The sequence below is a fragment of the Bombus flavifrons genome, chromosome 4, assembly GCF_040668555.2.
Source record: "Bombus flavifrons isolate JBK064 chromosome 4, iyBomFlav1_principal, whole genome shotgun sequence".
Lineage (NCBI taxonomy): Eukaryota > Metazoa > Arthropoda > Insecta > Hymenoptera > Apidae > Bombus > Bombus flavifrons.
The window spans coordinates 8,185,516-8,473,873 of record NC_138445.1 but is presented as its reverse complement, the minus strand read 5'-3'; the positions used below and the strand labels follow the sequence as shown (position 1 = coordinate 8,473,873).

At 35.3% G+C, this 288,358-nt stretch overlaps 21 protein-coding genes and 2 long non-coding RNA genes across 50 annotated transcripts; 14 read left to right on the top strand and 9 right to left on the bottom strand.

The window, feature by feature from the left end:
* Positions 1–17,599: 17,599 nt before the first annotated feature.
* Positions 17,600–22,830, bottom strand: LOC138178748 (toll-like receptor Tollo). Its single transcript, XM_069110954.1, has one exon. It carries the CDS (start codon positions 22,211–22,213, stop codon positions 18,284–18,286), a length of 3,930 nt encoding a protein of 1,309 aa, XP_068967055.1. The 5' UTR covers positions 22,214–22,830; the 3' UTR covers positions 17,600–18,283.
* A 45,318-nt stretch (positions 22,831–68,148) lies between these two features.
* Hil (peptidase hillarin) lies at positions 68,149–94,212 on the bottom strand. Of its 3 annotated transcripts, none has more exons than XM_069110988.1 (12): positions 90,722–90,740; positions 88,493–88,942; positions 82,331–82,595; positions 76,344–76,460; positions 75,635–75,807; positions 74,161–74,404; positions 73,223–73,449; positions 72,726–72,947; positions 72,480–72,629; positions 71,898–72,087; positions 71,146–71,403; positions 68,149–70,919 (listed from the first exon to the last, which is right to left on the bottom strand). In XM_069110988.1, the coding sequence occupies exons 2-12, from the start codon at positions 88,834–88,836 to the stop codon at positions 70,608–70,610; spliced, it is 2,502 nt and encodes an 833-aa protein (XP_068967089.1). In that variant the 5' UTR covers positions 88,837–88,942; positions 90,722–90,740; the 3' UTR covers positions 68,149–70,607. The 3 variants fall into 3 exon arrangements, with proteins under 3 accessions (XP_068967089.1, XP_068967088.1, XP_068967090.1); XM_069110987.1 differs by lacking the exon at positions 90,722–90,740 and adding an exon at positions 93,506–94,212 and having other exon boundaries at positions 68,150–70,919; XM_069110989.1 differs by lacking the exon at positions 90,722–90,740 and adding an exon at positions 93,506–94,212 and having other exon boundaries at positions 68,150–70,919; positions 82,331–82,562.
* A 4,154-nt stretch (positions 94,213–98,366) lies between these two features.
* Positions 98,367–122,599, top strand: LUBEL (Linear Ubiquitin E3 ligase). 5 transcript variants are annotated; one of them, XM_069111684.1, is made up of 21 exons: positions 98,367–98,519; positions 101,474–101,563; positions 101,640–102,044; positions 103,233–103,439; positions 104,178–104,405; positions 104,853–105,325; positions 105,753–107,044; positions 107,981–108,240; positions 108,335–108,430; positions 108,999–109,142; positions 109,585–109,941; positions 110,221–110,404; positions 110,762–117,654; positions 119,262–119,459; positions 119,793–120,071; positions 120,145–120,234; positions 120,326–120,482; positions 120,989–121,319; positions 121,757–121,882; positions 121,983–122,151; positions 122,435–122,599. In XM_069111684.1, the coding sequence occupies exons 1-21, from the start codon at positions 98,403–98,405 to the stop codon at positions 122,462–122,464; spliced, it is 12,126 nt and encodes a 4,041-aa protein (XP_068967785.1). In that variant the 5' UTR covers positions 98,367–98,402; the 3' UTR covers positions 122,465–122,599. The 5 variants fall into 5 exon arrangements, with proteins under 5 accessions (XP_068967785.1, XP_068967784.1, XP_068967788.1 ...); XM_069111683.1 differs by having other exon boundaries at positions 108,978–109,142; XM_069111687.1 differs by lacking the exon at positions 108,999–109,142.
* On the bottom strand, positions 122,501–124,028 carry LOC138179175 (uncharacterized). Of its 3 annotated transcripts, none has more exons than XM_069111700.1 (3): positions 123,916–124,028; positions 123,505–123,595; positions 122,501–123,409 (listed from the first exon to the last, which is right to left on the bottom strand). In XM_069111700.1, the coding sequence occupies exons 2-3, from the start codon at positions 123,591–123,593 to the stop codon at positions 122,797–122,799; spliced, it is 702 nt and encodes a 233-aa protein (XP_068967801.1). In that variant the 5' UTR covers positions 123,594–123,595; positions 123,916–124,028; the 3' UTR covers positions 122,501–122,796. The 3 variants fall into 3 exon arrangements, with proteins under 3 accessions (XP_068967801.1, XP_068967800.1, XP_068967797.1); XM_069111699.1 differs by lacking the exon at positions 123,916–124,028 and adding an exon at positions 123,691–123,820; XM_069111696.1 differs by lacking the exon at positions 123,916–124,028 and having other exon boundaries at positions 123,505–123,696.
* A 181-nt stretch (positions 124,029–124,209) lies between these two features.
* LOC138179174 (type 1 phosphatidylinositol 4,5-bisphosphate 4-phosphatase) lies at positions 124,210–126,643 on the top strand. Its single transcript, XM_069111695.1, has 6 exons — positions 124,210–124,350; positions 124,437–124,621; positions 124,698–124,907; positions 124,985–125,125; positions 125,235–125,289; positions 125,433–126,643. Exons 1-6 carry the CDS (start codon positions 124,266–124,268, stop codon positions 125,516–125,518), a joined length of 762 nt encoding a protein of 253 aa, XP_068967796.1. The 5' UTR covers positions 124,210–124,265; the 3' UTR covers positions 125,519–126,643.
* A 64-nt stretch (positions 126,644–126,707) lies between these two features.
* On the top strand, positions 126,708–127,734 carry LOC138179176 (chromosome transmission fidelity protein 8 homolog). The gene is made up of 2 exons (XM_069111701.1): positions 126,708–126,805; positions 126,890–127,734. Exons 1-2 carry the CDS (start codon positions 126,732–126,734, stop codon positions 127,218–127,220), a joined length of 405 nt encoding a protein of 134 aa, XP_068967802.1. The 5' UTR covers positions 126,708–126,731; the 3' UTR covers positions 127,221–127,734.
* SmF (small ribonucleoprotein particle protein SmF) lies at positions 127,339–127,714 on the bottom strand. Its single transcript, XM_069111702.1, has one exon. It carries the CDS (start codon positions 127,712–127,714, stop codon positions 127,448–127,450), a length of 267 nt encoding a protein of 88 aa, XP_068967803.1. The 3' UTR covers positions 127,339–127,447.
* A 498-nt stretch (positions 127,735–128,232) lies between the features above and the next one.
* On the top strand, positions 128,233–129,686 carry LOC138179173 (leukocyte receptor cluster member 1 homolog). Its single transcript, XM_069111694.1, has 3 exons — positions 128,233–128,372; positions 128,452–128,551; positions 128,630–129,686. The coding sequence occupies exons 1-3, from the start codon at positions 128,350–128,352 to the stop codon at positions 129,428–129,430; spliced, it is 924 nt and encodes a 307-aa protein (XP_068967795.1). The 5' UTR covers positions 128,233–128,349; the 3' UTR covers positions 129,431–129,686.
* Positions 129,294–133,360, top strand: LOC138179172 (zinc finger protein 454). 4 transcript variants are annotated; one of them, XM_069111692.1, is made up of 8 exons: positions 129,294–129,433; positions 130,515–131,156; positions 131,216–131,323; positions 131,402–131,604; positions 131,701–131,876; positions 131,948–132,400; positions 132,493–132,699; positions 132,773–133,360. In XM_069111692.1, the coding sequence occupies exons 2-8, from the start codon at positions 130,584–130,586 to the stop codon at positions 133,135–133,137; spliced, it is 2,085 nt and encodes a 694-aa protein (XP_068967793.1). In that variant the 5' UTR covers positions 129,294–129,433; positions 130,515–130,583; the 3' UTR covers positions 133,138–133,360. The 4 variants fall into 4 exon arrangements, with proteins under 4 accessions (XP_068967793.1, XP_068967791.1, XP_068967794.1 ...); XM_069111690.1 differs by lacking the exon at positions 129,294–129,433 and adding an exon at positions 129,741–129,876; XM_069111693.1 differs by lacking the exon at positions 129,294–129,433 and adding an exon at positions 129,942–130,189.
* Positions 133,361–133,625: 265 nt separating this feature from the next.
* Positions 133,626–139,007, bottom strand: Tgs1 (Trimethylguanosine synthase 1). The gene is made up of 8 exons (XM_069111689.1): positions 138,761–139,007; positions 138,080–138,215; positions 136,118–137,961; positions 135,800–136,046; positions 135,133–135,730; positions 134,848–134,979; positions 134,492–134,790; positions 133,626–134,380 (listed from the first exon to the last, which is right to left on the bottom strand). Exons 1-8 carry the CDS (start codon positions 138,868–138,870, stop codon positions 134,270–134,272), a joined length of 3,477 nt encoding a protein of 1,158 aa, XP_068967790.1. The 5' UTR covers positions 138,871–139,007; the 3' UTR covers positions 133,626–134,269.
* Positions 139,008–143,112: 4,105 nt separating this feature from the next.
* Positions 143,113–149,425, top strand: LOC138179132 (uncharacterized). 5 transcript variants are annotated; one of them, XM_069111593.1, is made up of 6 exons: positions 143,113–143,294; positions 144,177–144,503; positions 144,924–144,991; positions 145,066–145,112; positions 145,875–146,605; positions 148,936–149,425. In XM_069111593.1, the coding sequence occupies exons 5-6, from the start codon at positions 146,222–146,224 to the stop codon at positions 149,308–149,310; spliced, it is 759 nt and encodes a 252-aa protein (XP_068967694.1). In that variant the 5' UTR covers positions 143,113–143,294; positions 144,177–144,503; positions 144,924–144,991; positions 145,066–145,112; positions 145,875–146,221; the 3' UTR covers positions 149,311–149,425. The 5 variants fall into 5 exon arrangements, with proteins under 5 accessions (XP_068967694.1, XP_068967693.1, XP_068967695.1 ...); XM_069111592.1 differs by having other exon boundaries at positions 144,177–144,311; positions 144,924–145,112; XM_069111594.1 differs by lacking the exon at positions 145,066–145,112.
* Positions 149,426–150,228: 803 nt separating this feature from the next.
* Positions 150,229–160,135, bottom strand: LOC138179136 (uncharacterized). The gene is made up of 3 exons (XR_011172934.1): positions 159,786–160,135; positions 152,566–152,676; positions 150,229–152,345 (listed from the first exon to the last, which is right to left on the bottom strand). It is a non-coding gene; the product is annotated as an uncharacterized LOC138179136 (long non-coding RNA).
* A 63-nt stretch (positions 160,136–160,198) lies between these two features.
* LOC138179127 (uncharacterized) lies at positions 160,199–165,406 on the top strand. 2 transcript variants are annotated; one of them, XM_069111582.1, is made up of 6 exons: positions 160,199–160,357; positions 160,982–161,185; positions 161,746–162,375; positions 163,328–163,367; positions 165,066–165,119; positions 165,207–165,406. In XM_069111582.1, exons 1-6 carry the CDS (start codon positions 160,276–160,278, stop codon positions 165,214–165,216), a joined length of 1,020 nt encoding a protein of 339 aa, XP_068967683.1. In that variant the 5' UTR covers positions 160,199–160,275; the 3' UTR covers positions 165,217–165,406. The 2 variants fall into 2 exon arrangements, with proteins under 2 accessions (XP_068967683.1, XP_068967682.1); XM_069111581.1 differs by having other exon boundaries at positions 163,280–163,367.
* A 2,255-nt stretch (positions 165,407–167,661) lies between these two features.
* On the bottom strand, positions 167,662–188,351 carry LOC138179134 (gem-associated protein 7). 9 transcript variants are annotated; one of them, XM_069111601.1, is made up of 4 exons: positions 188,253–188,351; positions 183,203–183,337; positions 182,629–182,831; positions 179,330–179,462 (listed from the first exon to the last, which is right to left on the bottom strand). In XM_069111601.1, exons 2-3 carry the CDS (start codon positions 183,330–183,332, stop codon positions 182,647–182,649), a joined length of 315 nt encoding a protein of 104 aa, XP_068967702.1. In that variant the 5' UTR covers positions 183,333–183,337; positions 188,253–188,351; the 3' UTR covers positions 179,330–179,462; positions 182,629–182,646. The 9 variants fall into 9 exon arrangements, with proteins under 9 accessions (XP_068967706.1, XP_068967705.1, XP_068967702.1 ...); XM_069111605.1 differs by lacking the exons at positions 179,330–179,462; positions 188,253–188,351 and adding an exon at positions 167,662–168,749 and having other exon boundaries at positions 183,203–183,383; XM_069111604.1 differs by lacking the exons at positions 179,330–179,462; positions 188,253–188,351 and adding an exon at positions 178,613–178,749 and having other exon boundaries at positions 183,203–183,383.
* LOC138179130 (uncharacterized) lies at positions 174,828–178,040 on the top strand. Its single transcript, XM_069111589.1, has 4 exons — positions 174,828–174,987; positions 175,569–175,702; positions 175,976–176,188; positions 177,365–178,040. Exons 1-4 carry the CDS (start codon positions 174,906–174,908, stop codon positions 177,782–177,784), a joined length of 849 nt encoding a protein of 282 aa, XP_068967690.1. The 5' UTR covers positions 174,828–174,905; the 3' UTR covers positions 177,785–178,040.
* LOC138179131 (uncharacterized) lies at positions 178,036–179,431 on the bottom strand. The gene is made up of 2 exons (XM_069111590.1): positions 179,318–179,431; positions 178,036–179,022 (listed from the first exon to the last, which is right to left on the bottom strand). Exons 1-2 carry the CDS (start codon positions 179,335–179,337, stop codon positions 178,293–178,295), a joined length of 750 nt encoding a protein of 249 aa, XP_068967691.1. The 5' UTR covers positions 179,338–179,431; the 3' UTR covers positions 178,036–178,292.
* LOC138179129 (mediator of RNA polymerase II transcription subunit 30) lies at positions 181,392–182,609 on the top strand. Of its 2 annotated transcripts, none has more exons than XM_069111588.1 (4): positions 181,392–181,521; positions 181,618–182,028; positions 182,094–182,350; positions 182,430–182,609. In XM_069111588.1, the coding sequence occupies exons 1-4, from the start codon at positions 181,407–181,409 to the stop codon at positions 182,526–182,528; spliced, it is 882 nt and encodes a 293-aa protein (XP_068967689.1). In that variant the 5' UTR covers positions 181,392–181,406; the 3' UTR covers positions 182,529–182,609. The 2 variants fall into 2 exon arrangements, with proteins under 2 accessions (XP_068967689.1, XP_068967688.1); XM_069111587.1 differs by having other exon boundaries at positions 181,393–181,524.
* Positions 183,810–185,937, top strand: LOC138179126 (uncharacterized). Its single transcript, XM_069111580.1, has 3 exons — positions 183,810–183,864; positions 183,956–184,614; positions 185,329–185,937. The coding sequence occupies exons 1-3, from the start codon at positions 183,816–183,818 to the stop codon at positions 185,857–185,859; spliced, it is 1,239 nt and encodes a 412-aa protein (XP_068967681.1). The 5' UTR covers positions 183,810–183,815; the 3' UTR covers positions 185,860–185,937.
* Positions 186,153–191,528, top strand: LOC138179135 (uncharacterized). The gene is made up of 3 exons (XR_011172933.1): positions 186,153–187,532; positions 190,067–190,270; positions 190,339–191,528. It is a non-coding gene; the product is annotated as an uncharacterized LOC138179135 (long non-coding RNA).
* A 284-nt stretch (positions 191,529–191,812) lies between these two features.
* On the top strand, positions 191,813–218,054 carry LOC138179128 (RNA-binding protein 24). 3 transcript variants are annotated; one of them, XM_069111583.1, is made up of 6 exons: positions 191,813–192,204; positions 196,724–197,129; positions 198,637–198,763; positions 201,796–201,856; positions 214,802–215,172; positions 216,801–218,054. In XM_069111583.1, the coding sequence occupies exons 2-6, from the start codon at positions 196,857–196,859 to the stop codon at positions 216,962–216,964; spliced, it is 996 nt and encodes a 331-aa protein (XP_068967684.1). In that variant the 5' UTR covers positions 191,813–192,204; positions 196,724–196,856; the 3' UTR covers positions 216,965–218,054. The 3 variants fall into 3 exon arrangements, with proteins under 3 accessions (XP_068967684.1, XP_068967687.1, XP_068967686.1); XM_069111586.1 differs by having other exon boundaries at positions 191,815–192,204; positions 214,802–215,019; XM_069111585.1 differs by lacking the exon at positions 191,813–192,204 and adding an exon at positions 192,737–192,805.
* Positions 218,055–222,027: 3,973 nt separating this feature from the next.
* Oatp33Ea (Organic anion transporting polypeptide 33Ea) lies at positions 222,028–237,334 on the top strand. The gene is made up of 8 exons (XM_069110949.1): positions 222,028–222,224; positions 225,762–225,955; positions 230,380–230,805; positions 231,963–232,210; positions 232,758–233,028; positions 233,593–233,788; positions 234,934–235,532; positions 236,812–237,334. The coding sequence occupies exons 2-8, from the start codon at positions 225,775–225,777 to the stop codon at positions 236,982–236,984; spliced, it is 2,094 nt and encodes a 697-aa protein (XP_068967050.1). The 5' UTR covers positions 222,028–222,224; positions 225,762–225,774; the 3' UTR covers positions 236,985–237,334.
* A 7,421-nt stretch (positions 237,335–244,755) lies between these two features.
* Oatp58Dc (Organic anion transporting polypeptide 58Dc) lies at positions 244,756–255,685 on the top strand. The gene is made up of 8 exons (XM_069110945.1): positions 244,756–245,088; positions 245,795–246,409; positions 246,936–247,045; positions 249,439–249,878; positions 251,108–251,783; positions 252,803–253,184; positions 254,095–254,196; positions 254,539–255,685. The coding sequence occupies exons 2-8, from the start codon at positions 246,079–246,081 to the stop codon at positions 254,658–254,660; spliced, it is 2,163 nt and encodes a 720-aa protein (XP_068967046.1). The 5' UTR covers positions 244,756–245,088; positions 245,795–246,078; the 3' UTR covers positions 254,661–255,685.
* A 2,105-nt stretch (positions 255,686–257,790) lies between these two features.
* LOC138178742 (solute carrier organic anion transporter family member 1A5) lies at positions 257,791–271,697 on the bottom strand. The gene is made up of 10 exons (XM_069110946.1): positions 271,549–271,697; positions 262,726–262,986; positions 262,158–262,367; positions 261,621–261,879; positions 261,069–261,210; positions 260,704–260,995; positions 260,405–260,597; positions 260,069–260,324; positions 259,431–259,872; positions 257,791–258,774 (listed from the first exon to the last, which is right to left on the bottom strand). Exons 1-10 carry the CDS (start codon positions 271,571–271,573, stop codon positions 257,870–257,872), a joined length of 2,985 nt encoding a protein of 994 aa, XP_068967047.1. The 5' UTR covers positions 271,574–271,697; the 3' UTR covers positions 257,791–257,869.
* Between the last annotated feature and the right edge of the window lie 16,661 nt (positions 271,698–288,358).

Below are 288,358 nucleotides of genomic sequence, written 5' to 3'. Positions count from 1 at the left end.
AATCAAATAGAGAAGTGTGTTCATCAGATTATTTCATAAATAATTCTACTACGTATGATACAATGGACACTTATAATTGCTATTTTTGCGAAAAAACACGAAATATCTCTAAATTGAACATTTAACAGAAACAAATTGTGGAAGAACGAATTTTGGAAGAAAAACGAATAAAAAATTAATAGTAAAATAGTACAATTTATTATGAAATGACATTACATTTTATGTTTGCATAATACAGGTAAAATTTTTCTAGAATTCGTACCTTCATAAAGACAGACAAAAATGATGCCTGTGTATTTTTTAAACAAGCCCGAGATACAGGAAATGATGGTTTTAACTCCTCCGAACTTCACGTGTGTTGCATCATATATCACTTCCCTAATGAAAGAGTCAGTCGTCAGAAAAAAATCCCAGACGTCGATGTCGAAAAGTGATCGATTTGGGGTGAAACGACCCTTCTTCCATTCCTACCATGTTCCATAAATCCAGGGAAGATTTCTTAGGAAAAATTAGGTCAAATACGAAGAATTTACTTTAATAAATGACGATAAAAAGAGACAAAAATGTCTCAGACTAATATTGCACCGAATACTGTGGAATTTTTTAAACCTTCCACTTGTGCCTGAGGGTGAGTTTATTTCTTCGACAGCACGTCGAATTTCCCAGCGTATCCTGCTATCCGTATTCGATAATTTCCAAGAAAATTTAATTATCGAACGAATATCGTAGCAGACCGAATCGCGCCGGTCAATGAAAAACGGTCGACGGATTTCACGATATTGAAACGATACGTGTCTTACGACGGCACGTTAAGAATTTCCCTCCCCTTCCACACTCTCCTCCATCGTCGTCGTATACTTACATCGGTGCACCCCTACGAAATTCCGGATTGTATGGTAATTTTAAGACGGAATTTTCGCGAAATACCGTCACCGACCTCTTCCCATCCCCCCAACTGCGCCAGAAATTTCGTATTTATAAGGTTTCCAAGGCTTTTCCCTCGACGTCGAGATATAATTGGAGCCCGGCTGCGCACGCAATCCACCGATAATAAATTAGCCAGCCGCGACTTCCATTGAAATCGAAGGAAAACGAAATTTTCTCGAGCCACCCTTAACATCTCGTTCCACCCTCCCCCTCCCCAATCTAATTTTCAACTCTCCTTTACATTCATTGTCGTAAGTAGCAGGACACGTCCTGCCTTTATAGAAAATTTGGCAATTTGTTTAAACTATCGAGGAGAAGACTAACTGAAAATATTTCGCCTCTTATTTCTCTATTCCAAATATACAAATACTTTCTTCTCTCACTGTACGCGCTTTAAATCAGATAATAGTTCGTAGATCGTAAACCTTCACGATGACATATTTACATAATTGTCCAGGGTTCGGGTTAGGTTAATTGTCTTCGGGACTACTTTAAAGAAACGAACTGGGACGTTCACGAAACATTGGAACAGAACGCGACATACTAATGACACGTTTCAACATAATGGTTTGAGTCAATCGATTAAATTGAGTTAATAACAGCACGAATAATCGTAATTAAATCAGATAATAAAATTCTTAAGTACAAAAACAAGCATCGATTATCAATTGGGACCGAGGTGGTTGGGAAGATGGAATTGTTCTGGTAATCGAACAGTTCGGATAACGAAACATGCGTGTACTTAACCACTTGAATGAACCCTACAATTACTTACCGAATACAAGACTATTACTGCTGTAATTTGTACAAATCAGTAACTATAATTAATCGTAAATTGTTCGTAATTTGTAAACAACATACACACTTTTCTGTTACACGAATTAAAAAATAAGCACGTAGAATAAACAGTACTTACATATAGTTAATGTTAAGAAAGTTTACTTTTTATAGTAATAATGTCCCCGGTTCCAAAAATTGGTGGTGATAGCGACGGTTCGAATAATCGAGATTCGACTAATTAACGCTCCGCTGTAATTTTATATTTATTCGTGCAACTAATCTCACACTCTGTAAATATCGTAATACTTATAAACGACAGTATACCTCGTGGTGTCGCGTACGAGAGTGCGACAATTTCAAAGAATGTAACACATTTCCGTTGATATTTCGCGAGAGAAAGGGGGAGGTTAGGGTTGCCTGTAATAACACAACTGTGGGAGCAGCCAGAAAGCCTTCTCCAAGTTAGTTTCGTCGTTTTACTTAGCTTCGTCTCTCTCCTTCTAACTACTTTATTTATCTACATCTATCTCTGTTGCATGAGCTTCCTTTCTGGTAAGGCAAGCCCAGGGGTGCTCTTGCATATTTACCCTTCGCTCTCTCACCCTTACCCTCTCACCCTTGTCAAATGGTCCGTTTTATTCGGAGAGCATCCACCGTGCGCCCTTTACCTCCGTAGCCCGCCCTTTACGCCCCTTTGTCTTCGACAATTGGAGCGATAGTCGCGACGTTCACGAGTGCTCTCCTGGATAGAAAGCGTCTACGGCTAATAAGTGGCCTTTCTGCGAATTAAGCGTCGTCACCGTTTTTCCTCAGCCACTCGACCCTTCCTTGTCTTCTCCTTTTGTTTCGTTTCGCTGCTTTCCCCTTTTTCGTCTTCTTTCTTCCCTCTTGTTTTTCATTTAATCGTTCTTATATCGAGTACGACTCGAACGATGTAACTTCAGTCGCTTTATTGAGCCCGTTTCTGCTTAAACAGATGACGGCAGGTGAAATGAACGCATAGGAGTTTTGTTGGAATTTCCGTTGAATTTTAGAGAAAACGCGGCATGATTAAGGGGCGTGTTGCTTTTGAACTTTGGAAACTTGGAAAGATGAAACTTGTAACATAGGTTACTGATGATGTTAAGAAATTCTTGACGCTAAAACTACTTTAATGTATATTTACTTAAATATCCCGTACCAATGATTCTATCGGAATAAAATTCAACAGATTTGTTTTTACAGGCGCTTGCGTATTTTTAACAATTAGAAAAATGATAATTTGTAATCCTCGCACGAAAAAATATTTACTTGCAAACTTTTTCACTTTCAAAGCTGAGTCTTTCGATATCTCAACCCTTATTCAACGCACCAAATTCAAACCTGATCGGACTCGATCATTGAAGCAAGAAATCGTTTGTAAAATTACGCGATACTGTAAGACACGATTGAGGCGAAAACGAGCCAAACTATTTGCCAAAATATTTCTATCTAAGGAGCGTCTATTGCTAAGGAAATACGGAGAAACAATAAATTACCGTGTCCCAGTCAGGAAACAATTTTGATTCAGGAGAGAGTAAATCTTAGCGACATTCGGCACTCTCACTTAACATGCCGTTGCACGAGCAGCGTCGGCTAATACTAATTAAACGTCGTCACTCATCTTTAATAACGCTGCCTGTATTCGCGATCCCTTGGAGCAAAACGTACCTACGCACACGTACTGTGAATGTTATATAGTAGGTGTATGTACGTAAAATCCAGTGGCATTTGCGCCAACGTACACCCCCGTTCATAAATATCAGAACATTTCCTGGTTTCGTATAAAATGTGATAATTGGGCTAAATTATCAAGGAAGTGATTAAGCGATCGTGATTTCGTATTTGTGCAAGATAACGATGCGAAAATTTGTGAGAACTGTTTGTGAGAATTGCAAGAGGAATGTAATGAGTTTATCATATGCGTTAATATTTCTAATTTTTTGTAATTTAATTTATATTAATTTATAATTTAAGTCCCATCGGGGAATTTTTTTGAACCAGAGGCAAAACTCAGAAAAGTTGACCTAAAATCCGAATGGAAAATCGAAATTAAACTGAGAGAAATTAAATATACTCTTCTGAGGGTGAAAAAACTAATAGCACGTGTATCGGGATTGGTTATAATATAGTACATTATATATCGCAGTTTTCCATGTGAAACCTATATTTTTTTTCTCTCTTGTTCAATAAATACAATTTAAACGTAATTTACTGCAAACTCTTCAATTTTCTGCTTACTTTTCAGGTTTACCTCGCTTTCTGTAAACGTTCTAATGCTTATAAACGATGGTGTACGCGACGATTCTCTCCACTTTCGAACGTATGCCAGCTATTGTCGCAGAATAATATTAACAAATCGTAATCAGCGAAATGTCAACGAACGAAACGGTCATGAAATATTTATTTCATGCTCTCTGGCACGAAATAACAAAATCGCAGTTGTTGCGTATCCGTGAAAGGAAATATTAAAGCGACAACAAAATTCAACATTTTGTTTCAAGCCGCGAATATTTGGGAAAATACAGTGGCGATGGTCCTCTCGTAATACCGAATACTCGTCGCAATCGACTATTAACCACCGAGGTAATCGTTTCGCTACGGAATATTAAAATACGCGTGACAAATCCGTGAGGGGATATTAACAAATTGTGGCGGTCGATTTTATGCCAAAATATTAACGAATGCTTAATTATTTCCGCGCGAAATACGAGCGAATTTCAATCAACTCCTGACGAAATATTCATGCGATCGTTCGTCGACAGGGAAAAAATATTCAACAGATGTTTAATCGTAACCCTCGAATCGTTAAAGTCTTAACGTGCATTCAGCAAAATGGAACGATTTAGGGTGACCGAATTCGTTTATATGAGATTAATCGATAACGATGGTTAAGGGATAGAACGATTGATAGAACTGGCTTGCTAAAATCGCTGGGTTTAAATGTATCGTTAGTTTATATTCAATATCGAATTTTTCCTAACGTGCACCCTCGTTTATGAGAAGCCACATGGGGTGAAGGGATTTTATAAGCTTTCGATTCATTATGTCTCGCAGTGATTATTAATTTTATGAATTTAAGTGGAAAAAATAAAGAATATTAATATCCGAGGAATTATTTAAAATCGTTTATCACGTAGGTGCATCGCAAGTTTAACGTGATTTCATTAAAGAAATTTTGATTGTTCAGGTGAATAACACTGCAGTGTTCATGTTCACATTTTATCATAACGTTTCGTCTCGAAACTATTCTCGTAAATGAAAAAAATGCTTTCGTCAGATTAAGTGAGAGCTACCTCTTTTTACTATTTTTCTTTCCTTTCTCTCCCTTCTATCCTTTTAACGTCGTTCGTCTTATTTTCACAACGTTAAGTATGTAATTCGTTTCTTTGCCGATCGGATCATTTTAAGCGAACCATTGTACATTTTTCGCAAAGCTTTTTGACGACTTTCAGCGAATTTTTATACATTTAAGCCGTGCAAAAACTTGTTATTCACCGAAGATTAATGCGGTCTCAATGGACCTGGAGCGCAACGGGAGCTTGGCGAATAAAGAGCCAGCATTTTATACTGGGCGTTACATTGAATCCATTTTGTAATTGCACGATCCCCCTGAGAATTCAATTGGTGTGTAATATTTGTTTTCCTTTTGTTCTAATTAATCTGACAAAATTGTTTCAGATTAAAGTTGCTCAATTTGTGAATATTTTTATGACTAATTCATTATTTATGCAATTTGCTCTCTAACTACCAGATTTTTCAAATACATATTTTGTCCGTCTAGATAAAGAAATATTGAAATCATTGAAAAAAAACATAGATTTTTTTCTTTATTGTATCTCAATAAAATTCAATAAACGTAACAATTAATCCAACCAATGAATGAATTTTTCACAAAGTTCTTTAAAATTCTAAATTCCTTTTTTTTTATTATTTTAATGTCATAATATTGAAAAATATGTAAAAATATAAAACAATTTTAAGAATTTTAATACTCTTCCAATAATCCATAATAAAAGATTTAAAACAAAAGTTTCGTTTCAATCCGAGGCTTTTCAAAATTCCACGCTCTACCGACGTAGCGATATTTTTGGAAACTCTAATATTCTTTTAATAGTACACGATACAACATGTTTCAATAAAACGTAGCGAAAATATGTCAAATAAATATTTGAAAGCACGCAACGTTCCCAAATATGCCAGAAAGAGGAAGTTTACACAAAAATCCTACCTTTCAAACGAAGCACCTTTCACGACAAGTCCTCTCCTATCACAGCTATACACACACATATATAAACAAGTTTTCCCAGCATTCAGATAAATGACGCCCGGATAATCGGTTAAACGCTGCCCCGATAATCCGGCTTCCAGTGTACACGAGTGGAACACGGATGACACCGTGGTCGGGACAAGCGTTTCACACCTTTCATCCAAAAACACGATAAGATCCACTCTTTCCCTTCTCTCTTTCTCTTTCCGCTATACCGCCTGTTACGATGCATTTTTTTCCGGACTCGTCAGAATTTCGATGTGACGAAGACCCGGCACAGGGAAATTGAGTTGATGGCTGTTATGGCGTAATCATTCCTAATAAGGTAAGCGAGAGGAGGGTCGTAGAATGGCCACTTAATACAGAATAAGTTTGTAATTTCGGGCTGTGACGCGACGATGACTCTGGAGAAACGTTGAGACGTGCAAGAGGCCGCGCTACAATTACGAATTCGACGTTGTCGATCCTCCAGGACGCGCCTGTCAAAATACATTACGCATCCTCGAGGCTAAAATTCTTCGATTGACTGTGGATAAGTCGAGTGTTCGACGATCAGCGATTTCAGAAAGTAATAATTCCAACGGTGATTGTCGATTGAGTGGAAGAGGAATTTTTGTAGTTTTTTGGTTTGCTTTCGAGTTGTTTGGAGAGCGTTTGTGACGACCTTCCGCGCACGAGTTTAAATTACGACTGAAGAATTTCGTGTCATTCAGCGAACGGCACAAATTACAAGCATTCGATGGAGGGGATTGTTTATTTTTTCGTATGGTAAGAGATTAAGCGAGCAGTAAAATATTGCGTAAATGTTGTGGAAATAATGTTATTGAAGGACGTACGTTACATGGTTAATTCGTTAGAAGAGCAATACATGTACCTAAGAAAAACAATTTTTTTCTGGAAATTTATATAACAAGCGTATATAAAATAATTTCTACTAAATCTAATATACAGGGTGGTTGGTAACTGATGGTACAAGCGGAAAGGGGGTGATTCTACGCGAAAAAAAAGTCGAAAATATAGAATAAACATTTTTTTTTTTATTTTTTTTTTTTATTTTTTCCATCGAGACAACGATCTACAGTGAGATCCGTTATAACATACCGCACGCGTACCGAGCGAAAATTCAAAGTCGATTTTCTCGAAAACAAAGCCTCAAATGAAAAATTTTTATTCTATATTTTCGACTTCTTTTTTCGCGTAGAATCACCCCCTTTCCGCTTGTACCACCAGTTACCAACCACCCTGTATACAAATTAGAGACGTAACAGAATTTTCATGATTTAGAACGACTGAATTTAAATTCTACGTATGATTCGTCTTTACTAGATCTTCTGAAATTTTCACAATGTTAGAAAACAAAATTTAATAATATACGTTAATACAAAAAATACAAAATCGCAAATAAAACAAAATAAAAATAAAAACTGATAAAAGTATTCTTACAAGAATACAATGAATCTTCTATACTTTTATAAACTTTCTTCGAAGCTTTCCATTATCCAAAAAACTCTCGACTCTACCAATTAACAAACTCAAAGTTGCAATAAAAATTCTCCAACGATTCAAACAAACTGGCTCCAAAAAATACGAGGTCGTTCAATGAACCTTCAACTCCCTCTCTATAAATATCAAACAAAAGCTTAACGTCATACCCCATCACCTAAGTCAAGAGCCAAAGACTATATACTTGAAGCCTAAGCTTCCCATTGCCAAGCTTAATAGAATCGATCAGATCTGATAAAATTGCTTATCGGCAGGGCGTTGGTAAGAATCGAAGTGAACGAGGAAAGAACGTGTCGCGAATTTATCTCGGAATCATATTTAATCCTGTTGGCGAGACGAGAACGAAAAGGAAAAGAGAGCGCGAGAGAAAGAGGCAGAGGTTGGGAGCTGGCAGGGGCAGGCGCCAAACTCACCACGGGCGGCGCAATTTGTTCCTTTTATCCGGGGGTAGCGTTTCTTGTTTCTGATGTCGGCCAAGCCGGACGAGAGTGGAAACTGCTCACTTAAGATAGGCTATCTGACCAGCCACGTTGGAGGAACGTCCGCCTCCGGGACTACATCGTTCCATCGAGCACGTCATCGTTCTAATTAATTCCAACGCCCCACACTCGATTGATCAAGATATTATGGCCGGTGCAATTAGCGGTCGCTCGTTCGACAGTTGATTGATGCGGCGGCGCCTCCAGCTTGCCTGCATCGTGTGGAAACCACGAAAAAAAGAGCAACGAAGGATAAAAGGGGTAGAGGGAAATAAAATGGAAGGGTAAAGGATGAGAAGAAAATAAAGGAATAGAAGTGGAAGAGGTGGAATGGAAGACACTCGTATATGCGGAGAAACAGCAGGATGGCTAAGCCTGCCGCGAACCCTGTCGAAAATAAATGACCCTCGAAATTGTGGCGTACGGTGTACCGGTGTCTCGATAACGCCGAGACTGTACCTGGGTATCGCATACAACGTGGCTATCGGCTTCTTCGGACGAGCACCGACGATGGTTCCCACCCCTTCAATGGTTGCGTTTATCTTGTGTCGTTCGACGTCCTGCGAACCGAATGGGAGATTCACAGACGAATCGAATGGACTGGGAAAAGGGATGTTGTTCCGTTCATTCTTTTTACGTTGCTGTTTTCTCAGAAATTGGCGAGGATAGGGAATGAGGTAGTTTCGAGGACTGTACTCTGTTCACGATTCACGATGGCCTTGGCAATAAAGGAATTTTTATAAATATCTTTTTTTTATAATCATTTCGTGACTTGCAATTATTTATGTTATCTTCCGACGATAAATATACTGGAAATTTGTCGTCTGTTCCTTAAAAAGTCGAACGCTGATATGTGTGTATATAACGAGTTCAAGAGATCGTCTAAATAATGGAATTGATCTGTTGGATTTCTAACATGCTTAAAATTATGCTTATAGAATGATAGGTTTTGTGATAATAAGAGAACAGAAGATTTACTTTTGTGAAAAATTTGGTGTTTGGCAATGGATGAAAATCTGAAGATATTAAGTTACGTGCATTGTTTGTCAAAAATAAAGATTCGTCATAACGAAGAACTGCCTTTTGTATGTATGTATTATTAGTCAATCTGACAGACAATATCTGTCCGCATTGCCTGAAAAAGAAACCTATTGTTTGCTCGGGAACCTTATTGAAAGAGTTGAATATTTCCATCGATGAAAAATTTCTATAACGATCCAAATAAATTGTAACCGATAGGTTGGTTAATTGACGCGGCATCAGTTTCCAATTTGAACGTCCAATTCTTATTCAACGTTTTTCCAATCGTATATTGTACGCGATCGATGAAGAGAGGAACTCTTCGTTAACAATGGTTGTTCATTAAAGTTACATATAAACGATCAAAATCACTATCGGTGAACTTTGATTAATTTAAAAATCGTCTGGTTAGAATTGTTAGTTCCGATTATACGATATAGATTTTTCATTTCGTTACATTTATTCTGTCGTCTTCGTTAAGTGACTACCAGTTGTGAAATCTGCCGTTGTTCGTAATTAAGTGAAATTCGATCGAAGACTCCGATATTTCGATGTCGAATACAATAGTCTGGATTCTCTTGCAGAATAATTTACCAACTAATAACGTTAGTGTATTGGCAAGTTAAAAGTATCGAATTATAGATTTTCTCTTACAAATTTAGTTTAATTAAATGATCTGTAATTTATAAAATTTATTTTAAAAACTTCATTCGTTTTGCTACTGTAACACGATCCAATTAATACTAAAACCTCGTAACTTGTGGCGCGTAAAGTTTCACTAATAATACTAGTAGAATCGTAAATACAAAAAAATTCTAATCATCAATAGTTAACACATTAAGTAGTTTGATCTTGCAAAGTCGTTACGCCTTTCAGATGCGAGCTTCTAAATATTTCACGTTACAATTGTAGCGTATAACAAATATTAACTCGTCTAGTATGAAGTAGTTTTCATTGATTATTACACGTGTTCTACCGGAGTCCAATTAATTCATAATTATGCCATAGGCATTGTTCATATCTTCCCATGACTCGTGCACGAATGCATTCTTTTCCAGCTATAGGTACGTGCTATAGAGCTAACGATTAAAAGTCTCTCTGACGATCGCTCTAATTTCCATTTCTAATTGGAACCTAGTTAACGCAACATATCTTCCAACACTGGCAATTTGTGTTTCGAAACAGAATGTACGGACTACTTCGTTCTTTTTTCAATTCTAATAAGCGATATTTGCACATCATTATGTTTCATTATGATATTTATACGCCGATTAATTAAATTCAAACCAATTGAGTCTTCCCTTGTTTGATAATAAATAAGTAGATAATAAAGTTCAGGCAAATTACAAGGAGATAAAAATGTAAAAGTAAATTCCTTTCTATTGCAAGTTTTGATAGGAAGATAATACTTTAATTATATACTTTCATACTAACTTTAATTTTATACTTAAAATTTACGATCTCGTAACTCTATAACGAATTATCAAATACTCCTTCTAGCCATTAATTTGCTATTAATTCGTACAATTTGGTCGAATTTATATAGTTACTGTTACCACAAATCCACCAAATTTCATAATAATATTCCTACAGCAAACCAAGAGAGTCGCCAAACGTTTGTCAGGATCGTCATTAATTCAGCCGTCAGTCGTCTGTTCAAGCCAACCACGATCTTGATCTTACAATTGGTGGAACAATGATTCGTCCGAATTTGAAACTGTAGGGCAACGCTTGAATTTGTCAGCGTCGCCGCCGAAAAGCCTTAAATTATCGATCCACTTAACGGGGGCGGGCCTCGCGGACGGCTTACTTTGATTATTAAACGCGTCTATATGACCCACTATTCCGCTCGATATCAGCGTGCTCTTATTATTATTCCATTTGCTGGCCGCGCGGCGCAACCCGCCCGGCAAATGTAATTTGCCCGAGAGCATCCTAAAGTCATAATGTCATTAGCCTGTGCTCGCCACGGCTCTTTTCTAGTATTCGTGGCCCGCGGCCATTCAAATATTTGACTCGTGGCGTAGTGCACGCGCGCCACCCTCGCCGCTTAATTCCGCGCCGCTTTGGGATTTTCTGGCAACGTGCTTGTATATCTCCATGCCTCTTGATAAAACTATTACCTTCATAAGAGAGAAGGGATAGCATCTTTTTTCAGCCTGTGGAAAATGAAGAGAGAGAGAGAGAGAGAAAGAGAGAAAACGACGCTTTAAAAGCCGATCCAAACCCATCCTCTTACGAACCAACTGTAACTTATGCCCTCGAATCTTGCTCGAGGACGTGACCTGACGGTGTAACGCGCGTGAAATTCCCGGATACCCAGCTCAAGCTTCTCTTGGTTCAGGTTGCGGCAGGGGTTGCAACCCTTTGCGGTCAAACAGTCGACTGCGTAGGTCTCTCATCGCGTATATGCGGTGTACAGAATTAAATATGTGCGATATAGCCCGCATAATGTCGAGTCTCGTTGGGACGAGAGAAGAGATCATGCGTGATGTTCCTGATGAAGATTGGAGGAAGAGTATGTTAAAGGGTGGTTTTATAATAAAGGGGAACAAGTTTAAGCGTCTTTCAACTCGATTTTGAGTAGAGCGAGTGATAGATCTCGAATCGTTCAGAATGAAAAGAAAGTTGACAGTTTCGTATTTAATTAGTGTCGGAGGCATCTTGTTTTATTCGCATATCACGTTCCCCTTAAAAATACCAAATAGAAGCTAAAATTCCTAATCTAAAAGTTTCCTCTGAGAAATGTTAATCGCATCCCTAGAAGGATCGCAAATAAATTAAAAGATTCCAAACCTAACAGTTACTTGCTGCAACATTTTAATCACATTGCTCTGAAAAAATTCCATATAGGAACCTAACATTCCTAACTTAAGAGTTCGTCCCAAAAAATTTTAATCGTTCGAAAAGAATTCCAAATAAATCTTAAAATTCCTAAGTCAAAAGTCCACGCCAAGAAATGTTAATCGTATTCCTCGAAAAATATCCCAAATACGAACCCCTAAAATTCTCAACCTAACACCTTTACCCTACGAAATCACGCGTTGCCATATACGAAAGTATGACACAAGACTGCAAAGGGTTAAACACTTTCGTGGCTCGGTATTCGCAGGACTGTAATTTCCAGCAGGTTGAGGGGATGGGCGTTTCCGTTGTTATCACGGCCGCTGTGCTAGCTGTGTTGGAAAGGTCTGTTCGGTAAGTTGGCCGCCGTGATAAAGGTATTCTTGGCGAGGGTGCATGTACGCGCCGTATTTAACATTTTATTCCCAGAAGCGTCTCAGTTTTCCGCGATACGGCTAACGCGATAAATTATTCCGCGTTCCGCTTATCTTAGCCATTTCTCCGTCGCCGCAAGTCTCTGTGTCGTTCGCTTCTTCCGCATCGTCTTTCTATACGGTACTCCTTCTTCTCGTTCTTTTTTCTCTCCTCCTTTTCTTCCAGCCGTCTTGCTCGCTTAATGTCGGCGTTATTTAGCGCACGCGTGGGAAAACGTTGCCCGGCTTGAGTTACAACTGGCGCGAGGAAAAACCAACCAGCCTGGCTTCGGATTAACGTTCAGAGCCATCGTGTCAACTGCTGTGCTCAATCTGATCGACCTTATTTCGGTTTCCTTGAATTCGTTCGAGTAATTAGTACGACTCGCATAATCAGGAAGCAGTATTAATTTTGGATAAATCTCTTGCCGAGTAAATTAATTTAAGGCTCCAGAGGATGTATAATTTATCGTATAAATAATCATTATATTTGGGGGAAGACAATTATGTAAGGTTCGAGCATGCATAAGTTTGAAAATTTATGGGTTATTATGCTACGCCCATGTTGGATCGCGAGGGTTAATAAAGGAGAAATGGGGAAAGTACATATTTCATGCAAAGTGTTAATCAAAGTGTACACAGTCAGTTGCAAAAAAAGCTTTACGATTGTTTTTTCTAGAACAGTCAACCAAATAAATTGATTGAAATTTAATGTAAACTTCAAATATGATACTTTGTGCCAAAAGTTCGTTGCATCCCAATGTGACTAAGGAATTGAAATAGAAAAAACTTCTGGTACTTACGTTGTTTACCATTCCAACTCCTCGTTGTATCTCATTTAATTTCAAAAAAAGGAGCAACAACTTTAATATCTGTATGTCTTCGCAGCTGTTTCGAAGAAACGAGCTCGTAAAGCTCTACGTGACTCACTCTGTATTTGAATATGAGTTGTATGACGATATAGGGAACGTTTCGCTATTATACCTCGAACAGATTTAAGGCAATGATTGGAAATCATTTCGAAGTGTTTATATCGCGATAAAGGTCTGCTTCTGTAATAACTGTTACCTTAGTACGAACAGGCAAATATCCTATTCAGAGGCTGGAAATGAACACGCTAACTAGTTACGAAACTATAACGTGTCGTTCATACGTAACAGATTTATCGTTTGACGATATATGATTCAATTTCTCCGCACTCCATTAGTTATTGAATAGCACAGAAATAACAGCTTAAGGTAAGCGGCTCTTATAATTAATCACGTACAACATGCTGCAAAAATAATGCAGATTTTCGCGATTTATCATTTTCATTATTAATCATCCTCCTCGGTAAAACGTTTCTAGCGTAAAGCGGGTTCTTTTTTTGGAAAGCCGACAGATTTTTTCTACTTATGCTCCCAAGCCTTTTAGAAATATATCATGTGTGTACGTGTATTATACACGAAAAATGTAGAAATTTCATCAGTACTATAATATGCTAGACTGTCATAATTATATTAATAATGTTCAAAATAAATCTGAATAAGTACATAGACCCTGCGAGATATTTGACGCAAAAATATTATTTCGTAAAGTATGCAAAATCCCTTATATAATCAATTATTCGTTGTAATAATTCGATGGAAGTCGATCTCAGTGTCAATCGTTATTCCATAGAACAGTCATTAATAGTTATAGTTAGTTATAGTAGAATAGTTCATTTTTAATAAGTCTCAATATTCAGTACGGTTACTCATGCTATATATTAATTTTTTTTGCACTAAATATCTTATAATTTCTACATACATCCCAAAATTCGTTTTAAATTTTACCAATGCAATCATGATAATTATGTCACTTATACTGCTAATCAAATTTCAATACGTCTTTACATAACACATATGTACGTACATAAAGGTTTTCTATGGCAAGTGTTCAAGTACTTTCCCGAGCCACTGCAGCTAACGTTCTCAAGTGTTCGCGCCTTGGTCGAGGATCTATTTCCTGTATTCGAGCCTGAAGAAACCTCTTGAGAGGATGCTTTCTCGAAAACCAAACACTTACGGCCGTAAATGATCGATAACGCTCCCGAAATATCCACCAGGTGATTCAACTTAGGATACTATCAGAGAGAAATTCAATTTATCGAGTATAATCCAATCTTAATCCAGACGGATTAAATCCAACTGTTCACGTCGAATTCGATATAGATCGTATTAATAGAACCAGCAGGAAACAACTCGAGTAGAAAACTGTGAGTAAAAGTTTCGTAGACAGAAAGATAGTGATTCTTCTTCGCAATATGTAACGAATAATCTATTGGCCTGAATCGCGCACAGATATCACGATAAGAGATATCGCGCATTTTAAACCATCAAGTACCAAACAGTATAAAATCCACATAAACATAAAGTTACTAAATGACACGAGTAAAGTAATTTATATCTGGTTTTGTCAAAGTACATAAAGTATATATTAGAGTAATGGACAGTTACAAATCGGAGACACAGAGACGGTTTTTACCATTTAGAAAAGATATCGCTATAAATGCTTTAATGTTTCCTATTTTCGTAAAACTGTAAGATCCGTATGGAGAGAAAAATAGCGACGGAAAGAGTATTAAACAATGATAAAGAAACAGAAACGAATTATATAATATATATATAATGGTCTTTAATTGGTAAAATGCAACCTCTAAAAGTCGAATTAAACCATTCTACTTCGAATTTTATAGTCACGCGTCCCTATCGTACACGTATATGTATAATAAAGTATAGTAAACCACGATAAAGTGAAAGTTTAACGAATGCTGTGTTGTATATTCGCGCGTCTCATCCACAAAAACCATATACCTCCCCAGGGTGAGGCTTGAAGTGTCTAATAAAAATTCCCTCGAAACCCGACGAATAATAACTGGCCATTATCAGGTTTGGCTACTTGCTGATACAGCCAGGTGAAAGTGTGAACGAGTTTATGCAGCCAGAGGTATACCATTATCGATGGAGCTCGATATACACCCTGAAAATTTATCGTACGACTGTAGCCGCCACGTCATTCAGTCGCGGAATATTAATAAGCGCTTTAGGTACTCGTCCATCTCACGCAGGGAGCAATCACCGACCAATATTAATAAGTTTCTACGTTCGATGTTCAAGTTAAGAAAAAGAGAGGAAGAAAGAAGAAAGAGTGAAACTGAAAAAGATCAGACAAAGGGAAGAGGGGGTGGGATAGAGAAAAGCGATCAGAAGGCGAGCAACTTGGTGAAAAGAGGAGCCACGTTCGACGAGGGGAGAAAGCTATTAGTGTCGGACGAATTAAAACGAGTTCGCGAAGGACGTCAAAGTTCGGGGCTTTCCTCCGATGGAAAACTTTCGAGTTAGCCGCGTTCACTGACCCGAACACGGTTTCTCACGGGCGAAGTGACAAGGGAACAAAAGAATATTCTTCCTTCACTTATATTTTTTTTTTTTTACAAAACAAACGTGTTTATTTCTCATGGTTCTTTGCTGAAATGGAAAGTGGCAATTAATTTAATAATCACGTAACAGATCGTGAATACAATATACATATATATATATAATATATATGCGTGATCCGATGAGCGTATTTACAACAATACAATACAATTAATAAATCCGCAAATTCCTTGAAGAGAGTGGAGAAATTTTCTCCCGTTTAAGAGACCAGTTTAATAGCCCTATATATAGGTACAAGTGCCTGGCCACTTTGATGTGCTCGAGAAGTGTGCGTGAAGTTATTTACAACGTTAGATTATACACAAGTATTTACAGGAGGTATTCACTTACAGACTAATAAGCGTTTGGCGACCGTTGCTTTTTCTCGCAAAAGACAGTCGTGAATCTTAGGAACGAGGTGTGTCTCGCTAGACGTCTCCTGTCTTTTCCTCTTTTTTCCCTTTTATTTTCTCCTTTTTTATTTTCACACTCTCTCATCTCCTCCTCGATCCATGTACCAACTAATTTCTCTTTTTCTTCTCTTTATTCTTTTTCGAACACGCGTTTCTAAGAGACGATTTCTTTCGTTAATGCTCCCACACATTCGTTTAAATTCCTTTCTCTCTAGCTAACGAATTGACGAACGAACGACAGGAATGAGAACTAGGGGTGTGCCGACTCCGTCTCCCGAGAACGGGGGAAAAAATATACAATTAGTACGAAGAAGAGCGCGCCCCGGGATCACGGAGCACACACGCGACACGTACGACACGTATCGTTCTCGTCTTTTCTCTCTTTCATTTCCGATCGGTGTACGGGCCGCTTCGAACGCTTCGATGATCCTGTAGCTACCAACTCGATCGCGTTCCCGAGCGTTCTTTTACGGGAAGAAAGGGAGAAAAATATAAAATACACCGTATTAGAAGAAAAACGCTTGATCGCTGAAGTAAACGTACAGTCCTCGGAAATAAAAATTAATCTGGAACTAAATACGAGCGTATCCATCGCTTTTGAGAAATACGAAGCTACCACGATGGTTTTACGTGTTTTTCACGAGAATGGGGTGAATTATATTTTACATCGTGCGTGGAGAAATTTATACGAGAAATAGAAATCTTTGAGTAGCTTTAATTCTCCCCACTCTCGTGTGCGTTAAATCGTAGAAAGCAAAGGTTATCGAAGAACGTTGAAATAACTAGAAGATTACGATTTTTAAAGAAACGAAAGTATCGTCAAAAAATAAAAAGAACGTCACGAGCTTTTGTCGATTAATAATTTACGAATCTTCTAATCATTCGGAGAAAAGTATATATCTCTCGATAAAAACCATCATAATAGCCTCTGAGAGACACATAATCTCGCAATTTTCTCGTAAAACAAAATCACATACTTCAAAACGAAAACATATTGATCCTTAACAAAAACGTATCATATCGCAATCGTCGAAGGGTCGTAAAACAAACGAAATCACAGAGCTTGGTCGGCTAAATCGCGAACGAATGGAAAATAAATAACAACGTACGTGAGAAAAAAAGGTGAAAACTCGCGATCGATCGAGGTGCACGGTGAAATCGGTGGATGCTAGTCTGACGAAGCGGCACGGCCGGTGAGAGTTATTTTTCAAGCGTGATCGAAACTCTCGACGTCACGAAAGCCCCGATGACGAGAAGAATTTCGAGGCCTGGCCTTTTCTTCGCTCGCTTTCAGAAATCGAAGGATGCACGCGAAGACGAATCCTGAACGAGATGGTCGTGCAACAACGAAGAAGAATTTCTATAATCTACTTCGAATCTCTGGGGTTGCGTTTAATTTAATACTTTTTTTTTTGTCAGTGTGTCTGTTTCATCTTAGGCCCTAAAGGAGTGACGAGAACAATAATTACATTCTATGTCCTCATTGACTGCCATGTTTTTTTTTCTTTTTATCACCTAAAGCTTTTACTCTTTTCGCTTCGTACACATACACATATATCCGAAAAATGTTCGTCGTAAAGAGAAAAAATTCTGTATTTTGAATTCCTTCTCTCTAGAACGAAAAAATAATGACTCGATCACGTGTGCGTTCCCTGTTACAAAGGAACCTGTATCAAATAAACTTGGCTCTCTTGATTTTATCGACATTCGCGTTCGTACTCGTCGAGGTAAACGAAAAGGTTCGAGGCTGCCTCGCGTCCTATGGAAAACACTTTCTCGCGAGGCGATACTCCCGATATCGACGTCCAACCCCGACCCCGAAACCCCTGCATAAACGATCCTCCTCGCTCGTTCCGTAACACGGAACACGGAAACCCGAGGAAGATCCCTAATCAACCGATTCTAGTGGAAGAGCAAACAGAGCGACGCCGGGCGAATCGTCGCGTGTACGCCATCGCGTCGGTCCATCGCGAACGAAACTGTACAAATATCCTACCGCAACATACGTTCCCTCATTCTCTCTCTGTTCCTTTCATTTCCTATTTTTCTTTCTCTCCTTGTTGCACTCTCATTCCCATCCCTAGAGCGAATTTTTTACAATCGCAGGCTCCATCAGAGTCCAGCCTCTGACACGGTGAATCGTGGATCGTCGCGCGACGGACGACGAGGACCGTCTATACTAGACGAAATAAGTACGAGGATTGGCTGGATGCGTCAAGACCTCACCAGGAGGTGCAGTGGGCACCGGTGGTTCCGGTATGGTGCTGTAAAGATGGCTGCCCCTCGAGGACAGGCTCGCCGGCCGCGCGTTTCCGGTGTGCAACGCGCTGTAACCGCCGTGCTGATGTTGATGCTGATGCTGATGTTCCGCGCCGCTGTCCTCGTCCTCCGTCCTGCTGGACGCCGAGCTGACATAGGTGGACTGCGTGGGCGTTGGCGTGGGTGCGTGCACCGGTGCGACCAAAACGCCATTAGGCTTGGTCCATACGTCGCCAGCGGACGGCGCGGCGGTGTAACGCGCCGGTTTGCGATTTCGGTCGTTCACCTTCTTGCTGTCTCGCCTTTTGCCCACGGAATCGGGCATGGCGAACCGTAGTTTCTCCCAGAACCTCTTCTCGCCCCACATGACGACCGTGCAGGTTTGAAGCAGCAGCTGGAATTCCGGATCACGGGCAGGAGCATCCGTGGCCAGAAGAATGACCACGCGTCTTTTCCTCGAGCTGGGTCTGATGTTCTCCAGCGCGGTCCTTAAGGCAGCACGAAATTCCGTATGCTGCCATTCATTTGCCAAGAACACCGGCGAGAAAATGATAACAACGCGTCTGGCTGCCGCCGCAGCCGGTGGTACCGCTTCTTGCGGCCTGGCCGGTGGCAAATCTCGCCAGTGAAGACAAAGAGCCAAGCCAGACTGTTCCAATTCCGCGGCCAAGAATCTGGAGACAAAATCCTCGTCTCTCTCGCTGTAGACTATGTAGCCGTCGTAAAGGCGATCCCTTTCTTCGTCCGGCGGCGTGGTCATTTTTCCAAGGCGAAGACCGTAACGTGCGTGCGCCCAGAGACGCACGTCCTGGCGAAAAGCGAAGGCGAGCGCGACGAACAGGCAAACGGCGATCACAACCACCAAGCCGCCCGCTAAAAGCGGCACAAAGTTGCCAGCTAGCGAAGGGATTTCCTGAATGCCACGGCTGACGGCCTCTGTAGACGGATCGCCGCAACGCTTCATAGCCTGCGCCAGAGTCTCGGCGCCGTCGCGGCAGTACATCTTCTCGGGATCCCCACGATGCTCGGCTAGCCAGCCGCGCAATTTAGCAGCGCTGCCGCATTCGCAGCTCCAAGCGTTACCCTCCAAAGTGACCCGCGTGCTATCCCCGACACTGGGCAATGCTTCCCATGGCCTGAAGTTGACGATTCGATTGCTATCCAATCTTAACACCTCGAGATTCTTCATCTTTTTGAAGGTCGTGTTACCCACGGTCGCGATCGCGTTGTGATCCAGATAGAGCTCGGACATGCGTTCCAGCTGATCGAACTCGAAGCCACGCAGCTCACGTAGCGCATTGTCCTCGAGGTGAAGGACGCGCAACGCACCCACACCGTTGAACGTGAAATTATGAATCGCCGATATGCCGCTGTTGTTCAGGAACAGTACCTCCAATCTGCGTTTTCCGATGAACACGTGGCTACCGAGGTCGCCGAGCTCGTTCCCATCCAGATAGATCTCGGTCGCGTCCATGGGTATCCTTTCAGGAACGTGTTTGTAACCGGCGTTCGAGCAGTCCACCACGTTGCTCGACCAGCTGTGGTCGTGATAGCACGAACAATTGTCCGGGCAGGTCATCTCGCAGTCGCACGCGTCGAAGTCGCAACAATGGCACAGGGCGAAACAATGCGCCACGTATTGACAGAGGAAGTCCTTCGGTTTCAGCGACAGTAGAGGCCTTCGCGGTGTCGCGCGCGCGTGAACCATTTCGCACGTGACCGAATCGAGGTCCATCACTCGAGGATGCTGTCGAAGACGCGCCATTTCGTTGATTCTTGGTAACCATTCCATGGAACAGTTACACAGAATAGGATTATTTCCGATATAAAACTGTGGCAATTCTACGTCCTCAGGTACTGTCTGCAACGCTATGGCGGCTACGTCCAGGCTTCTTATCTCGTTCTCGTACAATACGACTTTCTGCAAGCTCCTCTTCTGCAGAAAAGTTCCAGGGACGATCGCGCGTATTTTGTTGTTGTTCAGGACCAACGTCTCCACGCTATCAGGCACGTTCGCATCAGCGATCTCGACGATTTGGTTGTAACTCGCGTCCAGCAACTTTATACGCAGCGTATTCCTAACCGCGTAATAATTCCCAAGCTCGCTTATCTGATTCGCGTGTATGTCCAACCACTCTATACTGCTCGGCAGATGACTGTAGTCGAACCACAGCAACTTATTGTCCGACACGTTCAGCCAGACCAGGGTCGTGAGGCTGGTAAACGCGCCGCGAATCTCGGTTAGCTGGTTCCCGTCCAATCTAATAGCGCGCAACACCGGGTTGTTCGCGAACGCGCTCTGCTCCACGTGACGGATGTAATTGTTCGCCAGATTTAACACTTGCAGCGCGGGCAACGCGGCGAACGCTTCGCGCGACACGTTCTCCAGTTTGTTGTCTACCAGCCGTAGTCCATACAGTTCGCTCAACCCGTCGAACGAGTCATTGTCGATTCTGGACACGTGGTTTTTGCCAAGGTCAAGAGTCTTCAGCGAGCGGAGCACGCGAACCGCGTACGGGATCTCCGTTAGATAATTTCCTCGAAGTGAAAGATCCTGCAGGCCGGTTAGATTATCGAACACGTGACGATGAAGCGTTCTGAGTTTATTCGTATCCAAAAAGAGCTGATTCAGAGTGGTCAAACCTATCGTATGTGCTGGATCGAATCTCGCTATGCGATTGTGCGAAAGAGTCAACGAGTGTAAATTCGTCAGGGAGCCGAAACATCCATCTACCAGTGTTTCGATATCGTTGTGCTCGAGTTTTAGAATCTGAAGGCTGTATAAACCCTTGAACACGTGTGCGTCGATCCTCGTAAGCGCGTTAAAAGACAGATCCAAAATGACGAGTCGAACGAGTCTGGAAAACGTGTCTCTGTTAACCCAGCGATTCGTCAATTCGTTGCTGTTTAAATCCAGTATCTGTAGTTCGTCCAGATTGTCTAACAAGCCCGGCGCTAATACCGCCAGCGAATTATTGCTAAGTATCAACTCCCTTAATTCCCTCGTTCGTGAGAATAATTCCGGCGGCAATGCTACCAGACGGTTGCTGGACATGTTGAGTGAGTGTAGCGCGGTCAATCCAGCCAGAGCGTGATCACCCACGGCTGTGATCACGTTCTCCTGCAGCTTCAACACCGTTAGGCTGCGCAGATTGCTCAGAGCTCGATCATGCAGGGTGCTGAGATCGTTGTTGCTGAGATCGAGCACCTCGAGACTAGGCGTACACGACTCGACCAAATCGGAGAAGCCCAGGGAAACGATGTCCTGTAACTTGTTGCGCGTCAAGTTCAATGTAGCGAGACTCTGCACCGGGCACAGCAATTCAGACGGCAGTGTCCACAGATTGTTATCAGCCAGATCTAAATGCTGTAGATACGTTAAGCTACGAAGAGAATCCCTGTGTAGCTCTAAAGTCATCGCCGACCAATCTCCGTTGTGCGTTCTCACGGACAACGTGCGTAAGTTGTGCGCGGACGCGAAAACACCGCCTGGCAGATATCGGATCTTGCAATAATCCACGCGAAGCTTCTCCAAACGAGGCAGAGGGGAGAAGAAACCGTGCGGCCCGTCTATCTGGCTCTCGAAGAACAACACGTCACTGCATTCCAAGGCCAAAGAACTGATCGAGTCCACTTGAATGGCCGAGAGATTGCCAATTAGGCTGGGCACGTTGGCGATAGTTCTAACCCTACAGGCCAGAGCTTTTTCCCCATCCTCTCCGTCCTTTTTCCACTCGCAGCCGGTCGGTGCCTCGAGACTGGTGATGCTGCGGCCGTGTATCGTTCTAGCGTTGAAAAACAGCGACCAGACGATCCCCAACATCACCAAACGAAGCCGTGTCGACTCCATAGTCGAGCAATTGTCGCACGCGCGTCGTTACTCGCAACAGCTCGCAAACTGACTCGCCTCCGTCGCGTGAGTCGCGTAAGCCAATCGTCGTAACGTTGCACTCCGGTCGTCACGCACTCATAGTCACTCTGTCACGGCACCACTTCTGTCCGAGCCGATTCGGATACGCGTTACACGCCGTTTTCCCCTTTCCCGATAAACAGCAGTGGAAACTTTCGAGATAATCTTTGACGATATCGTCAATAGCGCGTAGCAGAGATTTCACTGATCGACGAGACAAGGACACTAAAATAAGAGAACGGATAATCCCCAATAACGATGTTGTTCGACCTGCGAATAAAATAAACACCGAACGATCATAACCACTGACTGACACAAACTTTGATATTCCTCGATCACTTGTATATTTTATACGTTGTCACGGTTACTACTTATCTCAAAAGACGACTGCGGTTAAAAGTAAAATCGTTTAAAAGTAAGACCGAACTTCGTGAGAAACTACGTGTGCACAATGGTACGAAGTACAATCGGAGAGTGGAGAACGTGACAACGTTCCACCAAGAACGTCCGACAGCAACTGACTTCGACTCCGAATCCCTATTCCATCGACGGTCACGCACCCTGCATGACTGCCGGCGTGCAGCAACCCCCCACTCCTCTCCCCACCACTGGCCAATTTTGCCTCCACCACCCTCTGTATATATCCCTCCAACGGTCCCCACTGAATTCCCTCCCGTTGAATACGAATATACGCTATAGTAGTAACGCCCGTCTCACTCACTCACTCTCTCCCTCTCTCTCTCTCTCTTTCTTTCTCTCTGCGTAACACACACAGACGTATCCAAAGAGAAAGGAACAAGTATACACAAAGGAGTAAGCGTGCTAGCGTTTTACGCCACGGGCGGCTGCCTCGTTGCGAAGATGCAACAAACCAGCTGACTGACAACGCTACTTACTAGGTAAACACGAAACTGGTTCCTAGGCGTACGAGCGCGCATTTATCAAGCGGCTTCTCTCCCCGTCTTCAAGGGTTCCCTCCCCCACCCACGGGCCTTTCTTGCCTTCACCGGGGTTGTCGGTGCTTAATAAGCGACGAGCAGCGTCGTGTTCCTTTGCATTCGACCGGACAACCCCTGTGATTTGTTGTCTATGGGCTCTACCGCTGATTTGTACACGCGTCCTCTGCTTCCGGTACACAGGGTGGGAGAAGAGGCAAGTCTTTCTGGTTGGAAGTTTGTTTGGAAATTCCGCGGCAGAAGGACGAGAAGTCATGCTTTGAATTTTATTCTTCTCGAGAGGTTGAGGGTTAAACTGTTGGTTTGGGATGAATGACGTTGGGGGATGTTGGGAATTTTATTGAAAATTTTCAGAGAGTTGCCGGACTTTCTGTGTTTAGGTTAAAGACCAAAGAATATTTTGTTAGTTTAATGATTTAGTCAAAATGTTTTTATAGCAGTCTAATTAGAAACAATAGTCGGCATTAATAATGTTACAGCATTAATCAATAATTAAATAACATAAGTATTAGCGAGTACTTTACTTTATTATACTTTACTTTATTTTACTTTACTTTATTATATCTTCATATTGCAAGAACAAAAAATTGCTCCATATTCATAGTTTTGTTAAAGATCGTGAAATATTTTAACCGCTTAAGGATTTAAAATAATGTAATAAATAAATATCGAAGAATAAATACTATGAAATAAAGTATAACAAGATCAGGCTTAGTGTTTTCGTACTAGTTTCATTAAAAACTGGAGTCAGTGATAATAACGACTCGGTGTTAATACTTTGTTACACTTCCACGTTAAACTTCGTAAACGATAACGCTTAAAAATCTGTCGGCAAAGCTGACCAAAAATATTAACACTTATCCCTATATTCTATCCAAAACGATCTAGAATCATTAACACTTGGCTGTAGATATTCCTTCTCGCGATCCAGAAACTTCAACACGTTCCAACACGTAGCTTCCAACTAACTTTCCAACCTAACGAATGTAAACATGTATCAATATTCAACCTAACGTGAATGAATTGAGAACACCGTCAGAAAAAGTTGTCTGGTATCTTCTTCACAGTCGAAACTCTAGCTTCTCGATCCTTAAGACGTTCTTCGATCGTCAAATATCATTGTCCCTTCTGTTTACTAGTGCAAAATAAAAATATTTATATGAAAATTTGATATGGCCTCATTATTATTCTTCGTTATTTTTTAATAAAGTCTTTTCTATTCAGGGGTAGTTTCAAAGATCAAGTATACTTCTAGCGCCATCCATTCTACGATCTTCGAACTATGCCTGACGTTTCAAAACTATGCCTGATGTTCAAGGCAGTGAAAAAAATTGTTTAGCCCAATTATGTACAAATATTTTTGTCCCTATTGAATATTAATATTTATAAAACACTTTACGAAATAACCAATCGTGTCTCACGAGAAAACAAAGCTATTCGATTATCCAAGCAACGTGTAACATCATTAGATCGAATAATCAAAGATCTACTACAAATAATTAGTATTTAATCTCTAAAAAATAAAACAATTTATTTTAATAAAGTTGATCTGTTTGATTCCAGTATGGCTTATTTAGCAATCTTTCATTCCATCTGTCTGTCTTTCTCTCACTCTCTCTCTCTCTCTCTCTCCCTCTCTCTCTATTTTCTCGATTAACATATCGCGATTCTAACTTGGAAGTTCTAGGGATTGGAGCTCTTCCTACGCTTTATCGATATGTACAATATATTCAAGATACATCGTATCAGAAACAACAGACGATTTAATAGTTTCGTTACATTCGTTCGAAGAGATGGTTACTCATCTGTCACGGACACGTATGTATATACGTAAGGCGATGAATCACGCGAAGTATACCGGATGAACATGTGGGATTATAAATTCGGAGCCGCAGAGTGAGTGCACAATGACGAATGGAGGCGTTTACAGTTTCGAACGCTAGGGGTTTCCACACTTCATTACGTATTTACATGTTGTCAAACTGATATCACTTCCTCGTGGTCAAAGATTAACCACTTTGTGTGCCAATTGGAATACTTGATCAATCTCGTCAAACGTTTGGCGGATTAATTGTCATTCGTGTCATTAAAATAGCCTTTGAAATATGTATCAACGGATGATGTAACAAGTGCACAAAAAATTCAATATAATTGTTACGTAATTAAGCTTCGTGTCATTTGTGAAGATTATAATCTTTATTGTTATAATTATTTCATTCTTTATCGGTCTGTTTCCAATTAAAAGAAAGTGCACAATACTGTACTGTGAAAATTAAAACACTGATCTTTTTTTGGAAAGACTACATAGTTTGGTACAGTATCACAGTATTGTATTTCTTCGTTGCGATACCCAATTCTGTATGATAATTAGGGTATAGTATTGCGGAGATTACCATGCTAGTAAATTAAAAATCCTCTACGAAAAATAATATTTGTTCCGAGAGTAAAAAGTCTGGAGGATTAAAGATCTGTGAAAATCGATGCAAGGGTTAATATTCTAAAACTCCAAAAATTCCTTCGCCCCAATTTCACACCATGTTTGCTTCATTTTGCGCTCGAAGCACAGCGTATGATGTCCCTGAAGTCAACTAAATACAATTTGAAACCACGATAACTATTCAACCACGTAAGTGTTTGGCTAATCGCGTAGAATCGAAAACGCATTACAGTATATCGAACTTCCTGAAACTTGAACAGAAGATGTACAGCTTGAGATAGCAGTAACTTAGACACCTAGATCTATCCTCGTAATGCCCGAATTTCAAAACACATCAGTCAGCCGATTCCACCCAAGCAAACTCGATAACAGAATCAATTTCACTCTGCAACTTGTCCAACCGATTGATTCGAGGAAACAGCGTACACGAGAATCGTTTAACAGGTTGATTTTATCAACGTGTTACGGACACACGAATCTACTGCAATACCTTAAAATCCAACCTTGAATTTTGCACACAATAATGGAAGTTGTTATACAAAAAGCTATGGGAAACGTATAATATACTAAGACATATGAAATATCAAAAGTGAAGTACTCGTTATGATATTTAGTAAGCGAAATAAATAACTACGTAGGTTTAATTCTCTTCATAAAAATATAAAATTGCATAAAAATCCGCGATCTAATAATAACAAAATAATAAGAAAATATCATGTATATTCTACACATATGACTCACAAAAGTGTTTCAATGCTTATCACCTATCAAGAAAATTTTCAGGTATTGTATAAAACGTTTTAAAATTTCACGAGCACCGTAATGAGAAATGACTATCATGATTACATTATCGTCTTTTCTGTCTCTGGTCTTCGTCGATCGCTTCAAAATTATTCATAAGCGAATTTGACGAATTACGAAGCAAATTGCTTAGTCTGGCTCAAACATCTTACTTTTTGCAATTTAAATAACTCCATTTCAGCATAGTTATATAGATAAGCCAGCGATGTTTAAAGTTTCAAGTTGGATTTACAGCTATTTCAGACAGCGATGTTATTCACGTATGGCATATATTCTTATTCGAACAGTCACGATTTCTTGCCTTACGAAGTTTCACGATATATTCTTTGTCGAATGAAAGAAAAATCGGTTTCGAAAAGCAGTTTGCCCCTGCCCGTACAACAGCCAGGATATATTAACGCATAAATCGTTACTCGTTATGGCGGCTGGGCATTGGAGATGCCGCACTCCGAAGGCAGGACTTCATCACTAACCGCTAACAAGCCAACTAACGCAAGATACAACGACCTCGGTATACGTCGAACGAAATAAATTCTTTGAACCCTTCGAAAATACGTACTCTGTAAATTCTGAATATGTAGCTAAATGTAAATTAAATTAAATAATAGGCCTAATTATATAAATTAAATTCACGTAATGCTAGGATACAACGATACAGAAATGCATCAAATTAAATAAATTCTTCCAATTCTACGAAGGTCCGTTTTCTAGAGATTCCTTGTGTAATTAAATATAAATTAAGTCCAACAATACGTCTAACTGCATAAATTAAATTCATGCAATACAGGATATAATAATTCAGTAATACATGAAATTATTAAATATGTAAGTTCTTGCAGTCCTTTGTACATTTATTTCGCGTGTAGTACAATTTGTGTTAGTAAATCTAAGTTGAGTCTGGGTTTAATTATATAAATTAAATTTATATTAATTAATTATATAAATGAAATACATTTTTGGAAATCAAAGTCTAAAGGTAACGTTCTACGAACGTCTTGCAAACTAGGACAAGGTTATTCTACAACAAACTTTTCCAACTACACGTACTCTGACATACTTACCTATTTTGTTAAACTAGAAAAATAAATATATCCTAATAACATAATTATTGCACCAAGAATTATCCATAAAACATCTTTAGGTCGAAATTCATAACATCGTTCACCATAACATTTACCAGGCTTTTCTAAGATATCCAGATTGGGTCACATGATATTCGAACTCAAAATGAACATAAAATATTTTTAACACGCCATATGCTTCCTAAAAATAGGATCATACAATATTCCAAAGTGTACTCAACACCTATTACAAGTACACCGCATTCATCTCCATAAGAATAAAGCCCATTTTATGCAAAGAGATCCACCCTAAGAATTCAAAAAACCGTGCCGTGAAGGTTTCATCGATAAAATTCACTCGAGTCACAGCGAAGCTCGACTACGAGAGTCTCGCGTAATAATGCTCGATACATCCTCTTTAATATCCTGCGTCAACCTCAAACATCGATATTTTCCATGGAAAATCTAATCCTTCCTTCTGTACGGTTCGCTTTCCCAGCCGAATCTCATCGAATACGAAACGTTCAGGATGAAATCCGCTTTGGCGAGGGGCGAAGGGAGGTCAGAGTTCTTTTCAATGGGACACCAAACTGGCTGTGTGTCGTTGGCGATACTATCCGTCCACGGAAGTCGTCTATCGGCCATTCCGTGGGTCGCCTAGCTCGTAAGGATTTCCGTCTCGGTTACGGGATCGATCGATCGGACGTACTGCGAGGAGAACGTACGGTCAACGGGCATCGTCTGCACTTTCACTCGCGGGTCAACCAAGGGTTAAGGAGGAAAACTGTATCGTGCCATGATGCGCCGTGCTGCATTAGCATAGAGGCCGATCCTATCCGGTAGAAAGTCACGGGATCGTCACGCTCTTGGTTCTACTGTGTGACAAACGTTCCTGGTAATCCGCTGGTACGTTCGAACATAATTGAAGGGAAGGTGAAATTGAGAGCATGGGTCGAGAGAAATAGGAATTTTTGGAAAATTTTTAATTTACTAGTGTGTCTGTAATAAAGAGATAATATAAGTATTTAATAGTCAGTATTCCTTCAGAATGTATTTAAAATAATAACTTCATAAATTATGATGAACAAATATAGCGATCTAATAATGACTATTCTTTCTCTATATCTAACGATTCTATGTATATTCTGCGAATTAATAAATTTATCGTAGCGTACATCGAATCATTCTTCCTTCAAAACCACCTAAGACCAATTGCCCCAAACAACATTAAATAATTCAAATCGTCCCATACCAGCAACAATACTCAATAATACGTTCATCGATAAAACAAGCACGCTTAGATAACAGCGTACAATACTCCCAAAACAATATCTTATTCCCATTGTCCCAAGAGCAGCCACCCTATCATAGAACACCCACCCCATTCACCTGCTCATACTGGGGTATATTCACTAGTAAACGTGAATTATATAATGTATTATATGTTGTAAATTATTCTGAATGATTTCACTTATACATGTAACCGTCCTTCGACTTTGATCTCTTTCCGAGATACACGGAAAGGTACTTTTGGGGGGCTTGGGTTGGTGTCATATAGCAGGCTTGGTTAGGTAATAAATAAAAAGAAAAATTACAATTTATGTGGAATCGCATGAGAAAAAATTCGATATACAATGTACCAAATATAGGGACTTTTGCTATTTTGGAAACTAAAACCGCGTAGTGGTTATATGTATAAATGAATTTAAAAGGACTGAAGTACGAAGATAAATAAATGAAATCGATGATGTCTTTCTCTGCATAATTACGAAACTTTGGCGTAAGAAAGACATATTTGACGAACATCATTCATAGGCTGGGATCGTACGAGCATCAAAACGACGTCCGTTGCATGACGTCCGTTGCAGAAATATACCGTCGTATATCGGAGCCTATACGTTAGAGACGTGCGTCACTTCAATGTAATAAGACGATATATTTCTACAACGGATGTCGCTGCAACGCCCATGTGACTGCAGCCTTACACGTCGATTCCTGTTCTCGAGGATCGACATCGTGACCAGGAAGATTCCATCGTGAGAAGCCAGATCGACAGTCACGGTTCCAGACATCAAAAGATCGCGGCTGATCAAATTCTCGCGCGCCTTACGATCGCGCGTATGCCGCATACCAATGAGCCGGTCTCGCGACACGTGGCGAATGGCCCTGGCAACGCGTCTGGTGTCCTGCACGGTCCGATCGCGTACCGGGATACCTGAAACGTGTCGGCAGATGCGGAGAGAGAACACAGGGACGATCGGCCCTCTCCGTGGCTCGTAAGAGAACGTTGACGTTTCTCAGTGCATGCACTGTAGCATCGAGTCGCAGGCGGAGCTTTCGTGCTGGAAAGACCGCCTGCAGACCGCCCCTGTGTGCTTCGTTTCATCACCGTCAATGTTGCGTGCACTGGGCTACACGCGAATAAACGCGTGCCTTCTGGATACCGCACGACGACTCGTCCGCCGTCGTCTAATCGCCAGGAATCGGTCCAACGCTAGTCTCCGGAGTTGGCACAGGTGGGAGATTGTAGTCTGTTCGGCGGAATGAGATTGGAAATGTTCGTGCAGCTTGGTGGAAGTAATAGTAACTTCTTTGGGATAATTATGCAGATGGGATGTAGGAATTTTTGTTATTGATTGAGAATATCGTACGTATAAAAATTGGAGCGTGTGTTGTTGCCTAGTAAGAAGGGTGAAAGAAAATCGAGATTAATATGGGCAAGACATTGTTGAAACAAATTAAATAATTTAGCAGTATGTATTTATAGAGTACAGCAAGACTCTAGTAGGGTTTCTCGCAGTGAATCTTCGTTTTTTAGATACGTGTGTTTAAAGTATTACACGCGCAATGGTACGTAGAATAAACCGATAACGACAGACACGATGAACTTGAAAGCGTCGAGATAGATCCGTAAAATAATTTGAAGAATAAATGACGGAACAAATGAAAATAAATGGTTTGGTGCTGGTACACTGATAATAATAAAATGAAATAGTGAAATAGTAATAGACGAAGAAAATAAAGTTCGAAAAGAATGAACACACGTGCCTTGTAACGTGAAATATCAAATACCGTAAAATTTGTTAGAATTCTTCAATAAATATAACGGGTAAATGTTTTAATATGTGATTTCTATGTTATGCGGTATTGTAAGTGGTCAGTATAAAATAAAAGTATACCTCCAAAACTGTAAAAGTATGAAACACGTCGATTTGCCAGCTCTGACATAATACCAAGGACCGTGGATTTTGAAAAAAATTCTAAATTCCTGAACGAATGGAGTGTCGAAAATTCCAAAGGATGTCATCGAAATATTTTCGAATCGTTTGCCTCTAAATTGGCCGGGCATCGTGAGAACTTGTTGGAACAACCTCGTCTGTTCCATCGACGTTTTCGCTAACGAGCCAGTATTTATTCGACACGGATCGTTTCACCAGGTCGAACTTAGGGTTCCACCAGGCCGCTCCTAAAAGTCTACCAGGAACCAAACACGAGAATCGAGAATATTTCTCGGCAGGACAAATATTTAGGCTACCAGATGAACCAGAAAGAGAGGGAGAAGATTCGATCGTTGGGATGTTATTTAGGTGCAGGTTCGACAGAACTTGTACATGGGTAAGGTAGCGTCTAATTCGCGTGGAAAGCCATGAATTTCCCTAGCAGCGAGCCGATCGAATTCCCGGCGTCGTTCATGGATCACGCGAAGCCCGGGATATCCGGGGAGTTTCGGTGTAATTTCGTGAATACTTGGGACGCCCGGAGGTAAATATCTATCGGCTATTCCGAAGCTATTCGACACAGAAGTTCGTCCGGCAACGAGCGAACTCGATCGACTTCGACTTCGTAACGTAACTTGCTAAGGTTTATCGAAGACGTATACCCTAAACGCTCACTGAGCGTTCCCTAAACTCTTCTCTTCGACGTTCAACCAAGAATCTACGTACAGTTGCTTATGAAATCATTCGAGCAGTTGTACAAGCTTTTTGTGAAAATATTCTGAAATTTCATTGCCACAGTAACGGGATTTCGCTATCATGATCGCATTGGTACGATTTAAAACAAGCCTGAAAATGTACATAGAAGCTACGAGATATTTAATACAGGTATATATTTCACGGAGACCATTCCAATATTTAAGCAATCAGTTCTTCGTTGTACCAATAAACCTTGATATTTTTAGTAACGTTATCTTTAAACATTTATGCGTTTAAAACAGATATTCATGTTGCGCACTAATTTCTTACTAAAGTATGTTTGCAGTAAATATCCTGTAACTTCTACGTATATTCTCAGATTGGGTGTAACTTATACCAATATAATTACCACAATCGTGTCTCATTATAGTAGGACTTGAAAATGTTTTATACAACTGACACAATATATATGTATATACAGATTTTCTATGGTAACTGTTCAAATACATTCACGAGCTGAATATAAACCTTTGTTAACATGACTGAAACGTATCGCATCTTCCATAACCTTCTCGAACTTTATACAGCTTTCTGAAGGTTTGTCGAGCGAATAAAACGTGCATATCTGTCTGGTGTATTGAGGAGATCGGCCATTTTACGGTTACGTGGCTTTGGGCGAGGAAATCGAAGGAAACAGGCGTCAGGGAGAGGCGTTTTCTTGACGAGAATTTCGGTGGACCCTTTTCGACAATGAGTCGCCTTAAATCTCTCTCTCTCTCTCTCTCTCTCTCTTTCTATTTCTCTCTTCGCCAATATACATTTGTAGATACACGCGCGTGGATTTACATTGGATCGTTCCCGACGGGGTGTAGCACGAAGGGATCGGTGTCCACGAATCAAAACGGAGCCCGATATTTCCGGGGGCGCACAGCATTGTTGCACCCCGTCGAGATACCATTAATCCGACACTCGGCGAATCCTCGCAATCTGCAATGTCAACGGGAATGTTATACTACTGATTCGTATCTTTGGAGAAGATTCTTTAGAGGAGATTCAGTCAGTGACGAGAACGGTAAGATAAAAGAATATCTAGAGATGGTTTATAGGAGAAGTTATCGTTGAAGATAGCGTTTTGAAACAAACGGGGGTCCAGTCGCGTGAATAATGGATGATAAAGTAAATGGAGAGAAATATGGAGTCTTTATTGTACTGATAACGTATCGATCCTCCTGCTTGGCAGTCGCGTTTGTTGAATTTTTATTATAAAAATTTCCATTTCTGCGGTGCATCCACATATATAGATATACGTCAGCAGCAGCGAATTCGTCAATGCTTTACGTACATCCACTTTCGAATCTCTAACGGCAATTAAAATTAATTGTATCGCGTCGGATAAAACGCGATCTCACTGTTATTTCATAAACACATATTCGTATCAAAGGTTTCCGCATTAAACGCGCAGCTCGCTTAAAATAATTAAACTTGCGTTTCACAGAGTTTATCGCGAGGTTATTTTCGATCAGGTAACAAACACTATCGGAAAACGTACACTGGGAATCGCGATAACTACCGGGCGAGACATCGATGAAATTCATTAGAACGACTCTCCCGGTAATCTACTCACCGACTGGACATTGCGTAATGAACGATAAAACAATTACATCGATAATGCGACGTAATATTTCCTAGTGGTTTATCTGAACCACTCCCAGTACGTAATAAAGTAGATTCATCGTTATACGGGCACGATGCACGTGTTTCCAACAGCTAAACTACGCGATACCATCGCTAATTACTTCATCATCGTGAAATTGTTTCCGATCTTTCGTGGGAAAAAATGCAACGAGGGAGAAAGCGACCACAAATTTTTAAGTAACGTTCACAACTACGTAGAACCATATACGTGACGCTTTCCCTATATTTTTTCGTGCTTGATTAATTCTTTTAATAAGAATCCAAAGTTTATTAATTTTTGAACATACATTTTCTACGTTTGACCTTGCTACGTTCTTTCAATTTTGTTTTATTCAATTCAAACGTGCTTTTATTGTAGACAAAAATTTCTTGTGTTTGACGTTTCTCATTTCAATTTTATTATCCTTTTAACTACAATAATAGTGGGAAGATTTTAAAATATTCTTCAAAAATTCCTGTTAACACATAAATAGCCAAAACAAGGGTTTAACTTCTAAAAAAAAAATTCTGACATTTAATAACTTTCCACAATATTTTTTTCCGTTAAAACAACACTTATGTTCACGCGACGTTTCACCTTAAACCGAAACGAATTGCACGACCCCTGACCTTAAATATGGCAAGCTAATTAATCCTTCTACGCATTCAGAAAGTTTGCACCCGCGTTCGTTTCGATCGAACAAAATAACGCGACCTTTAAACATCGAAAAACACGATCCTCGTCAAAACTTGATTCTCAGAACAAATTATGTAAGTACACCCCTGTTTATAAGTATTTGGACACGTGCGAAATTAGATAAACCCAAAACATTATTAAAAAATTATCGAAACCTTCTAAGAATGATTTTTTTCGAAATCATAGATTACAAAGAATTCGTGGTTAATTACCAAAATTATTCAAGTAGCAAAATTATCTTTATATTTAGTTGTGCAGCTAAACATGTATTTTCTCATCCCCTTCAAAATTGCCATTACAACACTGAAGATATTAAAATATTCTTAGCCTTAATAATTACATGCATCTTCGTCTTCGATAAAATTTCGTCGATTAATCAACTATTTTTAAAAGTCTTATACCTTCGTCCCTAACAGTATATCTTCATTCTTAATTGCGTCATATTAAAATTCTCCTGATTAATCATAAAGTGACATTGGAATTAGCAGATCAACAAAAATGTAGCTATCACGTTTGCTTCCTGTGATCGTCGCTTATGAACAACATCGTAATGGATCTGCATAAAGTGGAACGAAGTGCACGAACCTTTTTCTCCCTCCCGAGTTTTTACATTGATCGATCGACTCGACATAGAGACTCGATAAGGATCGAAGAAGTCCCAGAGATCGTTCGCGTTTTTTCGTTATTCGCATAAATCCAATCCATCACGCGGCGCGAAATGCGACTCGAGGCCTGAAAGTTCTTTTGGATGGCGGTACAGGACAGTTTTAAAGTGTTTCCAAGTGTTTCGATTGAAAGAGCCGCGGGACGTCGATGTACCGCTGCGAGCTACACGACATCCCGCGGTTCTTTAAGGCGAAACTCACTGACAACAGCGCCGGGGAACGTGTCAAAGTAGTTATACAACAAGCCCCGTGCCTTTCGTCCTTATAGGCAACCCTGACAAGAGGCTTAGGCCCACCCTGTCGTCCCCTTTCCAACCCAACTACCTGGGAGAAACGCTATTTTATCCGCGGATGCGTGTCAACCAGATACCCAAACGATTTATGCGACGTATCAACGATTCCTTTAAGCCTCAAGGGTTGTTCGAGACCATATTTAACGCGCCTTTTAACTGTTCACTTGCAGTCTCCAACGCTAGATATGATATGGATACTGTCTTTTTCTGTAAAAGTTAATTTTGTCGATGAAATATTTTATAATAATTTTTATCAATTGGAAATACGTTTAAAAGATTATTAGGTTATAATTAGATAGTGGATGTTTGTGCAATTGGGGAAATTTAAAGGTGCAAACATCCGCAAGATAAACATAATGTCTAGACAGTATCATAAAATATTCAGGACGATAATCTTTGATGCGTTGGAAACAAAAAGGGTTTGACCTCGTTATATTTATTATTAACAAATAATAATTCCCTTACGAACCTCACTGAGAATAGATCTGATCGCGAAATATTCAGTGCAATAACTAATTCCGATAGAATGTCTAGACATTCCTAGGTTCGACATAGAAAAAACAAACTCCATTGCTTTTGTATGAAAATAACGCGACTTAATCCACTTTTCTCACACAATGACGTTCTTTTTATCATTTGGCAATTCCATATTCATGCATAATTTCAAATCAAAAGAGTTATTTTTGACGAGCACTTTTTATTTGTCGTTTTTCATTCTATCAATTTGTCTCTGTTTTCCATTCTATCCATTTCCGCGTACAATTTACAATGAAAAGAATTATCCTCAACAATAACGACCTGCGCTAATAAAAAATAGCACAAAACATTTGAAAACTAAAATATACTACTCATCGGAGAGCTACATTTTATCAACTAATAGTAACAAACAACATCCACTCACTGCGTGCTTCACGAAAGAGAGCCAAAAATCCGGCTTCGTGTATCCATCCGTATAGCAAACAACGTAACAAACCATCATGTTCCTATCCATTAAGGGGTTAAAACGCAACAAGGGCTCCGCTTTCAACTTGATTCCCGGCCAGGCAATCGAACGCCTCCAATCTGACGTGCACACGTGAACTTTGAGGGCACGTGCACGCGAGTGTTCAAGTTTCTCGAAATTGCATATGCCGAAGGTTGCACGCCGAACAGAGAGCAAAAAAGGAAACAAGAAAAAGGGGGAAGAAAGAAGCGATCCACCAGTCACGAGAGTAACACAGTCTACATGTAACGCATAATCATGTATAGGCTGTATCTTAGCTATAAGTATAATTCGTTTCATATAAAATTTGACATAAATGAAAAGCAGTTTTAACATGCAGCGGCTCATCAAAGTATTTAAAAATTTCCACGGGCGGATGAAAGAAAGTTTACAGCGTGGGAAATATAGAAAGACTCCATAATTTTACAAAATTAATTTATATTTAATAGAATAAATGATTATTAATAATATGTTACAAAAATGTTTGGTGCAAGAATTACTAAAATTCATACTGTATCCATTTTATATTTTCTTCTATCTGCTATTACACCATAAAACTTTTTCATAAATATATTTTATAAATATGTTATACAAATATAACATAAACAATAAAAAATAAAAAAATAATGATAATAATATCAATATATATAGCTCTTTGGAAGAGTGCTACTAATTTTCTACTATTTATATTTGACAATAAAAAACGATACTCCAAGCATTAAATGTTGCTTGCCGCGCGAAATAGTTCTTTCTATTTCAAATCATGCCCGGACATGGAATTATCAAAAGATAAAAAAAGAATTATTAGAACGAAGAACGGTGCCCCGAGTACGAAAATTCGATCATCATTGTGATCCCATATAAATCCGCAACGCCGGTGAAAGAGCTTAACGAGTACGATTATGAGATCGATTTAATTCACGATTGAATATTGAATATGATGCATCAGTCAAAATCGACGAGTCCATCGGTTTTACCCGTGGCAGCTAACAATAATGATAATGATGAAGATGACTATGGCAGTTGCGATGATTAACGACCGACGCCTGACGCTCGATTCGCTTCGATTTGTCTTCGTATCGGTCTCGGGTAAACTATCCTTTAATCGCTTCGCCACTTTCGATCGCGATAATGAATTTACCATGGCAATCGGAAAGAGTTTTTCGAAGAGAATCGCCTTTAACTGGATCCTGATAGATGATATTCCATCTTATAAAGACGTCAACCAGGAAAAATCGATCAGCCTGAAAAATATGTATATGGAATTCGATTCTATTGTATTTTTTATAGCAATAATTTTTCGGAATTATAATCTTCATTGTGGAGAATATCCATTTTAGAGCATCGTTACGCTAAAAAATATTTATATCAAACATTAAAACTTTGTTCTTCTTATTCTTTCCAATACAACCTATCAATTACAATTAAAGGGTTCCGCTAAGAGCTATTGGATTTCATTATACTTCTTAAAATACTAGTTCGTCGGAGCAGCGATTCTCTCGTCGTTCTAGTTGATCGATAAATGAAATATTCTAAGCTTCTGAAACTTCACCTCTTCCCTTTTTACTTCCAACTCAGTCACTATTTTTTAATTTTTTCCCCTTTTCCCGTATAACCACGAAATAAATCATTTCTTTCTTAAAGTTTGTCATGGGCAACAGTATTTCAACCGTGAGAGAACGACTATAAAATATTTCAAATCCATGTAATTTTCCATCGAACTACAGCCGATAGCGTCGAAGAACGTTAAAAAATGGTCCTCGTCCTGGCATTGGTTGTAAACCGCGTTTACATTGACCGCGCAAGATGATATCGATCATTTCGAACTAGCAGCCAGTTTCTATTGTGAGTATCAATCAGTCACCGTGCGGACGTTTATTGTAACATTAAGACGCAACGACCGCCGAGGAAAAAAAAAGCAGTGTAATTTATTTTACAAGTGCCGTGTCCTCCATTGCGGCCATTAAATTTGATGGGACAGAGTTCCGGAATGCCGTCCATGCTAGATCCCAGTAGAGAAACCTTTGAAAGAACTATTCGTGTACAGCTATATACCTTTGGTTAAAATATTCCAAACAGAAGAAAGGAACTTGTACCGATTATGCAACCGACAGTTTCACGTGTCACGCTGTACGAACAATTTTTATTTAAGCGAAGGATTCTGCAGCTGAACGTGAGATATTTGCAGTAACAATGACGACGAAATTTGTATGTATATTGACATCGATGTGTGGGTATTTCGCTGTGAATATTTCATGTTCTCCTGGATCTGTTGGATCAAGTATTCATCTATCGGGAATTTTTCGCGGCGTGGCGAAGAAAACGCCGTAAAATCCACTGTTGGAAAAATGTTAGAAATTCCAAGTCTTAGACTTGGCGCGAAGTATCGAAGAAAGTTGCAACTTTAAAGCGATCGCTTGTAATTTGCCAGGTTTATATCTCTAGGTTTCGGTGTAAACGAGCAATGTAATATTGTTGCAATTTTGCAACGTAGACGCTGCACAGTTCGATCTTCTGACAGCGACTTTTATCTGTACATTTTGAAATAACGAGTTCGCACGCTCGTACATATTGTATTATTAAAAATATAATCCTGTGGAATTGCGTAACGTTATCGCTGAGAAATCACTCGTCTGCATCGGCCCCATTAATAATACAATATATACGAAATATGTAAAAGATGAAAGACACAACTCTAAATCGAGCATTAATAAAATTTTGTTACGTCGCGTCCATACCAACCAACGTAAAATTCACTACATTAATTATATTATAATTTATCATGGCCAGAATTTATAACCACAAAATATCCATTGTCATTACAAATATTTCCCGATAACGCGTAAAATCGCTAAATTAAACGTTTGAAGACAGATCTTTCATTTTACATAATATCCTCATTCAACCATTATTCTTCCCAATAAATTCGAAGCTCGTAACATAGCAATGACCGAAAACGCTGCAAAAGTGCACGAAATGAAATTACATTGTAACCATTTTTCGCTGCTCGATAAAATGGCCAAACAACCTCTCTCTCTCTCTCTCTCTCTCTCTCCATTGTGTTACAACGATTAACTAAAGCGCGTATTTCGAGTTATTAAAATATAACCAAACGACGACACGAGAGCCATATTGGAACAACACTTGTCCGTCGCTTTCAATATATTATATATGATAAAATAAACATTTGCAGTTTTTAAAACCGGACGCGTGTCACCGTATATGGGGTGGAAAAACGCGCGATGAACTCTCTGACAAATTTTAGTCACGCGACACTGCATGGGGTGGGTAAATGGCACTAATGCAACGACAAAGAAGGCACAAGAGTGCATATGGCGGTTTCGATGTTTATTCACGGTGGTGATAGCGCACTAGACAAAAAGGATGAAGAAGGAACAAGTGAGGAAGAGGAGCAGGGAGGAGAGACTGACGAAACGATCCACACTGAGTGTGCCGTTAATAATAACCAGTACACGGTACAATGGCCACCATGTGGCAGGTTGTTTCGCGGTAGACTGAATGAGGCTGATTAAATTGAAGGGCCGGGGGAGAAAAGGGACAGCAGACTAGGGCGTGCTTCATCGTGAAGGGTTGTTACTTGTTTAACATTTGTGAACGCTGCTTGAGATCCAGCAGCATAACGCGTTGTGCTTCAACCATTAGGGACAATTATCTGCTGATGCTGCCAGATAAAAGTCTCCTACATAAGCAACCTATGAAACCGTTTTATACTCTTGAGAACGATTGATCTCGTTTGTTACGGTACGATATTTGTAACTTATAAACTTCTACATTTTTTTTCTTCGGAGACACATAATAAATATCTTATCACGCAAAATATAAAGCCCACATCTATTTTCGTAAGCGTAGAAAAGTATGTAGAACGTGTGATAAGAAATTGCGCTGAAAACCGTTTGTTAATGGCTAACAAGAATGAGAGATAAACGGTATAGGTAAGTATGTGGGTCATCGATGAGTCAGACGGCCTGTAACTGAAACGTAGCAAAAAACAATCGGGAAAGTGGTACAACGATGCACGTAATGTTTAATAAATATTGTATTGTCGTATAATAAACGTTTGTTTTGTTAAGTGTCTCAATATAATACCGCAAATTTTACATCATAAATTTAATTTTTAATATTTCTTTTCTATGAAACGTTGCGAAAGTGTTCGTTTTTTGTATCTGATATCAGAAATGCAAAAAATCTTGACGAAAAAGGAATAACCATTTCCTGAATTCTATTTTGAATTCTGCCTATTCTTCTTATCCATTATTTTATGTTATGAATCTTCGTTACTTGACGTGGATCACGAACTTTAAATTGAATGTGTTCTTTAGTAGAATTGATAATACACTTTACATGTCATTTAACTCTGCCCAGTCTTCAACTATCCTAAAACTTTCGAACAAGGATATACGTAATGGAAAATTTGGAAGACTCAGGCGACGATTTGGACGACTATTTTAAAGTAGAGACTAGAAAGTAGCGCAGGAAGGATCCTTAGTTCATTGTTAATTTAAAAAGTACACAGTACGAACAAGCTGGAAGAAATGCCTGAACGCTGACTGGAGTCCAGTTAATGTTTGCTTTGACTCCAGGAATTCTCGTGCATTTCATTAAGCTCGATCGTGTTCACCAATTGAACTCGTTACTAACGTTTCAAGGCAGAAGAAAAATACCGAAGAAAGGATGGCGTTATTCGTGGGACAACAAACGTTTCGTAACGGCACATTCTTCACCGGCTATTTAACCACGCGATTCCCACGTGTGTTCCTATGGAACACTCGAAACCTCATTTCTATACATTCGTTCCAGAACAGAAGGGGATGGAAGTTATGCTAAGCTAGGGTTATTTGAGTCACCAATGTTTCAACATCTAAAAATCCAATCCTGAACTTTGCTTTGCTTTTGCGATAATCAAATTTGTTATATGTTACGATACGCCATTAATATGTAACGTGATAACAAAAGACCGGAGAAATATCGTGATACTTTAGGTTCAGCAAGAGAAGATATACAAAATGAGAAATAAATTAATGCATACACGCTATTGAATTATGCTGATTGAAACTGAGAATATCAACAATGAAGAAACATATTTTCTCTTGATAAGCAGGAATTATATCTTCGTGGGAGACTATTATCGTCGCTATACACGACATATTTAGATGTCTAACCACGAACTAAATAGACTATTCTCAAGTATAGATCGCTTTTTCAAAAATTCATTAAACGATATTTGTAGAATTAAAAAGAAGATGATATACCTAGCGTGACTCAAATATCCTTCTGACTCAAATAATCTTACCTTGCCTCGCACAGGGACAGTGAGGAAATGGGTCTGAAATGGGTTAAAATATTACCAGCGACAATGAGACTCATCGAGCCAAAAGACGCTCCCCCTCCACTATTTGTTTCTTTCCTCTCTTTCTTTTTCTCTCATCTCATTTTTCTGTGAAGTGTAGCTTTGGCACACGATGTGATGGATGCGAGAATATTTCTTTGGTAAACGTCACGTTCTTACGGCATGGTGGCGTATTCCGCGGCACCGTGGTACCCTTTTGTTCGTCAAGGGATACGTATGAAGCGTGACAAAACGCGCGGACTTAAGAAAGTCTCCGCGTTTTGTCACGCGGCAACATTTGGACGACATTCGTGGCAAACGAGTCGTGACGACGACGCCGGGGCCAATTCCCGCCTGAAAAGAATATTCACAATGCCCATTCCGCGGCTCATCCTTTATTTTTAAGGTGTCTTCTCTATGCGCTGTGCCCGTGGATATCCCCCTTCGCTCTACTTACAGCGGCGACAAGCGATAATGAATAACCGCGCGACGAACAAACGCGAGCTAACGGTCGACCAAGACGATCGCGCTTTCGTCACCTGGAACCACGACGCTGCATACAAGACGTTTTGGATTTGTATGGCGACCAGCCATGGATCTGTAATCGTTCGCCTTTGTACGGTGCTTGAAATTGGAGAATGAATATCGTCCAGGGTTTTTGTTGCTATTGTGCTGCGGTGAAATATTTGTCGCGTGGAATTCTTTTTGGGTGGGATCGTGTATTGGGTTGGTTATTGTGTAACAAAGGTGGTTTTCGTAGTGAAAGTTCGGATAAATAAGTAATAAGTGGGATAAGCGTAAAGCTAATAATAATGGTATTGTGATGCGATGAGATATTTGTCGTGTGGAATTCCTTCTTGGTGGAATCATGCAGTAGGTTGTTGTATCATAAATGAAAAGTACAGCTTCGAACCTTCGATCTTGGATAAATATAAATATTCTTCTGTGTTCCAGAAAATTATTTTCGATATGGTAGGAAAGTCCTTCTTTTGGAATATCTGTACAAGTACCAGGAAAATATACCTGTCTGATGGAATCAAGTCGAACACTAATATTTATAATATTATATTTATAATATTCTAATATTTTCAGTGTAAAAGTGACGATTCTTAAAATAATGTCCGAAGATGTAAGAGAAACCTACGAAACAATCTAAAATTCCAAATTCCAGGCTTTCGCTACAAAAGCAAGCGCAACATACATATTTTGATACAGCTACCATATAACCGGCAACGGTAAGCATTGATCAGAAAAATTCCAAAGAATCGGTTCGAATTCGCAAACTTGCACAAGAATGGGGTTAAAAAAGGTGGCGCACGTGCCACGAGCGGCGTGCAGATTGTCTCATAACGTTCGTGCGGAATATCGTCTTCTAGTGTGCAAGCGGACGTTCGCGAAATCCGATGCGAAGCAAAGAGAGGGCGCATGGAATTCCGGAATGCGAACGATGGGTCGTCTACGGCCCTGATCTTGGATGCAGCCAGCTCGTGATCGAGAGGCGTTTAAGGGATGGCAACAGCGGCGGATGGCAAAAACTATGGCAGATGGGGTGGCAATCGGTTCGATCGGCCGTATGTCAGATGTTCATGCAGATGAGACCCTACGAGGCGGCGTATAATACGGCTAATACTCGCAGCAAACAGCGTGAATCGTTTAGGGAAACCGCTTACCGCTGGGACCAGTCCATTATTAGCCTAAAGAGGTTTCACTCGCGAAAGGGGAAAAAGAGCGTAAAGAGTAATATTAATCCATTAAGAATCAAAATCTTGCCATTACACTGCCGGTGTTTATGCACTTGTTGAAAATTGAAAGCTGTAGAACTGCACAGAGTACACGTAATATACAGAAATACATAGAACGTTCAAAATATAATCATTCTATTTTTTCAGTTGCATTCGCGAAAATTTGATTTTGCATTAATATTTACGATCTAGTTGTCATAGTATTGCAGACACTTCAATTTCTTTAAATTGTAGGATTCAGGTGAAAAAAAATAGCGATAAGAAAGAAAGTAATATGAAAAGAATTCTTGATATTCCCTTCCATAGACACAATGTCGATGAATAAAATTCGATAGCAATAAATTAACTGAAAAAAATTGCAAATGAAATATTGCGTTAATGCAACTTTGATGCTTAATGGGTTAATAAGTATAAATGTAAGGTACGCACGATACTTTGGGAACGTGATGGCTTTCAAAGCCAATTAGTCGCCTCCTGGCTCATTAATAGTCCGCGAGGAACGTCCGCGTCGCGTGCGGTGTATTAATTGTAATTAAAGCTCTTCTCCCAAAATGAATCGCGATGAACGCCTGATGGTCACTTTAACGACGTACTTATTGCACCCGTGCGTCGAATGTTTGATGATGCACGATTTTGTTTCAGGAACGGGTTCGTCTTTGACTTCGCTCGTGAGGCTTCAAGTGGCGAAGAAAAAAATGGAACTTGTACTTTTAAAAGCTTCGAGAAGTTATTGGTACAGGAATTTATCTGACGTTTTTGTAAATTGCGCGTTGAAAAGACTTGAGAATTAAGATTTAATTTCATCGAAGAACGACCTGAATCTTCCTTTAATTTTCACTCTTAATTATATAACTTTTGTTTAATTCAACATTGGATTAGCGCGTTTAATTTGTATTATTTTTTCAATCAGTTCCGTGATTTAACATTGAGTGTATGAAAAATAGATCCTACGATCTTACGAAGTTTGAAGAAATTGAAATATCCACAGCTATAATATAAGCAATCTTTTTAAATGGTGATAATTTTCTTTATGCCTCTGTCTTCTTCACCGTTATGTTCAAATGTTATTTTAATACAGTACTTTGCAGTATAGTACTTTATGAAAACAATATATTTATATCTTTTCTTGAAAAAACACTATATTTATCTTTTGTACTTTGACAAAATCAATACACGTATTTTACGTATTACATCACTTTCAACCCTTTTAATAGATTAAGAAAAATAAAGATAAATTCGGTAAACATCTACTCTACCAACTTTCTTCATAGAAGCACCAATAACGAAGGAAAGATGGTCGTTTATGGTAATTGATATTTGTTGTAACGTACGTTGTGTACGCAAGAAACGTCAACAGTAGCCAGTGTACGCTCGGTTTCGCGTCTACCTTTCGCAAAACTGTTCCAACCGCGTCGCGGTTATGGCCGGCAGTTTGCGGTCTGCCGGGGGACGTTCGTAAACGATGAACGATAAGGCGATTTCTATGGAGTCCCTTTTTACCGTCGTTCCCGTCTTTTTGAATTCCTAGGAGACGATGGAACGGCCGTCAGAGAAAAAACGAACGCGATAACGTCTTATTGCCCGCGGCTGCGACTTTTCCCATTTGCCGACAACGAAAATTAATTATTGCACATTCTTCTTTGAATATCATCGTCGTTTATCTTCCCTCTCGCAGTTTCTATGCACAGTTTCCTGTAAATGTGCGGTAGTCGTTTACTCCTAAATTGTTTAGTTGAGTGTAATACAAGAAGTCTGTAGTTAATGCGCTTCTATATTTTTGTAGAGCTTCATGGAAAAAAGGCGGACACGAGAAAACGACGAATCAAATCTTTCTTCTTTTTATTAGAAAGTATGTTTGAATTTATGATTAAATAATCTTAGTTTGTTGTTTTGTATATACATTTTTTATTTACGACAATGTTATCTTGAGGATATGCTATAATAATATACTATATAATAAAATAAGTTGTAACAAACTATAATAATATGTTGCAACAGTCGTATTTATAATCCTTTATGAGTTATAAATATTAAGTTCAACGAAGCTCGGTAATATAACTCGGTTAAAAGTAATTTAGCAGAATAGATTCGTTCTTCAGAAAGTTCGACAATTTTTATTTCCCCTTTTTCAAATTAACTCTCACGTTATATTACTCTCGACATTTATTAATCCATTCGAGGCTTTTGTTCCTAACTATAAATTTGCTACGTCTTTTCATCCTATCTTCCTGTATAATAACGTCAATTATAACCCTCGTAACATCGACAGTACCTCTTCGTAAGGAGATGACAGTCATTCTATCGCTGTCAGTCATTCTGTCGCTGTCAGTACGCGTAGTCAGTATATTGAAAATTATTGGAACGTTGCACAAATGTAACAAACCATTAACGTGAGTGTACACGTAACGTGCTCTTGCTCCATCAAGTGTATTAGAAACAATGGGGACCGTATGAACGACTGAATATGATGCGCGTATCTGAGCTACTGGGTCACGGTGTAAGCTTGATCGATTATTTAAAACAAAGAACAACAGCAAATCCATCGCAGTTGCACGTGTAACATATCGAAATTTAATAAATTTCAATCGACGAAGAATGGTAGTGGCAATTTTTCCACGAAATTCGAACCCCGACTCTGTTGGTTTCATTTCGATTGGTTGTCTCTGTCTTTTTTTTCGTTTGAAATCTTCTTTTATTTCATTATAGTGGTCCGATATTGAAACAGACCCGGCAAGACACGAGCCATTGCGAAACGTCCGAAATAAAATTAGCTCAACAGCTTTTTCCCCGAATCGCGATCGACAGCACGCTAAACCGAATTTCGCGAACGTGCTTTGACGCGAGCGCGTGTATCGAGTTTCCTGTGTGAAAAGAGAAGCGAAATACCAGGTAGAAGCGAGTATTTAAAAGCGGGGAAAACGGAAGTGCTTCGCGCGCCATTTATCTTCTTCGCACGATTCACCATGGTCCAACGTGGTTTCTCTTCGTTACTTCGACAATCACCCTTCTTTCGAAAGCGCAAATCCGTAGCTCAAAGATCTCGGCGTCTTCGACTTCTCTGTAGATCCACTGGATTTTGGCATCTCGTGTCGATCGTTTTTCGGGACAAAAGGTCTCGCACATCCACGAAAGAGAACGAATATACTACGTTTCAATGTTCAATAGTATCCGGACGTTCTTCTGACAAGTATTTCTAACAAGATTTATTTTACATTAAAATCACCAGAACGTAATTCATATTTATATGTAATTCGCTTAAATTTATCTTGAATTTAACAATTTTATAGGTTTAGAACGATGCATTTTTGGTGACGATTTTGTAAATTCTTCATTTTCATATCGACCAACTCCGCAAATTAAAAAGTACAGAACGACGATGTTAAAAACATTGTTTTTCAAATCCACTTTAGAATCCACCATTATCTACGTCATTCTCTCGTATCATCAATTCACGAACATATCAGGTTATTTGTATTCTTTAATCCAACACAATGAGATTCGGGGATTAATAAAAAATAATCAATTCAGCTTCTACGAGGCTCGATTCATCAAACTCGAGCACTTTCGTTATATACAGATCAATCAAAATATCCAGAGATACTTACGAGCGATAGCGTTGCAGCGCGTGGCTATGTGAATCCATGAAATAGGAAGAAGAGGAAGATTCTCTAACTTACGCACACGGTCACGCGTTTCTACGTAGACCGTCGTAAATAGGGTGGGGAAGAAGTCTTTCAGAAAATCGTGGGGTGGCTTTGGAAAAAGTCAGCTCGGGGCATGAGGCCGTGCACAAAGGCTCACACGATCCGATCGACGCCAATATTTTGACAATGCACCGGCCATCGACACTAGGGGTGGAGAGAAGGACGCGTCTAACCGTGGAATTCCCTCGTGGGGTGGCGATGGCGATGGCGCCCCTATAGAAAGCAGCGGCGTGTCGCTACTTGAATGAAACCGCTTGGCGAAGGGTAGGAGACTAAGGCGACAACGACACCACGGTGTCGTTGTTGCACGGTGGTTGTGGTTGTGGTTGTGAGGTGTGGTGTTTTTATTGTACGAAATCCACAAAGTATCGAGCTCAATACCGGCAAATGTCTGCCTGGCCAACTGCACCTTAGCCAGCTACCTCTGCAACTCTCTGTCTACCTATCTTCCCACCACAATGCCCTGTTGCCGTTGTTTATGTAATCCTATTATTCCATACTGCGCCTTTTAAGAAACTTCAGCGATGCTCATCCTGCTGAAATCAAGGAACAGAAGTTTTTCGGAGATTTACAGCGTTTTAGAACAAACATGGGTACACGATTTTTCACTTTTGAATTTTTAGTTGAGCACGGTATTGTTGAGTAGAGTGAATAGCTTGTTCTCTCTTTTCGAATAAAACGACTTTCGTTTGAATCCTAGGTGGCGAAAAATCATTGATCATTCTTTTAGAATAATAAATATCATGTATATCTTTAACAAGAGATAAAACTATAAGAACACCTGTTTCAACATTAATATCGTTACTTCGAGCGTTAATAATGTTGCGAAGTGAATAGTTTTTCTTTTTTTCGTAGTTCAGTAAGAAAAATCACGGATGAAAAAATGTTACTCGATGTTATCTTATATATTTTCTTATATTATATTATGTATATTATATATCTTTTGTTTTTTAATTATATCTTGATGTTTTCTGCTCTTGCAGTTATTTTTCGTTTGTTAAATATACTGTTATTGGAATTCCAATGTTGAAATTGCTTGTATATTCTAGTTAGAGCCAGTAGGAAAACTAGACGGTAATTCTGTGCTTTGGTCTCTTAATATTAATATAACTTTAATTAGGTGAAAACCTTTAGAGAAAGCTAAACTCGAACTAAAGTTTAAAGGGAAAATGCAATTAATTAATCAGGCGAGCTTCTTCGAGTTTTGCAGCTTTACCTGATAATTTAAACACCTGGTTTACTTAGTTCTCAGCCAAGTAAGACATAATTTGTTTTAATCCTACGAATATTACATTATTAGCACCTAAACGAACAGTGTTAATATTTTAAAAGGTCGCACTATTACTTCCATAAGTTTTATATACGAGACTACATTTATCGATGTAAACAGAAGGTAACTGTAAATACAGAAAACGTCAAGACTCATCCATGTAACGTTATATTTAACAAACAACAGATATCTATAAATACGGAAAACACGAACATCCACGCAACACTTATCTATCAATAATTTTTCCATTCAAGCATATAATTACATCTCGAAGAACGTCCCTGATGGCGTTAACAACAATCCATGCTTGTCTCGGTATTAAATTATAGATTTCTGTCACGGTCGAGCGATCAGGAAAGCTTGAGAAACTCTGGCCACACGGGGTCAGGTATGTTAGGGAAATATATAAATAGGGTTCCCACAAAAACGCACAAGTCCACCGGTTGACTGGCAACAGGGTGAGCATCGGTTCGTTCTTGCCTCATTGTTGCCGATTCCTTCTCCTTTATGCGCCCGTATCTCTCACTATCTCTCCTCCAAAGACTTCGAATATCACGAGGAAAGAAAAGGACAGAAAATGACTCCTGAGAATGGAAAGACGTCGAATTTAGTTCTCATTGTGAGCAACTGAACACCCCCACTGCGATGGAAATTCTCTCGAAGTAAATAACAAATAAAAAAGAGAATAGAAGAAGGAGAAAAAGGGGGAGAAAAAGCAACACGGAAAGCAAGGATCGAGATAAAGGGGAGAAAAAAAGAGTTGTATCCCTTCCGTTCGTTGAAACGACGTATCTCGAAAGGGAGCATCGTGGCTGAGACGAATCGTTCGCCTCGACATCCCCGATGTTCTACAGATGAAACGGTTATGTCTACTATTAGACGACCACGTGTACCGGCATCACCTACTGTGACACCAAGAACACAGTGATGATGAGTGCTCTGGAGGAGCCACGTACGAAAGTCAACCCTTAATCGCCGGCAGATTGCAGGATAACGAAAGAAGGAGCTTCTTTAGTGATAGAGAAAAACTAAGGAATTGTAGGTAGTCCTTTTGTGAACAGCTTTGAAGTGGGATTAGACTCGTGGAAGATAATCTTCTCTCGAGCGGATGTTCTTAGAATGAAGAGGATGGGTTGGGTTAAAAATGATCTCTTCAATGATGGGAGTATACTTTAATATTGGAATTATCAATTTTTAGTTTTCTAGCTGGTAGAGAAAGAATGAAGAATTGAAGATAGTCCTTTTGCGAGTGGCTTTGCGGTCAGAGTAGACGAGTAGAAGATAATATTCTCTTGATTGAATGAAATTTCTTGAGTGAAAAAGATACATTTCGGTGATGGCAGTATATTTTATTATTAGAATTGTCAATTTTTAACTTGTATTTAATTGTGCTAGATATAAAGTAATTAAAGCTGCTAGCTCGTAAAGTGACCAGATTAAAATGATAAAAGATAAAATATAAAATGATAAAAGATAAAATGATCAATTCCCTGTCGATATTTTCTCAAAGATCGTTTCGAAGAACATTCACATTCGAATAAATACTCTCGCTTTAACTTTCACAGTATATTTTACAGAGGATATGCAGTTGCCGTGTAACATTACGACGTTTTTCCAGAGTAGTCGGCGCCTCGCGACATCGTGATACTTTCATGAAAGAGAATTTCGGAAGAACGCGGGGAAAAAGGGAATACCGAAACGCGTTCGACATCATGCAGCTGTATCTCGGCCCGTTTGTCTGTGAATTTAAGTAAGTGTCTATCGTTCAATATTTCAACCTTTCAAGACCACCGTGGAACGTTTCTAAGGTAGTATTGAGTGTCAGTGTCATCCTAGAAGCTGACATAGCTAGCTACCTGCAATGTTGGCTCGAACCTCGACAAGAAAGGGCATTGTTTACACTTGGAAGCTTTAAAATTCATAGATACGATAAAATATTAAAAGAATCCATTATAACCACCGTCTTTCTTTTACTGAAAAGAAAATTTATTTTCTTGGGCTTGGAAGAATGGAAATTTTAATTCCTTTCCTTTGAAGTAATTTCAAACGTTTACATTATATTGTTTGAACAAGAATATATAAAATATTTCTTACAAATGCATCGTTGAGTTTCTCCATTAATTATTATCTGTAGCATCGCAGTAAGCTAATTGCCTATTCTTAATGACGTCGAGGAAAAGCATCTGCATTAGTCACTGGGTTTCTGAGAATAAACAATCGACTTGTTATCTTGAAATACGGATTACGTAACAAGGATGCTAATAGAATAGTTAAAACACAAAATATTCCCCCTACCTCCAACTAGAAACATTGCATTGAAGTACAATTACACAAGATTTCGAAGAAGAATCACGCAAAATTCAAGTTCGATCATTTCAAATCATCCCATTCCTAATTTCCAATCCTGTTCCAATTTTACAAGTAATTTTTCTACGTTAATGTCAAGTTTTCCTTTTGGACGAAGCAACACGGACGTTTCCGCACCGGAAATATTGTCCCTTGAGGCCGTTTAAGATCGTTTCGCGATCCCACGAGGCCACAAAGCGAGTCTCGTCCCTTGAACAGTTTTACAGCATCGATCCCGACCGGCGGAAATATTTATTCGCCGTTAGAAAATCTTGGGGACAGTTCGTAGCGAGGCCTGTTGGTACACAACGATGAAGTTTGTTGTGACGTACAATATTCCCTTTTCCTTTCTTCTCTTCACGCATCTGTGGGCCCACCCAAGGGATCCGGAGCGCCTATAGAGCACCTATACACCATAGACGCAAAGTCGTTCCTGTGATATAGGTTCTATGGTTACCGAAAAAGCTTGTTACTTAAACCGGTAGCAAAGTGCTAAGAAAAAACTACCTAGCTGTTCCAGTGAACTTCGTGTTGCGGTATACTATGGCGTTGAGTAATCTGTTTAATAAAGAGATTTAAATTTCTTGATCTTGTAGATAGTGAGGATTTTGAAATTGATAAATTTGGTATTAAGTTTCCTTACTTTAACCTATCAATTTTCATTGAGATCTACAGATTAGTATAATACAACTATGTATACAACAGTTATAATACAACCTATTACATAAACAATTTGCTTATGTAATAGGTTTGTAACGCACTTTCTATCTAACGACTAGTTTAATGAAAGCAACGTTTGAAGAATATAATAAGTAATATTTTGAGATTTTTATGGAAGAGCAATTTTAAAATTTAATATGTCTTTAATTTTTAATTCCACGTCGAAACTATCTTTCCATTTAATATTGGCAATTTAATATTACAAAACGCATTATCTAGCATGACTCGAATGTCCTTCTGACCTTCGACTAACTCTACCTTAATTCACGATGATATGATAAAGACCTTAATATAGCATCAGTAATTTGAATAAGAGGAGGAAACATTTTCCACCGAGGAAAAGATTCACCGTGAAATTTATCTCAGTTAGCCACCATAATGTACAATTCTAGGAATAACCGTGCAGAGATTTCTCGACGCGTTTCGCTTCATCAAGCAAGAATCAGGACCGGAAATAAATACGAGAAGCTCTTACTCTACAATCACCCGCTTAGCTTAATTGCAATATTCGTTACTCATGCGTACATAGCCATTATGACACGTTCTCACTTTTTAATGCCCGATTACCGAATACAGTATCAGCCGGATAAATCATACGATAAACCGTGGCTTCGCGTTAATACGAATACACCGTATCGAAAGTACTGTATTCATGTTTAATGTTCGCGTTGTTTTCCAAACAATATTTGGATTACACGCAATAATAACAAAAGGAAATCCACGTGTATTATTTCACGAATGTTGTTAATATATCTTTTATATTTATATTTTTTATTTATTTTGAATATAGTACAAAGAGATATGTTTAGGAAAGTTTGTCAAAGAAATAAATTATTTACTTTCACAATTTTATTAATCGTAAGAAGATAAGATAGATAAGCGTAAATTGTAGTTCTCTATATTTTTCCATATTACATATACTTCGTTACATTTGAATATTTCCTAAATGCATAAAAATCTGCAGTCTAATAGCGACACGCGCAATCCTTTAAAATTGATTTTTGCGGGTATTTCAAGATGCGTCAGTCTTTTAGCAAGCTCACGATACAAAAACGATATGTGTTTTTATTTCTCCCGTCACAAATCCACGAATCAACGGGATATCCAAAGTTGCACGTGCAAGAAATCATCGCGAAGACCGAGCCAGTTCAACGAAAGCCACCCACGGCTTTATTGAAGTGGAGGAAGCGAAAAAGAGGTCCGATACGAATCGTATCAGGCATGGAGAAGACGGAAACAGTTAATTATCCGACAGGTACGCGTCAAAGTTGAAAACCTGTCGGCCACACGTCCTCTCCAAATCAATCGTGCGAAAAGCATCACGGAAACGAATGAACAGTTAAGCAAAAAAAAAAAAAAAAAAAGAGAGAAGAGGAGGACACGGCTCGATAAAAACCGGTTTCCGGAGCAAATCAAACTATTCAGCGTGTTTCCATGGCGGAGGGCCATGGCGAAATGACTGGCCAACGGGTTGGTTGATCACCAGAAACCGACGCACCATCGTCGAACGATGGCGTTTTATCTCCGTGCCGATCTGACGCGTTTCCAAACCTGTTTACGACATTGGTGTTTCTTTCTTTTTCTTCTTTTTTGGTACCCACCTTCCGGCGACCATAAATATTCCGTTTTCTCAGACGAAAGGTTATCGCGGGCTTGTTAGATTTTAAAAGTCTAATTTATTCACGGAATCAGCACGATCGGTGTCGCACAAAATGGTCACGATCAGCGATGAATACGATGACGCGTAGGGTTCTGGAACGATTGTCTGATCGGGAAAAAAAGAAACGGAATTTTGATCGTTTCCGATCATTGAATTTTTGGTGTCATTATATTTACAACAGTTGTGTAATACGATGAATATGTTGTTAAAAAAACGTTGAAATCCATTGAACGTGATTTAAAGATTGTAGCGTAATGTTTTGTTTCCATGGGAAAAGACAAACATGGACAAAGCTCGTTTTAATCATGAAACTTCCAATCTCTTCCGTTACGGATTCTCGTGAAACGACGTCTGCATTAGAAAATTGTACAAATAAAACTGAAAGTGTCTTTAATGCTACTCTGATGTTATCGGCATTTAAATTATCATCAAGCAAATCTTTAACACCATCGTCAATTTTCGTTGTTTTCACACGATCCTGTTATCTTGATAATTTTATCTCTATAGATGAATTTAGTTCTTTCATAATAAGATCATGTCATATCCTTATTGGCAGTAACGAAAAAAGATGGTATTCGTAACGAGTAATCGATATTTTTATTATCACGAATGATTTATTTTTGGAAATTCTTGGAACTTCGTCGGCATCATTTGGTATTTGTAAAATAAACATGAATGGTTTTACGAAACGAGAGTATGCACGTTAATTAGGTAAAATATAAAATATGGAATATAATGTTTTATTGGTTCGTTTTACCGAATTAGAATCATAAAATATCCAGATGAAGAGTTCGGCCCGATTCCCATCGAGCTAATGACATCGTGTAACCAAAGGGATTATAGAAATTCCAATAGCTCTTCCGTTACTTTATAATCAGATTATCGCGTCCTTATCCCTGTCATCGTGGCTCAAAACCGTACGAACGAACGATCTCATATACTTGGTATCCAATTTACGCTGAAACTTCGTAAGCCGACGAGATGAAAACGAGCAGGAAAAAGAAGCTATCAACGTCGTGGTTCAATAAAAGAATTTCTCGTAATATTTTACTCGATACAATCCCATCCTGCTCACCTCGTTTTCCATTTTCAACAAATTATCGGATTCTTGCATAATAAACATTGTTGGTTACTTTCGAATTTTCAAACATTTCATTTATTCTTTAATTGAAACAAATTACCCATTTATAAACCTGTTATTTATTCTTTAATATCATTTATCCTGTAACTAAATTGGTATCTTCTTCGTTCATAAAGAAATGCGTTATAAATATTGCATATTTGCATACTATGCTTTAAAATAAAACATAGGTTCTTCAGTTTAAATCGCTTTAAGGATATCATTAAACCATAAGAGAGGACAGTAGGCTGAATGCTTCTGAAAAACAATTATCGAATGTTCGATGATTTCAAATTGACTAGAACGTTTCCATCCTCTTTGGGAAGCGTCTTATTCCGCGCGAACCTAACATTTATAAATCAAAATAAAATCGAATAATTCCCTCTCGGTTCACAATCCAACCAACCGCATTGCCTCACGCATTTACATTTAATATTCGCGAAATTCGAATGAAGTTCGCCAAGGTATGCGTAGACGAAGAAGAAAAGCTATTCAGATCTTTAGAAGTCGACCATCCGCACTCGTAAAAACGTTCAGACGCAAAGAATTCGGGATAAATTTCTCGAACATGTAGCCAAATAATCGGGTAAACACTTAGTGGTACGGCTTGGATTTGATATTTATGCGCATAACCCGTGCATTTTTGTGGTAATTTATTCGGTGCACGTTAAGCAAGTAACACACGAACTCATTTTCTCTCTCTCGCGGTCTCATGCTCTCTCTTTCTCTTTCGATAAACAAAAATCGTTGAATAAACGTTGAAATCTGAAACAAACGGCTCCCTCGGCGCAGAGAATTTACCTCTCCATCCCTTTTCGTTCCCCTGAACGATCCAGCGCGTCGCGGTTTTGCCCCGGAACCATGCAAAAATAATGCGCAAAGATTCGAGGCTCGTTTTCACGATATAATTAAATACGACGAGTCAACGTTCTTCTCTTTCAACACTGTTTCCATTATAATTTTCGCCGCGTATTTGTCCTACTTTGTTTAACGTGATGACGTTCAACTACGAGGAAACGCTTATTCTTATTGAGTCATTTTCTCCGATGTGCCGGTTTCTTATCACATATCCTGTGTAATTAATCGTTTTCGAAAATGAAGATTCGCCTAGGCTGACGTTCCTCTTGTTATTATTTCAAAAAGGATATTTACGCGAAATTGCATTTTTATAAACAACGCTGAAGAGATAGAAATTTCATTTGTGTATTAAAAATTGACACGAGTACTCCACTTTATCGCCACACATTTTATGTATCTGTACATTATAAATTTTGTATAAATATATGAAAATTCCCAGCTTATTTATAATATATGCTCATACGAAAAATTAGACAAACCTGAAGAGTCCTTGAAAAATAATCACAACCATTAAGAATTTTTATAAAACCGTGCGTTTTAAAAAATTGATATATTTAATGTCGTAATAATAATCTCATCGGTTTGATTATAATCCCATAATCTACAACAGGATTGATTTCCTTTCGTACCGGTAACAGTCGCGAGTTTCGATTATTCTTCTAAATTAATTAATATTCATGAAAACATATTATTAATTATTCATATTACTGTTCTTGTGCGAATGTTTATGAACGATAGTATATATATTATAATTCAGATTTTGTTTGGCATAAAAGTTACGGAATGCGTAGATTTCGCGTGAATCGAAAGCTGTTTGTATTCGGTCTATTCGATTTCGGATCACGTACTTTTAGTACAAGACTTTGTCGGAGGCCCCGCTATTGAATGATTCATCTGTAGTAAGATTCAACGAATCTTCGCTTATCCTTTCGCGAATCTTAGTTTATCCTTTGCTCAAAAGAAATAGGATTTGTTCAAAACAAGCCACGGAGCCTTGTTCAAATTCCACGGAGGCCACTTTATGATATAATTTTTTGCATCTCGAGTAACAAAATCCTGAGCACCTCGTTTGTAAGATATTCCAACGCTGGTCTCCGCTTCCTTTTTTTCTATCTTCTCTCCTAATTAAGGAAGATAAATCGCGCGAGACATGAAACAGGGGCAACAAAAATAGTGTATAGACTGTACAGAGTCTGCCCGGCAGAGAACCAGAAATGGAAATGTACTTTTTCAATGAGGATACTTCTAACTGCAATTCTCCACAAGTTATTTAAGAAATATGTCCGACCTGATGTTTGTTCAGTTTGGTATAAAATACGGAAACCAAGAAACCATTATCTTTACATTTTATTTATTTCAATCGATATTTGTGTTTGATTCGTCTACTTGTAACAATAAGCGACTATTTTATTTTCGTCCTCATCACACGAGCATTCTTAAGTTGCCTTCGACCATTTATTTTATTTCTGCATAAAGCAAACAATTTTTTACCAAACAGTTTCGAAAAAATACTTTCTGTTTTTCAAGAAGAAAATGAAAATCGATTACATCAATTACGAGACACATGTATATTTAATACATAAAGTGCGATATTTTAATATATAAGCTCGAATTCATAATAAAAAATGAAATCATATTAAAAGAAACTATAGACGAAAAACTATACAATTATTAGTCATAATGAAAACCACTAACGCTTGATTTTTCCCGGTACATTATGAATCGTATAAATATCGAACATCGCATTTAAAAAGAAAAAAAGGCAGAAATATAAAAACTCTCATAAATCTAAACGTCAACACCGAGAGACACCATCCATCGCAGCGCCCTTTTTTTCCTTTTTTTCATCCCAGAATAATCCATTGCGCTCCGATCTCTCGATCGCGTCATCGTTGAATAATCAAAAGTGCATTACTCTGTAAGCGAACGTATGTAGGAAAGATTCATTTCCGTCGGCTCTTCGTGCCATTATATCGCGTAGGAAGAGTTTCAACCCTCTCTGTTCTATCTCTCTCACCACCCCCAGCCAACCTCGCCGTCCCTCTCTGCAAAGCGATTCCGAGCACTGGGATTGCGGGTCAGCTGTCATTTCCCAGGCAGAACAAACACCCGTGGCGGCCGTCATGACCTCCCCTAAACCCATTCACCGATGGTTAATTTCGGGCCCCTGGAATATTTACTTGGTTACTATTTGCTGATTTATTTGCGATCGTTTCCCGTGCCTGCCAGTTGGCCCTGTCGTCATCGGTAAATCGTTAATCGGTGCCGATCGACGCATCCCAGAATCGTATTGGACACCGTTCACCTGCGACCGACCATCCTCTTAACTGAGGCTGATTGGTATTTTTTCTACCGGCGGACGTGTTGTCGCGAAACGATGGGCGGTTCTCTTTTCAATATGCAAATTAAAGGGAACGGTGCTTCCGGTTTTGATGGACACGCTTCGAAATACGGTTGGACTGGAGAATCGAAAGAATCAGGGGCGCGTGACGTCAGAGAAGAAAAGAACACAATAGTCAGTTACTATAGGTGAACAAATTAGGGACAAAATTGATCGAAGTACGACATAAAAGCAAAGATATTCCGGTTTTTGTATATTACATTGAAGTGACGTAAGATCGAAGGTGCTTAAATCGATGTTTAGAAATTGTACAATTTCTTCAACGAGATAAAAGATGTTATAGTTTATTGGTAGAAAAAGATCTGAAATGATCAAATTCATGAATTCCTTGATAGTCTATGTAGCATCGTGCGTATTGTAGAGGATTTTCTATTAATGATTAATCAAAAAGCTTCAAATTCATAGAAAGCTTAATAAACGTTGCACCAATTTCTTAAGTGTCTTTTTAATGCTACGTCGATGACTACAAGATACAGGTATCTTTTCAAAGTATTATATCATATAATAAACTTGCATTCGAAATCTGTAATATAAATGTATTGCACAAAGCTTCAAGTAAATCATTAAAAATCATTAAAATACAGCAATTTACTTCCAGATAATCTGATATTTCTCTAAGAAATTCTTCGTTGAAAAACATCGTGTAAGAAAACCACCAGTATGTTGTTAAGAAAACACCGAAGAAAACTTAGGAAAGGAAGTACCTACATCACACGATATCAATACACAGTCTCCTCTGTGAATGTTATCTGAAGCATGGCTGTCCCATTTTTCAATCGATTAACCCTCTAATGAAAAGCTGCGATTAACGATCATTAATTCATGACGCAGCTATACAGACGACGCTTGAGTAGACACGATCGATGAAGGAAGAAAGAGGAGCAATTACAAAGCTGATTACTCGGAACAATCGGGAGAACAATTTAATCGCCTAGAGTATACCTTTTTCATCTTGAAAAGAACTCTCCTTTCGTACCTTCGATACTATCTCGCCAACAAGAGATCCACCCCACCGCCCTCCTCGCTAAGTAATCAGCTACTACGAATCGTTTCACATTCCGGACAAATTCTTTCGAAAACGATGCACTTCGGTACAACTCTCGATTTAGTTACATAAGAATATTTCGTGATAGCTTCATCGGTCGCGTGTACATATTCCGAGTCGCCGTGTCTCCAGTATATTCGTTGCATGTACATAATAGTCGTCCAAATGCACGCGCCACCGCAAGACCACTTTAGAGAATATACGGGTTTCACGAAGGAATTCTTACGTGTCTAACTGAGACTGGCTCTTCGAGCTTCGTTTCTTCATCATCCTGTTGGATATTTGCTCGAGTTAACTTACTCGTCGCATGACTAAGTAGATGTAAATGAACGTTCGGTAATGGCGATTGGAAACTTAGGCACGTTACAACGTGATAATGTTACATTGGACCGTAAGAGATCTGATGATGACGTTACAGTTACGGTATTCAGAAATTATAATTATCTTCTCGCGACTGCAACAATGTTCCTCAAGATTGCGAATTAGTATACACCTTACTTTACAATTTCAGCGACACAATAATATAACCCACATCGTACTCAATTACACTGGGTCATTCTTAATGACTGCATTAACCTTGCGCAACGTTGTAAACCAAAACACAGCATAATTCGATAGTGCCACGATCTAAGAAACTCGTAAACATCGCCAATTGCCTCTTGCGTATTCAACAAAGTTACAAGTGATTAATGTACCATATTTTACGTTTCCATGCTATAAGAATGCACGATAGCCTCCACATAGACTTTGCATAAATTGTTTCACATGGTTACACGCAGTTCTATCTCGGAATCATCCAACGATGCGAAATATCAATCACATTGTCATAAAGCTTTCGGCAACAATGTTGAACAAAATCGGTAACCACTGAGTGTAATCCGGCATACCTAATTGCTATTCAACAGATATATCGCGAGTCGTAACTTCTCTAACTATTATCAAGACATTCATTCATCCTCGATAATACATCTCCGACAATAACCGCTGTTACCTTCAACTAACTCGTTCCACGCGAAGGGAAGTAACAAAATTTCACCCTAAACCACCCCTTTCTTCGTTTTAACGATGCAGATTGTTGACCTTCCTGCATGAAGTCCCCCTTAAAACGGAAACGAGACGCTGTTGGTACTTTTCAACGAGAAACAGGAGCGATTATGGAAATTCGTGGAACGTTTGAAATATTCGACGAGAGGGTGGTTTAAGGCAGGGTGAGAGAGATCCAATTAAACACAGCGTGCCGTGGCGAACGTATTTACCGCCGCATAAATCTCGACAGTTGTAATATTTCAGTTGTTTTTTTCTCCTTTTTTTTTCGGTATGTTCTCGCCGGCATTATGCAGCGTGTGTTCCGTGACTTCCCCTTCTCGACGCGTTTCCTTTTTTCCCGCCACCACCCACATCTCCTTCCATCGCCACTCTTCTTTCCACTGAAACGATGCGCCACATATTGCACATAAATTTTGCACGCACCGCCATAAAAACTCCCAGCCGTCTCTGTATATTATATCGCTATAATAGTGACCAGGAAGGCGTGGCGGTTCTCCCCCGTGGCTCCGCTATTAGACGGAAAATAAGATTCGTTTTTGCATAATGCCACCGTGACGACGCGCCAAATGGACTTTATCCGAGCCACGTAGCCGGCCAACGAGCGCCTTAGAATTTTTAACAGGCTCGTCACGCGGAATCGCCACTTGCTTGTGTTTCGAACGTGTTCATTAATTTCATACTTTTTCTAAAAATTCCTCCTGTAATGTACAGTCGACCAGAAAAGTTCACTCATAGCGAATTGAATTTCATGTAGCTATAACTAGCGTATCTACGCTTTTGTGGTAGTACAATTCCCGGTTTGTTGTTTTTTCTTCCTAATAAAAATATAATGGCTTGTATTGGGTATTGAATGTGTCCTAGTTTAATTAATAGAAAATTCGATACAGTTGGAAAATTGCTGGAACCAAGACTTTTGTGACTGACTGTAAGCGCCACTGATATCAATCGATTATTGTAACCTATAATTATATACTAAATTACAGACCAACAGCGGTAGCTATAGAAACTCTTTCATTTCTCGTTTGATACGAAAAGAATAAAGCTAATTAGTATGAAATTGACAGCTATCTGAATTCCAGAAACCAAAATCAATCGTAACCCCTTCGTATTGTGTTAAATTGACGTAAGATGAGAGAAATAAAATCTTGAACAGTATAGTGTCCACTTATAAAGTTCTTTGATCAAAATAGAGACTCACTCTTTAAATTGAAATAAAATATCATCTTCTCTTTAACGAAAACACTAGGTAGAGCTACCAATTAAAGATTAAACAAAGGAAACCGAACGATACATCCACAAGAAGAATAACCAAGCTATAAACCTCCTAATCGCGTAGCTCTCTAGATGCATCTGCTTTCCCACACAAAAGGGACCGAGTCCTCTTGTTTTCTATTTCCTCTGGCCGCCTTATCAGGCCGCGATCTTTGAAATCCAGCAAGCATCTGTTCCAACGCGCTAAGAAGAGGAGCCAGAACGGTGAAAGGAAGCGAAGGAAGATCCTAGTGGGAGAGGGAATAGTCCATGGGATCCCGAGGCACGCACGCTTCCTCTGGGTGTAATCTTGCGGTCCAATCGCGGCCACAGCTTTTTCCAAGCGTGTGTGTCAGAAGAAACGGTGTATCAAGGTGTTCCGGTTGAATCGAGGAAATTCGGCGAAGAAACAGACGCGTTATCGTCGTTCAAATCGCCCGAATCCGCTGGCAATCGATCTGGCCGATCGTGGATTTCAGGCGTAGCCGATACTCGAGCCAAGCTGGGGATAAAAGACGCTGTGGTCGGATATTCGTTGATAAAAAAATGTATTAAGGATTAACCGTTCTCCAGGTATTCTCATCTTCTTCTAACAGCGGTTGATCGAAGGTTTCGTCGAATAGTAAATTAAGAATTTGACAAATGAAGAGACTCATAAAGAAAGAAAAAACACCGTAGCATTGAAGATGAGAGAATGTATCGCGATTGAACTTCTCGCTTTCTTCCAGTTACGATACACGAAAGTTTCGTGAAGTAGTAAATTGAGAATTCAACGAACGAATAGCGATGGCTATGATGAATTTTACGTTAGGCTGAGGAACTGACGTTCTTTTATCGTCTCGTCGTCCGTATGAATTTATATCCGTGGCGTGCACTCTTCGCTGGTGGATCTCCTGCAGAGAGAGAAACGGCAAGGAAACCGGGATAGGAATAGCCGTAAGCGCAGTTCTGGCTGGAACTTTGCCGCATTATCTGGCTTGGGACGCTTGTACGGTAAATGGAATGGTAATTCCGGAAGGGGAATCTTCCTGGATGGAGATTAAAATATATTCTTTTAACGTAATGCCCGCTTTCGAGCAAACTTGGACACCGTTCGGATAATTTGAAATAAATATTTGTAGAAGACACGAGTTATCCCGGTGAAGTTCCTTTGAGACTTTCATTACACTATTCGTTTGCATATTGTACGTACAACATCCTCTTTCTCTTTTTCTTTTTTATGATAAACGCTTTATAAATTCGAATAATATTTCATATAAAATCGTATTGTATTTTGCCCGTTTTATTCAAACGATACTTTCAATAATAAGAGAAGCGAGAAATGTTATTTGGATACCATTTTGAGCGATATTCAACGCGTTATTGATACGATATTACAATGCATATATTTTTCGACAGGTCTTTCAAAAAAATGAGTGATTGAAAGAGTTTCACGAACGATTAATACTAATCCCGTGAATTATATAAATATAAAATTCCAAGAACAATAGAAGATATAGGCAACATATGACGAAACATTTCAATATAATCGCGTGGTATGTTTCAATAACGTATAAATATTTATCCGTCCTTCTAGGCTATACAAATAAATTTTTATTCAATTGAAAAGCTATAGGTGAACGACCGACGAGAGTCAATCAGAGTTTTTGATATTCGAGAGCGGTTATACGTGAAAACCGCGCTTAATAATCGACTCGCGGTGGACAAATCTCGATAGCGAGAAATTTGATATGATTTCATTTCTAACTGTGAAACCGATGGGACAGACAGGAGAAGAATTTAATTTATTTATCAGCCAGCTTATTTCACGCTCCGACATACCTCTTCGAGTTCACTTAATTTGAAGAATCTCTTTCACACAACCCCAAGTACCGGGATCTGCATGACCTGCATTTATATTTAATCATGATTTAAGGGGGACGCTGTGGAAACCCTATATGAGACGATTATTTATTAAGTAATCGAGCTTTGAGGTTGGTTTACACATGAAAACATAAATATCGTAGAAATACGAGGGATCTCTGTTTTTGATTAAAAGGAAATGCAATGTTTATCTCGTTTCGTACCCGACCGGACTGCTAAAATTCCTAGATCCTTTCAACTTTGAACCGTTGAAAACATCATAGTAAAATTTTCATTGCGTCTTCATCGAAATATGCTCTTGCCTTGCACAATCATCTTGTGCTATTGGACTAATATATTTCATTTATGACTTGAAAATTATAGAAACGATTCAACACAAACATACAACCTACAACCCGTTATTTTCCTACGTTCACCAATTTCATTTTTATTTTCACTAATTTATTAATAGTGCTCGGTAAATGATTACACAAAAAGACTGAAAGGTATATAAACATCGATAACAAAGCACCCGAAAACCCCCCAAAACCCGATTCTCATTTCCTCTGAAAACCGCCCATTCTCAAGCCCACCGAACCATCTCATTGTACCAAAATCACCCTGCTGTACCCACCGCCAATTATCATCCCCTTTTCACAAATATCCACTATCGAGCACCATCTACGAGCAAGATTACTCCGATTCACCAATAAATAATGCACCGTTCGATTGCTCTTCGTACCCGGAAGAGAACCGGGAATAGTCGCGGAATCGTAGGGGGTAGTTGGTCCCGCTGTGGCATGTATCATCGCATAGCGTCGGTGGTCGAGCGTGAAAACGCGTTCTTATCTACGTCAGACTACTCGGAGGGTGAACTTGGCGTATCGTGGAGCGCGTATTACAAATAAATGACGTTCTCAGCAACGACTGGCTCTCCTCCACGAAGAGAATCGCGGGGGTGAAGAGTCGTTTTCGCGCGTGACTCACTATGCCGCGGTCACGCCACCCTCGAAAACATCGCACCACTTCGATGCCCGATATTCCGAGTCTCTTTCTCCCTTCTCATAGACATGGTCTCACCCCCTTTGGTGTTTCGCTATCTGGCAAGGCGTACAGGGGGTTGAAAATACCCTCGCTCGTACGGCATGCATTATAGATCCTTTCGGTTCGGGCTGAGATTAGAGAAGGCGGAGTGGGCGTACGCCGCACCGGTGCAAAAATAGTCGTCGCTTGGAAAGGCAATACCTTTAACACCGCGGATCCGATGAATATGTGCGTCGTGACTGTGTCTACGGTTATAAGCGTGTATTTTAAGCGGACGCGTCGTCTATGGACGACGGCCACTCCTCCGGACGGGCCTCCACGAATTTTAATGCGTGCGCCAAGAAAAAGTTGCCGGAGCCCCTCTGATCCCTGCGCGACAACAATCGACGATAAATAAGCCTATACGACCATGAAGGGAGATAGTGATGCGGCTTGCAATTATTCGAAGGTGTGTGAGAGGGTTGAAGAGTAAACGTAAGACTTTTCTGGTGCGAGAAATATGGTGTGCTGTGTAAAAATCTTTGGGCAATCCACGACAGCGATCTTGTTACGGCAATCAGTACTTATTTTTAGAAAATATTTTTCACAAAAATGAATTTTTAATCCTTCTCTTTGTCGTGTTATTTGTTTGCAACTTTTCTCCCGGTTTGTGTATCTGTTTGTAAATAATTTAGCAAATGCAGTGTTAAATTAAACGATGTAAAATATATATGGAATGGATCATGAGGAGAAAGAAAGTCAAAAACGTGGATAAATTGTTTGAGATACTAGAAACGAAATGTCAGATATTATAAAAAATTATTTGGCAAAAGAAAGAAGGGTGTCAAAAAAGCAAAACAAATAGATTGAAACTGACAAATTTATGATCAAATTTCGTATTCATTCGTAAAAACATAACGCATAACACGTAGATTTTTGGGCAATATTGTATATCAAATAATTGAACTGTATTAGAATGGATATACTTTATAAAAGATTGTGAACATTGTTGTTAAGATTGTTAGGATGAACAAAAGAAATAAGAATAGTTTTAAGTTTTCAAAGTTGAAGACATGAATCAGATGACCTAGTTTTACAATCCTTTCAACCGAAATGGTGGATACTCATGACACAGTTTGTAATACATACTGCAGACTATCGGTATTTTATGATATAAATTTTGAATAGAATAATATATATGCATGTTTGATACATGCAAGCTTTTTCTGTTCCTATTCTTTTCTCCGTATTCAACGCGTGTCTAGCATATATGTAAAATGTGTGAAAATCCCAGGATTTTACATACGAAACGAAGAAAAAGTATCCACTTTACATATGTCCGTAAATATATTTCGTCACAGTAATATGCGGCAACGTTGATCAAACATTTGTGCAACCAAGAACAGGTATGCTTCGATCGCGCGTCTTAAAATAAAACACGTTCTACGGAAAAAATATAGTCATAAGAATAATCCATGCTATAATTAACATAAAGCTGATAACACAGTATTATATAACAATTTCAACTTCTAACATTAAAAGGTTCAAGTTTAATATTAACATTCTGCTAATGAAGTTCTTGTCGTATTTTAGTGCACGTGACGTATTTAGACTGTTATCGTATATGCGATTATGTTCGTTACGATTCACGTTTCTTTTATCTAAAATAGTAGCTTGATTTGGTTTTATTCGGGATATTCTAAAAATAAAACATAAAAATGGAAAAAAAACTAGCATAAATACAATACTGCAAAAATTGGATTAGTTACAAAGAATTATAGTAAATTTCTTTTACTAAGTTTGCTACGACTTTTACGCATGATATTTCACTGCATGATCCTCAATGGAATAAAACCTACCCTTTTTCCGTATTAAAACTGGAAACTGACAACGAACTATTGTCTCTCATGATGACGATATTATTTCCTGTCTTCGGGATCGTTTACAATAATCTAAACGACAATAGTAAATAGCATCATTTGCAATTACAATGGACCACTTAGCGCGCTATAAATTACAAAGTGACGCTCGGCCGAATTACGGGAATCATTCTTTCCGCGGAAGTCGGGATAAGAAAACTTTCTTTTCTCATCTCCGTCCAATTCCGGACGGCCGTATCCCGGAAGTTGCCGCAAAGGGGACAGCCAGAATTGGTGGCTATTTAATTAGCGTCTCCTCGAAAGGCGACGAGTTTCCGCTATTCCTCTCCCCTCTCCATCCTCTACTTCTTACTCTTTCTTTTATACCACCAACGAAGAAACTGTAATGCGAATTGCGATTCCTTGTCGGGACGAATAATAACGCAAGACGAGCTCGATAATTAGTTCTCGATGATAAGAACCAATAGAGATACCGGGTGGTCTGTTAGAAACAGAACATAAAGATACGAGGAAACGTTTCAGGGACGAGTTTAATGATCCTAAAAATTGAATGAAATACGGGAATCATGTTTCTTGTTTATGAATTTGATCGATTCCAGGAAGTGGAAGTATAGTGAAAGTCTTCTTTGTTTTAATCTTAACGAGGATTCTCTTGAATTAAAATGATATTATTCATTACATTTTATAAGTAGCAGGTTATTCTAATAAATACATTCTAATAAATTGTTTCGGATAATATCAATAAATTTAATAATAAAGCTAGTAACGTCGTAATATTGTTTGCCAAATTTTGAAAGAACCAAATTACAAGTATCAAAAGTAAATGTATCAAGTGTCAGTACCAAAATATACTTTTGCGTGACAAGTGAGACAACAGAACTACGGAATTAAACCTCTTGATTGTTTCATTTGGCGTTAAAAAGCTTACTCAAGTTGAATAAAATATACCATTCCCAATATGCAACGCGTAAAAGTCGTTCTGCATAATTGAATAACGTCACCGAAATGCGAGAAACTCAATTTTGTTCAGAAATACGAAATTTATTCTGTTTCAAAATTTATTATAGCCTGTTGTCACGTTTAGAATTCTAGCAATTTATCTGTACTACTTGAAGATAAAAAAAGTAAATAACCAATAAAAATTGATTAATCCCTAAATAATAACCTTAAATTGTCGCAAAAATGATTAGTCTTCCAAATATTGTAAAAATTTTCCAAGTAGATTTTCATAACCTACAAAATCATATTCATCATGTGAAAAAAATAATATTGATGAAACCTGTAATTTATAGAATCACAAAATTATAAGATTTACGAATTACAGAATTCAAGAATTTTTACCACTTTCTTTCTTCTTCTCTAAGATTCGCCAACATCAGAAGCTTATAACCTACAACTTGCATCTTCTTAATTTACTAACATTATCACTGACAAATTATCGTGCTAATCTCTAACCAAATACAGACATGCATTAACCAGAAACTATTAACGATCTATACGATGCTTTCGATAGATTACTATACAAAGTTGCCCTGAAAAAGGGCATCTGAAATTCAGAATTGAAACTGCGCCGGTCAGCCGTTTATTTCTTAAATTAATCCCGGCTTAAATCCGGATTTTCTTCGCGATATCGATCGTCCTTTGCAATCGTGTCACTCGTCGCACGTCGCACGGTTCGCCGAATAAATCGTTCTTCGTTCACGTCGCTGATAAATATGTATCGTAAATCCATGCACAGAGAAAGTGAGAAAGAGAACGAACGAAGAAAGACAAAGAAAAAATGTTCTATATGGTACACCGGGCTAGTCGGTTTTTCGTCGTATGAGGCCACGCTGTTTTATAAAGTATAATTTCACTGCATATACATCGAGAAAGCGCCCTCCCTGTACACAATGTACACCGTGATGTCACACACGCGACCGTTTTAACTTTCAAACGCGATCCTAATATCAGATATCGGGGAAATCGATAACCATCCTGCCGCTTTCGACTCCATTAATTGCTCGTAAATGTTGGAAATTGATTTTTTAAAACTCTGCCTCTCATACGTATATATGTATGTACATGAATGTATGGTAGCCTATCTACATACATGTATGAAAATATGTGGTATATGTATGTGTATAGTAATATAGACGAATAGGAACTTTAATAAAGGCTCAACCGTAAAACTTTTTACAATTATGAGAAAACACGGGAATGCGACCAGTTATGAGTGGAATTCCGGTTACGAACGCATTTTAAGAAGCCTCGCGAGCATAGAATGCCTGGGGTCGAAAAATAAGGGGAGAAAGCGCGTAAAATGCTTTTCGCTTCGATAAATCGATATGGATATGCGTCACGTGATTGCTTTTGATGTAGACATTTTGAAATGTGACTCTCCATAACGTTCGTATACCGTGAATTATTGTGAATCCATCATAGTAATAGCAAACTACATGGAGCCTTCAAAAAGCATTTTCAAACGATATTTTTTTTCTAATTAATAATCTTAGTCGATAATAACGCGTTATCAAAGCATACTTCGTAATGTATAACGTGAAAGTGTTAATAGACTCACCGGTTTCGTTGCAGTTCGTCCATGATATTTCCAACTTTAACTTAAATGTACGCTGGATGTTCGAAATCGCTAGTTTTCTGTTTGGACTAGTAAAACTTTCCGTTTATCTTCGATCTGGCACAGTTTAAAGTATTGTCACAGGCCACGGACTTTTCGTTTGTCGCGCTTAATCGAAACGCGGGATTTTGCGTGTTGGACGGCATTAAACGAAACTAAGATAGTGCTGCCATCTGCAGGAGAACTGATGAAGTTCTTGGCGGGAATGAAGCGGGACACGAACACCAGTTTGAAAAGGTAACTACACATATACGCACATATAGTGACTTTTAAAAGTATTTCAACATTTACCGCAGAAAGCTTTTACAAGTATCTGTAGTATTAATTATATACATACATATATTTGAAACCAATATTCGTGTTGTATACTTCTATTTCTGACTGAATATATGATTATAGCAAATATTCTGCAACTTCTATATACATTTTCAGATTCGTTTCAAATTTTACTAATACGATCATAACAGTCAAATCTTACTATGGTGCTACTAACATTTCAAAGTGTTTTCACAACTCACATAATATATTCATAAAAGTTTCCTACAAGAATGCTTTCATATGCTACTGTACATACATAAGTTAATTATTTAAATTAATTAGAACATTAATGACAAATATAATTGAATAAAAAAATAATTACAAGTTTATCTTGTGCTGCATGAACTGGATATCGCCAAGTTTCCACAAAATTAGATTTTATTACTTCCTTTTTCTTTACAAGAACACGAGTCTTTATTACGTATCTGTAATATGTATAAAAATTAATTTACATGCTCGTTAGAATGAAACAATGAGAAAGAGGATATTAAGCTCGAGTTATACTTTATTCCACCGGTAATAGGAATCGCGGAGAACTTTCTTTGCGTAAGCGTTGTTATAACTTCGAAATAACAACAAAGACAAGAGAGAGAGACAGAGGGAAAGAGAGGGAGGGAGGAAGGGAGGGAGAGAGAGGGGAAGAGAGAAGAAGATAAAAGATATTCATATTACAAAAATGAACAATTATATAGCTTTTACCGCTGAAAACTTTTCGCTTGAAAAGTTCAACGCTTTCGCGCTTCTCGTGTACGAGAATAACTAGAATCGTGCAGCTAATCCTGACAGAATAACATATAGCACCTGAACTTCGGAAACCACCGTAGCCGCAAAATTTCGTGATTTCAAAATCTCTCTGAACGAACCTAGATACATAATTACTGAAATGGAATGTCGTATATCCTTCTGGTGTCCTAGAGACGAACGAAATACAGTAGAACCTCGTTTATACGAACAAGCTAATACTCAGCTTTAGATATACGAACTTATATCTAAGCTTCTATTATTTGAATTAATACGAGGTCGAGCTTACTTATGCTCGACTTAGCTCTAATTATATGAACTCGTATTCTTATATCGAATATATGCAATCATTTGTTTGTATTTAGAAAAAAGTCCCTATATCAAAAATGGAACATAGCTTTCACATTAACTTTAGTTTTCTGAACGACAGGTCCTTTTGAACAATTGAGGAGGTTAAAAAAGAGCTCTGCTCCTATATATTTTGTTATTCGTATTTATTTTATACTTTATTATTTCGAATTTATGGAAAGTTGAAGGCAGTAGCTAATAAACTATTGTCAAAAATACTCGATTATCCCAACCGTCTTACAACTTATTCTTACCCCGACTTATCCAGATAAAAAGCTTCCACTGTAATTATTCCGCTTCGTGGAACAATTTTGCGGTTATGGTCGTTCGCAACAAGGAAAAATGAAATGCTTTATATATACCATCGTTAGAATACGAAGAACTTAGAAGACTTTAGAACAAAGCTTTCTTGAAAACGAACCATTCCTCGCCAATTTTATTTTCATAGATCGTTCATCTCGATCGATAATTTTGCTCGTTTTTATCGACCGATCGAAAAATCGGCGGATCGTGTGCATAACCCATATACATAAAAGCACCTCGCGTAACGAAATCTCGTTCCATTCTGTCCAAATATCTCGAACGCGTAAAAACGAAACGCGATTCTCGACATTGAGTTAAAGCGGACCGAGATAATTGGGATTAATGCTTCGAGTCGAGGCGAGAAAGTTTGATTAATGCGGTCGGAGCGCGATGGTCGATCTCCAGAGCTGGTTAACTTATAATTGCCAACTTTCTCGCTGAAACACGGACGACACTATGGTCGCCGCGCAAAAGAATCGGCGAATTTTAAATAAGGACCCTATTAAACACAACTTATCCTTCGACTAAGATTATTAGACTGCAGATTTTTATGCGTTTGTGGAACATTTTAAGATGCAAAAATGTATAGAATGCACGTAATATGCAAAAATATATCAAATATCGAAAGTGCAATACTCGTTATAATGTTTAATAGGTGAAACGAATTTCTCCTAAGTTCTCATGTCTTACAGTCGTGTTTATAAAAACATGAACATTGCATAAATATCCACAATCTAATGATTATATCCTCAAACACATCTCAAATAAGATAATAATCGTTATTACAAACTACGAAGAACGTGGAGGTAGCGCGTCAGATCGGAATCGTTCTCGCATTCGGTGACATTTTTCAAAGTTCCTCGTGCCAAAGTTTCAAGAACCATTTGTTCGAAAACCACCTTCCCCCTTTGTTTTCTTGGCTATCATCGTGAAAATCATCTTGCATAATCGTCACCTTGATCGACTCTTTAGTTGACTCTTTAATCAATAGTTTACTGGCAAGTAAAGGCTAATCTCGTAGATTAGTTCTTACACGTCACTCGAAGTTCCTCAAATTCGTAGTTAAGAAGGAATATATCCATAGAAATAAAGGAAATAGAGAAGAACACGATGATAAAAGAACTTGCAGCACCTTTAGTCTAGTCTCATCACATGTACCAATTTATACACGCGATGTATTTCTTCGTATCCATGTATCGAATCGATCCAGCGAAGTCGTTATATTGTATATATACTATATGCATAAAAATACGAAATCGTAGTCGACGTTGCTAGTTCCTCTTGCTGGAATTAATCAGATACTTGCAGCAATGCGTGAGCAGATGCTTTTCACCGGTGATGTCGTGGGGAACATTCGTGGGACTCGTCGATTCCCTGGTGTAAATATCCAAACCGTACTGACCCTCCTCGGGAAAGCTGATCGAGAAAGTCACCACGTCGTCGTCAGCGATCGAGTGCGTTACGTATTTGGAGAGTCGTTTTTCCTCGATTCCGTTTTTGTGCAACGTCGCCATGAAGTCGGTCAGCGGTCGCGACATTCGGAATTGGATCTCCAACTCGCGACCAGCGAACACTAAGGCCTCCTGATTATAAAAACAGTGGTTATAAAAATAGCTTTTGTTAGAATGACATATATCTTGTAGAAGCACCTTAAATCTTGAAATTGGCAATTCCAAATTGACATGATAAAACTCTCAATAAAACTGGAATTCTTTCGTAAAAGTGTCTCAAGTTATATTTTTCAACCTTGGAAGCTTGTGACTGGATAAAATTTAATTATTGTTAGTTAAAAATGCCTTATTTGTGTACCTGATGAGTTATTGGTATGAGACCAAACAGTCTCGTGGCTTTGGTTGGACCCCATTCGCCACTCGCGCAGTCTGGCAATGGTACCATCACTGTTTGCAATTCTTCGCATGCAATTTTGAATTTGCACACGCTCTTGAACTTCATCGGCTCTCCGGTTAAGTATTCCTTGGGTGTCACCGCGTTGGCAAAAATATCCAGGAGAAAAGCTCCTGAACAGGGTGCGTGCACACGAAACGCAACGATATTCCCAACGACAGACTACGAACACAAATTTCCGAATAAAATCTTAATATGTAATATCCTAACGGTAAAAATTCTTCGAAAAATTGTATAGTTAATTTCAAAACTCGTGTTATCCATACATAACACTGTACAAACGTAAATAGTACCCTGATATGTAGTATCGTTAAAATTTGACTAATTACGTGGACTGTCCAAACAGCTCGTTAAGGCCACATTGAAAATCAATATTGGAAAACGCTAATATCGTCATAAACATGGGAAATGCTGATGTTTAAACAGACCTGAACCCACTTAACTACGAGCCTTTTGCGAATTTCTGTCGGCCAATTAATTTCACTTGGCGAGTAATTCATTAGCAAACGATTCTTAAACTCCTATTAAGGGTCTCTTCCTATAATGACACTTCCTTAATTAGTTTATACGAATGCGGCTAGCGGATAATTAGCCCGTAAAACCGTGAAAAGATGTCGCTCTCCGTAGCCGTTTTGCGGCAAAGTATCTCGAGTTACCTGCATGACGAAACGTTTCAATGACACGCCGTCGTATCCATCGCCATCGTTGTCGTAGAACTTGAGATTATAGTGAAAGATGAGGGACGACTGCATATGAGCCGGCATCGCTATCCTGACGGTCGCGGCGCCCGTAGAATCCGTGTACATAACGGCATTCGTGTTCGTATCCGGAAAGTAGAGGCCGTACCTGTCGAATTTACATAAAACGTGAGTAAATTCTTTTTTTCCGTGTACATAGTCGACCATAAGTATTATATAGGACACCTACTCGTTACATTTATCGAAGATTCTAATAAATTTTAATTTCTCTATTATAAGTCTCTTCTAAGTTCGTTAATTTATTCGCGTCAAAACATAATGCGAATGAATTGATAGATTTACTCATTACAAAAAGTTAAAAAATAAAAGCAACGAATAGCACTCGATTCGTACTAAATATCCGCATGTGTTCAAATACTTATGATCGATAGTGTATGCTATGAATAGTTTTAATGAAATGGTTGGGTACGCAACTCTGTTAAGCGAGAAAATTAAGGAATTTAGTTTTTTAACGAGTATTTGGCGAAGGAGTTGCATTACCTGAAGAACAATGAACGCACGAAAGGCAGCTCTTCGAAATCTTTGAGAGAAATCGGTTGTTTGAGCAATTGCCACTCCTCTTGAAGGGGGAAGAACTCGTAGATGAACTCTCGCGGGTCTGTCAGGAAATAATGATCGTCGTATTCGTATCTGCGAAGAACGAAGAGTTGAACAGGTTGAATAATTGAAAAAAAAAACTGTGTCATGTTAAATGTTCGAAATAGAAGGTAGGTTTCAGGGAAATACCTCAAACTATCGTTCTTAGCTTTTGGTTGACCAGGACGAGGAACTTCTTTGGCATTGACCAGATGTCGTGCCCCCCAATTGCATTGAACGAATCTCCACGCACCAGCAACGTAAACTGCGTTCCAGCTATTCCGGAATCGGTTGTCCTCGAAGCAAACGCCTGGCTGATAACCAGCCGACTTGCTGTAACCCTTTATAACCACACAGTGCAATCCAGCGTAACTGTAAGAATATGATACGCAAAGTGAGTCACGAAAAACAGAACACCAAATCTAAAATATGCGATTGATCGAAATAATGGAGATCGTAATTGTATTTAATACGTTCGATTAATGTGTCCTTCCCAATGTGAAACTTCCGGTCCGTTTGAAACGCTAGTCTATCATTATTGTTTCCATTCGTATAATTTTGAAACATGGAACCAGTCTTACGGGTGAATTATTATTTTGGGCGTGTCGTGAGAAAGATCATCGAGGTGTTAAATTAGTTGAGTTTACCTGCATAGTCGTTTGAACAGAACGTGGTAACTTTCAGTCCCGTGCTTTATGCCTCTCAGCAAGCCCATAGGCGTGTCCCCGCGCAGATTCTCGTCGAACTGCATGGTGTTTAGATTCTTCACGGTGATCCATCGGAATATCGTCCTAGCTTTTTCTATATCTGATCCGCATCTGCTCACCAACTGCCGTACCAGATCTGTGAATGTTTTCTGATCTTCTTGAGCTACCTGATTTATTAAAAGAACAAAAAAAAGAACATAAAATAATAACGATGGACTTAGCAATGTTAAGACACATAAAATCATATTAAATTAAATTATTTCTATTATTAATTCCAAATAACAATTTCTATTATTTTAATAAACTTTTGCCTAAATAGTTTCCTAATGTAACAGAATTTTAATAAAATCGCGAACAAAGTTAAGTTCCGAAAGCTAAGTTCACGAACAAAGTTAAGAAAGGTATTTTCGAGACCGTGATTCCTTTTCAGTTCTATCCATAAAAATACAAATTCATAGAATCATTCACACTCTACTCATCACCCAATTTCCACCGACTTCGTATAACTTAAACATTCACGAGAACTAGCACAATACCTCTTTCACCCTTCCATTCCACTAATGGTACTGTACCGTTCAATGGTATCATAACGAATAGCCTCGACACGACACCGTTGTCATAGGCGATCAACCGTTTCCTCGCTATCCTTCGAATGAAAGAAAGGTCGTAAATCGATTACGCGAGGTCTTCGTGTATAGACGGAGACCGGATAAAAGCGAGGCCGTCTCGAATATATGAAAATATCGGTCCGCACCGATTCCAAGCTGTCCGTTTAAAATTCCACGGGTGTAACACACCCCCTTTCGACTCTTCCTCGACGTTACATTTACAAGGGGATGACGGTGTTAAAGGGGGTTGGCACTACGACGGGGGCTTACCGAAATAGCTATCTGATCCATGTCAGCAAACTCCAGAGGATCATTGTAGATGTGATACTTTGCGAGGGCAGGAGGTTGTGGGGGTGGAGCACGCGATGGATAAGGCAAAGGCGGCGCTTCCTGGGCATAACCGTCCCCTTCGTCGAGATACAAGCTCTCCTGCCGCATATACTCGCTTCTTGCCTCATTGATCAGCTCCAACATCTCCGAGCTCTGTTTTTCCACCAATGCTGCGGTCGCCGCCCTGAAAATTGGTCAGGAGTTACGAGAATTCGCGGTTCATCAGCGAATCGCGAAGAACCAATTCTCAAAATGCTAATGCAAAGGCTGGAACTTCATTCTGATTTTAATATCTTCAGATCCAAATTTAGTTGATACGCGTATGTGGCGAAGATGTAGATTGGTTATGTGGTTAAAATGATGAATCTTTTTTATTTTCATTTTAATATGCGTATGAGACGATGTTCGTGTAAAATTCGCTTGATTTGAAGAAGAACGTTTCGACTTCTGATCTGTCTTTTTCTTTTTTCTTTCTTTCTTTTTCTTTTTTGCTGTTTCATATTTCTCGAGGGGGAATATTTTCTTGCTAAAATCTCCGTATTTTATGATTCCTGCGTAGGATGCGCTTGATCCCCGGCTCATGAATATGTATCTATTTTTTTGTACAACTCGAGAAAAGTTTATTAAACTCACGGATGTTTTTTTTAATATGTGCATACGTAGACGAGATGTCTTACGTAGTAATTTATACGACGTTTCAGGCAAGTATCTCGCATATTTTTCCATTAAGATACGAGATACCTCGTCTACGGATTCGAATGGAAATCACTTTCTGTACTTTTAAAAATAAATTTTCTTTTATACGAAACATTTAGCTGCGCCTATCGAATGTTAACTTTTTTTCCAAATGAATTTCATAGAACTTAACTGAATTTTCAGATTACTTGAGTGAAACTTAATCATCGATAGATACAATAAACCAGGAAGGAACTTGTTAATTAGCAAGTAGAACTATCGTACTTCATTCGTGAAATACTGAGAAAGAGAAAGGAGAAGTTCTTGTATAGTTGTTCAATGTTTAGTGAACTCGACTGTCGCTGTCTAAACAAAAAGCAACATTTTCTTAGAAGAAATGCAAAATTATATAGAACGTGAATATAACAATGTAGTACTAACGAAGAAAAATCTCACTCGATTTTCTTTCTAACGCTCCAATCCACTTTCTACAATGTAAATCCCATTGTGTAAAAAATACTTGCTACATTACCAGGAAAGACTTTGTTGTTTTAGTCTCTGACACTAAGTTTCGTAGGTGAAAATGGGTAGTTTTCCCGCGGAGAAGTTAACAATCGTCAAATCAAAGGGTTAATCGTGGGTCAGCTAGCCCAAGAGTGTTGCTTGCCTTTCTTGCATTTCATAATGAACGTAATCAGAGCAGCGTGCAATAGAATCAGCTTAATTAGGTAATAAGTACCGTTCGTGCTCCAGCATTTTGCGCGTGAGACTTTCCTTTTTCTTGTCCCTACGAAGAGTCATGTTCTTCTCCAAGTCCTCCTTCTCTTGTTGAAATTGCTGGGCTCGGGCTCTTCCACCTTTTTCGCGTTCCCATCTGGCCGATAGTTCCTCCAGTTCTTTCTCCCATTCGTCCTATTCAATTAAGAAACACGATTTTTTAATCACAGAGCTTGCTCGATATTGATCCAGATATTCCCAAAACGATTTTCTTCTCCAGGTACTTGGAATTTAAATTGGAATATATTAATTAACCCTGTTGCAAACTTTTCATGCTTCAAATTTAATTTCAACCCAAGAAGGGGCTCTCAATTTTTTCTCAAGATTTCAAGATCATCTCTATTCTTTTAAACGAATTACTCTATTTTCTTTTTTTTTTATACAACAATCGGTGCGTCTTCTTTTATTTTTTAGACAAAAATATTAAGATACCTAGGTCTGAAAATGATCAGTTCAAGAGATACTTTCACTTTAATTTTATGAAAGAAATATTTAGGTGACCTATTTAACTGTAACATCCTGTATAATGTTTTTCTAATACCAACTATTAACTCCGTTTTTATTCATTTCCATGATTGCACCATCTAGTTCACAAATACAGTATTAACAGAACTGTATATACGTGTAATATGATAGAATTAAGTTCGGTTAAAGATGAAAGAAGCACGTACCCTAAATTCCTCTCGAATTCGTCTGTCTTCCTCCTCACGATGGTGAGCGAATTTCCGATAGAGGTCATCCTCCTCCTTGCGATGTTTCATCTCGAGTCGCGTCTGCTCATCTCGATCCTGATAATTGCAACAAAAAAAAAAGGGTCATCAAGGGCCTTTCTCTTAATTATGAAAGAAAAAGAAGGCCGGAATTTTTTGCATATCCTCCTCGTCTGTCGCGCGGGAAATTTAAAGGAACTCGTTGGATCGGTTTCGGGAATCGCGTTCAGCAGAAACTCGAACGAGTTTCACCGGGGATGGCTCGCAATTAAACCGAGGTATCTTCTTCGTCTATCAAAAAGCGGAGGCCGCACCTAAACGTCCCAGCGACGGTCGTCCAGTTTTTGTCGGCTTTACTTTCACGCCGCGTTTCTGCTTTCCTTTTGGCTGGAAACAAGATGCGCGCTCCAGAATCGTTCGACAAATCGAAGGGAAAGAGAAACGAGTACCGATGGAGCATTAGTGGATTCGTTCTCCGTTTACAAAGTAACCGATGGAACACAGGTAGACACTCAGTTTGAAAAAGGGTTTCTTCAAATTTGGTATAGCGTTACGCAAGCAATTTCCTGCGCAAGTCGGTCGCGCGTACAAACTCAGATGCCCACGCTACAGTTACGTCATAGCAGCGCACGTTATTGCGTGAAATAACCGCAAATAAGGACAATGTTAGAGAGCACTGACATTTCGAAGCTGTTTTTTTTACGCTTAGAGTTTTTAAGAGTTGTATGAAACTATTCGACGGAGATATTTGAAAATTTATAGATGCGTCATGTATTGAAACATGAAAAGTATTAAGACATACCGAGAAGAAACTAGAACAGCCTGTAAGGATCACGTAAAATTAATTCGAACAAAAATTGAAAAGATTGCAACGTAGATAACGCAAGTAAGATAAAATCTTGTTGAATATTTATAGCGAATTAACAGCAAATTATTTGCATAAAAAACCTCAGAGATACAAAATACAACCGTAAGATTCTATCTCTATGGTCGAATCGCCCTGTACAGTAAGGAATGTTGCGGTTGTGCTTGCTGAAATTGCTTAGACGAGCCTCAGCCTCTCGCGGCGACAGATGCAATTAGGCCTTTTCCAGAAAAAAAAAAGAGACAACAATTTCTTGTAATGACCGAGAGGTTGCTATTTTCAAATCGATGGTCATAGTATGTTACTTGTTCTGTTAATCTTGTCGTTTGCACTCGAGTGGATCGGTAAAAATTATCGACGAAACGATGAGAAAGCGCGCTAATAGAATTAATTCGGACCATCTGTTTACTCGCGTCATTGAAGAAGCACTTTCCTGTGACTACTTTACTACAACTGACTGGTTAACCAGCATTCCATACCATAGAGTTCTCTGTTTTCTGTTTGGAGAAACACTTCTTGTAATAGCCAAGAACCGTCTTCGTCGTTTGCTATCGTTTCATATTCTACGTTCGATAGAATCTTTCATTTCGAAGTTCGTGGATGTTGAACTATATCGCGATTTTCATTTTATTTAGTGTGCTAACTAAAAGATTTAATAAAGATCTTGTTCTCTTTGGATGTAATAAAATAGAATAAAATAAGAAATCTCGTTAATAGGATTAATTCGATCGATCTGTTTGCTAGCGCCGTTAAAGAAATATAATTCTTTTTGATGCCTGTTTTCGTGACTGGTTCGTGACCAAGATTCCGTCACGAACCTTCCAACTGCTGTTTGCTTTTCCCTCGAACGGACAGACGTGTTTGATCCGCGAATACGTTTTTGCTAAAGTCGATTTTACTAAAAATTGTCACGTTCAATAAGATTCTGGTTCTTCGCGCGTATTGATAAAAAGCGATACAGATAAAAAGCGTATGCTGTCTATTCAATTCCATCTTGCTAATCCCGTCGTTCGTAAACAGAAGATTTGTATCGGTCTGTGATTAAATTCAAACAGAGTTCCGCAAGATTGTCAGCTTCGTGTAGTTCGGATACTCTACCTAATTAATTTTTCCGCGAACGAAAAAATTCGTATAAAATTTATTAAAGAATTCTCGGATCATTCGAATATTTTGAACACCGATAGACAATTCTCCTAAAATTCTTCAAACACCAACAAAGACAAATATTTAATCCCAAACTCAAAGAACAGCTCGATCTTGGTAGTACAATTTTAGAATCTCATTCTTATGGTTATCACATGTATATAACAGAAACATTCTTTACGAACATCCACAAAAATGTCTACGAAAATAGAAAACTAAATTAATAGCAAAACGTTATGAATAATTTAATTCCATCGTTACACAATAATCGTACGTCAATGTCCGAGACGCAAGATCAGTCCATTTGCGCCAATCTGTCGTTCAATCCGCCAGTCTGGCCGAAAAAGGAGCGAGAAGAAAGTAAGAATAAAACCGATAGACTCTGGCACACAGCATTGACCGCAACAGCGATTCCAATTAACATCCGTGGGTCGTTTGTTGGCGAAGGCGCGTGAGAGGTGAACCACAATCGCTCTTTAAAACAGGATACGCACACGGTGGCCCTCTCCGCCCCTCATTTGCTCTTTCTTCTCCTGTACACGACTTCTTCCGTGGCCGCGGAACGATTCTCTAATTAACTGTCAGCCGTGGTAAGCGAGTACCGCAAGCGGAAGCGATTCTGGGTCCGCGCGCGAGCTTTCCTTCGCGTGCGCACGCTGTCATGGAAAGAAGATACAAGGGAAACGCGTTCTTCCGTGGCAACAGTTCGGTTAATGTTCACGAGGACGTTCGTCGTTATTGTTCTTGGATGTCACGGAAGCAGGTGAAGAAAGTTGAGTCGCCGCGTCGCGTGAAACCTTGACTGAGGGACGCGTTTATAGGAGATAAAACAATAGCACGATAGTTCCACTCTTAATTTGCATCGCACGCGTATCGTATCGTAAAACTACTATTGACTTTGATTCAAGATATTATAATGAATATGTTAATTAGTCCCGCTTTATTCGATTTATTCTAGACTCGGAAGTTGTATAATTTAGTATATTTCAAAATATTCCAATTGTTCACTGAGTTATCACATTCATATTTCATTCTAGTACCGTCTTATTCAAGATATCATAACAAATATATTAATTGAGCTAGAATTGTTTTGCTCGATTTATTACAGGTTTACAAGTTGTACAATTTGATACGCTTTGGAGTATTACAATTTTTCACTGAATTACCACACTCGTATTTGGTTGAAGCATCGTACTATTCAAGGACCATTCGCAGTAGCCATACGTGAAAATTCATTCCGCTCTGATAAATCCATAAAATCCAACTGTTCTTTTTTTTTATTTCAATATCGATATCAGGCTGGAGATCGCGTGAATCTCTTCTAACAGTTCGATACACAGAACGATCTCTATTTTATTGCAACCGATAATAACCAGCAGCGCGTTCGACGGGACCGTTAGCTAAAACGAATCATACTTTCTACGTTCGAGAGGATGACGGGCACGCCCGAGATCGGTTTGCCCACGCGGCTTCCCAATTATCGACCTCTCGTAAACTTTCCACGATCGTTCTCTTTACCCAACCTATAGACAATAAGACGGAAACCCATGTTGGGTTTCTACGATTCGCAGAACCATGATCATCGCCAGATCACCAGTGTTTGACGATTCACGAGGCGTTCGAACGGACAATTTCGAAGTTGATCGTCCGATCGTAAGAAACCGCTACCATTGCAACGAGCGTGAAGCGTAAACGACCGAAAAAATCAGGCGATGAAAGAAACTCTGGAGACAGTTTCGTCTCCTTTCTATAATTTTCTAATATTTTTCTAGATACTGACAATTGTAATTATTGCGGTATGATGAAAATGGCTAGTAATAATATGTATACAGAGTGTTTCTGTGATCCTGATATAAGCAAGAAGATGGCAGCTTTTTATGCAAAATTATAAAGTATAGAATAAAACCTTCGCGTAGAAGGCTTCATTTTTAAGGAAACATCTTTGAAGATTCGCCAATATTCGATTAACTGTAAGTTTCAAAAGTCGCGAGACTTTGTACGAAAGTTTCTATGAAAGAGATTCGCAAAGTTATCGATGTAAAAATATTATGAAAATATAATAAGAATAAGTCATTGCACAAAATGGTGCACGTGTTACTCTATAAAACATTAGTTCTACGAAAATAAATAGCCCTTAAATTTGTTGATTTTCTTACAAGCTTACTAAATGAATCAATAAATCAATAATTAATATACATTTAATAAAATTAATAAAAAAAATTCTCCGATGAACGAATTTAATAACTACGTCGAAGGACGTTCATATCTTTCGATTTCTCGTCAACGGGACGCAGAAGGAAACGAAGCGTAGACACGGTGCACGACCCTGCTCGTTGCCCACGCTACTTTCGTTTCGTAAGAGCGTGCACGCAGGTAGGCTGACATTCACGAAATACTATAAATAACAGCCGTAGCCGGCGGGAGGCGTTTTGCTGAATGTACACGCGAAAGCGGATTGAGAGAAAACGCGCCGATAGTGGAGCGACTAGCGGCTCGGCCTTCTTCTTCTACGCCGACACCGATGGGAAAAGCAAGTCGGCAATCTCATTTTCATGTAGGGTCCGTCTTCGCGGCGGTACACATTCCTCGCTTGTCAAGCGATTCGCGCATGAAAGTCACGGCTGCTGGCATGGAATCCCGGTACCCGGCCCGCATTCCATCGCGATCGGAAATTCGGGCTTCCGACCATTTTCCATTAAAACGCGTCTACCTTCTGTCAACGCGTATTTCTCGCTCCAACTAATCAACGAACTTGGTTATCGTATATATTCCACTCTTCCTAGTATCTTCACGCGCCGCTGAACACAGGCGAAATACCAGACTTTGTTCTGCAGCGTCCTATGGCTCTCAGAAACCGGATATTGCGCCATGTTGCTCGGAGAGCGATTGATTGATGCTTGAAATACGTACGTTTATAATTTCTACAATGAGTGGAAAAAGCTTTGGCGCGTTATTTCTCAGAGGTTTGCTAAGTGATTAACAAGACAGTTCAATCTGGCAGATGTAAGAGTCGTTATTTATTACTATCGACTCGACTGGTGAAAAGTAATTCTGCCTAAATATCCAGAAAAGCGTGAAATTCAAATCTGATTTTCCATACTTCAACGCGAACTCTCGTAATCAGGTCATCGTTAAGAAGTTATATTAATCAAGAAACGTAATTAACGCAGTCCTGAAGCAACTTGCTCCAGATATTTTTGAAATAAATATCCCAACTATCCTCGTCTTTAGTTTAACGTACTCTTTGTTTATTGCGATCTAACATATAATATATATTTAACAAAAACTATTACGAGTGCTTCAGGAAAAAATAACGATGCCTTATACCGTCGATTATAAGCATTAGCACACACACATTAGTCTACTTACCGATTACACTTATTCAACGATTGTAACAGATTTTACTTTATTTAATATTTTGCGTTACAAAGCGCGTATGATACAGTTTAAATAACAGGTTTATAATAAGTAGAAACTAAAGTCAGAGAGAAACATCCAATTTACATTAAATACCAGCAAGTATCTTGATATTGACTTTTTTGGTCCAAAATGCAAATACAAAGTGCAAATGCAAAATCGCAACACAATTGTTCATCCCGAAAAGCCAATATCAAAATATCTCATCATCTTGAAAGTTCAAAATTCAAAAACCAATAGCTATTCGAATACTTATGGTAGACGGTATATATAGCTTCTATATCAAATAAGCAAAACGCGAGTAACCAAGATTCGGATTAATCAAACCGCGGATAATCGGAGCTGAATTAATCGAGGGCTCCGCCGTAATAATATTTTGATAAAACGATGGTCCGCGTGGTGGTAATTAAGCTCGATATCTCGCGTAATTACGCGGCAGATCGGTGTTGGAATAGAGGTAACCCGCTCCTAATATGGCGGTGACCGTGACGAATGATTTCACCGGACTATGCGAATGACTCACCAGATAATAATCGATGGGCTTCTCGCGTGCCTTGCTGTAGCCCTTCTGAAGCTCCGTCTGCTTAAGGGCATGGGCGATGTGAAGCGCGCTCGCGTCGAATCTCCCGTACTGGTAGCTCCCGTCGCCGGAATAATTGTGGTTGTACGGCGAGGACGTTCCTCCGCCGGCGTTCCCATGAAGATCACGCTGGGACGAATTCGTGGCCGGCGGTGAACCATGTCCGTTTAGGTGCCTGGCACAATTAGGCGAGTCTACATTATCGTAACTGCAACAAAATTATGCAACGGGTCTTCAGGGGGACTAGGGATCGTCGTCATCGTTGTTGCCTCCTATAGAATGTCATCTTTCTTTCAAAAAATCAAAATGTACGATGGATGGAAAATTTAGTTAGGTAATGTTATTATATGATGTGATCTTCTTTCGAATAAATCAAATAGCACCATAAGTAGCAACGTAGCAAAAACGAGCGATATCGCCTTTTTCACTCGATATTTCTCGGTGAAATTCAAATGGACAATAATAAAAAAACCGTGACAAGCGTGTGCCAGTCGTGTCATTTTCCAAAGCAGTTTTCCCTCACATGGTCAAAATAAAAATACTAGGAAAATATGATGAACGTAAAATTTGATCATTCGAAGGGAAAAATAATTCGACCGTATCGCCTGTCGGTGTGATTTCCCTTCGTGTGATCGAGACGAAAAAGACTAAGAAATACAGCAAAGCCAAATCGCTGCATCGACTCGATTCGAGCTTCGTTTAACGACAAGAGAACCGAGAGAAAAGAAATTCCTGGTAACCGTGATCCTGACTCGTGCAACATTTGCCGCAGCTTCCGGCATTTAGCATGCAAATTCAATGATTCCGCGCATCGAAGAACTAGGTCAGCCTTTTTAACGGGGCCTTTGAAACGTTTTCCTACGTGCAAGTCTGCTTCGCGCAGAGCTCATCAACGATTCAACCGCGTTCCAACGAGCATCCTAGAACTAATTACCACACGGGCCTAAGCCGACGAGCCTGATTCATTGGCTCGACTTAGGAAAAATCCTGACAACAGCCGTCTCGCGCACGAGCACCGCATCGCTTATGAGAAACCAGAAAGTCTCTGGTTAAATGAATGTGTTACGCCTTCTCTCGCCCGTTCTCTCCTCCGGGGTTCATTCACTTGCGGCTGAAGCCGCTGCTTCTTCTTCTTCTCCTTCTTCTTCTCTCTCTGTATTCGAACATTCTGTCCTTGTCGCGTACACGCGCGCGCTCCTTATGTCAGCCGGAGGCAGAGAACTCGCGAAACGCAGCTACAAGAAATTCTTCCACTGCACACGCGTTAACCCATGTGTGTACGTATACTTCTCGCGGGTTTGTTCAATGGTGAAAACGATATACACCAGATCACGAAAGCATTTGAATGGCTTATTATAAGACTTTTGTGTTTATATTATTCGTTATCGTATGTTACAGTACAAAATTTTGAAAATTCATTAACATCATAATGAGACACGACTGTCGTAATTATATTGGTCAAATATAAAACTAATCTGAGAACGTACATACAGATTACAAGATTTTCATTGTAAACATATATTTAATAAAAAGATTACTGTACAACATGAATAGCCATCTTAAATGTATAATAAGAGTTAAATACTTTCGTAAGCTTGAGAAGATTATCCATATCCAAGCCATATGTATTAAAACACTTGCAGATATTTATAGAAATCTCGGAAAAATATTCAGGATGCATATCATATACAAACAGACATAAAATATAACAAGTGGAATACTTGTCACGTCTAACTAATAAAACCAGGGGGAAACTTTCAATTTGTATCGAATATCACATTTTCTCCAGGAGCAGTAAATATCTTGTATAAATTGACGGCTTTAGAATTTTCAGGAAACAGATGCATTCGATACTCGAGAGGTCCAAACGATTAAATTCAGACATTCTCACGACCCATCGACATTTACGTAACGTTTCTATACTAGTACGTTTAGTGGAGGTTGCACTGGTTCTTTTGGAACCTTGAGGTACTTCCTGAACGTTGCAACAGGTCTTTCTCTGATCGATTTTATAGCCTGCAGGGTGTAATTGGCGAAAAGAATTGGTCCAAACGAACTATCGTTTAATTTAGGCACAACACGCTCCTTCTTCTTATAATTAAGCCGAATCGAATAGATTTTACCGTTTTATACTTATTTGTGAGGTACATCATGTACTATGCAGTAAAATCTTGCTGATTCTGATCTAGCTAATGAGAACTGTATTTCACTTCCAATTACTACTGCTTCTTGATTAACATAGATTAAAATCGACTGGCTGGACATTTTAGCGTTTAACTTAATGCTTCAATTTGGTATTGTACTATATCACGAAGACTGTTACACGAAAGTTTTGTTGCAGTACACGTGTATAGTTATTCGGTCTAATTATCGAAAGCAATTTCACTTATATTTTAACGCGCAACGAGATATTTCACTTGTTTTCCGGATCGATCGAAAAATGAACGCAGGATCGTCTGGTCGATCGCGTCCGCATGAATCTCTCGGAGGCGAACTCGTTATTTCAAGGAAATCGGGTCAGCCATTGACATTCCGGCCGGAGAGCAAGTGTGCTTCTCGCGCGCACAATCGCGGTTTCACACTTTGTTCAAGACCTGGTCGGGATTAAGGCCAATGTGGCGATGCGTTATGTAACGAAGATGAACCAGATGCCTCGGCTAACACGTATGCATATAGGCCCCGGGAATGACTGCCAACCAAACTTTCTGTGGCAAATTTCTGTGGCAAATAATTATAGGTAAAAAAATTCAGGACTCGACAGACTTGTAGAGAAGTGTCCGTGTTACGTGACCGATTTGCGCGTCAATTCTCGCGTGAAAAATTTCGTGAAATCGCCAGAAGAATGAATATCTTCGGTTGTAACGTAAATTTTTGGAGAAGTCGAATTTATGTTAATTTTCCAAGAGATATTAACAAAGAATATTCGTCTCGCTCGCAATTTATTAAGATGGAAAAATTAAATTTCCTCCTGTCAAATGCTTCCGCTGTACTAAATTTGATCATATAAGACCATTCATCTCAGTCGTTTGTTATTCTGTGTTCGGAAAATGTATCACGAAGAGTATAACTGCGGCACGAATTTACTGAACGAACTAATAGTTATAAAAAGCAAATTTTCTCTTCTTCTTCGAAACATCTAGTGTCCTTTATAAATCATTAAAAAACTCGATTTTACGGGGATGAAATCGAAACCAGTAAAAGATGAATCGAATCGGCAATAAAGCATTAATCGTGCGTCGTCAAGGTTAAGGAACACGGTTAACAAACCGTTAACAGGGTCGTTTGAGCACAAAAGGCCGCGCGACCATTTATACTCCACTTAAACGGCGATCTCGATTTAACACCGAAGGGAAAGTGGTGAAACCGAACGTGAAGCGAGTCGATCGACTTTCCGGCGGATCGTTCAAGAGCCATTAAAACACAGGAAACGTAAAGGAGAGCCGTGCACGTTAATTTTCTGTCGGGGCTGTTGTACAGCAATTTGCGTTTAACGGCTACATCGTATACGATTCTATTACTAAAAAGAAAACCAGAATGAATAATCCAAACTGTGACAGACAACAATGGAATTTTAACAAGGTTTAACGCGACTTTATCGTGACGAATCTCCCTCACCCAGCCATGATTTTCTCTTTCTCATTAAGGAATTTTAAATGCATCGTACGTAGAAATTCGCGATTTTCTGCGACGCTCTCAATCTCTTGGAAATAACATTTTTTTAAACAATTGGTAAAATATTATAAAAGTACGAATCGTAATATAATTTAGATTTTTAAAAAAGAAAATAGATCGAGTGTGGTTTTTTAAATGGGGTATAATCTAGTAGAGTAGAATTCCATTTATATGGATCATATTTTAGTTCGTACAGAATTAAATCAGCTTTTCAAAAGCCACATCGATAAACTTCATTTTCTACGAAGTTTTCAATTTCAAAGATCAAGTACGTGTATTCAATTGAGTCGGATTGAAGATAGGTATTTAATATCTTAAAAAACGAGAGACTTCTTATACTCGTGAATTTATTACGAATTTTTCAACATCTATAGGTCAGTGACCTTCGTCAAAATTTTCAAAATATGTATTGCTCCGTTTATACTTTTGGCTTTCACAAAATTTCCTAATTTATCGGCTACTTTTAAAAGACCATTTTTCAACCTGACAGATCATCTTCAGTTTGAATTCACTTTCATAATAAAATTCTCCTGTTCGATCATCACACAAGTTTAAAAACAGAAAATCAAGGAAAATATTCTACTTGTCGCATTTTTCTCTTATAATCTACATTTGTAGAAGATATTTTATCTGTTATCTCGCGAACCGCGAAAATATTAAACTCGGAAAAATTCAGAAAGATAAGAAGAAAAAAGGAAAGACAGGAAAGAGAAAAATGCTCAAGTTAATTCAACGATCGCTTTCAACGTATCATTACTAGCAGTGCTAGTAAAACGTTCCCAGCGTAATTCAACCCGTAACCTTTGGAATAGCAATACCGGTTACGTACGATCAGGCCACGTCCTTGGAATCGGCAAGCGCGACTTAAGAAGCCGCGGCTTAATTACGCGCGTGTGTCACGTCCCTCCCACATTTAGACTTGAAAATTATATGTTACCGCGACGTTCCACACAACACGACACTTTTCCTGAATCGATGACACCTCATGCTACCGCACGGTATGTCAGCCGTTTCCGGTAACACGGCCACGAACCAACAACACGAACAGGATAACAAGTCAATGCGAATAACCGGACTCTCGTTTCAATTGCAACTAAATAGTTGCCACACGTGTTACGTGTAATTAATTTCTTTATTATGATTACTGTTATTTAATCAAGGTCTCTTCGATCATGGGAAGATTGCGTTCAATGTATTCTAGTAACGAAGTTACGTTGTGAATTCCGATCAGTATTTCTCAGATTCTTTCTATTTTCCCTCGTAGAATTGCTGCGATGTTGTAGATACATATAACAGTACCGAAGAATCGTCGTGTTGTACTGATATTCCGATAAACGTAACAGGGAATAAGAAAAGGGATGCATTGATTAGATCATTCGCCATCCAATTTGTTTCTCGCGTTTTCTAACTTGGGTGCAGCGATGTAAGATTGCGTGAAGAAAGTAACTGTGATTCTTCTTTTCTATACAAATTTATTTTAATAAAGAAACAAACCGCAAATTGATTGTTTGAAATTACAATGTATTTCATAGAAACTGGAAATTTAAAAAGAATCGAGTCTGAATAGGTTTGTTTTAAGAAGAAAATTTCGGCTAAACGAAAATCCTATGACCAGTTCTAAGACGAATCAAACCAAACGACTTTCAACCTAGTCGATACACCTATCCTGGTGCTAATTGATTCACCGAGGCTCGACCAATTTCTCAGTGGACCAAATTAACACACTCTACTACCTCCTGCTTAGCAAGTCTACAGCACACATTCCTTCCACAAATCCACCGCAAAGTTCTATATCCCGAAGACATGAAATCATTATCAGCTTCCACTCACTCTGTTCAAACCAGAGGATCGCTGATAGATCTACACGAAGTTTAACATTATTAACAAATCGCGACGCTATTTAGCCTGTTGAAAATCAATTATTCGAGACCACTTCTCTATGGAATAAGAAACATTGAACTATCACGAAACGTGGACGAATTACAACAGAAGATTCCGTTTTCAATGACCACGAGCAACAATTTATTTTACACAGACTCTATCAATTATGTTAGAAATCTTCGAAATCTTACTACAGGAGTACAACAATAAATACAGAATAAACTAGCGAAACTCGAACAGCAATCAGTAAAATTGAACAATGGGAAATTCTGCTTTCATCGAGCCTCGGCAAACAATCTATAGTACCACAGACGCTATAGTAACAAGTAGACTACAGATTTCTATACATTTGTAGGCAATTTAAAAGTGCAAAATTACACAGAATGCATATAATATGAAAGAATATATAAAATAGCCAAGGTATAATTTATAGTACTTATTAAGTAAGACAATTTTATATCAAGTTTCTACCTGTTTAATTATATTCTGGAAAATATAAATTTGCATAAAAGTCCGCAGTCTAGCATTAAGGTACGATGGTGAGTGCCTTACCAAGGTGGATAAACTCCCCGCGGCGACGCGCCACCAGCTCTGATCTGTTCATTGACGTAACCGCTTCTCGGTACGTTCAGCGCGGACCTAATGCCTACACTAGATCCGTCCAAGGTTCCTGGACCTGGCTTGGGAACGTGGCTGCTACAGTACACCTCCTTGTCGTTGATCGTATGCTGGTTGTTGTAGTAGGTCTTCAGGGTCAGTTTAGTGCCGCAGATCGCGCACTTGAAACAACCCGCGTGAAAGAACGTGAAGTCCTTTAGTGGACCGACTCTGTCCACTTGGTAGACGGTCTGAGCGCATCTCAAACACGTGCTCTCGTAAAAATTCGGCCGATACATCGTCTTCCTCGATCAGGATCCCCTTGTTTACTCTTCCGTTTCCTGGTTGATTCTTCTGTGTCCTCAGTCAGCGCTGTACCTCGCTGTGGAACATACCGCATACGACCTTGAAAGTGAAAATTATCGTATCAGTCGCAATATTAGGCGAAATTGAACGACGAAGAGAATTAAATTGAATGTTTTATAATATGATAATTTTGGTAAAGACTTGGGCGAAGGTTAAGGTGAAGATTAAAATCGGGATTAAAACAAGGCTCGATTTCATGCGATTTCACGGTCGATTTGCAAAAAGAATAAAATTTATTTGTGTTAAATGATGAGGCAACTATGTATGTATGTAAGTATACCGTTGTTTTTGCAATAGAGAATGTATCTTCCTTCTGTTTCCACGACAAAATGCAGAAAGGTGTAAAATATGTTTCATAAGCTGAAAACGCGTGCCTTAATTGGCGGTAATTACCTCGATGCAAAACGCGTGCAAACGAATCAGACCGCGTCTGTTTCTTAACTCTCAATAATTACTTCTGCAGGATGTTTAAAAAAGAGAAAGAAAAAACAGAAATATACAAGATAGGAAGAAACGAAAGAGCTAACAGAAAACTTGAACCGATAGCATCTCGATCGTGAGCGATTAAAAAGTATAAACCTATAAACACATTAGCGCTATTAAGAATGACCAATACCGCCGACACTTTCCTGTCGACTTTTGCAACGATTCGTTGCCAATACTTTTCATAGTGGGCGACCAGCAAACGGATAATTGCAACAGATTTCGCGAGCTCACGGTACACAAGTCTGACATATAACGTCATATCGGGATTTTCACACGTACGTCCTCGTTAACGCTTCGTTCGAAAGATAACAGATTTCGTGTTACAATCACATCGTGGAAATCGCATTTTTTCATTCCACTCTGTTTGTTCATCGTTTTCTACGTTCATGTCCATCTTTACGATTGCTTCAGAAGGCTCGAGGAAATTATTACGCTTTTATAGATAGAAGTAATAATTTTATATTATCACGCTTTTTCTAGATAAAATTAACGAATTCTTACTGAGCCACTTGCGACTCTATCGAATTTTGTTCGTTTGCGTATGTTTCTAGATACGATACTCGAGGAAATTATTTACTGTGGAAAAAAGATTCTGTGCTTTTTATAGACAGAAATAATGAATTCTCGTTGAGAAACTTACGATTCCATCGAATTTCATTCGTTTGCATACGAAATTCGTGATTTTCCACGATTTCGTTGATTCTGCCTTGCGATAATTGCTTTCTGGCATATATTACGATGTTTGAACAAGCTCCGCTCGAATTTCGATAGATTCTTTCGATTGTATTCTGAATTTGTATTTCCACGAGCAGAAATCATATTCTGTTAACGAGATTTCTATAGAAGAAGGTCTTTAACGTGTTTCTAATGATGAGTTTAGATTTTCAATTAACGCTATGATTGCGATATAACTGAGAAAATGATCGTGAAGGCAAAACTGCGTGTTCGACGTTGTATCCTCTTTGAGTCACGTTATAAGCTCAATAATGAGTTTTATTTTTAACGACGATATAAAAAGTGATATTAGAGATTAATCAAAAGAACCAACGGTGCCAAAAAAAGTCTCAATGGCTGTGACGACAAGAACTACTGAGCCAAAATAACCAGAAACGAGCATGAAACCAACTGACCATGCTCGAAAGTATTCTATTCACAAAATTACAAAATGTAATGCTAAAAACATACAATCTTCTTCTATACATTAATGCACGATTGCGTCACGAAATTACAGGAACGTAAAGAAACATATTATGTATCTTCTTTCGAACGAAGTCACGCATCATACTGGAAACTTTCTAAATGAACCGTGGAGCGTGTTTCCCAAATTACTACCTCGGTTTCACCGGTGTAATCGCGTTACGATACGACGATCGAGGTTTCCCTTTTCTTTCCACGATTCCTCCTGTACACCGACCGAATTCTCCCGTTGCGCAGCGAGCGACCACAATGGCGATTACGTCATACCGTTAGCGACCATGCACAACAATACCGTAATAAACGCAGGATAGCTCGTCTCACGCATCACCGAATCGCGGCTTTCCGCTCGCCACGACACGCACTGATTCTTTTTTTCTGCCGCTGCGAGTCTCTCCTTGATGAGCGTAGGACAAAAATTCGCGGACGAAGATGGACACGCTGGAAAGTTCTCCTTCCGGAGAACTGGCATATGTAGGACAGTCGGTGGTCGGGGAAAGCATTTTATTTCGCGAATATCCTGTCGATATTAAACATGTTCTAGGCTTATCAACGTCTATCCTAGCGTGCAACGACGATTCTTTGTGCCACTCGGCCGTGAACACTGAAAATATCTGATTGATACGTCGACTGAACAATGGAGGCTAGCTTGTTGGAAACTTTATCGATGGAACGTGAATTCGTAAAAATAGTTGAAACGTTGTCAACGTTATCTTCGAACACGTTTTAAATCGGTGTAGGATGTATATCTAGGGAAACTTTGAAATTAATTTGCATATGGTATAGGTCAAACGTTTGGGATCATTTTTTCAATTATTATACCAAATCTATTATTAATCATTAACTGCAGAGGCACGAATTTTTGCTATTAACCCTCACATATAACTTGTTCGCAATCTTTACGCATAAAATATCTACAATAGTCCTCGTTTATGTGGAATTTACTGATTTAACGAGGTAACGAGCTTGGTCGATTTGCGTCCCATGACGTCCCGGTAGTCGTGAATGTTTAAGGACGCTCGTAAATCGCACCTGCATCCAGCGTTTCTTTTTTTCCACATTGCTCGTCTTTTCCGGATTTATCTTGCTTTTTAGTTTTTCACAATCGTTAATTCGCAACGTCCCCGTCGCGCTCGAACAGATCGCCGACTTCACGTGCATTTCAATCGCGTTACGCAACGTCGAAAGAGGAAATCGTAACGAGTCCTCGTAAAACGCGACACTTCCAATTACGGTCTCTCGTCGGTTTTCATTCATCGTGTTAAGCGTGTGTGACCAATGAACGCGCAATTTTGTAAAACGAAATATCGACGTACATACGTATTTATGCATTTGGTCGTAGATATCATACGAAAAATGTGCATTTCCTTCGATTAAAATAAATGTAATTTTATAAGCCAGCAAAGTCAGTTTATTAACACACTGTGTATCAAAGCTACACATTTTTCAAATTTATAGTATTCTTAGATATTTCTCGTAAAATTCTTTTTTACATATTTGTTGTCTCGTTCATCTATTTTCATGGCTACAGTATCGGCTGGAAAAAAGTTTAGAAACCAAGGACGACTAGAATGTTCATTGGCAATGGTATCTTAAAAACCTATATTTAAAAGAGAGGAATTTCGTGTGTATTCACTGTATCATTCTAAAAGAAATACTGAAAAACCTCCAACACTACTTCAGATGAAAGATACACAAAACAAAAGAGATGAGATGATCATACCGCAAGCGAACAATATACTTCTTGACGTAATCTAAGTAAAGAATCTAAAGCCTTCAAACGGACATTTTATATGTTACAATCTTATCTATACACTTTTATCCATTAATCAGCAGACGCTTAGCACGTAATTTACGTGTTTATAAAGTAAAGTTGGCACTTATTAACCATTTATTATTATATTAGGTATATTTTCAAGATCTAATCTCAACCTATTTTAGCAAAAAATATATTTCAAACTCTCAAATATCCAGAGATTTATGAATATCCTATAAAATTAAACCTCCTACCTAATCAAACGAGAAAAACGATTTCCCGAGCATGTGACATCGGGATTCGTTGAAAATTGGTACCGTCCAGCATGTGAAAATTATTTATTGCATTCCACGCGTCGTTTATCACTCGATAATGCCCGCTTGAATACCAGTGTCCCCATTCTGACCCACCTTCTCCTAGGTATTTACGCTCAGCGCGCGCACATACGTATGTATACATGCAATGACACACGCGTACGCTCACGAACGCGCACAAACCCACAAACGCACATACACACAGCTACGTAGAGCGCGTGTACGAGCCACGTAACTCCATGTATCGCGTTAAGGAAATCGAGAAACCTTATATCGAGGTGGACCGAAGAATATGAGGACCGCGAGTCTGAATTCGAAGCCTGCTCGATGTTTGGAGACAACAGGTTAACGGAAAAGGCGTGTTCCCGTGTTTGCGACAGTTTGTCTGGTTACTTAACGCGCGAAAGTACCGGTGAATAGCGGGCATTCCATTGAACAGGCACATCGAAGGGGCCTGGTACACGTTGCACGCCTCCTTCTCCGTCACTCTCCGTCCCTTTCCATCCCAGAGATTTGAATGATTTCACCGTGCACCGTGGAGAAGGCGAGAATCGCGAGAATCCCCCGGGGCGCATCAGATTTGTCAAACACGTGTATCACGCGAATACAAGAGCCACGTAATAAATCGTGCGCCTATGAAACCGATAATCAAAGCATCAGCGAGAATATCTCGGAGAAGAATATTCGCTGAAGCGAGTATCAAACGAGGCACATGATTCGACCGGTCGTTCTAGCGGCAAAACAATTGGAGCAGCGAACAGGAATGAAAAAAAAGCTGAATATAACCAGCAAGGCCGGTGTTCCCTCTTTCCCCGTGGTCGACACCAGAACGATATCTGCGTGGATACTCACGTTCTCATGCTTTCATGTCCACTAGCTTGGTCCACAAGAATCCTCGATGATCGTCCTGGTCCACCTCGAACATCTCTTCGCAAACTTTCCGTTCCTTCCTCTATGCGTCCCGTCTTTTAATAAGTTTCTTCTTATTGACGATTCAATGACAGAGTCTCACGATCGACGATCGATTATATTCCACGATTTACTTTCTATTGACTTTATCGTACTCCGTCTATGAGAAACCAAGACACTGCGGAAAAATCGCGCACGATATCACGAGCTTCTCTCTCGTTGCTGCCGCACCGTGCATTGAAATCACCAGGTCCCGATGATCACCGCAGGGCCAATATCAGAGGACCTCGTGTTCGCGCGCGCACCGTCTTCCATCGAACGAACGAAGAATTGAACGAAGAAGAGCAATTCCAGGAACAAGTCCACCTGGCAGGTAGGATATCCCGACTTCACGGATCTCTAACAGAGTGGAAACTGTGATCAAGTCGCTCCGACGCTGCTCGGAACGACGTTCCGGTTTTGGCTGTTCGATCTCGATTATCGAGTACACCACAGAGGACCGGGCTGATAGTCTCGACCTTCACGTCGACGCGTACGAACGTTTTCTGGCACGGTTTTCGTGTGTCCGTCACCTGGAATTGAGGTCCCGCCACCAAGCGAGGCGGCCACGCGAGAGGTCGAACCTGAATATCGCCACCTGCTTCCTTCGACGTTCCAGGAAGATCTGAGGTGAGAGGGACGGCCATTTTGAGGGACCGTGCTGGCTCTCAGGTGGCGCTATAGTTGGAGAACTGTGGCTACACCGGTGTGGGTATTACACTTCTTTACGTGCGCTCACCTGGCGAGGTTCTGTCTTCGTCACCTGTGATGATACACGTTCATCGTCGTCGCTCAACCGTTCGTTAGAATAAAATCTTCGTACTTCTGTATATCTTCTTTTCTCTATTTCTCCTTTGTCACACTGGTAGTGTTTAAATATAGCAAAACTACAATTATTTTAATGAAATCAACTGCTACTAGTTGAATAGATTTATCTGACCGTAAACTCCTACTTTATGAACGAAAAATAATAGTTACGGGAGAAATTGGTGAACTCTATTATACAAACTATTTGTCTGCCAAAAAGTTCGTATAAACGGAGTTCTACTTTAGCGTAAAAGCAGATTGAGGAATATGATGGATAGCACTGTGCTTACACACGTGCCGTAATGATAAAATGACAAAGTACATTCATTCTTTCGTTGTTATTACCGCATCACAACGGCACAAACGCGTAGAAGCAGCATGCTGTTTGTTATGCTTGATTTTGTCTAACAACTTACTCGATAAGTAGCAGATAAACGTGCAATAGAGTTTCTTTCGTGCTGTTACAGGTTCACAGTTGAAAATTCATAGTCTTATAATTTCAAAACTAGTAATATTTAGATCCATATTTTTTTTTAGGAGCTTCTTCATTGTTTCGATGAGTAGTACGTACTCCTGAAGTTTGACTGCAGCGTATTAAATACTCTGCATATACGAATCTTTTGGTTAGATCTAAGTTTATTTTTACACGGTCGATGTTTGATGATGTACAAGATTCCTGGATGATTTCCCGAAGAATTCGATGATTTCTCGAGCTGGCTGGAACGTGGTCTCGGTTCACTACTTTCATTTGAGCAACTGATCGATACGTGATGGGAAAAAAGAAAGCGGAGAACGAGTCACAATTTTGTTTACCGAGACTGGTGGCCACCGTTTTAGGATATGCTCGGCTGTGATCACATTTAGATGCTCGTACGCTAATTGCGAGTTGAAACAAGTACAGTCTGCAATTCGATTTATTGCGAGTTTACTGTTTAATTACAGGTGATGCGAAATCGGGATTCCTCCGAGTCGTTCGGGCGTCATTTTTTGCCTACTTCTTTATGGCCAACTTTCACTGACGCATTGGGAACACGGTTGGTTGGAATGTTAAACCCGATTGGAGTTACGATTGTTAATGTTCTGACGACAATGGGCGGGCTTTAAACTGTCGTCTGGTGTGTCACGAGTCGAACAATTCGAGTACTATAGCACTCAGGAAATAAATTAAATTTATTATTGTACGTTCTAAAATAGCTTGCAAAACAATTCTTCTCAAGTATGATACATAAATTCAAGACGAGAATAATCGATAATTTATTGTGAGATATCATCTAACTATATCGTTAGCTTACTTAACAGATATCTTACAGCGTTACACTTTTATATTTTCACAAGTCGTCAACTTCCTTTTCTGAGAGTAGCGATCTTGGACAAAAAAGACACTACGAAATACCAATTAAACGTCAATTAAACTCGAATATGATTATGCTTTTTATTGCAAATCAACTTAAATGTAAAATTAACTCTATAAACTGTCCACGAATGCGTGCATTCATCTATAACAGCTAAAATCCGTGAAATAGTTAATTAATTTCCCTTCCGTGTGAAGTGGAAAATCGTGAATAAAAAAGGACCCCCGCTTAATGAATCTGTTACAGGCACAAGAACGAAGCATTAAACCTCCATCAACCTGCTTATGGTTGTTTTCACCTGGGATACCGAGATATCGTGCTTCGATATCTCCAATGAGATCATTTGCTTGGTGGAGTGTACAGGCGGATGTTTTTTCGTTTGAATGAAAAGCAGGTTGAGCACGCGGTTAACGGCGGATTCGATAAATTATTTAAATGAATTGTTAAGACTGTAAGGCGAGATCTCTCTTTCTTAGTAACCGGCGTTCCAGACTGACGTGGCGTGCGAGCAGTTCCCGATTTAGTAAATTGCTCGTAGACCTGTTTCTTACGGTTCAAGATTAAAACGACGGAGGGAGAGAAAAAAAATGGAGAGGACGAAGGCGAAGGAAAGGGAGGTATAAAGAATCAAAAGTTTTTCGCCGTCGAACGAAACGTTTCGATACCCACGCGAGTATTTACGAATGTCTCGCCACACGTGGGAAGCAAAGTTGTATGCGGTGATGCAACCGTGGATATAATACAGATGCAAATTTGAGTCGACAACAGTTAGCATATAATTACACCTTACTGTATTTAGTTTTACGACTGTTCAACTTCAATCGAGTACTTCACCTTTCTATCGTTCTTTACACTTGTTTTTCCTCGTTCTAGGTGTTCAAAGAATCGCCATGCTTGGAATCGCAATAAGAATTTTTACTTTTATTGAAGCTTTAGTACATTCTTATGTGAACGATGGTTTATCTAAGTTGCATATAAAGTGAAAATACTATTTCCAAGGTATTATTTGTTCTATATCAACATGTTTGGAATATCTTATAGAAATTCTTATTTTTATCGAGAATGTTCTGTATGTTTCTATGTGAAGAATGATTTATCCGAGTTGCATATAAAATGAAAATACTACTTCGAAGATATTGTTAATTTCATGTCATGTTCGATACGATACTGGATAGTCATTAAAATTCGAACACGTTTCGCTTCTTCTGTGATTATATCATTGATTCGAGTACAATTGCATTATGGATTGTTAGAGAAACAATGCCCGGGATTTATTCATAAAATTTATTGTTGCAAATGAATGGTGGGAGGGAGAGAGAGAGTTGTCTTTCATTGCTTCATTACTAATTGCTTATAAGTTGCAATGAAGTAACGGAATTAATTTGCGTTTATGTTCTCTTCAAGATAATCCCACATAATGCTCAATATCTACTAGGACTGGGATTCAATCAATAAAACGCATTTCAAAATAAATTCATTTATTGAGAGAATAAATTTTTCATTAATTTATTGTGTGTCGTTAAAATTCCTCTAAATGTAAATTCGTTCACTTTTGTGTAATATTTTTCGATCGCCGATGTGTATTACGCTTATATTTGGGTTTTATTAACTGTTGCATGTAAGACATACGTGCAACATGTATGGAAGATTCTTATTTACCAAACTCGAAAAGTAGAAAAGTCTGTTATATCCAAAATATTAGGATGTCTCAAAAATTTCTTTCGTTTTATAAGGAAATAATAAATGCACAACATTTTCTGTTTCATATTATTTTATTGAATTACGTATGACCCATTCTCTAGTAATAGAGCAAAATGGATAAGCAAATGGAAAGGAACTTTTGGAACAACCTAATATCTTAAAATAGATGACAAACCTACGAAATTTTAGGAAAAAAGCTAATGTTACGACAATTCATATTTTTAGAACCATCAAGATAGCCAAAATGTATATTTAGTTTCAAAAATAAATCGAAGCACAGTCCCGATATAATTGAAGGTTGGTTGACCTATTGAGTTTTAAAATCGCCCTTGTAAAAAACGAAAAATGTCACTTATCAGATTTGTTTCTCTAAGCGTACATTTACATAACTATATCTCTTAATTGGTCTCATAGCAGATTAATATTCCTTTCTGTATTTTTATATATCTCATATCTTTATATCTTTTATTTATCTTCACATTGCATTAAATAATCGATAACAATGTGTCAAACAGATATTGAAAACCAAGTTTTCCACAAACAAGGCCTCGTATAAAAAATTCTTACTCCACATGTTCGACTCATATTGTTCCATAGAACCACCCTTTTCCCAGTTGCACCATTAGTTACCCTCGTGTGTATATTTCCTTCATTCCACCCTACAAAATCTCCGACGAACGTCCCACACGAATTGTCCCAATTTTCCCATCACGATTCCCGATGGAACTCGCAGTCGCGCAAAAAAGCTCAGATCCCTCTATATAGCGTGTCTCTAAAGAACGTACAAAGACACCATTGGGTTTTGTCGAGCGAGTGCCAGCTCTAACGCTTCTAAACGCGCGCGGCGTCGCGATATATTTACGCGAACGGGGAGACTTCGGTAAAACGGTGGCATCGGTCCAGCGAGCCAACGTTACGGAAATAGATTTCGGCTGGTGGCGATGCAACAGCTTCTTGTAGACGACGAGCAGTGCCGAACGGTCGGAAGCAGCCAGTACCGTGACGACCAGTTCCCGAGGAAAACCGGAGAAATCGCCTCCGCGAGGTCCCACATGAATGTGAGTGTCGATCTTCCTTTCACGAGTGCCATTATCCGCCGCGTATCGGTGCCCGTGCGTGACGTTCCCTGATCCCGGGCCCATAGTGCGTCCTTTGTTTTCTACGTGCTCGCCGATAACACGGTGCATCAATCTGGAAACGCTCCACCGCGTACAACTTCCACCATCTTACCCTATTCTACTCTTTTCTTCGTCGACGCCTTGAAATTCTTCCTAATTCTCTCTCTCTTTCTCTCTCTCTCTTTCTCTCTCTCTCTCTCTCTCTCTCTCTCTCTCTCTCGGAAGAATGTATTTTTGAGGAAATAAAAACTTTATATAGAGAGTTATAAGCTTTATCTTGTTCAAACTGTGTGGAAAAGTGTCGATGCGATGGAGCAAGAACGCACTGTACCGATGCGGACAATGGAAAAGATTCATCGTTACGTTTTTGTAATTATTTCAATGAAACTCTAGAGAGTTTTAGGTCTCCCCTCGTATGAAATAGCGGCATCCAGGTTGCATAAAGTAGTGACGATGTAAAAATGCGAAAATACGAAAATTCGTTACACCTATGGCAACAATCGAAGAGATTTATGTCATGTTACATTTCCGTGATTATTTTAAAGAAGCTTGAGAAGATAAGAGTTTGTGGAAAGCATTAGGCCTTCCATCGTCGAACTTGCATAGTAACGTGATATAAGAATGTTAGAACACAAAAATACTTCACAGATAATCGAACAAACTTAAATTTTCTCAATTGTTCCAAAAGGATGTAAACCTAAAGCGATCTAGAGACGAAGCAGCGCGATGAGAAGCAAGCAGAATCGATGAGAATAAACCAGCGAATTTCACCGGTTTTACTTTCGCGAGGTGAAACGGAAGTGCATCGTAAGACGCACAATCGATGCGAATCTTCGTGTGTATGTACCGCGGAAGACACGAGAGGATATACGCTCGTGTCCGTGTTTCCGTGGGTTTCACGTGCAGTTCCACGTTTTTTCTTCCGGTGCAGACCAGAAACCGGGGATTGAAAAGCGGATTGTTTATGAAGACACGCGATGCTAGCTACGCTTTTACAGGCGTGCAGCTCGGTGACACTATCGCGGCGAAAGCATCTGAATATTCCGCTTCGTGTGAAACCACCAAGAGGAATGGATATATATAGCGTTCTAATTTAGTTGGATCGGACTTGGAGACGCAGTTTTATGTACTTATGGCTGGTTTCCGGGGTCTGCGTGATTTGTGACACGTGTCAGTGTGGAATAATCAGTTTCTTTCCGTACGATTCTTCCTATAATTGGTCTTGAAATTTCTCGAAGTGATGGATGACGATCACGATGAATATTTCACTACAAAATCGAAACCGATGCTTGCTCGTTAGATGGAAGATAATAAGGCTCGCGAAGGGATATTATTACGTAGTTAGAAAAATGTTTGGAGAAGAAACTCGAGTGGGTAGGGAGGAGCTAGAAGTTGGAACGTGACCAACTCTTGTAGACTTTTGCAATTTTGTCGGGAAATAGAGTTTCGTGTAGCACGTTCGCTTTTTATCGAGGCAATTCTCACCTTAAAATTAACTAACACGTCGGATGAAATTCACATGTTTGTCAAAATTTTTATCTCTACTTTTGTCTGAGACAGAATATTCTTATGATGATCGTGGCAGAATCTAAATTTACAATTCTTGGGAATTAGGTGCTTTGTTACTCTCGTAGTAGAACAAAAGAGTGTGGACAGTCGAGAAGAACAGAAGGGGTAAACGTTCTAAAGATATAGGGCTCTAATTCGAGGGACTAATTCATGCATGTGGAACTCATGCCGCCGCGAAGGCTGGAACCGCGAAATTACTCTTCTTTAATAAAAAAAAATTGTTATTCTTTAAGAATTTTTAATGCAATTCGAAAATAAGAAAGCAATACTTTTCCTTTCATTCACAAACGAATAAAATATATTTCTTGCGTAAAAAGTTTAAAAGAGTGAGAAGCTAAACGTAAACCTCGATGTTTTTAATACAATTCGAAATTACGAAACCATAAATTGATGAACCATAAAAAACCTCTTTCTTTAATCCATAAATTCATTAACGAACGAAATATATTTACCGCGTAAACGGTTGTAAAAATGAAAAATGTAAATGCGAATAATTGAAATAAATTCCAAGAGGTCTGGATTAAATATCAGGGAAAGGTTGAATGAATTTGAGAGGATCACGGTGCGATATTTATGTATTTTACGTATACAAGTCAACGCGAAGAGATATAGCGTCGCGTGGCTCGATTTTATTTCGAGATGCGGAACACGATTTTTCCTCGTAAAAATAGATTCGATTTTGGCCTCTTCCGGCGAAGAATCAACCGTGTGACGTCACGCTTTCTCGAGGATCCACTCGAAAAATCTTGTCTAGCGAAGTCACTCTACTCAGACACCTAGTCCAAGGTGCGATGACATGAATTCACGTACAGCTTGGCAGCTGAACACGAGTTACTAGATGCTGCCAGCTTGTCATCCCAATTCGAGACTGCAAGAATGCATCGCACCTATACAAACAATTAAAGAGATTCATTGTGCAGGCGACTGCATTTATCAATTTCATTTTTTCTACTCTTAACTACTTCTACGGTGTCCTGAAACAATCCATATATTATACAAATTTCCACTAATTTTACTTTTAAGTAATATATAACATTAAGTAATTGAATAAATGATAACTGTCAATTAGATTGAGCTTTATACATATATCATTACACGTGCGCCTCAAAACTTCAACGGAAAGTTAATGTACTTTCATCTGACAAGGATAAAAATCATTGGAGAAGCGTAACAACAACTTTGATTAGGGGAACTACTCTCATAACCGTTAACGTAAAAATGTATATACTTCCTAAGATATAGATAATTCTAATAAACATTATGTTAGAATTCAAGTGGAAATTCTTCTAGGTTCCTCCAATAATTATTAAATATCTGTTTTACAGAACCCGGGAGCTGAAAAATGGCGCCCGATGGCCATCTCGAACCCATCGACCCGGTTGCGCATGGCAAGGTCCATGCCCCACTGGGTACTGGTGCGTAACTCTCCCGTCAATATCTCTTCTTTTTCTTTTAATCAATCTTAAATACGCAATTTTTCATCCTTAAAAGGCGCAACAGCAGAAGGATGCGGAACAGAAGCAGCAACGCCAACCACCGACCCCACCGAAAGTCCCGCCGCCATCGCTCTCCGGAGACTGTGGTGACCCAGACTACGAGATCATCGAATTTCCGACCCGACCGCAAGCACAGAAGTCCTCGACACCGGGCATGACGTACAAGTGCGCCCTATGTGGCACCGAGAACGTCTTCGCTCATTGCGATATTTGCAATGGGAATTATTGCGAAGCCTGCGACGACATGAACCACAAGCACCCAAAAAGAAAAAACCACGTACGAAGAAGAATCTTGACCGATCTAGCAACGAAAACGCGACCACCTCTACCGCCAAAAGGAGAAAATGTATCATCTCCGCCGCCAATCCCACCGCCAAGAAGAAATCGCAAGAGCGCTCAGGTAGGATGCAACCTGGCCTGAAGCTTACATCCCTTTCCGCGAATTTTCTTTCAGGCTGACGACGTCTTGTCGATACTAGGTACCTTTGAGCTTCAGATCCAGAATCTATTCGGACGATTGTTAGCGGATTGTATCGGGATCAACGGAAACCAAGTTGCGAAGATCACGAATCTTGTAACACAAAGAGCAATTGCAACTTTGTCTCCTGTGACCTCGAGTCGTTTATCGATGAATGTTGTTTTGTTGAATAGATGTTGCTTCTTACTCGTTGTTAGCTGTACCACGCTTCGAGCGGCGCCAGTTTCGCTGATTTCTGCGAGAGAACACGTCACACCGAGGCACCGTGAAGATTGTTAATCGAACATCATCAGTCACATCGAGCTTTAAATAGTCATCTAAGAGTTGTTCCACAGATACATCGACAGATTTTATAGAGATCTTTATTATTGTATATCAACGTTGTTTCTTCTTAATACACCACGTTACCGCAAAAATACTACTGCCGTATTCACTGATACCTGTTCACTCTTTCAACTCTGTCGATAATAACGTAACGGCGGGAAAAGATACGTGCTGACACAATTTACGGAAGCACTATGCAAATTTTGTATGCTCGTGCTTTTGTCTTCGAGCGACTGGCACGACGGTGAATATGGCAGAGCACGGTGAACACGGTGATTCGATTTAGCCGTCATACACCGTTTCGTATTTCCCGTACCGTTACTAAAACATCGTTTTATTATATGCATATATTTTATTCACTAAAAATACACATTGTTACACAGATTAGATCATTATTTTCAGCTTACAGCAATGACACTGATCATCGCCATTTCTTTGTCGCTAACGTAGAATTAAGAATCGATTTATTAGAAGTCTAATTTATTACGTTCACGTTATTTAAGTTGCAAGCATTCTCGATTCGTCGAGGACATCGTTTAATTTATTTTCTTTTCTACTAACGCTTTGTTTATCATCGATTTAGCCTCGCACGTCGCCGCAATTTAATTTTAGCGCTGCTGCCTTCAACCGCGAACACCCGCCATCTTCTTCTTTCGAATACCTTTTTCCATCGCCGTCTATCCACGAAAAAAAGAAACACAGAAAACGTTTTCAACAATCATGATGGAAAAAACGACAACGTTTCCAAACGATGGCCATGTAATAAAGTTCAGGTTTCGCGCTTAGGCTAAATCGACGCAAAACCAGGGATCTACGAATCTCTCCTTGATCGAAAGAGTCGACAGCTTGAAGCGAGCTCTTCCAAACACCACCAGGCCACTGTCAGCCACCCTTGACACGAAAACAGTGTCGAAATCCATGCAGTCTGTAAATACTATCACCAACGATGGAACCGGATCAGGATCGGGGACTGACAAAATGTCTACGCTGCAGGTAAACTATTTCGTCAACTATTCTTGTCGTAACATTAAATTGGTGCGTATAAAATGTTATTTGTTCAAATAATAGATTTTCATACACATATACTTAATTCAAGCAATTACAATATGCAATTCGACACAATATACTTTTTCAATGATCAACTAGTTTCATTATTCCAGGTTTACATATAAAAGTTATCGGTTCTAGAATTTAAAAATTCTTAGAATACTGTAGCTGTTACAGCTTCTTTTAAAACGGTTTGTATATTAAAAGATCTTTGGTGGAATAGGGGATGTCATTGATCTTTCCAAGTGAAACAGTCGATGTGATTAGTAATTGACGGTAGAACAAAATTTAACAACGAGTCGTATTTATTCGTCAAATTTGAATTTCACAGGAACGACATTTCATATGTACCAATCTAATAGAAAACTTTAATGAACATTTTACACGTTCCCCTATTATTCAATAGTAGTGCTTGACGTTTAATGAATGCAACCTATTATTCATCGAATACCATTTACTATTACGTGCACCGCAACGTTATTCGGTAATTCAGTAGGCTTCTACTATTCATCGAGTATTATAAAATAAGTAATTAATATTTGAAACATTCACGCATTATACAGTACTTGATCTATTAAGTGCTTTTTGATAGTGTGCCTCCGTATTAAATAGTTAATTACAAACGTGTAAAATGGCTGGTAAAGGTAGAAACGTGAATTGTTTAACACACGTACGAATATTCAGGAAAGGTACAGGAAATATCAGGAAGCAATGAGAGCGCAGGATGCTAACAGAAGAAGGCATCCTCCCTCCGATATCTCGAGAGATACATTGAATACAAGGCCACTGAGCGTAGGCAGCCCGAAACTTACGCCTCCGGTACCACCGCCGCCACCGCCTAGATCTATGATGCAATCGGCCAGTGTTTGCGATTTATCGTCGCCACACATGTGGAGTCCAGGAATGCATCAGGTAATTTTATTAAACTAAACATCACAAATGAATGTCGTCCCATTAGCTGACGTGGCCTCTATTTTGAAACTATACAAAGAAATTTTTGTATGAATTTGTTTTTTGAATTGATCGTATGCAAATGCAGATTTATTTTTAAATAAAAAGATATATATGTCATGTATCGAGATAAATGTATGAAGATATTTGTATTAAATCTATTGGAAACAAATTAGATCTAATAAAATTATAAAAAAGAAATTCCGATATCTCCCAAATTTTTATTTTTATAATACAATAGCTCTAATAAACGATGATCGAACGCGTTATTAGGAACAAACAAGAGCTTTATCGGCCGTAAAAATTATAAATATTTATATTCTGGAGTTAATAATGTAAAATTAATCAGTAAGATTAAACATTTATCGTTTCATATTAAATTAAAATTACCATTGAATTTTATTGTAGGCTCAATCAATGGCGCATCTAGGTCCTGGAGGTATTCCAATAATGTGGTACCCACCGAATCCACCATGGGACATGACCATGGGTGGTTCCACGATGAGTCTAAATCACCCAACAATGTGGGGTTATCCCATGGGATTCCCTCCGTCACAAATGCTTCCACCACACTATCCGGGTTCTATATCAAGATCACATAGTCCAGCAAGGAGCGTGAAATCCAGCAGAAGATCGAGAGCAGTCTCGCCATCACCAAGTCTGAAATCTAGGAAATCATTAGCTAGTAGATCACGATCGAGAAGATCGCAGGGATCACCGTCTGACGCTAGTTCTGAAGACTCTGGTGAATCAGATTTCGACGACAGGCTCTCTAAAAGTTCTAGGGGCACCAGACGTGGAAGTGTGTCTAGGAGTACAAGGCAAAGAAGCTACCACGAAGATGATGGGTCTAGAAATTTGTTAAACAGAAATCGTCGCGAGTAAGTTAGAAATTTGATTAATAATTTGAAATTCGTATTAGTAGACTGCGGATGTTTATGGGTTTGTGGAAAATTCAAAGGTGGAAAAATGATATACGTGATATGCAAAAATATGTAAAATTATCATTCCAATATATTTAAAACAAAATTTGTTTTTTATTTAATCGAGTTAATTACAATCATACAAACGAAAGTTTTCTCAATTGTAAAATGTAGAGATGGAAATTTATTAAAATTGAAATGTTCATTAAATTATTTTATAAGTTTAATGGCTCGTGTAAAACCGTATCATAAAAAAAAGAAATCCAGATTCTTTAGATATCTCCAGAAAAATATGAAATTGTATAAATATCCACAATCTAAATGTCGCAGATTCTACGATAAAGATTCTGGAATATTTTAAATATAGTAATTCGATATTTTACAGACGGCTAATGTCAGAAGAAAGAATGACCAGTACAGAAGATCAGTGGTCCGAGAGTCACTCTATCAAACGATATCCAACATCACCAAAGAACCATGACGAATTTCAAAAGAACACTCTAAATTCACGACGACGATATGACCAAGACGAACGCAGGCTCTCCAAGCTGGATTCGCGATTAGATCGCGTTCAAAACGGCAGCTATCGTCGTAGACAAAGCACCGACGATGACTCTTCAGACAGAAAGTCCACGCTACAAACACGCTCTAGAGTAACCAGTTCCTCTGACGATCACTTCGACAAATCAGAGATGATTCCTCGACGAAGGGACGACGAGATGATTCCAAGAAGAGCTTCCTCTGTGAGAAGAGAAGTAAGTTTGGACGATCTCGAAAGAGCCTCTCGTAGAGATTCTCGAAGGTCCTCTATAGACAGTGACACACAAATTACCAGAAGAACTCCTTCCAGAGAAGCCTCTAGAAGAATCCAAGAAGTAGAAAGAATTAATAATTCACGATCCATTAGGGATGAAGACGATGTACCACGTGCTACGAAGAATCTACGAAGTCGTGAAGCTTCGCGTGATAGAGAAAGTGTCTCAAGAAGAGAGTCTTCGTTGAGAAAAGAAATGGAAGAAGCAGAGAGAATTTCTGTTAGAAGAATGTCGCCTCATGATTCTGATAGTCAGAGCATTAGAAAAACTCCATCTCGTGAATCAGTTTCTAGGAAGATACGTGAAAATGAGGATCGAGACGTGACGCAATCTGCGAATAAGAATCAAGAAGCTCGGCGATATATCGAGACAGAAAATCGAGAAGTTAGACGATTTATTGAAGAAGAGAAAAAAAGGGAAGAAGCTTTAGTAAAGAAGATGGAAAATGAAAGAAGTAAACATTTAGAAAGATCACCATCGGTAGGCAAAGAAGAGAAGCATGGATCAACGAGTGTGGATCAACGTAACAAGTCGCCGAAAAATGTGAAACTGAGAGAGGAAACGAGTACCACGATGGAAATTCCTAACGAAGAATGGGCATGCGAGCATTGTACTTTCATAAACGATTTAAAGGATCGTGTCTGCGTAGTTTGTTGCAAAACGAGGAGCAGCGCGTTGCCACCAAGTAGCGAAGAAAATCAAGAAGATGTTCAAAGTGGTTTGAGTGAGATTCCTAAAAATGAATTAGCGACTACGTCCAGCAACATTAGCAACCCTAGTCCTGATCTGGAAAAGAGGACCAGCCTGTTAAAGATTTCAAACAGCGAAGAGAGCGGCGATAGTGGTTCCACAAAGAACAAAGGTAGAGCAAGGCGTAAAATCAGCTTTTCGTTTGGTACCAAGTCGAATCAGTGATTAGAATTATTGTACCTGTTCTCTTCTTAAGTGTTTCTCCTTTTTTCCCTCGGTCCATGCACTCTGTTTGTCCTACCTCCTTTTTCTTTTTTTACAAAAATTAAAGAAACAGCTGAATAAAAAATACGATTGTCCTCTGCCGATGTATATCCTTGGATGAATAATAAAGAGACATGAAAAGTGTTTCCTACACGATCAGTGGATACCAAATGCATAGTCGTATTTGAAATGAAGCCACTCTCTCGTTCATTTTCATTTCTCTTCTTTTTTTTTAAGATCATGTCTGATGCAATTATTATTCATTCAAGAGGAGCTAGTTTCAAGCATGAGCGTGCATTTGGCTGATGTTCTTTCCACCCGGAATTCGTTGTCGAATTATTTCTCATTGTAAGTCCTGAAGATCTTAACATTCTCTGGTCTTGAAGTTGAATATCATTAACAGAAAGTAAATGTTTAATTTTTTCATATCTGCAAAAAAATTTTTTTTCTTTTTAAATATACAAATCCTTAGAAAGTAACAAAAATAATATGTATATCCTGCCTGTTTGTATTTTCAATGATTCTAATGCCCCGTTCCTTGTACTATGAAGATTTATACGTAATAATTTCACGAAGGTAACAGTCTGCATCAGAATGACGTTTTTCATTAATTCAAGTCTAAGATTCCAAATATTCGTAAAAAAGAGACTACGGATGCTTATGTATTTATACAAAAATGGAAATGCAAGAAAGCATGGAATACCTACAATACGGTTATATACAACGAAACAAATATTTGCCTGGATTCGAATTTTTATCTATGAAAATATGAATTTGCATAAACATCCGCAACGGTATTACCAAATTAACATCTAGAACATGACCTGATTACTTAAATTTACAGATTCCGCGACGCACGAAGATTCTCCTGCGATAGTTCCAGAGAAATCAAGCGTTGAATCCTCGTCAGTGATAAGAAACGAGCCTACATTGATAGCAAACGATATATCAGTGACGACCAAGAGCACCGATGCTCCAAGCAATATCGTTTCTTCGAAAATAAATGAGGAAGAGCCAATGAAACGACCAATGCTCGAGAAAATTCCAAAAAGCCACTCAGTTTCCACTGGAACCTCTCCTCCTCCTCAGAACATTTCCACTCAAGTAAGGGAAAATAGGACATCTTTTTTTTATCGCAAAATGGGTCATTGGTAAAAGGTAAAAGAAGCACGAACGGGATATGAAATATACTTTTCAGACGTACGACTATCCTACAACAAGAAGTAGCGCTGGATTCGTAAGAGCTGCATCCACCTCAAAGGGATTATTATATTATGAAGACAGCGACGCGGAGGTAATACGAAAGATTAATATGTAGATATTCAAGTTCTTCTATCGAAACAAAAGTCTTGTAGTTCAAATATTTAAGATTATTTAAAACGAGTTACAATAGTTTTATCTTTGGCTTTTGAAAGTTATCAAGCTCATTGGAAAGGATGTTTGATTGATAATTTTGGAAGATGACTAGCAAATGCGCACTTCGATTTTTGACACTGGAACTACCAATAATATATTCTTAAATGTTAGAAGTAGATTATTAGAATTAACTGAAAAATATTCCCAAAATGGGTTCTTAAATTAATACCAATGAACTTTCGTTTGAAATATTTTTTGTAAACTATCAAAAGTAACTCAAACGTTACAATGATCGATTCCTGTCTCATAATATGGATGGCTATAATTAAAAATAAATAGCAAATTCAATAAAAGTCAGCTGTAATTCTCGAGAAAACCTCGTCATTTTTACAAACATGGTAATTTTAGCGTTAACGCAAAGCATTTAAAGTACATTCATCCAAAGACCTAGCAAGCTCATAAAACGACTTACAATTAATAAAAAGGATGCCGAGCGTCTGTTCCAGGAACAAACTAGATTCGCCAATAGTCCAGATCTGTATCCGCGAACGATTCAGGAGCAGTATCTTCAGCAGTTGATCAGCGGCCCCAGCAGAGATCGTACACGAAGAAATTCCGTCGACTCCACCCACCTTTATTACCGTTCCAGGGTAAACTTGACAGCTATCCCTCGAGAGCTATTGGTTTCTAATCCGATCTAATCTCCAATACAATTTAACACACGATTTCGATTGTGCCAGTTTCGTAGCCTCGGTGTGAACGTAGGCAGGAATTACAATTTACAACCTTTTACAGCGCAACTTCTACCTATCATTCCAACCGGAACTTCTAAGAAAATATTCTCTCCATTCAAATTTCTCTACGACTGTGTGACCATTAATCTAATAAACAACAAATTTTTGTTACGTGCTATAGATTGTTCTAGACTAGCCTTAATATAGTCTTAAGCCTGTAAGATTGTTCATTTCTCGTTGTTACTCTGCAGAAAGTGCATCTTACGACGATGAGACCTTCCTACAACTGTTTTTGACGTGTGCACCCTTCGTAAGTCTATTTTAATTATCGTCAATCGAATTATTCTTCGTGTTTCAGGAATCGAGCCAACCAAGATTCTTCGAAGCTGGCCCAAGTTCACAAGGAATTTCAACGTTGACACGACAAGGTTTGGAGATCGTGGAGCTTCTAAGGGAAGCCGAGAAACACGGTTATTCCACGGATGATGTACAGGTGGCCTTGTCACAGGGTGCAAGTAACCCGATCGACTGGCTGAAGACGCAGTGGCCCCATTTGGTGGAAACTGTACAAGTTTTAGTTACTACTCAGGGAAAAGAACTGAAGGAGAACAATATCGGGGTGCTTTCCGCCATCGAGGCGAAAGAGGCCTTGAGAGCTACAAAGGGAGACGTTTGGAACGCTGTCACCATGGCTGTTCAACGTAGACAGCTAAAAGTAAGAATTTTAGACGTATTTTTCGTTAGAATCTTTCGAATTGAAGGACTGCAACAAAGAGACAGCTCCAATATTTAAATTGTATCTGTAACTATCAGAAGCGAAAGAAGCTTGTATTAATATGAATATTAGTTGACTATGAACTTGTAGCACGTCAGTTGAATTTTGTTGATTTAATGAAATTAAGGAAAGTAGTACCGTCTTTTTAAAACAGTTTCTTTAATCTTCGAATGTTATATTGAACTTTATTATGAGAAAAATGAAACGAAAATTTGACAGTGCGAGGAAATTATGAAGAAAGGCAACTTCGCAATGGCGGAAGTGGTGAAATCATTGGAAAATAATTCTGGTGCCGAGGACGCGGCTTTGTTCGAGCTGCAAAAGAATCAGCTCAAGCCGTTCTTGATGAGAATCTGGGGTCCTCCGGTTGGGGTAGAAAACGATGAGGCTGCACCGCGGGAAGGTCAGTAAATATTACGTATCAATTATCTGATCATATCAAATAAAAAACAGATTGAATAATTTTTAAGTGCAGCCTGTATAATAAAATCGCAGATGTATTGTACTATTTCATAATTAAAAAGTAATTTTAAATTTCTTAAATTATCCTCTTAAAATTAATCCTTATATAATTTGTTTGATTGGTATAATGAAATCGTGCATAATAGGAATTTTTTGATTATTTTGCCTAGTATCATAGAAATATATCCTCGAAATTTGCATTATATAAATCTTTATATTTGATAAATATTCGTTTTACCAAAGCGATAGTTTCGTTCTTAACTTTTCATTCACGATGATCGAGTTGAAATAATTTCAGATACGGCAGGTGCGGTCGGTGGTGGAACGGGAGGTTCCGAACAGGTTACCAACGTGTCGGACGCTGAAGCCAGGAAGCAGGTAATGTCACCAATCGTAGAAAATTTCGTCGCGTTGCAGGCCGACTTTCAAAAGCAACTGGCAGCCCTCAGACAACTGACCGATAACTGGCAACATGACAAAGACCCCCTGAATACGTTCGGTAATAAGCCTGATAATCTGTATCAAGTTAACACTGACGATCGAATCGTTCTAATTGATAAAAATCTGGTCCCAAGGGCCGTACAAGACCTCGATGTAGCCAGCACTCTTAAAACAGTGGAGAACGAGGAACCAAAACGAACCAATCAAGACGATACTAAATTAATAAGAATTAATCAGACTGATACGTCCATTATAACTGAAAAACAAGACCAAAATAACAATTCCACTATAAAGGTGATTAAAGAACAAGTTCAGAATCTATCAGAAAATTTATTAAACCAGAATCAGATTAACGTTGAAAAAAAATTAACGATAGAAGAAATTTCACATACGAAAGAAAATGAAAAAATTCGATCGGACGAGTTGCAAAAAGAAAATATCGATGTAACTAAACCCACATTACCTGAGGATATTGATCCAGCTGCTGTACCTAAGGACAACGACCCAAACATCAGTATTTCGATAAATTTAATTGAGAAAGACATCCCTAATCAATCAGAAAATTTGTTAAAGGAGAGTCCGAGTGAACAAAAGATAAAAGAGATCTCAGTTCCTGATACAAAAGAAGGTAGAAGTGTAGATGAAGAAGTTAGTGTCTCGTCTTCCAGTGTAGTAGAAGAATCATTGTATAAAGCAGAAGCCAAAACGAGCGATGTAACCAGGTCGAAAAAGAATGTAAAGCAAACGGTGGAGATGAGTTTGAAAGTAGCTGAGGTAAAGGACGAGGAAGCTGGTTCACGCGTAAAAGAAAGCGAAACGACGTCTCAAAAGATTTCAGACGCCGGTCAAAGCAGCCAAGGAATAGATAAAGCTTCTTCGTCGCGTTCGGAGAAAAACGAATCGCCATCCCAAAAGCCTTCTGATCCTCATCAAAGAGCTGTGCAAGTAGATAAAGGCTCTCCTTCAGTGGAGAATGTCCCTTTGCGATCTAATGTATCGGATCACGGTTTACCCGAAAGTGTATCGAAGACGTCCGAATCGGCTCGAGGTTCTTCGCAAATTGGAATCGAACGAGCCGACTTAATAAACCAAATGTTGGAACAAGGCGAAGAGTTCCTTCAAAAGGCAACAACTTCTACAGAATTAATTAAGAGTTTTAAAAATTCCGGCGAAAACGGAGACGCGGGGATTTCAGAGAATATCGACGTAACGAGTAAAGAAACGACGGGATCATTGGATAAATTAAGGCCTATAAAGGAAGATACGAAAGTAGAATCGGGCAACGTTATCGAACAAGCGCAATCACCGATAATTACGGCTGAGAATGGCCCGACAGATCAAAGTTCTGAAAACGTCTCGCCGGAAGCTCGTCCAGAAGGCAACGAGACGCAAGTAGCCACCGTGGAGGCACTGTTATCTGCCGTGAAATCGCTGCCAGAGCAATTACTGGGCCCTTTCATATCGGCAATGCAAATGCTGTCGTCGAAGAAATCGAGCAACGAAACCGATCGAGCGAACGTTCTCGAAGTTGCAACAGAAGATCAAAATTCCACGTCTTTTCAAGCTTCCAGCGAAACTGGGTTTGGCAAGAATGAAAATGTACCTCTGGGAAGCGTCGAAAATGCAGAGGAGCTTGTATCGGATGTAGCCGAAACTGTAACAACCGAAACGACCGCGACTGACATCGAAAAGCTACATGATCTCGAAACGGTACGTAAAAACGAAAAAAGCGATAATATTTCGCATACTAGCGCAGGAGGAGCGACAATGGAGGTGAAATTTAACGGGAATCGGGTCCCAGGAGACACGATAACACTGTTGCAGAGTGGAGAGAAACCTGAAACAACGATAACTAAAGTAAGTTCGCCAGAAGCCGCGAATAATATTAACAGCGATGAAAAGCTAGACAAGGTACCTAATTCTGAGCAGTTATCAGGTCCAGTACACGAAATCACCAGTGGTAGTTCAAAGGTATCTTCGGTAGAAGTCGATTCATCTCATCGTTATCATCTCGACGCGAATCCGGGAATTCATACGTGGAACGATCCACCTATTCATGAACGATCATCGTCAAAGGAAGCTGGCAACTCTTCCCTGACCGGCATCAAAGATCCTCGACTTAACAATGCATCTTTGAACAGCGAATCACTCACAAGCGATAGCTCGATGAGACACAACGGGACCATTGGCGCACAATCATTATCGGACAAGATATCATCCTCGGTCGCATGTGACTTGGGAACATGTGAATCATCCGACATGCAAACGTCTATCATCGATACTCGACCTAGCGATGATAACCGCGTGAAACTAATTGATGGCAGTTTGATGACTGACAATAGAAGATCTGAAGATGTTATGTCTGATCGTATATCGCATGATAATAATCATACTAATTTGGCCGTGACCCAGGTAGCAGCATCTTCTCAGTTAGTTAACTTTGAAAATAATTCTGTAGATTACAAAGTTTCCGAAAATTCTAACATTGTATCGCAGAAAATTTCTGAGGATAATCTTGTTAGAAATTCTGAGTGTAAAATTTTGGAAGATTCGAAAATTGCTCGAGATGAATTTTCTAAGGAAAGTGGAGTTGCTATTCAAGATTCTTCAAAACATTCTAGAATAGCTCAGGAAATTTCTGCAGATCCTAAGAGTGTTGTAACTTCCAAAGATTCCAAGATCGATGAAATTCCTAGTGATCCTAAATCCTCTGAAATTTCGATGGATTCTGGTATCGTCACACATGATGTATCGGAAAATAGAACCTTTACTCAAGAAATTTTTGAAAATTCTAAAAACATTATACCTAATACTCCGAAAAATCCTGCATCTATAATCTTTGAAGTTTTAAAGGGTTTTATATCTACTTCAAATGAAGTATCTAATGATCCCAAAATTCTTATTCAAGAAGCTTCTTCGGACTCGAAAACTGGTCTTCACGTAGCTTCTTCAGACTCCAAACTTATTATCCATGAAGTTTCAGAAGATCCTAAAGCTAGTTCGAAAAATATGCCTAATGATTCCAAAATTACCATTCACGAAGTTCCAAAAAATCCTAAATCTAGTTCAGATGAAACATCTATCGAATCCAAAATTCTTATTCAAGAATCTTCGAAAGACCTGAAAATTGTTGACGAAACTTCTTCAAGTTCTAATATTATTGTCCATGAAGTTTTAGAAGATTCTAAACTTAGTTCACATGAAATATCTACTGATTCCAAGATACTTACCCAAAAAGCTTCGAAAGATACGAAAGCTGTTATTGAAGAAGCATTTTCAGATCCCAAAATTGCAAACCATGAAATTTCAGAAGATTCCAACTCTAGTTCAAAGGAAATATCCAATAATTCCAAAATACTCAGCCAAAAAGCTTCGAAAGATTTGAAAACAATTGTTGAGAAAGCATCCTCAGATCCCAACATTGCTAACCATGAAGTTTCAGAAAATTCTAAATCTAATTCAAAGGAAATTTCTAATGACTCCAAAACACTTAGCCAAAAAGTTTCGAAAGCTGTTATCGAAGAAGCATCTTCAGATTCCAAAATCGCTAAGATTCTACAAGAATCAGAAGATTCTAAATCTAGTTCAAAGGAAATTTCTAATGACTCCAACGTTTCTATTCAGGAAATGTCGAAAGATTTAAAAACTGTTGACGAGATTTCTCAAAATTTTAACGTTGGTATCCACGAAATTTCGAAGGATTTCGAAGCTATTCCACGCGATGTTCCCAAATGGCCATACACTAATGCTCCCAAATCAACCCAAGAATCCAAGGTTCAAGAAATTCCTAACAAACCAACAATCGTACACGAAACTTCGAAAGCAGTTTTGCATGTGTCTGAAAAAGTAGAGCAGTCTATCTCTGTCGCATGTCACATTCCCCAGAGCAACGACAAAATCGATACTTCGCCAATAACTTCAGCAAGTAAGTCTGTCGACTCCAAAGAAACTCGCGAGCAAATTAATATTCATTTAAAACCTGTCAAAGACGATCACCCTCTATCGGTATCTGATACAAAAAATAACGATGTAACAAAAGACTCTTTGATAGAGATAAAAAAAGATTCTTCGACGATCGTGGAACGAAATAATTCAAACAAATCGATGGAAACAATCGATGCGAACAACGAGTCAGAAATAGAAAAGAATGACCAAGAAATATTTTCTGGCTCTATTTCGAACAAGGTCGAGGCAAATACAGCTTGCGAAGCAATAGCGAATATCGAACCGGCAATAGTAACTATCTCGAGTGACCCTCGTATTTCCGGTTCCTCGTTGACCTCGCATTCTTTGGACACCGAATCTGTCGTTAACAAGCTAAATTCTACAGATACTAACAACATTCCTAAGAACCTCGTTGTTCCTAATAACGATATGTCGTATAATGCATCGAACTCGAACGAAGAAAGTCAAATTGTCGAGCTAAATCTGACCGATACCAATCTCGAAACTTACATCGTTCCTAACGTGCTTGGAAACGTTAACGAATTTTCCAGTTCGATTCCCTGCAACGATGAAAGTATCACGAAGGATTCGAACAATAACGCGTCCCATTTATATCCTCCAAGCTCTAGTGAAATCGAAGGGAATGAAAGGGAAGAAGATAAGAAAGCAGATGCTGCATTATTTATTAAAGATTCTGTAAATATATTAAAATTCGAATTAAGCGTTAATTCCAATAATAAAAATCCAGAGACTGAGTGTTCGATCGTCGATAATAGTAACGATGTTCCTCCAGGAGTACCTGAAACTATAGAGATTAAAATCATGGAATCTCCCATGTTAGCGGTGAACGATTGTGCGCCAATAAAGGTTCTAGAAAGTCCATCAGAGAACGAAGTAAAACCGATTGAGACGGCGAAATTGCAAACAGAAAGCGCGACCGAAGCACGCAAGATCGTGACGATTTCGGGAGAAAGCGCGGTAGACGTTGAAAATAATGAAGTAGATGCAAATGAAGTTGATAAGACGGTTACCTCGAGAGTTGCAGTCAAGGAGAGATCCAAATCTCCTGCCAAAAAGGTCGGCAGAAGGAGGTCTCCCGTGAAAGTCGTTAAAAAATCTACCGGCATACCGAGAAGGAATTTTGGAAAAGTTAGCCCGAGAGGCGCAACGATTGCAAAGGCGAAAGATACCGCGGCTGAAATAACTCGAAGATCGACCTTGTCGAACCAAAGGAGAAGTCCAGGAAAAACAATCGCAAAAGTCGTAAAGATCGTTCCATCGAACAGTTTGATAAATAAAACAAAATCAGCAGCTAATACTAAACATAAGCAAGTTTCAAAAGGTTCCAAATCGACGGAGAAGAAAGTGATTCCGGAAAGGAAGTCGACAATCTTGAGTACGTTGTCCAAAGGTTGTGAACAAATTAAAAAATCAATTATGAATGCACAGACTAACGATAAAAATAGTGGAATGGCGGCTAAAAAATCTTCGAAAGGGAACGGCACGTTAAAACATTCTTTCCTTTCGAGGATTCCAGTATTCACAGCGAGACGTCGACTTCCACAAGTGCAAGAGACTCCAAAAAGTTCTCAGCAATCTTTGAAAGCGGCATCCGGTGACGAGTTAACTAGCACTTCGGCGAAACCATCGATTACCCAACAAACAGCAAGGAAATGTAGTTCGTCCGAAAGTGCTTCGAAGATCAGAGCAGAGCGAAAAATTGAGCCGGATAAAGTCGGAAATTTAAATGACAAAAAGACGGTAATCGTAAAAACTGCAATCACTCGGACGAAGATTTGCGAAAGGAGCGAAAAAACGAAGTCAGCGATGGCATCGGAGAAAAATGACGAGGAAATAGACGTGACTGGGTCCAACGAAGATCAAACGATATCTAAGAAATTGGATTTAAATGATACCACTTCCAGCGAAGAATACGAGCTGGAGGAAGTTTCTGATAATGACTCTTCCACTTCCGACTTCGAGAGCGCAACGGAATCTGAAATATCAGAAACGGGGAAGCAGCTTTCCGATCGCACGTCGGACAGCATCGAAGAGTTAACCGATGCTGAAATCATGCTACAGGAAACAATCAACGCGATAAAAGCAAAAATATCCGACTCTGAATTCGAAGATTCTGAAAATGAATACGTAACTGATAATGACAGCCAAGAAGATTCTAATTGCAGTGAAACTCACGTGAACGTGAAAGACTCTTCTTTCGAAGAAGAAGAAGAAGAAGAAGAAGAAGAAGAAGAAGAAGAAGGAATAGAAGAAGTGGAACAAATAGATAATAAAAAACTAAACTATATTTCGTCTGAGGAGGACGAAACTTTGAGAGCTGATAGCATTGACGTAAAGGCCCAACGAAAGCAAATGACAAATTCAGACAACAATACCAAAGAGACATTAAAAAATACCACTTCTAAAACTCATTCCATTAAAAAACCAAAAGAACAGTTAATACCACTAAAGAACAGCACAGACGCAATTAAAGATAAGCCTGGTAAACTAAAGGGGAAACTTGAGATGAACGATAACTCTGGTAAAAACGGGCAAAATAAGACAGATCCTAAGACTGAGGTAACGAAAGCGAGACGTACGAGCAACAAGCGAGTGAAAGCGAGTCGTAGAGCGAGCACAGGCTGTGATAGAGGGGTAGATCAGGGAGGAACATCGAAGAAACGATTCTCCTTGGTGGCCAGTTGTATCCGTCGGTTCGAGGGCGAAGAAAATACGGAACGGGAATACGTGGAAAGTAGAAGCGGCAACTTGAAGACAGGGGGATCTCCCAAAACGGAGAGGGAGGTCAGTAGACGTCAGTTGTCAGAATCAATTGTCGACTTTGTCAGTACTTGCCGCTGACAGACCAATGTCTACAAACAGCTCGATCAAAAGTGTTGAAACAGCGGATGAGACATAAAAAAAAATCGCACGAAAAAAAGAGAGAAAAAATACCCGACAGACTCCCGTTAAAATTTTAACCCTGTTTTGACTGTAGCTTTTAAGCACACTCTTTTTTTCCACCCAACTAGCGTACAGTTGGCTCTTTCTCTGTTTGCGCGAGGTAAGTACTCCTCTTGTTTCTCCCCGTGACTAATATTGCTGTTGTATAGCATGTCGCTTTGTTTCGCGTTGCTCCGCTGTGTGTTTAAATTAAAAAGTAACAGAACAGTGGTGTACACGCGAAAACGTACTCGAGGTTTGTATGCGCTCCGCGAAGAAAGCACACCGAGAGTTTAATTTAATATCGTGGAACACGACTTTTCCATCATCCAATTTGTCGGATGCTTTCGGGGATTTTATAGTAATTTAAACGCACGCGAATAACACGCTCTCCTCCGGCACGATCGTCTCGTTCCAGGGAATAAAACAACATCTCTTAACGTGCTTCAAAGAACACAAGCATTGAGATATTTTTTAATTGTTTACGATCATTGTGTATTCCGTATTCGTCATTCTGTATTCTTTACGATCGTTCATTTACGTATTAATGTTCCATAATGTCACTTTCAGTAGTTTGTCCGTGACAAATAAACACGATATTAATATTTTATTCACGGACTGGACGACGTTACCTTAAAAATATGCAGAGCTCGTTTCTAGACGTTGGTGTAGTATCTTTTTATCGTATTTTTGCATGTCCATTGTCTTTGTATACTATTCTGTGCGTCAATCTTTATCCTAAGTCTCAAAAATTCCATAATTTATCTCATAATTTCGATATTATTTTTAATCGTATTTTCATATTAAATGGATGTGATATACGTGTAATTATCGTATCAGGTCCGTATTGTTTAATGTACACAAAATTGGCCGACACTGTTTTCGCCGACACCAAATTTGGTCAACACTAAACTTTATCAGGAACAACTTTGACCGACAACATCGATAATCGACACAAAATTCGACAAACTGTTCACAGCGAATTCGGGCAAAGTACGAACTTGTTTTCTGATATTGTATCTCGCTTGAAGAAATCTAGTCCAGAGCACATTGGAGCAGATTTAAAAAGATATGTTTTGATCAAAAATCGGATTCCCCTCGCTCCCTGCTACGAATTGGTATTGGTTTGGTCTAGACCTGTTTGTGCGAACGAGTAACGTGACCGATTCTATCACTCGCTCTTATCCAACACAACATAAAACACTTGTCAGTCAACGATTCACCGATTGATAGTTGTCGACTAATTCTTGTACTCGGTAGAAATCGACGACACAAATGTAAATATCGTCGACGAAACTCGGTGACGATGAAAACATTGTCGGTGAAATGATTGCCGGTAATCTAAATATGTCGATGACTAAATATCGTGGTCACGACTCGGTGTCACTGAAATCGTGTCGATGACATGATTATCCATGAAATGATTCTCTGTAAAGTAAATGTTATGAGAATTTCCTCTGCACTTACAGAGAATTGCTCGACGTCTCTTAGCGGAAGGAAAAGCGTCGAACTACGATGAGGCGGAAGTGGCCGCCAGTTTGCTGGCCTTGAAGTTTGGAGACGTCGAGGCTCTTCATGCGGCTAAAGAGTGTTCCAGCGTAGAATCGGCATTGGCTTTCTTGCAACAAGAATGCGAACTTTGTACAGGTCGCTTTGCGATGAGTCAGGTACTTGAAACAATACAATACCCATTATTTCATCTCAGAATATAAAACTTATCTTTTATTTGAACCGATCATGAGTAGACTGCGAATGTTCATGCATGTATAAAAGATTGAAGCCTACAAAGATATATAGAATACAGACAGACTGTAACACGTAAGAGTATACAAAATATGCTAAGTAAAGTACTATTTATAACATTGAAAAGATAAGAATATTCAAATGAAACCCTTGTTTGAGTTCTAGTTCTTTGATAATGTACACAGAAATTAAAATATCCATGAATATTCGCAGTATAATTGAATTTTAATCGAATTGAAACACATTTTTAATCCCAGATAGTGTCCATGCTGAAATGTGTGCACCGTTGCTGCAACGAGTGCGCGAAGAACTACTTCACCATCCAAATCAGCGACAGAAATATCACGGACGCAGTTTGTCCATTTTGTAAGGAGCCAAACCTAAAAGACGCCAACGAAGACGAGGTGTTAGAATATTTCAGTAACCTGGACATACAATTGAAAACACTTCTAGATCCTCCGATTCATGAACTCTTCCAAAGAAAGCTGAGAGACAGAACATTAATGCAAGATCCGAACTTTAAGTGGTGCATTCAGGTGTTTCTTCTATATAAACCGTACAATCCTCTTTAGTCGACAATTGGAGAAACGTCATATGTGTTGTTTTCAGTGTTCAAGCGGATTTTACGCGGATCCGGATCAGAAGAGATTAATATGTCCCGATTGTCGATCAGTCACGTGTGCACTGTGTCGAAGACCGGTACGTGCTGACGTTGATAATTACGCGAAAATTAAATGGAAGTTACGCAAGCGCGGACAAACATCCTCTCTGACGGTGGTTTCACTTTCAGTGGGAGAAACAGCACGAAGGAATTACGTGCGAGCAATTTGCTGCTTGGAAAGACGAGAATGACCCGGATAATCAAGCCGCTGGCTTAGCCAAGCACCTCGCGGATAATGGGATAGATTGTCCTAAATGCAAATTTCGCTACTCCTTGTCTAGGGGAGGTAAAGTATTTCAACTAGCTCTCAAGCTTTAATTACTTGGATTGCAATGAATTTTTCTTAAAATGCTGCTAACTTTAAACAAAGAATAGAGCTTTCATAGGCGACGCACTCAATTAAGTATAAAGTATTCAAACAATTGCTAAATGAATTTTCCCTGAAATATTGAAATACATTGCTATCATTAGACTGCGAACATTTTTAAAGGAATAAAAAGAAATAAAAGCTAAATATAGATTTAATTCACCTACTGAAAATTGTAACGAATACTCTACATACTTTGGATATTTTATATATTCGCAGTCTATTATAATCCAGAAATAAATTTAAATAACTCTTACTTAAATTAACCGACGCAGGATTTCATGTTCGTGTAACTTCTCTATGTATTTCAAATATCTTTATCATTCGAGTAGGCAATTAATTCTGGATAAAAGATATTTCTTAATTTAAATACTAATTTCTGATTAATGTTAACGATAAATACCGAAAATGATACTTTTTCGTAGGTTGTATGCATTTTACATGTAGCCAGTGCAAGTACGAATTCTGCTGCGGTTGCGGAAAGGCATTCATGATGGGAGCAAAATGCTCGGTCAGTCAGTATTGCGCGAAACTGGGCCTTCACGCACACCATCCACGAAACTGTCTGTTCTATCTTCGAGATAAGGAGCCCATGCAGTTGCAACAGCTGTTAAGAGATAATGGAATCGAGTACGACACAGAGGGTCCGGCTGGCGAGCGCAAGTGCAAAGTGCAATTGCAGAAAGAAACTCCCACCGGTGTTGTAGATGCGGTATGCAATTCAGATGTCGTTGTGGGACACGCTGGCTTGTGCAGGTAATTTGTTTGTTCCCCCGTAACTCTGCATGCATTCGCCGTTATTACGACCACCACTTTTATAATTGAATACCTTTCTCGATGAAACCAAGGTACCGTTGCAATTATACGAAAAAAAGCTCATACAAATTATCATATTAGAGGGCTAAAAAGAATAAAAATGACTAAGAATAAAATAAATTAAAAAAAGAAAAAAAACGATATAACTTGCGAGTAAAATAATGCTTTTGAGGCCTTCGTTGTTATCGATCTCCTTTCTAATACTTACTAGTTACTATATTAAACAAAAAGAAAAACAAATCTATTTAAAGAAGTAGAAAACATATAATAAAAATGTTTACTTATTTAAGCTTTGAGTCAACATTGGTCCATAAAAAATAATGCAAATGTTTAAAAAATAATGTCCTTTTATCATAACGAAATATTCAAATATTTAGGATCCACTATATCGAATACCTAGTTCGAAAGATCCGGGAGACCCAACTGGAACCGCTTCCCTTGTTAAACGTAGACGATCTCGAGACTTGCGTGAAACGTGCGGGGATCAAATTGCCCCCGAATTGGTACGGTCGTGATCCGGAACATTACAAGAGGGACTTGATCGAGGTAAATGAAAAGGCATCGTGCATTGCACGACTAAATTCTGGGTACTTTTCCCCGCAGGCAGCACTACATTGAGTACTTGGCGGGCCTGGTACTGAAGGGCAAGCTGGATCCCGTGGCGATCTTTGACTTGAACGATGCCAAGCAAGAGCTGCGCCGTCGGGGAAAAGTTCCCCCTGCGAAGGACCAGGAAATGTCCGAGCGGGATTATCTCGAGGCGTGCATTCAGGTGACTAACAACTCCTCTCCTGTACTCCTGCCCCGACACACTGACCGAATTAACAAGAAATGCACGAAAGTAGACCTTCACGCATGACTTTCGCAACCGAAAAGTGCGACGTGGTGACGCGCACGCGCCTGCACGTTGCCAAAAAATAGAGATCTGCAATTGTGGATTAGAATTTGGTTTTATCCTCGTACATTCTGTTTATTTTTATCTTGAAATGAATAGTAATTTTTCGTACCATTAGGAGGATTTTATTCGTGACATCTAATGTATGGACGTTTTATAGGTTGTACGGAAGGAGATTCCGCTGGAGTGATAAATGGGTAATAATTAATGAACGACATTATGCGAGTTCCGCTTCTGATACATCATGTATAGTGTATTTATTTTATCATATGGACAGTGATGTAGAGAACAATTATTGACGATTAAAGTAAACAAAGATTGAAAATTGTTTAGTATTTAATGTATAAAAGTAATCAGTTTTTTAGTATAGAACTTGAAAACTAAAATATCAATTTTTTTATTCTTCTCGCTATCTTCTTTTTTTGATTTATGTATAAAAGGGTGACAGATGTTTTTTATGTAATAAACGTGAATTTGTGTTTATAGAAAATTTTATAAAACACTTTAACAATAAATTAATTTTCAACAAAGCTCTGTTAAAAAACTATGTAAACTCTTCCTTTTTGGAGGTGTTGCACCTTGATTTATTATGTTTTTTAATCGATTTATATTAATCATTTTTATTTTCTGTTGAGTTGGTGTAATAAAATTTGCAGTGCTCCCAACTTTTTTTATGTTGGTTTCTTTCAATTCCTCGCTTTGAACATTTTTCTCATTCAAATCTGAAATTCCAGAAACATTTAAGCCAGCTGTTCTATCCTTGGTCCTCTTCTTCTTCCGTTTTTTTGATCTTTCAATACTTTCTGTCCTAATCTTTTGTACTTTTTCCCTTTGTGGTTTATTAAAAGATATTCTTGTACTTTTTGAACAAACTGAGCATTTAAGTACCAACTTGTTCATTTTATTTTTTAAACATTTTTCTGCTAAACTTCTTTGAACTTCAGGTATTCTTTTCTTACCATTATTCATATCGTGTACAATTTTTTTTATGGATTTAGAAAGTGGTTTACCTCGTGATAATCTAATGCTATGATCTATAGTATTCCAAAGTGATCCACAATATGGGCACATCACAGAAGGACCAAAGTTTTGAGACGATAGTTGTATTCCACGAGTAAACTGCCTACATCTTTCTCTAATATACAATAATATTAAATATTTAGTATGTAATCAATTTTTTATTTACTCAAAAATATATATAAATATTCAAATAAATAAAATACAACTTACATGTAAAACGTTTGCAAATTTCTACTTTGCGAACAATTTAATTTTGTAATAAATTGATTCACGTTCCATAAATGTGTTAATTTTTCCATATCTGTTTGTTTACACACACGCACGCACAAAAAAGAAATGATTCATAAATAGAGTATTGTTATGGAGTGTTAGGTTAGAGCTATTTACACTACATACAGATAATATGTATATCTTCAATGATAAAATACAAACTTCCGCTTAAACAGTACGTGATACCATTTAGTTGTTAAAAAGTCATTAAATGCGAAAAGTATACTGACGAGCGAAACTAATCGAACTGTGTTAAAGTGTGCTACTATACGAACGATAGAAGTGGTAGGATGACTCCTAAACAGATTACGCTAATGCTTCAAAAAATTCTGGACTTTATAATATCATTACCAATTAATAGTGCTCTTTGTTTTCGTTAGAAAAGTAGATAAAAAAGGAAAAAATAACCTCCAAATACGATTACATTGGAGACGTCACAATTATTGAATAACAGGGTAGCCAACCTGTGAAAATGTTACAATGCCTGTAGGATTCCTAAACCAATCCATTAAAGATCCGTAATGTTGAAACCAATGTATATCTCGTTTCGGTGAATAGTTTCTGTTCTATGAACAGACAGAACCACGCAGGGTGTTAGAAAAATTTTTATTTTGTCATCCTTGTCATCGAAGCACCGGGAGTACTGTCAAACAATACTTGAAATAAATTGTTGTCATTAAGGGGTAAATTAATAGATCGACATGGGAGACGGGAAGAAGGGCGAACGACAACCGTTGTTAAAAAATGAAAATGTCACTTATAGTTCACACGGTAGCGATTTCGTTGGTAAATAATATTCGATTTTGATCACGGAAGAATTAAGTTTGTTTAATCCGATTGCTTATGGTTACCTCTACTACATTTTACTTTAGATGAAGTGGAATCGACTGTTAGTACAGTATCTGCAATAGGTCCTGATGAAGTGCCACCTCCATACGAATCAAGTAGTCAATGTGGCAAGCCTATGGTCACTTGTAGGGTTTGTCAAGCTATGATAGATATTTCTGGTAAAAGAGATCAACATGTTGTTAAATGCTGTCAATGTAATGAAGCTACAGTACGTTATCAAAGTAATTTAATTCACTGGAATTCATTCTCATATCAGAAATAAAAGCCATAAATCACTTTTTTAGCCCATACGAAATGCACCTCCTGGAAAGAAATATGTCCGTTGCCCATGTAATTGTTTATTAATATGTAAGAGTTCTTCACAACGTATTGCTTGTCCAAGGCCAAACTGTAAACGTATTATTAATCTTGCTCCAAGCCCAATTACACCACCTGTTTTATCTATGCCTGGAATGTGTAGGGTATGCTGTGGTCACTGTCATGACACATTTTTGGTAAGGATTTACATAAGGAACATTTTATATGATTGAAATATCTTAATAATTAATATATGTGTTATTACATTCTTTAGTTTAATACCTTAAATAATGCTTTGGCTCGATGTCCACATTGCCGAAAAATATCTTCTGTTGGTCCAGATTTTGCTAGAGGTCGAGGTATTGCATTCACTATTGTTGGATTAATAGCCTTAGTAATTGCAATAGCTGTGACTGTAAGTATTTTTATAACACCTGATATATTAAAAAAATTACATAATGAAGATTTATGGTAATTTAGATATATTTTAAAACAGATTACAATTGATACCACTTTATTTTCAGGTTGGAACACATGCATATGCAAAAACTAGTGGTGGAATTTATGTAGCTTATGTTGGTGAGTATGATAAAATTTGTTCAAATTGAATTATTAATTGAATATATAAACTTCTTGCACATAAACATTTTTTTACATTTACATATTATTCAAGTAATAAGTTGTCTTTTTTACTAGGTTTGTTTTTAAAATTTTATTTTCAGGTGCATTTCTCTTGGCACTTTTGTGCTTTGGACGCAGCATTTATTATTGTACAATGAAAATTAGTATGATAGAAGGTCCAATGTAATACCCTAAATGACAATCAGTTGCTAATATTTTAAAACCAATTCCTCTAACATCTATGTCGTATAATAATATATTTAGATCAAATGTTTATAGTAATAAAATGACATACAAGTCCTTCTAGGACAATTGGTACATTCTTACACATGCATATGTAAGTTCATATTGCTAGTAATGAGCAATATTCTTACATATACATATGCAAATGTACATGTTACGGATGAAGAGGATGTGTAACTGTAATGTATGACATTTTCTCACATAAGGTAATATATCAAAAAGTACTAGAAGTTGGGGTATCCATTTAAAAAACAAAGGATTGTTCCTCTGCACTTTTATATTGTCAAGCACAGGACCAAGACAACAACCCCATTATATTGTTTTCATATTTGAATGAGAATATACTAATGAAAATATGCTTTCTACATCTACAGTAAATATACAAAATGCACATATATACATACATAGATATATATGCAAATAAAACATTCTTGCATGAATATTCCAATTGTAAGCAGCTATACATACAGCTATATATATTGTGTTTGCAATTACGAACTTGCATTGTCAGATAACGAAAAAATAAAAATATCTTTTTAAGAAGAAATTATAAATCGATATCGTTTGACAGACGTTTTTGGGTTTATGTATTATTTGACATGCAAGTAAAATTATATAAAATACATATGTTGAACTTTACTATTTTATTACCATTGCTGCAATTTAAATTATTGAATTATAACGATATCATTTTTTAGGAATGTAATTTTATTCAAGTGTTGGGTAACAAATAGTTGCAAACATTTAAATTTGTCGCATTTTTCAGACATAATATATTAGATAAAAGAAATTGAAATTAAAAACTTTGATATTATAAATGTTTCAGTAACATTTTTATTACTCAAGATATTATTTTAAAAGATATAAGTATATGAAATATGTAATATTACTAAATTGATTGATTCATTACTAAACAGCAAAGCTATTACTTCTATTTTGTAATGGCATTCCAATCCAGAAAATTATTTATGTAATACTACATACATCATATAATATTTGCAATCTAAAACCATTGTTTAAAATTTAAACCTAATTATCTGACAATAAATAGTGATTGTTACAAGTTATAGTTATATTTGTTTCATTTTTTAGTGCAAACTCGACCTAAGCTTATACTTCATGTTCTAGTAACTTTACTCATACTTAGTTATGCATATATGTATATCTCACATACATATGTGTGTAAACACCACTTACCGCCAAAACTCAGTATGATCGTACCAATAAAAAAGTATTACTTATTACTTAAGTTTCAGAAATATTGATTATTTTTATATTTGTCACAAATAAAAAGTGCTTTTTTGCTATTTTTTAGAGATGGTGAATGTGAGGAATGGGCGATTGTTGAGTTACAAGGTGATTTAAAATTTAATTCCGTGAATATTACGAATGTATATATCGGAGATTTACACTTTACAAAATCTGGTACACCTATACTTATAATCGGCATTCATGTATTGCAAGGAAAAGAAATGGCGCTTCAAAAACCATTTGCAGTTTTAGTTAAAAAGAAGAATGAGGAAACTAATACAGCTAATACTTCCGAAGTAAAAACGACATACATTATTAAAGCAATTGTAAAGAAGAAATTAATTTTTAAGTCTAGGCCAAAACCTATTGTAACAAATGTCCCAAAATGTCATTAAACATATGTATAAATATTGTATCTTATTGGTGTAATTTTATGGTACACTGTGTTATAGAAATAAACTATTGTGATATAAATATGAATGTATTGTTGCTGATAAATAAATTTACATAGGATTAAAAAGCAATTTGCTTTATTATTATTTTTTAGTCTTACGTAATCTTACTTAGTCTTACTTAAAAATAAAAAGTATTATCCTAAATTGATTTATAAACATCATGGGAACTAGTCCTTCATTTCTCCTTCCTCATCTTCCTCTTCCACACCTCTTATATACATTACATTATTACATCTGATTAAAACTTCACCAAGGTTGCCAGTACAATTTCCTTCTATATGTTCCTCTGTATTAGCTAATTGTAAGTTCATATATCCATCGACGGAGACAAGATAACCTTTATATTCATGGCCCCATTTTAATTTTACCATAACTGGTTTTCCAGTTAAACCATTTAGAAATGGTTTTGGATTTATTGGCATTGTTGCAGCCATTGTGTAGTATTTTTCCTTAATTTCTGCAAAATATATTACACAGTGCATATGTTGTTATAAATATTTAAAACAACAATTTCAATAAATATAAATAGATATAACACCTAAAATATATATGCAAATATGATACATAACGATGAATAACAAAAATTAAATTAAATGAGATACTGTTTGACAATTATATTAAATGTTGAGGTTAACTTTATATATATAAATATTGAGAATATATTAAAAACTTATGTATCGTATAATTGTGAAATTGTTGTTATTTTTGATGAAAATTTTGTACTTACATATTTAAAAAATGATAAAATAGAAAACTCTCCGAATTTTTTACAAGTCCTATAAAAGCAAGACGCTCGAATTTGAAGCAGCGTGCAATTGTGTTGTTAGAATCAGAAATGGCGCACGCTCTTAGAACACATAACCTAAACTTATCAAAACTTTTGTAGTAATTTGTGATTTCTATCAAAATACACGATAATTATCTGTATACATTTATATACATTTAACACGATTTATTAAAAGGATCTATTAATAAAATTAAAAATAAATAGAGTTATAAGGATATCTAATTTTAATTTGTTTTCAATAAAGAATTTGTGTTTTTCATTAAAAGTAATTGCACTTTAAAAATGAACATTTTACCAAAGAAAAGGTATAATTAAAATGAATTCGTATATAATGAATATTTTATTTAGGTACATTAAAATAATTATAAAAATTATTCCTTTTAGGTGGCATGTACGTACTAAGGAAAACATTGCTCGTGTACGACGTGATGAAGCAAAAGCTGCAGAAGAAGAAAGACTTAAACAAGAACGAATTCAAAAAGCAGTATGTATGAATAAGAATAAAACAGAAGCTAATTGTTCATTGCTTATGTAATCAATGGAGTTTGAAATACTTTTCTAGGAAACTGAAGCTAGAATTAATCTTTTGAGAGAGAAAGCCAGATCAAAATACGATGGACGAACAGAAGCATTGAAAAGTGATACAGATGCCTCATCTTCAAAATGGGATCATGTTAATTTTTTTGCTGAACTTGAACAAGGAAAACTTGATTATAATAAACCTAATGTAGAACATGAAAAAGAAAAAAAGGAAGAAAAAGAAAAGTATGAGAAACAGATTGGATATCTTACATATCTTGGACAAGATACTAATGAAGCAACAGGTAGGAAAAATTGGTATGAAGAGTTACCTGAGAGATTGAGAGACACAGGAAAGGATGTAGAAGTACAAGTTGAAAAGAAGACATTACATGATCCCATTCATGATATAAAGAAATATTTAAATATAATGGGATCTGGCTCTATAGAAAAATGTATAAAAATTAGAACAGGAACTATTAAAAGGAAAAGAGATGATTCAGATGAAAGTGATGATTCAGATCACAAAAAATTTCCGAAAAAACACAGACACAAAAAATCTAAAAAACATAAGAAGCATAAAAATAAAGAAAGACAAAATGTAGAAAAACCGAGTATAGATGTAGAAAAGTTAAGAGCAGAGAGATTGTTAAGAGAACAAACTGAGAAATTAAGAACAGAAGCTTTATTGGCTAAATTGAGAGGAGATCCAGTTCCAACAGTAGCACCAAAGACTCCTCCCAAACCCATTATCAAACAAAAATATAATTCACAGTTCTTCCCTGAAATTGCTAGACAAAATGCTGAAAGAACTCCTAGTGTACATCCAATGAGAGAACAGTAAAATGTAAGTTGCTTTTTATTTTATAATTACGTGTATTTCTTTTATTGTGCTAATATTTATTATTACTACAACTATGTAAACATCCATATACATATGTAGATATTTGTATAAAATTTCATAACATCTATGCTTAGTATCTAATACATTGTCATTTGTAAAATATAAAATATAACACAATATGAAATATATATATATATATATTTCTTAAATAGTACTATTTTATAAAGCGCAATAAAATACAAATAAAAAAGAAAAAAATGAATTTTAAATTATTGCCAAATGAAATATCAGATATCCCTCGTTTTACTAGATTGTGCTAAATTTCGCGGTATGACGTGATGCAAGATGGTGGAATATCACGGATCTCATGGATAATGTATTAAAATTTGACGTTTATGTCATTTTTTCAGTATTCTTGTTCATCACTTGACTTAAATAATTTTCTCGTAAGTAATATTCTCTCCTTGTATATATATTAAATATTTCCGCTTAAAATTTTGAAGCCCCATTTTGAAATCTCGAACCAGACGCATAGAACGCGCGAGTTACTTTCGCGTAACATGATTTTCGAATTTGAACAGTTATGAATATACTTAATTACGGAGAAATGATAATTTGTGAAAGCTTTTATTTTACGTCGTTAAAATATAACAGCTTAACTTCAATTATTGTTAGAAAAATTACATTTTTAAGTCATGTTACGAATCGACCTTAAGATAACCTCTTCACTAATTTATACAAATATCGGCATTTCAAAATGTAATTATAAATAATTCATTTATTTTGTATACTTTGAATATAGTGATGCATACGTTTAGTGTAGTTTATAAAGTTTTATATTAAGCAGGTAAAGTATAATTCAAGTAAATAAATATTGAATATTGTGTTATTGAATAGACTGTGCTATATATATGTACTCTTAAAATTTCCGTGCGAGAATATTAGTATATTATTGGTTATATATTCTAGTTTCTATGTCTAACAATGTCAAATTTTGCTTTGTTAGTTATGTTTAAAATCCTTGTATAATAGGTGGAAATAAATATTTGTTATTAATTAATTGTAAATTATACTTGTATTACAGGCAAGATGTTACTATTAATTTAAACGTCAAGAATTTTATAACGGTATGATTTAATTAAATATCATCACCATGAATGAGGAAAGAAGTGTTGAAGATTCTTCATATTTAAGTTATGAAATAAATGGCACTAGATATATTTTACAAACTGTATCAGATACAGCTATAGATATATCAAAAGCTGTATCAACCACTCAAGAACAAAATACAATTAATCTTATAAATGAACCACAAGTAGAAAAAGATGATGAATCAATTTCTTTAATTTGCTTAGATGGTCAGGTTTATGCGTTTCAAAATGGAGAATTACAAGAATTAGATTTTAGTCAAGTAATAGACGAAAATGAATCACAAGAAAAAACAGTGTTGCTACCTAAAGAAGATGATAATTGTGAACCACAGTACATTACCAACGAAGGATTAGTAATTGGAAATATTGATGAACATTCTCAAGAACAATATGAAATTATTACTGGTCAAAATGAAAAAAATTTTATAATGGAGAAGCATAATGTAAATGCTAATGATTTTGTGGAAGTTGTAACAGCATTTAAATGTAAGATATGTACTTATACCACTCAAGACAAAACACAATTATTACAGCATTTTCAGAAAACACATGTAAATCCTAAAGTGGATATAGAGGTGAGCTACAATATTAATTATTTCTCTCTGAATACTTACATTGATATTGCATCTTTCAGGTAAAAGAAGAATCTAAGATTACAGATGAAGTAAAATTGTTATATATGTGTGGAGAATGTTCTAATTGCTTTCCTTCTATTGAAGATTGTAAAGAACACATGATAAACGTAATTATTTAAAATTTATCTGGTCTGTTATAAAAGAAAGTAAATATAAAGATATCATGTTAATGCTTTTTATTTTAGGATCATCAATTAACAGACACAGGAGCCAATAGAGGTGGTAAAGAAAATATAACAGATGATTCAAAAGATTCTGGGTTATTAGAGTGTATAGGACAGAGTGTTGAAAGTAATGATATAAAACGTCAAGTTAAAATTCAAAAACCTCTAAATTCTGAATATATGCTCAATAAAAAAATGATTGAATTAATGGAAAGAAACATAAAGTATATATATTATTCTTATGTTATATCAATCGTGTATATCAATCTTTTAAATCTATTATTTATTTTACTTACTCATTAAATTGTATATTTTGTTAGGTGTTCATATAGAGGATGTCCCTACAAATTTTGTACAGAGGAAACAATGCAGCAACATGCACTTTGTCATACGGAATCACAAAATGGAACAGCATTTAAATGTAGCGTTTGCCGCGATATGAAATTTACCAAATGGAGACAGTGTAGCTTACATTTATGGAAAAAGCATCAAATTGGTAAGTATCTAGTATCTATATCTGAACAATAAAATATTAAAACGTGATTTTTACTATGTATGTTTTCTTAGACATAGGATTATTTACTTGTAAAATATGTAAAGCATATAAAAGTGCAACAATGGTCAAACTTTTAACTCATATGCGTGTGCATAGTGAGACACGCGAGTATGAATGTTCAGAATGTGGTAAATGTTTTAAACAAGCCAGTCAATTGCGTAATCATAGAGTTATGCATTTGGATCGCAAAACATTGGAAGTAACGCGGTGGTATACTTCAAAAAAATGTGATATGTGTGGAAAAACTTATGCTAATTCCAAATGCTTGAAGAGTCATATTCAAGCAGTCCACTCAAAATTGCGACCATATGTTTGTAATGTTTGTGGACATTCTAGCGCTAGAAAAGCAATGTTGCAAATGCATTTACGACAACACACTGGTGACAAACCCTTTAGTTGTGAACTTTGCGAATATAAAACAGGTGATCACAATACGTTACGACGTCATATTATGCAACACACAGGTATGCTTGATAATAAAGATGTGAAATGATGAAAAAGATGTGTATAGTACAAGCATGTATTTAAAAATTACAAGTATAAATAATATTTTCAGGTTTTAGACCTTATAAATGCCCTCATTGTTCTTATACAGCAATACAAAGTAGTAGTTATAAAAATCATTTGAAATCTAGACATCCTTTACTGTCTGGTTTATTTACATGTGATCTATGTCCTTTCAAAACTGTTAAAAATCAAAGTTATATACAACATGTAAGAGACCATGAAAAGGGATTAATCAAAGCGAATATGCAAAAAAAAGGTATGTTTCAATTTTTTATTTAATAGAATTAATGGATATATAAAAAAAAAAATAAAATTATATACTTTTTCAGATAGCGAAAATGTCGAAGTTTTTCCTGGTAATATCGCGGCGGCACAATTGATTTACAGTTGCTTAGGTGCCTTTTCAAAAGTGGGCGATACTTTAGAAGCAAATTTAATGTCTTCCTCAACGTCTGCAGACGGTACATCACAAACGATTACGATACAGATACCATCGAAACATCTTGAAGGTTCACTGCCAACAAGAGAATGTAGAACTAAAAGTAACTCAGCAATTGAACAAGAAGATGAAGAAACAATGCATTGTTTTTTAAAAATTCCAAGGGAAGAGGAAGAAAGTATAGACACAGGTGGTATAACTATACCTGCAGAACCTGAGGAATCAGGCGCAACAACTATTAATGTTGATACATGAAATACGGAATATTAAGTTGCTAATTAAAATATTTCTGTATATTTGAAAACACCTAGAAATTTATACTTCAAAGTAAATGAAGAAATGCTAGTCACACGTTACTTAGAAGGTATGAATCAATTTGTTTTGTTTTGACAAGAAATTAGAATTAATATATTAATTTTTTAAAATTCTAAATCTGATACTATTTTTGGAATTGTACACTATATCAGCAAACACAAACTAAATTAAAGTTTAAATTTAAATTAAATTAAATTAAATTTAAGTGTTTTCGTTTGAAAAAAATTTTAATTTTGTATATTATTTTAAAGAAATGAAAACATATGCACATTCAATCAGTTAATTGCATTCACGGTTTCTATGTTCATATTTGTTAAAAAAATTGTTATTTTGTCCTGAAACAAGATTTTACAGTTAAAAGAATGTAATTTTGAGATATTTTATTTTAAATTTTACTAAAAATGTAATTTACTATATATTTAAACACATTTTTAAGATTTTGAATGTATTTATTGATAATTAATAAGAAATTAGTAGAAGTGTACATAAAAATTGTAAAATAATCTGGGAACCGTTGTAAAATGTAAATTACAATGTCTCGTATGGTTTACAATACGAGTAAAATAATATTTTACATGATGGACTAAAGAGAAACGCTCTGATATTTTTGACTTAATTATTCATCAGGTAAAAATAATACTTATTGCTATGGAAGATTGAATTTAAAATCTTTTTAAAAGATTTTGTATATTAATTATTGGATTTCACAAATATGTCCCCACAAATTGGAATTATGGTATCAATTTGCTTAAGTGCGAGATTTGTGAAAATGGTAACTGGTGGACATATGTAAACATATTATTTTTAAAATATCCAATAGGAAAGTTTTAAAATATATTTAACTATATATATAAAATAAAAAATATATAAATTATAGTATATAATACAGTTGCCTTTTTATATGTATTTTGTAAAAAAAACGTGAAGTGAAATAAAAAATACTGTTTTTAAGGACATCCTAAGCAAATTGATACAGGTTATTATTTACAGCTAATTATTCATAAAACGTGAGAAGCTCCTTTTTTTAAGCAACTGATGTGGATCTTCCCGGAAATTACACCTCGTATCACAACTAACAGTCTCTGGGCAGTTCGCCATAATAAGCTGTTAAAGCTATTAGCTTTCTGTCAAGAAAGTTTTGTTCCACTTCTACACCACCACCTACTGCGGCTAACATGGCAAGCTGTAAATTTGTATATATATAAATAAAAGCAATTGATGTATAGTGCATTATAAAGTAAAGTAACATAGAATATCGAAATTTTTCGAATCTTCTTGAATTATAAAAATTTACCTGCATTGTATCTACATTTCTAGGTAGAAAGTAGGCCACATGATCTGTGATTTTTCTTGCTATATTAAATAAATTTACACCACCAATGGGATGCATAATATTATTGAGATCAAATGTTTCATTCTTGGTATATTCAGGTCCTCCCCATGGAGGACTTAGAAACACAACATCTGCGCTTAACTTTGATGCGAGTTTAATAAAATCTCCAACAATGAATTCTATTCTGTCTTCAACACCATAAACTCGAGCATTATTTCGAGCAATTTCGATTTTAGCTGGATCTATATCTATTGCGATAACTGTAAAAATAAAGATATTGAGTTTCTATGCTAATTACCCACACGCAACGAACGCACCTCTTTCACATGTAAAAGCAAATTGAATAGCGTTCCCTCCTGCTCCACAGAATGCATCAATCACGGTATCGCATTTGCATCTTTGAGCTATGTGCTCGGCAATTTTTTCTGGTGTTACAGAGTACCAGCTCTCTATAAAAAAAAGAATAAAAAAAAGTATTTTATTATAAAAATTTAAAAGTTCGTAGGCACATTATCGAATGATTTATAAAATATTTCACTGTTAGTCTTTTGAAGATAATAAATCTTCATTATTATACATATAAATAATATCATAGAACATACCACGATCCAATTTAACGCCTTGATCAAATTTGCTAAATAGGCGGTATCTTTTGAACCAATATTTCATTAAAGTTTTATCATTGTCTATTTCTACTGGCAGGCTTACATTTCTTTTGGGTGGCTTCCTTCGTTTTTTCTTTTGCGTCTTCTTTACGCTATCTTCATCTGATAATTTCATACTTTGTATTTCGTTGTTACTATAGTTTTCATCTATATCCATATTGACATTTAATACATCAAAGTTCTCTTGTTCGAAAACTTGATTTTCTGGTACACATTTTGTGGAATCGCTTGTTTCATCCTGATCAAAGTATATATTATTATCTTTGATACTTTGGAAATCATTGCCCTGTTTATCAAATACGTTTAAGGTATCGTGAACATCATCAAATTGTTTTTTATCTGCTCCTGAATCTATTGAACTTGTGCTTGGTTTACTAAATACAAATCGTTTTGTTTGTAACTTTGACTTAAGGCTATGATCACATTCATCATCAGAACTTGATGTCAATTGTGCTGTGTAGGAACCTTTTTCAGAGGGTTGTAATTCTGTCTTTGCTGGTGGCAAAACAGGACAGTATGATAAATAATGCTTCACCTGTAAAACAAAACACTAAAGATAAAATACTTATATATCTACGTTTTTGTTTAAAAAAAAATTATTTACTTTGTCTATAGTGTTAGTAATTTCCACTCCGTTATCATCAAAGTATATATGTTTATTTATTGGCTTGGGTTTATAATATTTCATTTTTAATTGTCTATTTTGTAACCTAATATTTTTTTTTCTATATACTACTTCCCCTTGGAAATTAGATTGTTCGTAATTTTCGTTGAAAGTATATCCCATCAATGAAAATGCTTTTTTTACTGATTCCAGGCCTTCTTCTGTGTCATCATAATCAGCCTCATGACTAAAATAAAAGATATATAGATAAATATTATATATTTTAACAGATTATAAACATATATAATGATACTGCACCTCCGTTTTAATGTTATAGGTTTATCTTCATTGGGCTCATCTCCATCTCCTTCATTAGAATATTTACGTTGAATACTATTGTTGCCACTAGTATCATTGGAAATAACTGCACCATTTTCATTTTCTGTAGTTGAAGTTTGATCATGTTCAACTTCTTGTGAACATTCCATTTCATTAATTTTTTCATTTTTATGTGTATCAATTTCATTATCTTTTGCTTCTACAGTTAAATTTTGAATGAGCATTCCCACTGATTCCATAATTAATCGCTTCTTTTTTGTCTTATCTTTCTTAGAATAAGAAAAATTTTTATTAGGTGCACTTCTACTTTCAGAAATATTAATTTCATTAGATGTGTCTATTTCCCTTTGTGCAAAATCTTGGTCTATACTTTCATCACTTCCTTCCTCTTTCATATCTATATCATTATATTCCTGGCTATAACTTTGATTGCTAATTTCAGATTGCTCCCTTTTATATTTTTCTATAAATAGTTTATAATGATTTTGGTACTCTATTTGGAAATTTTCTTTCCATAAATGTTGCCAATACTTATCAGTATCTTCTGGTGTGTATTCCTGATCATTATCTTGATCAGAACTTGTGTTTGTTATATTGCTTTCAATGGAACTAGTTACAGAACTGATGAGACTAGATGAATTTGTAGAAATAGAGTCACAACTAGAACTAGTAAGGGTCATCTTTGTGACATTTGTCATAGAATCTGATGTTGCATTTGTTTTTGCTATTGACTCATTAATAGAATCACACCTTGTTAAAAGTCTTTCATCTTCCGCATTAGATTGCTGGTTGTAACTTTCTTCCATACTAAAAGGACTTAATGGATTCCAACCATCTCCAGTTTCCAGTGATGCTTCAAAATTTGTCAATTTCTTTCTATTATCTTCCGCTTCTTTGTCACTTATCTCTTGCTTGCTTATGTCATCAAATGAAAAATTAATACTACACATGTCTTTTGCTTTTATTTCATTATTACCAGCATTACTACTTTTGCTAAATATCCCCTCAAAATTTGAGCGATCAAGTTCACAATTTCTGTGCGCTTGACTAGGAAAACATGTATTTTGCTCTGAAAATTTTTCAATAGTATCTTTCACTTCTAACTTTTCATTACTTATTAAATGAGCATTTTGTTGCAAATATTCTGGATTTATATAATCTGCATATTTCCTAATCCAAGTTGTCCAAATTATACGTTCACCATTTTTAGACCAATATTTCTCCCATGCTATATCTATTATACTCTTAGTTTTAGAATACATAGAATAGTATGGATAGTCACACGAGCTATGGTCACAGTTGTACTTAAGTTGGACATCTTCCTTATAAGTTTGTGTATCATTCAAAGAAACATTTTTAAATATATTATGTATCTCAAAATCTTTGTCTTCTAAAATACATGATGGATTTTCTATATGAAGTTCCTTTTCATTACAAATGGATGGATCATAACTTAAAATTTCAATGTTATCTGCAAGATGATCTGATGAGTGAATGTTTGTTATTTTACATTTAAATTCTACATCTTTATCTTCTTGTTGCTGTGCAATTACATTCACTTTGTCAAATTCATCTTCCAGTTCAGTCTCTGTATTTTGAAAAGTTTTCCCATAAGATGCCAATAGATTTTGTATGCTTTTAGCCTCATGTTGATCATGATATTCTGATAGGTCTGCACCTGAATCTGACTGGTGCAGGCCCAATTTTTGCGTGAGGGAATGTGCAGTAGGACGATGAGCCGAATCACGAACAGAGTCATGTTCATCTGTGGAATAATTGTTGTCTGTGTGTGATGCACTGCAGTAACAGCTCACTGGTTCTTCCTAATTTTAAGGAAGAAAAAATATGTTTTTGTTCAAATGCTATATCGAAATCTAATACAGATACCAATGTTACCAAATTAACTGAAAATAACTAATAGAAAACAAAAAACATTCTTACATCGTGTTTCTCTATGGATTGTGTTTCTATAATAGACCTTTTATGGAGGTCTAACATTTCTCCAACACAATCGCTCTCAATATCTTCATCTTTACTAGCATCTTCTAGAGCAAGGGCAGTATAAACTTCTGGGTGTCTAAAAGTAAACAAAAATTCACCTCACGTAAGTTCAAAGCAACATATATGTTATTATATTATTCTTTAATTATATTTATCTTATAAAAAATGGTAAAAATCAATTTACATAGTTTTTATTATATAAATTAGATGTTCAATATGATACAATATCTCAGTGCTTAATAAGTAGAAAGTAATTCCCACGTGGTATACGAATTGTTTATTATCGATATTTCGCAGAATCAAACAGAAAAACAAAAAAATACTTTCGATGACTGTTAACTTCTATACAACTCTATTTTTTAAGAAAACAACATTATCTCGTTTCTATTATGTATAGTTGAACAAAGGAAAATAATTATTAAGTTTTCAAAAAATACATTGTGACCTAGCTCATTCGAGTGGGTGTCAAGGTTAGGTCATGTGTCACACCACTGATCGATAAAATGGTACTATTTTTAATTTTTGAAGAATTGAATAAACGCGGTATGGGGTACAGGATATGAAAATGAAACTGTGATGTTCGATAGTATAAACGAGTCATACTGTTGCAGCTGCATTTACCGAATAAATACTCTGCTGCAAAGACAATAAATGTAATGATCAGGGTCAGTAGACTCAGCTTGTTTTGCGATGTACACTTCGGCTAAAGGTTCCCAAAAGCGGTCACTCATGCCGATAGAAGTGTTTAATTGACTATTTGCTCGTGAATCGTCACAACACCCACATGTCTCACGCTCAAATTTTTACAACTTCCTCGAGTAAAAACAATCCGCCATTTCTTAGACAGCACACCATCGTGAAGTTGCTCCTGATTACCATCATGTTCTAATAATCAATCGATAAGTGCTATTTTTGGTTAAGTTTCATTTGATTTTGAAAAACATGTGTCATTAAGTATGATAGTATATTACAATTTAAAGATACATCATAATTGTACACACTACTTTGTATTATTTAAAAAAAAATGTTAAATATTTTCTAAATAATTTTTATTCCACTTGAACAAAGTATGTAAATTATATTATATGTAGAAATTTATGAAGAACAAGCATTTTTTAAAAATTGTCTTTAGACTACGTTAGATACATTAAAAGTAACGTCACAGATGTGATGGATAGATCTTATGCCTTTTTTTTCATATGGGATTTCGGAAGTAACTTGACTTCCTTACCATTTTCGTGTCACATGCAACATTATCGATTCAGTATTGAAATAAACTACAGCGCCAGAGAAGCGGGAGAATGTGGAACTAGACAATGTTGCAACCGACTTAGTGATCGACAAACGATAAGAGTACTCTTAATCCTGTTGACATCGTTGGTAATTGACAAGAGGTACAGAATAGAGATGACATTCAATGCTTCTTCGTTTTCACGTTTTGATCACTTGACTCCTATACAGTTTTCTTATCGCATGCGATGTTGTCGATTTGGTATAATAGTGGTTTGGATTGAAACTAAACTGTTTTATGAAATTACAAATAAGGTATAGAAAAAGACATTTTGCGCATAAAGCATAGAATTCTATACTTCTGTAATATGTATCAATTGTAGTCTTTGAACTGTATTTGAACTTTCGACCGTTCGCGGGGAGACGCGATGACCTCTAAGAAGCGCGTCAACTGGAGTTGTAAATTCCCGTTACGATTTGACTAATCGACGCCACAAGTCGTTCGATCCCTTATTTCGGTTCAGATAATAAGGATGGTTGAATGAATATAACGCTGATATTAACAGGTTAATATACAGGGTAGTTGGTAACTGGTGGTACAAGCGGAAAGGGGGTGATTCTACGAGAAAAAAGAAGTCGAAAATATAGAATAAAAATTTTTTTTTTTATTTTTTTTTTTTAATTTTTCCATCGAGACAACGATCTTAGTGAGATCCGTTATAACGTACCGCACGCGTACCGAGCGAAAATTCAAAGTCGATTTTCCCGAAAACAAAGCCTCAAACGAAAAATTTTTATTCTATATTTTCGACTTCTTTTTTCGCGCAGAATCACCCCCTTTCCGCTTGTACCACCAGTTATCAACCACCCTGTATATTTTCAACCATCCAACAACTTTAATGTGATACAAGGTTACGTATGTAGAATGACAAACTACGAATGAGTACAACCTGAGACTCGTTTCATGTTGGCGACTGTGATGATGTATCTTCTGTCGATTGACTATCATCGATTTGGCGATTTTGCTTGACTTCTGATTCCTGCTGTTCCTTGAACTGCGTTTTAACTCGAGTTGGTGTTAACTGACTGATGAGATTTGACTGTTACTTGAATGTACTGTGGAACAAGTCTAGAGAGCAAGTATAGAGATGAAGTGACTGCTCTGTAGTTATGAGAACAAGTAAAGTTCGTTCTTGTGTGATTACGGAAGAAAGCTCGGAGTGGGTGTCTTTGTTGTATGAAGAAAGCGGATTTATTGCTCACACTTTTCGTTAGGAAAGTGAGGGTAACGATCCGCGATGCCCATTGGTTATGACCAACGTTAGGAATGAAGATAGGAGGAAGAAGCCTCCTACCAACGTGGCTCATGGGCGACATTGTTTATGGGAAAATCTGCTTTTCCGTCAGACAAATACACGCTTTCTCTGTAATTTGTAAGAACGTGCAATAAACCTAAGGACTGTTCTAAGGACCAGCCATAAACCGAAAATACTTGCAGGATTAAAGGTTCCTGCAAGCTAATAAGATTCCTTAGGGGCCTTAGGTTTATTGAGGGTCTGTATAATGGTGCTTGGGCCTTGACGGTCAGACAGTGAAGGAAGCCGCACGGACCATCTCACGCGACGTAACAGTATTACATATGATACAATTATTGGAATGATGATTTCGTGCAGACCTACTACCTATATTCTTAATATTTTCTCACTTTTATGCGTTCCGATTGCTGATATTTCCTGACATTTTTTAAACAATTAATTTAGTAATGCTATTTTCTTCTACTCATTTTCACGGAATTTTAAGCTTCTTAAACAATTTTTTAAATTCAAAAGATTATTTCTATTATTTGAGTATTAGAAATCAATTTTCACAATTTTCTAACGAAAACATTTTTGTAAATTAAAGAAGATATTGTATTGTTTGAAATTAATTTTATGATTTATCATGTTTTCGCATACAATTTACTTCAAACTTAGTACTAGAATCAACTACATATCAATGTATTAAATCTTATGCTATGTATTAATTCATTTCGCAATATTTTAATAAACATTATGAATGATACACGTGATTGGCCACGGCGTCACGATTGTCTTGGTTTTCTACATGAATCAACTACAATGCGATAATAATTTTTAAACGAAATCCATAAAAATTTAATATATAAATAAATCAACTGTAATTTAAATTTAAATGATTTTTCGCGAGTTGTACGAACTCGCTGTCGCAGATCGCTACCCTCTGGGAATCGTTGTGCTGCCCAGGATAATTGGAGATATTCGTATCGTCGCGTTTGTTACAAAGAAAATAGAATTGCTCCAGATGACCCCTACATCAGAAATCCACACGATATCATCTTCTCCCATTCCGTGGAAAGTATTGCCGTTCAATGCACGCTAAAGTCTCGAGGATTTCTGCATAGACGATTCAGCATACAATATAAATTTTAGGTGATGCTAAGCCATGATTGGCGTACAGGTATCCTGCCGCATAACTGACTAAATGTATGATTAGTGCCCTCTGTGGTCAAGAGATTGCAAACTCGCAATGTCCATGAGGAAATTGGCGCGAGATAATTCTGCGTCGGTTCAACCCCGGGACGTAACACCAGACAAAACTATTTGCCTTATCTATATCAAATGTTACGAGGCACGAACGAAATATACATACATACTTAGCGGTGCAGGATCTATCACCACAGATAAGATGGACCTATCGTAACAGATTATAAACTAGCATAAACGACGTACAAACATAGGCGAATCTTGTACACTCGTCTGTGTTACCACTGATCTATCAGTACCTATGAGGTACCTATCATCAGAAATACTATTTACTAAGGACATCTCGTCGGTGTTACGTTTTGGTACCAGAGGTACCATCCTTGTCTGTGATGTAGTTACTTTTCAAGCAAACAACATGCGCCACAGTGACCCTTGACAGCAAACTCCATTTATGTTCTCGTCTATATAACACTCTAGTTCTAGCAATGATTTATAAATGATGCATGTCGATATTGGATTGTAATAATTGGCGTACATGTGGCTCATTTTGCCATTTTCCAAGACTCCTAATATGAGGATAAACTTTCTTATATTGTCCACTGCAGAGTATTGCTATAAGGTAGTCAAAACAAAATTTTTCTTTTTCAATTCACTTCAAAAGCTTCAATGCAAAAGTACACCGGAACTGTTGGTAGCTAGTACCAAAAATATGTTTCGTGTACAAAGATTAACAATGAAACCTAACAATAATAATAATAAAAACAAAAACAAACATTGGTTACTCTACAGAACTGCTGCTATCGAGCACTACCGAGCATCGAGCATGCAGAAAAAGGTGTGGAAAGAAGATGTGAGGAAAGTCCTGTAGCGGTGACTCAAACCGCTTAAGTTTTCTTGTCCAAAAGTAAAATCCTATTTCTAGCAACAGCTTACAGATGGCGGATGTATCGTTCATGATATGGGAACGGTGTTCTGCTCTTCTTACAGCAGGGAATAACACTTTACTTCCATATAATATTAAACTTACAATTGGTCTTCATTCAAAATTATCACCAGTTGTTTTCTCATACGTCTGTTCGGTATCAATATTAAACGCCAATTCGCACATTTTGTTTTATGCGCTTGCTGCATATCTCTCTGCACATGCGTGTTGTTAAGCTTGCTATGCTATGTGTGGGCTTCGTCCCCCACAGTGATGTAGTTATCATTCATGTTACAACGTTGCCATTTTCTGAGTATCGTGCGCGCGGGTTCCGAGTTATGTTTTTATGGCATAATTCTTTTCACAAGTCGAAGTCGAAAATTGGAAATATCATTCAAATAGTATTTTATATCATTTTTATATCATTTGATATTATTATTATGCACATTCTAGCAATTGCATGTATCTTCAGAATTTTAACAACTTTACTGACAATAATTAGGTACAAGTTATTCATTAACTCACAATTTGTTAATGTTGAATGTAAATGTAGCGTTACCAAGTATGGGGGTTTCTTCAGTTTAAGTAAGGAATTTTGATTTGTTAAGAGTTGGAAGTATTTTCAAATATTTATAAAAAGTAATATAATTTATTAGAGCTCTCAGACTGTATTCCATTTGCGACCTTTAACAAATGAAATATGAATGTTAAACTCAAGTGTTTAAGATAGTATCATATGTATAACAAGAGAGATGTCTGTAGATTATGTTTATGATACGTTTATTGCAAGCATAGTCTAACGACTAATATGTTTATTTTATTTGTTATTTGTCTTGTATCTTTATCTTAAATAATATTACTTAAATAACAATGTATTCGGAAAATATATTATTTTAATATTTATTATTTTAGTTTATAGATATTTGTTACTTGATTTCAATAGGAAAGCATTTAGTTTGATTTGATGGAATGTTTCGATATTCAGTTGTTTCTAAGACGAATATGTCATGCAAATAAATATATTTTCCTTTTTATATACGTATATATTATTTTTTTAAATATTTGTTTTCAATGTTACAATTAACTTGCTTTGAGCGATCTTTTGAATTATGTCTTATTGAACTTCAATGTTCTGTGTTTTAATTATTATTAATGAAAAAGTAAAAATGATCAATCATTATAAAAATTATGAATATTTATTCTCTTATATTTCTGAAACAAAATCTAGATAATAATTTTATTTTTATATTAGAATTCTAGTTGTATCATTTATTATTTAATCTTTATTATTATTCATATTTTAAGTTCTTACTATTTTGTTTTCAATACTGTGTTTTTACTAATAAATTATGATATTTAATTCTATGTTAAACATTTTTTGCAGTCTTGATGTCTTCCACGGGCGATGATAATTATCTTTGCGGTGACTTCCTTTGGGCTATTGTAGAGCATTGATTGTAACGTTCTCTGCATCACAGTTCTAATAATCTCAACTGTGTTGAATATAAATCTGGCAACGGTGAGAGTCCGGCCTTAATGTAAACATAACCTAATCAGTATGACTTCCCGCGATTTTATGAAATATTTATTTGTAATAATGTTAGTAATATATATATATTATCATAGAAAATAGCAATAAACAATAATATAATGAAACAATTATAATACAGTGCAACAGAATGTGCAATAATGTGTGTGTAACACAGTGCAGGTTTGTTTCCTATTTATGTCAGTTGGTTGATGTTTATTACTGTTCTTTTTTATAACATTATTTCGTCCAATTTAAAGTCAAAACTGTCCAATAGTTGTTCGATATATTTTATTTTAATTCTTTTGCTGTAGTATTCTGCAATGAATTCCTCTACTATTGAATTCTACAAAGTTCTCAAAACTTTACATAATGAGATTTACTATTAACCATAAAAGTTTTTCTATATTCTATAGAAAGATTATTCTTATCAAAATAAAATACTACAAAATTTCACTGGAGACTAATGTGTATGCCAGGATGACTAAGAACTATTTTATTATTGTTTTATATGCTAAAAATGAATATATTATTATACAATACCATATATATTTTATTAAATTAAAAGTAGTTCTTTTATAAAGTATATGATAATTTTTGTAGATGACTATATATCACCATTTGCAAGTACATCATACATGAATTTGTTTATCTTGAAGTTTATTTTTGAAGTACGTATGAATTAAATACTCAAATAGGATTAAATGATTCAATGCCTATATATTTTATAATCCTTTTTTTATAGTAATATATGTATTGAAAACTAAGCTTGGAAACTAAGAAAAGTAGGAGGTACTTTTTATAATTCTTTATAAGTTTTCTTATAAAATCTTAGTAAAATATTTTCAAATACACCATTAAAAAGTATAACTTTCTCATATCTTTAAATCTTATTTTCTTAATTTTAAACAGCAGAATTGCTTAATTTTTTGAGAAATAACAATTATATATCATAATTATTTCAATTTGAAATGCTATAGTGGTTTCCCTTAGAACTAGAGCAATATCGTGGTATTATTAATTTATAAGATTTTAATAAGAAAAAGCTACGTAATACTGTTACTTATGTTTATTAATTACTAATATAATGTAACATAATATACTTTAGTGTTATAATTGATTTCAAAAGTCTTCTGATCGTTATCATTGTTGTTCTCATTGTTTTATATTAAGTTATGTTTACTCATTTTTATTTATGTATTCATTAAACTTTTGTGTTTACAATTAGTATTAGTAATGTTGTTCTTTTTATGTTCCTACCATCTGATGTGCTTTTTTATCCATTTTTTATACCTGTAGTTATATCATTACTGTAATTTAACATTATAAGTTAGTCTAAATTTGTTTTATATTTATATTTACTTAGAATCAATATACACAAAAGAACCACATAATATAAAGAACCACAAAAAAATATGAATACAATGTTCACAAAAACTAAAATGCTTATATATATATATTACTTTTACATACTATGTTTATAGTATTTGTGTGTGTATTATTTATATATGATTATTTAAAAAATATTGTGTATATTTAGTTGAATTTTTTTAGAAAAACGTTAATTACACAATCTGTCAATAAACTGCACTATAAGACTTCTAAGCATTGAGAGTTGAACTATCGATGCTTGCAAGAGGCGGTGTTGCCACGTTCACCGCAGCCAGTGCCGCGTCTCAAGTAGAGACTTGCCTCGCCGCATGTAGCGTGTGTAGTGATGTATCAGGTTGCATGACATATCGTTGAGGCAATCGCTATGAGTCTGCCGCGGACGAGAGACGGGAATTTACCTCGAGACAGATCTCAGCTTCTATACGAGAGTAGTACGGAAGTAAGGTCGCGACGCCGTTGTTAAAACTTAAAACATCTGTAACTTCTAGTAGCAACCTCTGTAAGAAGATATGAGTGCAATAGAAAATCACACATTCTGGACAGAATTTATTGCATTATATAAGAGTCTTCCTTGTTTGTGGGATATAAGGTCAAAATCATATGTGGACAGAAATTTAAGAAATGATGCAATAGATGTTTTAATCGAAAAATGTAAAGAAATAAATCCTTTGTCAGATAAAGATTTCGTTAATAAAAAAATACACAATTTGCGGTGCAGTTTTAGAAGAGAATTGAAAAAAGTCAAACAGTCGAGATCAACAAAAAATGTATATATACCAAGCCTCTGGTACTTCGATATTTTAAGTTTTATAACAGACTGTGATCCAGGGAGAGATACAGAAAACCTTAGTGATGTTAGTATTAATTTGAAAACTGAATGCAATGATAATATGGTAAGTAATTATTTTTTAGTATCTTTTAAATAAAAGTTAATTATTATTTGCTCAGTTATTTTATTCATATATTTATACACAATATTTAATTAATCTAATCCGTATAAACGTTATTCTCTTTTTTAAATTTACAGCTTTGTTATTATTAAAATCATTTTTGAAATTTTCTCGACTTCCCGCGAAGAAAAATTTAAAATTCATGCTGTTCGTTTTAAGAGTATCAACACTTTTTTAATTTTTTCTATTCCTCTGAATGTGTATTTACGTTATCGTCATATAAGGGAGGACATATATATACACATACACTACTGTTCGAATGCATCCGACACATGTTTGCTTTTGACAGGATGCAATTTAATAAAATTATAGTTAGATGGATTTGCAATGATTTAATTTTTTTTGTGATCAATACAGTTATGTACAATAAAATATTATTATGTCATAAAATTAAAATACGAATAGTTTGGATAAAGAAGGTTTTTCTGAACTGATAAAACTATAGACATTACAGTGATATCTAAGATATGATACTTAATGCGAGTAGACAAATTTATGCGAATAATATTATATTTCAGTAACTTAATTATATTTTAATTTAATTATAATATAATTTAATTATATTGTACTATTTAATTATAATATGCTACCGATAACATGTTCATTGTGGATCTAATTTTCATTTCGTACAATGCTGTATGCTAACAAAAAATTTCCATACAACACTTCATATATGTGTTTAATATGAATTATTATGAAATATTTCTTCGTAATTTCAAGATTTTTAGTTCATTTGACACATTTAAGTCGATACCGTACATAATCTAAAAGTATGTGCTCATCCGATTCGAATGTGCGTGTCGTGCATAATGAATGTATTCAATTCGGTAAAAGGTGCATACTACTACTGCAAATTGACTAATCTGTCCAGATATTAATGAGTAATAAGATATTTATTTTATTCATGCCACTTTAAAAATTGTTTAATAAACGGTAGTTTATTAATTACTACAGTGGCACTCACATGTTAAATGTCAGTACATATAATAATGAACAAAAGTATTTGCACAGATCAGCTTTTCCTACAAAATTTCCTGTAAATTTATGTATAAAATATACACAATCTTTTTTGTAAAATATACACATAACTTTTGACTTTAAAATTAAAATATCATATGAAACATATGATATTAATTATTAAAAAATCGATGCAAAAATCGACTTCATAACTGTTTTGGAACCGATTATTAGAACTAAAGAAATTAATCTAGGAGCGACATAGAAACCATAAGCGAAACAATAATTTGTTTCTCGTAGCAGTTATTCAAAATAAATGTTATACATGATAGTTCTAAGAACTGGAATTGATATCATAACAATTTTAAATCTTAGAAAGTTATATTTTACAAAAAAATTAAATAGAGTCACGTTTTTTAGAAGTTGTGAAAGGGTTTCACAAGAAAAGCTAATTTGTGTCAATACCTTTGTTCTTCTGTATTAGAGGATTAAAAATATCAAACACTGAAGCCATCAAATGCGTTTCCATTACAGTGAGCCCTACTAATTTTAAGCTCATAATTAAATATTTTATGTCGTCTTGTTAAAATTTGCCTTCTCCTTTACTCATGAAGGAGCTTGATCATCCACAAATGTACATGATATGATAAAATTTCTTTCTTTGAGTATTGTAAGATTGGATAAATTTAATTTTGTTTGCGAACTTTTGATACAATTCTGTCTTCTGTAAAATTCTTCCGTCTTTATTTACATGAATCGTTACAAGTTCATACATTGCATTGATGGTTTCTGGTGCAATAATAATAGATGTTCCCTTATAATTGTTGTGATATGATATGAACTACTAGCTAATTTTACTATGTACATATGTTTATTATATATCAATTGCTATAACACATTCATTAGTTTATTATAAGGATTGAGAATCGATTAATGTTTTTGATAGATTAATGTTTTTGAGGCCTAAGTATATCGATTTCTTTAATAGAAAAAGAAGGGGAAGGGGACTTAAAGTGAAATAAATTTACGTAAGAATGATATAAAATTTACGTTGTAATCAATTATATTTAAATTTCTTAGTATACAATTTTATGACATAGTTGTTATTTTTAAAATTTTTCTTAACATAATTCGCCCGTTATACTCATAGAATAAAATCCATTTTTCTCGAATAGCGAAGCCCCTGAGGAGACAAGGCCCGGGGCTATAGTCTCGCCCCCTTCAACCTGTACCTGGAATCGATTGTCATTTCTGCTCTAATCGTAAGCCTAAAAAATGAAGAAATGTATGTATGGACATATCCTTATCTATTTCAGGAACAAGACGATGTCGATACAGGAGGAAATATGTTATCTTCATCTCCGGAAGTATCAACTAGATTAAGTTCTTCTTTATCAACAACTCCTTCAATGACAAGAAATGTATTCAAACGAAAAAGGAAGTGCAAAGATAAGAAAAGTCAACCGGTTGAACTTGCTCATAAAATTTCAAAGGATGCAATACCTAATACACACGTCCGAGAAGATATTTTTGATATTACTGGAAAAAAGATTGCTTGTGACCTTAGAGAATTAAACGAGCAACAAAGAATAATAGCAGAGAAACTTATCAATGATATTATATATTATGCAAAATTAGGTAAATTGAATGAAAATTGTTTAGTATGTCCTACGCACATGCGACCTACATAGCAAATTTTTCTGAGTATGACCTGTCATTTTAAAAATCGGAGTAATCTCCATCATATATTTTACAATTTTGTGAAAATTTTCGAGTATAAAAAATATACATATATTCATATATGCATATAGGTATAATATTTATATTGAACGTTAAAGCTGAACTAAGAGATATTTGTTTTAGTAGAATTTAAATCCCACAATTAAAGAAATTTGATAAAACATGTAAATAAAAAATTCTTTAAGAAATCATTAATAATATAGTTTTCTTTCAAAAATTTTTTTTTTGTACTATTCACCAGGTTTCTGGAAATATTTGATATAAGAACTATAACGATATAGTGCAGGAAAATTTGTGAGCTTCGTAACTTCATTCGGTAACTAAATATTTAAGCGTAGCTATCAGACGTTCTTCTGCAGATATAGTTTCTCGTGTTACAGTGTTCTTTTTCTCGATACAAGAAAATGAAATAAAAATTTTTTTGTACATTGTGTGTGGATAATTTTAAAAATATTTTAATCATATTTATCAAACATTTCTGTAATGGTCATATGTAAGAATATTCTTTCTTTTGCTTTTCATCTCATTATTTTCTTTTTAATTTTCTCCTATTGCATAGAAAGATATTGGAATACCATTTACTTATCTTAAAATTGCGATTAAGTGTAAGTAGGTAACATGATACATATTGAGACTGCCTCATCTGGTTTCGAGTCATGTGGCGAGGCCGAGACTTTCACTATGTCTAGGGTACTTTACCGTGAGTCGTCTATATATTTTCGGTTACTTAATTACGTTGTATATTAGAAAATTCGAATAGATACACATACGTGACACTATTTCATATTATGCAGAATTTTATTGCAATTGTGAATACTACACGCACGCGCGCGCGCACACACACACACACACACACACACACACACACACACACTATTCTTTCTATATTGGTTAAATTTCTTTGTACACCACCGCTTTTGGATATTAATAGTATGAAATTGCTAACTAACATAATATTGGTAATTAATATATAACATAAATCTAACATATAATATTGATAATTAATTCGATTATTCGCTATCGAAAATGGAATATGCAATAAAGTTAAAGAATCATTCAATTTTCGTCGAAAAATTGTCAATCTTCGTACTATTGTAACTTCCTCCTTCAATAAGTTCATCTTTCTCGAAGATGCTTTCAGAAGGTTGCGTAGTCCGACTTGTTCTTCCTGTATGTATATTTAGTGTGTGGGTATACATGCCTATATATACATACACTAAATGTATGTATATACGCACACTAAACATACGCACTAAATTTATATGTATATACATACATATATTACCGCATAGAAGTACGCGAAAACTTTGATAAATTTGTTTTAATAATAATTAATTCAGTAGGCTATAAATATTTAAATCTGTTCGGGAATGTAATTTTTATTTTGTTATTCAGCAAGTTTCTTTGCAATAAGCCTACATTCGGCACTTAGTGAAAAGTCGTTTGTTAGAGGCCGGTCATTGTTCGGTTCTATGCTAGCGAAGTATCATAAAGTCGCATCCCAAAGGATCTTCTGGAATCCAGATGCTCGGTTCCGAGCCTAACGGTTCTCGGTACTTCGTAGTGTCGAGTCTTGACCTAGCGGGATCATCCTGTTGCCAAGCCGCTGCGCCGTTCACCAGCGGTCAGCTCCTTCACCCCTGCTCCAAGGACATATCTTGCCACGACTGCACTGCAACGAGGTGAATAAGGGTTGGTCGCTTTTAGGTACAAGTTAGTCGCTTTTCGAACATCACTAGTTTTTTTTCGTCTATCACTCGTCGTTATTTCGTTAGTCAGTTAGTCTTCGTAGTTAATCACATCTTTAATTAGTTAGCAGTTCTAATTTGTTTGTTGAAAATACATAGATTTTATTCTTCGATACCAAGTAATTCGTTGAGAAGGTTTTTTATTAAACTGCACACCACGCGCAAATTTCAACAAACTTTGAACCATCCGTTTCTATCGACCACGGGGAATAAAGAAAATTATATGTATGTTAAAATAATCAACAATAGCAGGTAAATTTATTTTTACAATTAAATACGCGATTTATTAATAAGTCGGTCGATTATTTATACAATTGTTCGAAATAATGTTATTAATCGTACGAGCTATCGTACTAGCTCTTGTATGATGTATTGCGTATCGAAGAATGAAATTTGTATATCTTTGTTGTAGAATTATATTCATGTTCTATTTTTGAGTAGGCATTATCTTCTCTTGTTTTTATTTCTATAATCTTTATAACCATACATTAAATTGTATAATTTTGTAACTAAATTAAGTTTTATCAATTCGTCGCTTTAGTTCTTAACTGTTCTGTTTTCACTAACTCCTAAACTGAGAAGACTGAGTTTGAAATTTATGAAGATTAATATTATTGTTTGGAGGTAGAATTTGAAAAAACTGAATGTTGCTTTCTATCTAAGATGTTGCGTTTTAAACTAAATTTTCATCGTATTATCGTGAATTTGTATTTTTTATGTGTATAAGACATACGTGGATTTGTTAATTACATTTCTCGAAAAATTAAGTTAAAACAGTTATGAACTAGGGTAACAGTCTGTCTACATTTCGTTTAAAAATAAAAAATAGTATTAAATTAACAATTAAATAATACTAAATGCATGTAGTCTCGCTTTTCGTACAATTTTGCAAGGTACATATGTAAATGGAAAATGCAGCAACGCTTGAAAAAATAAAAAACGTCTGCCGTCGGTAACATTTGAAAAACACAAGATGTCGATTGACGTCTCTGGAAGTCAATGTATTAAATTAATGTTACGTTATTATGAACATGCATATTAGTATATTTATCTGCCCCATTGTATTCAACATAATTTTATTTCACCTCGTTCATCCTTCCAAACTTCGAACTTACGTATAATTTATTCGATCCTGATTTAGTCGATCGTCTATTTCGTATTATGCAGTGTCGTATATATTGTTATCGACGTTCAAGCTCAAGTGACAATTAACTGCGTTTACAACTTTTCTCACTCTCCTATAAATTAAAAAATTCATAGATCATAATTAATCCTCTGTTATAGTACATATCATTCACGATGAATCTTTTCCGAAATTGTATAAAAGAAGTTAAAAAGTTTCTTATCTATTCATTTACCTCCGATACTACATTTTATGGTGAAATGTTTTTTATTTTAAGAGTATATATGATCAATATATAGGATATGTATGATTAAATGAAGTTAGTTTATAATTACATATTTTCCATTATCAATATATTGTCAAGATAGAGCCACAAACGAACTCGACGACAGTTGACCAATCAGGATATAAAATCTCCAGTGATTGTATTGCAATCGGCATGAATCCTAAGAACGCAATATAATATACATATTTCTCTAAAAATAAACAAATGTAAAATAAAAATTTTATATCCGTTGAGTTTGTCGATTCTGCTAATTGGATTTAATATGTATATGTACATAATCCCTATGTAATAATATTTACATACATCCAAATATACTATGTAGATACTTTAAAAGATAGAGGGCATGACAGAACATCTAATGTTTTGCACAATTGGTATTTCAGAATATGAGATTCGAAAACTAGGTGGCAGATCTGTCTTGTACTTTTTCTGTGGTGATATATAAATTCTGCATCTCGTTCGTGTTAGAGTGAAAGGAAATCAAATGACATCAATAATACTATTAATGTATATCTTGATAGCTTATAAAATCTTCTAATTTTCAATTAGTTTATTTTAATTTAGTTACAACTTCTAATTTATTTACATTTGTAAATATAATTATATTTAATATTTCAACTAAGAAGCGCGAACACTAAAAAGGAGGCAAGTTATATTTTGAAATACTTTATTTTAAAAGTTACTTCATAATATTGTCGTAGTACAATATAAACGTGAAAAATTAAAATAACTTAAAATCTTGCAAGATGGAAACATAAAATTATGTATGCTTAGATATAATGAAATAGCTATTGTTAGATATAATGAGCATGTAAGAAAATTTTAGTTGTAATGTATGATATTTATTTTTCTTTTTAAGTACTATATCAGTATATACTAAAAATTTGTGATTTTTTATCATCGAAGCATTAGCCTTGTAAAGATTTCTTCTAAACATTAAAAAATTGATTAAGATAATACAAAAATGGCAATAATAGCAAAACAATTATAAATAATATTTGGATCAATATTAATAATTTCATTGTCTAAGGATACGTAAAGATATGTATATATTCGCCAGTTGAATTCAAGGTTATAACGTTATAACACAATGATTATTCACTATGAGAGACTCGTAAAAAGTATACCTGGTGCGTTAATATAGTAACAGAAGGTTCTTTAAAGTATTTTTTATACTTCAGTAACACCTCTGTATTTAATTATTAATGGTAGAATTAGAAAAACAAAAGTAAAGAATATTTAAATAATAGTTGATTCATTCCAATTTTGCTTAAAATCCATTTTATTTTCAATTACTGTATAAAAAAACTTTCTGGTTAATTGACTTATTACTATATATTATTAAATATTATATATTATTGATATAATTGGTATATTCATACGTATGAAGATAATTTTTTTATCATCCAGAAGCGGTCATCCTTTTCAAGTAATAGGATTTCAATACAATTCCGGAATCTACAAGAATAGCAATAGATAGTGACGTATCGGGAAAATAATTATATCCTAGACTGAAATAAAAGCTTTCTTGACAAGTTCCATTTTGAGGACTGTATGAAATATTTCTTCATGAATAATAACAATATGTGTTTACAAACAACTTAGGAATATACACGCAAACCAATCAAAATGCCAAAAGAATTGAAGACAATTTAGAACTGAGTATACGTAATATATCTATAGAATGAATATTTATATTCATAAATCTTCCTATAATTATTTCAATAATTATAAAATAAGTACAATCAAAAACAATAATTATAAAATTTTTACAGTATTAATCATTTTTTCTTACCTAATGATTTGCAATTAATAGAACTTGAGTTTTTAAAAGTTGAAACTACTATATATAAAATAATATCTATAATAGCGTTAAAGTGATAATTCTTATTTTATCGATTCCATCCTGGAATAATTACGAATGAAGCAATTTTTGTAGGCAATAGGTACGTAAAATTTAACATATTATATAAATTAAACCCATTTAACACATAATACGTACTTTCATATTTTTCATATGATGAATAAACACTACATATGAATAAACATTAGAAGCAAAACATCTATGACAGATACTTGAACAAAGATATAATGATATCGAAAGGAGATTTCTACGGTATAGTTCAGATTTCGATGACTTATTTAGAGGCAATTTTGAAGCAATATCCAAAAAGGCGTTAATAACAAATTTGTGTGTTATTTAAATAACGAATTAAAAATAATTGACTCTAGAAGGTTGTTATGTTTTACATAATCATCGACACATATTGTTTATAATAATTACCAACGAATTTCATACACGCTTAAAAATTCTAGGTTTTTCCAACAAATTTCTTTATATTCATTGTTTCAAGTCATCTAATAAAGGACGTGACTCAGGTATCCAGAGTGTTTTGTTTTTCTTGAAAATTCTAAGTACTGAATTCAGAATTTCTTTTCTCGTATTCCAAGGATAAGTATCGTTTTGTATTTCTTTTTTTTTTTTGTAGAATTTGATTGTTTTTTATTTCTTGTTTAATTTAATATAATAGTGTTAAATATACATATTGATATAATTGCATGTTTATTAAATATATACACTGATAATTTCTCCTAATTTATACTTATAAGTATAAATCAAAAGGGGTACAAAAGTTCATATTTAAAACAAACATTTACAGTATATACGCATTTCGTCAATATATTTCGATCACAAAGTTTTAGCCCTTGCTTGCAATTTGTCTTTATTGAAATATTTATTAATTATTAATTACAACTTAATTAAAGTTGTATTAAAAAGTACTTACCATTATTTTTAAAATTTCCTAAAAAAAAAAGTACTAATCGTATGTATGGAATTTTTTAAATATAAGGAACTCTTTCTTTCTTGAACTAAACATATCGTGTAATTATTAATGAAAATTTAATCGCATGACCTATGACGCTTGTAAAATTTCCATCCTGTTATATTCGTTCAAAAGTTATAAATTCTGAAAATATCAAGAAACAAGTTACAGGAATGGGACAAATATACAATGAGAGAACAAAAACGCAAACTACAATTCTCGTCACACAGTTGAAAAATGTGTAGCTAAATATTGTTACTGCTCAGAATCGTAGAAGCTTGTCAGTTTGAAATATCAATAAAACTCTAAGCAGGCTGCGCAAATGTATTTGCGTTATAGTCTAAATTCATCGATGACAAATAAATTATAAGTGTGCTAGCTTAAAATTTGTAGCAGTTTGTTTACTGAGCTGTCGGGAATATTGACACAGTAATTTCGACACCCACGTTCGAAACCTTCTTATTTCATTTTCCTCAACTATTAGGAACATATATTTAAAGAGCGTGTTAATAAAATACTTAACGGTGTATAAGAGGAAGAAATATTTGACTAATAACAGCTTTATGTAACGCGATTATTTACATCATATTTTAACACTGAATTATTTCCAATAAAATACACTTATTTCATGCTTATGCGGTATGCAATAGCGTAGGTAATTGTTTTAAGTGATTCGTTCTGCTGGCGGACGTCATCCGATGTGGCTATATTACCGGTAATTTAGAAAATCCCCGACCGTGGGTGAAACGACTAATTTACTAGTTGTCTCTCTAATTGCATATCGGTATATGCCGCGCATATTATGCTGTACATTGCATATCAGTGTCAGTGAACAAACTAGTAAACTTTGTATCAGATTCAGCTTCCAAGAATTTTGTTTCCATATAGGAAAACAATTAGTATCTTACCAATAGCACATTTGGTAGAATTAACACGGAAAGTGAATATATCGTATAATGTGTACAATTGTCTTTTTTAATCATTACCAATCGTATGTTACCTTTCCTGAGAAGGGAATATGAGTTTTAATATGAATCTCTGATTAAAATAAATAAAATTCATGTATAAAATATAAAAATATATGTATGTTGATTTTGTTGCTGAAATAATTATTATAACACTTGTGATGAGCATTCATAAACTTAATGGTAATGGAGCTATGAATTATAAAGCGAAGAGTAACAAAAAACGATGTTTCTTGTAAATTATAATATTATATCTTCTTATGTTGTTATGCCTTTATACGAATTAAAATACATTTTTTTAATTTTCGTTATCGCCGTGAAAAGTGACGATTTAAGAATTTCCTTATCTTTTTGCAGATGAAGTCAATAAATTAAGAGTCCAAATTAATTAAAAAGGATAAACTAAAACACTCTATACTGTTAATTATTCGTACGTTGCTAAATTTACTTTTAGGACATTTTTAGTTGAAAAATTCATTGAACTTTTAAATATATAATTTTAACTTCCAACAAACAACACCAACCAATGATGCAGTTTCTGCTACTTTGTAGAGATAGTTTCAGATTATTGTGACGTCGATAGACGTGACGCGAAATAGCCGATGAACTCGTCTTTTTTAGATTCTTGACATAGGTCACTTTCACAATCATGGCATATATCTAATTGCTCGACTATTTACTATTTATTAAGACTTAACACTATTTAAGTATGCATGTTTATTCCTAAGAAATAAAAATAATTAATCGAATAATAATTAATAATGTTGTAGCTTCCTACACGCAACCATTCATCATTCAGTCGTGCATTCTTGTACTTGAATGAATATATAAATGCAAAAAGTGGAATTGACCAGTCACGATGCACATCGGAAAATGATTTATGAGATTGTGGAAAAGTACGAACGCTGAGTATAAATACGAATTAAACGGTGTGATCGCGTGAATCACAATTATAGTTAGGGGCAATCAGATTTTTTCTACGCTTGTAGATTAACGAAACAACAATTTATTATTATTTTTATTCAAGTAGCATTTCAAAGCTGCGATAAATCTCTTGGAAAGATATTTCATCAAAGAGTGCATATTAAAAAAAAAAAAAAAATTACATGAACCGTCACAGATGCCAAATTGTGCCATACTTAATAAAACATTTAAAGATATAAAAATTACTGAAACGTTTTTAGTTACTTTCCAGAAACTTTTACCCCTTTCAATCTTTATTGAGAAATGTGTTCATCGAATTCTTTACTATTCATAGATATCTCTATAGGCCAAGGTTATGAAAGATTAAGATTCTAAAACAATCAACAGGAAGAACATGATGCGATTACTTGGCTGATAGCTTTTAAACTTCTACGATTCGTACGAATCACATGAAACAGTGATCTCACCATTTTGCTTAAGAATCTCCATAAATTATCAATCAGGTAGACACGAATCAAAAAGAACCGCAGCTGTAGATGTACAATTTACAGTTTTCCTAGTATCTTATTTGACTATCTCTGTATATCATCAAAATGAACACAAATTACATTGTTGTTCATAGAAGGGGAAAAGTTCGTTCCTGTGAATTAAGAAGTTGCGCAAGTATTTTCTTTGTATTGTATTATTATTGCATCATTGTGTTATTTTTATTTCTTTTATTTATTTGGTATTATTCTGTATTCTGTTCCTTAAATGTATTAGAACTTTTATTTTTTTAATATAAAATATTCTACCTTTAAAATCTGGCTAATCGTGATTATTTAAACTAAATAAAATTGTTTACTATATTATTCTGCATTCATGTTCCGATTTATATTTATTGGAAGCACATTTCGTCGAACTGAATTTTAAAAATAGTAACGTGTAAATCATCAAATATTTTCTTAGTTAACAATTCCGAAATCGAGTTATTTCTTGCAAATTATAATTTTGTAAAAATACGCTCTTAACACGAAAGAGATAAATCGTGACACAAACAGTTATAAAAACGATTATGATACTGTAAAAAACATATTTATTGCATTCATGTAGCGCATTTATGTGAATCATACGTTTATTTAGTATTCTGTCCTTCTCGAGGTCCTCTATACCGTTTACTCATTTTAATATCTATTTCTACATGAGAATGTTTATCTGCCTGTTTATGCTTCTGTATATACGTTTTTCTTTGAAAATAACATCGTAACTTGCGTATTTGAAGCACATAAAATTAATAACAAGCGTTTATCGAACAACCACGGTATTCCAATTCAGATAACAAATACTGAAACAAAGCCGTTGTAACTTCTAATGATCGTTGCTACGAGTCATTGAATTGAATCGATTTCAACCTTTACACATAATAATGACGAATTTATCATCAAGATTGGAATATTCGATTATTCTCTTTTGTAATATTTCATTATTCCACTGTAACTGATATGATGATAAATACAATGTACGACAAAGTCGAGATATAGGAAGCAAGAATCGGTAAAACTAACGTAAGTACTAGATCTAGATCCAGATCTACATAATCGTTAGATTACTAGACCTTTTCCAGTGATCTATGAATATGTATATACAGGTAATCATTGATTACGATCGAATAAATTATCTACTACGATACATCTTACATCTACATGATTGTAGATTATACATCTACTACGATGTTTCGAAAGTGTCTAACTATTAAATTTATATAACTTAATTCAATTATTATCATTATCTTCTAACATTCTTTTTATCATTACTTGCAACAATTATTTGCAAACAATATTATTATTTGGGACATATTTATTTTATCGTTATGTTAAAAAACATCGTTTATTTGAAAACAGTGATCGTTTGCTATTGCATCCAACATCTCGCGAGATAACGATACTCAATTCGACCTTGAGTATTAGAATAAAATGCAATCCTTATTAATTAAAAGAAAAAAAAGAAGTTGTTAACAACTATTGTCAGTATATGCATATATGAAGTAAGTCTCTACATCGTAATTTTACATTTTTTCTTAGAAAGGATTATATGAACTTTAAAGACCCATACGAACGTGGATACTAGTTTTCAATCATTTCTGCTCACTTCACAGATATTTTAATTCGAACTTATTACGCAATCGAAATAATGGCAAACTCAAGAGTTTTAAATGGAAAATAAAAGGCAATTTTTGTACGTTTTATTTAAAGAGTAATATATGTCAAGACAGGAGAAATTACTAAATCTTTGTCAAAATCACAAGAGAACGTAAGGAGAATTGTCGTCTGTTTCTATGACAGAAAGTTATTTGACAAGTAAAAAGATTCATGTATACTTGACGTATATTATCAGTACGCTCTTTTATTACGGAACGTTATATTTTTAGGAGATGTTATTTTTTAACGTCCTTTCTTGATATCTTGACGTAAAAAGTTTATGCTACATTTTATCAAACATAATACGTTCATTAAGGTCAAACATAGTCTAACTGCTGATGTTATTTAACGCGTTCGAAGAATCGATAGAATAGTTACTTTTGATTTCACTAATCTGTTTGGCACAACGAGAAGGTTATGTTATCGAGATAGTTCACGCGATGCTTTCAGAAATTCGATATATGCACGTGAACAAACACATTTCACAGGATAGTTTTTAAGATTTGATTATTGGCGTGTATTGTTTCCTGACTCGACACTAATTACATTTCTCTCAGTATCACCTAACTAACTTACGACCGATTTTGTGATAATCGATAAAGCGATAAACGAGTACACTGAATTCACTTGAAAACAACATTACAGTGCGCATGAACGCGTGAAACTGGAATTCCCACGGAAAAACCAAAAATATGAAGTTGTAATGGTAGTAGGTAAATGGAAAAGGATGGGGAGGAGGCTCATCGCATTACTCGTAATGTTATATAATTGCTTTGAAGTAGTGCGTGTATAAAGATCGATGGCTATAAAAGCAGTAAGATGAAAGATCCGATGCACAGTGTGATCTGAGAGTTTCGAGCTCTCCACAATGAATCACGAAACAACTAGGAGTTTTAGGGGCTTGCTCCTACTTCTCCTTATTACAGTCGTATCGGCTGCACCAGCTACAGGTGAGAAAATATATATTGCATGTTCATATATGCAAACTTCTTAGAGAACCTAACAATAATCTTTTTAAGAAGCTTAATTTTCTATTTTATCCGCATTACATTGTAAAGTCAGTGGAAGCGATATAAACGAGGTTGTTATATCGGTCAAACGTTAAAGTTTACATGTTTGAAAATCTAAGTTAAGTTACTTTAGGGAAGATGAGGTTTTCCAGCCTTATCCAAGACCGTACGACGTTAACTCAGAACTACTTCTTTCTTTCAAATAGGTAGGTCGGCAACAATGAATCTTTGACAGTTGTTGTCACGGGACATGTACAATATACGGCTGCGAGTGCGGTTAAATCAATCGGTGTGTCCGTTTAACCATTTAACGTTTTAATTTACGACTTCACTGTATCGCTTCTACCGGCTGTACGTTGCCTGTATTCTTTTGTTTAATAAAAGGTGTAGAATAATCTGTAGTATTTCAGAGGTTTTACATCATCATTTTGTTCTATATAACATCATGTTATAAAAATTCTGTTTAAGATGAGAAGATGAGAAGTGTTTTATTGTATCATTTTTATCACATATATGGTTGAAATGAAGGTACATAGTAATCGCTTTTTTGTAATAAACCTTTAGAAGAATTATCGACTGCAGTAATATCTTCCAATGATGAGGATACTACTTTATCGACCGAACTTAAGCCTCCTCCTTATCCGCAAAAAGAAGAACAACAGTATATGGTTTTCGTTATAAATATTTTTGGATTGAAAAATGCTAGTGGTGAAACTTCTGAAGAAATGTTTACAAATGAAGTCATCCAACATGTTCCAGAGCTAACAGGTAACTAAAAACGAATTACACTTTACATGAAATATAAAAAAGGAAAAGAAGAAAAGTGTAAAAAATTGATTAACTTAAAGTTTCGTGCATAGCTAACGAAATAGTTTACAAAGTAATAAAACTGTCAAACGCATGTATTGCATTTGATATTGTATGATACATTATATTAACATTACGATGATACGTAATATTAACATTTTATAACATTTAAATTAAATATTAAATATATATATTATCAATTAAACATATAAAATATGTATGTATATTCAACTTTGGAAATGTAGAAGTTAATATTAAGAAATTTTGAATTTAATCATGTATCTCAATTCTTACAAGCATCAATCTTCCAGTTTCATAGTTACCTAAATTATAATCTTACTCTCTGCCATGATATGTGTTAATGATTAATAGAATATTATTCCACGTAAAACAATAATGAACTGATTTACATCTATGAGTTATGATTCTTTGACAGCTATGCACGATAGAAACAATTGAGATATCATATATGTTATGAAGAAAGTAATTACTATGAACTAACTATAATTCAATTAAAATAGATCCATTGGCAACTGTACTACTAATCTTCGAGGTAGACGACAATGAGGAAGACACTGGTGTACCAGTGGATCTGGATGAAGTTGCAGATGAATTAAGAGATAAAGAGGGTTTGAACGTTGAAAAAATGAATAATACCGGTGAAGCCAAACTTATTAAAGTGAAGCTTTATAAAAATGATATAGGAAACTTATATCCATTCAAACCAAAATTAAATGAATTAAGCAAAAGTCGTAAGAGGAGAACATTGTGCGTCAAATGTGGGGGAGGCGGATATCCTGGTGGTGGACTTGGAGGCGGATTCGGAGGTGGTGGCGGATTTGGAGGTGGCGGAGGATTCGGAGGTGGCGGTGGATTAGGTGGTGGAGGAGGAGGATATCCTGGAGGAGGATTCAAAGGTGGCTGCGGTCCTGGAGGATGTGCAGCAGGGGGCTATCCTGGTGGAGGCGGAGGATATCCTGGTGGAGGTGGAGGTGGATATCCTGGTGGAGGTGGAGGTGGATATCCTGGTGGAGGTGGTGGTGGATATCCTGGTGGAGGTGGAGGTGGGTATCCTGGTGGTGGAGGAGGATACCCTGGAGGAGGAGGACATAACGGAGGAGGTTACGGTGGTCATCCCAACAGCGGAGGAGGTAAGATACAATTTAATGTTATTTTATTTTTTTAAACAGTGATTATTTGTGAATTATATAGATCACGTAGATTTAAAATTTCGTTTAACACGTTCGGTGTCTCGTGTAACATACGTTTGTGTGTATCCTTTTTTCTATTATATTTTCGTATTAAAAACATTTGAATATATTGAAGTTTATATTAAACGAATTTAACCAGAACATACATACACAAAAAAATATATTTACTTGATGAAATAATAAAAAATAAAAAATAACATTTAATATCACATTCCATTGTTTCGGTACTATGACAAATCGACAAAAGGCATTAAACCTTAAACGTAACAAATTGATATAGATATTATAAGAATGTAACTATTTATTTTATAAATTATTCAGTAATAAACATTAGCTGTATCACCTGTTACTACAAATATCAATGTTGGTGCAATGTTATTGTATTAACAGACCCCTTTAATAAGGATACACAAAATGATCGCACGATTTGAACTATATTTCAACGTGTTGGAATTGAAACAATAACCAAAAATAACAAATTACCGTTAATCGTAAGAATTAACGATATAGGCTTCAGCTGCTTAGTATTTGAAATTTAACAGGTTCATAATTTGGCAACTTATCAAATAAGCGTTTATTGCAATTGCGTTACTAATGCTTCAGATTTTTATGCATGCGATTTATAACATATTAACAGCATTGTGAGCATACGCGCAATTATATTATGTTGTGGTACAATGGAACACAATGATAAATTATTAATGAAAGCATATGGCATATCATATATACCATATATTTTATATTGTTCTGAAACTATTGCGAAAAGATACAATGCATTTAATGAAGCTATATAACAAAGTAATAACGCATCGCTTCCGCTTCTAACACTGGGTGATTTTTATAGGATATCAAAAAATAGACACTATACCCGTTATTGTTATACCGGTTACAGGCGGTGGATATCCATCTGGCGGCGGTGGTTGCAGCACATGGTACGGTATTAAATTATCTCTTAAAATATTATAGTATCTAAGAATATCAAGAAATAAGAAACAGAGAAGGAAAAATTTCATAATAAGTATTTACCAAATTTACTTGTAACTCATTGAATTTTTCGTCATACTATTATTTTTGCTTATCTCATTCATATTGTTGTTAACTATCATCGACTGTTCATTTGATACTGCTATCTTTTTTTATTGGTAAAAACGATCTTATACCAAAGTTATTGAAATAGGCTTTCCAAATTATACTTTAGATTAGGTTTTTATATAGGATGTTTCAGGGTTTAATGCCAGGTTAATAATTCAGGGATGTGCCAAACTTTATCATAGTATTTTATGGATATAACATAACAAAAATACATAAGTCATTTACAGCCTTATTAAAAGGTTGCAATAGCGATACGAAAGGGAATAATAAGAACACGTTACAGTTACTATGCTATAAATAAGAATATGTTTACAATCAACATGGTCATTGACTGTTAACATTGCATTTCAAAATATTGACTGTTCCTATCGATACAAAACTGACAGCATTAACTTGAATTTATTACACATTTTAGCTTATCTTGATTTTATTTCTTCTCAATGAGCCGTTCACCATACTCATGAGGATTTGTTTGTTTTATTATTCTTGTGTAAAGTTATGCAAATTACATAAAAATCCAATTATTTTTCTTACATTTTGTATTTTTACTATAATTTTTTGAAGAAGCTTCAAATGATTTATGTTTACATAACATTTTCTGTTCGATTATTAAACTTTGGAACAACCTGTATATTTTAAATAAATCAGAAAATAATAGAACATTAAAGAGCAACGAAGAACAATAAAAATTGTAGTGCAGAGAACATTCGACCAGAGAAAATACATCTGAAGATTAATATTTTACGCAAGGTACACCATCATCATTAGCAGATACAAATGAAAGAGGAATATTTCTGCACTGAATAATAATTAGAAAAAAATGCTAGCATAAAACTTTGACAAATGAGTTTCGAAAAAGAAATGACTTTATTGGGTATGCATACGTTTAATTAGAACTTCATTTCACAATTTTCTGCGAACTATTTCTACTTGAGTACATTTGTATACATCGATAAGAGTTTTCAAGGCACGAAGGAGGAGACTGTTTCAATATTTGAAAAGCTACAAACACGATATCCGGTATAGACACTGCGTAAATCTCTTAACTGCCCTTCTTTCTTTGACTTGACAGGAACGTAACGTTGTTTCTACTTTTGTTCTAATTGATGGTAAACCAAGATAATTATTTTAAAACTTGTGTTCAATAAAATTAGGAAATAGTCAAACTTTTCTACGAAAATTCTGACATAATCTCTATAGCATTTTCTATTTTCTATACTTAACTCTTCTAAGAGAACACTAAATATAACAGGATGACGTCTTTCAACAATCCTACTTTGTAAAGTTGACTTTTCGTTTTTAATATATTGTTCTTTAGAACTTCTAACTTTTCTAAGAAGTTTAAATTCAACTTGACTGAACTGAACGAGGCTCCATTTAAACTAAATTATTTTTGTCTGAAAAATAACAAATATGAATTAAAAAATTATATTGCCCATTCTAATGAAAGTTATATTAAAGTAGTAAAAGTTATATTATTATATAATACCATTTTCGAAATATTTGAAATAACATCTTGTGATATTATATTGTTGTAGTGGCGGTGGTGGAAATTCATATGCCACAGCTTCAGCGAAAGCAGGTTCCAGCTGGTATGTATTAAACTTCCATTACTTATTCAATATTATATGTTGCGTTAATTATTTACTGTTGGTTATAACACAATTCTCTATTTTCAGGGGGAAATAAATCAAATAGAATAAACAACGAAGATGTTTTAAGTTATATGCTGCCCAAAATATTCGCAAAAAATTCAACGACTTTTATAACATATACGTGGAATCATATTCAATTAGTTTGTTACAACGTAACGTTCGTCATCTTAATCGCCGATTTATGTAACATGTATCAAGCACCGAATAAATGAAAAAATAGTAAACAGGTTTGCTTTTAATAAAATCTCAGGATTTCCAGGAAATAATCGCAGGTTCTATTCCTGATTGATGTTCATCGTTAAAAGGGGAGAGCGCAACGCGTTAACGAGCATCATTTTACATGCTGTGTGCATTGCACGTTACCTTTAATGCGTGTTGGTCTATTAATTTCTACGATCTACGAGGTACCTGTATTTATGATAATCAGATAATCGATCATCGGTACTGCGAAATCTTTAACTCGACCCTGCGCTGACCTTGAAAGGCTGTTGCCATTCTGGAGGAAAATCTAGTTAGACAAAGAGAAACAGAATTGTTTTTGTTGCTCTGTTAAAACCATAAAGTAGTAGATACCACGTCACGTCACAATAATTAACCCAACAATGATCAAAGAACGAAGTATAATTATTCTGAACAGCTGCAACTTGAGGCAAGATATTGAACCGAGTAGTGATTACTATTACTAATATAATCCGTGATAAAGTGGAAGACCGGTTTAATTACGCCTTCGATACCACGACTCTATATTGAATCTGCGTGAAGACTGGATGAAAATACCTGCTCATTTATGAAACTTCATTTACACGCGAACTATTCGTTTTCGTTTGCTCGAAATGCGGGCGCCATGTACGTCCTTACGTACTTGTACTTATTTGTTCTTTTACATATGTTGCATTAAAGAAAATTATAAATGAGACGGTGAGAAAATTATATCTTTATATCTAGTTTGCTTTGATAGATTTAATATAAATGCGATAGATTATTTAAAAATTTTACCAATATAAAAGAAAAAAAGATAACTTACTACTTCTTCTTCGTCCAGCTCCTGTACAACTTTTATACCGACACTTATACCGTGTTACAAATTTTTACGTTTCTTAAATGATAATTTTCTTTTATGAAGAAACGGTATTTTGAAAAATTGCATCTTTATATTACTCAATAATTAATAAACACAAATATTAATAAACACTTGGTTAATAGTTCACAATTCGCTGCAATTGATAATATAATACGTTCGATAATCAAGACATTAGCGACACGCTATAGTTTCTAAAGGAGTGACATTAACATCTAGATAGCTATTTCAGTACTAAGCATGCAATATACATTTGCACGGCGATAATTAATGTCACACGCAAGGTAAAACAGAGATGAATAATTACACGCGTCGAACGTTGATAGATAGGCACGATTCAATTTCATGTAATTACTAAAAGAAACGAGTGTGCTGTTACTGTGGCATGGTCTAAACTGTGCACACTATATTGCTGCCTATGGTTGTATACATCTTGCAAGTAGCAAGTCCATGCTGTAATTATGGCGCGAGTTGGGTGAACATAACGGTAAGGTTTCGATTCTTTTCTCTATTTTTCCAAGACTGTCAGGAAGGAATGAGCACGCGCGCGCGTGCGGAACGAAATCCGCGCCGAAACGGAGTCAAATCTCCGAGACTAGGTGATAGGTTCCGTGCTGCTGCGAATACGTGATCCGTATCCGTAGTTTCAAGTTGTGATCACACGCTGTTAAATTCTTTCTCATCATTTACCTCATCGAACATTAGTATAAAAATAAACAAAAATTTATTTGATCTATACGTCCAGAAACGTCGAACGTGTTTCGATAGTACAAAAATAAAAAAAAAAAAAAAATGTACCATGTTAACTGTTCATGAAATTTTAAGTCTACTTTCGTTTTCAACGTGCATTGTATTATTTCCATAAACTAATTTAGAAAATGTAAGTATTGCGAGCAAGAAGAAAGAACAGAATAAGTAACGCGTTCAAAAATTACAGCAGCATTACATATAACAATTACATAGTAATATAAGGAAAAAATTACCGTATAAATGAAATGAAAGTTTGGTAAGTTTTGTAGAACAGATTTTTTGTGTGATTCTGTAATATAATATAAATTACGACTGGTAAACGAATTAGTATGAAATAATAAAGAATTAAAATATCATGAATTATTTATTCATATAAGCATTGTAATTTATCTTTAGATTTTCATTGATATTTCAAATTCCTAGTATGCATTGGATAAGATTCCCCGAAGAATCAGGTAATAAATTACTCGAAGATTTAGCAAATGTAAATAACTGCATTTATTGTATAGACGTTTTGTTTTCACTTTTCTATAGTTAATGCATCTATCAGCGATAAATCTGAAGGTTTCTATTTAACCACATTTATTTTTTTCGCATATTTATTATAATAGCAACTGAGAAAAAGCAATTAGTAAGTAATTAAATTAAATTCACTAAACCGTACTTTAATATTTTATTTATATATTTGTATACCATGCAAACTGAATGATGTTACTATTTGCGCTAAAAAATTGCGATTTATTATTTTGTAGCCTGTCCTTTAAAAGTTATAGCGCTTCTTATCTATTTATAGCTTAATCGATGAACTATCATATACATTTTGTAAAATATTGATAAGTGAAATAACAATCAAACAATATCAAATACGATTATTTTGATAGTGAAAATTATTATAGAGTTATTGTATGGTTATTATATAATTTGTTGCACAGCTTTATTTAAAATTATTGCATTTCTTACAAAGGATTTTTCGTTTAGATCCTAATTATGTTTATTTTCTCTTTAAATATCTTATGTTACGAGCTACAAGTATTTGTTTCTCAAATGTCGCTTTCCTTCTAAATTACATTCATAATTCTATAGGTATCAATTTAATTTGCATGATATTTCTCTTAGTCGATTAACTATAGCGTTGCGTAATATTTATTCTATTTATAAGTACTTAAACACTGATATTCTAATTATAATGCGTTTCAACTCTGAGATTTATATTTTAAATTCACCGCTGCATAATTGTTATCAATAAAAACGGAAACAACACAAATTCTTAAAATACATTAAAGTACATACAATTCGTACGTATAATTTTACAACAAAAATCATTGAAACTGATCGATCGCATTGATTGAAATCATATAATCAGTTCGTAAATAAGTTATATCAAATTTTGAATGCTGTAAAAAATTTCAAACTTAAAGTACACTTAATTATCATATTAGCAGATATCCAACAGGACTTCATAAGAAGCGAAGTGAAAATGTGGGTCTGCAGGTCGTTGAATACCTAGTGACTTCCATCAAAGTCTCAATCATGAGTAGTGCTTTGCCAGTCTTCTTCTTCAGCATTTTCTTCTTCATGATCTGCAAGTATTTTCCGGTCGTTGACCGTCGCCGACGGCAAACGGCCCTCGAGGTCTTCTGGACGAGGAGTGCAATGAGGAAAAACTGGGCGAACAAGGGGCAAATCGTAAAAACTTACTCAGACCAGTGAAATAATCAGACCTCGGTTTCTCCTTCGATCTGTTCGAAAACAACGTTACCTGTATCAAAATTTTGTACACGTTGCGTCACAGAAATAAAAATCTTTCTATGCTTTACTGCTATTTCCAGCTCTCAACACACACATCTCTGTTTTTTTAATATTGAAATTTATTAAAATAATCGTACGTTACAATTTACTTGAAAATTTATGTGTACATCCACAGAATTGTAAAATAGTTCAAATAACATCTGAATCAAATAAAATTATTCCCTCGCGCAAGAAGAATTTATTTTTATAATTCATACTCTCATTAATAATTAAATTACGTTAAATCAATTAGTATTTAAAATATCAATATTTTATAGTAATTATTAGTGATAAAATTAATACAAAATTTCAGTTTCATTATTTCGTAATAAATGTTATCACTAATTTACGTAAAGAGAAATAGAGTTTTATTTATTATAAACTTGAAATGAAATTTCGTTTGCTATAGTAATAATCGTTATTAAAACAAAAGTTTGAGATATACAATAATTCAAATGAAATTTTATATAGGCATTAATATTATATAAGCATTAATTCTTATTTTTATATCGTTAATAACGTTCTTATTTTAATAAAAATAAGTGTGAAGTTTTGAAATGACAAATTCTACATATTAATTATTTGTAATTTTTGAAATATTGTAGAATTTAATTTGGACTGTCAACAATATCAGCATGAAAGTATGCGTAAGATATAACACGAAAGTTTAAATTTCAAACAGTATCAAAATTTATACAATTAATTACATGTAAATAAATATATAATATATAATATATATAAATATATAATATTCCATATTTTGCGTTATAAAGAAGCAAATTACTGTAGTGATGGTCATAGTAGAAACAGTAGTGGTTAATAACTGGTAGGTACTTATAAGAAAGTATAGTAATATTTCATTATAGTGTTTTATGATTAATATTTACTAACTAAAATATTACATCAATATTAACTGACTAAATCGCGAGTCAAAAACATAAGAACTGATCATATTTTTAATTTATTAAACGGAAACGAAAATTAGTTTAAAGCATAGTTGACTGGATCCAGTAAACGTGTAATTAATTGCTTTCTGTGAGATCTGCACCTTGCAGTTTCACTGTTATACTTCCATGATTCCTTGCATGAATAATTTATCTAGATGATAAGCCGGTCTTCAAAACGTGCGTGTTGAATTCGTTCTGATTTTTACGCATTACAGTATCGAGACGATAAATTCAGTCATTTGTAAGAGTAATTGGTTTTCGTTAAATCGGTGAAGTTATGTGGTGCGTCGAAATAGACAGGAATACTGCTGACCCACTTTATAGCCTGTTATTTCGATGATTTTTTGCTGGCGATAATGAAACAGTAGTAAACACTAAAAATCATAGTTAACGCTAGCGTGATTTGATGATTATACATGCATAATCCTGACGCATAAATAATAGGTAAACGTGTAAAAACCTTGACTTAAATCAGCTTAATCATCCTCTTTTTCCTTTTGTATATTATTTAAATACGATATTTACATATTGTACACAAACGTCTTCATTGACAAGTCATTAGCCAAGTATAATATTGGTTAATGATTCATTAGTCAAGTATAGCATTGACTAATGATTTTAAATAACTGCCTTGTTGGAAAAACAAAAGCTGCGTTTACAGTTACAAACACGTTGTTATTTTATTTTTTTTTTTTTTTGCAATACTTATGAAAAATATCTTTAAAACTCTGAAACATATCAAATCAGAAATGGGATCAAAATTATCTTAATAACGTAGAAATATTCTTTTAATCATGAATCATCGGTATTACTCACTGCTGTTAGAGGTTTAAGGAAAGGAATGTATATATATATATATATTCCTTAAACCTGTAACACCAGTGAGTAATATATATAAAACTACATAGCAGACTTATATGTCAGAAATTTATACAATATAGGTATATAAGAGAACGAATAAATAGAAAATGGAATTGTCCAAAATGAAAGTTGGAATTATTATCTTCGAAGTCATACACGTAGACTATTTTTTGCAATGTTCCGTTTCTATGATTAATATGTAATCTTTGCGATTCAAGTGGTAGTCACCTAAAGCAACAGATTTCATAAATTATATTATTACTGGCGCATATCAATAGGAATAGCATTCTACCTTTCGATCAGAATCTTCTACAGACGACGTAATATACACGACGATTTATATAACTGTCGCCAGACTTTCAATGTTCTCGTATAACGCAGACATTAGCAATCTAAATGCTAAACTGGTACCATTTCATGTTGTATTATTTTGTAAACGTCCCGATAATAATTGCACACGAGATAAGATGCAAGTTGTACAAAGTGAAATATTGTTAGATCGATGACGGGAGTTTTTATAAAACGTCAATTTCCCTTTTATGCGACTGGAACCAGGGTTACTTAAGTTTGTTGATGATTGCAAAACGACAAGGCTTTAATTTAATCCTCAGCAGTTTTTTAGGGTCGTAAAACGAAACCGGTTGCATCCAGCTGGAATATACATAGAAAAGTCTAACCGCTAGAACCGTACACATTCTCATGAAGATGTTTCTTTTCGTGAGAGGAATCGCATCCAGTTCGCACAACGGCGTCCATAAAAAGTTAAAACAGTTCTTTCGAAAAACGTCGTTTCGATTCGCAAGGAATCGATAATACATTTTTATATAACAACTCCGCCTGATTCTACAGTATAGTAAGAATTGTCAATATGCTTCTGCTTGCCAATTGTAACCGAAGTACTCGTGCTACGTTTCACAATACATGTTTGACACGAAAATTAATATGCGATGGCCGAATTAATTTCACTTGATTTGAAAACATGCGAAGAATCAATGATTCATTCCTATTGTAGACACCTGTTCGAACATCTATTACTTCCTATCTATTTTTACTCGAATTTTACTTCCTATTTTTCGCGTTTATATTTTTCAACTCTACGTTTAAGATATCATTTTTCTCACAGATATATTCTCAGGTAAAAATATCAAATTTTCTAATCAATTTACGAGGGATTAGTCGAAAATTAAATAATATGTTTAATATATAATTATCATTTAAACGACAGGTAGCATTTATACGAAACCGGTTTTCTATAGGAATATTCTTTATCGCTGATTTAATACGAGGTAAGTAACTCCCACTTCAAAAATACGTTGCAAAACAATTTCGTAGGCAATACAATTTTTTTCCGAAAATAATGTTAAGAGCTAATACGAACGACCCACTAAACCAGAATTCTAACTGTGTCAATACGCGAGATTATGCACGCATATACATCCGGCAATATAGCGCTTAGTAGTAGCTCATCACTTACGCCCTTCTTCGACACGTACGAGCGGAAAAGGGGACGTCGATCGATGATGATACACGTTACCCGCGCTGACTGGTACATACTTACGAGCATTGTAAAATGGAAAGTGACGCAACTTTTTAATAATCCAGTCTTCGCAAATCCATTAATTGCTAAGAAACGTTGAGTTACATAGACTAATCTTCCTTGTCATAACATCGATTGTGAATAAACCACTCTACCTCTATTTTGATAGCGATTTCAACAAAGTTGAACTATGGTACAAGGAAAAAACATTTTTTAAGACAGTTAGTATCAATATGACTATGACTTTTTGTACATAACGATATTAGGAAAGATTCAATACCTCATGAGGTATCGGTTTAGTTGTGACTTTTCTTTTTACTTTGAATGTACGGAAATATAATTGCTAATGTATGTGTTGTAAAATTCATCATAAAAATAAACTAGAAAGTGGTATATATACGGGTGGTATCTATAATTGTTATTATGCATATGTTGCCATAGAAAGAGTTTACTTCAGGTGGACATGCGAGTCTTTATACATTGAGTGGTGATCCTGACCTTTCGTTCAGGATCTATTGTTGCCCTGGGGCTTAATCGTCACAATAAGATAGCACTAAAATTAAAAAGCAGTTTATTTTTAGAATCATATCGCATGATTGTATACAATTTTATCGAATGAAGTAAAATATAAGAATAAATATACGAATAACAAGTTACACCATACATAGCTTAATGTTCCGCGTAAAAACGCAACCCGATTTTATACGAAAATTAGATGTATCAATATTTGGTTATATACAATATTACCAATAATTACCTGACGTAAATAAGAACTTAATTTCTTCTGATATTTAAACGATTGAAATTTTATTTTAAAAGCGTCATTTTTTATAGGGAATTATCATAGGATTTCTTGTGCTAAAATCTATTGTAAACAAAAAGGGATTAATAGAACTACTATATAATTTCTTGTAATTGTGACATTTGAGATTAAGAATTATAGTTTACAGTATGCACGAGCTCATGTAAAATTTTCCAGAATCTTAAAAGTAGTCTTAAAGTTGATAGAAAAACGATATATGATTATAATAAATACTGCTAAATTATAGCTATATTTCACAATCAACTAATTGCTAGGTTTCATAATTATCTGAATTATGATTCTCTTAATAATAATATTTATAGTAGAATATTGATACGTTTATTCTATGGTTTGATAGTAGTGTAAATACTACTTTTTCAGCCATACATGTAATTCAAAATTCCAAGTTTATTGTGTATCCATGATTTTCCTATAGTATATTTTAATTAATTGTAATATGCAATTAATGTACACTATAATCAAACGTAACTAGAATTTTTGAAAAAAGAAACAGCTTAAATAATATAGGATCTCTGTGAAACGATGACCTCTAAAAAGAAAAGATTATATATATGTAAATTTGTATAGGTATTATTAATAACGGATTAATTAAAGGACGAAAAGGTGACCTGGTAATGTAAAAAAAAGCTTACTCAGCACTCAGAGACAAAAAAGCAATAAGCTAACGGTAGCTACGAATCTAAACACTTGTTAAGCAAACCTTAATATCTCGAATAGTATCTAAGTAACTGATATTTGATATTTAAAACGTCCTGCTTGACAAAACTTTTCCCTTGACCATCCTTTTTTCTTTTTTCTTACTTTGATATCAAGGTTATAATTTCCTGTAAAGTAAAATATATTATGTGTAAGTATAAATCTCTGTATAATATACATACGTGTATAGTACATACTTTACTTGTATTTATTTTCGCTTATTTCTATTATTAACTATAAAAATAGAAGGAAAGTTACGAACAAGTCATTCTTTAAATAAGGAATTTTATTAGAAAAGAGTTAAATAACTATTATGATAAATATATGTTCCTATAAATATAATGCTACCTGAAACATAGAAAAATTTAAAAATAAAATTACGCAAGAAATATATATGTAGATTTTATAAACAAGTTTCATCAAACGAATCTACGATTGCAATTTATCAATACTTATCACACGTTGATCAATATTGGCCTTCGATTCGTAAGATTTACGCACTATCGATCTTCGAATCGGACTCACTTGAACGATCAGGAAGAAGAAGACTCAAGGTCGAAGATCTCTGGCAGTCTTGCGGGGTACGATTACCTGCGCGAAGAGATCGAATCTATTCTTAACAGCAGCACATTTCGCGAGCGAAAGAGCGCACGAAGGTTTCTTCAACCTTCTCCTTTAACCAACAATCCTACGTTTGAACTTTTCGTCTTTTCCATTTCTAAAAAATGTTTCAAACGCATAGAACACGAAACTTCGACAGATTATTAGAAAAAAATCGCAGCTACCAAATTATAACATACCTTTTTAAATGTTTACAAAAAAGCAGAAAGCACTCTTGATGGACGAATGATTAACGTTCGTTAATTTATTTTCAAGCGATCGAATTTTTTGATGTTCAACGACGGCATAGTATTTTTGTGGAACACGCAGCTGAGCCTATTAGTCTCTTGTTCAATGAAACAAAATCCTAGTAAGAGGATAAAAACGAATGCGGTTAAGTTACAAAACCCGGTTCTATATACCGGTGAATTTCCTAGAAAGCAGCAAGAGAATGTCCGAATAGGCATCGTTGTTAGGTCGTCTCGATTGCCGAAAGTGAAGGAAGATTTGACTTTTTGCTCCGATATTAACGGAACGGCGTTAACCCCGAGGGGCCTCTCGGTAGTACAGACCGAAGGGGTAGAGGGGAACGTAGATATAAAGGAGAGAGACCCGTGCTCCAGGGGCTTAGTACCGTTCAAAGATGCAGGCTGCTGAGATGATGCGTGGTACCAGGGCCGTCTACGATCTTGTGTTTCTAATATCTCTCTCGATTGCTTATGTCCGTGAGTAGAAGGAATTTTTGAAATTCCCGCGTGAACCAAGCGTGTATTCAAATCTACATGGTGCTTATTATAAATTGTTACGGGAACAAGTGTTAAGTTGTTTGTGTGCCTTCGGGATATTTGTGATTCGAGTAGCGATCAAATGATTAATGGAATTCATCGATATCATGGGAAGCAAGTGTATAAACGAAATAGCTAATAGCGGGCAAAAGTGTGTTGAATATTTGTTTAAATATCGTTCGTCCTTGGTAAACTATGGCGGATCGGAGTTTATATTTTGCGTAAAATATTTGTTTATGTTGATTGGTACAATTTGCCCACGGGTTTTCTATTTCATACAATACTCAAAAATAACTATACGTATGTCGTTTATCAATTATTAATAATACAATGTGATTCGCAATTATAAAAAATAAATTACACATGCATGACACGCGCGACTATTTTTTGTAATACAAGACTAGTGCACGCTGTCACATCGCATTATAGTATTATAAATTATCGTTTGTCAAAATCTACAACTTGCTTCGTTCCGATATCAATTTACTTTTGGTTTTTCATTCGATCCTAATTTCTTCTAGATTCCTATCCACTCCAAGTATTACCTGTCATCCCAGGCTATATTCCGGTTTATATACGGCATGGTGATCAACCATTGGAGGAAATAAATCCTGCCTTAGCCGAGGCATTTCACGAAGGACCTAGCTTATCCAAGGTGACTAATTCACTTGAATAATTTAACGATAAACGATAAAAATTTGTAAAAAGAGAATTATGATTGTAATAGTTCGTAGCATTTTACAAACTAATTCTTCTTTATTGGTCGAAATTAATAAGCACAACTGTAGTATCGAAAAGCTACTACACACAAGTTATTTTTTTAAATAATTCTAACTTTTTATTTCACTCGTTGCAATGCGATCGCAATCGCGACATTTGAATGTAAATTCGTAAAATGTCAAAATCTTTCCTTTAATTGTTGTTACAGAAAACCGATTTAAATAATACTTCTGATTTTCCGGCTATTATTCTTGAGGAAGACGAAATTAATAAGTACAATGTCCACCCTGTAAAAATTAGACAAATGAGCAGTCGTTTTAATCCTAAAGATGAAAAGAATAGCAAATTAACAGAGGGCGATGTAAAAAGACATCGAGAGAAACACGTAAAGAAAATAATTGCTTCAAAACCTGTGGTTAAAGTATGAATCTCACTTATTTTGTATGTTTTTCATGTTGTTAAAATATAAATCAGAAAAACACCAAAAAAACATAATTGCACTTTTTCTAAATCATATAATATTGATTAATTTCTAACACTTTTCTTACCAAAAATGGATATTGCTTCATGATAGTAATATGCGCATTAACAACGGATGATGCGAGAGTGCGGAAAAAATATTACCGCCAGTTCGATTAACCGTAGTAATTGCTTTTATATCCTATATATTTTCACCTGACACCTGCGTAAATGGTTAATCTCAGGGAGAGATCAATGACTCATTAAATCGTCTGTTCTTTTCATTTATTCTGTCATAATACATTAATAGCGATAAATTAATGCTTCAATGATCATCTCAAATAACTTGAAAAACAAAATTGAACAAAAATTCATTCGTGTAAACCTTTGATCACAAATTACGTATATACATACATGTACACACATGTAGGTACACATTGATTAGGTACATAAACTGTATCTATACACTTGCATCGATGGAAGTTATTACTCTTGAGTACATGAAAGACATAAGTCTAATATATGTTAACAAGAAAGATATTCTTAGAATCAATCAAAAAAGAAATGTATAGAAGTGCTTCTTTCTCAAACTGGATATGTCAAAACTATATTAAAAAAAATTCATGTTTCACGCTTCATAATTACCAACATTGTCGAACGTGTTATTGCTACATATACTAAGTTATGTGAGGGTTTTGTCTGAAATCAGAACACAAACAAAAATTAAAGTACTTCTAACCATTAATCTTTTTGAAAGAAATAAATTATATCGGTTCTAACGGAACATACAGTTGTAAAAAATATTCGTAAATAATATCACTGAAGTATTAGAAGAAAATTATAAATTAGTAGCTAACGAACAATTACGAATCTGTATCGGTATTTTTTCTATTGTAATTAGTAAAATATATACGAAAGATTGCAAAACGAAATATGATTTCTCTGTGAATATTCTGTAAATATAAAATATGCAATTGAAGTTAAATTTACAAAAGGCAATTTACAATCCTCATTTTGAAAAATATAAGTTATAACGATTTCATTTAAAATATAGCAGTTATCATTCTGTAGTAAAACGAATTTAAAACTATTATTCAAATGTGTGTACAATTGGCAAAATTATTATTTTATTTTTAAGGTTAATCCATTAACTGAAGAAGAAAAAGCAGATCTTGAAAACTTACGAACTGATATCGGGGAAGAAATAAAAAATTTAGATAATATACACGATTCCAATTTGCATCTTTTAACATCAATTTTGGATAAATCGAATCAGGAAACTAACGAACGAATTTCTAGTGGAATTAAATTGAACGATCGAATCATCACCGACGATTCATCGTCAATATCTAAGGATCTTGCGCAACATCTTACTGAAGAAAGTCATCCGACAACTCAACTCACGATAAATGATAAACCACCTGTCAAGGAACAACCACTTTCAAATGTTTCGTCCAATGTTCAAAAAACAGCCCATTCATCAAAAACGTTACCGACACCAGAAGAAGGACGAACAGAGAATCGATCTAGGAAATTCGAAGTGAAGATGATAATATGATCGGATTTAAGATGATAAGATGATAATATAGCATTTATAGTGAGATTTATTTATAGCAATATGAACAATGTAGAATTATGTGATAAAACTTGTCCAATGGGTTTTAAGATTCAAATGTTTATTGTCAAGTGTTACAAATCGAATTACAATATTGTGTACTATGTATTGTCGATCTACGAGAATACGTCATGCCTATTACGCTCGAATAAAAATATTTTGAAGATAGGATACAAAATAAAATGGATTGCGAGCTATATTCGAATTACATTTATATCAAATATTTTAACAACAATACATCAGAACTAGAAGAAAAAAAATCGTGAAAAATATTTTCAATTACATTATATCATTATTTAACTTCCTTTCAAATGCAACGAATATATAGTTACTGATATAGTTACAATTATCATATTTACATGTATTGTTTACCTAACAAAAGATAATGAATTCAAAATTATCACCGGGTATTTGAATCTTCTATGAAACACGATTATTTCTTGATAATCTCTTATCGGCTGTCTTCTGATTGATCGACTTTTCCTTCATTAGGGATATTTTTGTGCATTTCTATCCTGTAATTATTATTAATGCGATTTAAAATAAGCAGAGCAGGTACCACGTCAAATCCATTGGTTCTGGACATTTTCGGAGCAAATTTTATATTTTTAAATGTATTTTCCTCAATCTTTATATCCAAATATGTTCGTCGATCTTGAAGAAATCTTTCACTCGACAAGATGAACGTATTATTTCCAAATACACAAGCAAAAGCTGGTAAATTCTGCTTCACTTCTGGTATATAAACATCATGAACTGCTCGACAATGGACGTTCGATGATTTCATCTGTTTCTCCGAAGAATTCTGGAAATATTTGTTCTCGTTTCGATTTACGAAATTGAGCCTTAACTGCTCTTCCTCCTTTATTTGTTCGTTAATTTTTGACTTTCTGGCATCTTTTGACACACTGTCAAAAATATTTGATTTTAAACTGTGATGCGTCGAAGGCTGATTTAAATTAGCCACTTGAACTTTAGCAATTTTCGACAAAGAGAATATTAAGCACAATTCCTTACTTTCATGAGGGCATATGTGCTTGCTTTCACTTAAAAATTTCTGTTTTTTTTCATTACAATTTCCAACACAAGTAGTGTGGTTTATTTTCCTATTTGAGCGTTCACTTTTGATTACCTCGGAGTCGAAGTTTTCATTTATGTTTTGATCTTGTATCATCGAAGCACTATTTGCAATATTAGATTGAAAATTTTGATTTTCAATCGCCTTGTTTTCAACATATAGAATAAAGCTGAATAATATCACAATGAAAAATAATGATTTGCGAGGCATTGTACCGGAGATGATCAACTTGCTACTGTTATTTTTCGTTCACGTATCTTAAAGCGTCCAGTAACAGTCTGCGACGAGATAGATACTGACTGTGCCAGAAAAACAATGTGAAGGCAAAAGCAAGCAAGGTGCATGGGGACTGAAGATTGGGCCGTTATGTCTACTGTGTTCATTTCGTGCGCACTGACCTTATCTCCTGTTTGGACATTGTTCGAATACCACCGAATTTGGCCCTATGTATCTTTTCAAGAATTTAACATCGACTTTGATCCTGCGTTCTGAGGGATGTTTCACTATTCTTCTCTAACACATAATCGTTAGTACACATCTATACTTAAATGCAGAAATATTGTATAAAATATTATTTATATCATTTTAAAATATAAGTGAAAAGAAACATAAGGTATACACATTATGAATAGAAATAAAGAAAAGCGTATTTATATTTTGTTGTAATAAATTTAGAATTAAATTTATCGCCAGGTATTATAATATCCATGTTTATTATAATAATGTTATATTGCAGTATTTTGTAACATAAAAATTTTTGATAGTTTAAAAATAAAAGAGGTATACATTACATTTTGTATCTGTAAATTATATTCACATAAAATTCTTAGAATATTAATGTTATACATTTACGTATATATAATGGAATTTTGAACAGTAAAAAGTATAACGTATACTCACTTACTAGATTCTCAATGCACGTATATTGTGAAATATACACGAAAACAAACTGGAAAACATAATGTCTGTAAAACGTAAGTATATGTATATAATGTTATTATAAATAGTATTATATTTTAAAGATATAGCTGTATATTATATATACAATGACGGGCGGAAGAAAGTTTAAAAGATATCACTTTATTATAATTTTAGGAAAGAGAATTCTATTCTACAAAAACAATGAATAAATATATTTCAAAATAGACGATTGTTACTAACATAGTAAAAGCTACTGTCCTTGCGCTTATACTACATTATTGCTATTATTGATTACAAGAATTTATATTTACGTAACTCTCCCTGTCAAAATTTTATTTTAATAAAATGACCTTTCAGGCTAATTTGGTGTTTTATATACATTATTTTTTAAATACAACATAATAACAGAGAGGAAATGAGAGTGTTCACGCATATGCTTCTGGTTGTTCCCGGACTAGTGCTGCGCCATGCGGCGAAGTGCTGAAGGTCGCACAAGCCAGCATATACAAAACCTTATAAAATTAGGGATTTGCTGTATTTGATTGTACACTAGCATAGACCTATTAAGTTCAACGCTACAAGAACCCTCGCATTTTAGCATTTTAATGATATTTTAGGATTTAGAATAACACAATTACATAGTCCTTTTTCTATTCAAGATCGAATATCGATAAGCCAACAATACAATAATAAATCTTTTATATTATTGGCCCTTTTTTATGACATTTTTATCAATATGCCCGTAATATTTTTTAATTAGAATGATATGATATTGTAAGCGAATTTCGAGGAAATACAATCTATTATTTATATAAACGCATCCCGATTTATCCAAGACGCCGCATTTATTCAGGATGGTCTCAGATAGAAAAGTAGATACGAACATTTCCGTAGAACCGTACAATTAATTAGGTTCTTGTAGCATGCAACTCAATAGGTTCTTGTCTGCGTTAGTATGTAACCAAACAAGGCAGATTCCTAACTTTAAACTTAAATACATAGATGCTTGCATGTGCCAGCGGGTCCCACCTTCAGCACTATACCGCATGGGGCAGCACCTGTATTGTGAAACAACCAGAAGTACGGAGGTGAACACTCTCATCTTCTCTCTAGTTCTATAGATGCGCGATGTGATGTCAACAACGTGTATGTAAGATGTAATTTGTGCCTTTTACGTTGCACATGTTAGTGGAAATGTGCATATTTTATTATTGTTTCTCTGCTGATGGCGTGATTCTGTAATTTTCGATTTATTACCAAGTAAGAAACATATCGTAACAAAAAGTATTGATTTCGAAAGTTAATATAATTTGTGACTTTTAGGATTAGCATTTGAATGATTATTTTGCTTCTTACATTTGAAGATAAAATATCAGTTATTTGAAGACAAATTTTTAAAATAAAAGTGTCCGGAACTGTAAAATATATATAAATAGCCAAAATATAGCATTATAAGGGTACTTAACCTAACAATTTTTTAATTATTGCCTGATTTTCTTTACACTATCACACATTCACATTCAATTTAATTTTTCAAATTTAAAGTTGTGACAAGATCAAAATAACATGGCTGGCCAGCAACATCCATTTCCATCTGGGTTCCCTAGTGTACAACAATCTGCAATGAGAACGCAGTTTGGCGGAGGACAGATGGTATCTGGCTTAATGGGGCCACAACAAGGTAGTAAGTATAATGTAGTATAAGTATTAGTTACAGAAAGTGACCAAGAGGCAAATATTAGAGGAATACAGTAATATTAATACAAAATATTGATAGGTATGGTAAATCCACAACAATTTGGAGTTGGTGTAGGAGTCGGAGTTGGTGTAGGTGGAGTAGGCTCCAATACTATGGGCATGCCCAGTGCTCAACAAGTATTGGCACAACAGCAACAACAACAACAGTCAGTTGCAATGCAACAACAAGTACAACAGATGCAACAGCAACAATTACAATTACAACAACAGCAACAAGCTGCAATGGTACAACAGAGTAATCAAGCAGGCAACCAAGCTACAACACCACAAACTCCTGTTCCACCTACGCAACCACCACCTCAACAACAACAACACAATAAAGAATTTAACACTGCTAGTTTATGCAGATTTGGTCAAGAAACTGTACAAGACATTGTTAGTCGCACCCTGGAAGTCTTCCAAACATTGAGACTTCTTCAACCCCCAAATGGTAATAACATTACTTAATTGTCTTCGATATACATTCAATTATGTTATACAGCATTATAATTTTAGGCATGGCACAAGGTGCAAATTTAGCTAATGAAAAAAAGAATAAAGTACAGGAACAATTAAGGACACTTAAGTTATTATTTAGACGTTTGAGAGTAATTTATGAAAAATGCAATGAAAACTGTCAACTTCAAGGTATGGAATATACGCATATAGAAAGTCTAATTCCTTTAAAAGAGGAATGGGATATGAAATCCGATGAGAAAAAGACTTCTGAAGCCTACAGACTTGCTTGTGAGGAAAGCAAAGAAATCATGGAAGTGAGTATAAACATTAATATAAAACATTGGAAACAAATATTTTTTTCATAAGTTAAAATGTTATATTTAATTTTTTCAGCAAGTGGTATTAAAAAATAGACATCTCAAAGAAATCATTGATCACTTAAGACGTATTATTTCGGAAATAAATACAATGTTAAATATGCGTCGTTCGTGAATTGTAAAATGTAAATAAATATTTATATAAGTTACTAAAAAAAAGTTGAAAAATAAAAGTATTCTTTTTTATGTAACATAAGAGAGTTAATATTACTTACTTGTATTTTGAAGCTTTACTATTCTTTATTAATATCATGGATATTTAGATAAATAATGTCACTTGCTCTTAAAACAGCTTCAGGAATTGTGCCTAATGGTGTTTCCAAGTTCCGTACAAACACTTCTAAACAATCCACATCACAACCTCTAAATTGAGCAGAAACCTGTGTATTTTCATACAGATAAAATTCTGCTTGTTTACCTATAACAAATAATTTATGATTACATGATGAATCTTTTCAAATAATTCTAGTTAGTCTTAAAATATATATAATAATGATTCTAACTGTAAATTTATCATGTAGTTTCTTTGTGTTTTATATTCCTAAATTGTTTTATTTATAATATTTTTGACATTTAAAAAATTAATAATTTATGTACAATCGCGCATTAGGCTAAGTTTTTTTTGATACTGGCGCCACATTTGAGCAATTATATACTCAACTGCTCTAACTTCCTGGAAAGCTGTTATTATAAAAATTTAAACAAGATTATGCATTTATAGGAATGTTAAAACATTTTTTATTCGATTGAAGAAAAAGGAAATAGGTTTAAAAAAATGCTATTTCATACCAACAATTCCAGTAATTACACGAAGAAATCGTTCGCGCAAAAATGCACGTGCTTCTTGCTTTTCAGGAGTCGCAAATTCCACGTTTATATCGTCGTTCAAATGTGTACTATCTTCAACTGAACCAGTCATTTTGTCTGAAAATTCGTTGATTCGTAAAAGTAAAGACTTCTTCTATGGCGGAACTAAAGCAGCACGATATAGATATATATAGATAGCGTCGCTATAATGCCCGCCAAATTTAAAAACTAAAATAATGTCGCAGCTTAATATTATGCCTGTATATTATTTCTTAAATTATTATTTCTATTAAAATAATGTATTTGTGTAAGTAATGACAAATTTAATAAATAATTTTAATAATAAAAATTTTTATATTAAGAAAATTTGATATTATTACTATAAATAATAATGTTAAAATTAGATATTTAATATGTATAGTAAAAACCCACATATTTTAACGAAGAAACTTAGGCACAATTAACATATTTTCGACCATATCTAGAAAACACACTTTCACAAGATAGAAGATGAGGGCAACCCGCAGGTTTTGAATTTTGTCAAATAGATTCCTCAGTTTCTTCTCATTCTTGTTCGGAATATCAAGCAATAACAATGAATTTCTCGATCTTTGTGCTTTTAACTGTATTTATTAACTGCGGTAGTAAGTATTTATATTTATGTTAAATATAAATAATAATAGATACATTTACATTCCAGTGGAATTGTATCATTAATTATTACGCTTTATTTAGGAATACGTTACAGAGTTACAGCAACGACAGAAAATTTAGAAGTAATCCATAGATCATTAAGTGCAACAACTACAGATAGTGATAACATCCAGATGCCAGAGAAAGAAATTTCTCGGATGGATACGTCTTCGAAACAAAACTCGGTTACATTACAAGGCTTAGAGAAAATTGCGAATATGAAGATCGACTCTTCGAACAGGAAATCTAAAATTTTAAGAAGCTTGGCTTTTCTAGCTGGTTTAAGTGTTGGTGGTTTAGCAGGTGCAGCGTCGTCCGATGTAAAAACCTACACCAAATTGCCACCGTTGAGTGTGAACGTTGGTGCTTCTCGAATTTCACCTCAAGTTGCTGCAATTTATAATCCTTATCCTTACGTGTCGTATCCTTATATATTAGCCACTCCTTTCGGAATTTATCCTTTATGGGATCTACTACGGTCACAGTCAATTAATGGGATACAAAACAATTTTCAACCATTAACACAAAATCCGCAAGTATTGAACTTGTTCGATAACAAACCAACTGATTTGCTAAATAATAGTGACGAATATGTAGAGGAAGCTCAGAAAATTGAAAGCATCAAAACACCGAACGACACTGAAGATACTGACAAGAGTGTAGAGTCCCAAGTGGAGGGCGATCGGAACGCGGAAGAGAAGGTAAGGATTTGGTAAAGTGAGCAAATAGAAATTAGACCAGAAAATTATCTGGTATTTCATTTTTCATGGCATTTAATTTAAAGAGATATAATCATCATTTTAGTATACGCATTATGTACGCGTTTTCTATAAATATGTTTATACATTTAAGTATGTGTTTAACTTTTATTTGTGCCATATAATGAACTGAAATATCACTTTAATACTTATACATTATATGTATCAACCTTATTTTTTAAAAATTTATCATTCAATAAAAATTGATTTAACTATGTGTTTATAAATTATTATTAACATATTTAAAAAGTATTTAGAATTTTTTGTTGAATTTTGCTATAATTGTAAAGATCTAACAATTAATATGAATATTATAGGAACATTACATATATAAACATTGCTGACATAATATTTCATATAAATATGTTCAATCACAAGTACGAAAAATGAATTTAAGCTTAATTTCTTCTAAGTTATTGAATAATGTCCTGCTTTAACTAGTAGTTTCTACAATACTTTATTCGTATTACTATAAGTAACATATAGGAAGATTACATAAAGTGGTGTAACAGATTAAAAATGAATATCAAATTTCGATTGATATCATTACACATATATTATAAAGCTGACTTTTGTTATAAGAAAATAAAAATATTTAATAATTTATATAATCATCTCATTTAATATAATTTATAACATTATCTCATTTGTTAACAGATACAATCATCTTCCGCTATTGCGTGCATTATGCGGAAAGGAGTTAATACGAAACAAGGCAACTTGGTGAAAGATATTGTCAAAGAACGTGAAAATGCTGGTAGTTCGTTAATGACATCGAATCTACAAACTATAAATAACACAACTAGTAGAAATACGACTCAAATTCCAATGACAATCAATACTACACAAAATTCAACAATGAATAACAACCAAACAAATCCACCTTTTTATGGCTATTATGAAGGATATCCACAAGACATAAACCAAATCGATTTTACTACGGAATCGTACGAACATAAATATCACGATTACGAACATACTAATTACAATTTACCTTCTTATGACAAACCTGTGAATTTTTATTCAGATAACAGATATAACTATTATTCCGTACCACCTGTTGATTCTTATCCACCGAGTCAGTTTCATCAGGATCCCGAATATCCGCCTAACGACTATAAACGATTTTTCTATACATCAGATAATACACCACCATTTACCAATACTGATTTCAGACCTGTAGTCTAGGACCATTGCAACGTATAAACAACGTAACAATGTAAATGCTCATGATAGAGTAATATGCTAATAAATAAAATATTTTATCCTCCAATTAATGAAATAAATTTCATGATATATTTTTAAAAGATATAATTAAATGTATAATATAACATGTATTCAGTTACATAAGTGTTAAATGATTATTATCGGTTAGTAGAATGACTTGTATGTATTGTATGAATTGTCTCTTAGTATATATATGCATGTATATGTCCTAGTTGGGTGTAAATAACTATGTCCTTCATGTGCTATACTAACAATGTGTTGTGTACTTACGTTGGATAGATCAGTAATAATTACGGATTGCTTCATTACATTCCTTTAATGAACACGTTCTCGTATAATTCAAAGAATAGTTTAGAAAACATTACTACATAATATGTATTGTGAAAGAATAAAAGTATTTCTACTTCTGTTTTTTACTTCAATACTTCTATATTATTATTACTACGAAACAAGTAAGTATTACTGTGCATGTGATATTTCTATTCGATAATGCAATTCTATGATTGCAGACGCTATTAAACATTAAGTATTGAATTCTTTGAAAAGTTCATAGTGAAACGTACCTTTATGGAAATAGCATTTTCATTGAACATTGTACATATTACCTTTTTTCAAGTACAATTTACTATCTATTAATGATCTTATAATTGCTTGTTCGGGAAACTTTCGTTTTTTAAAAATAATGGACTCTTTCAAACAGTTTTCATAGGCTTCTAGTGCCTGCAATTTTGTGGTAAAATATATTGTAAAATAGATGGAAGGTTCAACATTTTTTAGTTTAACAGTTTAGCTATTGCTTTTTAAAAAAATGATACCCCTTTTATTGACGATTAATACTGATGATTGATTGATTTTTTATTTCTTTGCAATTATTGTACTTAATAACGAACTGGGAGTATATTGATTTGAATTTTCGTTCGAAATGAATCGATGATTGATTAATTTCGTTCGTTTTGATGTTTCGTTATTTGAAATTCGTCTCCCATTCCAGTCAAGAATAAAACTGAATTTTATATTTGAACAGTCAGAATTACTACTAACAACCCAATAATATAAATGACATTATAAAACTTTGAAAAATTAACATGTTCATTTTGAATATTAATGAAATACAAGATTTTATATTCTTAAATAGATAAACTGTCAAAGATTATAATTATCATATAATATTTCTATTGAAATTAATACTAATAGTACATTACAGAATAAAAAATTTGCATGCAACTTCTAGTATCATAAAGTAGAATAGTTATTTTATATTAACAATATTTATGTTTCTAGAAATATGTCCAATAGTAAATGATCATGACGTCAATATCTCATCATGGGAAACTATGACACTTTCTTTATCAGCTAGAAAAGCTAATGACTCTTTTATGAAGTTGAATAGAAAAAGGAATTATAAACGCGAAAATTCTGAGAAAGAACATGAAATATATGCAGAAATATATAATCTAACGAATATATGGTCTTTCGATAAAGACATGAAGCAATATAAAAATAGGAATATGATTTCGGAAGTGAATGATAAAACACAGTCTCCGCAATCATTTAGTAAATTTCCGGCTCAAAGAATTGCATACAATGCAAATGTTAATATGAGGAAGAATTTGCCAAAGAATGAACAGAAAAAGGTGAAAGTATTAAGACATGTGTTAATGAACAACGTATCGAATAAAAATGAAGATAATGGTTATTCCAAGAGTATGAATAAGAAAAAAAAAATATTGGGTATCGTTTCAAGATGACGATGAATCAAGTATAATGGAATTAATGGTTTTTAATGCAAGTCATACGCCAAATGCCTATCGCTCATACACTAATTATTCACATTGATACTGATCTTTATATTGTATTCAGTTTTTTTAATTTATTAATTTTATTAATTTATTAAATTTATTAATTTTTAATTAATTTAACAGCATAACCTATAATTATTTTATAAAAGCAACACGCTCTTAAATTTTACGTAGATCTTAAGCTGAATTATAGAGGTTTATGATTTATGACGCATTATTTATTTTTTAAATATTCTATTCCTATATTAAACGAAGAAGTATTTGTTTTATAATCATCAAATTATTTTTTTTAACACTTTGTAACTGTATTGTAAGTAATGTATCGTGAAATATAAACACTGTAAACCAAGTGTCTTTTGAAATAATAAGTCCAGAATAATCGCTTTTCATTACATTTACAATATCTCTATAATATAATAATATACGCTGTTGGTAATAAAATTTACAAATTGAGAAAATGTACCTATTGGTTTTTGTGAACTGTAGATTGTTTAACAATTAATTAAGTCGTTGTTATAATCTGTAAGCGGAAAATCATTGCGAGTTGCAAGTTACCTTTCTGTACAAAATCTGACAATAATGGAACATAAATCGCAATTCTTTTTAATTGTCGCTTAATCGGCAAACTCTTCTGTCAGTCTACCAATCGGACAGCGTGGTTTGCAGGGAAGAAACCTGTTTTATTTTCGGACGAGTTTGGAGGGCTGGGCTTCTCGTCTATTTCGAGAAGGCCGCCACTGCTGGTATTGTGTTTCTAAAGACGCGAATACTTTGCAGCTTTTACGAATGGTTTTTCACAAAGAAAATTTATCTGTCCTCTGATCTTTATTATTCATTCAATTAAACTATAAAACGCGTTACTTACTTATACTGCTTACCGTAAGAATATTTTAATTAACTTTAAGTTAAGAATATTTTAATCAAATTTTTTATTTAGCGCCATTTTTATTATTTCAGATATATCAGGAGGCATAAAATTTTTAACAATTAAGAAATATTCAGAAAAGTTATAAGACATTCTATCTAATTGTGGAAATTTGAAAAAAGTATAGCATATATAACTTACAAATTTTTGAGGAACGATCTGAAAATGAAAGTTTTGATAACATAATTATAGTTTCATTACGTAACGAAATCATAATTATTTTGATAAAATCCAGTAAATATTTAAGAAGTGTAAAACCTATACCTATACTCACATGCTTGGTTATTTTGAAACTTGATGTATGAATAGGGGTAGACTCGATACACTGACACAGTATTGCGTGCGTGATTATGCAATAAGCAAATAGGAAACGATCGACTTCCTTCACGGAAGCGTTAACTCTTTTTTGAGGAGGGAAGGGGATGTCGATATTATCAGGACAATGTGCTAACGAACATAGTTCCTCAGAAACGGCGTAGATTATCTATTGCACAAATTTGCAAGTTGCCAAAGGATGCCAATGTACGCGTTATTTTAGTTCATTTAATTAATTTCCATTCTATATAACACGAACCGGAGATCTTCTGTATATTACTTATTATTATTGTTTAACTGACTAAAGTTAAGTGACTGATTTGTTTTTTAAAATACAACAAACTTACTATGTTTTAAGTTATTGCATTCGATAGGCTGTTCATCCTTATCTATGCGATCAGATTAGAGTGTCTCCTTAAGTCTAAATATATACCGGGTGTCAGGGTTGAACGCCCTGGGATTTCCGGTCTCCATCGTGCGTACTTTGATTTTCCGTTTTTTTTTTCTACTTTCAGTATAAGCACTTTTGCTCTCTTCATCTCTTGTCACTATTCCTCCCCCCACCTTTTTCTACATCGCTCATACTTTTTTCCACGCGAAACCTAATAGCCTTGCATCCTCTAGGACACTTCAGGACTATTTCCTGCGTATCGGACAAACCGGATGAGAAACCGCAAATGTAAAACCCCACAGAGTATTTTAGTAAAACGATAAAATATTGCTACCGTATATATTCAAGAAACAATTATTGTAGGACCAATTGGACGTGAATAGAAGTACATACAGTACAGATCTACGAAGTTTCAATTTATATTTGAAAACAATGTGAAGCATAGAATTTTTATAAAAATATAAACTGACCTTTTGACAAGATCTTTATTTTATATTCCACGTTTATTCTCTGTTTAGCGTGTTATCTCATCTTTCCGTGTATTTTACATCTTATTGAACATTTTTATGCACATTTGTAGCAAGATTTCTTTCTTAGAGGGTATTACTATTTGCGAGTATATCTATTAGTATACACGCGTGATCAGTAAAGTAGTTTGATCTAATGAATTCTGTACAAACAAAATGTACGTTTTTTATTGTGATTAATACACGTAATAATTATGTATTGTACTTTTAGCCGCACGTTCTTATTACGTATTCAGACAAATTTGCAAGCAAAATTAAAAGTGTCTACTGGAATACGAAATATTATAAGTATTTGAAAATTTGTCGAAGAAATACCTTATTCCTAGACAATAAAAGTGTCGGTTTATCTCTTGGAGCCGTACGTCTCGACGTTCCTCAAGGGTGCACCTCATCGAGTACGCAACGACGTAACAACGTACGTAAGTATACCTACGAAATATGTTTTGGACACACGCATTTTGAACTTGGTGTACATGCATGTAGAGGCGAAAAGACTCCTTCTGTGTGGTAAATGCACTACACTCTGGTAAGAACCCCGGTCTCGTGTATGGGGGACGACAGAGAAGAGAGACAGCTGTGGGGCAGCTGGCAGCGCGTGCCACAAACCTATGGGGTCTCCTTCAAACGCAGACGACGATGATATCTTATACGTACTTCGTGACACGTAACTACGGCAGGTTTCGAACAATGCTACACACAGAGGCAACCGATTGTGCAAAATCGAAGAAGAGATTGGTTAAATTATCTTTGTCGCAATTATCTATGAGATCCTTTAAAAACATTACTTTTGTCTGTTTATTACTGCGGATACCTCATACATATATGTATATTCAATGTTTTGGAAGTTGTTATTCCACATGAAACTGACTACTTTGTATAATAAATAATATTAAAATAGGGTCATAAAGAAGGACACTCGGAAGCATTTGAAGTAATAAAAGTCAAATGAAATATAGTTTTGAAGTTACAAACACCGTGTTTAAAAAGATTCGTATTGAATTAAATCGAGAAAGCTTTTATTTCACTTTTCATTATTATCATTATTAATTGTTTCTTTTTTAATTTGTTTCATTCTCTTATGGAAAGCAAGGATAAGGAACTGGATATTGTGTGAGATTGAACGGGATGTTAGGCTTCCTTGAAAGTTTTTCACCCGCTCCGAAGAAAAGAGATCAGCGGGTTCAAAGCCTTCGAGGGAGCGTTTTAGCCTAGTGAACATCTGCCGTCGCCTGCAACGATAATAATTCGAACAGCTGATACTCCTCGACGGACCACCGCCTTGCCTCGTGGATCCTGTAGGATCATTTCGGATTGGTATTGCTACTTTCCAACGCTGTCGCAAATGCACCAATGCCACATTGTCTCTAAATTTTGTTACATTTTAAAACATTGTTAAAAATACGTTAGTCAGTAGTAATTAAAAGAAGAAATAAGTGGCAATGATGTGATTGTATGCATAAAAGTTAACCCACAATGTCTTTTGTTTGTTTTTCTATCCATTATAACAGCGTGAATAATGATGTCATAAATTTTAAAAAGAGAATAAACGAATGCCGCATAGTTAAAGTTATATCTCGTGCTGTATGAGTAATTACAAATGGCGTAAATGAAAATCAATTTTATCTCTATTTCTTTGTTCTATTCTCAAGAATGGGAAATCATCAGTAAAACGTATAATTATCAGAAAGTAAAAACATAGGATCTTTCATTTCGATAATAGCACGAAAGCTTCTTATCCACGGTTAATTAGCATTTAAAATCCCTCTACGAGGTAAAATGACGAAAGATTTGTCAACACGTCGTCACTAGCTGATTTTACTTTTTGCATCTCATTTGTGTCTCATTTGGTCGTCGTTGCGCTACGCTACTGGTACTGCACAATAGTGGGGGTTTGAGTGGACCAATGAAATTACAAATCGTCGAAGAACCCGACGAACTGGCGCGCAGCACGGTAACTGCAAACTTAAAGGCAGTTCGGTACTCGCACGTGGGCCTTCGTTCGTGTCGGATGTGTACGTGTACGAAAAATTGTCAGTTGTAAAGTATATCGTTCGTTACGTACTTACGTGTCATCAAAAGTGTTTCGCGTTAATATTATCAGTTCATTAAACGTGTTAGATTTCGGGAAATTCTCTCCGATATCGTAGTAATGAATCAAATTTCTTCCTAACGCGAACGGCTATTGAACGTGTGCACTTAATTTATAACGTCGATTTTTATCATCAACTGATAATTGTACTGCTGGAAGGATACCTACGTTATTGGTGTGAATATCTTCCTGGTGTTTCTCATTGGGATTAAAAAGCAACGTTCCAGTACATCAGGTGACAGTGCTTCGAAAAATTAAAGGTGCGTATTGAAAATTTGCGTCGCTTGTATACAAATATTCCGTTGGAGTTTCGATTACTCAATCGTCTTAAAACATATCCGATATTTTGGTTCTTCGATAACATAATTATGGAGTTACTAAGTAGGCATTGCATAGCACAATATCGTTACAAATACATATTTTGATGTAATTGTTTATTCGCCATTGTTATATGTCAATATTTCTAAATAATAATTTGTTGGAAACGTTATGAAAGTTACGACGTTTTCTTGCATGTACAATGCTTTAATGAATTTAGGTCGATGTTTGCAGTATGAATGTTTGAATATTCCCATATTGTAATATCATTTTAATAAAGTACGCGAAATGGGGCAAGAGATTATAAAATATGTCTAGAAAATACTGTTTATCCGATGGCCAAATGTTTCGGCGAGGCCATCTTGCGTGTTCGTAAAACGATCTGCTTATTCTCTCGGTCGCTCCTCTTTCACCCCCGTTGCAGCGGTCTCGTCGCGACAAAGGGGTACACGACGACGGGCACGTGTACCACAACGTTTATTAATAAACCTCGACGTCGGCTCGACGATTTCTCTTTAGCAGAAGGCCTGGAAACGTGTGCAGGTGATTACAGCCGTCTGGCGTAAATGAACGGAGAATCATCATTTTTTTTTTAATTTCTTTTTTTGACTTTTCGATAGGTACGTTGCTTCAGGATATATAATATTTTTTACTAGAAAAAGAAAATATATTTTTATTTAAAATTGTACGTATGTTTTATAGGAATTTTTATATAGAAGAAATGTATAGAAGATTTATATATAGAAGAAATAATATTATGTAAACAAAATGTAGCGCAATATTAAAATTAAAATAATGATCGCGTAATAAGGTCACTAATTGGAGTGTCATCATATTGTCTATATATTATCAAATATTCCATAAAATAATTTGATTTGAATATAAGTTTTATTGTTATTAGAAAAATAATATATGCTTGATATAAGAATCTAAAATATAATCTTCATCCAGCAGAAATCGTTTTTAAAGAATATGTATAGTATTCTTGCATTTCAAGAATAGTAGCAATTAAAATTGCATGGTTCCGAGTATTTGTAGCATATACATTTTTCAAGACCGTACACGATCATTGTCAATTGCGTTTCAACAAGTCTTCTGATATAGAACGTAAATAATTTAATGATGCTTTTAATTCTATGCACTCTTAAGAGATACAACATTTAGAGTTACAATAACATCTTAACCAACGTGTTAAAAAAAGAAATTTCGTATATTCAACTGGTAATGGTATCGTTTGATTCACGTTTAAAAAGTTTCTTTCTGCAAAGTTTTTTCACGGTCCACGAGCAAAGCCGGGCATCGTCTCGTGTTTTCTAAAACTCTGGCCTTTGCGACTTTGGCCGAGAAGATATTTTAGTGTGTTTCGTCGAGCGCGTGGCAATCGGCCAGTGTCGAATGTGCGAGGCTGCACCGTGATCAGAACACAATTATATGTAGTTGAGACTTTCTTTAGTTGTATCGAAACTATTTCTATGAAATTGCTTCAGTATTACTAATTCTAGATTTTAATGCACGCGAATCTTTTTTTCTTATGTGACTAATTAATATTCAGATACTATTATGTATGTTATTTTCACTTGAATATTATTTTGACCTATTTTCTTCAGCTTATAAGTAACGTTTTATCTACTATATGATTGATAAATTTAATATATTAAAATTATTAATGGCACAAATTATTTTTTTTGATTGTATGAGACATATCAGGCGTTTATTAATGATCTTATTTTCAAATAGAGTAGTAGGATTAAACATACCTATGCACGACACAGATCTTAGTTATCATGCTCTAGGTACAGTTGTTACAGTGGTCGGTTATACTACCTGAAAGGATGGAACTATTTTTTCCTATGCTTTATACATGTCATAATGATTTCTATTAAAAGGAAAGTGCGCAAAATACATATTTACAATGTTAATGCACATAGCTTTCAAGTATATTATACGAACGAGCGCATATTTTTTCTTGCTTTATAAAAATCAACTGATTTATAAGAATCTCGAATTGCTGATATTACTTTTTATAGAATCGTTTTACTCGACTCGGTGTGAAGATTCTTGTGCACTGAACCAAATGCACAAACGTTCCCGTTTTAAATAACTTTCTAATTTTGAATGTTACCCAAGTAACATTCATGGATATTCTACAATATCTTCTTCTTCTAAGATTTTCTATGTTTATATTGTTAACAAAACGACCTCTTATTATTTTCATTATTCGGTTGCCCTTTGACAGTTATTTTTTGTACACTTTCTATAAATTATAATTATATATTAAATAATTATAACTTAAATTATAATTATATATTACATAATTATAATTTTTATTTAAGTTAGAAATTCGATATAAAATTCAAGTAGTCTTTTGTTATTGTTGTAACGAAGCCAGCAAATATGTAGAAGACAACAGACAATCAAGTGTTTAAATGATAATAAAGTTGAGAATATTCCATGTTTGAATTTCTATTTTTTCAAGAGATTCAGTTCTTGTATTATTTGTACGAGAACCGGGATGTTCGAATTGTATAGGCTATACTAACGTGCCTGTTATCTGAACTTGGATCTTCGAAGCACACTTATGCTGGAGGAATACCTAAAAATTCTCGCAGCCGACTGTCGAAATCTCATTTGCTAGCGTATTCAACAAGAAAATTACAAAAATGTTGGAATTGTAAAAACATAGTATTTATTAACTATGTACGTAATACGGTCGTTGCTTTCACGGTAGCTGAATTCAGAAAAGCGGCCTTTATGCTTGACCGAACGTCCCAAGTGTAGTTACGTTTGGTTCTAGGATGAGGAAAGAGGGAGAAAGAGTAAAAAAGAGAAAGAGCAACGATGGTGGTGGAGGAGGAACCCAATGGCAATACAACAATATGATTATACGGCGTGCTGCACCGGTTTTCTGCAGCAGCTGCCGTCATTTTGGGGGATCCGACAGAACAGACGAGGAAGGGCCGTCCTGGCGAAGTGGTGCACTGTCACGAATGGTGCTGGTAGTAGTAAGGCAGGTGGGGTGGGGGGTTGTAGGGGTAGAGAAGGGGATCAGGAGAGAACGTAGGGCCCACTTCGCAGGGCCTGTGCCTGATGTTCCCAATATGAGTGTGAGAAAGAAGTGGAAGAATATGGAAAGGAGGAAAAAGGAAAAAATGCGCAAAAGAAAGAGAGACGGAGGAAGGGAAGGAAAAAGAGGGCCCCTTCTGTAGACCCCTGTTTCTATCCTTGCCTGCAGCATTGCAGAAACTCGAAAGCCGAGCCACACGAAAAATACGCTACTAGCTAGGTTCGGCCCGGGCAGTTTTGCTCCTCACAAGAAGTAAAACTGGCTCCCTTTTCAGGCCGTTACTGAGCCTTGAATGGAGGTCAGGGTCCCTTCTCTCCTTGCCCTTTTCTTTTTCTTCAAGGTACCTACCTTTCCGCATCCTTCTTCTTTTGGCACTACACCAGTGGTGCCTGTTTCTGTTCTTGTTCCCGGCGGGCTCGCCGGTTTTTCCCGGTGTACGGGGGTCCCGCTTCCGCGCAGAAGGGGATTTTTATCTGTTCTCTTTATATGCACGAAGGAATTATCGATTCAAGGGAATTGAGAGAAGAGGGTAGAACAGTACTTGGAGTATCGGGATAAGAAGGGGAGAAACAGTTTACTTTAGTCTTTCTCTCACTGTCGTGCAATGTAGGATACATGAAATCTTTTTTATATGAACGTAAATCCTTGTATGCCTGTGCACGTATGTTTATGCATTTCACGAAGATCATGCAGGGCGATGCGATTCGTTGGAGGGTCGTCCATCACGGGTATTGAATTCTAAACGCGTACTTTCTGCTTTTGTCTTGTTCATATCGCGCCCCGTTTCAGGATGTTTCAGTCTTCTCGTAGAATTTTATTGATTTTGCTTTTCTTCGGTTGCAATAAAATTGTATTTCATGCATTTTGTATTTTTAACTATGTATGTCCAATTTTATCAATTTCTCTCAAGTCTTAGCATAATAATTATTATTATATATGTATCTTTGATGCTATTTTTATTCGTTTATATTTTTAAAAAGAATTTCATTATTAAGTATTTCTGGAGTATCATGACTAGAAAGCCAAATATGTTCGCAAATGCAAAGAAAATTTATCGGTTTTCGTGTTTTAGTTGTGAAAATTACGTCAGAGATAACAGTAACTGATACTTAATAATTAATGACAGTAATACTTTGCATAAATGTACAGTAGTTATCTTTTCATCTTAGAAAAAATTCTCCTTTTTTACAACGCATAAAAAATAATTGCTTTCTCAATGAATACTAAACTATAATAAAAAATATTTTTTAAGGAAAGGAAAGGAAATTTATAATACATATTTATTTATATTATTTTAATATATTAATTTATATTAAAAGAAGAATGTTTATCAAATTAGAACATCCTACTGAGAGAATTAGTACTTAATAAAAATTTGAATTTCTTTTCAATTCTAGATAACCAGATCGTCAATCGTCTAAATGGTGTTAAGCCTGTGACGTAATTAGCGTTGACCAAAGTATCACAGAAGGTGTCAAAATTGAGCAAGTCGTCCTCCCGTCCGGCGGTGATCTCGCCAAAATTTGGAGGATGTTGATGCCTGGTGCCGCTGGTCTCAGTGCCGTCGGTGCGGTTGGCGCTGTCGGGGCGCCAGGGCCGGACGAATTAGTCTCGGGCCTTGGTGCGTTAGCTGGTACTACGCCTCAACAAAAAGATACTACTTGGACAAAACTTTTTGTCGGAGGTTTGCCCTATCACACAACTGACAAAAGTCTCAGGGAACATTTTAACATATATGGTGAAATCGAGGAAGCCGTGGTCATTACCGATAGGCAGACTGGGAAAAGTAGAGGCTATGGTTTCGTAAGTATCGTAAATAACATTCTATTTATTCGATATGTTTTTACTTTTTCTGATTCATAGCTGTTGTTGTGAAATGCTTTGACTTTGTGAATAGTTTAGAGTGAGTAGCTTAAGTATATTTTTATTTGTACCATTGTTAGTAATATCAAAGATATATATGTACTAAATCTTGACGATCACAAATCTTAACAATTTTGCAGCATAAGGTTTTACAATTAAAAAATGGAGCTACGAGGAACGATAGAATTTAATTTTTAGTTATTTATAATCAAATCGATAATAACTTATCAATGATAAATCGAAATAATTTGTTAATGATTTTGTTTGAAAAATTGTTGTTTCAACAAATGTACGATTTTATGTCATTCCTATGTAGGTATTATTTTTACAGTAATTTTTGTTTTCAATAATTTTATCCCCATAGGATTATATATTTTTACGAACTTTCATTTAAAATATAAACTCGAAAAGATTCTTCAACCGCCGTTGACCGTTAGAATAAACGTGTTAAGTGCACAAAGATAATAGTATAATTTGTTACGATAACGTAACCAGTTTGTTCACTCATATTCAAAAAGACTTGTTTTGTTAATTTTCTGTATACCGTGATGTTCTTTCTTCCGTAAAGGTATATACGTGTAGGTGTACTTCATTACCAGTTTCCCTTTCTACCAAATATACATTGCTTATACAAAGGATAATATGGAAATCTACGAGTCAACGTCCTTATTACCCTTATTACCCTTATTGCCCTTATTGCCCTTATTGCTCTTATTGTCGAAAGGAAATTCTGTTAAAAATATTCGTTATTACTTGTAGTAGTGCTTACACTATCACTGGAAAACTAGTTGGCGATCATTATTACGGTGATTCCAGTAACATCCATAATATCTTAGACATTTTTTTTTTTCATTAATTTACTCACTCATTTTGTATTCTTGTACTGTATCTATAAATTCCATAATCGTCTATACTTTGTTCGATCCGTTTATTATAAAATATAAAGTTTGTCTTAAATGTTCCTTATTCGTTTATGTATAGGTTAAAGAAGTTTCGTTTATTTTGAAATTAAATATTTTTAATATCAAGCTACAAATAAAAGCGTAATGAAGAAAATATAACACGTTCCATGCCATACATACATGAAATAGTAGTTTCCGCAGGAAGTTTCGAACAAAGTTTAAAAATAATCAAAGAAATATGTTTGAACGTAAAGTTGATTGTTTCTTAAGCTTCTTTTACACAGTTTACCAATATTAGTTTAGAAACCAGGTTTTCACTAATGAACCGAATAATTGTTGTATATAACAATAGAGGCTTATATTGAAAAATTGATATCGATTTTTAGAACAACCAACAGAATAGATTATCTGAAAGGTCGTTGAAATATCCGGGTATTACATGTATGGTACATACACGGCTTGTATCGTTGCTTATGAGGGAGAGGCGTGCAAGATCCAGGTGAAGCGGAAGGATTAGTCGAATAATCGATCGGATCTGTACGCAGGTGATCATGGGAGACAGGCCAGCAGCAGAGAGGGCGTGCAAAGACCCTAACCCTATAATCGACGGTCGCAAAGCAAACGTCAACCTGGCAATTCTAGGAGCTAAGCCCAGGGGTAATCTACAAGCGAGTAAGTTTGTTCAGCAGTATGCAAATGCTTATTCAATGAACATGAATTGTGCAAAATATTTGGGACAAAATCGAAAATTGCTGGTGTTTGGTCTCTTGTCGCTTAAACGTTTTTATTTTGACTGGTGCCTAGGTGTTAACATTTCGGTTAAATTTACTTTAAATTACTGCTTTGGTATTCTAGTATTACTTATTTTTACTTATCAATGGATATAAAAAGAGTTCGAATTGTCTTGAACCTTTTAACAAAATATTATAAAAGATATCTTTTTACGCACAAGGCGTGTCAAGGAATAACACCTGAAATAACTCGTTATCTATTGACTTTATCGAAAAATGTTTGAAATAAAATTTATTGTTTCGAAGGGATTGATCGCATGAATACATTTTGATTTCCTTGATGTCTTACATCTTCTAAGTTTTTTAAGGTTGACTTTATGTATATATATATCTCTTTTTGGTACTGCATTGCTTACTTTAAATCTAAGGTCCAAAGTAATGTAAATACTGGAGGTAGCTTCTTTTAGCCGTTGGTGGTCAAATAACGTTATCACAGATACAGTCAAACGTAAGAAAACACGCGTTTCAAATATCAAAATACTAATTTGTGTCTATCTTCAAGCCGATACAGAGTTTGCTCGACGCGGGATGCAGTTACGCTCCAAAAATTTTCGTTTCCTTTTGAGGCTCAAGGCCAAATGAATTGATTTTCCTAGCGGCTACAACGGAGTATAAAAAAAACGATATTATCTAAAGAACTCAAAGTCACCTTGATATCTTACAAAATATAAGGCGTCAAAAAATGAAAATGTATTTATCCGATCAGTCGCCTCGAATACAATAAATTGCAAACGTTTTTGTATTAAATAAATAGATAACGAGTTATTTCAAGTGTTAGATCTTATTGACTCATTCTGTATTTAAAAATATACATATATTAACAAATATTCTTCATTTCACGTTAATGTTAATATTTGATAAAATTTTGGAATATGGTTCGTTTGTATTACTAACGAACTAATTTCAAATTTTTGGCAAATTATCCATAATTCGTAGAATTGTACAGAGAATGCAATTCCAAAACCTTGTCCCGAGACATTGATCAATTTACCGGAATAGATATCATTTGTAATCTTTCAGATGATTTTTGCGCGTCATTGTCACGGGTTTTACGTTTTTGAAACATAGCCAAATCGGCAAATCCCATTCGGTAGAGCAACAGATAATATATACGTACTTCTTGGCCGAAGAGTTACACTTCTGCTTGATATATCGAGGACACGTGTTCAAGTTACTCGGAAATTCATCACAAAGGTTTTCTTAATGAGATATTTCATTTGGATACCAATCAGGAAATTTAGAATTTCTACCTTATAGGAAAAGTAAAAGATGTATTCATAATTAGAATTTCTAATTTATTCAAATTTAAACTTCCTGGAAAATAACGACCCTGCCACTTCTGTAACTATTTAAGTTCACTGCTTTTAAATTTGAGAAGTTGAAGCAACAACGAAAGGGCAAAAGACAGCATTACGAACGACATTTGTGCAAATCGAAAAGCGTCCCTCGAATTACTTTCTTGAACTCTAGTGGTGGCTCCGGGCCAAGATAGCTTGGCGCTTCGGCACCTAAGTCTAAAATTGCTTTAACCCGACTGCCGGCTCTACTTTTGTTTCTTGTTTCTTTCAACGTACAAGAATCATTTTTGTCTTGAAGCCAGTCTATGATGCTTTTAATATTTTAATATTAAAGTATGCCTTCCTAAAGAATTTACCAATTTTGTATCAAATTCAATATAATTAATATTATCATTTAAATTAAATTTATATTTTATATTCAAAGTGCAAGTAATCACGGATCGTATTCTACGCTATAATATTTGACTTTTAAAGTACATTTTTATAAGATGCCTCGTATATTAAAAAAATATAATATAAGTCTGAGTATTTGTAAGCAGCATTGAAGCATGACAAGTATATGTCGTCACAATATATGAAACATTTCTTTTAGTTTGCTTAGTTGCATTGATTTATCGATATCAATTTCTTTAGTGCATGTTTTTTTCTGAGATACTCTGCTTTTTTTCTATCGTATTTTATTATATATGTATAGAGTTACATATGTGTATCAATAATGATTTTGAATCGTATTACGTATGATAATCTATTCTTCGACAGAAAGCATGTCATTACCATAATCAGAATATAAATGTATCCAAAATGAATGCTATGTTATGCATATTACCCATACGCGTAAACTTTCAATGCAGCTATATACTTCATACTTATTTCGTCACAAAAGAAGTCACAAAGCTTTGTGTCGGAAACGAACAAGTTGATATTTAAAATCAACTTGTTTATTATCTGTAACTTCATATTTACAATATTTATTCAATAAAAAGAAACTAGTGAAGTTGAAACGTATTATATCTCACAAGTTCATTTTATCTAAAATAAATGAAAAATTTTAATATTTCGATTAAGATTTTTAATTTACCGCAGTTTAATTTAATTTAAATTTAAAAAATTAATCCTGAAATTTTATTCTATATAGTACACATTTTGTGATTTTTCATATTATGTCCATATATACAAAGTACAATGTGTACTTTATACTAACTATACCTATTATTAAAGTTTAGTAAAGTATTATTAAAGAAAGTATTATTAAGTTTAACTCATAAAAGCGGTAAGAAAAATGTTTTATGATAATTATTTCTACATATTACAGATATCATAACAAAAATGAGAAAAATGTTAATAAATTTTTTATTCTTTATCTCTTTATCCCCTCTGCAATCGGAAATCTATTCTTGAAAAAAAGAATATACACGTATCTTAATATATCTGTTGTCGCATATACTGTTTTACGGACACCGGTAAATAATATTCTCGTTTAGACTAGATAGAAAGAAATATGTAGAGATATTTGCAAAGAACAGGATGTTCGATTTACACGAAGACGGGTGCTCGAGTTCAGGGCTGGCCATTAGAAACGTAAATAGGATTAACTCCGAACTGTTTATGATTTCAGCATTCCCGTTCGCTGCTGGCATTCGAGCTGGATACCCCGCAGTTCTTCCTGGCCAATATGGGTGAGTCTATGTTGATGTGATTTGTCGAAAAATATTAAGAATATACATGTTGTAATTGTAGTCATTGAAAAATAGCATAAGTCAAGAGGAGTCCTCGCTAGCATTCTCATTATTGAAATTGAATTGTAAAGTTGCATCGTTTATACATAATCTAACATGAACGTATCGAGATAAAAACGATGCACCAACGATCGTTCGGTTTTGAGTAGTTAAGGTAGTATTTTTTTTTACGACATACCGATTATACTTTTCAAATGGCTTTTTTAACAATGTGCAATAATTGACGTATTTTGCTACAAAATTAAGGGAAAGACACATTAGAATAATTTTTCTCTGATTTTTTGGTACTAATTTTGTTTACTACATACAACGAAAGAAGGGAACAATTTTAGGGAACTGAGAAATCGTACAAGGTCGGTAGAAAAAGAAAAAAAAAAAAAAAGAAAATACTCGAAAATCGAGAACGAAGGTACTCGCTTGACGGTTTCAGTTTGATAATGTTATGAATATTTTGTTAAAGATAGACTATATATAACGTTTCAGCATCCTGACGCTTGCGCGTAAGGGAGCAAGACGAGAATTCCCTTTTCGAGATCCTTGAGAGCGCCATGGCCGTTCTAAGGAGCGCAAATATAAAAAAATGTAAAGAGAGATGAATGGAAAGAGTCAGAGAGACATGAAACGAAAAATATATGAAAAGAGAAACAGAAAGAAGGGGCAGAGATATTTGCAATCGATGAAAAAGAAAGGGAGGGAGAGAGAAAGAACGCGGCACACGCACACGTATCAGAAGCCATGAGTACCCACGAATTTATTTCTACAAAATCAAAGACTTCCGAGGATCGGCCTCTTCTTCTTCTACTACTGTATTTTTTTGGTTGTGTTTTTTGTTTCTTCTTTCTTGATGAGGTTGACGTGAAGTGATATGATAATGATTGCGGTTGCTGAGAGATTTGTTTGTTTATTGGTTTTGACTTTTTTGGTCTTTACTCTTTTACACTCTTTTTCTTAATCAACATAATCATAATAATCGTAATAATATTAATATTAATATTAATTACAATAATTATAATGTTATGTATAATTATGATCTTAATAGGAATTTGTCTAATTAATTCGCAATAATATATGTTAATTTAGTGAACAAGATAACAGTGAGGCAACGTAGTATGTTTTCCATTAAAATCCAAATTCTGTAACACAAACAAACGTATAATTTGCTATTAAATGTTGCAAAGTCGAACACCGATGGCGACATTTATTATCAAATATCAAAACATTTTATTTTACTTAGTTAAAGTTTACTTAAAGTTTTGTTATGTTTCGTATAGGTTCTTTACCACTTCGGCTTTTTTTATATTAAGTGTGTTTCATATGGAGTATCTTGTTCTTTTTTCCTAAATTTCAAATTTTTTGTCGCGTGCATTGTTTTCATGTATTTGTTCATTTTTTTTTTTATCATTTTAGTCTGTTTTTGGTGACGGGTCTTCTTCAATTTTAAAAGATTGGAACTTTACTATAATCGTGATAACTCGTTTTTCTGAATATAGTATTAATTCTACTAGTAGTCCATTTAAAAGTAATATTGTTTACGATTGTAAGTATTTATCTTTTCGGATTGAAACTAATATAGGATATCATTCGCGAAGTTTCGACTATTTTTATGAATTTCAATTTGTTGAATGATCTTTTGCGGAAAACCGTCACGTAAAACGCTTGCTTTGTGAATTATTTATCTGATTATTGAAAAAAGGAGAAGAAAATAGCAAGAGGAGATTAACCGTGTGCAGCAGAATTTCGTTGAATTATGAACGATACGGTCGATTCTTCGAAGCGGTGGATCTCCCGTATTTTTCACCGGAAATCGACCCGCACCGCCGCGAAACACGACAACGTTCATTAATTTTTCATCGTGGCAATCGATTTTATCGCGGTTTACCCCGTTTGGCCCAGTCAGATTCTTGGGCGCAGCATAGAAATTCGTGGAGATATCGAACGGTATCGAAAGGTAGAATCGCTACGAAGAGAAAAAAGAACCAGAAATACATTCGTTCCTGTTTTACTAACAAAAATTGTCGTAACGTTTCTCAATATCGTTATCTCCCGTATTATAAATTTCGAGTAAATACCGGCGTTTTTAAATATCTTAATTCTAAGGGAAAAAAGAAAGTATTTACTAACGCATTACCATTTGATGTATGAACGAATTTTGTTCAGATGAAACGGAGATTCGTCAAGTGTACAGGCTCCGCTAACCATTATAATATTAATAACCTTGTGTGTGTGGTTAAGGCTTACACTACACTTGGTGTCGCTATTGGTGTTGTATTTTTTGGTGTTGTACGTGGTGGTTTTTGGACTTTAATATAACACGGTGTACCGTCTGTCATTAGAAAATTGAAGAAAACAAGCCTGGAAATCGAACTATTCCCTGTAACTTGTTTTTACAGGGACATAAATATTTTATGCCATGACAATGCAATATCAAAATTATGTACTGGCAATTAGCAAAGCTGCAATGCAAAATGCCAGTAAATATTTCTTTCTTTGAAACGAGCTATCAAACGAATGTTCTTATTCGAATCGAAAGACAACGGGAGGCGCCCTGACTTGTGTTACATTACGTTTCACAGTGAAATTGAACGTGAAAATAAAAAGAACATCGGTATGTGAGAAAATTACACTTTATGTGATCTAGTAAGTCCAAAAGAAATTTACGTGTAAAATGTTCGGTAGATAATGGGTACAAGAATTACAATAATTTTACATTCAATTTTTATTTATGATAGGACAACGATGCAAACTATCTTTTTTTAAACTGATTGGGGAGAAATTGCTACTTTAAATCACGTAACTAACTTATACACATGATAATTTGTTAAAACGTCGTAGATAAAGTCGTAGTGGCTTAGTAAAAATAACTTTCATGTTTTTATTTTATAATTTCTGAATAATATTACAATTATTGCCCGTCGTCATTTACTCCAAAACTGCAAAACAAAAATATCTTTCTATTTATAGTAAAAGAATTAGAATGAGAGAATTTTGCCAATATAAAATATCATCAAATATTAAATACGCAAATTCAATGTATATCTCGATTATTAATATGAAAGAAGATTGGCAAGAATATCATTTACATCGAACGCATAATCGTAGATCCGTGTTGCGAAGCGCATGTCCTCAAATTAGCGGAACGTAGGTGGAAAAGTGAAATCCAACACCGACCAGAAGATGTGTTGTACGTCAGAGAGGATTTTCTCGGTGCTAGCAAATTCGTAGTGTCGTAAGCTTTCACAACGGTCCGTCGCGCCGTCGACGACTACGACAACGACGATGACGACGACCACGACGATGACACGCCTCGCATCTCGCTTCAGCCATCTTGGAGATTCTGGCGTTGGTCCAATCTTTATTTAGATCCACCTGTCCCCCGTGTCAGCTTCTATGTTTGAGCCATTCCGTCGAGGGTTTCTACGGGAGAATTTTTAACACGAATTAAAACTGTTCTTTCTCTGTGAACGGAATTACAAAGAGCCGTGCCATAATGAAAATTTCTATTTCTATTGGGGTTGGTCGTTCTCCTTTATATCAGTAAATTCCTCTTTCTCGATCCGTTTTAGTGTTCGTATTATTAGATGAGACAATTGTTATAATCGCGAGTCTTTATGACTTTTTAATTTTTAATTGATTAGAAGTGTTTCAATAAGATAGACTCATAAATTATTCTTTAATTTACATCGGATACGTGAGGATTATTTTTCCTCGATTTTAATATTTAATATCTTATTCTATCTGATACTAATTTATAAATAATTGAGGTAGTACTGCTAATATTACGTGTATTCTAGTATAATACACGTTATATTATTGATATAAAATATACTGTAGGTCGCAATTGCAAAACTAATTTGAGATGAACTACTTCATATACATAAGTATAATTGTTAATGACAAATATAGAGCTTTTGCTTTGAATTAATTAAATTCTTCATATAACGTGCTTTTATTTGTTAGACATTTCGACAAAAATTAGTACCGAATACGAAACTGAAACGTGCGCAATAATCATATTTTGTTGGAATCCATCCATTGCAAAGCTAGATGAGTGATGTTAATATATTCATCAGAGTTAGCCGTGAATTTGTCGTAGTTGAAGTATTGCTTTTAGAAAAGAGGTTCATAGTCGGCGCTCCGTATGGAATGTCTGTTTCTATTTTCATTGTCGATGCTTCTATCCACCTGTCGCTGTCACTCATTCGGCGAGTCTTATACACTCCTACTGCAGATAAACATTATAGTTTCTGGCGCTTAATTTTGCAGTGGTAAAATCAAGTATTCCAAATAACCGTAAAACGAGTCCTCCTGAATGTCGTGTTTCAAGTTACGTTTTACGAGATCATAATTTTTTGCACGTTCGAAGCGCAGTTTATTACCTTAATATCTCAAGGACGACCATGAATAATCAGTTTTTCAACACATAATAATACATGTACTGAAAGATAAATTTATATTTTCACTGCTAGGTTGCCGCCTTTTCTTTTACGTAATTCCCTTAACAGTTAGTCATTTAACATGTAGGTACTGGAAAAAAGCTATTCCAATAAATTACTGTACTTTGCATCGAAATGTTTATATATCTTCGTTAATTCTCAGATCTCTATTTCCGTGAGCTGTGTTCCAGAAATCTTCGTACAAATCTACTTTAATAACATTTTTCGAAGTTCGCGTTCATCTTCATTTATTTACTTTTCGTCGATGCTCTACTTTCTTCGACCTTGGGTTGCCACATTTCCACGTTCAAGTTATTCTAATCGGACTGGTAGTTTGAATAGTAGTAGAAGAACGTGCTATCAAAAAAACAATTAAGTTGTGGAAGAACCACCCTCGAACTCACCATTGGTCTGTTCTGCTTCCCAAGGATTGGCAGATCATCCTATTGGATTATCCACGGCGCCGGCGCTCATACAATTTGTGCACTGCGCATTGACTCTACAAGTATACACACGCGTACACATACAAATTGATACGCATACATTGCAGAGCTGACGATTAAACAGGTATTCTGTAACGCACAGGTGTTCGGATATACCTATACACGCTGGAAAGTACGGTACTCATCAACACGCAATCCGGAAACATACTAAAGGGAAAATTACGGTGTGACCACCTGGCACACGTGCCGTCACAGTTTCACGTGTATGTGTTAACTTGATGACGTTATATGGGACAATTTTCGAACTCCCTAAAAATGTACCTGAAATCATAAGATCATATAGAAATCGTGTCAAATATTCTTCCATTAATTGTATTGCGAATTAGCAAAAATTAACTTGAGACAAGGAATACATAGTTTTATCCAAATTTCGCGCATCGTCTATTATCAACTGTATCAAATAAATAGGTAAATATATAGAAGTGAAATGTAATTAATGTATTGAATGATATAATTAGCCAGATTATCTAAATTAGAGACTTAATAATTTTGTTGCTTATAGTATTGTTATTTCATTGAGGATGTTTCATTGAAATTAGAGAGGCTTATTCGTGTGTAAATAGCGTAATTTCAATGTCATAGATTGCATAGTATACATAGATAGTAGTAGATTTTCAATATTTGGATATAACATTGAAATTATGAACCATTGTTTTACGATATATTATGTATACAAATATAGCCTTTCCAACTCTTCAAGGGTTTCATTTAAAAAGAAAATGTAAGATAAGGCCAATTTGAAAATTTTGTCATCTAATTATGGAAACATACAAATTGTTTATTTTCTAATGTGACACTTTTCAACTTCGATGTACTTTATGCACTGATGCTCCAGTGTTTTCATGTCCTGCATCAAGGAAATTTATTTCTTGAAATTTTTTCCACATACAATCGTCAATCACTAAGGAGTTCTTTCAGTTTCGTGAATAAATAAGTAGAGCCTGTGGAGGAAGCCGAGGAGATTAAATCTGGAGGAAATATAATGGGAAGACAAGTTATACTTCAATTCAATAAAGTAATTTTTGCTAGAGTTAAATGAAGATTCGCGGATATCAAAGCAGCTTCTTTTAAATTAAGTTTCGTAAGAAACTACTTCAGAGTCAGAGGTAGATCAACTTCAAAACTTGAAATTTCATCACAAAACAGATACGGTTTTACCATGTCCAATAGTATTCTACGTTCATCTGAAGTTGTTCTAGAAACCGTATCCTTGCTCTCACAAGTCATACATTTAAATTAAAGCAATTTGCAATTACGATACTTTTGATTATTCCCCATTTCGTTTAAGGCTAGGCATGGCTAAATTAGACGTTTCATAAGTTTCTAGCGAATTCTTACAACCCTCGTACATATAACGAACGTTTCGTGTACTTGAATATACAAGTCCTTGGAAGCGTGCGCGCATGAATTAGAAGGGACTATTAAGTATCTTTGTCCACGCGCCCGCCCTCGCGTTACTTCGCGTAGTCAGAAGATCTTAATCGCGGTGTACGACCACTTTGCGTCGGAAATCGAGGGTGGTCACTTAGGTATGTCACGAAAGGATAATGCAAACCTTTCCGTGACTATGAAACGCCTTTTTTGTTTCTCTCTCTCACTCTCTCTCTCTCTCTCTTTCTTTCTTTTTCTTATTTATCTATCTACCTATCCGTCCATTCATATATTTTATACTCTTAACTGCTCTTTCTAACTTTCTCTTTCCTTATTATCTTCTAATATTTTTGCTTGTGCTTTTGTGACCAATTGCACAGTATGAACGGAAATTCCCGGGTGATACGATCAGTCTAGTTCAAACTTCGCGAGGACGGATCTCGATTTTCTTCCTAAATTATGATAAATTTTTACTTTTTATTTCGAAATTTGCTCGTTTTTACAATTATTCATTGTTCTTTATTTGCGACTGATAATCTTCATACACGGAGTAATTAAGGGAAAGATAGTACAAGAATATGAGATATAATATTAAACTGAATTTAGGAAAATGTGTATTCTCCAATAATATTGTTCCCCTGTATCCATGAGTGTTCTGTGTAACGTTATTCCAATCGTTAAGATCGCTTCCTCAAATAGTTCCGTATGATTTCATTGCATAATTTCATTAATTATGAATTACTCGTCCAGCAGATACCTATCTTAAATTACCTAATCTTGGCCCATGTATTACGAAATTGTATCCTTTAACATCAGATACGATTCGTTGGAATCGATTTCGAGAGCGAATATGAAATATTGAACAATTTAACGAACAATTTAAAGTACGTGCTACGTTTAGATCCATTGACAACTGAATTAATAATACCTTAATATCTCATAAGTTTATCGGTATTGGTATCTATTTTTATCAGTTCGAAGTGGAACGAAAATGACATTCTCTTTTTGTAATTGTCAGTACGTGATGGTCACACTTAATCCCAGGAGAAATTGTGTGGTATATGGCATGTTTTTTTCGTTCACAAGCATATCCACGGGTTACATCGATCGTATGAAAACTTCTATGCGAGTCTCCTCGTGATGTGTCGCCGACAATTTCTCATCGCGAAAATTATGCTGACCATTAAAACAACCGCCTCGTTTTTGCACGAAGATCCCAAGGACGAATGCACCGGGCGATCAATGTTATTGCTCGGAAATTATTCTGTTATAGTTAGGTCGAACTCATTGTTGACAATTAGTCACACTATTCATTGAGTACCGTGCTATTACATCGTCTGAATGTTTAAAATCTACGATTACCTTTTAATTAGATGAAAATGCGATATATATCGTTCAAATTTGTAATAATTTTTTTTCATCGGTAATCGATCATATATCTAATTGTATTTCATATTGGTATTGTTATATACGATACATATGAATATTTAATCCTTCTGAAAACGGTTTTATACACCTCTTTTAGTTTCCAAAAATTGAATCAGATTCCACTTTAAGTCCTGTAAGTCCTTTCGATATCGTTGATCATTAATAGCAAATAACTTTCTGAAGAATAATTTTCATTACATGGTTAATTGAATTAATGAAGAATATTCATAAAGAAAATTTCTAAAGTTCGCAACAAAAAACTTTGTTTAATTTGTGTACACTTTTCCCCATGTAGACGATAATTAACAACAAGCATAGATAAATCGATTCGATTTAGATATGTAAATTGTGATGCAAAATCTGAGTACGATTTTGAATCTCTGCTACGCAAATACCAAATATGTTCATGTCAAAAATTCAGTTCCGTAGTTAAAATTTACGTTAGAATGATCGAATAAGCTTCACTGGTTTCCGATGCCAACTCGGTTAACTAGATTGTGTTGTGCGCGATTGTCAGTTGTCTAAAGTGATATTAGAATTAGAAGGTATTGACAACTAGGAAGATATATGTACACGTTGGGTAGAATATATAGAGAAATGAAGATAGAGGGGGTAAAATAAAAACACGCAGAGTAGAAAATGCGGGGTTGAGGACACGCGAGCCATCCATAATGCACAGACCGCGGTGAAGATGCGTCAGCAAGATAAATCCAATAGAAAATGGAGGAAAAAAAAGATCATACAAAAGTTGATGAGGCGATTTCGTGAATTTATTAAGTTGTCCAAGGTCTGGACTGAGAATCGTGCAATGCAGATATTCAATATTGCATTTCAGTTACGTAAGTTTTTAATATCTATGTTTGAGATTGACGTAAAAATTAAAAATTTAACAACGATGTAGTATAAAAAATTCGTGTAGGAAATGACTGAATGCACTATTTTGAGTAATTTTTAAGTCTGTTAAAGTAGTAAAACACAGGGATCAAGTCTAAAATAAAATAAATAAATAAATAGGGACATGAGAAAATTCTTTAATATATTTAAAAATATTAGTATATAATATTACTTACTGTAGTATCAATTTTTAATCGTATTACATATTAACAAATAGATTCGCCTTGTTATTTTACAGGATGTAACGGATTTTCAAATAATTTATCTGCTTAAGAGTTCACTGAGTTTTAGAAAAATGTGTGGAAAAGAAACGCTTTACGTAATATTACGATTTTTATCGAATGCGATATTACGGAAGTAGAATTTTAAGATTGTACGCAACAAACGTAATATTACGAAAGTGGAGCTTAAGAGGTTAAGACGATAATAAGTATGTACTTTCTCGGAGTTTCTATGTTTGTGTATGTACATATATAATGTCATCAGGAATAGACTTCGGTAACAAATATCCATTGAAGCAAAAATTCTTGTTTGCAAAATTCTTGTTTGCAAAATTCTTGTTTGCAAAATTCTTGTTTGTAAATCAGATTACTTTGTCGTCATTCGGAGTTAGACAGAAATATTCAAGCATGGAAATAAACTTGATTCCAAATAACCTATTAATTTCCGTAAACTTGGCGTGGAGTTCTCGCCGGGGGAAATTGTCAGAATTGAGAAATTGGCTGCAAGTACCTCGAGAAAGCATCTGGTGGCCATCTGGTAACAAGCCAAGTGTAATATTTTTACGACGATCGCCGATATACCAATCTCTTAGACGATCAGTTCGGCAAAAAAATATAGCAGGTGATGTCTTTTTATGCATTCAGTGTGACAATAATAAAGCATTGTAAACCTAAGCTCGATCGCGTGGCATTTACATCAACATCGCGTTTAATAGATCGACGATTATTTCCGTAAATTAAAATGTTAAAACGTTTGCTTCAATCTTACCTCTATCATTTTCATTTATTCTGTAAGTTATGTTTTATGATATTTTCCTGATTTCATCTTCGTTTTGCCAACACTATGTAGACTCGTTTTATAAATGTTTCTAATTTATGATAACTATTACTTAAGGATTGTACCAGTTATAAATGTATATTACAGTTTATCCAGTATTTATGAACGTGATATATAAGGATGAATATTTTTACGTTATTACGAAAATTTCTTCATATAAATTGATTAAAGATTATAGTTATTCAAAGATACTTTCGTAATTCCATACTACTTGCCCTATTTTTGTCATTTCTTTGCTATATTTCATTCTTTCTTTCATACGAACGTTGCTATAATGTTATTAATATCCCACGTAAGTAATCTTTTAAAACGTGCAATTAATCGAAGCAGACAATAACTGAAATTACAATTAATTTTTTGTTATTCAATCTTGTAACGTATCGTTTCAACTCAAGTCACTGGTTAACAAAATGTTCGTTTTAACCGAGTTATATTAATATCGTTTTACTTATCAATATCAATTTGTTTACGATTTATTGATTTATTAATGATGTCGTCAGATAATTGTTTTATCGTTTCATTTTGTTTCTTTAATTCTTTTATCTTCATTAAAAATACAGAATTTCGTAGCGAATCAGAATAGTAACCCAATTTTGAGACGACGGGTAAGAAATACGCGCTACTGAGGACGTTTTCGACGTTCATTAATCTATGTTGATGTGCACTAATTCGACGAAGCAAACTATCGTTCGAAGCCACAGGACAACATATTGATTTCCTTCGTGGACTGGACACTAGCTATTATCGATCCGCGAAAAAGTTCAGGGCTGTCTCCTGTGTTTGTATGTATGTCCTTTCAAAACGCGATTTGCTGGTTACATATCTGTTATAAAAATTACACGCAAAAGTATGAAACAGTTGCGAAACAACGTATTAATAATTACGTGAAATGTCGTGTTTAACAATACTGTAATATAGGTATAAATAAAAAAAAAATATTATTTCACAGATGTAGCAAAAAAACTTTCACTGGAAACGTAAGTTTCGCATCTTTCATATTTTAATGTTTATATAATTATTAATTACAGCTGAAGGCAACGAATTAATTTCGATACTGGTTTTTAGTTTCATACAGCTAAACGATCAATTATCGGTAAGAATTTGCAGAAAGATAATTGAGTTTGAAGGGTCGTTGGTTAAAAGAAAATGATCGTGTCACGATAAATTGAAGAACGCGCTGAGGAGAATCGTGTCGGGGCGGCAAGTTTTTACACGCGATCGTTTCGCGTTGAAAAAGAAAAAGAGGGAAAAGAGATAGAGACAGAGGCACTGCCGTGGAACGTATCACTTTTCTGTTTCTTTCTTACGCCTGTGAATTTTAGGTATACTAACGTTGGTGTTAGGTAATCGTGTGCCGTGTATCGAGAAGTATCTTTATATTCGTGAAATGACCTACACACACGTTTGTCGTTGGTTTGTTGTTGTTTTGCCGACACATTGAGGATTTTTTTTTTATTTTATTGGATTTGTTGCGCATTTTTTTTGTCACGCCTTAGTGATACCACACTGTTACCATTCTCATAACGCGCCGCTTTCCGTCCACCTGTCCTCCCTTGTCCTTTACTCACGCATCGAATAATTCCTACACGAACACTACACATTTACGTTCGCGTTTTTATCGAGTAATATATCGTTTGCAGTGGTATACACGTGAAAGTAACATTGAAATGATGGCATAAAACGCGGATAATACTCAGATTCGGTTATCAAATGTTATATCAAAGTACGGTTTCAGATAACACAGAATTGATTATTAATACAGTGACACATGTTTTTACAGGAAAAACTTTACGACCATTAATCCTCTCAAAGTGGAATTCACGTAAAAGTTCTTTTCTTTCTTGATCGTATTTTCGACGATTTCCTGGCACAGCTATGGCGTCGGGAGCCATAAAATACAAATACGAACGCGTAGTCACATAATGTCAAGTCCGAGTCCATTAGCGATCGTCGTGTTATCTGTTGGAGAAAGTTAGCTATTACCAAACGCTTTTCCAATAAACCGTTTATCTTAATTGAGGGAGGGGGTAAAGTACGAGATTGTATTCGCGCTTTACTTAGCTGCACGCAGAACATCGCTTGCGTGGAACATTCACTATACACATAGTTCTACACGCGCAAGTTTCCAACTGTCTTCCTTTCACTCTTTTCCTCCAGTTCTTAACTGCACAGGGAGAAATGTACTGTTAAAGCTTTCGGTGTCCATCAAGTTCGGTTGATTACCTTAGAAAAGGTAAGAGAGATGATAATAGAATCAAGAAACTCGATGGACCACAGATTGTTTCGAACAGCAAGTGTGATTACGTAGGACTAAATGATCCTGGTGGACTAAACACAAGGAAAAAATGATTGTTTGAAGCTAAAATGAGAAATATTCGGAATACCTCGCAGCTTGTTAATTATAGCAATTGCTATAGCGTTAGCTACTATGTACCCAACATATTGCAATTGCTTTACTATTTTCCAATGTAAGTTCAAACACACAGTACCAAGGGTTGATATTATTGGCTTCTGTATCTAGAAGATGATTGCGTTTTTTGATTTAATACACATAAATATTTATGAGTATTATTATACCATACTAGTACGAAGTCTTTTTTCTTCAAGTCTATGAAAAACATATATAAGGACCAAACAGATGGAGTAATTCGTACAAATTAACGGAAGACTAGTAGAGAAGTCAAGAATATAAAAAATAATGAGTATAATACAAAGTATTTCACGAAAGCCCATTACACAAATCAAAGACACAAAACAGATCTCCACAACATAAAAAGAATAATTTTCATTTAAGTGTCATGAATACATTAATTTCTTTGAACTTCATACAAAATCTATATAGAAGAGAAAACAGCGATAAAAAAATATTCAGCAAATCCTTAAATCTTTTAAATATTAAAAAACAGAACAAGAATTGCAAATGAAACGTTGCGTAAATAGGATTTACTATCGTACTAAAAGTAAAATGATGTTATGTCGCCAATAATATCAACTGACTACTGACTTATAGTCATTTTATTATAACTATCCAGTATACAATCGTATAACGTTTTAAACGGCTCGTTGCCAGTGTTATAGTGTTAATTTCCTAGTCCACCATGATTAACCAGCGAGTATTCTTCGTATTAGATGTATGAGTGCCGTTGCGTGATCGTTGACCGTAGAACTGTCTAACCGTTGGATGATTTTGGTTTCAGGGTGCCACCAGGTTACGTGTACCAGTCGCCTTACCTGGCGGCTGCGGCGCCAGGTGGTTTGGTACCGCTTCCGGCGACGCAGTTGACCCATGCAGCGGCGATGGCAGCAGCGTCACAATTTTACGAGTACCAAAACGTCGCGGCAGCGGCCGCCACGTATCCGGGAACATCGTACAATTTCGCCGAGGCGTATCCTTATACCAGCGCCGCCGCGGCTGGTATGTGTTTGAAAAGTGTCCAGAGCAAGGACAGCAACGGGCTGATACACCACCACCAGCAGCACAACGGTAGCAGCCCTGCGGTGCTGGCACGCCAACGATTGGAGAAAGCTCTCCTGCCGCCCTTTCTGCCGTCCGTGCTACGTAGCAACGGTAGAAAATTATTAGAAAACCAAGCGCACCGAAAGAGAAGAAACGCAAGCGATAGAGCGAACGGAAATGTATGCGAGAGTGAGAGAGAATAAAAGAGGAATTGGATCATATCGTTCTTCTGTTTTTGCGTAGTGAAGTAGCTCTACTTCCATGAGGAATCTCTGCAAGATTCCCACAAATTTTCCAAATTAACTATCAAACTTATTCTTCAAATGTGCACAAGTTTTTACCGGGTTTCAATTAGTTTTTTTCTCTTTTTACAAAGTTAATCTCACATCTATACTCGAAAAGTTAAAAACAAAATAGTTCGAATTTGTTAATGTTTAAAATTTGTTTGTTTCTACTGTATATCTAGAAGTTTTGCAAATTCATAAAGTCGTAGTGTTTAAGAATAAAATATTTCTCTATAAATTTTGAACGCATGTGCGTATAATGTATCTTAATATCTTTTATGTTGTTCATAGAAGACTGCATGTGGAAGCTAGATTACACTTGATAAAGTTTGCGTAACAAGGTAGTTTTAGTAAAGATTAACAATACTTAAAAAACTGCACGTGTCGACATTTTTGGCAGATTTTTTGACTATGATGAAATTCGTATTTTAAGGCTTCTCAAATATCTCGTTTATTGCGTCTTTCTTACTGAGAACGAACCTTAACATGATTCTTAAAAGAAATTGACACAGTGAGATAAAAAATTGATCTCGTACGTTTTTAGAATTAGGGAGTGATATCTCTGATATCTTTAGTGGGAATCTTGCTGAGAATATTTTTTATTCGTTTCACTTATCGCTTCTTCACATTTGTATGTTTTGTAGCTCTTTCGATTTACATCGGTTATTGGAAAGCTTTCTCAAAATTAAAGCAATGCAGTTTGCATTTACCAGGAGAACTTTCTACAGTCTGTTTTCCGAAATATGTGCTAAATGATCATTTTATTACTTTCAAGATTATTTGCTATTACTTTTATGTTATTCGTACGTTCTCAGAAATATGATCACACAAAAAGTGCTTGTATAGAGGTTTCTTTAATTTGCGCTGGAATGTTCTGCTGTTGGTATAACAGACATGGTAAAAAGTGGAAATGCAACATTGCATGCTTATGCTGGCTTTGCATTCAACACGATCGACATGCAAATTTTGTTAATGCTCTGATGTGCTGTCTACGGTGGTGGTGGGAAAAATGTCACGATGGATGACAGTAAGCTTTTATCATGCAATGATATTGTCCTGGCAAAGAATCGAAAATGAATTTCGATAAATGTAAGACTTAATCAAAAATGAGTAAAAATTAAAGATATATTTACAATAATGATATTTTTTAGGAAGAAGCGCGGGTAATCCTGTTACATTAAAATCCATTAAAAGACATTAAAATTCGGTAATTTAATTTCTCGAAGAAAAATTAAATTCTCAAACTGTGTCAACTGGTTGATTTCCTTCTAGCGAATTATTTAGTATGGAAAGCGTAAAAGCATATTATAAATAGAAATGCTTTTGTGCAATATTTGCAAATATACGGTTTACATTCATATTAGTCGTAATCGGTATTGTTTTCTCAAAGGATTACCTGCGCTAAGATCGGAGAAACATCCAGGAGCTTAGAAAGCGGTTTCTTTGTTTTTGCAGCGAACGCAGCAGCAGCAAGTTACGTGACACCGTATACGTATGCAACGCTACCAGGTGCAGCAGCAGGATTACCAGCAGCAGCGGCTGCAGCTGCAACAGCGGCAGGCGCGGCCTTCCCAGGACTCCCGTATCAAACGACGCCTCAGGAAGCAAGATTGCAATAGAAGTTGGACAAATTGCTGCAAGGAAATTGGTACCGTCGTCAATTGTCCCACAGGCATTAAACTCGAAACACAAAACTTGATTCTCGCCGCCGTATAAACGTGTAGTCTTCATCTGCCTCTACGACGACTCAGTTCCTTCCTTATTCGAGGATCAGGCATTATTTGGTGCGGGTGTACCGCGCACGAAGGAGCCATTGTTTCAACTACTCGGGATCTAGCTCCACGTTCTCACGAGTTAATTTTGGGAACGACGCCCGGTGAAAGGCAGAAAACGAGGAAGCTCCGTGGATGTGATCTGTGTCATTCAGGATCGGCGGTTGGCAGTTTCTTATTAACTTAACATTTAATCTTCCCCACCTTAATCTTCCTTTCCACGTTCTCCTTTATAGGGCCAAACTTTGGCATTCTCGGCCAATGTACTTCGAGATACAAGATGATATGTAATGTTATTAGCATTATGATTATTTATAACTAATGGAGCACGATGGGTAATAGAAGCTTTCAGTAGACGCGCGAACATTTTAGAAACGCCGGATCTTTAACGTTAAGGAAAAATCCGAGATCGAGATCTGCGATGTTGTCAGTTACAAGTAACTGAGATATGATTCGAACGACGACAATTACTCGCTATTAGGTAGAACTGAAAGACTGATCCGTATTCAGAATTGATATTGTTCGAGACATGTATTTTTACGAGATAGTAAGCGTTAATTAAATGATGATAAGTTTTGGGGGATGAAACGGTTACTTCCAGTATCGACGAATAACTTTTGGTGTTCTTCACGAATCGCTATTTCATTGCAATTGTTTATCTTACGATCCTTTAGGACTGAGATGATACAGGTATCATTTCTGAATATTGGTCAAAAACTATACATTTTTTACATTTAAATGTATAATTCAGTTTATTTATATTGAACTTAATGAAATATGTTTTCCACTTTATGAAAGAGGAACATCGCTTTTTTTATGGCCGACATATGAAAAATTTAGAAATAAATTTTCCACGAAACTTTAAAGTAACTCTTTATCTATTTAGTTAGAAAAAGAGCAATAGTTTTTCAATACATTCTCGTTCCTTTATTTTAAAGTAAGTTTGATTTCAAATTACGTCGATGTTATTATATTTTTAGCAACTCCCGTTTATGTACAAACGATAAGTTGTTTTTAATTATTGTAGTAAACGAAGATTAACTTAAAATGTTAAATTTTATAAATTCGACACCGAGTGTTTGTTAAACTCTAATTTAGTAAAAACTTTTAGTTTCATGGAATTAATTTTTTATTCGAAAGTATTCTATTTGAGATTCGCTAAAAAGAATTTTTATTGAACAACTATTCTGAAATGAAAATTCTGTCAATAGATTCAAAAGATTCATTTGAGTAAAGCATATCAAAGGATTGTAAGTAATGACGATTGCGTTACAATTAAACCGATGTTGCCTTAGAATCGCGTGTCAGCGAAATCACCAAGTGTCTTAAGATAATGCCTTCTTTGCATAATTTATAGATGTTATTTAAATGAACAGTGAGGACCAACGGACGAACGAATCGACATTGCTGGTTATCGAATGTTGATAATCATGAAATTAAGCGAAGACGAATACTTAAAAACGAAGACGTAAAAGCACCAAAATTCCGTTGATCAACAAAAACTATTGTTTTGTACGCGAATAAATGTTGTTAGAATTTTTAAATACGAATAATAGGTGTATCATTTAATTTTTAGCGCGACTTCATTTTTATACTTGCGACAATATATTTATTAACGAATTACAGTTGTTATATATTGTTACAATTTATTCTAAATACGGATCAATTTACCTAATTATTAATTCTTCAACGTTAATGTGCGCTACTACTAATTGTTTGTTGCTTAAGAAAAAATTGCAAGACACAAGGAATTCGTTCGTCCCATTTTAAAGTAATCAGGTGCCTTAATTAGCACGACCGAATAATTTTAACGGTTAAAAACTAGTCAGTGTTTCGTTAGCGAGAAACTATTCGCTAACGCGTGTACAGGGGTGAAATAAAAAATAAAAGGAGACCAAATGGCGAGACCGAAAATAAAAGGAGAAGTAACTAGCACACAAGAAGGGAGACAGAGGATCAGGCTATGAAGAATGAGGCTGTCTAGTCCTAAACCCTTCGAGATGAAGTTAATTAGATTTGTTAGAATTTTAAGTAGACGTAATATGGACGAAGAAATGGAGATGGAAACCAAAAGTCCTGTAAAAAGTTAGCAAAAGATGCTGTTAGGGGGGCTTAGTGTTAGGGATTAATTATTACATTAATCGTTCGATTAAGATAATAGGAAAATAAATTAATGCTATTGATACATGATATTATTATTATTTTATTATTATTTTATTATTATTATTATTATTATTATTATAATAAATTGATAATTATTATTACTATTAATTATTGATAATATTATTGTCATTATCGATTACTCACTATTGTTCATGTACTTAATGACAAAGCGAACGGGATACGTGATCGTTCAAATTTACTGCGAACGGAAAAAATCTGTTGCGACGTGATGAAGAAAAACACGAACTTTAGAACTAAGCGTGAGGAATGCGTATTTTTGTCACGGCTACCATCACACTTTCGAATATCCTATACTCTTAGGATTAACGGTTGTAATATATCGCCTGTTATCATTAATAATATTAATATTATACACCCTATTAGTAAGTTAACGAAACGAAACAGAAGTAAATATGTATATCGTCTCGGAAAGAAATAAAAGGCGAATGCGTCTTGGTCTAATGATAGATCGCGACTATTGTTGTCTGTTGCTTTCGCATGTCATCTGAACTCTTTGCAAGAGACGAGACACAAACATTGATTACCGAAAAATCAGAAAAAAAGAAATAAAATCTTAATTTTCAGAAGATTATATATATTATTTAATGGTATTCTCATTGTCCAAACTTATTCCATCAGAAAGTCCTTTATGAATCGTTTGTCTTAATGATACGAAACGAATTACGGGTTTATTCGGTGCTATCGTTCACCAGTTTTACGACAAATTTCCTTTTTCTCCTGTAACCAAGGCAAGTGACTTCGTCGCCTCGATGGAACCCGATCTTGTCGTTTTTCGTGGCTAAAGATAATCTTAATGGCCTTGTGGAATTGGACGCCAAGCGTCGCGGCGGGCCGCAAAAACGAGCAAAGGGGAAACCGCCCTCGACGTCTAAGTCAGACCCGCAACGACCGAACAAAAATAACCAGTTGCGCCTTTTGGCAAAATAACTCAACGATTTGGCTTCCTTCGTGAATCTTTATAAATTCGTCACTCTTTGATGTCCTGCCTTACAAAATGTCTTTAAGGAAGAAAAAGTAGAGTTCCTTTAGTTAGATTAGTAGTGTTGGTGGTGTACTTAAAAGTGATGTACATATTTGTACAATCGATTTATTTTTGTGAATTTTGTACATCTATTTTTAAGCTAATATTCCTTCAGAGGATATTCCCATTTAGTGGAGAAAAAAAATTGACGATTCCTTTACTGTATTCTTCTCAAACTGTTATACGTCGTAAATGGTTTCCTACATTTTTACTCCTGAATTCGATAAAATGGTAAAGTTATTGCTTTAGAGGTTGCTGGATGCGAAACTCCAAATTGTGTTTAGCGAATTGGCTTCCATGATATATCAATTATTAATCAACCGATCTCTTCAAAATTTTACAAAATAGATGCAGTCAAACTTCAGCTTTTGTGAGGAGCTGAAAGGATTAGTTCATTGGATGATACGAAAAAAGAACTTTAAGAAGAAAATTTATATTGTAGGAATGGCGATGAAAGTAGTAAAGATCAATTTGTACAACCTTATTATATGTGCCTGCAACGAAAAAGTACGTTTAGTAGATCCATATCAATTATATACATGCTGAAAATTTCATCGAAATCGATTGATGCAAAAACAAGCGCCAGACGTCGAAATATATACGGATCATTTAAATTATTATTACATTTATTATTGTTTATTTGAGTTGTGGGTTGGGTTAGAGTAATATCCACTCTACTCTAGTATCTATTCAGTACTAGTGTAATCGGCGTCATTAAGTGGCCGGCAATGTTAACATGAAATAATTTGTAATGAATTTATTGATATAGGAAATGTTGCAATATCTCTTTGTTCGTCATGTATATACTAATGTTATAATCAGAATTAGCAAATACATATGTATACATGTTCTCCTAATGAACACACGTAATCTAATGATAACCATATACTATATGTATTTCTACTATATTTTAAATGACCTCCTGTCGATTATTTAGTTCTGTCCTGGAATTAGCCACGACAAATTTCCAACCTCGATCTCGAAAACTAAGCCGAAAATAAGAAAATTCTATTCTATATCTTTCTCTTATTTTTTACACAGGGAATCACGCCGTTCCCGCACTTACATTTTATTCGGACTCTGTATATAAATAATAATAAATCGTAGTAGTCGAATTTATCATGCATTTACAAAATCGCATGAACTAAGAATTAAGTCACGCTTGCCTTACCGGCCGAATATTAATCTACTCCAACCTATAGCCCGCTGATTTATCTTGTTTTATTTATATTAAAGATGACTAGCGTCAATGAGTTAAGTGTAGGTTGAGCTATATCAAAATGTGACGACCTGTATGCCAGTATGAAGCGCAATCGAAATTAAATTTAATCGAAGATTTTTGTGAATATCACGGAAATGAAGAACGAACGACATGTATGCGAGAAAGTTGTTCAGAATGTTGGTTTTGACAACATATTTCAAGCTCATTGAAATCGGTGAGGTGTGCCCCTTCTCATTTCCTCAAACAAAGAAATAAGTGGAAAAGTTTGCTCGTTCAAACAATGAACGTTGATCGTTGTATGTTTAGCATAGACTGCAACCAACCGTAGTTCAAGATACCTTTGGAATCGGTGCCAACTGGTCATCGTGGGTAAACATAATGAGATGTCAGCACCGGTGCTTCGTTGATAACGCGTCTTCTGAATGATGCCCCGTTTATTATTCGTTTTGATAGAGAAATATGTAGTAGGGGAGCATTGCCATTGACACAAGAGCGAGCCTCAGTTACCCCGCGTTTATTCGCGTAAACTAGAGCGCTCATAGCGCTCAGTGATTTTTTAGTTACTCGGCGGACGAGGGAGGTCACGAGCAAGGAAAGACTCGAGGATCGCGATCCATATAGGACTCGCGACCTGGAAGTCCTTCCTGAGTCCATGCGGAAGCACGTGGCCTAAGGTCAAGGTGAGACTAATAGAATTCTCGCGTGTTTTCGCTTTCTCTTGCATACTTTGTGCTCTCTGTTGTAAGTGCTAATGTTTCTATCAGGATCGCTTATTTTTCCACACTATTTTATTACACATTTAATCAATTGCTAAAATATCTTGCGAATTACATCGTACGTATATAAATGGTCATGTGCTTCTATTGCAGTGCATACAAGCTTAGTTAAACGCATCTCACGGTTTTTTTATATACAATTTATAACATTATTTATACATTGTGTTTCATAAGAATATTGGATTTTTTTGGGAAAAAATAATTCTATCGGTTATCATAGTAAGTAGATGATAGTATACCGTCTACGTTCTTTATTCGATGTTCACGTAACTGTTTAAAAACAATGTAGCTTTGTCATTTTTACACATGACAGTCAAATATCTATCATTATTATATTATGGTGTGCAACATTGTTCATTGAATTTATTTGGTACGTACAGTAGCTTCTTCGTACAATGACAATTTTAATCTTCCATCTTTTCACTTTGCTCTATTTGTCAATTCTTCCTCGCTCTAAATATTTCATTTGGCGGAATTTTCATCCTATTCTTTTATAAATATGTTACGTTGATCAACATTACTTTAAATTGATCGTTTTACTCTATAGATTGGTATAGAACTATCTTAGGTTATTACATTATATCATCTATTATATCATTATAACTATTATATCTATTATATCATCATGGACGTTTTTTGTCGACATTTACTTCCATTCACAACTGTTTACCGGTTTCTCGTACACCTATAGTTCTATTACGCGCATGTTTCGCGTATAAAAATGTTCGTGCTTTTGATTAATTGCCGATGCCGGAAGCTCGTAACGTTTCACAGTACTTACTAATTACAGTACATAGTCATCGTCACGGAGCCTATATGAATTGCAGTGAATTTTATTGTTTATGAGAACATCATCGTAACATTTAGTTTCTCTCAGTTGTATTTTCATTTCTCTCTTTAAATTCTTGTCTATTTAGCAGTTTTATCGCGAACTACGAACGTCAACCAAGCCTTGATAATTTTTGCACAAGCTTTTAATTGAAATCTTTGTTTTTACGTTGAACGTTGCTGGTACTGCGACTTCTTCTCACTCGCGAATATATCATAAAGTCAGGTCCGCGATTCTTTGCGTGCTTCTTGTGGCACGACGAGGCGGAAGTAACAATCGGCTGGAACTCCGTATTAATGCAGTCTCCGAGCGTCACAACGAAATCTATACCCAGTTAAATTGCAATTGCGTAATCATCTCAGGTGCCCGTGGCGCACTCGACAATTACCAAGGAAATCGTTGGTAAATAAATCCATTACATCGTTTGACTTTTTGACATTTGCATACATGAGACATACATATTACCTTTTTTCTTTGGTGAAAAAAGTAATATTATAGTGATTCTTCTAACGGTTAGACGATGTTATATACGAATTTCGCTTTATTGCTTTATACAACGAGACATGCATTCGCAGTATCTGAACATTTAGCAAACAAATTATTTGGCAATATGAATTGCAGTTTGCAAAGTTGTTATCTTCCCTACAAATCGCGGATCTTTTTAAGAATGATTTGCGAATGCTATTATTAGACATATTTAATCACATTGAGCATTACTCTATTTTACTGTAATTTCTCATTAGGTATTAAGTCTCACTTGTGCGTGCTTTTAACGTATACGCTATGCGCGTATGTAACTTGCAAAATTTTCAGATATTTTACCAACGAACTTTTCATACGTTGAATTCATAATGTATAATCAAACATACATTACACATATGTGGCGGTGATTACGAAAGTGACCTAAGTCAGGAATTTAAAAAAAACGAGTTTATCGCTTATTCTGCGTTGTATTTATTTACATTACAATAATCTGGAAGAATTTCTGCAAGGTAGTAGAAATTGAATTGAATTGAATTGGTTGTTGCGCCGTTGAGCTGAATTCAGTTCGTGCGTCAAACGCAAAACTTTAATAATTTCTTGTTCAAAACACTTTCGTAATCACAGGCACGTATTTCCATGATTGATTTTATTTATTATCTTTCGTTAATCTTAATTTTGTAATTTCAATTTCCCTCTTTCTAATGACAATTTCGCTGTATTTCGGAATTTTATTCACGGTCGATTAACAAGCGTATCATAAAGCGATATCACTCTTGTGTCGAAAGTGTCATTGATAAAACTGACCGTGCTTATTTATGAACTTGATTCATGAAATTGCCTATTACAGAAAGGATAGGCCCATTTGGTTATTCCAGCTGTAAGATACTTACGAGTTGAGAAACTTTTTCAAAAATGTGTAAACTTGAAATATTACGAGGCATAAGAGAGCTAGGATGTCGAAGCTTTTAGAGTGTTGCTTACTTTCCATGTGTATTATTATTTTAGTTCCTCCGCTCGTCAATTCTGTGTTATCGCAATTAGACGATTTATTGAATATGGGAAAATTCATCATGAGTGGGGAATACATCTAAACATATCTAAAGATTTTTCAAAATAGGTAATTCATTTATTTGAAACAGATTTGTTAACGCAGGAACATTTTGTCGTGACTTATATCCGAAAATTCGGACTAATCGTTACCAGAATGTAAGGTTTGATGCATCGAAACAGATAAAATCAACATTTGCACACATACATTCGTCGAAACAACGCTTTGAATCATTGCGGCCACATAATTTATTCTACATATATTTATATGATAACGAAGAAGGATTAATGAAATGGTAATAAATGGAGCGACCGCTGCTAATCATTAAATGATTAAAACGGTTTATAACGGTAGATAACAGACTTATCGCTGCTAAAGGAATTGTATGGAAGAGAGAAGTGTTCTATAGAGAAGTTAATGCAATTATTATAATTGACCTTGTTAGCTTTTTATTTCTATACACATATACATGTGGTTTATAGGCTCTTCATATTTGATATTACGTTTAAACATGATGAACATGTTTTTCGTATCTTTGTCGAGGCATATGATTTTCTTTTACTCGGATCATTCGATATAATAAACAGCTATTTACAATTTTTTACATAGATAAACAAAAATAATTCATATTAGTTGCTTGATAAAAAGAAGCAAAAAATTATTGCGATATTTGATGATTTATAGTAGTATGCCAAAGTATTGGTCTGTAATTCGCATCAGTAATAAAGATCTATCGTTATACCGTTATCAGAAAATTATTCGTTCTTTATTCTTCGTTTCTAATATCGATATTAGCGCATTAATTTCCATAATGTTTGCGTGTTGAACTGTTCGTGTCAGTTTATATTTGATATTATAGAAGATAATCGTGGCACGATACTTTTGCAAGTTACTGTACAAAATGAAGAGCTTTTAACAGATTATAAGTGAAATACGATATGTATTTTATTCTTCGATCAGATTGTAATTAACAAGGTGTATGCTATATATCGTCATTAGAATGTTGATAAGGAAATATTTTATAACAATTTTCTAAAATGTTCCAAAAAATTCGGAAAAATGAGATATGTGAATGTTACAGTGCAGTCGGAGGGATGAGCAAAGGTTGTGGAGTTTGTGGGATTTATCCCCGATGGCTACGAGATCGTGCTACCCCAAAAAATTTCATCGCCGTGTACGGGCTCCTCGGTACTGTACAGGCGATGGCCTTTATTTATATCGTCGTCACCCTCACAACCTTGGAAAAGAGATTTAAGATACCTAGTCGGACAACTGGTAAGAACCTTTTGATCTTATTAACCTGTCACCTTATTTCGTTTACCTGTATAATCTGAATTATAATTATCGCCTTTGAAGTAATATGATCGAACGTACCATATTAATTAATTCCAAGGTTTAAAATAAAAAGTAATATGTAAGATAATTTATGATTATTCTCGTACTTCATCGAACGTTCTATTATCTCAAAGTATATGAGATATATTGTTGTTAAATAGATGTATGCAAGACGTTAAAATAATAAGTGTTAAATTCGTTAAAGATTTACAGTCGCAGCTGAAAGAAGTAAAAAATACTTAATCGATATAGAAGTTGAAATCAGGATAAAATATATTTCTCGATAACGCTTTAAATACAGGGAATGATGCAGATCTGAAAATATATTAAAGAAATCTAAGAAGAAATGTTATCGTTAACATAAAAGGGAACATAGAATATAAAACAACTTTTTTTATAAACTGTGTTTAATATGTCTTCCTTTCATATGAATATTCATTTGTATAAATTATGAATTGACGTATAATGTAGAAATATTTAAATGTTCCTTCCCTTGTCTCATATTCTCTGACGAACGTACAGTTTTTACTCGTCATTGAAATTTTATTACAATTTTCTATTATAAACGAATGGATTAAATTTATTAAGCTTCCAAAAAAGATATGAAGTTATAACAGAAATATTGATCCTAGAACCTATGCTGAATATATTGTACTTTACAAGACTGTTTCAAATTTTACATTCTTTCGTTTTTCAATATCTTATGTATTAGGGACAAAATTTCAACAAATTCTACGTAAATAATTATATTTTCTCTGATTTTATGTTATCGTAAGGTGCATCACATAAAACCGACTCTTTCGTGCAACAATAATAAAATTTGTCCGAGATATAGGAAGCTGTGAACATTCGAGTATTTCGCGGTTCTTATTTTTACTGTGATTTCTCTCGTCACTGATACCGAGTAGCCAAGTGTTACGATTCTAGTCGTATTAAAGTACTTGGACTTGCATTTGCACACGTACACGCATTCGGCCCCGACGAAAGATAAATCGCATGTCGGTGTGCGTTCGTCTAGTAAGTAGTGTCGCAATCATAGAAGTGAGAAATCTGTCGTTAGAATAACGAGTGCTGGATACTATAAAGACACACGAACATACTGTTATAGAATATGCTGTTTTCAAACAGCACTTTGAAAAGGGCGATTAATTTTTAGGCCAAGATAGAACGCAGATGGATAAAAATTATCCTATACTTTTTAAAAGTAATATACGTATAATGCTCAAGGAAGCTGAGTTATAATTATTCGTAGTTGGATATTTCGAATACGTTATAAATTTCGAAAATCACTTTGTATTAGGTGAAATTTATTACTGATTTTTTATTGTTATTGTTGCTATTGCTTGATTTTATTGGACAAAGTTAAAAAGCGTATTAAGTAGATGCATGGAGAATTGCGAATTAGTAGACATTTGAAACCTGCTTCTGTGAAGCTTAGTATTAGTCAAAACCGTGTATGTGTAGATTTATTATATAGAACTGTTCCTGTCTAAACTTCGTCTAACGCTCATCGACTAATTACGCGTCGTCGTGCTCTGCCCCTACTACCGCTAATTTTTGTTAGGATTCTTAGGTCATTTTAATTATTATAAAACTCTCGACCAAGCAATATGTCTCCGAAGAAATATAGAGCGGTGGCTTCGTGCGCAAACTTTTAACCCACAAAGACATTGTGATAATAAAACAATTCTGATACGAAATAATCATCGTCTTCCTTCGCTATTTTATCAATTTCGATTTCGTCCCACCGTTAAAGTTGCTCCGCGTTTAACACGCGAAATCAATCAATGACAACGCGTCAACAATTCCTTTTCAATTATTCTCTATATTCAACCATAATTTTCTACTAGATAATGATATCAACATCATCGAATATAATTTTTAATTAATTTCATTGAATATAGATTATTGGATTAATAGCAATAGGTGTCATATTATGCGTACGCATTATTTACGTGTCTTATATATATTGATTAGATGTTACATATATTACATTTTTTATTTTATCAAGAACGATTTAACAAAACACAAAAGCCCGATTCGTTTAAAAAAGCCTTAGTAGTAATGAATATCGCGCAAACTTATTGCTGAGTCCACGTGTAATGATGTTAATCTAATTGACCTCGCTTTGATTTTTCAAATTAATCCTTTATTGTCATCTTCTTTTGTTCGAGTCTCACAATTGTATGATGCAAAAGAATCGAAGAATTCTCGTTTGTTTAGCTTGTCACCCTGGCTATTAACTGGCCCACCGATTGAAACATTATTTGCATCGTGGACACGCAATTGGATGAACATTAATTACGTGTTACAGCGGCTGCGTGAGAAATCGATACAACTCTTACGCACACGAACGTGTAGTATTGAGCCGGTGGACTTCGCGGTTTTACGAGGTCGGTGTTATTACGTTGATTCGATCGATCGATATCTGTGCATATCCATTGGAGTTAACGATACAAACGATACGTTTTGTCGAATTCCGTGATTTTTTAGAAACGAAACAAATATTCCATACGACTACGACGATGGATAATTAGACAAAATTCTATGTGAGGATCGTAGGAAATAAAGCTGATAAGTTTGTCTTTACAGATTTTCCTGGTTTTAATACCATCAGTTATCTAAAAAAGAGTACTTGATGTAATATAAGTACATAACTTAATATAACACAGTCGAAAATGAGAATAATATGTCTAATTTAGGAAGATAACATATTTACAAACAGTTGATAAATTCACTCGGTTTCCTGAAAAAGTGAGAATATTTCTCTGTTTCATTTAATATTTTTGGAACGTTCTGGAGGATAGCAAAAGTTTAATGCAAAAACGAAATAAAATAGTGTCTTCTTTCTTTTAAAATTATTGTTTTATATTAAACATTCGAATAAAATTGCTTTATTATTGTAAAGTTGTAAAAATGCGATTTATACATTTGTGTTCTTTCGTTGAAGTCTCCATATTATAATATTATCATTAATTTCAATAAATCAATGAAATGTATAAAACGAAGAAGAAGAAATATTAGTAGTTGTGGTTAGGATTTACAGAATCATACTAATGTCCAGCTTAAAAGAAAAATATTATTTCCATTGGCGTATGTGGTTAATCTTTATGATTTGATATTATGGTTCACAAAACGCAGCTTTTTGATCAAAGTACAGTTATTTAACACTTGATAGACATGTAGAATATCAATTATTATTTTCGATTTGATTGTTTTCTATGGATAAGATGATATACAGATGTATGAGAGATGTATGATTTTTTGACATCTTGCAAATATTCAGATTAATCATTCTCCACAGTCTACATAGTTTGCATCTTAATGTTTTATGAATACATATTATGCTTAAACTGAAAGTAAATTCTATACAGTAATTTAATTAGTTACATTAATGCTTTTAATTTTTTAACTTTATCTTTCTGTTGCATACAACCCATTTCGGTGATTAGTAACTACATTAATTTACATAACTAAACATTATATTACATTAATTTACATAGGAAAACATAGATATTACGTTAAATTAAACGAAGAATTCTGATATGTATCAAGAGAATTGTAATACTTTATTTTTAATATTTTGGAAAAATTTATCATTTAGTAGTTGCAACGTCTATTATTTATACGAAAAATTGTTTGAAATAATATTCTCATAATAATCATTTCTTTTAATAATCTGTCATAATGATCATTTGAGTACAATATTCATCTGATCCTTCAACGTATTGAGAAATTTGTTTAACTAATCATTTTTCGGAGATTTTAAGCAATCCTTCTCCAGAAATACAAATTCCACAAAGAGCATTTATAATATCAATATCTTTAAGCGATGGCTATATTTGCAAAAATATCTATAATGAACTCGGTCCGTTTAATTTAATTAATAGAAGATCGTGAAATTCAACAAACTGTTTCTTCTGTATAATGTACCGATATAAGATATAAATTAATTAAAATAATTAATTACAAAATCATTATAATTAATATCTCATAAATTATTTACAATAATTTCGAAACTTTTCGAAACGTTTCGGGCCCAACAAATAACTTCCTTGTAATTTTGATCGGCTATATGCTAAACTAATCTTTATTTCGTCTTACCATAATTTGATACTTTTCTATTACAGAGAGTAGAATAATTCAACCTACTAAAGTTTTGCTTTAATATGATGTTGATTGAATTTACAATTTTGAGCTTCGTACACAATGATATACGATATACATAAACGTGTGTTTACACAATTATGTACGATAATTGTCATAAATAAAAATCAAGCATTGTTCCCATTGCATCTCTTCTTATACCACGAAATAAGAAATAGTCACTTCACATGAATTTATTTGAACCGAATTTATTTCAGGATTAATCCTTTCTGGCAATGAGATCTCTCAAATTTTATCTCTGATATTAACCTACTACGGAGGTTCTGGTCACCGTCCAAGATGGATCGCGGTTGGTGTCGGTCTTAGTGCCTTCTCATGCCTAGTCCTCGCTCTTCCACACTTCTTGTACGGACCAGGACGAGATGCTTTGGCATTAACGAAGGAGTACCTTGACCAAACTCTGCTGAATGCAACCACAATACCCCAAGATCTAGCAATTTGTCCACGCGTCATCAAACCAGACCATTGCGACGAGGAAACGCTCTTGGACGTCAGCGTTCTTCCACGACTCTTGGTCTTCCTCTCTCAGTTTATCCTTGGAATCGGTACCACTCTCTATTACGGTCTTGGTCAGACGTACCTGGATGACAATACCAAAAAGAAGAATACTCCGATGCTTCTAGGTAAATATTTATTCTATGTAAATATTTATGGATATAAGCGAACCACGGATATTTATGCAAACTCATATTTTTATGAATATAGCGAAAAAGGCGGGACAGAGATAAAATGAAAGATTATTTTATCTATTAAATATCACAACGAGTACCATATTTTGGATACTATATATGTACATTGTATATTATTTGCATTGTGTGCATTAATGCAGCTTAAAATTTCTGTCTTGTTATTTGGTAAGCTCTTTATTTTCAAATTTAATTTTTGATATTCAAACAGTAAATGTATGTAGTAATATATATGAATTGTAAAAGATACCTTTGACATGCGTGTTTTAACAGGTAATTTGAATTTATAATCTGTTGATTTCATAGGAAGATAGTAAGTACTGGTTCTAATCATCGATTTATCATTAATTTGTACACGCTAATCAGACTCAAATAGTGTATCTATACAAGGTATTATAATGTAATGTATTAAAGTTTCATAATTTAATGTACGTGTAAATGTAAATAGATCGCCAAATTCTACGGTTGTTCAGGGTTAAGATTATTGATTTAGATGCGCGGAGATGAAATTCCAAGATATTAAGCTATAAATATTTCTTTTGCATCTAAATGCTAATTTTAAAACATTAAAAAAACAATATTAACGGATTTCCACATTTTCTTTTACTTTTTTAATTTATTTGCAAAATATATACGTTTTTTTAATATTTCAGTAAAGAGAACTTTAATAATATCTATAAATAAAGCTTGAAGAAACTTTCTCCCTCTCTGTTGCTTTCAATAAATATTTACCAAATATTTTGTTTACCAAGTAATCTTAGCAGCCAACACAGTATAGGTACAAACATAAATTCTTTATTTTACTGGGAATCAATCTTGCATGGTTGATAATTTTATTTACTCGATTTTGAGTCTTTTTAATTGTACTTTGAAACAAATTTTAGGAAGTTCAATCATTATATATTTTCATTTAATATTATAATTAATGCTATTCAAGTTACATATAATTCGTAAACTCTAAAAGGCTCGAATATATATGTTCCAATTTAATTATTAGAAATAATTATTTTTTTTATTATTAATTGCCCAAATATCTGCGCCATGTACGATTTATAGAACACAGGAATATTAATTTTTATTTAATCTTTATCCAGGTTTCACCTTTGCTCTGAGAACTGTTGGGCCAGCAATAGGATTCCTACTGGGTTATGGTTGTCTCAGTTTGTATATAGATCCCAGTCTACATCCTGTGATTACAAAAAAGGATCCACGCTGGTTAGGTGCATGGTGGCTCGGTTGGATTATTCTAGGCGCCACTATGGGCATGTTCGCTATTCTAATAGCAATGTTTCCACGAAATTTACCGACAGAAACAAATACTGCAATCGACACTGCCAAGAAGGTGAAATATGATTAATACTATAGAATTTATCGTTCAATGCATAATACGAATTTAATACAATATATAGTTTGCTTACCTTGCAATGTCTACATATGCAGTTTGTGTATGCACAGAAACGTATCAATAATGTTGAAATCTTTCAAGTTGAATTGTGCAATATACAATGATGTAATTATGTATTCGTGATACAGTTAAAGGAGCAAATTGTTGTTTGCATAATAGCTATTTTAGATAAAAATATGGACAATTTCAAAGTGACGTGTAAAATAATAATCGTAATGGTTGCAACGGCAAAGTTTTACTAAAGATTTCTGATTGCCCTTAATAATAGAATTTTACAACATCATATCTTCACTCATACGTCTAGTAGATAGTGAAAATATCAACAAGAAAATTAACGAATTGAATTACTTGCTATATTTTCTGTATAGGTATACATACTCACTTTGAAATATTTGATTACATTTTATATGTACGTCTTTCACATATGTTCACACGTCTTTCTTTTAGTCGATAATTTAATGATACTTTATGCATTTCTTTTCAGGATGGTAGTATTCCATTGAAATTGCACCTAACTGTGCAAGAGCAATACATGAAGCCGATGGAACCAACAAAGTCTTTAGAAAGTGAATATATTCCAACTATGCGTGAATTTCCGAAAGCGATGATGAGGTTGCTAACAAATTGGCTGTTAACTTTCAATAATCTAAGCGGAGTGTTTTACGTGTTAGGTGCTTCGGCATACATAACATTTTTGGCGAAATATCTTGAGGTTCAATACAGCACATCTGCTGCTGGTGGTACTGTGATTGCAGGTGTGTCACTTGAAAAAATTACGTCTTGAAAATAACTGTTGTTAGTTATTTAACTCTTTCAGGACTCAATCTTTCTTTGATTGCGTAGACGAGATTTTTTATTAATAATAAAAGCACGATTTTCCTGATGTCTTTGTAAAGAAGACACGAAGTATTAAAATGTATCAAATGTATCAAATATTGTGCATTAGAATGTAAAGATCGGATTGTCGACAATGAATTTATTGTTTAACTCATTGGCATGCAGTCGTCTGCCAAAGTATGAAATGTTGTGTAATTTAATTCTTGGTTATTCAACAACTCGATATATAATATTTTGCAGACTGTATTTCTTTCTAACTGTTGATTATTAAGGATAATAGATAGTGATTGTGTTTGAGAAAAAATAATATACAACAGAAACTTTTAATGTAGAAATGATTGGTATGCCAATGGATTAATTGATAATTTATTAATGTACAGTGTTGCGTATATGTAAACATCAGTCCTGTAAGGGTTAAAGTAATTGATTACCAAAGTATGTAATTCCTCAAAGCTATTAAACATAAGATTTTATATTTTAAGGTCCGATATCGCTTGTTGGTATGGTACTAGGATTTCTGCTTTCTGGATTAATCATTAGCAAATTTAAACCTGGTCCTAGACCATTGTTAGCGTGGAATGTGTTTGTCGGTATTTGTTTCGTCGCTGGTCAGATACTCTTTATATTTCTTGGTTGTTCCGATACTGGCATTCAGGGTCTCAACTTAGAGACTATGCAGTGAGTACGTTTTCTTGCTTATAGAACATTGTTTACATTACTCTCAGATTATAAATAAAAGCTCCGTTATAAATAAAGGAAAGTGGAAAAGTACAATTTCATGAAGCCGTCACTAAGAATAAAGTAATGTGTAAAGGAAAGTAATATAAGAAAGAACGTATAGATTGATCTATAAGGAATTAAATTGTAAATTCATTTGTAACTTTTTGTGTTGAAAATGTGATAATTTTATTATTACTCCTATATTTCTCAAAATCTTGTAATATAGTAGTGCTCTAATATGTAACAAGATAATTGTAATTAATTATGAATAGAGTCGCTTTATTATGTTAACATAAAAATGTATACTGATAGAAATAATTAGTATTTGAATTATTCTTAGTAAAGAGCATTACATACTCTAGAAATCATCGGATAAAATATTTCTTTAGGTTTTATTATACTTCTCTGTTAACGTAAGTTATCATTCTTTTTTAATATGTAGAGCGCTGTTCATACAATTTAATGTGACTTTTACGTATTCTACATGAGTTACAGTGTCTTGAAGTTACATATATTAAAAACATTAAATGCTAGGTCCAAGGAATATATTTTAGGATCATGTGCGCATTCGTCGTGTACAAATTATTAGAAAGTATAAAAATTATAATTTTTCGGAACTTCTGGATAGCTGTATTATTTGATATATATGAAATTACATAGTGTAAGTCGATATTGAAAAAATTATTTAATTACATAGTTAATTTTTTTAGCTACTTTTATTGAAGAATGTAATTTCTATAAGTTTTTAATTTCTTCATTGCAATATAAGTAATAGAACAGACGACTATATATGAAAACAAGTAAATTATTAATATATATTTATGATATTATAATTTTTTCTATAATACCATTTTCACAATATCTTGTCTACTTAATTATGCATTATTTGTACTTACTGTAATTGATTTGTACTTGATACTATGACATATCCTTTATGTATTTAAATATGATATTTAATACACGGTAAACTTTCATACTTATTTCTAAACGTATACTAACATTATAAATCAGTTATACATTGCTGTGAAATTGTTATCTAACACCTTTATATTACAACGTTGTATCGATACTAATAAAATTTAGTTAATTCATTTTTGTTACAGGATGAACCTAACATTTAGTTGCAACACCGACTGTAACTGCGATGGCGTTAAATATTCTCCAGTCTGTCATGTATCATCGAAGACGACCTTTTTCTCTGCTTGCCATGCTGGTTGTCGAACAATAATTAACGACAAGGAATTTGGAAACTGCAGTTGTCTTCCTTTACTGAGCACGCCAGATCTCGAAAGTCATTTCGGATACACTACCGATTACAATCCGAGGAATCAATCGATCTATGTGAACGATCCACATGCGATGAATTTTGACAAAGTCAGAGCTGGCCCATGCACGAATGACTGCAGCCGCCCTTATCTTTTGTTCACGGTGCTCACTTGTGTCATACAAACGTTAGCGTGTTCCGGAAAAATCGGCAACGTGCTGGTCAATTATCGCAGCGTCGAGAAGAAGGATAAAAGCTTCGCGCAGGGTATTACGCTGATGATCATTTCCTTGTTTGCGTTGATACCGGGCCCGATTATTTACGGAGCCATTATTGACTCGACTTGCTTGATTTGGGAGGAGTCCTGCGGAACCAAAGGAAATTGCTGGTTCCACCATGGAAGAAACTTCCGGTATTTAGTTAATATAACATCAGCAGGTAAGTGTTTGTTAATAGTAATTCTACAGTGTATTATAAATTGTTTTGATTAAATGGACAACAGAGGGATAATCCAATTTGTCGAATATTCAGTCGAAACGGAAACAAAAAGTACTATATTTAGAAGCTACATGCTTTTAGTAAGAAAACATTTGACACATGTGGAAAGTGAAATGTAATAAATAGATTAGTATAGCGTAAAATAAGGTGGAAACGAAAACTAAATTGCTTAAAAATAAAATTTCATCTTCGAGAAAGTTGATTTCCAGAATGTGCAATATGTCAGAAGGGTACGTACGCACTTAACTCTGATATCGATAAACTAATAGAAACTAGTAGCTCATATCGATAACAAGCTTGTTACTAGTAATAGCATAGTAAGTGGTAAACAACAATGTTAATTATGTTTGTAAATGTAAGCACATTTAGAAAGAGAGATGTATACTAAGGCCCACCAAATCATTAATTACACGTATAAATTTCAAAAAATGATTTTCTCGAAAATGAAGTCTTATTAGAAAAGTTTTATTTTCGCTCTTAATTTATGTTTTTTTTTTAAATTGCCTGTTTGATAGTACTATGTTAGACTTTACGGTGCAGCCTATAGGAAAAGATATACTGTGTCAAATTTTCTCAACTTCCCTCAACTCAAACGCGTTTCAATTTTTACAACAGGAACGCTAAATAAATATTTATGATATATGTATAAAATTAGAAAAAGAGTAAAGCCCGATTAAAATTATATCAAACATACTGATTTGTACCATGCGAAAATAATTCTAACGTACACGTCTCCCTGTTGTGTATATTGGAATACAGGAGTTTCTATCATACTCAGGGAAGTATCATAAAACATTGATTACATTATTACCTATTACAAAATAATGTAAATACAATAGTAGATTCGAATGGTAGCAAATAAGCGATAAAGAAGTTTAAAATTTTTATCTTATCTCGTCTGGGTGGAACTTTAAAAAATATACCGTTACGGTGTAAATTATACCACATGTAGTGACATAACGATTCGATTCTGATCCAATTGTAAACTTTCGATTGCTAATAATTGGGCATGCCTGATATCACAAGTTAAATAATTTTGTTAAATAGAACAAATTAAATATCATCAAATATTATTAGAAATTAGCATAGTTTTTCATTCATACGTTTTATCTTATTCGTGTCGAAGATGTGATTAATCTTCGTTGTACATATTGAATTTTTAGCGATCTCATCATGGAAGTACTTCGTTATTGTACGACAATGTGTTTTCTTTTTTTAGGATTCTCCATAATAGGAGTGTTTTTCGATGCAGCGGTTTGTTATCTCGGGAAGAATTTGGATCTTTACGGCGCCCAAGAAGGCGACAGACACTGCGAATTTATTCGAGAGGACGAGGCGTCACAAACTGCCGACGGTGAGAAGAAGAAAGAAATGAACGGAAATGTAAACTAAAAGACGAGCAATAATCGTTTCTATCGATTACAAGTCAAAATGTTCCACGTAAAACACTAGGTTTTATTCGTTGTTATGTAAATTAAAAAAATTTCCATACTCAATATCGACGATTAGAATGATATTATTTTACATATCAAATTGCATAGGGGTATCTTTAATAAATTTCGCGTATCCTATCGAATAGTTAGTTAGAAAGATCGACTGTAAATTAAAGTAAAATTCAAAGCATTTAAATAATGTCGATGTTTTTATCTTTTTTAAATTACATTCCACACTGTTAAAATATTTGCACGATTGTACAGCGTTATTCCTATCTATTTGTAAATAAAACATGAGTTTTTATTAAATTTCTGATCGTGTATGATCTTTCTTTTGATCGTTAAATGTTCTTGTGCAAGTAAATATTAAAAACTGATTTTCAAGGAAAATCGAGCTTTCTTCGTTAAATCTATGGCAAACAAAGTTATAATACTCGACGAGACAGAAACGTTTGATCGAACTGAAATCAAAACAACCAGGTATGTATATTTTGGCGTCAAATGCGTTGTTCCTTTGTAACAGTTAATCATATTCATTAAAAAGCGAGTTGCATAAAAGTAATGCTAACGTACAATGATGTATAACGAAATAATTAATAAAATATATTTTATCAAACTTTTATAAACTTATAATATATTTTCAATATATAAATTTTAATAGTAGGTTGGTTAAACTATATCAATCAATTAGCATTAATAATGTAGTATTATGTGGCAAACGATTTAATTGTAAAACTATTATCATTTCCAGCACAATGTAATGGTTTTCAACTTATATATATTACTTATAACTTAGAAAAAGATATTTAGGCTCTATAAATATCCTATGATTTACGTCTAATCCTTGTACAAAGAAGCCCGGGCTAATTTTATTTGGAAATATACATATCAATAGCTCATGAAAATATTTAGAATCATAGACTCTGTTCCCGAATATGCCATGTGTGTTATGTAAAAGATTTTGTATGACATATGACATGATACAAGCAACATAATCACACTGGTAAAATTCGAGACAAATCGGAAAATGTATATAGAAGTTGCACGATATTTGTTGAAAACACACTTCATGAAGGTGACGAAATTATTTAAACAATCGATTTTCTATTATATTAATTAATTTAGAGCGAACACCTTTAGCATTAATTATATGTTTATAGCAAGTATTCACGCTATATATTAAATATTTTTTATCACTACAACGATAATCTTGTTTCATAATAACGCTAATGGAAAAAGTTTTCTACAACACACGTAATATATTCACAAAAATTTTCTATAATACGTGTCGTGAACCGTTGTACCTGAACGACTGTATTTTTTCATCCCTTAATATGCAATTTTCATCGACTTAACCAGTCAAAACTGCGCGATTTTTTTAACGAAATTCATTCTTGCTTATATAGATAATAACATATTGTTTTATAATTCTAACGTCATATCTTACGTTCTTAATACAATAAAATGCAAAATAAAAAACAGAAAGTGAAGAAAAAGCGGCGCTTTTATGAATACGAAAATGATTTGTCAAAAATCGTGTATTGGCTGAGCTCATGTCTCACGCGAGCATAAGCGTCAAGGAGTTAAGTCAATTTAATTGTCACATAGGGGTAGAAAAGGGATAATATCCGCTGAGCAACGATTGAATAAGAAAGTATGTTATATATTCACAAAAATGTACTAAATATCTTTAAGCAACAATTTTAATAAACCATGCAGATCACTGGTAACGCAGCTGAGTTCGTCGCCGGCGAACAGGGTAAGAAATGTTTACTTGATCGAGCGTATTTGAAATTTCGTTATACGATAAGCGAAGATCGTCCCCTTGGAGCAGTCCGATGGTTCGTAATGGTTTCGTTAAATCGCCCGCAAATAGGCCGTAATGCTCACAGGGAAGAAAGGGGTTTCGACTGGCTGTATGAAACAGGAAAAAAAAAACGGAAAAGTATACTTAAATCGGGCGATCGACGGTTTCAGCTGATTCGCCGCTCAACGAAAGAGGAAGGAAAGCGTTTGAGAAGGGGGTAAGGTCTGAAGGCTTGTTTTCAGACTTCCATCCCAAATTCTGGGGGTCGAGGCTCGTGCAGAGACCTCCGCTAGTCAAAGGATTACAAACCCGCGAGCCCGAAAGTAAAAAGGGAGTTTCTGTTTGAGAGCCTTTTAATTTTTAAGCCCAGACAGACAGAGGCAGAAGGCCCAGCCGCGTAATGAATTCCGCGACGTCTTCGTGACGTCAGGTCGTCTCTATCGATCGCATCCTTAGACACGCTCCTGGAGGATGCGCTTTGGCATTACCGGAGGATTAAGTGCCCTGCCTTACTCCACCGTAAATAAAGAAAAATCACGACTACAATGGTCGCTCGTCGCTCGACCACCCGCTCCCCTCGGGATCCGCTTGTTTCTCGACCTTGTCTCTGATTCGGTGTTTCTTGTAGGAGAATTTCTTGCTCGCCGAGTACCACGAGCCGTGGCGATTGTCGGCTATATCGTTCCACGCGGCCTGATCAGAGCCGAGGTGAACGGCTAGCAAGAAGATTTGAATAAACCTTACACATGCAAAAACACGCAGCGTTAATAGTTATTTTAATCTAAATATCGGTTTTGGTAACGTAACGTTGCCAAGAAGTACTCACTTTTCTTATCGCCTCTTTATTTTGAGTTCCAATTTATTCTTAAAATATGAATTTGTTAAAGTCTCTGTTACGTTTTAATGCTTCGTTAAGGATTCAGTGATGCATTCGATGATTAAAGAGGCTGCTATAATTAGCAGGCTGTTCAATTTTCCAGTAATTTCAATAAACAAACAAAAATCAACTTGCAATCAATCAGAATGAAATAGCTTCTTGAATTTTAGTATAAATTCATGCTTAACTAATATTTGTAGTACATATATTGATCATCTAAGAAATCTTTGATCGTCTAGGAATGCTATAATAATAAATGGAAAATTTTGCAGAATAGCAGTTAGAGGACAATCGAATGCGATCGGTTTCTTAACTTCGAAAGCGTTAATGTTTATATCGCTCGAATGTTTGCTGTGCTATTTGTAATCACGATATATTGACGAAACCGAGAGCAATTGATAAAACGAATATGTGACACTTGGATTTGTATGAAATACGAAATCACGTATCGCGATATAACTGATACAGTTGTTATGACCGAAGATAAAACGATTAGTAGAAATTGAACAGTTTTTATCAATGCCGGCCGTTTGAAAGCACGCGAACGCGTTACCGTGAATGTACGGGTCGGCTTCGTATTAGGAAGTTTTGTCGTTGTGTGTACACGGTGCATTGTGCATGACCCTGACCCATCTTTCATATAGACCTCATCAACGTCTTCTGAGTCGAGGTATAGTCTGATCTAGACTAACGTCGGCAATACGCATTGAACGAGGATAGAGGTATGCGGCGCGGCTTACCGGAAGCGACCGGTTTCAACCGTCCTCTTGCTATTTCTAACCTGCATTTCTTTCTTAATATTGGTCGAAACACGTTACGTTTATATACAAATCGATTTCTTTCGCTATCTTCCAAAAGATTTTATTTGATTTCTGGTCGGACATCTCAGACCATAACTGAGATAAATATAAAGGATTACCGACACGAAAATTCGATAAATTTAATTGCAGGCCATATATATGTGATTTCTCTTATATTCAGTTATTTTATTACATTGTTATAATATGTAATTATCGTAATTACTCTATAACATAATACAATACGCGTGTTGTATACGTATATATAATTATATTAAATTATATTTTAAATGGTTGGTCCATAAGGCTATATGTAGGAGAGGCTATGTGCACGAAGAACAGTCCGCATATAAAGTTCATACACAGAGTTACATCTAATACGAAATCAAAGACTCACAGACGTAGCGTTGATGGAAACAGAGAATGAAAATAAATAAATATGTCGAACATAGAGTTGTTATTTTGTGAGTATATATGTAAATATAATATTCAACACATAATAAACGAAATAAGTGAAAGTAAAAGATTTACAAAATTAATCGAGCAGGGGAACAATTTTGCAAGAGCTATCAATATATTTGTTCGCATTTATGTCGGCAAAAGAATGCAAAGAATAGAAGGCCATTCGCCCTCGAGAAAAACGACGATTAGCATTAACTGTGGGTAATAATAATGATTCTAATGCAGCTCGTCCGGCCTTGATTCTTCTATTCTACGAATGCTGCGTAATTTAGCGACGCAAGTGGGTTGTAACGTTCAGCGCGTCTAACAAAATTTGTCAATCTATTAGACCGATTCTCCAGGCTCTTGCTTTTTAATTTACCAGATCAGCCGCACAATACGAACATTCTTATTGTGACGCGACCGCAACGTGATTAATACGTTTTCCTTACAATCGTCTTCGTCATTTATTAGAAAACTTTCGATTTCACGATTCCAAAAAAAGGAAAAAAGTATTAGACGTCGATGCTTCTCCGTTTAACGGACAAAACTGGTATTTTAAGATCGTATCTACGTTTGAGACGAGAAATAAAAGTATCAACTGTATTTCTGCAATTTCAAGGGAACGATGTTGAGGGATTAGAATTCTGTTGAAATAGGTTATATATAATACTGATTTACAAGTTCTGTTCTTGATTTGTCTTGTTTGTCATATGTTTGAAGGGAAAGAGATCTTGTATTCGAAAGGTTATCTTAAATTACGTCAATTACTTTATTTTGAATAATCTCATAAGATTTATCAATGCGTTAAATTTACCGAAAGAATGAATTGTGCTTTTACGACCGTTTACTTTTCCTAAATACGGTGCCAGAAAGATAGTCGTAATTAAAAGTTCTACACGTGTATCAGACAATTGTCTTATTTGTTGTTCCCACGAAATAGCCGATAGTCGTCATTTTGCAAGAAGCTTTAACATCTGTTTTATAAATTGTGCAAGATTCGATGCGAGGCAAGTAAACAGTACTATGCACAGTGGTTCGTCGCTATGAATTTTCAATTGTTCTGTTGGCCAAACGAAGAAAACGTTCAACGAATTTCATAAGTGCTCAGCGTGTTCGTCTACAATTATTTAACACCCTTTCCTAATCAAATCTAATTGGCAAAGAACATCTATGATCCACCTATGAATCGAAGTAAAAACAATTTAATCACATTTCGATACTTTTTCGAGGAGTAGTTTGCGAACTTACGAAACATTAGGAATATAATTATCCTTATTCGTTAGATTTTAAGTATTTATTTTATTACGAATTTTGATGTTCGATTATATCGTTGCCTTACAAGACCCAATTAGCGCAATAGAAGGAAAAGACAAGATCAGAACGTTTTGCTCGTTTAGTGACAAGATGATACTGTGTATTAATTTATTGCCGCCTTATCGTAGATGTAAATTTTTGCCAACAAACAAAATGTCTGACATATGTTTGCAAACAAGAATACGAACGTCAGAAGAGGGATATTTCCTACAAGTCATGTCAAAATTGGTTAATAACTCTTTCGTGACTTGTACGTTTCTTTGTGTTTGAATGACATTGGCGTGATACCGTTATTCCTAACATTAGCAAGTAGGTAAGTAAAAGTGGCCGAAATATTAAACGAACCAGCTAGATATGATAGATAGCATCTGTTCGCTATGCATTACGTATTTCCTTATTTATCAGTTAAATTTCCTCGTTTCTGTTAGTGCGCAAAGGTAACCACAAATCAGGAATATACGCTACATACATACGTTATTCGGTTACCGCAAGCAGAGACACGTGCATTCAGAATTCATACCCGGTTGGTAATATCGTTTAATTATCTTAGTAGCCGTGATAAGAAGATTTCAATCGGTTTCGCAACGTCTTCCATTTTTCTTACTCCAAGGTTACCGAAACTGTTTGAGTTAAACATTGTTGATTACTTGTTAAACAGAAAAAGAGGATCGTCAACGAATAAAGCTTCCTGCTTGTATTTTACGTACTTCATTTTTCGATAGTCGAATTTTGTATAAATCATACGGTTAAGAAATTGGATAGCAGAATCAGTCGAAATAAACCAAGTTAAGATTTCATATATTTCAAAGGGTATTAAAATAGCGAAAGATGAGCGTCGTTTTTAAATACAAAGAAAACATTCTTATAAGAGACACAGTAACGCTTTATCGATGAAAACAATTAATGAGAACGTTAAGAACTGGTCCTGATATCGCCTCTATCGAATAATCGTTTCTATATTTAACGAAACAATGATAAATATAAAATAAGCATAGTCGAATTATGAGCAGCAGAGAAAAAGACTTTCAAACTAACATCGTGAAATTTCACCGTTACCTAATACTTTAAAGAGCGATCTTTCTTTGTAGAAACGTATTCTTCATCGCGATGTAATTGTATTTTTCCTCTTTCTTTTTCCAGTGGTATACGACCACTAATTAACGTGAATCATACAGGTTAACGTGGAAAATCTCAAAGTATCTCGAGGTCAAAGCAACTACGACAACACGGCCGCAGGCCGATCTATTCTTCGATGGAAAATTAAATTTCAGCAATTAACCGCCAGCTATTAGCGGTATAGCTGTTTGGTGTGTGCCATTAGCAATGCGCGGGAATAGACGGAAGAGTTTACCAGCCGCGTAGTGTGCGCGTGTGTGTACATCACGTCGGCTCTATTAAATCATAATGGGTTCACAATGTGAGACTCTGCTCCCGGAGGTTGACTAGAAACGAGCATAGACACCATACCCAAAGCCGAGGCTTCGTCTATCTTGCTGAGATCTGTATCTTTCGACCAAGTCCTAGTTGGGAATACCCTTTTTAAGAATGAGACATTGCAGGCAGCAGACGATGAGAAAATTGGAGCGAATTTGGCTTAATGTACCTTTATATTATCATAAATGTCAATAGACATACAAGAACCGACGTTGGTACTTTTCTTTACCGGCCTATGTGTTTACCATAAATTGTCAATAATTTCTTGGAATTAAGCTAGAAGATTTTTTTCTTATCGGTGTTCTCTAGCACATTATAGTACGTATTACATTTCGTATTATCAAATATTGTCCTCTTGTTACTTATTATTATCTTATTATTATCACGAATCGTATTATCAGCTATTTAGTGGGTTACATCCGAAGCATTCGAGTGATTTTTATTAAAAATGAGTTTGTAGCTTTCTTTAATACTCGTGAAGACATAAATTCTGGAGACAGCGGAATAAATTAACACTACGTTTCGCCGTTGTTTAGCGAAACATCTTTTTTATATCTAATCGCTTAACTTTCTATTTACTACAGAGAAATTGTAACTTTACCAGTAGCGGTAAAACATCGTATCGATGAAACGTCATTGATCTTTTGTTCGTCAATATAGTGCTCTATTAGCCCACAATTATGAACTTTTCTTCAAGCTATTCTCTGTTTTCCATATAGCTATTCTATATAGAAACTAATTTTCTAGTCTACATTGAGTCAGCTCCGAAGTAACTTTCATTCTTATAAGGTCGCATTATCGACATGTCTCCGCAAATATAGATTATCAAAAGTAGACTTTTCAGAATGGAGTCAAATACAAATAAATTCTTCTGGTGTTTAAAGAACGGAGAGGAATACAAATAATGGAGGAAGAAAGAAGGCGTGCGCGCAAGAGAAAGGGAGTAGGCAATAGATCAGACAGTGAGCGAGGAAATAGAGGGGAAGGAGACACGATGTGATCGCAAGAGAGGTAGAAAATGTGCCCGCTTGATAACAGCAACGCGAACCGAAGTACCATAGATGCATCACAGTTCTCCGCGTCGTGATCCTCTGTCGTCCGATCGGTTCTTCGGGGTCGAAAGTGGGGGTCCGCAGGAGATTTCGAACACGGTTTCATCTGTGTCGCTCTCAGAAGACAATTTCAGTCGCAAAGGAATATCGTTCGTTTTCGGACACAACATTTACACATTTTGCAAGAACCGTGTCGTAATTGCTTCGCGAGACGAACCTGCCACTCCATAGGATTCTTATAAATATTTTACTTATTCTTTCGGTGGCGTTCCGGGTATTGGTCCAGCCATTATCCTCAATCGCTTTCGTTTCGACATAAAAATCTTTTTTATCTTACGGTAGGTGTGAGTGAATTTTGTAAGAGCTTTCATACTTTTGAATTGCTTCGTTTCGAAATTTACATCGATTGGTAATTATCGAGTTCGACGTGTAGTTTTCATGGCACATTTTTAAATTGTTCCATTCGTTTATTCCATTGAAATTTATCTCGTATATTTATTTCTGGTATAACGTATTTTCAAATATTTGAATTAATTTAGCCAGATTTAACCAGATTTCGCGATTTCTCTGGTGATTACCGTTAACGCTACTGAATGTTAAAAATAGTTGTAAAAAGATAATATATTAACGATATCGGTTAAAAGAAGGCAAAGTTTGCTGCAAATAAATAGACAAAACCAAATAATTATTTTGATATAAAGATAAGGAAACATTTGAGGAGTTACTTTTATCATTGAATGAACTTTGTTTTTATTGATTATATCTAAATTAAAACGAATATCCCCCGATTTGAAGCATATACAATGGTACAGAAAATTTGTAATTACATACGCACTTTCACATTTCCAAACGTCTGCTTTCATTAGTCATCTGTTCTTGTTATGTATCATCAAACTTCAAGACGTTTCGTATAACGTCAATATAAGATGTAACGTACATATGAAATGTCATTCTTAAGGTTTTCGTGAGTGATTAATGAAAGTGTACTCATAATTCTGTCCAAAAAAATCATTAGATTTCTAATCTGACCGCGTATATCTTCAGGTTAAAGGTCATCGACATATCTTGATCGAGTGTCAGAATCAGATCGACGCACGATCGGCTTTAACCGCGCGATACTGAAACATGGAGAACACGTGACCGTGGAAAAGTAAAACAGAAGTAGAGTGAGTAGAACGAGAAGCGCCGAGGAGCGTGTAGAAGGAAAAAAGCGATGCCAAGGGTCGCGAGAACAGCGGACGTCGATCGAAAACGTGCGATCAGGGATTGAGGTCAGAGTGATCTCGAAGCTGCAGAGTAGCTAAGTAGTCAACGCGTCGTCGACCAACATGAAAAATAACACGAGCAACCACGAGAAGAACGGGCCGGAGAGCCTGAAGTTGTTGAGGGTACCGTCCACGCCGCCGACTACCCCAACGACGCCTACCACGCCGAGTTCGAGAGGTCTCGAAGACATCTTCAGAGATTTACCCATCACCGACGAAACCTCTTGCGGGATCTGGTGTATACGCAGCCCGACCCTGCAGAGATTCGCTAATAAAAAGGCTTATGTGTTTCTGTACGGTGTGCTTGGATGTATATTCTCGGCGAGTTACGCGTATTTCAACGGTACCATTACTACCATCGAGAAAAGATTCAAGATACCTTCGAAAACGACAGGTGAGAATCGATAAATTTTGACGAAGACGAAGTAACATGGTGTGGTTCCTAACATTGCACGACTTTCAGTCATCAGCTGAAAGACTATTGTACGTAGAATACATGCAAGCGTGTAAATTTTCTGATCGAGTTTAGGTGCGAAGCTTTTTACAGTTAGTAGAATGAGAATAATTCAGATCTTAGATAGGTACGTTGAAAGAATTTTTTCTTTTCATTTTAATTTAAAAGCACACCTTTATATGGTAAGTTTTATGTTAAATAATCAGGTTCATATAAAGGGTAGCTGTATATTTTCAAGTATCGTAATATCAAGTATCGACATGGATCAAAACGATTTTTCTGCGATAATGCATATGATAGCGAATGATCCAATAGCTTTGAGAGGTTTGCTAAACGGACAAGAAGTATGCGATGTCCTTTTTAACGTGTATCGAGTGTTTGTACTTTATATCATGAATCAATAGGAGCGAGGCAATTTAATTATTTCCACTGATCCAGAACATTAAACATGCATTTTTTTTTCTAGGTCTTATCTCTGTGGGTAACGATATCTCGCAACTGTTTGTATCCGTGGTCCTGTCTTATTACGCAGGAAGGGGTCACAGGCCTCGATGGATCGCATTCGGGATTTATACTGTGAGTTTTAACGAAACAACTTGCTCGTTCACAGTCACTTAAAAACATCCTGAGTTATTTATATACATATGTACTTGATTTCTTTCTGTCTGTCTGTCTCTCTCTCTCTCTCTCTCTCTCTCTATGTCTCCCTTTTCTCTCCCTCTCTCTCTTTCGCGAAGACCGACGAACGTAGAGAAAACTATCAACTATCGGCACACGCCCCGAAGAATGAACTAGGAGACGTCATAAACCAGCGGTTGGTCAGTTCTTAATTAAATTAGGAAGCGTTGAAATAGTAGCTCTACGCTCATTCACGCCTCTTTCCATCGTACTCTCGCCACAGTATGCTTAGCTAAGCACTCCATTCATTGGGCAGTGAAAAGGCGCTGCTGGTATGCGTGAACCAGCTCGCGTCACGTATTTTCAATAATTATGTTGAAATCGCGTTTAGTTAGAAGCTAGTTTGTATCACGTCTATTTGGAGCATTCAGAATTCTGCTTGGTTGTATTACGCATAATTAATATTTTCGGAAGTATGAAAATATGACGTTACTATGCTAAATAACGTGAAATAACAACGTGTTCGTATCAGTGACATTTCGCTCGATGTTTAGGTAACTGAAAGAACTTCTCAGTTGCATCGTTTAAAAAAATTATTTATTGCTTTTTCTCCTTTTTCTTTTCTTATTTTAGTCTATTTCTCTTCATATTGATTTGTAAACTATTATCAGTAGAAAAATTTTTAAACGCAAGATAAATTTATATATCGACATATTACGTGAAAAAAGGTATATAATAAACCAGAGTGACATATAAAAATCTGGGGATCAGTTTCTATCGACATAGTTTTAGTCAAGAATTGCTTGCGTATGGTAAAAAGGTATCTTTACACTCTGTTTACTCTGCACTAATCGTATTCCATGAAACATCGATTTTTTAAGAACCAATGACCTTTAAGAAATTAATAAATCATTATCGAATATTTGATTTTCTAATGTAACAATATAGAGTAAATAGAAAATTAAATTTAGTAAAAGTTATGTTTCTTTTTTATGTATATGTAAAACTGAATAACGTTAATAGGGTAAAAATTCATAGACCTTATAACATTTGTTTGTAGCTGTTTTTCATAAATTAATTATTAAATGATGATTAATTCATATTCTAATTGTTTGAGATTGTTTTTGAGTCCTTCAGCATCTTTCGTTACGTCTTTTCAACGAATTAATTACTCAACGTTTATCTCGCATAAGACAGTCGAATACGCGATGAATTATTGTCAGAGCAATCGTTAGATAACGTCACGGTAACAGTAACGGTAAACATGACTTGTAGACAATCGTGTCTAACGATCGTGGATATAACAATTTCATGAAGTGCATGGCATTTTCCAGGCTGATTTTATTTAAGGTACTCACTCAAACTACCAAAGCAATACGATTCATGATAACCAGCAATCACAAAAAATATGCAATATAAATCTTCAGAATCTTCATTTTATTTGATCTTCATATTGCACTGAATCATTGTCAACCAAAGATATCGTGTCTAGATACCTTTATCACGTTTACAATTTTTAATAAATTGACACTCTCGCCAATATACTATACACCCACGCGATTTACAGGGTTTCAGTATGGTGGAATATAATGAAAATTATGCCATTTCTTTTCGCAAATTCTAATTATGCCTATTTTTCGAATACAAAGGCAGGTTTATCATTCAGAATTAGCTTAAAAGATTTGAGTGTTAACAATAGCGTACTTTGGCTCATTGTCGATCGAATCGTATCTACTTTTCTGTCATTAGAAAATTTCTTAAATTTGAGGAAAATATGAAAGTACCGTTATTGATATACATATATGTATCGTTATTCTCTTTTCAATCGTATGTTAAGGATTTTTTTAAAACATTGAAAATCATCTTTTTTCGATTGAAACTAAAGCGAGACCGAAACTTGAAAAATGCGCATACTACAGTAGGCTCAAATAACGGTTGAAACGTCGGATAATTTAGTCTTGTTTCTTGAGTAGATAGCATTTAATCGATTAATTAGGGAAAGTTTGGAAATGAACGTTTTTCAAGATTTTTTAAAACTACTGTCTCTGTACTTACGACTATCAACAGCACAAAGTGAAAAAATAATAATTGGCTTGATATGGAATAAATACAGAAAAGGAAAAGATAAAAATTTCACTTATTTCTAAGAATGGTAGTTATAACACTGAAAAATGTGACTTTGTTACGAAAGACGTAATAACATGTCAGCAGTTATTAGTGTGTCAAACATTGGTCATCGATAATATTCATATTTTAATATCGTAATTAAACTAATGCGAACAACTTATGAAACAAACGAATTATTCCTGTTGTAGGAAGCAATAAAAAAATTTACTTGCCTTGTTCTTTAGGTAGTTCTCTTTTGCTGTTTAACGATGCTGCCGCATTTCTTATATGGTCCCGGAGAAGACGCTCTTCTGCTTACGAAAGAATACGGAGCGAAACCGCAAGCTGAAAATTCGAGTCATATACCTGATAAATACCGGAAGTTTTTATGTTTCGGGAAGGAGAGTCGAGAGAATGAATGCGACGATGACGATGGAAATTTCGCGCCTCAAGTGTTGCTGTTTATAGCACAGCTAGTATCAGGAGTTGGTGGTTCACTTTATTATACTTTAGGAGTATCCTACATGGACGATAATATACAAAAGTCAAAGACGCCAGCTCTAATCAGCTTTTCGTACTTCTTGAGAATGTTGGGGCCGGCCATTGGTTATGGTCTAGCTTCGTTTGCCCTCAAATTCTACATCAGCCCTACATTGACGCCTACGATTACAACACAGGATCCAAGGTACGCTAAATAATTCATAAAACAGATGGATAGTTCGATTTTTTTGCAATGAAAAATAACATCGTTAGAAAATCGAGTGACAGAGTAATAAAATCACTTAAAGTCAAATTTCAGAATGTCAAATTGAAATATATATGATACTATTAGCACAATGATTCGCAAAAGTATTTAAACACATAGCTTTCCTTTTTAATATCTATATTATATGTACAACTGGCTTACGTTTACAACTGAAATCATACTTTTCTGCCATTTTTGATAGAACAATGTTGTACGATTATTATTTTAAATTATATTATTATTATAAAAAGGCCGATGTATCAGTAAAATGAATGAGAAACGGAATATTAATTGACCATAAAGCTACATAAACGGATGATACTTCTAAGAATTGGAAATTATTATTAAGTATATTCTCAAAATTTTGGTTACACCATTAGAATACTCAGTCTATTATATAATTATAAATTAAAACTTTCCTTTATATGTCTTTAAAGATATACAGGGTGGTTGGTAACTGGTGGTACAAGAGGAAAGGGGGTGATTCTATGCGAAAAAAGAAGTCGAAAATATAGAATAAAATTTTTTTTTTTTAATTTTTCCATCGAGACAACGATCTACAGTGAGATCCGTTATAACGAGACGTGATAAAGCGCACGCATACCGAGCGAAAATTCAAAGTCGATTTTCTCGAAAACAAAGCTTCAAACGAAAAATTATTTTATATTTTCGACTTCTTTTTTCGCGTAGAATCAACCCCTTTCCGCTTGTACCACCAGTTACCAACCACCCTGTATATGAATCTCTCTCATTTATTACAACAAAATATCAATAAGGAATTCGATCATACTTAACGCGTTAACTGTCATGGAAGTCATTCATCAGTCAGATCAGGAGTGATCGACTAGATCAAGAAATCAATTATAGTTATCTAAATCAAATATTCATAAAGTTTTGAATACCTTTGATGTTACGATAACAGTATAAAGTGATAGATGCATCATGAAGTGCTTAAATAATTTGATTGTTTATAATAAAATACGTTACCACCGGATCATATAAAAAACATATATAATTCGTTTTGTAGTTAACGTGTCAATATTGCGCAAAATAAATTTGATAGCAGTGTTACTTTTTTTTCCTATATCATGTGCGTAGTTAAATTTTCTATTAGTATATCTATATTTTCTATTAATAAGATGAACTTATTGATGCTTGAACGTTAATAGGTGGCTAGGTGCCTGGTGGCTGGGTTGGATTATCCTAGCTTTCCTTCTTTTCGTCTTCGCAAGCATCATCGCGCTTTTCCCCAAAACGCTGCCCAGAGCTGCAGCCCGTAAAGCATTAGCGTTGGAACGAAACAAATCGGGAAGCAATATAAAAGAAGACGAGGAACCAGAGTTACCCGCTTCTATCGCGGACATGTTGAGGACGTTCAAGCGGCTGCTAACGAACACTACCTTAATGTGTAACAACCTAGCAACTGTCTTCTACTTTATGGGATACATGCCTTACTGGATTTTTATGCCGAAATATATTGAAACACAGTACAAACAATCCGCTTCCGTTTCCTCGTTAATTACTGGAACAGTCGGTTTGGTCTTCAGTGCTTTTGGAATTCTTCTGTCCGGTTTAATCATCTCCAAGTATAAACCCAAGGCCAGATATTTGGCCGCGTGGAACGTGATGGTTGGCGCTATATCGGTTGTAGGGATGATCTCTTACGCGTTCCTTGGCTGTTCCGCCAACGACAATCAAATTACAGTTCAACCGGATGGCGCCCTGAAGACTCTACTACCGTGCAACGAACAATGTCATTGCGATTACGTTACTTACAATCCTGTTTGTTCGGAACATGGGAAAACCTTTATTTCAGCTTGTCACGCTGGATGTCGCAATATGAAGGTTCGATATCGCATTTTTTATAAATTTAAATTAATACCTTTTTTATCGAAGTATTTAAACTACTTCTAAACTAACGCTTTTACTGCATCGTCTATTTTATTTTTTACGATTTTGTTTAAAATTCCAAGTCGCGGATATTATTTAAGGACAAAAGGGAAAAACGAGGAACGTGATAAAATAGTTTTGCTTCGGAAGTTCATCCGTAAAGGAACAAGGTTTAATGAATTTAACTATATCTTTTACAGTATGAGGTTTATGCTTCTATTAGGCGTCAGAAAAATTATGGACAAAGAAATAATTGTTATATATTACATTAATTTGTCTGTCAGTCAAACATTGCAAGTTTCTATTATTATAAAAACAAGGTCAGTTATTTCGATATCGAGATACAATAAGACCTCGATTTTCGATTCGAATCGAACGTTCGATTATCCAAACCACATCGGTCAGTAGAGAAAAGCGAATATATGTATATTCTAAATATGCCTGTTTAATGTCGAGAACAGAATGTAGTGTACACGATGACAATGCCAATAGAGTACATGAAATTACAGCAGATAGTATGAAATCTTAATATATTTGAACGATACACTGGACAGATTGAAATATATAATTAACGAAGAAATCATTGAAAGAGTTAAAGGAGGATTTAACAATAGCGAAACAGCAATGAAACAGATGATGTTTTTGTAAAGGATATTCAACATATTCACACATTCAAAAATATTCATAGCAACATAGACAGGTATTACATGATATGAAAGATAAGAGGAAAGTAATCCTGTAGAATTACATATGTAAAAGAAAAAAGAAAAATTGTAAACATTCCCCGTTTTCCCCTAATCTTTTAATTCGAATAACGTTTAAATACTAAGTTCGTAATAAACGTTTGTATTTGAATAAGACGATTAAAAGAAAAAGAAAATTTATAACTTAGACGCGTATTTTAAATTCAAATTTTAATAATTTATTAATTTTGTAAATGCATAATCGTTACATTTCTATCGAATTATTTCTAGATGCAGGCTAATGGTAGTAAGATGTACACGGAGTGTAGCTGTATCAAACCAAAATTCGCACGTTTGCCATTTTTGTTTGCAAACAATAATTTTACATATACAACAGAGGATCCGTTTGAGACTCCAGAACCTGATGGGTCAGCTCCTTTAGGCACCGCGGTACCGGGAGCCTGTCCCGTGGATTGTATGCATAAATTTTACGTCTTTCTGGCTGTGGTTTGTCTGCTCAAGTTCAGTGGCGCGACTGGAAGGGCGTCGAACTTCTTAGTTTCCGTTAGGTGCGTCGATGAGAAGGATAAAACAGTGGCTATGGGCTTTGGATTAATGATTATGAGCTTATTTGCGTTCATACCATCTCCCATTTTGTTTGGATTTATTTTAGGTAAGACACGTTATTTAAAGAGAATAGAAGTTTTCTCTCTATACCATATGGTGTTTCGATTGGTTTCGACTGAACATTGTCAGTACGTTCTATAAATATAAGTAGATGTTATCGAATTTTACTAAATTTACTATAGCTAATAAAATTTTAGAACGTAATATTTAATTTATCGAATATTATTTTTATGGTAGATTAAAAGTGTATGATATAAATTGCATTAGAACTTATATTTAATGCGAGAGAGTTTGATATAAATATGTCTACTGTATATGATAAAGTTTTACGGTATGATATGGATATTAAATATTTACATAAACATAGACCATTTGGTGCCTGTTTTTGGTGCCTTAAAAAGATTATAATAAATGTGTAAAAGAGAGGGAACGATATTTCGGTTTCCAACAGCACTTAATTATACAATGTTAGACTTTTAAAAATACTAACTTTCGTATGAAGATTTTGTATTGATCCTCTGTGACGATAATATAATGTGAAGATTTTTACTGTTATAATTTTTTAATGTGGCTTCAGAAAAGAAAAATGTTTCTAGAATAATTTCTTATTATTTAGCCACACAGAACATATTGGCAAAGTTAGTCGAAAAAGAACTAGGATAGCCGACATACAGAAAGTACAATAGTAAAGTATATAAAACAGGTTGTGACAAACAAAATAACACAAATTTAAATTGTCATATAAGAGATGGAAAATTTATTTTAATGAATGAAAAACTATATTATTCAAAGTGATGTTCAATCTGTAACATTTGGAAATAATCTGTATTTAATCACAAGAAATCAAATATTTATTTATATATACATTGAATATTTCCGTTTTCTGTTTAACGTGTGTCTGTCATTTATTCGACTAAAGATTGGCTAAATATTTCTCCTTACATATTTGCCCACAGATAAAACGTGTCTTGTTTGGGGAAAAACATGTTCGGGTACAGGAAATTGTTGGCTCTATAACGGGGAAACGTTGAGATATCTACTGAACTTTACAGCAGCCAGTAAGTTTGTTGTTCGATTCATTTTGGAAATGTTAACTCAGACTAAGCAAATATTTCACTTCCAAAGTAATAAAATCATATATCAAAACAATTTCGTGCGCCTTTTTGGATTTACGCTCGTTATCGAAACGTCTTTAATTCTTTTATTGCACTTATGAATAAATCGAAAAGTAAATGGAAAATATGGTATTATTGTGAAAATGCCAAAAATCGCACGAATTTTATTTTGTATCAAATATCGCTTGAAATCTCGATTTACGTTACATAATATTCTACCTTTAGAATAATAATAATCCGTCTCGCAAGATAAGTTCGTTAGCATTATGATATTTTTTTTCTTAGCGTTCGTAACGATTGGTACGTTATTTGACGTGGGTGTCTGGTATTTCGTGAAAGACGTAAAAATCTTCGACGAGGAGATTGAACTGAAAGACATAGCCGAAGAATCGGGAGAGACACTTTGAAATTGAGCCACCAACGATCGAGCTAGATCGCTTCGTTTCAAGGAAATGTGGAGTTAAGGTTGAGGGGCGAAGTCATTGGTGAAGAGAAAAAAAAGACGGGAGCGTTGGAAAAAAGGAGAGCCGACGAATAAAGACTTTACAAGTACCTTAAGCGACTTTTTGGATATTTAAACGCTCGTAGTACCTCAGGTAGAACTTACTGTTGACTAGTTCACTCGTGAGGCATAGTATTTGAAGAAAAAAATGAATTTCATTTTTTACTGTCCCCGTTTTATTACCATAATTAATAATAGTTTTCATCGCTTATGAGAAGCCTGAAACCCTCCTATCAGATACAAACAGCGTAAGAGGATACGAATATAAAGAGGCTCACCAATAACAGTACGAGACTTTCGAATTAGTCATAAACCTGCGTTTCGTGTACAAAATATAGTCTAAAGATGAAACTTTCAATCCATTGGTGAAAGGAGGTTTTTTTTTTTAATTTTTAATCGAATAGCGTAGCGTAATGTATCGTGTTTCTTCAAATCAACGAAGCGTTGCCATGTTTTAGAATAATATTAAGATGAAAATCTGTTCGAATACGATCATTATATATATATACATATATTTTTTACTCGAAGCAAACTAATTTACGTAACATAAACTCGAACGCAAAAGTTGAGGAGTTATTGAAATTATATCGTATTAATATCGAGGTTCGGTTGGTTGCAAATAATCTGTCAATTGACTTTTTTAAATCGTTAAAGAAGAAGGAAATTAATAAAAGTACATAGCATGAAAACATTCAGGTATATTTAATTTTTATTTGCAGCACAACTCGGAAGAATGTCACTTAATAAAGATACAGTGTTATGTGGAATTCTGTTGTCGTATACAATTCCTGTTAAAAATGAAATTGATATCGTTAACAATAGAAACAAGCAATAAATTAAGGGATTTCAATTTGAAATAGAAACTTATTATTTTGAAATTTTTATTTTAATAGTATATACACATGTTTCAATAAAACAATTTTATCCACAGCAATCTGTATTTAAAACAACCCGACTTACTATTTGTAAGGATGATTCTTTATTTTTGAAATTCGAAAGAGATACTATATACCTATATATACCTACTTTCTAATTAACGAATTAAAATGGTACATTTATTTGCACAATTACAGTTCAAAATTTGGTGATTGATTTCATTTCTGTTTGATTTACGCGATTGTATAAACCATTCAGAAACAAATTAATGAGACGAACAAGTTAATTAATAACATATTTGATTAATTTCGTAATAAATATATAAAAGAATTTAACAGATATATATTGAACGTTGTAGTATTCGTATTTTATACATAGATATATCAAAGAATAACAATCTGAGTCAACATTTTTATTATATTTTTGTTGAGTCACATTTTTAATACATAACCAGTGTATAAAACAGTTTATTAAGGTAAGTTAGGTATATTCTGCCTGAAATACATAAAATTAAATAAAAATGGACATATTATACAGTGTTTATATAAAAATATTTCTAAATAAAGAAATTACTATAATTTTAGATATTATTATTAATTATATGAATATATATGAAATGCATCGTCATATATATGAACAATTTAATTTTTCCGATTACTCTTTAATTTTATTTTAATTCGTTCGTCGTTGGCAGTGTTACATAAAATTAATTGTGGTCATACAGTCTTTCTTGATACGTATCAGTGATTAGTTATGCCAATTTGTTCTTTTTTTTAATATGAAACAGATGTGTTACATGAACATAAATCTAGAATATTTATTTTCTAACAGATTCTAATGAAGTACGAATTTCATCTAATATTTTTAGACGAAAAAAACTTGTACTTAATATATTTCATAAATTTGTTATCGACTTTCAATAATCTTGATCATTTCGCTTGATAGTAGATATAAATTTCCACTCGAGTACTAAAAAATCTAATACCACAGAAGAATTAAACTAAAAATAAAGTAACGATACTTTTAGGATAACTGACCGTATGTTATCTTAACCGCTCCACTTTTCTTCGCCGATTCATTATCAGTGGAAATAGATCGAGTTAATTACGTTTGAGTTCTACAGTTAAACACTAATTTTCATTATACTCTAAACATTAATAATCGATCGATTTAATTGAATTGGAATTTTATGGAAATTCTGACTGCTATATTTTTTCCCTATAAATCTTTTTATAGTATAGATATAGTCTGTAGATTGCTAATATTCTTTTACTGAAAATTTTTTCCAAATTCAAACTATTGTCAATCACCTGTAAATTTGTACTTTCTATATCTGTTTTGGTCAGTCGTGGTTATAATGGTATTGTATAGCGAACTGTTTTCATTCCTTCGATATAGATAATTACCAATAAAAAAATATAAGTTGCATATTTTTCTAAATATCCGAAAATTACTCCTTTGTTAATGTTATTTAAAAACTTGATCACTTGTTTGGTGTTCAAGATAGTTTTAAAAAATTAGATATGATTGAACTTTAGTACTAGTTTATGTTTATACAATATAATAGGAAAAATATATTCTTTTCCTAAAAAAATATACTTTCATGCTAATAAATAATACTGACCTTGAAAAATTTGGAAAGCAAGTTTGGGAAAAATTTATATTTTATCTTTGCACGTCGCATTATACTTGCTCCTTCTAATAGAAGGAGATACTTTATACATTTTTATATTATTCTTAAGTTACATCTTTTTCTTTAAATGCAAAGAATTTAGTCTTCAAAAATCATAAAAAAACGTATTTTTATGATATTAATAATTTTTTGAGCATTTTTCTGAAATTTCAGGCAAAATTATTTACTTAAAACTATCTTTGATATGCAAAATACTCTCTTTAATTCTTATTTACCTGTACTTAGAAGTGTTTTAATTAATTTACTTACATTTCTTCTATTTTACAAAGATTCAATTAGTTATATGTTACTTTACGAAACTACAATTCAGCGAAACAAATTTTTTGCAACATATGATTTCATAACATATGATTTCATTAAGATTAAAGAACTTACTTTTACGTGGTAGCTCACGCTTTAACGGTTTATGAATAATTGTGTGTATTATAGAATTAAGATTCTACAGATAAAGAAAACTAGCCGAAAGTGTTAAATAAATAAAGTGTTTTTATAGATTTTCGTATAAAATTTTAAAATAGAGAACTGATATGTAACATAGTTGTACATCAGAGATCAGTGCGCAGTGTTCCTAGACTGCCCTTACTAGATGCTTTTGTGCTAACGCTTTCGCGGGATTCGGATCGATTTTCAGGAATCTTACCATCCGTTAAGCTGCCGAACCCTGATGAATATTGACTCCTCGAGAGAGGTCTTTTCGGTGCCATAGCTACTAGCGGGATCCCTATTTTACTTTCCAAGTGAGTTCCGTTTTCGCTTGATCTGAAAGACTCTTCGCCTTCTTCGGTTTGCTGTTCAGCGTTTAGTTCATATCGATCAATAAGTGATTTTACACCTTTCGCGGAAGCATGCGAAACAGGAACATCTACTATTGGTATACCAACTTCGTTGAAATCTCCCTTCTTCTGTACCTCAACGTCTTGCCTCTTTCTCGAGAATTTGAAACTGCTGGTTTCCGAAGAACCATCTATGTGTTTCGCTTGTCTCGGATCCCCGTAGTTATCCGGATTAGGAAATTCACGTCTAAAGAGCGAGCTTTTCGCGGAAGAGCTGCGATCGCTGGTATAAACAGAATCGTAGTCCTTCCCCATAATACGCTTCCGCGATCTTGGCTCCACGCTGCTTAAATCACTTTCCACGTCAGAATCGAGATTCAACGGCTTGTATGCTATCCTTGGACTCGATTTTTTTTTACTTTCTTCGTCGCTAGAACTTAACTCGTCCTCTGACTCTAAGTTTCGAATCATCGACTTTCGATTTTGCGTCGTTTGATTCAGCGATGATTTTGAGTCCGTTCGACGATCCCCAGGACCGATGGGACCATACTTCAGAGTTGTTTCCTCGCTCTTTTCTTCCTCTTCTTCCTCATTCTTCTTTGACAGACTTTCATTTAGGGACCTCGTTGATATATTCAATTCCTCGTTCGCGATATCTACTCGAACTGGCGTGTCATCTGAAAAAGGATGGTTTTAATTTAATCGTTCCACTTCTTAGTAAAGATAAAAGCTGCATCAATACGACATTTCATTTACGATTTTTCTAACACTGCGGTTATGAAAGGGATGCCAAGCATTTAATTAATATTCTTTCTTTTCGCTATTATTTCTTTCTTCACTGGGGTCTTTGAAATTTACGAAGTTCACGATAATATATTTTTAGACTTATGACAAACTAATCAGTCGTTGAAATTCTTCTTGCATTTCTGATTTTCGTAACATGCTTCTATGTTTATTTTTTCCAAAAGTGTTTATGCATTATTTCACGGCTTGTTTAGTTGTTTAATTACAACACGATAAAAATATCGTTACATACGAAAGATAGATCAGATAACATTGTATCGATGTAATTTAAATAAAATTATATATACGAAGAAAAATTCCGTTCCGTAATATTTAATCATAATATGTAAGAGCTTTGGAATATTTTTCTGAACAATCATGGCTTCAAGTTAAATACATCTTGAATTATAATAGATTTGCGTTAAACGGCAGTTATTCTTAATTTCAGTTGAAACTTTTTCCAAGTTTAATTATTAAATTATTAAATTATTAATTATTAAATACTTCAGAAGGCTGATGTTCTATAAATCTCGGTTGCCAATGTACTTACTATCATGGACAGGCTTAGTTTGTTCCACTTGTTGACTAGACGCAACGTCAGGATTGCGCATCAATTTTTTCAGTTCAGTCGCTGCTGCTGGTTCTTCGTCTTTCTGAATATAAAGCTCCAAGTCTCTGCAGAAGAACCACACTAGGGTTTTCAATATGACAGACAGAGCTAATAGTGAACCTGTCATGTAACACAGATAGTTGCCAAGCTTCAAGCCATCATGGAGATGGCACACAGATCTTTGAGTTCCCCAATGTCGGCACGTTAGATTTGCAATCACATCGTAAAGAATTTTTCCGGGAATATTCGCAAGTATAGCCAAGCACGACATCCACAAGCCTATGCTGATAGCCTTATCCTGCGTGTTTACTGATCTCAAGATTATCAATATATCTCCCACGAAAGTTGATGCAACTAACATGCACGTCAACAGATTTCCGGACTAAAGGAAAGAAAACTATCATTGACTAAATTATAATCGTTGCTATGTTAAAGAGCTAAATTTATGAAATCCTAGGGTTTCGAAATTTAGAAAATTAAAAATTGTAGTTTAGAAAAAAAGATGAACAAAAAAAAAAAAAAAGAACGAGAGAAATTGGAAAGATATATAACATTTCAAGGAATAGCAAGATACTTGCCTCGAAAAGTATCCAATTATTTTGACAACTAGTAGAAGTGCAAGGTCCATCGATCACTTCCACTTCCATTCCTATCTCTTCTTCTATGCAACTGCAACCACTGTAAATTGTTACGCCATTTATAAATTTGGAAGAAGTGCATCCAGCGTGACAAGGACTATAAAAGACGAAGGTGCCTTTGCTATCGCAGACTGGACGAAAATCAGCGTCATACGAACAGCCACAATTTCTGTTACAATACTTCAACAGGACGAGACTAAAAAAAAATATATACTGAATAATAATGGCTAAAATAATTATTGAATTTTCTATTTCATTTGCTGATGATGTACTTACGATCCGTTTCTAGTGGTACCAACAATAGGCTTTTTCTCACAAGTTGAGGCAGACAATGAGAAAATAATTACAGATGCTAAAAGTACGACGATGATACTGTAACCAATGATACACTTAGCACCAGGTTTCGCCTTCGAAATAACTAGGCCAGAAACGATCACGATCAAGGCGACTAGAATAGGTTTCAAGATATCTGAAAATAGGTAATACGTTAACTTAGTCATACGTTGTACGACATTGTTATATCTCAAAATTATATCTCAAAATGTAATTCGTATGAGATGTAATTCGTATCCTACTTAATATTAATCTTGACGAAGCTGGATCCTCGAAGCCGAGTAACATCCCACTTGGCTTCGGTACGTGAAATCTTGATTGCGCAATGAGATTTTCAAAACTAATGAAATGCACAATCGCCATAACGTAAAGACTACAAGAAACGACTTGGCAAATCAAAGTTTTATTAATGAACAGTCTACCGACCGATGGCCAGAAATTGGAATTACCAACTTTTCGGCTAACCAATCTGCGAGATGTTCGATTTTGATTGTTGGAACTATGTAGTAACGAGGCAGCAGCTTTTTCGACAACCTAGTAGAAGAAATATCGGTTTATAGATACGTGTTTAGTATCATTAAACAGGCAAAAATAATTAGATAATCACCTCAGATGGTAGCATTTGAGGGAACCATGAAAGAAGCAAACCAGGAACTATGAGTAGTATCGTTAGAATTGGTAACCCTAACCACCATGCGCCGATTTGTTCTCTGTAGGACTTTATCAAGCTCAAAGTCACTGCGTCGACTCTGTATGAATAAAAATTTTCACAAAGCATTGAATATATGTTTTGCGTAAGTTATATCAGTATTTTAAATTTTGATTTATTAAAAAATAATTTTGGATGTCGTTATTCTGGCTTCTATCAGAACATTGGTGCGCAATAACTTTCAATATTTCTTTTAGAATATTATATATGCAGAACTTTACAGTGGTATCTGCCTTTAAAAGGTTATAAAATAATCGAATTTGCGTAAATTACAATGAAACATAAGTAATACATTTCATTTATAATTTTTATTCGAATGAATTTTCGTTAATTCTATGAACATTTGAAGTCGTTTTTTCTAATTGAATGTTAGTTTGCTATTTATAGAATTTTTAATAAGGCACATTATATATATTTCTGATATATATATAAATTAGAAATTTAGCTCACCTGAGACAAATCCACGCCAAGATAGATCCTAGGAGAATACCGAAAATCTTCGCAGAAATGAGAACACCAATGAAAGCAGCTATGTGTTTTTTCTTTGTATTATCGTCTAAATAGGATATACCCAACGCAAAGTACGCAATGTTCGCAATACCAGATATAATTTGTACAACGAAGATCATTGAAAATGTGAAATAACAGGGCTGACTCTCTTTTGCAACAATCCTAGAAGAAGCGTCGAAACACAGATCTCGACTATCATCTGTAAAATGATATGTTAAAAATTATACTTTTCTTCTTTCATTATGTAATACATCAATATTCTATTACTAGGTGTAAATTATAATTTATAATCACGACAAGAGGAACAGATTTAGAAAAATTGTGTTTCCATCGAAACTTCAATGCTTCTTATTCTATTAACTGACACGAGAAATTAATTGTATTTGTGAATGTATAAGAAAATGAATTTACTCACGAATATATAAGTCTATTGATAACGATCGAATAAGAAATGTATTATTAATATGTATTATTCACCTGCGTATATCGACATATGTGTCATGTTTTCGGTTTCTTCGATAACTTTGGTCTGATGCGTCAGATGAGGAATTATCATAATAAAATACGAAATGCTTTGCAAAAGAACTATACCGCCAATCCATGCAGCTCTGTGAATTCTATCACCCCAATATGCAACGATTACTCCAAGAAGGAAAGGTGTCAAATCAGATATTATAAGTACCCATTCTGCAACATTCAAGGATAGTAATTAGTGATTATCGTTGATCTTCAAATTTCTGTCTTAACGTTCGTACTAAAAATACTTTTGAAACTTTATTTCACAGAATTGTGGTATAATATACAAAAGCCGATAAAAATCTTAGTCATAGTTACGAATAGACTCCGGATTTATATGCATTTACAGATATAAAATATATAAAATATTCAAAATTGTGTACTCTTTGTAATGTCTAAGAGATGAAATAAATCTCGGCTTAGATTCTATTTCTTTAATTATGTTTAGAAACATATGAATTTGAACAAATATCTGAAATCTAGTGGCGAAAAGCATTTGTACGATGATAGGAATTTTAGGAATACATGCCCATTACATAAGGATCAAATTGAAATCTTCTTCCGATCGTAGGTCCTGCTATGAAAAGATACGCGTAAGCAGCGGCTTGAATCAAGCCAACCCATGAGAGTAAGCTAACGAAAAGTCGGCGAGTTGCAAATTTTGCTAATTTCGGACATGGTAGTAGTCCACAACCGCAATCTATCGACTGACTCGGTATCGGATTAGCTGGACCAGCAAGGCCACCATCCACTTCTGATCGCATCACTTCTTGAAGATGTATAGCCATTCCTTTAAAATAAGATCAACTGATAAAGTATTTGCGGTGTTTTTACGTTTCTTCTGTTTACATTATAAATAAAGTTGGTCACGCTATATAAAGAAAATATACATATATTTATTACTGAATTTTTAAATCTCCGCTAATGTTGAAATACCACTTTTAATTTTCCTTGCAAACATGTACGATAACATGTTTGTGTCAATATTCTTTTAAAATAGATAGATATTAAATTTACCGGTTGGATATAACAAATATAATAAATATCTACATTGTACTCTGCTAGCAGAATTAAAATATTTCATACTTCAGTAGGTTTTGAAGACTATTAAAGCAATATTGAATTACATACTCCACGAGTTTGTAATATAATAAATGTTAAGCAAAAGTAATACAACGAGTAATTATAAGCGTAAAAATATGACAATATTTCGTTCGTATTTCGTCATTTTTGATGGGTTAATGATTAATTCTGCTATTACCTACATATATATATATGTGTGTGTGTGTGTGTAACACCAGTTGTAATTCAATTAGCAATGTATTTCACGTGTCTAGCGATTTATGCGTCACGATGAATCACCTGGTGACGTCTCTTAGAACTCGTAGTTTAATTTTTACTGAGATTCTCTGTACCGGAAAATCGTCATATTCGGTATAATCAGCATTTTACATATAAATTATTTATCGTTTACGACGCGTATATCAAAAACTAGTTCAGTTTTATTGACCATTTCAGTAGCCTTTGTTAACTTACTTTTGTGAGAAGTCGATCGATCAACAACTTCTATTTTTACGCACTGATGAACACGCCGATGTCTGTATCGATGTAACCACGAAAACTCGATGTGCAATCACATGTTGGCATCAATCACAACTGGGTTTCGAGTCGTTTTATCACGTTCGATTGCACGATTTGTTTCGTTTCACGAAAACGGGTTAATAAAGCGCAAACCTACTAACGTGAGACCAGAGGCGAGGCACTTTTAGTCGACGCACGTTATCTTGTTACAGATACGCTGCTCAGATATCTTTCGATAAAGGTAGAGTGTAATATACGCATGTGCTACAATAGGAGACGGTAATACTCGTACCTCGAGTCAGACAGGAAAAATATTTATGAGATGCGTATGTCGATCGCCGGTTAAGTGATAATCCATAAACTCAATATTTAAATGGGTGAACGATGTAGGTAATAGATAAAAATCTTATCGACGAAAATCTTTATCTGCACAATTACGAGTTCGCACGTATAATATTTAGTAGTCTTATTACATGATTGGAGAAATTTCATTGTAAAATATCATTGATTGATTGAGCAATTTTCTGACAAATTAACGATGAATCGTACGTAGTTCTTCGACAATCACGTTACTTATAACGTGGATTTAGTTTCTGATTGAAATTAAACGGATTAAGTAGGTTGTTTTTTCATATTTTTCATCTTATTTTAATTAGAATTATTTTTCAATTAATCGTGCAAGGGAAAAGCGTGCAGATCAAATAGATGCTTCAGAATACAAATATATCTGAATTTGATTTTATTTCCTTAACCATAATTATTATATCAAGTGGTATAAATCATTGCAAACTTCGTACGTTTTGGCAACATGTTTTCAATTTTTTTATATAAAATGTGTCTCACTGCGAATATTTCGATATCTCGCTGGTAATAATCACGGTTTACAGATATTTATATCCTAAAGCATATGTTTTACTTGCTTAGTTCTTAGAACAAATGATAACTCTGCGAATTAAAGATAACATAGTTATCAGCTCTTAAGATTATTAAAGAATTTAGAAACTACAAGACCTTCTTCGATACATCAATCAACAGAAAGGATTAAGGAAAGTGAACTTTAAATACAAACAATTTAAATAGTTTTTTTTATATAGGTAGATTAATATATGACGAAATAAAAAGATGGCTGATAATAAAGATCAATACACATTGCTACATCTAATTCCTTTACGTTATTCACAGACACATACAACTTTTCATTACTGGAAAGTTTGAAATTAATTCATTTCTTCGGATGAATACATTAACATAAACTTGCATATTTAAAATGGCATAAAAATGAACGAACGTTTAATTAATCACCGAAACCCTACAATATCTGGAATTCTTGGGACATTAAGGATATCAACGCCATCAATTCCGGTGTTTGTGGTGCCTGGGAACGAAAAATCTATGTTATAGAACGTATTCGTTCAATTTGGTATTCCGGGTTGCCTGAAACAGCGGGTTGGCAAGGAGAATCCCGAAACTGTCCAATTTCTAAAATGGCATCGGCCGGTTCCACGAGCTTGGCCAAGCTCTAGCGCTTCCAGAAAGGAGTTAGCACGCTTAAGCACACTTAAGTCGCTGCCATAAGAAAATGACGAATGCCAATTAGCATATGAAAAGCTTCCCTCGTTCGCCAGTTCGGTTGGTCGAGCTGTGCTCGACTCTTCGAGGGCTGTTCCTTCGTTCGGGATGCTTGGCAGGGCGATCACGTTTTTGAATATTAAGGGCAGGATTACACCGAGGGCTTAACGCGCAAAATTTAGTCCGGCGGAGCCAGAAACGAAAAGAAATCACCCTTAAGACCCCAGCGTAACGGAGGAATAGGAGACGCCAGAAAATCGGCAAGAGGACCGACCAGGGATATACGGCCCTTCCAACTTCTCGACCTTCTCGTCAGCCGCGTTATGCATCATTTTCTTAGCCAATGACACTCTTTTCTAATGATAAATGAATCTGTCTGCTGCTGAAATGGGAATCGGACCGGCCTCTAGCACGCTACAAAAAAATGAATGGTAAAATTTCATGGAATTCTCGCTTTGAGAGATAATTGAAATCGTTTAACAATGAAACTACCAAATATCATTTCGAACTCGTGAAAATGACAGGTTACAGATCTTTTATTCCTTTAGCCATTAAGTTACCTCCTTTCTTCTTTCTAGGGTAGTTCCTTAAACGAAAACTTTTCTAATCGTGGAATTAAGAGTTAATAATGACAGATTTGGTATGTAGAGACATAAGGGTATAAAGTAAAATATGCAAAGTAATTACTATCTAAGAGATTGGCAATTCGAACGACGAACTCTGTTACCAAGTTAGAAGCACGCAGGTGCTTTCGACAAAAGTAATGTCAATTTTTATTGATGCTAATCTCTATGTCACGGGGGTTGTATGTACCTGTTTACTATAAAACAGAATATATAATACAGAAAGAACACAAAAAAGTAGATCATTTCGTTAAATTACACTTTCATGAATTTGTCATATATTAATTGGCAATTTCAAAGGATTTTATCATACGTAGAAAGATTGTGAATAACATGTAATTGTCATAGTAATTATCATGGCTTATAAAAGATTTCCTTTTATTCAAATAAAACATTCGTCATTTATTTGATAACATACATAAGTATCCAAAATGAATATCGTTTTAGCGACACCGAAGAATAAGTAAAAACAACTGCACGTTTGAAACAATAGGAAAATTCAATTTGCTAGATAAGTACGAAGAGGGATAAATGTTATAAAGTTGCATCAGATAACTGGTGTACGTATGCTTGGAGTTCTGGATGGATGCTCATCAAGGAGCCATAGACGGTAATATGCTCGTTCATAACGATCGCACAACGCTCCAAGTATTATAACTGAAATATAGAAATGTATTTATATACACGCGTATGTAAGTACATCTATAGATATCTCACACAGGAGGATGCAGGCTTTCCATTAGCGGAGTAAGTGACCACCGCTCGCATTTTCTTTGATGTTGGTTAATTTACTAATAACATCGTTCCACGGTTACTCTTCGTCCACCCTCTAAATATTTGTATCGCCAACATATCGACTTGTCCTCGTGTAATTAAGCTACATTATTATTTGAGTGGAAGCAGCCGGGAAAAAGACCCGCGACGTCGCCAAACTTCAACTCCTCCCAAAATGAACTTTCCATCAACCATACTGCTAAACTACCGCAGATGAGTTTCTACCCTATGTATGCAAACTAACATAAGCTAGGCAAATATGTGTGATTACTGGAAGCTATTGATTTGTTTAAACAAATTGATATTGTTCACACAGTAATTTAGTACCAAATAAATCGAATATTTAACAAAGGTTCATAAGAATGGTGTCAGTTAATTCTATGATACAGTCATATGCAATACTGTGATGTTTGGTCAGATAGATTTTTTACTTTATGTACACAAGAGTGATTTTAATTAACACCGAGAATGAAGATATGACAAATAAAAGAAAATTATAGAACAAATGAACACTGTTTTTATACATCTGTAATATTAATTCAAATTATATACAATATCGCGACTGTATATATTAGTATTAAAATTATTGTTGTGAATTTTACATTGGAAAATCGAAAAATTGCAATCACAAACTCATACGAATAGAGAGATAGGTATTTATAACGATTAGGTCATCTTACAAATAATATAGTTCTTTTATAAAGTTAATTTTTATATTTAGTACATGATTATATCTAGTATATTATTGTATTTTCCCTTGTTTTTCGCAATTGTTACTACCTTTCTACTAAATTTTTCACTCTTCTTTTATAAAATAGACGTGACGATTATAGTGGCAAATTGCATATTCGTCAGAAAAACTGTATTACATAACAACACGACTTAAAAATACGCTCGACCCACCAAAGTGGCGTACAAAAATGTACCAATAACAAGTGGAACGTATATCTTAAGCGAAACAAAGAAATTGTACAGGGAGAAACGTTTTAGGAGCTGTTTGAACATTTCACAACTTCCTTACGCGCATCTAACCGAGAACTTTCTGAAAGCATAATCTTGAACGATCAGCGTAAGATGAAAAAAAAAAGGGTAGGAAAAAGAAAGACTATCGAGGAGGGTTGAAAATCACGAACGGCCGTCTCAAAATTGGAGAGGGGCAGAACTAGAGGAGGGATCGCCAGTTCGGCGATCTTAGCAGAGGATTACGTAGAATTAAATCCTGGTCGGGGGCGTGCCCCCGTAACACTTAATTTTTCCCCCGATTTTTTAATCTCCCGGTAAATATCGTCCCACTCTGTCCCCCTTTTCCCAGCCAGTCGGCCGTTCACGTCTTCTGCGCTCTCTCTTACCATCGTCAAAGGAGAACCCATTTAAAAACCTCATCAATGCTTAAGCCCCCGCGCTACCATAGGAACTAATCCCTCCTATTTTAACGCAGGACGAAGGTGAGAGAAGGAACGAAGCGGGTAAGAAGAAGAGAAGCAGCGGTACGCGCTTTTAAAAGTAAGACTCCGCCTTTATTAGTAGATACAACAGTTTTATTTCCACCGAAAAAAGGCAAAGGAGGCAAAAGAGAGATCCCACGTATCGGGTCTCTCGTTGTTTCTTTCTTCTTTCCACTTCCATCGAGTTCTTAACTCGAACGAGGCCCCCGTCTTCGAGAAACGAGCTTACCCAGTGCTACGACCTTTCAGACACGCCTAATTGGCAGCCTCTGTCAACCGGGCAAAAAACTGGTAACACGTCGCCTCTGAAACTTTAACGATCGCGTAATCGATATATCCTTCATAATATCGTTTTCACGGCTTTCGATTTTCATTTAGGTGATCAAACCTTTTACCTTGTATATATCGATATAGTTGTTACGTCGGGCGACACTCTACCTAGACCAGGCCACACACCGCGGGCAAGATGGTAACCAGATGTCCGCTCGTCCTCACTGCCTACCCTCAATAGTCTCAAGGACCCATCATAAATCTCAATAATTTACTAGCTAAGGTCCTTCAGACCAAACAAATATCCCTTTAGAAACAACAAATATCCTAAAGAGTATTGTCGACTACAGTTTGACACGGGAAAGTTAGTTTTTTTTCACGTATGATGCTTCCCACCAGCAACTTTCTATCGAGGGCGGCTAAGGCCCTTCCTAGTCCACCAACCTTCTTTTACTCAATCAGAAGCAATGTCTACTGCCCTCACCTTCCTAACCAAAATTGTCATCAACAAATCCGATGATCCCTTGCGTTAGACACACCCACGACTAGCTTTCCTCCGATACAGCATCGTCACTTTAACTCACTTTTCCTACGACATTAGGAAAGTCAAGTCAACGACTTCTCCTACGACATTAGGAAAGTCAAGTCAACGACTTCTCCTACGACACTAGGAGGGTCAAGTCAACTACTTACTTAACTTGTACATTCGCATCAGTGCGATAATCATTTCTCTACAAAGTTGTTGAAATAAATATAAGGTTATACCTGTTGAATCAGTGTAACTACTCAATTAAACCACCCCTATTATTCTAACCGAAATAGGGGATCGATCATTTCGTGGCGTCGATTATCTAATCGTAACGGGAATTTACGACTCCCGTTGACGTGTTTCCTCGCGATCGCGTCTCTCCGCGAGTGATCGAACAATAGTTCTGCAGCAACTAAAATTCAATTTCGTACGAAATGTAGCCAATTAACGATGCACAAGTGTCATACCGAAGATATGCATATTTCGATTTTATGGTTACTAAAGTTACATTAAAGTATTGATTCACGTTTATCACAACGTTTCAAAGCGTAAAGCTTCTAAAATGGATGTATGCTCCGAAAGAGTTACATGCACCGGTTCAGTTCTAATTTATTCCGAACCAAAGTGATCTTTCCAGTCAGTTTCGCTATTCTACTATACGTAGGTATCTCAATATCTTATTTACATATTCTATTCTATTCTACATAGATATCTCAATATCTTATATATACAGTTTAGTAACGTTAAAAAAGACTGTAAATGTTACGAGCAGCAGATTTCTCGGACGGAGCAAAAGTTTCAATCGAGCTGGTACATTTCTTTGAAAGCATATTTGTTGAAAACATTTTTCACGAGCATCGAGCTTTGGCCAGGCTCGTGATACGCGGACGAAACAAGCTCGCGTCGCGACTGTAATACGCTTTAAACTGTTAATAGAGTATCGTGGACCGTGTTTGGCTGCGGTTGAATCTCAAGTGTTGGGCTAACATTCATGATGAAATTAATCTGGAGCGGCCGATCGGGGGTAGTGTAGCCGTCGGTTAAAAAGCTCCTGGCTTTCGTCGGTGGACCATCCCATAGGTTTGTCCCCTTCTCGTTGACCTCGACCCTTCCACGGGATTCATTCAAATACGAACGCGGTTGTTGCCGCTGTATTCACGTGTGTAAATGTCCGTCTGCGACTCTAACTTTGACCGGTGATCACTTGTGGCAAGAGTCCACTGAATATACCGTGCGTGTTGTTGTACGATTAAATATATTCGTTGATTTTTATCGTTTTACTCTGCGATTTCGTGCGTTTTATCAAAGGAAACGTACGGATTGCGGAATATATTTCTAACATACGGAATTCGGTGTTGTGATTGCTCTGTTCGGCCGAAATTGTTGCGTAAAACAAATCGAAGTAATCGTTGAATGTCTATTGATTCGAATTTTTTTCTCTTTTTTTTTTATTCCACGTTTTGAATCGTTCAATATTAACGCTGATCAACCCTTTCGATACTTGATAATACGGAGTTATATTACATTTGACTGCTACATGGATGCTCGTACCGACAATTTGACTACATCAATTCATTCTTTGAAGTTTATGTTATAATAACCTTAGTTTCTTTCTCTTTGTTCGCCGTTTGCTTTTTTAAAGGAAATACGACGCAGGGTTTTCCATAAAAGCACTGATGAGATAACAGTCTTCGACCTAACGAAACCACGGCAGGGGTGAAAGACGAGCGCTTAACATGACAATAGCCACTCAGGGAAACTCACACCACTCGCCTACAACGTATTCCCATCGGACTCAATGCAAAGGTGGATCACGACTAAGAATTACAAACCTTTTATGAATCACAGATCCTGATAAATCGTTCTTTCAACGCGTCTCCCTCGTTAATCTTTACTATTTCTCTGAACAAATTAGCGATTCTCTTAAAAACAAGCAATTTTTTTTAAACAAATCTTATCGTTTAATTTTATGTCACGTATAGACACATATGTTATAATATGTGACATACATATACGATAAAGTATCTAGTTAACTAATATTCAATATCTAAAGATTTAACCTCCAGATTTGTATAAAACAATTAAACTTGCTATATACAATACTATGAGACACTTTTCATCTTTACCAATATCTATAGTAACGAAACAATGATAAAATATTACGTACTCTAGTTTCAATAAGAAAAAATATCAAAGACAAGACAATGACTAAAATAACATATAGAAGAATTAATTTACAACGAGGAAATTATTTGAATCAAGTAAGAATTTCAGGCTTACATGAAAGTAAAACATTGTAGTGTTATTGGGTCGTAGGAAGGTTTTCGTTCGCTGAATATAAAACAAAACAAGTAAAACTGTAATTAACGAAATAATGGAAATAGTATAACAATAATGATTCTCATTCGACACGATTATTTAAGACTTTGTTTCTCTGAACTCCCTATAGAAAGTACGACAAAGGTACGGAGTATAAAAATAATATGTAAAGAAAATCCGTATAAACACACTCGTATGTCAACAATTCCAAATTACAGCTTTTTTCTGTTATAATTACTTACTGTGTAGGAAAATTTCTCGAAGCATCTCTGATTTCAATAAAGACGTGACCACGTTTTCTCGCGAATTGTTGAAGTCGTTCGCAAAGATCGGGTATAACACAAATTTTTATTATTATCTTAATAAACGTATCCTGCTTCACTAAACTCACTTTGTGTACGGACTGGTCGTTCCACGATACCTGACTGTGTTTACGTTTGGTTTCATAATCCTTCGAATCTTGCAGAAAAACAGTAAACCAATATCCAACTACATTGTGCCTACTCATACACTGAAAGATACAGCATATAATAGACAGAACAGAATAGAATAGAATAGAATTTTTTTGGAATCTTTGTGTCCTAAATCCAATTCTACTTAATTTCTCAGATGCAACGAAATACGTACTCTATATGTATTTACAATATTGACTATAAGTATTAAATTCAGCGTGATTTCATTATTTTCTTTTTTACTTTACGTATATATTTTGTATCGAAGGGAATAAAAAGAACTAGATTAATTCTAGTTATTTAGTACTGTAAAGTTCTGCATTGTTCAGCGATGAGGGATTTGAGTATAGGCAAGCGATAAAGATGTTAGTGTATAGTGGGAGAAAAATTTGGTCGAGTTCTAAGAATGGAAACATCTAACCCATTGAAATGTAACATTTTTTTGCATTTTCGTTTAGTTATTCATCAACGGATTAAATAAAAATGCTTGCTTAAAAATTGCAACATATTTAATGTAAAATAACAAATAAAGTGAAATTTCTTAGAATTTCCTAAAGAATTTAACGAACGAGTGTTCTAATACTTCTGATCGCTAGTGTGTATTAGAACGTATTTATTATTGATTGTTATAATTAATATTCAGCAGCGATTGCAGACTACGGCAAATATCTCGGTTCGCAATGAAATTACGGAGTTTAATGCCAACGACTATGTACATTTATCAATATCGTAGTCCGATGCATAGATAAAATTGTGTAAATCGTTTATGTACACACATAGAGAAAAGTTGAACTTTGAAAGGCAAGTATTTGCTACCAGAAGACTAAACTAGCAATCGGTTAAATCAACGAGAACCGTGGAAAAGGGAAGAGACATCAAGTTTGTCCACGCTAATTTTCCCTGAAAAAAATAATTGCCAGACAAATAAGGAATCGGGAGGAAAGTTTTGCACGAACCCCTTCGATGTATCCGCGCATAAAAGTAAAGGGACGGAACGTCTCGGACGGAGGCGTGGGAAGGCTGAAACAGACGTAGACAGAACATCTTTTCCCCCCGGTGATTTTTTTCAAATAAGAGTAAGAGTTTTATAAATCAACGCATACATGCAAACAGATCAAAAGGCGCGTTTCTGATAATTGGTAGAAATCTTTTCCAGTCCCTTCGACCCTCCATAAAGAAACGAACCCCTTCGACATCGCGATCCTGTATACACCTTCGTTTGAAGATTATGCACATTTGACGGTAGCCGCTACGGAAAAACATGGTATATTTATTTTATACGCTCGATACGCGAAGCAGTCATAGTTCTAAGAGGTAGTGGTTTCAATGGGGTATAAGAGGGGCTCGATGCAGTCTGGTATCGACGAGATCGGGGGTAGTCGCTGGTCGTACAGTTCAACCAGACGAGGGGCGGTTGCCGCCGGATGTCTTTGCTTTACGCTTTACTTTTATTTATCGCCGTGAAAGACGGAATTCATGGCGGCGCGCTGCTACCGTCGCAGACTTTTCATGAAAGAGGGAAAAAGCAGATGGTTCCCCTCCCACCATCGCGCTAAATGATACTCGGTAATTTCATGAGTGGAGTCGTTGCTTTTTTCTCTGATGAACTCTCCCTCGTCTACGATTCTACAAGAAATAAAATATTCCATGTAAACCAGAAATGTTAACGTCTAAAATTTCCAAGTTAAATAGAATCGTCGCGTTGCATCGCACGAGATTGTTTATCGTTCCGCATTTATTTTTTTCTGTTTGGTACACTGTTTACGATGTTTATATTAAAATTGATCCATGCGAGAATTTCAAAAAGAATGACTCAAATTTCTTTCCAATTTCCATCTGGTATGATACCACGAATTTAGTTAATTGGTATTCCGTCTCTACTTGGAAAAATCCGAAAGAAATAGTGATAAAGAGATCTATTCTTTAGCAAATTCTCTGTAAATTTTTGGACTATAGTGGTAAATTCGCACGGTACATCACGATATACGCACGTATAACTCGGTTAGTATCTCAGCACTCGATATCGACGTATTCCGATCTATAAATCATAGATCATAAAATTCGGTAGATTTCATACTAAATCGAGAAGTCTTGAAAAGGGTTGAAATCCTCCTTAATTTTGGGACGTAGATTCGAAAGAAAAGAACGAATGAACGAAGGAAGGGGTTAACTTCTAATTGTTTTGTTAAATGACGCGCGAGTAAGAATCTCTGGAAGGACTTAAGCTCGAAAGCGAGCGCCAGCGGCGGTTTCAGTTCGTTTCGTCTTCTCTCGTTCTTCCTGCTTTCTTTCTCTCCGCTCTTCCCCTGATTCTTCCACTCCTCTCCGCCAAGCCTCTCTGCCGCCTTAATTCTTAGCTTTATTCTCTTCTAAGACTCTCTCTTAATTTCTTATTTCTCCCTCCACCGGCTCCAGCCTGCGTACTATCTTACCTTTCGCAATTTATACTCGAGAAGAAAGAGAGAGAGAGAGAAAGAGAGAAAGAGGCCACTGAATGCCAGGCTTAAGCAGACAATGCTTCGCTTTCAAACGGCGGCTTCGAAGACCTTTCTTTCGCATTAGATACTTTAATTCTTTAAACGTGTCTTTCCGCCGGCTGAGATACCCTTCGCCGTTACTACAAGCTTTCCTCCAAAACTGTTTCGATCCACGGAAAAGATTTATTTTCTGCGATATTACATTTAGTTAATGATTCTCTTAATCTAAAGAAAATTAATTTCTATGAAACATTCCTCGTGGGAAAGTTTAATTTCCGAAATAACGTGATACATGCGATGAGTATGAAGATATTCATTACCAATATAATCTTCGCTCAGTCGTACTTGTGAAATACGACAATACCGATTAACTTTCTTTAAATACGTATAGGTACAAACGTGTGTTAATTCGTTAATAAGGAAATAACATAAGATTTACTTTCTAGGTTATAGCAGTGCTGATACATTAAACGTTACTGAAAGGATGTTACTTAAGGCGGAAACTATCGAATAACTGTCAAACGTTAGTATAGATAGTTGACAATGAGTTGTCGAACTCTTCGGAAATGTCGCTGCAAGTGACCTAGACCCTAGACCAGATATGAAACTAACAAAAGCTGTCATACAAATGTTTCAGACTATGGTTCAATTACAAAAATTAATATCTAGCTACGTATGTAATTAACTTATCGTTAAAAAACACGATGACAACTTTCCTTCCTTTCGTACAAACTAGATACAAACTAAATAATCTGAGGTTTCCAGAGAAGAAATTCCAAGTTACAAATTGATCGTAGAATAGATATTTATGCATCAACTTCTACTAATATTATAGCTTAAGAAGCAAAAATTCTTCTCTTCTCTATTCGACGCAGATTTATGTATCAAGTGAATGCAAAAATTGGGTCGGCTGCTGCATTATCACTAACATTGATTTTGTAAATAAATTATGATAAATTTAAATGAAAACTAATACTACGTAATAACTTTGCGTATCCTACTTTAAGAATATATAAAAAATGATGAATTTGTTTATTCTATATCAACGATTGAAGTGAGCAAAGCAAATGTTAAAGTTCAAAGTTGCATGGATTAAAGTTCGTACACCTCGTTGCATGCCATATGAATTTAAGAAAACTAACAGCGCAGTACAAAAATCTGTACAAAATATTTATCGCAAGTATGATGATGAAATTATAAATGAAGAAATTATAAAGGATGGTTTATTCGTTTTTGTTTTATGGGTATTTTGCTTGAAGATCAACTACAATGAAGCGGATCATTTACAAACGAGGAACAAAGCAAACGGGCATTGGTGACTTCATAGACTCTAGGGACCAGCAGTTCTTTGCCAGAGGTATTATATATATTACATATATATTATACACATATATAATCAGATGAGGAGTATAGTAGTTGGAAAAGAGTCGCAGAATTAAATAAACAGCATATGAACACAGAGAGAACATTTAAAAATGTTAAAAACACTTGTTATACCTTCAGTACGTAAAACTGATAAAAATTTTATATTCTGGAAACTGGAAGTAATATCTCAGAAACCATTTATTGAAAAATTTAGAAAGATTGATTTTGACATATAAACGCGTGACTTTACCTTGATCGGTATGGACCGATTTTTGCAAGCAAATAATTCTTGTTCTATGATCTGATAGTGTTTCATAGGAACACCGACCAACGTAAACTGCTATAATTATTCGATACCTCTTGACACACCTAATTGGACAACTTGGCCGGTAAATGGTACCGGAAGAGAGCAAGATGGAGGAGATAGGAAGAAGTTGGTGGTAAGGGGTAGAAGAGGGAAGAGACGATACTGACCGTCGATTTCTACAGACCATCCATGGACCAACCATCGGCTCGTAATGGCCACTTTGAGGGCCCGCCATAAGCTTTCCCAAAGAGACGAACCCTTGCCCTAAGTGGTCTTACACCGACGTTTCGACGAGGTAGATACTTACTTTGCCTATCCGCAATATGACCTAACCTTTTGCTCTGTTCTGTTATCATTCTCTCTCCCCAATCCTTCTCTATCTTAAGTTTACCTTTCCCTCTGCTCCCCTTCTTCCTCATCGTCTCTATAGCTTATACGTTTAATTAATCGGATATCGTGTTTCATATTTTCGAATGCTAAACGATTCAATATACTTGCAACTATCATGGAAAGAAATTAATCCCACAATCAGTGTAAATTATTAACTTTCTTATTGTTAATCTCAATTAATCTATTAATCGGGTCGCCACTTAGAGCTTCTATAATTACGGAATGAAAAATCAGTGAAGACAGATCAATTTCTATTATGTCGATTTTAATCATAGCGGATAAACGTAAATATATGGTATAATTTACTTTTGGAAATTAAGAATTATTACAACCAAGAAATTGTGAACCTGAGAGATTTCTCTAGTTTACAGGCTAATCACAACTGAAATATCGCAACTGGTTCAAATCGTTCAATGAATTATTAACAAAATCAGTAGCTATATTTCACGATTATTATAATATTCATGATGATATCGCAGAATGACAGAAAATCTTCGATATTCATTCATGAATTGTTGAATGGATAACAAACAGTGTAGATAACAATTATTACAAACTGGTAGTAACAGAAATTCATCGTTACAGTTTCCTCGTATCACGTCCCCATATCTTAGCTAATTCACACGATATAAGATTAAACACGAGATATTCGATCTTCGGTCACGTTGCTTTAGCGATCTGCAGATATTCAGATTGTACAGAATAGAAGTTCAGTTCGATGGTTTTAATATCGCGAAAACCAATTGACTCAGAGGAAGTCGAGAATGGGGAGGGGGGGGGGTAGGAAGGTAGAAGAGCAGAAGTACCATCGAAACAGGGGGTTCAGAGACTAAATGGAGGCACTGCAGAAGCAAGGGTTAACTCAATAGAGTTATAAGTGAATTACTTATCGCGTACACCCAGTATACAGACTAGATGCGTTTAGCTATAGGTCACGGATACTCAGGGAGGAGAATAAATTTCATCGACGTGAATAAACACACGTAACCCTTTTTCCTACCGCGACAACTTTTTTGAAATTTTTTCCTTTGTCCGACAACGGTAATGGGATTAAGCTTAACTTCGTTACGAAATTCGAGTTCTACATGAACCTTTTTTATGGACACATGGGAAGCATAGATTAAATTCTCTTCTTTTTCAGCGTTACTAACTCTGTTTGAGAAGGTACTTCCGAAATCATTTAACGTCAACTGCATTTTGAACAGACTTTTATTATTGAAAATACCAATTGATATAAAAGATAGTAGAGATATGGAAGGCTATGCATGGGAAAATTCTTTATATATTTACTTTATTGGTAAATTCGTTTTCCTTTCTATTCGATTACGTGTCGCTTACCTTTCGATAAATGGAGCTAACACTTTCTGACAGTGGTAAATTGTAGAAAACCAAATTCTAAGGGTTATGCCCTTCGAAAGCCCTTACAAGGTCTTCCAGTACTGGGATCTTTGATGGACGCCTGGTTGCTCAAGAAAATTCAGTTAGTCCGTAGCTTTGTGTCCTATCGCGTTGTAGGGGTTGAGGGGTGATAGTGCTCGGACGGATGTCTCTGCTTGGAACTTAATTAGCCGTCGCAGCCTTAATTACCGCTTGATATTGCTCCGGAACAATTAACGCAATTAACCGGAGAAAGTGTTGCGCATCCAGTCTTCTTTCGAACTTCTTCATCTTCGATCGTTTGTCATTACAGAAGTGTTACTCATACCCTATATCGAAATGGAAAAATTATGGAGAAAGAATCAATTTCATTTCACTGTTGAGTTATCTCGCATTTAGTTCCTCTTATTGTATAATTAACTTGTGAAAAAATAATTTCATTCTTAATGTAATACAATAAATATCGATAGTAGTAGGCAGGCACTAGCGATATCTGATACGATATGCGCTTTTCGACTGAATAAACGTAAGAGGTATACGATTTAGTTATTGCTACAATATTACAAAAAACTTAATTTTTCTAACATCTATCTCATTCTTCCTCGAAAAGTCTAGCTTAGTAATCTTTAGTAAATAAATATTTATTAAATATTTCTCCCTCGTTTATTATATATTTCCACTCTTATTTCTACCATTTATTTCTATATCAATAATAGGAATAACGGTGAGAATTAAATTCTCATGGAGTGGGTAGTTAATATTTACAAGACACCTACTATTGCTATAATTACGTAATGATACGTAGCTTTTAGACAAGTAAGTTTCGTATGAAAGTATCGTAAATTTGACGTCAGTGACACTAAAAAAATACCAAATACTTTACTGTATGATGATCCTATATAACGCATTCTTCTACGACGAATCATCGCAGTTTTCGTTTTAAGACAAAATTCAAACTCCATGCTAGAAGTGTTTACGTTTGAGGACACGATCATATTCCCATTTTGATTGTAAAGGTTGATATCGTTTTTTAAATACATCTCGAATCGGATTGGTCAATCGTATAACTTATTCTTCGCCAACAAATATCAAACAGTTATTACAACTACGTAATTCGAAGATTTCCTTCGGCGTTTTCGCGCACCTAGCCTCGTCAGATTAATTCGAAAGAACGATCTTGAAGAGTGGCGAAACGGTAGATAAGTGCAGCCGGTTGAGCGTAGTAGAAACGCGGAAAGGGTGATGTTCGGGAGGGGGTGAAACGAACGGGCCACGAAAGCGCGAGCGCCGCGAAAGGGATGGGAACTAGCTCGCATAATATACTCGTCGCGGCATAATAATTCAGAAATTTGCATGTACGCGGGCTAACTCCTCAAGTAGGTTATCTATGCTGAAAGTTTTCTTCGTGATATATAACGCATCCACGGTCGAGTAGCGGGAGAGAAGCCGCGTCTACATCGCCTTACGTCCACGCCGTTGAGGGGGTTAGAGACGAGGTTTCGGAAGCGAACTTGCCTAACTAGGCGCAGGTACCGCGAAATATACGTTATACCAACGGGACATTATCTTTTCGAATTTGAATTACCGATTCCGCGTTTCCCTTCTCGTGGTTAATGCTGTCACTTATAGGAAATTTATACGCGAGCTATACTTACGTCGTTAGGATCACCAAATTATATCCTTGATATTTGTATATGAATGATAATTTTATCTTAAACTGAGGGAACACAATTTTTTTGTTTCTCGTTAAAACTCATGGCTTATATGACCTACCCTTTTGTTACAATAATAAAAATTCATAGCAATTGCTTTCATTAATTGCTCGGTTACGAGAACGTTTGTTATCGTTGTCGTTATCTTGGTTGCCACAAAAATAAGCATAAACGGTTCGTTCAAAATCTGAAAATTTTCGAAAAGGGTATAGTATCTTCACCCCTTTCTAGCAATTTCTCGAACTTTCCCAGCTCCGATTAGTCTACAGTTATCGTTTAAGCAGCTTGATGTCGAATACCACACGAGCAAACCCCATTCACTTGATTTACACCCCCAAATCTCTTCCAAACTACGCACCTCAATGTCCTAAAAGGGACATCGTCGGTGTCCTGTAGCAAGTATGTCCCTCTCACTGTTGCAAACCTAATCCAAATTTCAAAACCTCACATTAGCCTTTGAGGTGATCGCGCATCCTCCGCTCCCTCAGTCTATCGCATAATGTTTTCGTTTCACGTATTCGTACATTTTCCAGATAATATTATACTTTCCCGATAGTCGTATGCAACGAGGGTGAATCTCCTCTTTCCTATTACGGTGTATTATACCTACAGATTTCTGACAAACTACGAATATATCTACCCATCTCCGCTTCCTTTCTCTCTGTTTCTCTCTCGTTTGCTCCATCTTCTCGTTCGTGCTGCCGGTAACGTTTTCACCCTCAAAGGACCTGCTCGACATAGTCAGAGGATTACGATGTACAACTCTATGTCGAGTTAGAATTTGGTGACACGAAGATGAGTATGTATATGGGAGTTTATTGAATGAAGCTGTATTAAATTCAGTATCATTTCAGGCCGACAAGGAGATAAAGGAACTCAAGGAAAGAGCATGGAAGCTGATTACATTTAGATCGAATTTATAGTTACGCTGGGAAAAACTATCGTGATTCATTAGCAGTATCGTTATTGATTCATAGAGAGACTTTAACATATCTTAAAAATACGATCGAGAAGTATTTTTGTTCGACGATAATTGTAATGTTAATGCGTAGCAATTATATTCGTATTGATCGTCAGCTATTATTGTTTATCTGTAAATTACCTCGAATTCAGATTTTATTTGGAAGAGATTTGAAATCGATCAAACTAATTTATAGAAGCAATTTTGATGTAAGAATATAATATTTAGATCAATAAATATAATTTTTATGCTGTTTTTTCATATTCTGTGTGTTATTACATTAATTACAAAATCGCTTACCTATATGATTACGTTTGTATATTTATTTTTCACATGTGTTATTGCTTCCATCGATTATAACATAGACAGTGATCCTTTAAGATGTACGATTATGATATAGATTATACGAAGTTATTTTGTAAATTCCGGATTGAAAGGAATAATTACGCCTGAAAGAGATTTAATACTTTCATTATAATTATTACCCATATTTAGTGCCCACCATGCTCTATCTTTATATTTTCATATAAAATTTATTATATTAATCTTCTGTAACGATATTATACATCCGGTAATATTTAGATATATAGTACATACGCAATAAAATTTAATATATACAATGCACGATTCTATGATACACAAACGTTGTTCGAGTAATACAACTATATGTATATTCTACAGATACTTAAAATGTATCCGGACACTTGCTTATTTTCAACAAGGTGTATTTTAATTACAAAATTAATTAACATATATCATTAATATATTTTTGATAAATATTCACAGACTGATGACTCCATATGAAACGTAGTAAACTCTGCTTCTAATTATTATTAATCTACCAAGTACACTGATGAAAGTAACGAAGTTATTCCTTGTTCACTAATAACTAACAAATCCTTGTATCAGTCCCATGAACCAACCAAATTGTTTATTCCAATTATTTTGTTACGATAAACTATTCGTATTATTTACATTTCGATGCAGTTCCTTCGATCTATCTAATAACGTTCTCAAATATATTAGCGTTAAAGAAACTGCACCCCTTAGGTTCGTGCTACAGCACAGTCACATAGGAAAAGGACGATCATGCTCGATGGAGCGGCAAAAAGATCCGTACCGATGACACGAAATATTTTTCGCGGACTCCCATGGCGTTCTGTTCCGGCAGGAGATCCTTTTTACACGCGCGGAAACGCGACCGCTTTTATGTGAGTTAACGCACCGACGCTCGTAGATCCATAACGTAACCCCTCCGACCCTCGTAAACCAGAATTTATTAACACTTCGAACGATGGGGGAGATTTGCTAAATGGTTTTCAATTTGTACCTTAACGCATCCAGACCACATGCTCGACAGATTTCGCGGCATATCGCGTACGTATTTCCGAAAAGAACTGTATATTTCTTTTCTTATTTCAGATATTATTCCAACCAGTTCTTCTTTATCGCTTACGCGTCTCGAGCATCGACTACGAAATTTAAATTCGACGGCTACTTCCATTTTATTGCCAATCCTGGTAATTGAATGAGAGAGAAAGTAAATCAATGAACGCTTCGATGCTTTGGCTATGTATTTCTTATATTTCCTTTTTTCTGCTTTTTTGTTGTTTAAATATGCGATTCTCCACTTGTAGATAAATCTTTTATGGAATTTAAATTAATGTCGATATTTTGATTATCGTCTCCTATTTCTCGCTTTACTTTCCAACTATCTCTCTTGAGTAAACGAGCACGTAAGGCCTTCGAGAAACTTTTATGCAGTTACGCAGATTTACGAACTGCTATATTTCAGACGATAAACATAAGAAATTTTCACTTTTCTGGACGAAAAGTTCATTTTTTTTTTTTTTGTTTTCATTATCAACAACAGATCCTGCGACTACCACTACAAAATTTGAGAAATAAAATACCCGGTTGAACTGTTTTAAATAATATTTCGTAATATACGTATATAAATCTTCGAAGAGAATCGATATTCGTATGGATGCGATTCATCGATGTGAAAGCTACTCCGAACCAACGTATTAAGAGAATCTATCGGTAAATTAAAATTCGATAGCGCTGTTTATCCCTACCAGCTTCCGCGTTTTCTTCGTTAAACGTTCCGAGAAAAGTGTTTGGCGGTTTCAGGACAATGAAAAATACAGGATGGAGCGTGCTAAACGACCTCGCCCTGGATATTGGCATGCATCGCGCAGGACGCTCATAATTTTCTTGGTAAGCTTCGACAAATTAGCCCCGAGCATACGTTACCCTCGCTTTAGTTGTCCTCCGTGGTTCGCTTGGCTCCACCTAACAGCCTCTCCGCTGCTCCTAAAAAGTCAGATTTCCTCGAGCAAACGGGCAAGCTTCTATTTTTTTTCCACTTTTTCCAGCGATAGCGTGTGTCCAAACACGCGTACAAGCGTGCACATCCACCGGTACACGGATGCAGAGTTTGGCGAGTATAGGGAAAGAGAACCGAGGAAAGGGGAAAGCTTGCCGGTTTGGAAAAACTCCAAGAGGAAAGAGCGGCGCTTCGCGTCGCGTCGTATCAGGGGTGGCTTCCGAGAGGAACTATCCTCCGCACAGAGGGATGAGAGGGACGGGTTGCCGGTTCGAAGGGAAAGCTACTCTCTTGGTGCTGGAAGGCGTGAGTCGCAAAAGCTCCGCCTGCAAGCTTCGTGGAACACGCCCCGCCGGCGTAGCTTTACCACCCACTGTGGCGATCCTGGAAAATAGTCCGACCAGCCGTGTCACCGGCGAGGCTTCGACCGGTAACCCCTCCACGGTTAAACGGGAACCGTAGTCCTTCCATCCGTGATCCATCCCCTGCTTCTCGTTTTTTCGTTTCCTTTTCCTCCTCCTCCTCCTCCTCTTCATCTTCCTCGCCTCCCCCATCATGCCGTCTCTCTTCCTTCTATTTCTCCTCGTTTCCCTTCCCCAACCTCCTCTTCCTCCGGTCTCCACCCTTCGAGTTTCAACTTCGGTCCGCTTTGCACACAGATTGCATCCGTGGCATCCGCGGATGCAATCATTACCTCGCTACCGGTCCTTGCTCCTTTTACAAGGAAGACGCTCAATCTATATACGGCCAGACTGGTTAGTTTGTACCCGTTCGTGTGCACGTGTGTGTCGTTTGCATGGGGATGGCTGGTCGGAAGAGTGCATCGTTCAGGCAGGGGTTGGAGAAGTTTGAGGTAAAGCCTCGTAGATGCTTTATTGGCTTCACCGTTGCGATAAGGAGCGCTGGGTTACCATGGGAAATAGTAATATAGGGAAAAGCGTCGCGAAACTGGATTCGAAATTGGCAGCGAGCGAATTCGTTCTTTTACGTTCCGCTAGAAATTTATTGGTGATCGTACTATTTAAATGTCACCGGCGCTTTTGCGGCTACACATAGTGAAATTATACTGCCGATAGAAAAAAGAATTTTCTACCCTTGTATCTGTAAACGGCATCTCGATTTTAAGCGAGCGTCTAAAATACAATTAATCGTTAAACGTCACTGGAAAAGATCGAAGGCAAGTTCGCATCTTTTAAGATGCATTTTATTTACAAAAAGAGAGTCGTTTCTTTGTTTGAAGGTAAAATTGTTTGCGCTTAAAGATGTAAAGCAATGTTTAGGAAACTGTATAAAGAAACAATATTCGCATATTCGATACATAATAAACACGATTTCGTTTAAACAGTATTCTGCTTAAAACAAGAAATCATCGAATACGTTGGTCATAAGGTAATTATATTAATCGTTTTATTCCACATTCTTTATCAGTACTGAATGAAATATAAAGAAATGCTCTATATCGCAAGAACGTATTCTCTGGATAATTTGAAAAATACATGGCTTTAATGGACAAATTGTTTCAATAATGCTAAAAAAATCGGGGAACGATCCAATTTAACTGAAGTAGGGAAAAGTAAGATAAAACTGGGTAGCTGATATAATTTTTCCGTTAACGAGAAATCAGAGTGCGAAAGAAAGTTTAAACTAGTGTTAAGCGGGCCTGGTACAATGAAGAGGTTTTCTTTTAAAAAATGATTTAACTAGCTGAAAAGAAAAGAAAATTTCTCAAACATAAATTCTCGGCTCTGTTCTACGATTAGAGTACAATACAATCGGAGGTACTCTCAGTTTTTTCAAACTACGTATTTAAACGACAAAGTTTAACAATACCAAAATCTTTCTTAATCATGATAACATTTTCATATGATACCTTGAGCAAGTGCATTCTATCGTTACTTGTTCATAGCAACTAGCTAATTTTTTCAAGTTAATCAAAAACAATGACAAATTATTGAGAATATCGATTTCCAGTGAAAAATACCGTAGATTAAGCATTTTCTTGATACGAAAATCCAGCTTTTATTTCAGCTTACCTGATTGACGTATGGAATTGGATTTGAAAAGTGTAGAATGTTGTATCACTGAATGAAATCTCCTGATTTCCTCAATCTGTCACCAGGAATTTGCCTGGAAGATTTTCGGCTGGCTTCAGCCAACATATGGTAAGATGCACGAGACCATACTACGTATACAGACAAATTGGCAACGCGTTTCCATTATCTTATTTCGACCTGAAATACGTAACTGCGTGTCTATATTTCGCAATAATAAAAAGCATAAAATTTCAACGAATCGAAAATATCTACACCGAAGAATCTCATCCTGCGTGTTCAAGCACGGATTATCACTGTAATTATCGATCGAATATTTTAGATACTACATTTTTATTCGTATGAAGTTTTAGCAGGTAATTTTGTTAAGTTGAAAGTAAACTGGAGTGGCAAGAGGGAAAAGAGAAACGATGAAAACACCGTTGAAATAGCATGGAACGTTGAATGGCAGATGTTACGTGAATAATGGATTAACAGACGAGCACTCCCCTTAATCCCGAGATTATCTATTCTAATACCGTGGCGCTATCGGAGCTTGGCCGAGATTAAGCCGACCGATCTGACTGATGAACTTTTTCTTCATTCGCATAAATCGAATATCGTATATCGATATCAATAACTTCTCTCGCAATCTGGGTTAAACGACTTTTGCTGTTTCATTTAACTGAATATAAAGTATGTATCCCGATGTGCGCATTCAACGCGTCATTTGATAAATGGAACAACTTTATAAATGAAAGCAGAAATAACACCGAATTTAAATAGTAAAAAAAGAAAAGAAACGGTATACTTAAAATATTTTAAACGGTGATCATTATTATAGTCGATGCACCGGAAACCGGAACTGATACGGAACGTCGCGGTAGATATAAGCAATCTATTACTCCATGTAATCTGTTACAAATGTTGAACAATCATAACGACACTCGTTTCGAGATTTTTTAAAAATAAATTTTCAGTTATCTTTTGGTCTTTATTTGTCAATTTCTATGTTTAATAATTAATACACTGTATCCATTTTATGGATTAATTTAGAATTAATTGCGAAAGATACTTGCACATTGCACTAAGACCCTTATTTTCACACACCTTTGATGCAATGATGAATGTTTTAATTTTTCTGACGGTCATTCTATTGAAAACGCATAGTAACGTACTAGCCTTTTTTTATTCCATTATTCATTCATTAATTTCCAGTGTTTTTCACACACAAATCTATTTGTTATCTTATTTCGTTATATTACTCGCAATGTCTTTATGTGCGAAACTCAATGAATATTTCTGCTTGAATTGAGTGTATGTGAAGCCATACATGAGTCATATACGAATGTAACAATTTATGTTCGTGTAGGAGAATATGCAAGAACAGCGAGAAGCACCGAAATTTCACAGATATGTTAGCCACGAATAACGTTATTACTTATTCGTCGTCGCTTATGCTTGCTACAAATTAATTCCCTCGAATCGTATAATCTGAAGCCAAAATCAACGCAAGTATCGTCCATGGTGTATGTCCCTTGAGTGTTAGCCCCTTTGATCTAACGTTATCTTTGTTCTTACACTCAAGTATGATTTGGTAAATTACAAAATTTTATCAAAATAGAGATTTTATTAACGCGAATTAATACGAACATATCGGAATAGCGAAAAGACAATATTAGTTACTCGACTAAATCAAATCAATAAAATCTATAGGATTATTTTATAAAAAATGTAAAGAATTTAAATGATGCAATAATTTCAAAGGAATTATCGAACGAATAACGTGTCATCACATTTTAACGCTAGAAATAGTCATGTACCATTATAATTTTTGTGAGAGAATTTCAATTGAGATATAGATTTATCATATAAATATATATATATATCATATAATTGAGAATAGATTTATCATAATAATTTAACCGCGTTATAAAACTACAATATGCACAACAAAATTTAATTTTTTAATATAAAATGTTCAGCTATATAGATCTTTAAACGTTGCTGTACTTTTACTGTTCAACTCAACTTACAAAATTCTCTGAACTTGAAATCATGAAATGTAAATACCATTAAAAACACTAAAGCATTTTCTTTTAATTGGGAGTTTAAAATCGCATCAATATCTTGACTATTAACGGCTACTTAGTAGTTAGTATTGTATACTATAAGTTTAATTCATATTGCCTATCTACTAAGTAATTTTTATATTCTATATTGTGTATAAAATATAAAACATAGAAGAGGACTTTTATCAAGGAATACATAATAACAATGTGTAGATATTACAACTACAATTAATATATTCTATCCTTTATAATTTTGTTTTACACTGAGAATTTTCAATTTTATAAATAATTAAATTTTCTAAACGAATACTTCTTAGTTAAATTTTGTTTTATTATTACAACATTGGCATTAATTATAGTAAGCGCTATCACTTGAAATACTTATTTCCCTCGATTTATTACGACAGAAATATAATACATTATTTATGTATGAGCTATTATATACTTTTAGCTTGTCTGAAAATAATATAAATCAATTTATAGATTCGTATACAGAATTACATATTATAATAAAAAGATAAGCATTCCTTTATAAAGTATTTCTATAATTTTGTCAGTTAAAAATAACATTAATATTACGATACATGAACGCTGAAAGTAAGATTAAAATTGTAGATAAAACAATTTTAAAGAGAAATATTGAAAGATGCTCGTCTCGACAGAAACATCAAAATACTTGCTTATTCTGAAGTTGAAAATAAGGAGCGTATATAAATAAATATTCTATCGTGCGTAAATATTTCATTGTACGTTTCTTTTTATTTTGCTTCATTTGAATTTCCCCGGGTATTAAGAAGTTTTGCTATTATTAGAAAATTCACAGCCAATATCAAAAAGTATGTCAAGCTTAAACTCTTTCCGCGAAATGTTTTTGCCGAAGCAGAACGTGAATAGAAAACAAAGAAAACTGACGCAACTGGATGAATACAGAAAGATGAGAAACTCCTTAGTGCAGGAGAACAAACCCATAGCCGAGGAAACAAGTTAGAAGGGGCAGGATCGAAATCTTCGTAAGAGATCTTAATTCTCCGTCTTCCGGCCCCTGGTCTGTGATGCCCACGACGAGATGCTTCGCACAGCGTGTTGCAGGTACACAGGTGCAACAGTGTACGTGCATCTTATCTCTAGACACACCCCCGGACTGAAAGTGGTACAGCTAAGAAGAGCGGGGTATATGGGAAAACTAGCTCCCGAACCAGAGAAGTGGGAGTCGAGTTATAGCGAAGGAGAGAGACGGAATGAGGAGAGGAGGGATCAGAAGAGAAAGAAAGGAAACTAACAACATCGGGAGGGAAAGAGAAAGAGAAAAGCAGATATAAGTAGACACAAGGTGAAAGGGGTGAATAAGGCGAAGCAGGAGAGAGTAGAGGAGACATGGAAAGAAAAGCAAAGAGAATCGAAGGACCAGGAAACTTTAAACGAAAACTTGAAAGAGAAGAAGATGAAAAGACGACGAAAGATAAAAAAGGGTAAGATCGTGCGGATGAGTAAAAGACAAGGATAGAGGATATGACGAATCACAGGAGAGAAGAAGAAAAAAATGAAAGAAAGATGGAGTGAAAAAAGTGAGTGGGGAGGGG

Excerpts from the sequence above, each read along its gene's own strand:
- LOC138179176 (XM_069111701.1), top strand. The coding sequence starts at position 126,732 with ATGTATATCTCACATACATATGTGTGTAAACACCACTTACCGCCAAAA. Across the intron at positions 126,806-126,889 it reads ATGATCGTACCAATAAAAAA|AGATGGTGAATGTGAGGAAT; the intron begins GTATTACTTATT and ends GCTATTTTTTAG.
- LOC138179128 (XM_069111583.1), top strand. The coding sequence starts at position 196,857 with ATGTTGATGCCTGGTGCCGCTGGTCTCAGTGCCGTCGGTGCGGTTGGC. Across the intron at positions 197,130-198,636 it reads AAAGTAGAGGCTATGGTTTC|GTGATCATGGGAGACAGGCC; the intron begins GTAAGTATCGTA and ends ATCTGTACGCAG. Across the intron at positions 198,764-201,795 it reads CAGGGGTAATCTACAAGCGA|CATTCCCGTTCGCTGCTGGC; the intron begins GTAAGTTTGTTC and ends TTATGATTTCAG.
- LOC138179175 (XM_069111700.1), bottom strand. The coding sequence starts at position 123,593 with ATGGAAAAATTAACACATTTATGGAACGTGAATCAATTTATTACAAAA. Across the intron at positions 123,410-123,504 it reads AATTTGCAAACGTTTTACAT|AGAAAGATGTAGGCAGTTTA; the intron begins GTAAGTTGTATT and ends ATTGTATATTAG.
- LOC138179172 (XM_069111692.1), top strand. The coding sequence starts at position 130,584 with ATGAATGAGGAAAGAAGTGTTGAAGATTCTTCATATTTAAGTTATGAA. Across the intron at positions 131,877-131,947 it reads ATGGAAAAAGCATCAAATTG|ACATAGGATTATTTACTTGT; the intron begins GTAAGTATCTAG and ends ATGTTTTCTTAG. Across the intron at positions 132,700-132,772 it reads AGCGAATATGCAAAAAAAAG|ATAGCGAAAATGTCGAAGTT; the intron begins GTATGTTTCAAT and ends ATACTTTTTCAG.
- LOC138179134 (XM_069111601.1), bottom strand. The coding sequence starts at position 183,332 with ATGACTGGTTCAGTTGAAGATAGTACACATTTGAACGACGATATAAAC. Across the intron at positions 182,832-183,202 it reads TGTAATTACTGGAATTGTTG|GTAAACAAGCAGAATTTTAT; the intron begins GTATGAAATAGC and ends TATTTGTTATAG.
- Hil (XM_069110987.1), bottom strand. The coding sequence starts at position 88,836 with ATGTATCGGCCGAATTTTTACGAGAGCACGTGTTTGAGATGCGCTCAG. Across the intron at positions 71,404-71,897 it reads TGAAACGTTTCGTCATGCAG|TCTGTCGTTGGGAATATCGT; the intron begins GTAACTCGAGAT and ends TTGTGTTCGTAG. Across the intron at positions 70,920-71,145 it reads TCATACCAATAACTCATCAG|GAGGCCTTAGTGTTCGCTGG; the intron begins GTACACAAATAA and ends TTTTATAATCAG.
- Tgs1 (XM_069111689.1), bottom strand. The coding sequence starts at position 138,870 with ATGAGTGACCGCTTTTGGGAACCTTTAGCCGAAGTGTACATCGCAAAA. Across the intron at positions 138,216-138,760 it reads TGCAGCAGAGTATTTATTCG|ACACCCAGAAGTTTATACTG; the intron begins GTAAATGCAGCT and ends GTTTACTTTTAG. Across the intron at positions 136,047-136,117 it reads CCTATAACATTAAAACGGAG|TCATGAGGCTGATTATGATG; the intron begins GTGCAGTATCAT and ends CTTTTATTTTAG.
- LOC138179126 (XM_069111580.1), top strand. The coding sequence starts at position 183,816 with ATGAATTTCTCGATCTTTGTGCTTTTAACTGTATTTATTAACTGCGGT. Across the intron at positions 183,865-183,955 it reads TGTATTTATTAACTGCGGTA|GAATACGTTACAGAGTTACA; the intron begins GTAAGTATTTAT and ends CGCTTTATTTAG. Across the intron at positions 184,615-185,328 it reads ATCGGAACGCGGAAGAGAAG|ATACAATCATCTTCCGCTAT; the intron begins GTAAGGATTTGG and ends ATTTGTTAACAG.
- LOC138179131 (XM_069111590.1), bottom strand. The coding sequence starts at position 179,337 with ATGTCCAAACAGGAGATAAG. Across the intron at positions 179,023-179,317 it reads ATGTCCAAACAGGAGATAAG|TGCTTCGATGATACAAGATC; the intron begins GTCAGTGCGCAC and ends TATTGCAAATAG.
- LOC138179132 (XM_069111592.1), top strand. The coding sequence starts at position 146,222 with ATGAGTGCAATAGAAAATCACACATTCTGGACAGAATTTATTGCATTA. Across the intron at positions 146,606-148,935 it reads CTGAATGCAATGATAATATG|GAACAAGACGATGTCGATAC; the intron begins GTAAGTAATTAT and ends TATCTATTTCAG.
- LOC138179129 (XM_069111587.1), top strand. The coding sequence starts at position 181,407 with ATGGCTGGCCAGCAACATCCATTTCCATCTGGGTTCCCTAGTGTACAA. Across the intron at positions 182,029-182,093 it reads ACTTCTTCAACCCCCAAATG|GCATGGCACAAGGTGCAAAT; the intron begins GTAATAACATTA and ends TTATAATTTTAG. Across the intron at positions 182,351-182,429 it reads AAAGCAAAGAAATCATGGAA|CAAGTGGTATTAAAAAATAG; the intron begins GTGAGTATAAAC and ends TAATTTTTTCAG.
- Oatp33Ea (XM_069110949.1), top strand. The coding sequence starts at position 225,775 with ATGAGCAAAGGTTGTGGAGTTTGTGGGATTTATCCCCGATGGCTACGA. Across the intron at positions 233,029-233,592 it reads TGGTGGTACTGTGATTGCAG|GTCCGATATCGCTTGTTGGT; the intron begins GTGTGTCACTTG and ends TTATATTTTAAG. Across the intron at positions 235,533-236,811 it reads AGTTAATATAACATCAGCAG|GATTCTCCATAATAGGAGTG; the intron begins GTAAGTGTTTGT and ends TTCTTTTTTTAG.
- LOC138178742 (XM_069110946.1), bottom strand. The coding sequence starts at position 271,573 with ATGCTTCGAGAAATTTTCCTACACA. Across the intron at positions 261,211-261,620 it reads TTGGCGTGGATTTGTCTCAG|AGTCGACGCAGTGACTTTGA; the intron begins GTGAGCTAAATT and ends TTATTCATACAG. Across the intron at positions 260,996-261,068 it reads CTCAAATGCTACCATCTGAG|GTTGTCGAAAAAGCTGCTGC; the intron begins GTGATTATCTAA and ends TTCTTCTACTAG.
- LOC138179174 (XM_069111695.1), top strand. The coding sequence starts at position 124,266 with ATGGGAGACGGGAAGAAGGGCGAACGACAACCGTTGTTAAAAAATGAA. Across the intron at positions 124,351-124,436 it reads ACACGGTAGCGATTTCGTTG|ATGAAGTGGAATCGACTGTT; the intron begins GTAAATAATATT and ends ATTTTACTTTAG. Across the intron at positions 125,126-125,234 it reads TAATTGCAATAGCTGTGACT|GTTGGAACACATGCATATGC; the intron begins GTAAGTATTTTT and ends CTTTATTTTCAG.
- LOC138179127 (XM_069111581.1), top strand. The coding sequence starts at position 160,276 with ATGAATCACGAAACAACTAGGAGTTTTAGGGGCTTGCTCCTACTTCTC. Across the intron at positions 160,358-160,981 it reads ATCGGCTGCACCAGCTACAG|AAGAATTATCGACTGCAGTA; the intron begins GTGAGAAAATAT and ends ATAAACCTTTAG. Across the intron at positions 161,186-161,745 it reads ACATGTTCCAGAGCTAACAG|ATCCATTGGCAACTGTACTA; the intron begins GTAACTAAAAAC and ends CAATTAAAATAG.
- SmF (XM_069111702.1), bottom strand. The coding sequence starts at position 127,714 with ATGGCTGCAACAATGCCAATAAATCCAAAACCATTTCTAAATGGTTTA.
- LUBEL (XM_069111683.1), top strand. The coding sequence starts at position 98,403 with ATGCAACAGCTTCTTGTAGACGACGAGCAGTGCCGAACGGTCGGAAGC. Across the intron at positions 101,564-101,639 it reads CCATGCCCCACTGGGTACTG|GCGCAACAGCAGAAGGATGC; the intron begins GTGCGTAACTCT and ends CATCCTTAAAAG. Across the intron at positions 104,406-104,852 it reads GGAGTCCAGGAATGCATCAG|GCTCAATCAATGGCGCATCT; the intron begins GTAATTTTATTA and ends ATTTTATTGTAG.
- LOC138179130 (XM_069111589.1), top strand. The coding sequence starts at position 174,906 with ATGCAGGCTGCTGAGATGATGCGTGGTACCAGGGCCGTCTACGATCTT. Across the intron at positions 175,703-175,975 it reads AAGGACCTAGCTTATCCAAG|AAAACCGATTTAAATAATAC; the intron begins GTGACTAATTCA and ends TTGTTGTTACAG. Across the intron at positions 176,189-177,364 it reads CTTCAAAACCTGTGGTTAAA|GTTAATCCATTAACTGAAGA; the intron begins GTATGAATCTCA and ends TTTATTTTTAAG.
- LOC138178748 (XM_069110954.1), bottom strand. The coding sequence starts at position 22,213 with ATGGAGTCGACACGGCTTCGTTTGGTGATGTTGGGGATCGTCTGGTCG.
- Oatp58Dc (XM_069110945.1), top strand. The coding sequence starts at position 246,079 with ATGAAAAATAACACGAGCAACCACGAGAAGAACGGGCCGGAGAGCCTG. Across the intron at positions 249,879-251,107 it reads ATTACAACACAGGATCCAAG|GTGGCTAGGTGCCTGGTGGC; the intron begins GTACGCTAAATA and ends GAACGTTAATAG. Across the intron at positions 253,185-254,094 it reads TTTGTTTGGATTTATTTTAG|ATAAAACGTGTCTTGTTTGG; the intron begins GTAAGACACGTT and ends ATTTGCCCACAG.
- LOC138179173 (XM_069111694.1), top strand. The coding sequence starts at position 128,350 with ATGAACATTTTACCAAAGAAAAG. Across the intron at positions 128,373-128,451 it reads AACATTTTACCAAAGAAAAG|GTGGCATGTACGTACTAAGG; the intron begins GTATAATTAAAA and ends TATTCCTTTTAG. Across the intron at positions 128,552-128,629 it reads AAGAACGAATTCAAAAAGCA|GAAACTGAAGCTAGAATTAA; the intron begins GTATGTATGAAT and ends ATACTTTTCTAG.